Consider the following 288,358-nt stretch of genomic DNA (forward strand, 5'->3'; position numbering starts at 1 on the left):
TATTCCATCCTTGTGAGAAAAGAAGCAGCAATGTGGAGGAAAAGTGACCCCTCGTTTTGTCACAGCACAAAGAAGAACATGGAAAGGGTCCAAAAGTATAATAAATAGCAAATATATACCAACAGTACGTTCCTGTTGTCCTATTTTTCCTTATTAAAAAGATGATTTTGGGTGAAATAAACTGTCATGATATGTTATATAACTATTGTTATTGTTAAAATTTCGATTTCGATTTTATTGTTACAATTTGAAAGAAATATCTTTTTTTACCTCCTTATATATCTCTTCCATAGAAATGTTGCTTAATAATGTACGGTTTCCCTAATGCTGAGTTGTATAGTATTAAGTGATAGCCAATAGAGATACATTTGGCTTTCCCACACTCTGATGTCAGACATCTCAGCGCTGGTAAAATAACTATGTTTGCAGAGGAAATTTTGGTTTGTGTAACCAACTTTCACAATTAATTACACAAAGTTCTGAACACATTCTCCCCACATCTTGCATATAACCTAGCTAACACATTCTCTTTCAAATTACAACACTATCACAACTGGAATAAACAACACCTAACAATTCATGGTTTCTTGGTAGTGTATTTGGGGAAAAGTAAGTTATGTGGTCACATCTCATCTCCGTAGTGAGCCCCAAGAAGAATACCTGTATGTGGCAGCCCCCAGGCTGTGCTTTGGCAAAATTGAAAAACTGAAGTATGCAATTGGTATCCAATTGAAATGTGGTCATAAGGTGTAAAGGAAGATTTCAATCTATTATTTATTCACATTCAGCAGGACTTTTAAGACCTGAGTCAGTAAGGAAAGCAAAGAAAAAAAAATGAGTAAGTTTGTTCCTAGACAAAAAATATTACAATGCAAGGGGTGCAAATTAGTTTATCATTTTGCACATAAGTTAAATACTGGCTGTTTTTTTCATGTAACACACAAATACTTGATAACTTTATTTTTACACTGAAATATAAAGTTGATCTAGGACATGCTCTACCCCAACTACAAATCTATTCCCATATTATACATTTACCTCCCCCTCCAATGCAACATGGTTTTGCCCAGGTGCAAAGTTACTCCCTTTTATGCTTTGCTCTCCTTAATGAGTCAGGCCCTTAAAGACTAATTTGTCAATGCAATTTAATTTTCTGCATTTACACAATACCAGCTCTATTCAATAACAGTGTATAGCGTCGCGTGTAGTCCTTGTAATTTTATATACCTCCAGGCAAGCCCAGTTAAATAGGAGGACATCTGCAATCAGACAGTTCCTTATCTGATCACATAATCAACTTGGAACAATGCTCCCGGAGCCCGAGCCACTGCAAGTGGCCATGTGATTGCAATTCAAAGTACCGGCCCAAACATTCAAAGAGACCCTTAATACTGAGAAGAAAGGAGAAAGTGAATGCAGTGAGGTGCCCTGCTGTGTCTCACACTACCCTGGTGCTGGTTTCCATTTCATTGGGGGGAACCCATGTGCATTGTCCTCCTGGTTTAGTATGAACCAGAGTAGACCTGGTACTGCTTGTGTTTGGGAACTTATGCTCTACTTTTCTTTTTTTTTTTTTTTAAAAAGTAATTTATTAGTGAAGTGTCTCCCATTTATTTTAATAACCCTTCAATTCAATGGGGTTTCTAAATACAGAAAACCTCAATGTAATGAATGGGTTATTAAAATGTATGGGAAAAAGTCGATTCCTCTTGCTCTGATCACATAAGCGTGAGGAGCATTCAGCAGGTATAGCGCATGTGAACCGCCTATCAAATGCTTAGCATAGCATTTATATGCATTCTCATGTGTAGTTTGCACTTGTGTTTTTTGCTAAATAGATGAAAACCAGTGATACTCAACCTTGATGGTAATAACGATGTTGGCTCTTCAAAGTGAGATGTTGTGACAGATTTTATGGGTTTTTTTAAATAATCAAACGTCTTTTTTTTTTAATATAAATACATTATATATGTGTGATGTTTCCAGTATGTTAGGGTAGAGACCCAGAGAGAAGTCCTAGTATCTAAGAGTCAGGTTCTCAGGTACCAATAACTGCCAGATTATCAGAAGATGCTACTACATGGTACTGGTACTTGCATGGTAGTTTTATTTCTATCCAAGTTGCCAAGAGGGAAGATTTCTCCTGATCCATTCTGAGTAGTCAGAGTTACAACATCCTCACTAAGCAGTTTCTCTCCATGCTTCACCAAGATAGTAGATTGGGCAGCTGTGGACAATCCACTGGTATGGACCTCTCCCAGATGGTTTGGTTGGTCAGCTGGAACAGAAGAGCAGTTGTAGGTTATGATGCTCTTCATTTCCCAATAAGTTCTTGCCCCAATGGTACTGTCTTGGGTGTACCCTTGATCCCTAAGAATAAAGTCACTGTCCTCCAACTCCACAAAAGCAAACAGGTGGCACAAATTCTCGTGGGGCTCTTGAATAATAATTACCACTCTATCTTTTTCTTCAATGGCCTCTCCCAGGATAACAGACTGAGCAGTCATTTAGGACTGAAAAGAAGATATTGTATGTGGTGTGTTTCAAGCTCCAGCCAATGGCTCTGGGTCTGTCATCTTGCAGTACTGGAGAGTCATTGTTGCCTCCTCAAACCTCTGTTGGAGGCATTTGTTTTCCAGAGTAGAAAATGGGGACCTAAAGTGTGCATCCATTTCCAAAGCATAGGTATTAATGGGATTCCCCTGATCCTTTAACAGACGTCGGTGGCTATCCCTGTGTGAGCAATATAGATGAGTGACACCTCGTAATTGACGTTCCTCTATTTTATTTACTGGGTTTATTCTGTGATATAGCAGCGGGGTAAATATCTCTGCATAAAATTTCACTTTGCAACCAGAATGGCCTTGCAATCTCGCGGCGCTAAATACAAAACTCTCTCCACTATGTATTTTAATATCAACACTGTACTCCTCGATCTCTTTATGTTCCTGGCCAACTCGGCCAATGCTTCCTATCAGCGTGATAGGGATCTGAACCCCAGTCTCCCTGCTCAAGCAGGTGCACTAGGTGAACAAACCCACAAGCAACTCCGGATGGAGCAGAGATTCGTGGCAACATGAAATGTAGGGTAGTTGTGGGTTAAACGCAGGATCAGACACAGGAATTACAATGAAGCAGGTAAGAGAAAAAACTGTACACTAAGCTCAAGAAATTCTGGAACACACACTAGTACCCCCAGTCAGGCTCTTTGAAAGAGTTTACATGTCCTAAAATGGAAATAACATGCAGTCTCAGATCAGATTGGTTCAGAATTGGCCGGGATGGAAAGATGGGTGATGGGCAGGGAGTAGGATTTTACCCATGTGTAGTTTTCCACTTCTGGGTTGGTGCCTCTAAGTCTGTCAGAGTTCATGAGAAAAAATAGAGGCCAAAACTGGTTAATGAGATTTGTAATCCCAGATGATGAAGAGCAACTCCTCATTTTAACTCCTTACAAGCATTTATGATGTTTCAGTGGCTTTAGGAGTTGCTGACTGCCTTTGTCCGGACGAAGGGGGATGGAGGCCATGAAATTGTGTATCCGCCAATTTGTAAACGTTAAAAGCAATGGAATGACTAGCTGCAGCCCACCTAGCTTAGACCTGGATCCACAGCTATTTTATAGTTGCAAATTTAAATATTAAGTCACCAACGTGGTAATGTAGCTTTAAGTACTACATAATCTGTCAGATAGTGTGTTGAGCTTTCTGACAAGGTGTGAAGGCTCATAGCAGCTAGTGAAAAAGTACGTCAATCTCAAACATTCTGACATACCATTTAGTTGTGAACATGCCTTATCAAATAGCCGTTTAAACAGATTCACAGGCAGCTTAGTCACTTTTTGTACAGGATGCTGTATCTGTAATGCACACACACGTTTCACACAATTTACTTATGGGGCATTTCTAGAATGCTATTTTAGTGGGAAATACACAATGCTGTTACAGGGTTTCCACTATGTGGCTGTCAGATGAGGAACTCACCAGCACTGAATGTGATTGGCCACTTGTCGTCTTGTGAAAGTTATACGGAAACAGATGCTTGATGACCAACACTATATATCTGTCACAACCTCAGAAACTGTCATCTTGTGTCTTGCGAAAAGGAGTAAAAGATGGAGAGACAGCCACAGAAAATAAGGGAGGGCTATCTTGTGAAGAAGGTAAGTTATAGAGAAGCTTCCCCAAAGTCTTAATAACTAAAAATGAGAATAATCTAATCTATTTAAATGGCATTTATACCAATGATTTTTTTCGTTTGCCATGTATAACACAGTTCTGTTTTATAGTATATGTCTTCTGTGCTGGAGTAATCATCTGTTTCTGCCAAGTATGTTTATTAGCACAGATATTTTGAGAAAGAAAGGAGAGACCTAGATTTAGAGAGGATATATATAATTAATAACATAAGTCACATTATTTACAAAAACCTATATTCCACTTTTTTACGTTTTAGAGAATGATTTAGAGCATGTTTTGCCTCTGTGCAAGACTGTAGTTAGACAGTCCTGCTTCCCCGGGCTAATGTAATGTAATATATATAGTCATGTTTTAAAAATTTAAACCTAGTGTAAATGGTGCTTTTTTTTTATCTATTAGTAATGGTCAGATTTGAGTTATTATAATGTACTAGTATTTTTTTTATCTTAGGCAAACAATCTGCTTTTATCTGTCTAGTGCAAATTAAACAATAAGGGACTTTTAAGGACACAAACCTCAGAATCTGTAATGCTTCTTTATGTGTGCAAGTAGGCTTACTTACCCACCATGAGTATCTCATGGTTCAGGCTCGCTACTCTCTTTGGCTACAACCACATAAAAGCATTCTGAATCAGTATTTACAGATTGGCAGATAAACCTGAAAAGATGCACAGTGGAAACAGTTAATATGTCACAATACATGAAACCTACAACCACTTCTAGACCACTCACTTTATTTATTTAAACTTTAAAGATTTACATTCCGAACATACTGCTTGGTTTAACCTCATTTTTGCCTTAAGCACGACAGTGGGGAGACATTTGGACATCATTACATGTGGCTCTTTTTTGTGTTAGAATATTTTTATTATGTTAGTTAAAGTGCACGTACAAATGCGCTTACCTGCAGAAATGCGGGTGGAAGGTGCAAAATATTGTGGCATTAATACTATTGAAAAAGTGGAGATGTTGCCTATAGCAACCAATCAGATTATAACTGTTATTTTGTAGAATGTACTAAATAAATGATAACTAGAATCTGATTGGTTGCTATAGGCAACATCTCCACTTTTTCAAACCCGCAGTTTAATATATATACCCCCGGATCTCCGGCACCTCTGAGGTGGCAGAGAATTCTGCACCCTCTGTCTTGCTGAAAAGGCCACCAAATGAAGTACCAGTGCAGCTAGTGTGTACTTTTTGCAGAAGTATTACTGAAAGATCTGTGAGGGTGAATCTTGCATTAGCTAGCACCAGCAATAAGAAAAGTGAGTTAATTACAGAAAAGGCGTGTACCAGGATTTATTTCAAATTACTAATATCAGTTTCATTGTCTTAGTAATATAAAATATAACAATTCATAACACAAAATCTGAAATAAAAATAAACATTGTGAGCTATTTTGCGTTTTCCCGGCTGTCAGTATATTTCTTACATTATAACATGTAGCTAATATTTACATACTATGTCTGGAAAAGTTAACTATACTATATCGCCATTCCTTCCTCATTGTATGCTGACATATTTCTATTAAAGTCAGGCCCACATCTATTGCGGTACAGTTGTAGAGATGAGCAAAACTGGAGTGAAATTCTGTGCAAATCAATTTTCAAGGCTCACAGGCCGTTTCGCAGAGGTGCAAAGTTATAGCGATATAATCTCTGACTTTGCCATTCTGCGGAATGCAGGCGCGCTGTATTTGTAAATTAGCTGAATGGTTAAAGCTGGAACAATGGCAGTCAGTTCATTGTACACTGCTGTGTGGTTGGTATAGGACTAGTTACATGTAAGGCCAAAGTCTGACAGCATAACCTGCTGCATAACCAGGGAATATTTAATGGAAGAATTTTGAACATTTTGCTCATCTGTGCTCTCTTTTATCCCAGTCAGTCAGTTATATACTGACTGTTTTTTCATGTAGCACACAAATACTTGTTAGCTTATTTGTACACTGAAATTTAAAGTTGATATTTGTGTGCTACATGAAAAAACAGTCAGTATTTAACTTATGTGCAAAACAGAAAACTAGTTTGCGACCCTTGCATTGTAACATGGTGTTGTCCAGGAGACTAAAATAAGAATCCTCTTCATTTAAGATCCTTAATGAATCAGGCCCTAGAATCTGATTGTTTGCTATAGACAACAAGCGCCTTTTTCAAACCCGCAGTTTAGTAAATACACCATAAGTGCCTACTTTTTAAATCTGTACTCCGGAGATCGGAGTACAGATGATGTGACAGAGGGTAGAAGGGGACGTGATGACGTAATTACGTCACTATAGCCCCGCCCCTACCATAGAATACAGAAATTCAAGGTATTGAATAGCGGGGGGCAGGGCTTAATGACGCATTTAAGCCCCGCCCTTTCTATTCAATTCCGTGAATTTTGGCATTTTACAGGGTCCGGGAGGTTTGTCTACCCTTCCGGGAATCTGGGAGGACTCCCCGAAATTCAGGAGAGTAGGCAAGTATGAAATATACCCCTGTAGGGTTGTTTTGGTACTATTTTTCAATAAGTAAAATGCTCAGGTGAGATATGACTGGATAGATGTAACCCATGTGTGATGGAGGTGATATTCCATCCACTAATATACTGCTGGCTAGTGATTCAAGCTTTATCTTAGGACTTTGAGTGCATGCTGTCTGAGATGACAGTGAATCATATTTATGTCTCTCTTGAGCCCAGGATCTCACAGGACATTATTGCTTTTTGCCACTGGAAATATTTAATGTAGAAGGCTTATATTTAGAAGATTCCTAGTGGTCGTAATCTATATAATACAGGAATACAGAAAAGTCGATTATGGTGGGAGTGTTATTTCCTTGTTCTGTCCTGGGTGCCTGTGTGACTAATTTCACTTCTGGTCTGAGTGCTTAGTATTATTACATCATGTTCATGGCAGTGCACGGGGTAATCAGCTCTAAAATACACTGTCTGTGTGGATGCTGTTGAAGCAGAAAGAGTTCCCTTTTTTTGTTGTGGGAGTGAGATAAACAATGGATGAAAATGCTGAAAAGCCCTTTTAGAAGTGATGGAAAATAAAAAAAACTTTACTGTTCACTGATTTTGTCCATTGCAAAACAAGTTCCGCATCCTTATGATTACTGCAATGGTTTGTAGAAAAACTTTGCACAAAATACAATTTGGTACACAAGTCTATATACTTAGATCTATATATTATTTTTCAATTTTATATAACAATATAGATTTTTTGCTCATTTTATCTTTTGAGGCAATTTCTGTCTAAGTCACTTCTTGACATAATAATTGCTGTCATAGTTTTGTCTGAAAATGCAATAGAATAAATTAATAATTCAAAAATCAAAAATAATAACATTGTACTAGGACTGCAGTGATAATTTCTATGAGCTAAATGTGTCATGATTGTCCCTGTTCTGTTGTTATTCCAAAATAGTTAGTACATGAAACAATGGTAGCTGTTTTTTACTTTTTAATTAATCTGTCCTTATGTCCATGAACATCTTTGCATATAGTTATCGTGTTTCTGTTTACATTCATTCTTGGCATAAAGAAGGATGCAGCATAATATTTTCATATTCATCATCATCATTTATTTATATAGCGCCACTAATTCCACAGCGCTGTACAGAGAACCCATCCACACCAGTCCCTGCTCCATTGGAGCTTACAGTCTAAATTCCCTAATATAGACACACACTCACACACAGAGAGAGAGAGACTAGGGTCAATTTTGATAGCAGCCAATTAACCTACCAGTATGTTTTAGGAGTGTGGGAGGAAACCCACGCAAACACGGGGAGAACATACAAACTCCACACACATAAGGCCATGATCGGGAATCAAACTCATGACTCAGCGCTGTGAGGCAGAAGTGCTAACCACTATGCCACTGTGTTGCCCGTATCTGACACTTTATTTCATTCAGCTGTTCATGACCCACCTAATAATAATATCTTCACAATAACTCTCCCCAATTAGCACTGGCACACTAGGGCCATGCCCGAGACTCTGACATTTTAATAGATATCTTGTCGTTGTTTTCCTGGTTCACAGGTGTTAAATATTTCAAAGTAAACTCACTGCATTGAGCAAAGCAGCAAATTTCTTGTAACAGAATGTCTATGGTACATTAGTATGTCCTCACCTAATACCAACTACACCCAATCACAACACACATCTCACATGTAGACACATCTTTTAATACACACATTGTACTAAAGCTCAGACATTGCTGCAGATTACAGCCTGCACCCAGTGCCTATATTGTCCAGTCTTCTCCCTTCCCTGCTTGTTCAGACCATGTAGACGTCATTAACAAAGAACAAAATATACGCAGGCAGTACAGAACCTGTGTTGGACTTGCTGTGTACTTCAATTTGCATGATTGTACCTAGATCTAAGGACACAAGGGTTTATGGTGGCATTTGTGGAGATAGAGAGGTTTAGGCTGGCAGAGAGAAGACCTTGGGCGGGGAAAGGATAACGGGCTAAGTACAGAGTAGGGTCTCTGGGGTGTTTTCATAGCAATGCTGAAATTACATTTTATGGAGCAAGATTATTGAAATGAGATAAATGGGTAAAATAGCACATTTTCAGGAGTGTTCTTTGCTGTGCGGAGGGGTGCACAGCCCATTCCACTATGCAAAAAGGACCTGCATTTTGTACCAGCCCAGAGCCGGTTGACATTACTTTTATTTGGACCCATTTAATACCTCTATATTGAACTTTGGTAGAGAAACACATTTCCGGGTGTACTTCAAGCAATGTTAAAAGGAGACTTGACACACAAAATTGCCACGTGTAATAAAGACGGACTCCATGTGGTAAATGTATTAAGCAGCGGATTCTGCAAGTCGACGATATCCGGTGGCTGGCTTTCAAGGCAAAACTTGCCTTGAAAGTTATTGCCGTTTTAAATTTCTCCTGCAAAGTAATCGAATGTCGGTGACTTGCAGAATCCGCTGCATAATACATTTACCCCATGTCTCATCATGTTTATGATTAGTTTAGGTCATAAATGAGACTAAATAGTGCATAATTTGAGGAGCAAAAGTGAAAAGTTTATTTTGAAGGGGTGGCTTTACAGGGGTAGGATGTTTGAAGTGAAGTACACAGTTTGCGCAGTGCACTTTTCACATACCTAGTGGCACTTTCAAATTGTGGAATCATTTTTTGAGATTGGAGAGTAAATGTGAGGCGTTGAAATGCGATATGCAGCCCATCCAAGCACTATGGGTACACTTTATATGTATTTACTTGTATGCACATTCATACAAGAGGAAACATACATAGATAGTTAAACAGTTCTTTACATTGCTATTTTCACTCTTTAGTTGGCAATTTCTCAACTGATAACAACTATGCCAGATTTGGATGCTGCAGTAAATAGCTATTAATCAAATATAACAACTGGCTCAGTGAATTTTGTAATAAAAATACTTAACGTTAAAAAAAGTAGTAACTCCCAATGAAACCAGTTAGTACAATGAGTATCAGCTTATCATCACCATTTATTTATATAGTGCCACTGATTCTGCAGCACTGTACAGAGAACTCATTCACATCAGTCCCTGCACCATTGGAGCTTACAACAGGGCCGTCTCTTCAATAGGGCACGATGGGCAGGTGCCCGGGGGCCCTGCAGCCCAAGGGGCCCGTCAGAGGCAGCTAAAAAAAAAAAGTTCCTGAAAAAAAGAAGAAGAAAATACTTACCTTGCTCTCAGCTGGCGTTCCGGCTCCCTCCCTGGTCTCCTCCTCTGTGCTGTGCTCGCAGTGCATGTCGGGCGTGATGTCATCACGCCCGCCCGACATCCATTGCGGAGGGCAGCACGGAGGAGGAGACCAGGGAGGGAGCCGGATCGCCAGCTGAGAGCAAGGTAAGTATTTTCTTCTTCTTTTTTTCAGGAACTTTTTTTTTTTAGCTGCCTCTGACGGGCCCCTTGGGCTGCAGGGCCCATATATATAATCATTTTTATTTTTTTTATATATATAGGGGCCCCAGTGCACTGCTTTGCCCGGGGGTCCCAAATGTTGTTAAGAGGGCCCTGGCTTACAATCTAAATTCCCTAACATACACAGAGAGAGAGAGACTAGGGTCAATTTTTGATAGCAGCCAATTAACCTACTAGTATGTTTTTGGAGTGTGCAGAATAAACTAGTTCTCTCCAAACAATTGACTGCAGAAAAAAGTCAGCCACTGTCTTTCTTGCAATTAGTGCATCGGTTCATTGGTGACCGGTAGTGTTAGCTCTGGAGTCATGAGTTCTATTCCTGACCATGGTCTTTTCTGTGTGGAGTTTGTGTGAGTTTCCTGCAGGTGCTCTGGTTTCCTCCCACAATCCAATCACATGCTAGTAGGTTACTTGACTTCTATCAAATTGACCCTACCTAGTCTGTGTTTGTGTGTGTTAGGGAATTTAGACAGTGAGCTCTATTGGGGCAGGGACTGATGTGAGTGCGTTCTCTGTACACCACTGTGGAATAAGTGGCGCTATATAAATAAATGATGGTAGTTGGCTTCTCTCTTGAAATGTTTGGGAGTCTCCCAAATATTGGTCTTGATTGCATAATCAAGACCCATGCTAGTAAAATGAGCACCAGCCAGGGCATCATGGCCCTGCCACTCTGGGGTTGGGTGTTGCTTATGTATACATTTCCCCACTGACTTCATGCACCGTCCACCTGCTCTTTTCCTTACTTTCCATTCCATCTTCTGGAAGTTTGATGTAGGAAAGTATTCTTAATATTGAATTCCCAATATTAATTATAAATCACACAAAGCAATTTAAATGAATCAATATGGATATAAATCTGTATCATTGTAGCTTACATTTAAAAGAGTGGAATTGGGGCTCTCTGAAAGTGTGTCTCTAAGCTGTGTTGTCTGGAAATTATAGTGTTAAAAAACTGAGTTTGTTATATAAAATGATTGTGCATAAAGCCATTTAAGGTAAAGTCTTCATTATATTACGCTTTTATCACTTCCATTTCCAGAGTGCACATTTTATTGGGAACAGTGCTCACTGTTATCTTGTTGCACCATTTGGGAGAGAAGTGATCTCCGAAGCAACAGTTGTGTTTTATAAATATCCTGGGTTTGTGGTTGTTGTATTTTCATGCTGAAGATACGTGCGTTATATATTTTATGCACATATTATATACTTGCAATACAGATGTTCTGCTGTCCTATAAACTATAACCATTGGATATCTGTAATTAAAGGGACAATGTACCGTACTAGGAATATTTCCAGAAAAACATATGCACATAAGTTATCCTGTACAATGAAACTTATTTCTTTATATCAGAGTTAGAAAAGAGCCACAGCAAGTCCTGACACTAAAAGTCTTATTACTTAGCTGAATAATATACCAGATATAACTAAAGTGTGCGTACTTATAGCGCTGCATATATGCACCAGGATGTCTTTCACGCCTCTGCAGCTGGTTCCGCTGTTAGGATTAAAGTGTTTCTCTATTTTACGCCATTATTAACCAGCAATGTGTGAGTAACAGGATTCTGGTTTGTTTTGTGGAAATGTATTGTGTGAAATGCTGAATTCTTGTACATAGGTAGGGCCAGTAATGTCACAACACCTTAACTGACGTATTCTTCTTTTTTCACCATATCAGATTACAGTTCTCTGAAAATGAGGATTCAGTTACAGCAGAAATGTACCAAATTGACTGTATAATTGTAATGCAGTGGAATGTTGGGGCAGCACTAAGCAGTGTATCTTCTTTCATGCTTCGTGTATGATATTTCAGTTTTGAGGTTTAATGGTCCTTGACTGCAGGGCCTCCGAGGACGGGTGGGGGAGCAGGTACAAAGTACCAGGGTCCAGGCATACCTGGGTGCCCTGACCTGTCTGTGTAGTTGGAGGAGACACTAAACTGGTGTTGACACCCACCCTCAGTGGCTCCAGAAGTGGCCCCAAGAAACCCAAAATTCCTCTTGGCGTCTCTGCTTGACTGTGGAGCAATTCCGCTCATGTCAACTCACATGATGACATATCTGTGAACTCACCAAGAATCCGATCATATAAAACCTTTAAAACTAATAATTACAATTGTATGTGTGTGAAGTGAAAGTGTCTTACAACATGTGCGCTGAGTGCTATTATTATTGATTTATATTACATCACATAAACTGTATTACATGTAACCTATATAGCTGAATTTTAAGTGGTTAGCACTTCTGCCTCCACATGTGTTTGTGTGGGTTACCTCTGTGTACTCTAGTCTCCACTGCAGAAACTTACCTAGTAGGTTAATTGGTTGCTGACAAAATTAACCCTAGTGTGGGTGTGTCTGTGTCTTTTGGTGTGTGTGTGTGTTAGGGAATTTGGGACTTTAAGTTCCAATGTGGAATGACAGAAATTCTCTCTACACTGCTGCAGAATTGGTGGTGCTATATAAAATGATAATGAATGATATCTTGTCAGGGGCTTAATGAGTAGGTAATAAGTGATTAACTGACTTGTGTCGGTTTGTTATTACTGAGATCAATAAAGGCGTATATTCATCATCATCATCATCATTTATTTATATAGCGCCAACATATTCCGTAGCGCTTTACAATTGGGGACAAACGTAATAAACTAATAAACAAACTGGGTAAAACAGACAAAGAGGTGAGAAGGCCCTGCTCGCAAGCTTACAATCTATGGGACAATGGGAGATTGACACATGAGGTTAAGTATACATTTTGCATCTTGGCCGAGCCAGACTGCAAAGGTAAGGTGACTCATAAGCTAAATGATCCTGTCACACAACAATGTTGGTCCGGGGGTAGTTGTCTTCTGTGAAATTGTGTAACAGGCTAAAGGTAGTGAGGTTAAGATGGTGGTTGAGGAATATTATAAGCTTGTCTGAATATTGTCTGAGTATATTAAGTCCTATTTGCTTCACGAGTTATAGTGCTTTAACATCCATATATATGCATTATATATATATATATATATATATATATATCTATCACACACACAGTGGTGGAACTTGGCTGGTATAAGGTGGCCATATCATTACTTATCCTGCTGTTTTAATTGTAAAACTATCAAATTTCATTCACTTACATTTTCCATACCGCCACTTCTGAATTACCATACCGCCACTTTTAAATTTCCACTTAGACATCTGTTTATATATGTTCATTGACATACATATATAACCATATAACCTTGGTCGAGGCACTCCCGTGTTATTCACACAGTACTTCATTTACCCTGTTGCCTTCCTCTACTCCAATCACATAAGAGAAGAGCAGTCATTAGAATCCATGGGAGGGGGGGAGCTGGCACAGAAGAGTACACTATATCATAATTTATATAGTAAACTTGTTTCCTTTTCTTGACTCCTGCATTATTCCTCCCACAAATCACAGGGTATGTTTAACAAATGGAAACCTATGTGGGTGACATTGCTGGAAGATGGGATAGAATTCTACAAGAAGAAAAGTGACAACAGCCCAAAGGGAATGATACCATTGAAAGGAACGGTTATGACTAACCACTGCCAGGATTTCAGTAAAAGAATGGTAAATTGTAGATTTTCTATTTTATAATAAAGTCATATTTATGACAATATAGATGTATTTGGTAAATCATGTTATTAAAACTTAAAAAAACATACATAACCACATATGATAAAATATCATTATCGTATATACTGACAATACTGCACACTGAAGCTGGGTACACACTAATGCAATCTTACTTCAGATGCGATTTCTGTAAAGATGTTACCAACTACTGAAAGACCCGATGAGCATGCTGATTCATGCTGGCAGACCTACTTGATTTACCGTCAGATCTGAGATCTTCAGTTCTCATAACCATCTGATATAAAGATCGTGACTCTGCACACTCTATAGAGATCAGTCCATGCTGCTGGTCGTGAGTGCTTACACCCTTCCATATTTCCCCTGAATCGTTCCATCGTTGATAGTGAGTTTTAGAAAGTTTAAAAAAAGAAAATCAAACGATACGGTTTGGTACGATAAAACATGATTGTGGGAGCGTACACACTCTTGTTGTATCTAACCAAATGGTTATTTATTGTGTGATCTACATGATAGTTACATTAGTGTGTACCCAGTTTTGCCTACAACGTTGTGAGTAAATTAAAACAATTTTGTATAAAATGTCCATTTGATAAGAAGCTATCAAGGCGTGCTCTCATGTTGGGTTCTTATACACTAGTCCTATGAGTTGACACTCTCAGACTTCACTCTTTATAATTGAGAATGACAATTTGGTTATTAATGTTTTATAATTTGCACCTGACCTGGGCTTTGAGAAGGGCAAAGATCCAAGAGTATTGTCAGACACTCGATGTTACACACACAATGAACATAGGATAAGCGTATGTAAATAATAAAAAACAGACTATATAGACCATAGCTGATGTGAACAAATGTTAACTGCATATATAAGCAAGTATTAGCACATATCCTAAAATACTACTATTATTAAGTACCTAAAATGTTGCAACCTTGTTATAGCCTCACATGTTGAAGTTCATGTTCTTGACAGCAGGGGAGGAACGCCCATGTCTGTTTAGTGAAGCTCCGTTTGGGCTTCACTGAGCAGGCTTTTAGATGTGGGTAAGGTCTACCACCAATCATGGGTGTTCAGCGACTTTGGGTCCTTCCTCACCCTCAGGCCCTGTTGCTGCTGCAACCCCTGCAACGGCAAAAGTTCCACTACTCCTCTAGAGACCTTGTGTAGTGTGAAACACCCAATGAACATTGGTGGACCAAGACTGTACAGTGCTACAGTTGAGGAATTATAAGTGCTCCTTCCTTCCTCAGAGTGATCATGGTTATCAGACCATTTATATAAACATATAATAAAAGAAAAAAGAAAGCAACAAAATGTTAATACACAGTCAACGTTTACACATTATACTCTCCACAACAGCTGTATTAGTGCACGCAATGGGGCCAGTAATATGCGCATCAGTAGTGCTATGCCATTAAAATAACCATTAGTAATAATACCAAGAAATATGCTTATTAGTAATAGTCAATACATTCTCCTAGTAATGCAAAGTAATATAACTATTAGACCATTATTAGCAATACAATAGTGAAGTGCTTAACAGTAGTAATATCCCTATCAATAGTAATATGCCGTTAAACGTCCACAGTAATAATATGACTATTAGTAGTAATATTATCTTAAACTGCTTACTAGTAGTAATGCAATCTAATATGTCCATTAGTGGTAATAGGCCATTAAAATGTCCATCAGAAGTAATGCTAAGTAATATCTTCCACGTTCCATCAGGTTAGCATCTACTCTCAAAGGCTTCAAGCGTGCCCTTAAGACTCATTTCTTTATTCAAGTCTGTCAGTCCTCCTCCTAACTTCCTTGTCCTGGCTCTCTCCCCCAGTTAGTACCACCCTATTTGTGTCTCCCCTTCTCTTTAGGATGTAAGCTCTCATGAGCAGGCCCTCTTTCCTTGTGTGCTCCTTCTACTGCTCATTCACCCTCTGTACCTCTTGGCCTGCTTCGCTAGCCCTGTTTTCTTAAGCTTTGGTCTTCTTCTTGCTGATTTCTACCATCCCTTTCACTATCTGTCAGATGTAATCTGATTTATTTTACCTGGTCACCTGTGTTTGTATATATTTTTGTATCATGTTGTGTCTTGGTTCTGTTTTCTGTATATGTAATGTACGGCGCTGCGGACCCTTTGTGGCGCCTTATAAGTCAAAGATAATAATAATAATTATAATAATAATATGTCTATTAGTGCTAACATACCAGTAATGTGCCCATACATAGGAATATGCCAATAATATTTTTTTTTACAATAAATTATTTAATAGGTCCCCCTGTTAATGCATTGAAAGTCATATAATATACCCTATTCAGTCTACAACTGGTATAATTACTATTATTTTTGTGCTTTGTTTATAAGTTGCCACAGTGCTCTGCATCGCTCTACAAAGGAGAAAACGGTATATTTAAAACAGGGACATACAAGATAGACAAAAATATAGGGTAGGGAGGGTCCTATGTATGCAAAAGCTTACACGTGTTTACAATAAAATGTTTACTGTTTATTATTTCAAAATAAATACGTTAAAAAAATGACAGTAGTCTTGTCCTTGCTGCATTGACTGGGCAATATCAACTGCAATCTCATTTCTTGGCTTAGTTTGTGTTCAAGCTCACCACTCCTAAACAGCAGGATCACTACTTCCAAGCCTCCCACCAAGAAGAACGTGATGCCTGGGTTAAAGACATGAAAAGGGCATCAAAATGCATTGAAGAAGGACAGAAGTTTGCTCGGAAATCCACAAGGAGATCGATTAGATTACCTGACACAGTCAACTTGAAGTTAGTGTGCAAGTTATACAATTAAACAGCTCTTCCTATTTATTGTCGCATAGGAGGACCTACTACCAGGTTCTCCTATGTTATTTTATTGCTTTACTTCATATTGTCTTGTGTACTATGTACTGTAGTTAGCAAAGTCATTTTCTGTAGTCCGGGAACACCTGAAGCCAAACTTGTGAGTTCCCAGACATGACCCATTCACATTCAGTAGTAGTCATTCAAACCATTCGTACATTTATTGAGTTTGGGGATCATGTAGAGTTGGACCAATTTGCTTCCCAAATGCACACTGGCAGAAGCCCATTTATGTGCATATGTTCAGTCAAACGCATCCAGCTGTAAAACCAATGCATTTGTGCAGGAAAAACAATATTTACTTATGCCCCATGATACCATAGAGATGTGGTTTGACAGTATTAGTTAAAGCTAAAGTCACATTACCCTATTCGTACACAATGTAATAATGTAATGAAGTGACATATACACAACAGAGAATATTTTTTGGGCAATTAATAAATATATAAAATATAATGAAATACAACCAAAAATGCAAAATATAAAAACAAATAAATTATAAAAGATATTAAAATAAATAAAAATAAATACAAATATAATTTCCCTCCTTTAAAAATCCAATGGGAACCTCCTTTCATTTGGTTAACAACATGCACAGCCTATTATCAATTCATCACCAACCCAAAAACTTGTTTAGGCTTAAGGTGATTTGATGTTGAGGCTGCGATTTGGATGGCCAATTAGACTATTTTAAATCTAATTTGCACAAATTGCTCTATATGTATTTAGCATGACCAATATTAATACCCATGGAAGTAGCTCCAGTCCTGGATCTTGTATGTTCTCTAGCATTTATACAGGGGAGTAATTGCTATTGGATCTCTCGCCACTTCTGAGTACCGTTTCCCTGATATCTATTTTCTCCAGACTCTGTCCAATCCACTTAAGTCATTTAGTAGTACTGCTTGACACTATAGTCTACATTTTCTCTACAGCACTACCTTATGAATATTTATGAATCCAGTTTTTATTGATTCCGGACCCCTGGGTAGGTATCTGCTAATCTACTAGTCAAGGTGTGGGCCTTTATTAAAGCCTTATGACCCATGATTTTCATGGAGATATGAAGGATAATGAGTGCTCTTCTCTAATTATGACATTTTTCTACATGTAGTGAGTTATACCTCTCCATGAAAGACCCAGATCGAGGAATTAAAGAACTAAAGTTGGAGAAGGACAAAAAAGTATTTAATCATTGTTTTACAGGTGACTAAAAAAAAATATTCACTGTGGTTTATATTGCATAGCAGGGAAATAAGCAAGTGTGACATTCCTGATATTATAGAAGTACACTTTCTAGACTGCCATGACAGCCTCTGACCGCCAAGACATGCTGGGATCAGTAGTTCTAGAACAACTGGTGAGCCACATCTTGATAAGCGTGATACTCATGATAGCAACCAGTCAGATTATAGCTGTAATTTTGTAGAATGTACTAAATAAATGATACAAGAACAAACTCCCCGGCGCTACAGCATGTGCTGAGACAAGAACCAAATAGGGATAAAATTGTCAATATTTATAAATACCAATCTTGCAAAGGTAGAGCTATTTAATCATATTAATTGCACATATTCCATAGTGCTCAAAAAATAAATAAATAAAAACAACAAAAAATGAAAACAAAACATTTTACATTTCCATGGAAGCCTGGCATGTGCGCGGGTGAAACGCGTTGCATTTATATACATGGAGTTTACAGATTGATATATCCTTGGAAATACGAAGATCCAGAGTGTACAGTATACACTTCTAAAAGACCTATGACAGAACACTACGCATTCGCACAACAATCCGGAAGTGGCCACGACCGAAGGGGTTTTCAAAAGAGACTACAGCCGGCTGGCGTTTTGCCATCTACAGTGATGGAAGTGATAGTTCGGTACTACTCTTTGACCGTTTCTCCGGGCATATTATATACCTAAGGTAGCCGTTCACTTTTCTTCCTGGCGTGATATTCCCAGAACTTTATTCTTACCTGTTAGTCTATAAGATGGATGCATAGCGTTATCGGTATACTATATGTAGAAAGCTTTGGTGTTTGTTTTTCAATTATACTTTTATGAGTCTATAAACTACACTCTTCCATCTCTTGTCTTTGACCTTATGGTTTTAATATACTACTATCCAAATAGACTGTCTTTTAGAAGATTTCTTCAGTATTTTGGATTTTTTGTTTTAATTTTTTGTTTTTTGTTTTCTGTTGTTTTTATTTATTTATTTATTTTGAGCACTAAGGAATATGTGCAATTAATATGATTAAATAGCTCTACCTTTGCAAGATTGATGTTTATAAATATTGACAATTTTATCCCTATTTGTTTCTTGTCTCAGCACATGCTATAGCGCCGGGGAGTTTGTTCTTGTATTCTTTTCTATTTCCTCAGAGAGGATTAGGGTTCTCCTCTCTCTCTCCCCTAATTTTGGCAGCTTAACACGTAACCACACACGGAGAGCGCTGGTATTTTCTTCATTTTTGTTTGACTAAATGAATCATAACTAGAATCTGATTGGCTGCTAGAGGCAGCATCTACACTTTTTCAAATCTGCAGCTTGATAAAGTTACCTCATAGAGTCTATTGGTTTGGGAATATGATCATGCACGTAGGTCGCTGTATTTAGAGGGATGTGATTAATAATACAAACAATTATGTTTAGACCATTATTGAGCAGTACATTAGTTCTAGAGCCACACCTTTGATATCAGGCCAATTGTCACTCATTGCAAGTGACATCTCAACGTGTGTAGCCATCCCTATTGTACACCATCTTGTCACTTATCACTTTATAAAACACCATAAATTCACACTTTTCATAATTGACACAGCTCTATTTATGCATAATGTCTTTTTGTATTTAGTATTTATGTATGCATATATTTATATAATCATTGCAGGTACTTGTGTAATCGACTGGTTTGAAGCAAGCAAAACAGTCAGAAACCGCGAAGAGGCACTTGTCTTGTCCTCTGCCTTACTTAATGAAGGTCACCTTCAGCCTGCAGGAGATGTGTCCAAAAGCGCTGCTGAAGGGTTGGCAGAATCAACTTTCCTTGATACTACAGAGGCATTATATTACTTTGTGAGTATTTAAAATGATAATATTCTTGATAAATTATGTTTTGAGCATTACTATTTATACATTTTTTAAAGTACTGGATAATTGAGGGAAATATTACAGCAAGTGATTGGACCCACAGTACATTCCAGCCAACCACTTACACTGGACCCACAGTACATTCCAGCCAGCCACTTACACTAGATCTACCCTACATTCCAGCCAACCACTTACACTGGACCCACAGTACATTCCAGCCAGCCACTTACACTGGACCCACAGTACATTCCAGCCAACCACTTACACTAGTTCCACAGTACATTCCAGCCAACCACTTACACTGGACCCACAGTACATTCCAGCCAACCACTTACACTGGATCCACAGTACATTGCAGCCAACAACATGCACTCAACCCATATTACATTGCAGCCAACAACATGCAATGAACTCATATTACATTGCTGTCAATTGTATGCGCTGGACCCACAGTCAACTACTGGACACAAGATTCACAATCCCTAACAGCCAGTTGCTAGACACAAGATATAGTACTTTCCAGCCAACCACTGGACACAAGCCCCAGAGTCCCTTCCAGCCAACCACTGAAAAAGGACTGACAGTCCCTTCCAGCCAACCACTGGACACAAGTCCCAGAGTCTCTTGTAGCCACAATTGAACTAAAGACCCAAAGTCCCTTCCAGCCAACCTCTTTAATAAGAAGGGGAATGTTACTGATAGTTTTGGAAAAAACAGATGTATTTTTTAAATGTTACAAAATATTTTAGGCAATTATAAAACAAAAAAAAAAATTTCTGTAAAACCCTAAGCATTCCAGAAAATAGTCTCATTCTGGATAAGAATTTTTTTTTATGTCTCGCACCATTCTTAATATAGTTAATCACATTTTAAAAATACTGATATATTTCATTACACTGCCAATGGCATTTACTGCATTAAATTCTTCAGCAGAGCTCCTCAAAGTAACTGTATGAAAAAGCCCTTGCTGATTCTGCCTGTATGTATGACCAAGTAAAACAAACAGCAGCAATAATTAACTTGTTTAACTTTCTAGATTCTGATATCTGGATAAGAGATCTCACACCTGTATATTGGTTTATGCCCAATGATAAGAGTCTTGGAAGTAGCATAATTTAATTAATTTTTTTGGCCTAATATTCAATTGTTGCTGGTTACTAAAACCTTAAATTGCCAAGATGAATCTTACCTAATATATATTAATGTAATGCTGACACATTCTGAGCCTGTCACTCCGTAATTCCTCCAAAAGTTAAACATTAACTCCTTTGCTGAGAGTCCTGTGTGGGACTTCACACACAATACAATTCATTTGTACATAATGATAAATAAATAAACAAAAATAAATAAAACTGTGAAAATATATTTGTATGTTTTTATGTGCAGCCCGATAGTGGGTTCTTCTGTGAAGAGAATTCGAGCGATGAGGACTCCATTGTCAAAGCAGAATTTCGAGGACTAGTTGTAAAACAAGGATGTTTATTGAAGCAGGTCAGTACATTTTTAGAATGCAAAATACAAGTATTGTAAAGAAATATTTTGTTATTGCAACCACAAGATAAATGAAGCCTAATTTTTGCTATGTAAAATAAAATTAGATTTACGGAACATAACTATTAAAACTTACATTATGAAGAAGGGAGCTTTAAACTTTATTGTTCACTAAGGTTTACCACTGTTGGAGGCTTTATATAACCTGCGTTCCCCGGATTAGTCCACTCTTTTGAATCCCACCTGTGGGACCCTGACAAACAGCAGATGAGTATTAGGGACAGGACAGTGGGATACCCACATGTGTACTAGTCCGAATAAAGGGTGAAGTTATGTAATGCCGAACTCCCCCAAAGATGTACATGGAGGAATACTTACTACTTGTATATTACTTTAAACAAACAGAAAGTAAATTAATTTGCTCTTTATCAACAGTGTGAAAAGTTTTTGACAGTGTGAATGTGCTTAGTCTTATATGAAAATATGAGCAATGATTTCACAGATGTAGGAGTTTGCAAGGGAAGGTGTGGCTGACCATTTGTGGTCAACACATCCCACTTCCTCTTTCTGTGACATTTTGAAATGATATATTTACATTGTGTTCTATCTGCCTTCTGACAAAAGGGGACGACTCTTAACCACAAATTAAAGCAACACCCAGCTAGGTTGCCTTATATGGCTACTAATAGCAGTTACAAATATACCATGCTAGCACTTGCGATGTTTGACATTGCACTGCCATTGGCTGTGCTGCTGAAAAGGAGTGATTGCTCTCTGTTGTCAGTCACTCTATGCTAGACTGATTGCAGTGTCCCTTAATTGGACTACTGACAGCCAAGGGCAGAACTACAGAGGGTGCATTGTCAGGTCACACACCCCTTTGGAGGACCCTGCACATGCTAAGAAGAGACCTCTCTCTGTTTTTTGGAAAGCTGAGCTACCCCTACATTCATCCCCAGCCAGCAAAAATATCTAACATAATACCTTCCTCTACAGTAGTAATAAAAGCAGAAGTCAGTTGCTTACACTTACAAATATGTGTGTGAGCCATGGCAACTGAAACTTCTGCTTTTATCACCGTGTTAGAGATGGATTGTAAATTAGGTATTTTTTACTTTCTGGTAGATTGGGGGTTGGGTGGGGGGGGGAAGGGGGGCTCTAGCATTACATCTCCCTCCCGTTATTTGCACCTTTTGTTAATTATAAACTGATTGAGAAACTTCCCTCTTTTCTTTTTGTGGTAATACCTGTCACTTTTATAAAAAGCAACTTGTAAGTTAAGAGTATTGGTTCCATAATCAGGAGATTCCATCTGCTTGTCTTTCTACAGTAGTGTTAAACAAACAGGCCGTACATTCTTAGTACAGTTAGATGTTTGCAGTTACTGTAAAGCTGGGTACACACTACACGGTTTTCGTCCAATAATCGGCTGAATCAGCCGACATACGACCGCTCGTTCAAAGTCTGGTCAGTGTGTGCAGTGACACGATGGTCGAAAGTCTGCCCAAATGAACGATTGTCGCCTCATTTGGTTGGTCGTACCGTTTAATATTTTCGTTCCAATCTCGTTTTCGCTGTGTAGTGTGTATAAACTTCCAACTGATCCACGACAATCCTCCGATACTTCCTCGACCTGGGGGGAGTGTGTATGTTAATTTTTTTATGTCTGTCCCAGTCCCACGTGGTGCGGAATTCGCACATCACTGACTAGTGTTTTGTATCGATGTATATTGCACCTGTCTGGCTGCAGACCATTACACTTGTGTAAAGCACGTGTGTTATTCATATTTACTCTTTATACACTTATACCTTTATAACCTATTAAAGTTATATTAACCTTGATTAACTTATAATTGTGAAGAACCCAGAATAAACCACACAGTGTTCAAGCAACATTTTTATTGCAGGAAAAAGGTACAAAAATTTTAACACACACAGCTGTCTGAAAGATCCGCATGAGAAGTGAGCGCGCCCATACCAATCAGAGAGCTGAGTACTGCAGAGTATTATTTTTAGTATTTAGTATTTTTAAAGGTGCTACTGGTTTGTGGCAGAACAGGTCTTGATGTGGCTTGGGTTTCTATCCCCTTTGATTTCTTTATCTACGATACAAGGAAATAAAAAAATGTTTACCATTTAACTTCTATATCTGTAATTTATATACAACGACATAAATACTCTAATTTTCTCACTTTTCACACTGCTCGAGATCAGTTTATATTTTCGTCCCTGTGGCGAAATCGCAACAATAGCGGGCTTAACCTCTGAGCATTCTGGAAAACAGGCGCCATTTTGGTTATTATAACGGTACAGGTATGTGACCAAAGCATTTAGCTTTATGTGACACTAGAAGGAAATAAAGTCCTTCTAGCAGGTACACTACATGTGCTACTGACCTTTTTAATGTCGTTGTTGTCCTGGACCAGTACTTTGAACATCATCTCCACCCCTCTTGGGCTCATTGGATTTGCTCTTTGCTCTTCTTGAGTATCTCCATCCCCCACCTTAACTTTTCCAACATTTTTTGGCCCTTCCAGCACCATCTCTGACTCTATCTCCGTCTCCGTCTCCATAGCTGCAACCCCCACTGACACCTTGTCCTCACCCGCAACCCCCACTGACACCTTCTCCTCACCCGCAACCCCCACTGACATCTTCTCCTCACCTGCAAACCCCACTGCCACTTGCTCACTCGCCATCTTCTGACGCTCCTCGGCGCCAAACAGGTTCCTCTATCATTTTATATACTCAGACATGGGCGTTTGTTTCTGCTGTGAACCAATCAGCGATGATGCACGCCGAGAATGGAGCATTCCATTACATACGAAGGGATTTTATTATTAGGGAATATTCATTACATTGCACTTTAGCAGTTAAATGTTTTTTCTAAATTAAATGTATATTACTATACTTCTATTTTATAGAAATGAATGAAGAGACAGTGTAGTCTTCTCTTTTTATGCAGCTTTGGGTGTTAACTTTAGCGAAAGCTCTGCCCCTTTATACTAATGCCTTTGGTATCTCGTTACATTTCCCGCAAATGTCGCTGCAGTGTGTATGAAATTAAAATCATTGTTCACGACAACATGGCTGTAAAAAGTCGCTAAAGGGACGTCCGCTCTTCCCTTTATTGTCCTAAACGAGGCTAGTGTGTATGCAGTCCATGAACCGAGCGATCGGCATAAAAAGTTGGTGGAAAATTCTGTAGTGTGTACCCAGCTTAAGTCTTCACTGTGGAGTCTGTCAGTTTATGAACTAAATCAATGTTCATTACATTACTGACGCATATTGTACTTTGTATCTCATGACTTAGTGTTGCATATCACCCAACTATCCCGATTTCAGCGGGACAGTCCCAAATTGTGGGGACTGTACCACCATTCCAGCGAGCTGGCAGGGTTGTTGTACCGCACAGGAATTTAGGAGGTATATCCTCGCTTATCATGTTGAATAGGTGCTGCACACAATGTAGGTAGGTTCCTCTGGTCCCTGCAGCAATTCAAGGGTGCAATCAAAGATGTTTTTAGGGGAGAGGGTTTGGTTACTAACCAGGGTTTCAGAAGAACTAGGCAGACATCTGGAGCTGATTTGGACACACCCATTGAGTTGTGGACATACCTCTTATTGTGAAGTAGCTACATCCCATTTTTGAAGGAGACATGGGTGTGTCTTGATTTATTAATATTTTTAACAATTGCTAGTTGATTAACAGTTGTGTGCCAGTTCCTTGGTACACAACTATTGATTCGAAAAATAGTTAAGACTGTAAAAAAAAGTACATATTTCAAATAGATTTTTTTTCACCCATTTTCTGTGATTCATTTTTAGTAACAACTAGGGATGTACCTATCACTGTTGTAACATTGAACGTAAAAAAAAGTAAACAAAAGCAAATAAAATAGCTTGAGATGCAGGTGTGGTAGTGGGGGGTCTAGTAATTTATGTCTGGTTTAGGTTTGGGAAGCAGCCCAAGGACAATGGATCTCCGGTTACACCACTTACTGTATGTTCCTACCTGTTCCTTCTATTTGCACTACTATATATTGAAGATTAATATGTTTATCAACCTCCACTCACAGGGGCACAGAAGGAAAAACTGGAAAGTGAGGAAATTTGTCCTTAGAGAAGACCCTGCTTACCTCCACTACTACGACCCAGCTTCAGTAAGAGAACTTTCAACACTCGTCTATAATTATTATACTTTTATAGATTTAATAAAAATTTTAAAGCTTCAAAGCATACTATAAAAATACATTGGACATAACCAAATTCTATATAAATATAGAGTAACTTAAAGGTATATCTCCAGGCAGTCCTGATTTTTGTGGTAGAGGTACAAATTACAGAAATAAGCACTGATATGGTATTGTGTGAATCTATGTTTTCCTAGTTTAGCAGATATTGTTATCTCTATGGCTTATATACAGTGTCTGAGCTCCCACTCTTGCAGAGCGGCTGTGACTATGGTACCTAGAGGAGAGGGAGGGCCATAACAATAGCAGGAGTTCCGCCACTGTTTATATGTGATATAGACAACAATATTTGCTAAAATATGAGGACAGAGAGATTTTGCTGCGAGGCCCGGTTCTGTACTGCCGGATGTCTATATAGCCACTTACAATAAGGCGTGCAAGTTCTATCACAGCTTGAATCAAGAAATAGATATAGACCTATTAAAGGACTACTAAGCCCAAAATGAACTAAAGATATTTGAGAAAAAGTTATGATTGTATGGGAAGATATGTTTTTTAAAATACAGCACTTCCTGCCAGTAATCCTATAAAAGCACTCTACAGGTGGCCTTGTATAACTCATGAGTTAAATGTACATGAGGATAGGAGAATCACTCACCTGTCCATTGATATCATAAGATTATATAATTCAAGGAGAGGAGGATGTTTTTGGTCCAAAATGGTCCTGAATCATGAATAATAGTAAACGTTACTGGCAATAAAGAAAACTTTACATTTATTAGAAATAGAGTTAAAAATATAGTGAAAACATTATTTAAAAGGGTTCTTAGATAAACAGGATCTCTCATGAGCTGTGTTGGCTAATCAGGACATTCTCAAAGGGTCTTGTGTCCAGTACACTATGTGGCTTTATGTATAACTGTGAAATTAGCATAAATAAATTGTAATGTTACAAAATGCTTGGCATTTTCACTCATTTTATCCCATGAGGACCCAATGTATCTATTCTATGAATGCATATAATTTAATTCTGTTGAAATTGTTTATTAAATCACCTCCTCCAGTAGATCAATTAACATATATTTTATATTTTAGTGTTGGTAATGTTTGAGCAATGTCCACATTTGTAATTGCACATAAAAGGTTTAGCTATAAGTCAGCAATATACTTTTCAGGTTTAGCATCATTAAGAGTATCATTATGATCAAGTTAAAGGGACATATGTGCAAGAGAACGAGTCCAGGAAGATAATCAAGGCTTACGTAACTATAGATTAAAGTGTATAATAATAAATATTGCAATCAGCAGTCAGTGCAAATAATGGTAACAACGTTTACATCGTGTTGAGATTAAGTTGCAGTTGAGTTATTAGCTTGTCGATTTAGCAAAGATTCAGCGCAATCCCAATCATGGAGCCTACAGCCTCTGCTGGTTTGATGGTTATGAGCATCACACGAATCAGTGCACAATCATTGATCCTTGGGAAAAAGATAGTGAGTAAAATAAGGGTATAATGAATTATATTACAAAATGGAGTTGCTAGATGTAGATGTCCTATGTATTTCATGTTAAGGAGTGTACCCTCTGTGTATATTGTTATAACAAAAAAACGGCACGTTTATCATACTGTAAAGTGAAACGTAATTCACCAAAATTACAGATTGCTAATAGTAGCGATGAGCGACGCCGTCTGATTAGCCGGCAATGGGCATCCTATAACCAACAGGAATCTGCTGGTGCTGCCTCGATGTCAGCTGGTTGCCAGACAATGGCAACCAGCGTCTTCTGTTCCTGCTGCCAGCGCCTAGTTCTTTTGGGCTCTTCCTTTCATTGGACCCCCAGAAAATAAAATCCCTTTCCTTTCACCTGTGTTGGTTATAGTTCAGTCTTTGCTAGTGTGCTGTGTATACTCATTCTGCATAGACCTACTAATGTCATCTGGACTGTTTACTGGACTTTGATGCTTTTCTCCTGCCCTTGACCACTGCTTCTTTCTGGCTACTGACCTTTTCCTGCCCTGTCCTAGGCCTTATTATCAGATTTTACTCTGAATTCCTCCAACCCTGACCTCGGCCAGTATTACCGGTATTGCTATTGAACACAGCCAGCCCTGACCTCTGCTTGTTTATAGACTCCAATATTGATCTCTGCCCACCCTGACTTTTAACTTTGGTATTGGACTGTATCTTGCTGTTCCTATGCCCTGCTGACTTTTCATGTTCCCGTTTATCAACTATTGCCTTTTATACTAAATAATTATCCCCTGCTAACACAAGTTAAGACTTGGGCGCAATCGAGTACTCTAGAACTTAGACGAAGATCTTGTGAATAGTTTCTAAGGGTTTATTATCTTGTCTGATATTGTTGTTACCCAGATGAGATGTTTCGAGAGTCTTCTTCTGTACCAACACTAACAGAGGACATAGTTAATTCAGTGAAAATATGCGAAATTGTGTTCCTTGCAGGAAAAATCAGTAAACACTGTCAATGATTCTAAATCTCTAATGGATGCCCACATCGATACTCTTTACGCTAAAAACATATTTGTTTTGGGATTTGAAGTAAATAAATCAACAATATAAAAAAATGGGAATAGCAATAAAAGACAATTGTTGATCCATCAATTGCAATAACAGATTCTAAGAATGGGACATGATCAGTAGAACAACAAGTGAACCTTACTAATATCAGAAGAATGAAATAACTAAGTTATGGTTAAGGTACTGGAAATTTTACATATATATTCAAAAACGTTAGACATTTATTTTATTTTAGGTTTATTTTCATTGCTGATTGGTTGCTGCACATTTGCACCATGTTAGTAAATATGAGTACAGGGCGGAACTGAACAGAATATGGATTTTTTTATTAGACTTGTTTCTTGTAACTCTTTTACTACAAGATCGATCAGCTTGGGCAACCATAAATTACGACCCTATGTTTTACCCCAATTTAAAAACAATACAGCTATTTACCCTGCTATTTGATTGCATTTGAATGGGTGCTTCTTATACAGTAGACTGCAATGAGTACAATATGTACTATATGAAGTCCCCAGTAAGTGATATATTGTATCTTTTTTTTGGACAGGGGGAAGATGACCCTTTGGGGGCTATTCACTTGCGAGGCTGTGTTGTGACTGCTGTAGAAGATTTACCTGAAAGTAAGTTGCTCATGAAGAGAGAGTTAGGGGCTTCAGTTAGTTATATAAATCCATGCTCAGACCTGGCATATACAAGACAACCTATCATCAACATCATCAACATTTATTTATATCGCACCAGCCAATTCCGTAGCGCTTTACAATTGGGAACAAACACAATAATAAAACAATGCTGGGTAATACAGACAGACAGAGAGGTAAACAAGTGTCTGGGTCCTGGGGGTCCTATGAGAGAAATATAAACCAGGCCGTGGGACTGGAAATTGCTTTGTATGTCAGTATGCTGGGGGAGTTTTTATAAAATGATTTAATTCAATTTGGAGCTAGAATATAAATTTACACCACTGATATGACCCTTCCTATGAAACACATGCTAATGTACTTTATATATTTTCTGATTTGCATTATTGCTCAACTGTCATGTCTTTGCCGATTGGGGAAAATATTCTTCCTTCTTTATGATAACCTGTTACAAACACTTTTTTTTCCAGCAAAAAGGCAGGAAGTTGATGGAAACCTTTTTGAAATCATCACAGCATCCGAAATACATTACATCCTGCAAGGAGCATCGCCAGAGGAGCGAAGAGAGTGGATTAAAGCTATTCAAACTGTCTCCAAAATCGGAAAATAGGACTGAACATCCCTAGAAAGAAACACAATAGGGGGGCATTTTTCTTTTTAAACTACTGAAATAGATGAAAGTGGCAGATGAAGGGGTTTTAATATGATATTATTATTATTATTATTATTATTATTATTATTACTTACATATTGTAAGTCTGATAAACCAATATTTAGATACCACTATACCAATGGATGAAATAAATTACACAACACATTACTAAATGTAAAAAAAAAAAAAAAATCTGCATCTTGACAGTGCTTTAATAAACAAGTATAATAGTTTCAGTGACATTTTATTGAAAGTGGTCGACCTGCATGTAAAAGCTGCTTATGCATTATTAATACATTGTGGCAGGGCTGGATTAACCCTAGGGCTAACTGGGCTACAGCCCAGGGGCCTCGGGCATCCAGGGGGCCCTTCAAAGTGCTCAACAGCATTATTGATCGGTCAGGGGTGGGGGCGCCTCCAGCCCGATCAGTGCTGCTGAGCGCTTTCACTGCAGTCCTTCCCCGGCGCGCTGTAGTCTCCTCACTGAGGAGATCTCGTGAGTCTCACTCTCACGAGCTCTCCTCAGTAAAGAGCGTACAGCGTGCCTGGAAAGACTGCAATGCCAGGAGAAGGAGGTAAGTGCCTTGGGGGCGGCTCGGATCACCGGGGGGGGGTGGCTCGGATCACGGGGGGGGGCCCTCACGGGGGAATGGAGGCCCCCTTAGCCCAGGGGCCTCCATTCCCTTAATCCGGCCCTGATTGTGTCTGTTGAGTTTGCATTCCTGTTTGGTGTCAGTGATGGCTCTCAGTGCCAGAATATGTTACCTCTTGGTTAGAGCCGCTTTCACCAGCTTTGGGCTTTTGCTGCCATGTCCCACCTGCGCCTATGAGGCTCTCCCGCCTCCCAGGATGCAAGCAATCAGTGTTACAGTTTATGTTTCCTGACATAATGCAAACAGCCTGTATGACATGTTAGCTATTTTTATCTGAATACTTCTTTGCCGCTGGCATTCAGTACAAAGGAAAGGCAAGAGGAAGATGAGCGGTTTGACTTTTTGGCTGCCACTATGGTTTGTTGATTCTGCTCCTCTGATAACCACACCAATGCTCTACCTAAGGAACACATTTTTTTTTAAACTACCTAACCAAAAGTTTACCTTTATGTCTTTCTTCTACACAGACAGGGCTTTTGTTCACATCTAGCTGAGTAAATACACTTTTAAACCACACAAATGGTTTTAGGGCTGCATAGTTTGATACTCATGTAATAAGAGCATCGCTACAGCGTATGACTACATCATTACCGTGTACTGAACACCAGCATGATGTCATAAGAGAGAGGCTGAAGATGAAACTGAGTTAAGAAATAAAATAAGAACTTGTCCTCCTGATCCTCAACCCTTACCCCCTTTTTCCAATATAACAAATAAACCACTTACATTTTAAAAGTAAAACGAAGTAAATATGTTCTACCAGTAATTTTAAATGCTCATAGATTTTTTTAGTCCTTACACATAAAAAGAAACGTAAGATGCTGAAAGAAGGAGCAGTATGCAATTCTATCTGCAAGTGCCGGGACAATGTGGCCTCTTTAGGCCTTGTGGTAGATGTGGTGGAGCTGCTCTGGTAAAAAGAAAAAAACAGTAGAATACTAGACATCTAAAGCACTTTTGTGGAGATATTAATATCAGCCCTGTAACAGTACTGGGGAAATGGAGGTGATAAAGCCAACAGTGGTGCTCATTTACAAAGCAAAAAATGGCTGCCTCGCAGTGCATATGTAGCTTTGGTTCCGCCATGCACTTCGATTTGTGCAAGTGCATCTAAAATTCTGCTAGGCGCATAGGATTGTGGAGCAATATGGGTGCATTTTTCAGAGGAGTAACAATTTGGACAGGCAGAGAGGGGGGGAGGGCAATAGGAGGAGTAAAGGCATTCCTAGATGAATATAGAGTAGGAGCACTAAAGCACCTCAATTTGCGGGCCAGTGCAGAAACAGGTTTCAGTTCGCAGAGCATGATAATAAAATGAAATAAAGTGGTAAAAATGGTGCATTTTTAGGCACGTTTTGTGGTGCAGAAGGATCAAACAACCATTTACAAGAGCACTTAAATTTTTGCACTAGCTCTAAGCCAGTGGAGATGGGGTCTCGTCCTATACTTTTAATAGGATCCGTTTTGCGCCTGCATGTTCCACTTTCTGAAAAAGTGCACTTCCAGTTGCGCTCTGAGCAAGGTAAAAAACAGTGCACACAGCATTACCACAGCCAATCTAGAAGCAACTCACTACAATTGTCCGAAATTGTTCCTGTTTTACTCTGGTTCTATCAATCTGTTTTATCCCAAGACTGTTCATATCCATGAGGCTGGGTGAGAATCTTTTCTAAGGCAACAGAATTCTTGGGAAAACAGAGACTTCACCTCTCCTACTGACTTCCAGTGTACTGAGCCTCCCCAGTATCTTTATACATGAGGCCAGTTCCTCAGTCATTGAAGAATGATGTGCAGGGTGACACATACATAAATCACTTGCTGAATCACACTGGAGCTGGTTTGCCCTGGAAGTGGGGGGGGGGGCATTCCACTCCATGCTGACCAGACTGCTGTTGGTATCACATTATGACAGGGGTAGCCCACGTGACCAGCTCAGCTTGGTATAGCCTGACTGATGCTTTTGCAAGTGGACCCCACACTTTTTGTCCCCTTGCATTAGCGGTAACCAGCCCATGCTATACCGAGAGTGCTGGTTACTTGTTTTAGGGAAGAGTACACACTTTTTAAAAATGTATTTAATTATTATTATTCATGCAGACTATTAAGACAATCTCCAATACATTTATGTGTGGACGTCCCTACTGTAAGTAATCTGGGCTTGCATGTTCTATCTGTCTTTCCAGGCATAAGGGTCAAAAATGTAACCTTAATTTATACTGCATATACAATAAAACAAAGCAGTTTTTTGCAGACCTCAGTTGTACTTATTTCCAACTCTAAACCTGGCCCTTTATCTGCACCTCACAGTTTTCACAAGGTGCAGCTTCAGTCCCTGAACAATCAATATGATGTCACTCATTTAGAGTTTTAATGCCTCAGTGGTGTCCCCACATGGAGACCCAGCCTCTGACACGAAGCAGCTTGCAGGCTCCTCCATATCTGTGTTACAGTGGGTGTGTGGCGCTTGACTATGATGTTGCATTCAAACGCCACACTTCCAGTCTTAGGAGCAGAGGATTCCGCCCCTGCCTGAGGTGACGGAAGGTCTGCCACTTCCGAGATCGGTGGGGCCACCCGCTGGGCTACCACCGGCCCTGAGGAGATCTCAACGATGGCGCTCTCTCATATTGCGTTATCAGTTTCACTTAGCCTATAATAAATTAAACTTTGCTTCACAGTATAATGTTTTTTGGGGTGGCTGGAGGTGGTGCTTTGCACTTCTCAGATGCATTTGATGGGGCAGACAATTTTTGCTGCACTTTTTATGCGGCAGCTGTATCTAGTTGTGTTTCCTCTTCATCATCTCCCCTTGAGACAACTTCAAAAACTGTTTCTGAAAATATGTTGTTTAATGTCATTTCATTTTGTGATACTATGTCACCAGAATCTGCAAACACAGATCAATATGTAATGCACACAAATGACAAATGTTCGTCATCTGTTTTTTTTCACTTTGTTTCATTCTGTGTAAGTTGGATGAAGATAAGGAACAATCTGTAGTTTCCTTGTCTTTATACCACTAGCACTAACATTGAAATTAAGGATCGCAGGTACAGCAATACGAATTGTAACAGATATAAATACAATACACATCAAATGTCTATGTTGCAGTTAAGGATGGGTGAACAGGAAATCTGTAACAGCTGTGTGTCGTCGTGTGCAGGAAACAAATAAGCTAGGGATCTGGGTCTGCGACACTGCTGTGTCTTTGCAGAGATGAGTGGTAGTGTGGAATAGCTGTGCAATTACCTTGCAGTGCTAGGTCAAGCGCGTGTGAGTGGTTATAGAGATGAGTGGTGGTGTGGAATAGCTGTGCAATTACCTTGCAGCGCTATGTCAAGCGCATCAGTGGTGGCATCCGGTAGCGATGATCTATTGCCTGGTGTCGCTGTGTGCTGGTACGGTTCTGGAACCGACTAACTTCAGTTGTGGGAGAACGTGAGGTTCCCTGGATGGTGTTGTCTCTGTTGCCTGTGGCTTGGATGGTAATCCCCTGGTTGGGGGCCGAATACTCGCCAAGACCCCATTGGTTCGATTATCCGTAGGCGCTCTCCATACTGAAGAACTCACATTCTTCCTGATCACCTGTCCCTCCGCTCCATTGATTCTCGGGTATCCATGGCTGCAAAGTCATAATCCCCTTATTGATTGGAAAAGAGGAGAGATCATCCATTGGAGTCCAGAGTGCTCTACTTCATGTTTGACCCTGCCACTCAGAACCCTGCAGCCTAGTCCAGGACTTCAGTGACGTCTTCTGTAAACAGAGGGCTAATTCTCTCCCGCCTCATCGGGACTACGACTGTGCTATCGATCTTGTGCCGGGATCTAAATCGCCCAAAGGGCGTCTGTATTCTTTGTCTGCCCCGGAAACTCAAGCTATGGAACAGTACGTAGAGGAGAATCTAAGGAAAGGATTTATCCGTCCCTCTAAATCCCCGGTAGGTGCTGGCTGTTTCTTCGTGGCTAAAAAAGATGGCAGTCTGAGACCCTGCATAGACTACCGTGGCCTGAACGAAATCACAGTCAAAAACACTTACCCGCTGCCTTTGATTTCTGTTTTGTTTGATCAGCTCAAGTCTGCCACCATTTTCTCTAAGATTGAATTACGGAGTGCTTATAATCTCATCCGCATCAGACAGGGAGATGAATGGAAGACCGCCTTTAATACCCTCTCTGGGCATTATGAATATTTGGTGATGCCATTTGGATTGTGTAACGCTCCGGCAGTCTTCCAGGATTTAATCAATGACATCTTGCGAGAATTCCTGGGTAAGACCGTGGTGGTTTATTTAGATGATATTTTAATTTATTCTCAGTCCCTGCCTCAGCACCGCCAACAGGTTCGGGAAGTTCTGGAGAAGTTACGTCAACACCACCTCTACGCAAAATTGGAGAAGTGCGAGTTCGAAGTCTCCAGGGTGGCCTTCTTAGGCTATATCATTTCTTCATCTGGCTTCTCCATGGACCCCAGTAAAGTCCAAGCAATCCAAGACTGGGTTCTTCCTACTAACCTCAAGGCGATCCAAAGGTTCCTTGGCTTCGCCAACTATTACCGGAGGTTTATACGCTCCTTTTCGTTCTTGGTGGCTCCTATTACCGCCCTCACCCGGAAGGGCGCCGACCCAACTAATTGGTCTTCGGAGGCGTTAGCGAGCTTTTCTGCCCTTAAAGTCGCTTTCACATCTGCACCCATTCTTAGGCATCCAGATCCTGAGCTTCCGTTCATTGTTGAAGTAGACGCCTCAGATGTAGGAGGAGGCGCCATTCTCTCTCAAAGAGATCCTCAAAGCAAAAAATTGCACCCATGTGCATATCTGTCCAAGAAATTCTCATCGGCCGAAATTAACTACGATGTTGGGAATCGAGAGTTATTGGCCATCAAGTGGGCCCTCGAAGAATGGCGGCATTGGTTAGAAGGAGCATCTCACATTATTACCATCTTCACTGACCATAAAAACCTTTAGTATATGCAGACCGCCAAAACTCTAAATCCTCGACAGGCCCCCTGGGCTTTGTTTTTCACCCGATTCAACTTCCTTATCACTTACTGTCCAGGATCAAAAAATACTAAGGCTGATTCTCTGTCTCGGAGTTTTATGGCATCCCATCCTCAGCCCCCTGACCCGCAACCAATAATTCCCTTGACCTCCATTCATGTCGGTCTAACTCAGGATCTTGGGGCCACACTCCGCCACTTCCAGAAAATTGCTCCAGCTCAGACACCTCCTGATAAATTGTTTGTCCCAGTTCATCTGAGGAAGTTGGCCCTCATTGAATGCCACGACAACCGCTCAGCAGGTCATCCCGGTATCCAGAGGACCATAGAAATACTTTCCCGCTGGCTTTGGTGGCCCACCTTGTCTTTGGATGCGAAAAACTATGTTCGCGCCTGCCCAGAATGTGCCAGGAACAAGTCTTCCAGAATCCGTCCTCCAGGTCAACTTCTACCCTTGCCAACTCCAAACAGGCCATGGACCCATATTTCCATGGACTTTGTTGTCGACCTCCCTTTATCCTCGGGTCATAACACCATTTGGGTAGTTGTTGATCGATTCAGCAAGATGGCACATTTTATACCCTTGCTCAAATTGCCGGATGCCAGAAGTTTGGCCACCTTATTTATTACTCATATCTTCCGTCTCCATGGCCTTCCAGAAGACATAGTCTCGGACCGAGGGTCCCAATTCATTGCACAATTTTGGAGGTCTTTCTGCAATTCCCTCGAAATCAAAGTTAGTTTGTCCTCAGCTTACCACCCTCAGTCAAATGGTCAGACGGAAAGAACCAATCAATCTTTAGAGCAATTTCTGCGCATATACATTTCCAAGTTTCACGATAATTGGTCCTCCCTCTTATCCTGGGCAGAGTTTGCTTATAACAATGCTTGCCACTCTGCAACACGTACCTCCCCGTTCTTCTGCAACCTTGGGTTTCAACTCTCTCTCCTCTGCTGTTACCATTGGTGATCCTGGAACACCTGCCTTCACTGTCAGGTTGAAGTCAGTTTGGAAGAAGGTACATTCCGCTCTGTGTCAAGCCTCTCTTAGGTCTAAAGCCTTCGCTGATTGCCATCGTGGTCCGTGTGTATTAAAAGCAGGAGATCGTGTATGGTTGTCCACACGGAACATCAAATTGAGACAACCCTGCAAGAAACTTGGTCCTCGATTCATCGGGCCATTTTTGATTGAGAAGAAAGTAAATCCAGTGGCATTCCGACTCAAACTACCACCATCTTTAAAAATTCCCTGTACTTTCCATTGTTCTCTTCTGAAAAAAGCCGTTGCTTCCAGCAAACACAGTCAATCTTCCTCTAAAAGACCTCGGCCTCTGCTTATTAATGGAGACCGCGAGTTCATCATTGAAAAAATTCTGGACTCAAGGAAGGTTCAAAGGCAGGTCCAGTTCCTAGTCCATTGGAAGGGTTACAGCCCAGAAGAGTGAACTTGGATACCCCAGAAGCGTCTCCACGCTGAGAAACTACTTAGGGAATTTTTTAAGAAGTTTCCTTCTAAGCCTGGATGTCGGGGTGCCTTGACCACTCCTCAAGGAGGGGGTACTGTCACGAGCCGCGGCTGTATGCCACATCCTAGCGTGAACTAGCAGCCGGGCGTGTGCTTTAGATTCTGTGCTCTGTTATTATTCTTGTGGCATAGATGTAGGAGGGTGTAGGGACATCCTCCAACACCAGGGGGAGCTCCTATATGATTTAAACTGTTCACTTTTATTTTTATACATGCTTCCTGGTTGTGTTATTTCCTATGCTAGTTCTGGCTAGTGATTAATTAGCTGCCTCCTGAGGCTAATTCTCAGCCCTACCCTCCTCTGTCCTGATTGGCTCCTAGTGCTATTTAAGGCAGTGAGATCAGAGCCTCACTGCCGGTTATAGCGTCCTGTCCTCAGTTCTGCTGCCTGCTTTTTCTCTCTCTGCTTGGTGATTGTTACCTTTGATTGACTTCCCGTGTATGACCTTTGCTTGTTCCTGGACCACTGAACCTTAGCTTCTGACCCTGACCATTTGCCTGAATACCGGATTCTGCTCCTTTGCTAGTGCACCTGACCTTTCGCTTGTCCCTGGATTTTTGTACCTGTGCTTGTGACCTCTGACCTTGGTTTTCCTGCTCGCTACTGTCTGCCAATCACTCCACTCCTGGGTTCTCCTTAAGTCAGTATACGTTACTCGACCCTCGGTCGGCCCGCAGCCAAGTCTGTCCCCACCACTAGGGGCTCCAGCGAACACCGAGCCTTCAGAGCAGTCCCCGAGTTTCATTGTACTGGCTTGGGAGTTCCTAACAGGAAGAAGCCTGCCCACTAAATTAAAACCTATTTGCGAAAGTGTTGGCTACACGTGTATTTATAGAGTAGATGACACTAGACATGCTTTGTTTTAACATCTTACTTTGTAAAAAAAAAAGTGTTTAGCTGTTGTATTGATTTTCCTAGGAGAGTTTGATATGATTGATTATTGAATACACATATATATTCCACAGTGCTTAACATCTGTTCTAACTAGGCATAAAGGGCCTTAATCATTAAGAAAAGTAAGGCAAAAAAAGGAGTAAATGTTCTCTGGGACAAACCATGTTACAATGCAAGGGGTGCAAATTAGTTAATTAGTTTATTATTTTGCATGCAAGTTAAATACTGGCTGTTTTTTTTTTATCTAGCACACAAATGCTTGATAGCTTTATTTTTACATTGAAATTTAAAGTTGATCTAGGACATGCCCTACCCCAACTATAAATCTGTCCCCATATTTTAAATGTACCTCCCCCTCCAATGCAACATGGTTTTGCCCAGGTGCAAAGTTACTCCTTTTTTATGATTTGTCCAAAGAGTCTGCATTCTAAAAATGTGGTTATCCAATTTTCATTCAATCAAGGGTGTGTTTAAATATCGACAAAGGCCGCTTTCATCTAAATTGTGGGCACATTTTACCTTTCACGTGTTTACACAGCTTTGCTGAAGGTTTGCTTCTCCAAAAATCTGCAAAGTAAACATTTTGACAATCAGTCCCACTCAAGATCTGCCCAACCAGGTTTTTCAATCCACACAGCCACTTCCCCACTTTTCAAAGTCATGCACCCATTCAATTAGGCTGTGTCCCAAAAATTGAGACTATCCTGTCAGTATCAGGACTACCGGGAGGAATAGTTTTGCATCACACTATTTCAGTGTATATCCTCATCAATGTTCCCCTGATCCTGTTGCACTTCTTCTTAAGCTAAAATTATACACTGCCATCATTGTTACTGAGCTATAGATAAAACTGATCATTTTTAGTTCCCTTCCTTTTAACTGTTTGGAATCAGCTAGCAGCAAATGTTTCCTGTTTTCTCTGTGCTAATTGATAAGCTGCATAACTAGGGAATAAATAAATGCAAGTTCTGACAATGTAACAAAGACCTGACAACTTAATTTTTTTCCTTCAACATTTTACTTTTGCGCTGCATGTCATCAAACAAATGTATTAAATTACATTTAAACAGATAAATATGTCATTGGAGCAAAAAATATATTGCTAGTGCCTTGCACGCCTTGCAATTTTATTGTTAATGCAGTGTAGTGTGGAAAGCACATTGCTGGAATTTATTTTAGTATGCTATTACAGGAAAAATGTAGTTTCATATGCTCCAATATAGTAGATGGAGGCATATATGACTATATTATATAACCTCATGCCACCATGTTGCCTCATGTCACTTCCCCCATCTCCCTATGACTTGGAATACTCACTCTCACTATGCAGTTGAGTGGCAGATATTTTGCTCTTCTTCATGTCTTTCCCCCCATACTCCCCCTTCTGCTTATTTGAAAGCAGAGCTTGTGAAGCATGTACAATGCCATCTCAAGAAACAATTGGTGCCCTGCTCCCTCCTCCCTCCTTCTCACTGGCTGCCAAGCAAAACATCATCATCATGTCCCGATACTGTCAGTGAGGAGCCCCGTTGAGAGGAGCTGCTTCCAGAAGAAAAGAAGAAAGAAGAAACCGAACTGTTACCAGGGGCAAATCCAGAAGAAGGCAATAGGGGCGATCCCCCCTGGTACTGGTAGGATGCATCATCAAACAGTTCATTAATGGTACGGTGTACCCGCCCCTATCACCCTACTAGCAAAACTGTGCTTGCTTCACAAGCTCTGCTTTCCAATAAGCAGATGGGGAGCATGGGGGTAAAGACAACATGGAGAAGAGAAAAATGCTGCCACTCACCTGCACAGCAAGAGTGAGTATTCCATAACCCCCCTAGCACACTGCCACTGGCGGCTCAAGGCACAATCGGTGCCTCACTCTGGTGCCCTGCTCCCTCCATCTCACTGACTGTCGAGCATTATGTCATCACCATGTCCTGATGCTGTCAGTGAGGAGCCACGCTGAGAGGTGCTGCTACAAGAAGAAAAGAAAACCCTAGGAGGGTAATCAGAGAATAGAAAGAAGAAGTGAGCACTGTGTTGTGATAAAGAAAGGGGCATAGTGAGGTGATGAAGAAGGAGGCACAGTGTGGTTATGAAGATGAGAGACCAGGGCAGCAATGAGGGTCAGGACGAGTGGTGATGAAGTAGGGGTCACACTGTGGTAATAAAGAAGGGGAACAGTGTGGTGATAAAGAAGTGGGACCAGTGTGGTGATGAAGAAGGAGGCACGGTTTGGTAATAAAGGAGGGGAACAGTGTGGTGGTGACGAAGGGGGCACAGTGTGGTAATAAAGAGTGGGGCACAGTGTGATAATGAAGAGTGGGGCACAGTGTGGTGTTGAAGAAGGAGGCACAGTCTGGTGATGAAGAAGGGGGCCTAGTGTGGTGATGATGAAGGAGGCATATTGTGAGATGAAAGAGGGGGAACTGTGAGGTGATGAAGGAAGGGAACAGTGTGGTGATGAAGGAGGGGCACAGTGGGGTAATAAAGAGTGGGGCACAGTGTGATAATGAAGAGTAGGGCACAGTGTGGTGTTGAAGGAGGAGGCACAGTTTGGTAATAAAGAAGCAGAACAGTGTGGTGATGAAGAAGGGGGCACAGTTTGATAATAAAGAAGGGGGCAAAGTATGGTGATGAAGAAGGGGGCACAGTGTGGTGATGAAGAAGGGGGCACAGTGTGATAATGAAGAGTGGGGCACAGTGTGATAATGAAGAGTGGGATACAGTGTGGTGTTGAAGAAGGGGGAACAGTGTGGTGATGAAGTAGGGGAACAATGTGATGAATGGGGAACCAGTGTTGTCAATTGAGGGACAGTGTGATGAAGGGGGAAACAGTGTAATGAAGGTGGGTAGCAGTGTGATGAAAGGGGATCAGTGTGAAAAAGGGGGAACAAGTGTGATAAAGGGGGAACAAGCATTATGAGATGGAGGGGAGCAATGATGAAGGATGGGGGAGCAGTGTGATGGAGTTGTTGGGGTATCGGGGTTCACCGATACTTCTATCAATCACCTTCAATGTCAGTCAGATCTTCATTGATTTTCAGTCGACTGCGGAACAGAAAAACCTGTATGATATAATGCTGAGCAGCTCTGATTCTGTTCTAATCTGAGACCGCTTCAGTGTCTTTATTTATACATAAAAGTTTAGGGGTGTAGATGCTTAACAACCAATTATAAGACAGTAGATAATAAAAATAAGTCAATCAACAGTTGCAGCTTTTCAAAGTTCAAACAAATCTTTCTTCTTTTCTGCATTATCTCTTTCCAGGTTTTCTGCCAATATTCTTGTGTTGCCCCCAGCTTTGAGTCCTTGGGTTTTATCTGTAAAGAACGCTTTGCTTTGCAGCTGCGTGTCCTTGGTCTCTTTCTGTTCTTGGGAACATCCTGTTATGTAGTTTCACAACTTTGAATAATTCTTACAATATCTGCTGAAATTTCTTTTTTAAGATTATAGCATAACATATAATAACATATTAGTTTTTAAAACTTAATACATGATAGATATTAAATCAATAATCATACAAATTTAGAGTGGAGTAGTGTGGTCAAGAAGAGGAACAAATGCAATATATATATATATATATATATATATATATATATATATATATATAAATAAATGATAAATTACACCAAATAAATTTCAATTACATAATTGAGAGACCTGTTTTTTTTAAGTTTCACCTTTGTGAAATACTTTTTAACTTAATTTCTCCCAAGTTAATAATACAAATATAATTTACAAACTTAATTGGAGGTGGGGTTGGCAGGGTAAGCCAAAAGTTCTTGTAGCCGGCACTGCACATCCATTTCAGTGGATGTGCAGAGCATGTGTACTACATTAAAGTTAAGTTTTTCCCATTGCAACTTCTGTACAGGATGCGGAACTGAAAGCAGAAGTATAAAAAAAGAACTGCCCACCTCATTTAATTCTACTCACTCCTGTTTCCAAACTGACCAGCCAGCCAACCGGCCAGCCAGAGGACGGACAGCCAGCCAATTTTTGTGTGTTTCCCTGTGCCCCATGCCATCTATTCCACCTCATTTTTCTCTTATCAGCTCGATCAGAAGTGATGTGGATGAACAGAGGTACAACCATGCCCAATGCCACATACTTGTGCCTAAGGTACCAGTTGCTATGTTATGGGTCTTATAATTCTCAAAACTCTATTAGCGCATTCACTAAAAGGGTTTTGAGAAACTGCTTGTCAGGGATTCTTCACTGGAAATTTTGCATACACGAAGAGGCTGATTTACTAAACGGTGTAAATTCCTTTTATAAATCAGTTGGCTTTTTCTCGCTTTAAAATGTTTCTTCCAGGGATAGATATAAATAGTAATTCTAATAGGAAGATAAAGGCTCCATTTTAGTTCCAAGCGAGGTTAGCGAGGTTACAGGAATTCTAGTTCCCGTAACCCCACCGCTAACTACACAGAAAACCTGTGCAAGTGAATTGGGACCAAGATGTAGTGCAAAACGTCAGTGTGGCAACCAGGTGGAAAGTGGAGATGGTAAGGTATAGTGCCACTAAAAATTTAAATCTACTTGCACCACTTAGCGTGCAGTTGTAGTAGGCAGGACATCGCAGCAGACTCTGCTCGGCCGACAGACCTGCCAGTATATAAAAAAAAACAGCGATATGAGTTCACTGTGAGATGAACTCCAGTTACTAACCATGTGCCACATTATGTGACTGTGTGACTTCTCAGATCTACAATATATAAAGGAATATGATGCTCTGTAAAGCTGAGTAAATAACAAAATCAAATATTTTCTTCTTTCTGAAGTCCTTTGGGAGGACTGTTGTGTTTCACCCCTTTGATAGATCATCTTTAGACACAGACTACAATCAAGAGAAGACATTGCTATCATGAATGTCCCCCATTCTGTGTGGTTCTCAGTTAGGCTATCTGATAGCAAACCTGTCCTCAAGGGCCATATCCAGTTCATGTTTTTAGGATTTCTGTCTGTAGAAACAGGTGGGATAATTACTGACCCAGCCAAATAGATTAACTCAGCTGTACATGATTAAAGAAATCCTAAAAACATGAACTGGATATGGCCCTTGAGGACAGGTTTGCCCACCCCTGGGCTATCACCTCTGGTGAATAAGGTATTTGTGTGGGAGTCTTCTCTGTGGCAAATATCTGTAGCCCCAAGCCCAGGCTAGAAAATACTAGAGGTGTTGACATCCAGAGTAAGGTACAGTTACCTCCTTCCTGACAAACACCTTGGATATACCTCCTTCCCTCTACTACAACTTCCGCAATAGCAACTTGTGTCTCCTGCCTAGACCAGACTGCGCAGGTACTTGCTGGGAGGGTTAGTGCTGTTCTGCAGGTAGACCAGTCGAGACTAGGTAGGCACCTTTTAAATTGGCACTATGCACACTGGAAGCTGCTCTCTTGCCATGAGCATAGTGGGGGTGGACTAACTGGAGCCAATGTGCTTGGCATGAACCGACCAGGTGTGCACTGCACCCGCCACCGACAGTAATCTACAGTATTTTGACGAATACCTGAGCAGACAAGGCAGTGGTGCTCTGTGCTATCATCTCTACCCTGAAAGCATGCTACACATAATAGTAACACACTAATTTCCACACCATTGGGAATGGAGAGACTCTCGTGCATCTATGCGGCACTTCTACTATGTAAGGTACGAGAAATGGGGGCTGTAGAGCAAGTTAAGAGCATGGGAAAACCACTCTGTATTGGTTTATCAATGATCTCTATTAGTACAATGTAGTTCATTGCAATTACTAATAACCAATACAGATTGGCTTCCCCACGCTCTAACCAATCAGAGGGAAGCAACTCTGTATTGATTAGAAACTGACAGAGTGGCCGTCCTAATAACATGTCCTTATCGCGCCATATTTTTTTTTTCACCAGCATGCTCTGGTAACCATGAGTATGCAAAAGCCAAAAACTTCTAATCTAGCAATTTAAATTTTACTACCCCCCCACACACCACCTCAGGGATGTTTGGGAAGAGCCCTAGTGCTTTCAGAATGGGACTGTTTTCTTCTGGGGCATGTATTTATTTTTGCAGTTCTGATTCCATAACGAAATTCAGCCAATGCTGAACAGGCCAGGGCTAGCTGACATTATGACATGGTCCCATGCTGTCGAATTGTTTGTTATAGTGTTACCTTCCCAGCTTGCCATAGGATAGCATCTATTTCTGAAGGGTTGTACACTGTGGGTCCCTCCGATTTTGACACTTTCAGTCTAGGTTATGATCAATGGTTCTGGAAAAACTTTGGGGGGGGGGGGTTATTTAACCTTTTTCATCACACACTGAAAAGGTCCACGCTGATGATAAGCATCAGCAGGTATCTTTCTAACAGCCTTCACGTACCGGCGACAGATAAACCTACTGACAAGTACATCTGTGTGTCCCTGCAGGTCTGCCACAGCCGCATTTGCGTGAACACGCTTACTGGACTGTGCTAGACTGCCTCTCCCCTTCCCCATTCCGACTCTCTAGTTGGAAGGAGGTGCAAATGTCAGAAGCGCACAAGTCTGCACACGTACATAAGTATGCCTTAGCATGTATGCATGTTCAGTACAAATTTGTTTAATTTATGCTACGCAAACTGACTAAAGATCAACTCTGCATCGGGCCCAGAGAACGCTAGATATCACACCACAACGATAGTCTCTACCGTCTATGGGATTCTTCTATGGCAAGACTAGGCAAGGTTTGCATGCATTGTTAAATGCTTCTCTCAGACAGGTCAACAAATTCAGACATTCTGTAAATTAGCTGGCATATACTAGATTTCTGGACTAGCTGACATTTTATTACTGTTTAGTAAATAAGCAATTTGGAGAGTCCCTGTATTCTGATAGAAACACAAAAAATGTTGCAGAGGTAAATTGCAGACTTACATAGCTGTTTAACACTAAAGTTGCCTTTTGAGCACTGCTGGATTTTTCTCAGAGACTAGAGAAACACCCTCTGTAACTGATTATACTGCTGTGGACTTATTATTTATATAGTATTTATTATTATTGTTTGGGATGCTGCCTCTGCAAATATCTTTGACTGTTCCTTGCTCCCATGCAGCATTAGATTGTACCCACTAGAGGGCATTAAAGTTCCATCTGTGCTTGAATCGTAAATATTTTAAACTCAACAATCCCACTGCTGAATATGTCCATCGTAAGTACCAAATAGACACATAGAGAAACTGGAAAATATTAGAGCTAATAACACTTAAATGCAACACTTCCCGTTCGCTGCTCAGTGGCCTCAGTGGCCCTCATTAAGAGATAGGAGCAAAGCAAAAAAAGGAGAAATATGCACCTTGGAAAAAGCATGTTGCACTGCAGGAAGGTGGGGAGGGGGGCAAATTTAAAATGCGCGGACTTAGGGTTCAGAGGGGCATGTCCTAGCACAACTGCTCAATGCAGTGTAAACATAATGCTGTCCAGTATTTGTGTGCTACATGCAAAAAACATTATTTTCCCTAGATGCAAAAAAATAAATAAAAGCATTTGCACTCGTTACATTGCAACATGGTTTGTCCAGGAGCAAATTTGCTGCTTTTCAAGCTTTGCTGCTAACTCTAAATGAGGCTCAATATCAGGGTGGTTTGTGGTACAACATATATATTTATATATATTTATTAATATAAAAAAGGCTATTTTAGTGTTGCTTAATCAGCAGTGCTTTATAATTATAAATGTTAATCTTAAATAATGAAAATAAATAATGCAACAAAAATCAAACCTCGCCAAAACATAGTGTGATATTGGCAAAACAGAGCAGTGATCAGGATAATTATCAAATTGGCCTCGTACCAAATGTAAGAAGTAAATTCGCTTATCTGAGAGAATATCCCTCTGCGGTCCCCAAATCCTTCTAGTGCAGATTGAGGAACTCCAAACTAAAACTCAGATAGAAAATAAACAAAGTGTGTGTGTGTGAGGGGGGCTGCTAAAGGGTGTGTGGGATTGGAGGGGGCTGGCATTAATTGAATGTGGGGCTGAGTGTGGGGAATAGTGCTATTTATTAAATGGGAATATTAATTATTTAATGCCGGTGATGTTTGTGGGAAATGGTTATATTAAACGTAAATGCTATTACTTTGTTGCTGGGGCTGTTTAATGACAGGGTTAAATGGAAGGAAATAGACCTATTTATCAAATGTGAATACTATTATTTTAATGTTGGGGCTGGAGAGAGGCCTAATTATTAAACGTGGGTGCTATTGATTTTATGCCAGGGATGGTTTGAGTTTTCTAAATTTCATGTACCCATTTTTTTTCCAAATAGGGCATCCAACATTCTAGGATTCAGACAAGCAGCAACTGATCTAAAGAAACCAGCAGCCACAAGTGGTAAAAGTGAAAAGAACAGGTAGGAGAGAGCAGGACAGTCTGCCAACTGTCCTGAATCTGTTGGGTCAGTCCCGAATTTGGAAGACTGTCTCACTTAGTCAGGATTTGACCCGACAACAAGGACAGTTGGGAGATATGTCCTGCTTCTCACTGTATTGCTCGTGAAGGCAGAACTGCGTGCACCTAACAGTAGTGCACACAGCTTTGCTTGCGTATTTGTCTAAAATATATCTAAAATGATAAACCCCCTGTTTTAAGTGCCCCAGGCCCCCCAAGAGCCTTATTCCAGCTCTGGTCATACTTTAGTGGTTCTTGCATTGATTTCATTGCCTGCCTTCTACCTTGCACTCGTCCCAATCTCAGATTACTTTGTTGAACATATTGCCAGCCCCATTACACTGACAATATCATTAATCCAATTTTTTCCAGTGCCACGTTGAGTTCCCATTCTGCCCCTGTATATGTACGTGTGTGTGCATAGAGAGAGAGATAGAGAGAGAGATAGATAGAGAGAGAGAGATAGAGAGATAGATAGAGAGAGAGATAGAGATATATATATATATATATATATATATATATATATATATGGATATATATGATATATATATATATATATATATATCCCTAACTATCAAGAGAATACTATCAATAGAGAAATTTTCATTAAAGTTGTGGTACAAATATTCTCTTTTCCTTGATATTATTCAATGCAGTAGATAATTTTCCTTGTGATTCTGACACATTAATCCATGAAGCCTTTGTTCCAACCCTGCACAAATTTCCTGATATACCTGGTAGGTACACATTTTAAAAGTAGATAAATTAATGCCCACATTATCAAAAAAAATAGCAGTTTTTCCTAATGTCCAGAATAAACTTTTCCACCATCCTGACACTCCTGAAAATATACCTGTAAACCAAGTAGAAGGATTCCACCAGGAACTTTCCCACCAGTCATCATTTTCAGAATTTAGATCATTATGGTTTATTCTGAAATATCCTTTATTTGTGCAATATTTAACATATATTTATCTATCTTGTCCACAGGATTATTAGTTGTGTTCCTGATATATGTGCAGCAGTGAGTCCCATAAACACTTTCCAATGTGTGACAATATCCACTACATTGGGCAGTTAAATAATCTAATATTAACCTATGTTGAATTAATTCAGTTTTATAAGCTTAAAGCTCTTTTGAAACATACCTGAAAGTGTCATCATAAATTTCTGTAATATTATCCAACAAATCAGCTAACTGCTCTATTGCCTTGATATTGTTTAAATATTCAATGTGTTGTTAAGTGAAATAATTTTCAAAACCCACTCTAATACACTACTTTAACTTATTGTTTTATTTTAAAAAATATTTTTATTTTTAACACCTGTAGTTTTAATAGATTTCCTCATTCTTTGTTTTATAATTTGAGTGATAATGTCAATCAGATCTTTATGTTAAATTACAATAGTACTAGTAATTAATTTACCAATATAACATATACCTTCAGAATTTAGAGGTAGCCATTTATACGCTCGCCTTCTACATATGAAATACAAATTCTCAGTAAGTGTATATGGTATATCAGACATCAAACTATGAGCTGCCTCATAACCTAATTCACAAGTCGTCTGATTAACAGAATGTCTTGTTCACCCAGTTACATTTTCACTAAGTGTTAGTTTGATCAGTTCTTCAATTAAATTTATGTTGTTAAACTGTACAATCCTCAAACATTCTTTAATTGCTCCTAAATATATTTTTAGTACATTATAATTCACTCCCCTCTGTTGAAAGATTAGCGGTTTTATCATAACATTTTATATTTTCATGGATCACATTATAATATTTTATTACCTTTATATGTGGTAGCATGGTAGTACTATACTCTCCCTTAGACTTGTTAACACATTTTTTTCTTACCTAATTTACTTTAATTTATTGGAAACAGTATAAGATCAAAATTATGATGCTTACGAGGTACTTGAGTACAAGCCCAACACTCACTAGTATTAAGTTTCTTTCCTATCAATTGATGAAACACATCTATAGGATGTTGATCATGAAAATATTAAGGATCATCAGCATACCATTGTACACATTGTCTTTCTGAATGATGCTCACAAAATGTTCAAATACATGCTTGAATTGGAGATAAATCTTTACAATGTTCATGCGATATAGTGTCTCTTTTACCTATCCTTTCCAAGGTCATTACATAATTCTTCTGTTGTCCATTTACAGGGCTGTAAATATACAGTTCAAGAAAAAGAACAATTGCAAATGTCATTAGTGTTAATACAAGTAGCAATGACCATAATTTCAAATTTGGTTGAGGACCTATTAACTCTGAATTTTCTTTCCGTCTCTTGTTTTTTCCTCTTCACAAGACATCCATCATCATCATCATTATTTATTAATATAGCGCCAACAAATTCCGTAGCGCTTTACAATTGGGGACAAGCACAGTAAACTAATAAACAAACTGGGTAAAACAGACAGAAAGGTGAGAAGGCCTGCACGCAAGGTTACATTCTATGGGACAATAGGAGTTTGATACATGAGGTTAAGTCTACATTTTGCATTTTGGTCCAGCCAGACTGCAAAGGTAAAAGTGACTCATAAGCTAAATGATCCTGTCACACAACAATGTTGGTCAGGGGGTAGTTGTCTTGTGTGAAACTGTGTAACGGAAGGTAATAGGGTAATGTAGAGAGCTTAAGAGGGTGGTTGAGGAATATTATAAGCTTGTATGATGAGGTGGGTTTTCAGAGAACGCTTGAAAGTTTGTAGACCAGAGGAGAGTCTTATTGTGCGAGGGAGAGAATTCCATAGATTGGGTGCAGCCCGAAAAAAAGTCCTGTAACCGGGAATGGGAGGATGTAATGAGGGTGGATGAGAGACGCAGATCTTGTGCAGAATGGAGTTGCCGAGTTGGGAGATATTTTGAGACAAGAGAAGAGATGTATATTGGTGCAGCTTTGTTGATGGCCTTGTAGGTCAGTAAAAGTATTTTATATAGGATTCTGTAGAAAACAGGCAAGCAGTGTAGAGACATATAGAGTGATTCAGCAAAAGGAATAACGATTTGCAAGGAAAATCAATTTTTCCACTGCATGCAAAATAGATTGTAGGGGTTTGAGTCTGTTTTGAGGTAGACCAGTAAGAAGGGAATTGCAATAGTCAATGCGGGAGATGATAAGTGCATGAATTAAAGTTTTTGCAGTGTCTTGTGTAAGATATGTGCGAATTCTGGAAATGTTTTTTAGATGTTTAGAGGATTACACCTAGGCAGCGAGCTTGTGGGGTGGGATTTATGGTCATGTTATCAACAGAAAAAGAAATGTCAGGTATGTTCTTGTTGGTGGGTGGAAATATTATTAACTCTGTCTTGATTGAGTTTGAGTTGGCTAGAGGACATCCAAGATGAAATGGCAGACAGACAGTTAGTTACACGGAATAACACAGATGTCGAGAGATCAGGAGAGGATAGATAAATGTGGGTATCATCCACATAGAGATGATACTGAAACCCAAAGGAACTTAATAGATTTCCAAGAGAAGCAGTATAGATAGAGAACAGTAGAGGACCTAGCACTGAGCCTTGCGGTACTCCAACTGATAAAGGAAGCAGAGCAGAGGTGGCCCCAGAGAAATTAACAGTGAAAGAGCGATGAGAAAGGTAGGATGAGAACCAGGATAGAACAGTGTCTTGAAGACCTGTATGAAAAGAGAGTGGTCAACGGTGTCAAATGTAGCCGAGAGATCGAGGAGAATTAGGAGAGAGTAATGGCGTTTAGTTTTAGCAGTGATCAGATTATTGACCACCTAGTCAACGCAGTCTCTGTGGAATGTTGAGAATGAAAGCCAGACTGAAGAGGATCCAACAGGTTGTTTGCAGAAAGGAAGCATGTGAGGCGAGTGTAGGCAAGTCTCTCTAGGAGCTTGGAGGGGCACGGGAGCTGAGGGATGGGTCTGTAATTTGAGAGAGAGTTTGGGTCGGAATCTTGTTTTTTTTAGGAGTAATCACTGCGTGCTTGTATAGTGATGGAAAGATTCCAGTAGAGAGCAAGAGATTACAGAATTTAGTTAGAGGTGAATGAGCACAGGAGCCAGGGATCTACCAATTTATGAGGGAATTCCTATTCCCTCATAAATTGGTAGATCCCTGGCTCCTGTGCTCATTTGTCAAGAGGACAGGAGGTAGAGTAGGAAGATAAGAAGAGAGTAGAAATTTCCTCTTCATTTGTGGGGTCAAATGAAGAGAGGGTGTCAGAGAGTAGTGGGAAGGAATTGAGCTGATTGCTTGTCGAGGAAGAGGATACCATTTCTAGTCTGATCTTATCAATCTTGTCCTTGAAGTAGGAAGCAAGATCCTGGGCACTGATAGTAGACGGAGGGTTCAGGGTGGGAGGATTGAGAAGAGATTTAAATGTGTTATAAAGGTGTTTGGGGTTAGAAGCCTGAGCATAGATAAGAGATTGGAAGTATGTTTTTTTTGCAGTGTCCAGAGCCTGTCGAAAGGTGCGGTAGAAGTATATGTGAAGACATCATTAGAGGTGCGAGATTTATGCCAGTGACCTTCTGCTTTACGGGAAAGTTTTTGAAGATTCTGCGTTGCTGTAGTGTGCCACGGTTGACATCAAAGTCGACGTCTAGTATGTAGTGTCGCTGGAGCCACTTGATCAAGGGCCGTTTTGCTAAGGTTTGGTGAAAATGAGGTACAGCCATCTCAGGGGAGGAGAATGTAGAGATGGGGAGAGAAGGTGTTGTAGAGAGGTGAAAAATTGTTGAAGATTAATAGAAATAAGATTTCTGCAGGTATGAGGAGGCTTGGTAGAGTTAGACAGTAGAGAGGTTAAAGCAGTGGGGGTGAGCGTGTAGCTTATAAGGTGATGATCTGAGAGGGGGAAGGGTGTGTTTAGGAAATTAGAAACTGAGCATAGTCTAGAGAAAACAAGATCAAGGCACTGGCCATCCTGATGAGTAGATGATTCAATACACTGGGAGAGGTCAAGTGAGGAGGTTAGAGAGAGCAATTTGGAAGCAGCTTTGGAAGGTGGGTCATCAATAGGGATGTTGAAATCACCCAGGATGAGGGTGGGGATGTCTGAAGATAAGAAGTGCGGGAGTCATGCAGAGAAATCCTCAATAAATTGTTGGTGTGCTCCAGGGGGACGATATATCACCGCAACACATAGAGAGAATGGATTAAAAATACGAATAGCATGTACTTCAAAAGATGTGAACGTGAGTGATGGGACATTTGGTAGAACTGTGAATGTGCACTGTGGGGAGAGAAGTAGTCCAACTACACCTCCTTGTCTGCCTTCAGGTCTGGGAGTGTGGGTGAGATGGAGGCCACCATGTGAAAGTGCTGCAGGTGAGGCAGTATCTGATTGTGTGAGCCATGTTTCTGTTATTGCCAGAAGGTTGAGGTTTTTTTGAGATGAAGAGATCATGTATGGAGGTAAGTTTGGTACAAACAGAGCGTGCATGCCAAAGGGCACATTTAAATGACTTTAGAAGAAAGGGGAAACAGGTGATGTGTTTGAGGTTTGCTATAGAGCAGTAGTGCTCTGATGTATGTATGTATGTATGTATGTGTGAGGAGTGTGGGGGACCTGGATTAGGTGATATATCACCAGCTAATAGAAGCAGAGGGAAAGAAAGATAGGTAAGGGGATTGTAAGATGTGTCACCTTTTAATGTCTGGCAACAGGTGGGGGCTGTATTTGTTAGAGATAATAAATAGGACAACAGTTCATGGGTGTTAACTAGAGGTGAGTGGAGTAATGCAATGTGGACAAATGTTTGTGTTGGTGGAGGGGTGAAAGATGATACAGTCCTAAAGATAATGCCATGAAAAGAGACCAAGAAAAGCAATTTGTTAAACATTGTGATAAAAGAGTAAAAGCAAAAAAGTTAGGGGATTTTAAAGAATTACCTCTTTGCAGTATTCCGTATAGATAGACTAGTAATGCAGAGATAGGTGTAGCTTATTCCTGGAAGTAATCAAATGTTGTCCAATGTTTGTCCAACTGTGTTATCTAACTGTGCATTTTTCATACACTTTGTGAGAAAAGCCACTTAGTGTAGAAAACACACATACGTCTCACCCCACATACGTCGCCCCATAGACTGAAGCCAAGATGTAGTCAGGCTAATTTAGGAATACACTACAGCTCTGCTAACTGATCAGATAATCAAAGGAAAAGAAACATTTGTCAAATAGGCTAGAGGAGGCCAGATACCTATCATAAATTAGGCATCAATAAAAGACTGGGCCAACCTAATTTTGAACAGATAACAAATTCCTATAACATACTTTCAAACACACAGTTGCAGGGATGATATACACAGATTAATGTTGTTCACAATAGCGAAGCATGGTTGGACATACCTGGAGATGAAAAGAGAAGAGAAGGATGATGGTTAATTGCTGTGTTGTCTAACTGTGCATTTCCATACACTTTGTGAGAAAGCCCACTTGGGGCCTGATTCATTAAGGATCTTAACTTTTTCATGTAGTACACAAATACTTGATAGCTTATTTGTACACTGAAATTTAAAGATATTTGTGTGCTACATGAAAAAAACAGTCAGTATTTAACTTATGTGCAAAACAGAAGACTAATTTGCACCCCTTGCATTGTAACATGGTTTTGTCCAGGAGACTGAAATAAAAAGTTTCTTGAGTTAAGATCCTTAATGAATCAGGCTCTTAGTGTAGAAAACACACACATACATCTCACCCCACATAAGTCACACTTCCTACCAATCAGTCAACAATCTTGATCTCAAGAAACTTCTTATCATCACCCAATCTCCAGGATGCAGATTATGACAGGCTCAGCAATTGGAATTGATTGTGTGCCTATTACAGCAGTTTGAATTTGTCTCAACTGTTTAGTAAACAAAAGAATGTAGTTAATAGTCACATCATTAACTTGGCATTGACAGAGTCAAATTAGAAATCTTTCCAAACAGATTTTCATATGGTGACAAATTGAGAGGCCCTTGAGGGGTTAAACTGATAGCATGAAAAACTAATGGTAATTGCATCAAACCATTGCATTCTTGTTTCCTTAGCTATTTTAGACACCTTATTTTTAATAATTTCATTGTATCTTTTTTTGTTTATTCTGTGGCAGAGTCACTGGGTGGAATGGCAGGTAATAATGTCCCAGGCTGTCTGACTTACATCCATTAGGCCTGTAGCCGGGTCTTTCAGGAAACTACGCTAAACTGCTGCTAATTAGATGTGTACCTGAGCAGTGCAGGTAAAAAGCTAGTACTCAGCACAGTCTCACTCTGAGTCCTGGGGAGGAAGCTGGCTGCAGGAGGCCTCCTAAGAGATACTGCTGTGGTGAGCAATGATGTGTGCATGATTTATGTGTGGGACATAAGGTGCTGCACAGAAGAGAGGGTTTAAGTAAGTGCCGGACAGGCAAGATTTTCATTTATGTTTTGTTTATTTTGATTATGCTAATACAACTGGTTGAGGCCAGTTAAACCAAAACCACTGCATTCAAGTAACTTATTGCTGCTGTTCATTGCCATCTACCCCAGGAGATGGTACCTGTTCCCTCATGCGGTCACAATTCACATTTTCCATTTCATCACTTTCCGCTGCCAATATCCCAAAATATATCACTTTGTTCTATCAAACTTCAAAATATAAAGTAATAACCCATAGGCCTATGGCAGATTTGGAAAGCAAGAAAAAACAAAAGTAAACATATGATCGGATTTTCCTTACCTATCAAGATTCTATTCCAGCACGCCACAACTTTTTATCAAGAAATAAGTCTGCTAATTTTACCAATAAAATAATCCATCCTCTTAGCAGACTGAAGTGTGTGATTAGGTAGTGGTGAGAGGAGACCGGACTTGCCCCCATTTATTAAAGTGGAAAAATAATTGATTGTCCAATTCAGTTTCTTAAAGGGAAAGTAAATACATTTATTTAATAAAACATTAGCTTGAGTTTAAATAAAGCAGAGCAACCAACATGTTAGAATTAGAGTTTCATTACTGAATCCTCTACTGACAGTCAGCAAAGGTAAGTCTTATACCATTTGTACAATGAACAAATGTACATAAAGGTTCACAGTGTTATACAATGTTCCAAAAAGAAGTTAATTACAATATGCAATAAGTTCTATCAATCTGGGCAGTTGAAAATGCCATCTGTTGTTTTCTGGCTTTTTGGTCGCATAAAACAGGTAACTCTTAAATGAAAATATTACAGTTAGTGAAGTCATATGTAGTCTTAAATTAATAAGAATTTCACAACAGATATTAACAGTGATATTTCCCAAGATTATAAAACTATTACTTAGCACTTATCTTATTATTAAGTTATTTAACATTGATTCCAGTCTATCTGAGAATGTTACGAAATACTGTGAATACGACAAAAGGCTGTGTTTATACTAAATAAATGTGCAAAGCTAAGTTTTTACATATATATTAATTTCACAAGTTATAAATGAGATCCTTTATTAATAATCAAAGTAACTAGTTTTAACACGGAGACAAACTGTCTGAATGAAAGGTAATTTATCCAATATAGAAATGTTGTTTTTATCCTATTCATTAAGGGCAGATATAGTGTCATAGTAAAATACAATGAAATGACGATTAAAGATACATCCATATGGATTTATTAAAAATTACACTTTAACGCCCATTTGAAGAAATCTGATATAATTTAAAGTGATGATCACTATTACGTTTTTGTATTGTTCTGACATCTCATTAGTTCACATGTAAAATCGCTCCAATTAGCCCAGGACCAAATGGGCTCATGATGCAAAATGTTTGAGGTATATATCTATCATTACCCTATCAGAAGAACTGTTCAGTGTCATCATGTCTCAAAAAAGAAAGAATCCCAGTGTACCCCCTCCCCAGCATTCTTGCAAATAAACTAAAAACTGAGCACTCTGAATCTGAGTCTCCAAACCGTACACCTTCTGCTGATGCAGAGATTAAGGGCTAGATTTACTAAGCTGCGAGTTTGAAAAAGTGGGGATGTTGCCTATAGCAACCAATCAGATTCTAGCTGTCATTTTGTAGAAGGTACTAAATATATGAAAGCTAGAATCTGATTGGTTGCTATAGGCAACATCCCCACTTTTTCAAACCCGCAGCTTAGTAAATCTAGCCCTAAGTCTCAATTTAAAGTCATTATCGTTAATCTTACTGATGAAATCTAGGTGACCTTCCATCAAGAACTAAAGAAGGCTGCCAATTATTTTAAATCTGGTATAGCCTCCCTAGGCAGCTCACATGAGGTGCTAAAAAGAGAACTGGCTATTCTGCACATTATGATTGACACAAGGATAAACAAGAGGACCAAGAAAGCCAGTCTTGCAGAAACAACAACCAAATACAAAATATTCCAGAATCCGTTTCTCCTTCCGCCTTGCAGTCTTTCCTTCTGGAACTCTTCAAGCACATCTTACCGAGCCTGCCTGATAGTGAGTTCCTCATGGACAGAGCCCTTAGAGCAAAATCCTATAGACATAATATTTCATCTACATTATTACAAGACCAAAGAAAGAGTTCTCACTGCTACCAGAGATTCCTCCACTATAGAGTTATATGCAAAAATATTTTTAGAGACTTCGCTTCCTTTACCATTCAAATAGGAGAAAACAGGCAATCATTAAAGTGCTTCATCAACATGACTGTGAGTATCGCTAGAAAATTCTACTCTCTACTCACTCGGCTAAGACATTAGAACAAGGTCAAGATATATTGGATAAACTGGGGATTCTCCCTGAGCCAAATCAGTTGAATCATCGGAATAGTTATCCCAAACCCCCAGTCCTAAACCTCCAGCACCTGAATAGTTGAAGGGGGGCCGGTGAAATAATCACACCTCTACTCCATTGTGACACGACATCCCAAAGGAGTTTGATCATGTTCTTTTTCAGAAATGGTATTTTGTTGATTTCAACGTATTAGGACACTTCAGTTATCTAATATATGTGTGTGTCCCCTCTAATCCCATTGACACTCCTATAGATTTTCTGATGCTTTTCAACTCTTGAGTTTAGCTAAATAGTTTATCTTTGCCATTTTGAAATTACCACTGGTTAATTGTATAAACCTTCACTGTTGTTCTGTTATTGTTATAAAGTTGCCAGTGTGCCAGTCTTGCAAAACCCTCTGTGGATATGCAGTTTTCCCCTTTCCTTTCCATACTTCTATCACCAACTTCGACCTAATTTAGCCCTCCCCTCTTTTCCTTCTTACCTTACCTTCACCAGTATCTCAAGTTCCATTCCCTTCCCTAACTACTCCCACCCCCCCCTCCCTTATAAGTTCCATGATGGACTTATTATATAATCCCTGTTACACTCTTTATCCCAGCGTGCCTCTGGTGTATCTTTGCTCTGACAGCATCTATGCACTCTCAGATTGCATGTATGTTATGATAAGTTTGTCTGCAAACTTCTGGACTATTCTCTCCTTATTGCCCTTGTTTGTCTCCAGCTGAATGGTTCAATCTCCCCTCAGGCAGTAGAGAAGCAGCTTGTGGACTGCCTGGAGAGAGCAAACAGTTTGTGATCTTAGACTGTGATACATTTCTGGATACACACATAAGTCTTTTCTCTATATTATAACGTACGTGCATTTTAAATGTTTCTGCTATCTGACTCTAAATTTATGTCTGTTTATGTATCTTCATATGTGGAAAGCTAAATACAGACGTCAAGATGCAAGTGTGCAGTTGCGTTTTTGCGTGTACATTCTCAATGCATTTTTACATCCAAATGAGGCCATAAGTGTATTTTTCTATTTCTACCTTGCTTAAACTTATGTTTATATCTTGTCTAAAGTTTTGGTGAGATAAATAAAAGTAAACAAAATATTCAACATATATAGAAAAAAGATTAAACAGTTAATATACATTTCAAATGTCTTATCACATAGAAGTTACCAAAAGTCAGATTAATTATCCACTCAAAAATGCCTTACATTTTTTTTTATTTCTGAGACTTTTAAACTGTTCTATGAGTACACATTATACAGGGCTGCCATCAGAAACTGTGGAACCCAGTAGTAATTAATCTGTCAGGGCCCCCCTCATTCTTCGCCGTACATGTCCCCTCCCTCTGCACAGTATATGCTCCCCTCCCTCTTCACAGTATATTGCCCCATCCCTCTGCACAGTACACCACACCCCTCCCTCATCACAGTACTTGCCCCACTTCCACATCAAAGTACATGCCTCCCTTCCTCCTTCATCAGAGTACATGCCTCCCCTCCTCCTTCATCACAGTAAATACATCCCCTTCTCCCTTATCACAGTAAATGCCTCCCTCCCTTCCCTCATCACAGTAAATGCTCCGCTCCTCCCCTCATCACATTATATGGTCCGCTCCCCCCACTCATCACAGTGCATGTTTAGCAGAGCCGGATTTAGACTTCATGGGGCCCTAGGCAGGATATTGGTTTTGCCCCCCCCCCTCTCCCTGAAACAATCCATAGCACTATATTTTTTTAGCATAGCATATACCCCTATAGTTAAGTAGAAGGGAAAGCTATGTGCCGCCGCACATCACGCTGCTCCTCCTGCATCACACTGTGGCCCCTCACTACTGTCACTCTGATCACACTGTGGTCCCAGCAGTTAAAGAATAATGACCATGGAACCCATATTTTGTCAAAAGATCTAGCAGAATTTTGAATTATACTAATCATATACTTCATACGATGAATATTAAGCTCAGTGGTCAAAGTGGAAATTTAGAAGTGGCGGTATGAAAAATTAATGGGAATGTAAACAAGTGAATGGGATTTTATTATTTTACAATGAAGGCAGTATGAGAAGTAGCTGTATGGCATACTACCATATACACCCCACTTCCACCACAGCTTACCTTTCAATTCACACAAATTGTACTTTATCTTTAACTAAACTTAGGTATTAATCATAATTAACTTGTCAAGAAACTGCAGTTCAGGCTTAGCAAGCCCAGTAATGAAAAAACAGCAGTCTCCTATCACTACCACGTCATAGACTGTCCGCCACTACAGTTACTGACTGCAGCCCTCTACCTACAGAAACATAAAAAAGTGCTGGAATGTAATAATCATGTTAATATGTCAGTCTTCTGTATGAATCCCATAGTGCAACATTTAAACAAGTCAGACCTCCTCATAATATAAATCCCACCAGATTCAGGATAGTTGGTAGACTGTGCTGCTCTCTCCTACCTGTTCTCGTCACTTTCATCACTTGTGGCTGCTGTGTCTTTAGATCAGTTGCTGCTTGTCTTGATCCTGGAATGTTGGAGACCCTATTTGGAAAAAAAATGGGGACATGAAATTTAGTGAACTCCAACCAGCCTCAGTGTTAAATCAATATAGCACCCACATTTTATAAGTAAGCCTACCTCCAACCAAAACATTAAATTAATTAAATTAATTAATAGTGTTATCATTTAAAAAATAAACCTATTTTCCTCACAAACAGCCCCTCACACACACATAATATAAATACACTGGCCCCTCACACACACACACACACACACACACACACACACACACACACACACACACACACACATAATACATACAGACATTGGCCCCTCACACACACACACATAATACACACAGATATTGGCCCCTCACACACACACATAATACAAACAGACAGTGGCCCCTCACACACAAACACATAATACACACAGACAGTGGCCCCTCACACACACACATAATATAAACATACAGTGGCCCCTCACACACACACACACACATAATACACACAGACAGTGGCCCCTCACACACACACACACACATAATACACACAGACAGTGGCCCCTCATACACACATAATACACACACATAATCAGAGCCGTAACTACACATTTTAGTGCCCTGGGCGAGAGAGACCACTGGCGCCCCCCCCCCCCTTCAATCTTCATGGGTGTAGATGCTGCCTCCCGATGGCGGTGCATTACCAAAGGAAACATCGCCATCCTACTCTGGGTTTGTGCCTAGCCTTTTACAAGTGCTATACAGTTCGCTGGACCGACTCAGGCATATGCCTATTCCCGTGCACCCAGCCCTGATATTAAATTAACAGCTCCTATGTCTATTAATTAGTGAGTGAACACTTGAAGCCACCCTACCCTTCATCAGTCCTGAAATTGATTGAATAGCATTCGCAGTTAATAAATATGCATATTTCCTCCCACCAACCAGACATTAAATTAATAGCATTCCCAAGTCCTATTTCCTCCAACCAGACCCAATATCAAGCTATTAGCATACACATTTTCAACACATTTAATAAAGGCTATTATTGCTATTACAGACATTACCTCCTCTTGACTATATATATATATCTGTAAACTATTATTTAACTATATACCTTATTGCTGATACACTAGCTCAGCACATATTTTGTCACATTCTAAATTTTAATTTTACTGTCTAGTTAAAATTATTACCAAAGTGTCACTTAAGGTATATTCTGTATAGAAAATATTTGCACAGACGTTGTTGGCAGGAATGCCTCCCATGTTATAGTGTTTATAGACTATTGGAGAGCAGCAATGCAGTCACTTATTCTTGGCTTTTCCATATCACAAAGTAATATCTGCCCTTCTAGCATTGAGTGAAAACATGCCACGGACTACATTGTACAGTCACAATCCAGAAAACCTGTGATAACGTGGCTGATATGTGATAAGAAGTCCATCACTGTGTGTCGTATGAATTTGTACTCTCCATTTACCACACCTCAATGTCAGACAGAAATCTTGCACCTTTGGATGGGTGTGTTACAAATTTGTCTAAAGGCAGATAATCCAGTGATTTGCTGTGAAAAATAAAAAGTTCATGTCTGATGAATTGTATCATTTTTTAAACTTCTCTGGGTTCTACAGATCTCTTTAATGTATTTTTAAGTGATGTATTTTATTCAGAATCAGCAAAGTACAACGGGGGCTTCATTTTGTAACATGGAGCAATGAGGTACAGAAACAGAAAGCAACTAATCACATGTCTGCTAGTGTAGTGATGCTAAGAATAGCTAATATCTGAATTTGATAAAAGAATCAGTAAGGATTGTCAGCTATCATATCACCATACCCTTTTATGGTGCATTTTTTCTATGTTTTTTGTTTGTTTTTTTAAAAGTAAATGCTTCACTTTATCCGTTATTTCTGCCTCAGTACCCTTTCCCCCGTCCCCCTCCCTCGCTTCCTCTGCTCCCCCTTCAATTCTCTGGACTTAACTTGCGTCTCTTCTCAGCGCCGCCCCTTCCTGGCTCCTCTTTACTGACAGCTTCATGACATCCTCAGCGAAGCTGCAGTGAGCAGAGAGCCGGGCATAGTTGCGGTCTCTGTTTTGACGACAGGCAGGTGCTGCTCCAGGAGGGATTTGGTTTTGACACGCCCTTACTGTACATTTACTATGGGCGAACGCCCTTTTAACTCCGAGAAATCGTAGGCTCTTCTAAGTGTCTTTTGTGTATGTAGATGCAGTAAACATTGCTGCGTTTAGTTGCGTATGGCCCGGTTCTGGGCATGGACAGTGATTCTGTGTGCACAACATCGGCAGACACGTGCCTTGATGAATCAGGCCCAATATGTTTTGGTTTGGTTTGGGACCAGGAGGCCTGCTTTGTTGCAGAAGATAGGGTTTATCTTCCTCTAACCTAGTGTTTTCTTCTAATTAAACATTAATACCATTGTTGCAACTCCTCAAAATGTATTAATGCACAGTTTCTTAAAATTTACTGACAACTTTTTTTAATTACACTATTTAGGTAATTCTAAAAAGTTTCCAGAAAGTGAAAGTTGTAGCAGAGTTCAAATGGTATTAGGTATATGAAATAAAGGGTTTAGAGCCCTATTTATTTATCTGCCATTGCATACCTTGCAACTTTTTAAGTTGTAGAATCATGATAGAGGTGTATGTGCCGGAAAGAAACGCACAAGAAGTGGGCATGGCCAACACTTCCGACGCGCTGGACTACCTCAGTCCCCGTCCCTAAAAACACCCTTTAAATGCAGCCTATGCAGAGCAGCGGAGAATAGGACATACCATCCAACATCCTTTCAACAAAGCTGTTCCAATCGGATGGTGAGACAGAACCCTCACATCAGGAATGTATCGCTTAAATTGGGACAGCTGGTAGGTATGTCATTGTGCCAAAGTCAGTAGGTTGTCATATTTCAACTTATGTCCGATATTTTCTTACTTTCTTACAGATTACTTCTGTCACTAAATTTACTGACAGTCGGCAACTATTACCCATAATATATGACCTACAACACAGATAAAGGTTAAACACACTATGAAGGTTAGACAGCCTTGTGTTTCAAATAAATAAATATCCATATTTGTGTATTGTATAATTATACGTGTAACATTTATGTTATATTTATTTATTTATTTTTATTATAATTATCATTTTTGCAAGTAGTGCTGTGAAGCACTGGTTAGGCATTACCACGCAGCTCACATAATATAATTATTAAGACCAGATTTTTTTATTTTAAATTGAAACCAAAGCATAAAGCAGAGGTGCCCTGCACTACACATGGAGGTATCTGCTGACTGAGAGAACAGCAGCACTTTCTCATCACGTAGCTCTTGTTTACTTTGAGGACTTCTCCCTCGCATGTCATTGGTGGATACAGCACCACGTGACGTACCAGGAAGTGGCTGCACACTGCAGTGTGGAGAGGTTTTCCCATATTATATTCTTCTGCCTGTGTTTCCCGGGTGTCGGGAGAGCGGCTGTCATAGACTACATCGGTGTGAGCCTGGGCTCCTGGTCTCTGTGTGACATGTCAGGTTACCTGCTGAAGGCCACGGATGGGAGTGGGACCTACCCCATTCCCAAAGGAGAGACTGTAATAGGAAGAGGACCCTTCTTGTCTGTAAGTGCTGCAGCTTGATTATACTTCCTGAATGTAATACTGTTATATGAACTTCGCATCGGTGTTGGGATTAATATTCCAATTATAATAGAGAATGAACTCCGTAACAGGTGCACAGGGACAATCGAGGCACTACTGGCATTTTCTAAACATGAAAGTCTTATCTTTTAAATCTTCACAGTCACCAAAGAAACTGTCACTTAGATACAGCAGTATGAGTCGGACTATGCATAGAGTAATGCTCCCAGTGCTACTGCTGACATTTCCTATTTTTTTCATTACAGTACAAGTACTCATACAGTGGCTATAAATAGCATTCACCCCTTTTTTTTTTTTGTTTTCTTCAGAATCATGGAATCAAAATAGAATTATTACCATTAATCAACACAAATATTCTGTAATGTTAAATAGAAAGGATCTAAAGCTTTTTTTTTTTTTTATAAAATTGCAAATAATATTGATTTTATAATTATATTTATTACAAAAATATTCACCTTTCCTAAGATCCATATACACCTTGATTAAATCTGTTTGTTATCCGAGGTCACATAATAGCCAAACAATTCTACTTCCAAGTCTCTCATCTTATCTGTCATCTAACCCCCGGCACTATTTTTAACTCTTTACTCTCCCGTCCCTCCCCGTCCACCGTTTGCCACTGACTTTGCCACGTTCTTCTCCACCAAAATAGATTCCATCAGAAACAGTCTCCTCCAACTTCTCTCATAGCCCCCCAGCCTCACCCTCCTGTGTTGCCCTCCAACCATCATCCTTTGTGCTTCTTACGCCCCACCTCGGTTGAGGAAGTCTTTACTCACGTCCTCTCCTCCTTCTACCACAGGGGTGGGCAAACCAGTCCTCAAGGGCCATAAACAGTTCATGTTTTTTGGATTTCTTTAATCATGCACAGCTGAGTTAATCTATTTGGCTGGGTCAGTAATTATCCCAGCTGTTTCTACAGACAGAAATCCAAAAAACATGAACTGTTTATGGCCCTTGAGGACTGGTTTGCCCACCCCTGTTCTACCAGCTCTCTTGATCCCATTCCCTCTCACCACCTTAGATCCCTTTCGCCCACTGCCTGCCCACTTCTTCAACTTATCCCTTTCCTCTGGTATCTTCCCCTTTTCCTTTAAAAATACACTTGTCTAACCCATCCTGAAGAAAATGAACCTTGACCCCACCATCCTGTCCAACTACCGACCCATCTTTCTCCTCCCTTTTGCCTAGAAACTGCTTGAACGCACTTTCTACAACCATTTCTCCAGCTATCTTTCCGACAACTTCCTTCTGGATCCTCTCCAATCTGGATTCCTCCCCCTCCACTCCACTGAAACAGCCCTGTCCAAGGTCACTAATGATCTTCTTTCTGCCAAATCCAAAGGCCACTACTCCCTCCTTATCCTCCTGGATCTACCATCAGCCTTCGACACAGTTGATCACCCTCTCCTGTTGCACACCCTTAGCAATCTCTCTAATTGCTCCTTTACCGTTTCCACATCGCATTCCTCCTCCCTGTCCCTCCCCTTTGGTGTCCCCAAGGGCTCCGTCCTAGGCCCTCTGCTCTTCTCCCTGTACACCTCTTCTTTGGGTGAACTTGTCAGTTTCTTGGGACTCCAGCACCACCTCTATGTCGATGACACTCAAAGCTACCTCTTCTGACCTCTCCCCTTCCATCCTCTAAAGTGTCCTGTTGCCTCTCTGCCATCTCCTCCTGGATGTCCCATCGATTCCTTAAACTCAACATGTCTAAATCTGAACTTATTGTCTTCCCTTCCTCTATAGTCTCCCTCCTCCCACTCTTGTCATCATCATTGATAATACCATCATCTCCTCTCTGCCACAAGTACAATACCTGGGTGTCATCCTCGATGCCTCGCTCTTTCGCCCCCACATCCAAACCCTCGCCCAATCCTGCCACTCTCACCTCCGCAATATAGCTCATATCAGACCTTTCCTCTCCATCGATGCCACCAAAACTCTCATTCACACCTTGAGTATTTCCTGCCTTGATTGCTGCAACCTCCTCCACAACTGTCTTGCTCCTCTTCAGTCCATACTCAATGGTCCTGCCGATTTATCTTTCTCTCCCTTCGGACTACATCTGCCTCCCCCCTCTGTCAAGCACTGCACTGGCCCCTCCGCTACAGAATCCTCCTCAAACTCTTCACCTACAAAGCCCTCTCTAACTCCACTGCTCCTTACGTCTCCGACCTTCTCTCCATTCATACTCCCTCTCGCCCCCTTTTGGTCAGCTTATGACCACTGCCTGTCCTGCCACCTGGTTACCTCATCTCATTCCTGCCTTCAGGACTTCTCCTGTGCTGTCTCCCTCACTCTATCAGGCTGTCTTCTAGACTGCACATCTTCAAATGGTCCCTTTAAAACCCACCTGCTCAGGGAACCCTACCATTCCTCTGTCTATCCTAGCCCCTGCACTTCACTACCTACCACTTCTTGATTCCTCTTCAACAGTTTTATTTCTCCTCATCCTCTTTCTTTTCCCCTCTATTAATCTCACCACCTCCTCTTTTTCATCCCTGTGAGGATACCACCCTTAGCTGGGGTGGCAGTTAACCTCTGTGGGATTCAACTCACTCGGGTAGACTAGAGTATATCCAAAATAAGGCTTTATTACGACAGCACAACACCACAAGACGTTGACAAGATACAGGATAATGGTAGCATGTATCCTCCAGCAGCCTCTTGTAGTCAACACTCCAAAGTAATAATCTCAGTCTCTTTCAGAGTCTTATCCTTCTGCAATATTACCACTACCTTTTAGCTAGACAGTTACTATGTTGCCCAGCTTGGGAAACTAGTTCACATAGACCCTGTCCTGGTAGGGTTTCATCCAGCAGCACCATGATGCCTGGCCCAAAGTCCTTTTTGTGGATGTCCAGTACACCAGGATCCTCCAAGCTAGAATAGCTCTCTTGGCATTCTGCTCTACCTCTATCCTAGGCTGCATGCACAGGGAGTAGGGTGCAATGTCTCAATCCTCCCCATTTACAGCAGGGGTCTAACAGAGGACACTTTAACTGTTAGACATGCAGAGCCTGAGTCATTAATGAGAGCAAAGCATAAAAAAAGTAGTAACTTTAGGCAAAACCATGTTGCATTGGAGGGGGATATAAATTTCAAATGTGGGGACAGATTTTTAGTTGGGGTAGGGCATGTCCTAGATCAACTTTTAATATCAGTATAAAAATAAAGCTAGCAAGTATTTGTATGCTAGATTAAAAAACAATCAGTATTTTACGTATCTGCAAAATAACAAACTAATTTTCACCCCTTGATTTGTAACATGGTTTGTCCCAGAGAACATTTACTCCTTTTTTTTTTTGCCTTACTTTCCTTATTGACTCGGGCCCACAGTCTCCGTTACCTTGATTATATAATGGAATGGCTTGACTCGATTAGTTATTTGGCTGGATACACTAAACAAAGTGTTACAATATAACATTAAGGAATGAGACTTCACGCTTATGTGAAACAACAAGACATTTGACACATTGTATCTGCAACATTGCACAATCTGAGTCTGTGATACATTTTGATATAATAACATTTATATTGATACATATTAATACATTTCCCAATGCTATTTCAGCCAGTATATTACTGTGGAGGCACATTGCATATCATCTAGAAGTTCTAACCTAATTACCTCTCTGATTATCTGTTGACTTGGCTAATTAACATTGGCTGCAAGCTAACTATGTCAATTTACTCAGGCATTGTTCTGATTACAAACCAGGTCTATGCCACACCTCATAACAATTGGCATTTGAGACAAATGGTAATTACCTTTGCTAAGACAAGCATAATGACTTCTGCGGTCCTGTTATTTTCACACAATATGGCAATATTCTTTCTATTTCTAATACATACAAAATTGCTGGTAATGGCAAGGGTAAACTGTACCTAATAACATGCAATACTAATACACATAATATACCGACTGAGCCAAGGACTAAAAAGTACATTAAACTGGGAGAAACGGATGATGATTAAAAAGTTCTCAGTCCAGTAGCACCCCGTTTCATGACAATCCCCCAGACCTCTAATTCCCTCGCCCTTACTCCCAGCCTTGTTAGTCTGCCCATCTCTTCTAGATTGTAAGCTCCTCTTATCCTCGTGTTCTCCTTTTGTTACCTTGCCCTCAGCCACCCTACTCTAGTTCCTCATCTTCTCCCTTGTCTCCCCTCCTCACTGGCTTTAATCCTGTTAATTGCGTCCACACTCTAGGCCACAGGTAAAGCTTGCTTTATTTCTCTCTCCCCTTCCTTGCTTGCTTTAGTTCTCTCCCCATCCACTCTTTGCTTCTTAGTATCCTGCCCTCCACTTCTGCCTCTTTAGCACTAGTGGTCTGTTAATCTACTGTACTCCATTTGTATTGCTCAGTATGCCAATTCCTGTTTTGTCTTATGCTCTACAGGGTACATAATTTACTGTAATGCCCTGTAGGCCATGTCCTGTGTATGTTCTTTTTTTGTTTATTACCATCCTCTATGTACAGTACTACGGACACTTAGTGGCTCCTTACAAACAAACAATAATAATAATTGAGTCCACCTGTGTGCAATAAAAAAAACAAATCTATACCTGTTTGTGAGAGTTGTCACTTGGTTAGTGCCTTTCCAAAGAAGAGCTCCATCATAAAGATCAAAGAACATTCAAAACAAATCAAGAAAAAGTAATATCCTTACCCTGATTGGTGCTTTGCAATAAGAAGATTTCTTGAATTTATGATAGGATAAGACCAATATCAATTTTTTGGCCTCAGCGCTAGGTATTTGGCTCAAGCCTAACACTTCGCTTCATGCGAAGATCACTTCCCCTAATGTGAAGTAAAGCAGTGAGATTAAATAAGTCTCTCTGGTTAAAGAACTGGAAAGCTTGTCTAAATGCATGTAGTAAGATAAAGACAACTTTTGGAGGAAAACCCGCTGCTGTCTTTGAGAGAGAGAGAGACACCTGTGACGTGGGAGTAGATTTACATTCCAGCAGGACAAGGCATACAGCAAATGTAACATTGGAGTGGCTTAAACAGCAACAACAACAAATACAAATAGACAATGTTCTGGAGTGGCCTAGTCAAAGCCTAGAAACCAGTGGTGGAAATACTGCTGCTGTGTTTGGCAGCTTCTGGGTTAGGAGGAGAGGGGGGCCCGTCAATGCCAGATCATCTTTCTGAGGCCCCCACTCTGCTCTTCTTGGCATCTGTATGGGCTGGAGCTCAGAAGAGCAGAGCTGGGGGCCTCTGGAGGTGGACTGGAGTCGTTTAGCCCTGCCCAAAAAGTGTCTCGATTTGCAGAGACTTACCCAAATAGGCTCACCACTGTAATAGAAGATAAAGGTGCTTCTACCAGTCTTAATTTAAGAGGGCTATATATAATACTTAAAGGGGCGTAGTCAATTGACGGCGGGATCGCCTAAAATCCCGCACTCTAAAAATATTACCATTAATACGGTAATATCTTGCTGGATTTCGGAGCTGCGAGCTGAAATTCAGCGAGTAAATTACCGTATTAACGGTAATATTTTTTGAGCGCGGGATTTTCGGCAATCCCGCCGTCAATTGAATACCCCCTAAACAGTCAATTAGTCAGTTTTCCAAAGAGGACTAATTTTTTGTAGCCACTCAATATAGATAACATTGTGCAGAATAATCTCTGTTATGAATGATTAGTGATATAAATATGTTCAGCACACACTAGAGAGTAACTCAGTAACTGAAATTTCTAATAAAAAGGCTAATGATATTGTATATAGTTACTGTCTTAGTGATATGTGATTGTGCCTCATGCATTCCTTTCTTATATTTTTTGGTGTTTTAATCCTTATTATATGTGCATGTCTGTCTGACGTACATTCAGAAATAAATGTAAAATATTACATAATTTACCAGTCAGTGATTATATTGTCTAGTAATGCACATTATGGCTTTAACTAATAACAATTGTTCCACTTCTTTTATTGTCAAGCTGTATTCTGAGTTAGTAAATGTCATATGGAACAAAGAATGTTGCTAATGTGGACACTTTATGTTGACTAACACTGTCTCTTCAGTTCTCTAGCAATAAATGTTTATTTGATGTAGGCATATTGTGTTGTAGGGCTGTGCTATTTAATTTAATTTTACTTTGCTGTATTAGGGGCTTAGAATACAGTATTATTGTTGGCTCACAAGGTTTTTTTTCTTTTTATTGTGTCCTCCAGGATCATGCATTTTTCTAAAATAGTTTTCTATTGAAAGAGTTGTATTTGCCTCAGTGATGTCACATGATCAGATTTCAATTACTGCATTAGTTTAGGGGCAAAAGGAAAACCCCTGTTATAAACACATGCTTCTTTGTTGATCAGGTGTCTGGTGGAGAAGGGGGAGCACAGTAAGGTCGGCTTAGTGCGCTGGCCGCCACTATTGGAGGTCGGCTTAGTACGCTGGCCGCCACTATTGGAGGTCGGCTTAGTACGCTGGCCGCCAGTTTTGAATTCATAGGGAGGAAGGGCTGGTCTATACAGTTTGAGGGTGCAAAATATTGAGAAACCTTGGTCTCTACGATTTATTATTATTACTTATTTGGAACTCAGAATTTGTCCTGCTGGACAATTATACGAACACAGATAACACCTAACTAATACAGTGAGTCAAATCACAAATACATGAAAACAGTTAAGCTGGGTACACACTTCAGAAAATTTCTCCCAACGAGATATCCTTAACGATTTTACCAACATTTGAGTCCCGATGAGCATGCTGATTCATGTGTACACACCTACACGATTTACCTTCAGATCTGTTGCCTTTCATCTTTCATAGCCATCTGCTAAAAAAGATTGTGACTCTGTAAACTCCATAGAAATATGCCTGCACTGCTGGCCGTGAGTGCATACACACTTCAGAATTTTTCTGAAATCGTTGTTAGTGATTTTTAGTCGTTTATAAACTCAAATCAAACAATACGATGTGCTTTGATGCAATAAAACATGATTGTGGGAGCGTACGCACTAATTCGATATGGGACCTAACAGTCATTTATCGTGTGATGGGTGAAAAACCTGTAGTTGTATCTAGCTTTACAGCTTAAGCTGGGTACACACTACACTGTTTTCATCCAATAATCGGCTCAAACAGCCGACATACGACCGCTCGTTTAAAAGTCAGGTCAGTGTGTGCAGTGACACGATGGTCGAAAGTCTGCCCAAATGGACGATTGTCGCCTCATTTGGTTGGTCGTACCGTTAAATATTTTCGTTCCAATCTCGTTTCCGTTGTGTAGGGTGTATAAACTTCCGACCGATCCACAACATTGAGTACGAAATTACAGTCATTGCTCACGACAACATGGCTGTAAAAAGTCGCTAAAGGGACGTCCGCTCTTCCCTTTATCGTCCTAAACAAGGGTAGTGTGTATGCAGTCCATGGACCGAGTGATCGGATCATCGATCGCATGTAAAATCGCTCTGCATAAAAAGTTGGTCGAAATTTCTGTAGTGTGTACCCAGCTTAAGAAGCATAAATGAGTGCGAGTAAAACATTTTATGGACTCGCACACAATGTAGCAAAACATATGACAAGGACAAATAAGGAAGATGGACAATAGACCATACTTGACCACACTCCCGAAATGTTCGGGAGACTCCCTAATTTCGGGTAGCTCTGCCGGACTCCAGGCAGAGCAGACAATTCTTCTGCATGCTGTCCACTTCCAAGTAAAGTGGGCAGGATGTAAGCCTCAACGACGCCATTCACGGGGAATCGTGTCATTTTGGCTCTGCCACTGTTTCAAAATTAAAATTTTGTTGCAGTGGGGCAGGGCCAAAATGTCACGAGTCCCGACTGTCCCTGCCATGCGCCCTTCTGGGATCTCCCAGAATTAAAAAAAACTAGAAGCGGGCAAGTATACAATAGACAGACATGAGGCAATAGGGAGAGAGGACCCAGCCTGTGAGAACTTACATTCTACGATCTGATAAAACGTATGCAGTAAAAATAATGCAGTAATGCGTGATGAAATGTTTCCTTTATTGCAAGCATGCTATTAGAACTTTGTTACAAAAATAAAGCTAAATAAATGAAAACTGAAGCAAAGAAAAAAGGTTGTGTTGCATAAAATCCCAATCAATTCTATAATTAAATAAAAACAAAATTTGTTCGGTTGCTGTGGGTGACACCATCTTTTTCATTTGCACCAGTTTTGATATATGTCCTTCATTATTTTAAGTCTTCTCTCACTTTGTTGGTTAGTGCTTTACCTTTTTTAACTGATTAATACAATCCAGTTGATTACAATATTAGCACTGTAGTAGCATAGATTATTGTACAATGGAAATGCCTAACATAAGAAGTGAGCCATAAGATATGATCTAAGGTCATCCGCCAAAGAATATTGCCTAAAATGAATGTAAAATAATACATGGAAATGCTGAACTGAAATGTTAAAGCCAAACCATTTGTCTACAGAGTCCCCCGCAACACGTGAAGTAATTTTACATGCTGCTATAAATCAACAAATGTCCCCCTCAGTTTTGATGGCAATAAAAATTGCCATCAATTGAAAAAGTAATTTATGCAATGCATTTAAAATAACTTCAGTTAGGGTTTCCTTTTGGTAACTCTGGGGAGAGCTGGATAGTGGGACAAAAATGAAAGAAAGAAAAAAGAACTTTCTGTAATTTCTTTTATTTTTGTCCCAATATGATATGCTCTTGGGGTGCACCGTTTATAACACTCATTCCATATATGATCACTAAGTAAAAGGATTCTTTCTTGATAAATGAGTGGGACAGATTTACCGTATTTCCCCATGTTTAAGACGCACCCATGTATAAGACGCACCTTAATTTTGGGGCCCAAAATGAAAAAAAAAGATGTATTACATAAAGTACACTGGAGGAGCCTCCAATTTGTCACCGAGCACACTGGAGGAGCCTCCAATTTGTCACCGAGCACACTGGAGGAGCCTCCAATTTGTCACCGAGCACACTGGAGGAGCCTGTAATTTGTCACCGAGCACACTGGAGGAGCCTGTAATTTGTCACCGAGCACACTGGAGGAGCCTCCAATTTGTCACCGAGCACACTGGAGGAGCCTGCAATTTGTCACCGAGCACACTGGAGGAGCCTCCAATTTGTCACCGAGCACACTGGAGGAGCCTCCAATTTGTCACCGAGCACACTGGAGGAGCCTCCAATTTGTCACCGAGCACACTGGAGGAGCCTCCAATTTGTCACCGAGCACACTGGAGGAGCCTCCAATTTGTCACCGAGCACACTGGAGGAGCCTGTAATTTGTCACCGAGCACACTGGAGGAGCCTGTAATTTGTCACCGAGCACACTGGAGGAGCCTCCAATTTGTCACCGAGCACACTGGAGGAGCCTGCAATTTGTCACCGAGCACACTGGAGGAGCCTCCAATTTGTCACCGAGCACACTGGAGGAGCCTGTAATTTGTCACCGAGCACACTGGAGGAGCCTCCAATTTGTCACCGAGCACACTGGAGGAGCCTGCAATTTGTCACCGAGCACACTGGAGGAGCCTCCAATTTGTCACCGAGCACACTGGAGGAGCCTGCAATTTGTCACCGAGCACACTGGAGGAGCCTCCAATTTGTCACCGAGCACACTGGAGGAGCCTCCAATTTGTCACAGAGCACACTGGAGGAGCCTCCAATTTGTCACCGAGCACACTGGAGGAGCCTACAATTTGTCACCGAGCACACTGGAGGAGCCTACAATTTGTCACAGAGCACACTGGAGGAGCCTACAATTTGTCACCGAGCACACTGGAGGAGCCTCCAATTTGTCACCGAGCACACTGGAGGAGCCTACAATTGTCACAGAGCACACTGGAGGAGCCTCCAATTTGTCACAGAGCACACTGGAGGAGCCTACATTTGTCACAGAGCAGACTGGAGCTTGTAATTTGTTGAGATTCACTAGAGCAGCTTACATATTCAGACCAAAATGAGGCAATGAGCGCTACTGCACAGTCTTGCTGACAAGAGACAAGTCACGTAGACACGCCCCAAGCCTAATGTCAACAAGACTGTGCAGCTTTTGTCAGGGAAACACGGAGGAATCTGCAGCGGCGATCATCGGAACTGTCAGTCACGTGACTGACAGCGCCGAGACTGTGGGAGGCGCCTGCAGGACCTGAAGGTTCTTTTGCAAAGTAACGGTGGACACGCTGGAGCTGATTAGCGGGGACTCCTCACACCAGATGCCGACTTCTTCAATCAGGTAAGTAGCGCTTGCAGTGTATAAGACGCACCTTTTTTTTTGACCCAAAATTTGGGGTAAAAAGGTGCGTCTTATACATGGGGAAATACGGTATTTCACATTCGATATTCAATACGACTTGTTCTGTACGGATGTTCAAAAAGTAATTTTTCAGGGAGCTGGATATTTTCTTCTAAGACCCAGAATGTCACCAAGATTTCTGTCGATCTTTGAAGTGAGGTCTGTCATAGTGCCCAGTAGTATCCCAGAGATTGATATACTGTGTGATCTGGCGTACCAAAGGGCATTTACAGCCAACATCTCCAGCAGGTTAAGAACACCATCAAGTAACTGTCTCCCAGTGTATGATTTGCAACAGTACTGGACAAATTGATCAAATAGTTAGGAGGCATGGCCAAAGTTAGGCGCCAGCAATTTTCTATTAAACAATCTGCAAGCCAGGAAAATGGTTTTTTTTTAAAGGTTTGTTGAGCTGCATGTTGAAAGGTCCCATAGCATTCTCTACCAGCCTGTGCCACCCGCATAGTACTGTTTACCAGCCTATGGCATCCAAATGTCCTCCAAATACTCCTACTTCCTGCAGTGCATTTGCTGGGAGCTTTTATAACTGACAACTTACAAAAACCATAATTTTTTTCTAAGATGTTTTTTACTGTGGGGTTGAAAAGGGGAACATGATCTGGTTGGTGTTGGTTATATCTTCTGATGTTACTAAAGGTGTTCAGTGGTGTTAATGTGGATGTTAAGCCACAACGCTTTTGTAACTTAAACAGGTTGCTGTTTACTTAAAGATGATAGCAACAGATGAATGCAGTTTCTCACAGATGCTTGTAGTACAGAGGTATTCAGCAGTAACAACAGTTGCAGCAATCAGGGAATAGAGATTATATGCAGTACACACTTGTGTATATATATGCTGTTGGTGATGCAGTCTAATGCTGATATATTGATGCAGTTGCAGGCAGAACTCTGTATGTACTGCACAGCCATGCAGTCTGTTGTTTTGGCACAAGACTCTCCTCTTATGTATACCTGTGGGCATACAGTAGGGAGCCTCCAGTGCACATATGAGGGCATTTTAATGACTTATATAACTGTGGCCACACAGCTCTCTAGACTGTGACTGTCCCCATATACTGTCTGAGTGGAAGTGTGGCGCGAAAAGCTGAACTTCTGGTTTCTGAGGTTTGGGCATTTGCAGTAGCACAAATCGGACATTGGCGTCCTGCCACACTTCCGGTTTCCTCCTAGACCTCCAGAAAACTAGCGGTTGCCATAGCAACCACAGGAAACGGAGCGAAAGCGCTCCTACATACTAACAGTTGGCAAGTAGCATTTTTCAGGCAGCATTATAACCTACAACTATTGTTTCTCTCCACCCCTCAGCTGCAAATGTCATTGGGCAGACAATGCTGTAAATACTATATTTATTGGTGGCGCTGAAAGGGTTAAACTCTTCTGCAAAGATTATTCCCTAGATTTTGATTTCATACACATGCTTCACATTAGACAATTCAATACTTCAAAATACATGTGAGATGGAGTGTTTGTTCCTTATCCAAAATTTGTGTTCTCTGGGGTATTTTTGTTGAAATTTTTGATTGACCAGTAATTGCATACTCTTAATGCTAGCATCTGGTGATAGCGTATCTTTTAAATAACCATTTATGCATATTTAAAACATTCAATTTCAAATGTCTTGCCGCATACCTTCTATGACAATTATTTGCTTTATACTTCCAGCCAATATCAAACCTGCCTATTCTAAAACTAGTATCAAATCTCTTTAAGAGAATATGATGTCAAGGTGTATTAGACTTAACTTTATCCAATCATATTTTACTGCTCTCTGATTATCTCAATATCGTCGATTTTATATACATTTGTGACATTATCCTCAGTATATTTTTAACCTTATTTATATTACAGTAGTTTTTGATTATTCAAATTATGTGGCAGTGTTTATAAGCTCACTGAGGAAATTATTAATGCCGTATTTTCATGTAATTGGGTTAATATTTCATCTTATTTAACAGCTTTCTATGTATTCCTCTATTAAGTATTTCCCTTAAGAGGATTTTCTTCTATGTTAGGAACACCATGTGTAGAGTTAAATTGAATGAGCTTTAAAATACATTTATATATGAGATAATATATCCCCTAAGTCATCGAGGAGATCTTCGTTTACAAAGGAGGATAGAGTGTATTAAATATATTATTAGTCCTTTAGAGTACATTAATTAACATACAACCCTCATAGTTCAAGCTAGTGTAAAAACTATAAACACTATGCAGTTATATATGTATGAAATAGTAGATTCACTTAAACTATAATGTTATAAAGTTTTTTCAATAATATAATCTTACACACCAAACATATAATAGTTTAAAATGTAAATAAACCACACACCTCGTTTTAAAAGTAATTTTATTTGAAATAAATAAAAACATCCATCCTTGTAATACTTGCCAACATCCAGGTACTTAATCTGTAATCTATGCTTGTCCATATCCATAAAATTAAATCCCTTGATTTAGCATCTTGGACCTAAAAGAAAAGCCATGTCCATAAAAAAACAAGCGTTCCTGCAGCTTGTGAAAAACATATAGTCCACAGGAACTGTGTTTGGAAAAATAAAAAGCCCTTTAACACTGTACTAGCATTTGGAATTAAGAACTCCTGCCGAGTAATGAGAGTAATACTACTGCTAGGTCTATTTATAACCTGGGGCTTTCCCATGTCCTCAGTGCTGACAGTGTGGGTAAGCTCCAGGTTATAAATAGACCTAGTTGTTTGATGCCATCACTACTTCTTAGCCATGTGGTGGAGTGTGGGGTTTGAATGGGAGAGGGGAGAGGAAATTGATGTTATCTCCTCACACGTCCATGTGAAACGAGGCCTGGCAGAGACAACATCTCTTGCCTTTTTAAAAATGCTTCTGTGGGCTTATCCTGTGCCCAGGATTATTCACTGATATGTGAATTAATATGTAAATTGTAAGGATGTGTCCAAACAAATGTCTTGTTAGAAAATGGGGAAGTGGATGGTTCCTTAACTCTCTGACCTGACAGAGACACAGGGCCAGACATGGGCTTAAATCAGGGAGTTATTTTGGAGAATGACGGGAAATTCTTTCTTTCATTTTTTTTTATTTTGTATTATTTCTTTACCCCCCTCTCTCTATCTCTCTCTCTCTCTCCCTTTTTTTATTTTTTGTAAACTCTGGAAGACCTTTATGAGTCAAACAGGCTGTATTGGCACTCCCTTTTGAGAACTGACAGTTACTGACATTACAACTGTTTTAGATCAAGATAGTACTCGATATAGCAATACTAGGATATATCCGATAACTCATTTTTATCATGAGATTTCCATTCAGTCAGGAAATGTGCTGTGGTGTTGAGATCACGAATACAAGAAGTATAAGGAAATAGAAACTTTATCCCACTGCCAATGTTCTCTTATTACAGGTAGCACTGACATTGCGTCCAACCCAATTCATTTTTTACATAATTTCATGTTGTTAGGGAGCAACAAGTAGCACTGGACTTCATAAACACAAGGTTGCATTCTTCTATTGGTGTCTGTGGATTTATTCTTAATGTCCTTGCTACATTGAAAACAATATTGAATCTCCCTTTCACCGACTTAGATTTGTGAACAGGTCACATAGGCAGAAGTGCAGGGTTATGTTTTTCCTAATTTATATAATAAATTATGTATATATTAAAGCCATTTAAACATGTGCTTAGTTAGGGCAAAATTGTATTCATGGATTTATTATATACAGACCATATAAAGTTTAGATTTGCAACCAGTGAGAGCTAAGACTTGTGAAAGATGGGAGATAATGAGTTGGTGCAAAAAGGGGCCCTATGGGAGCCAAAATACAGTATAAACCAGGATCTCTTATTTCATGTTAATAAAGGTAAATATGATAATACATTCTTTTATTTATGGAGAATAACATATGCCTAGTTATTTTACCTAGAGCAACCCAAATCCTGCACTCATTGGAGGCAGCAGATTAATGGGCTGAACAATTCAAGAGTATGCAGCCTATCATTGCCTTGGGCAATGCCAAACCAGTGACATTTCCTAAGTGATGTCATCAGTTCATCAAATTCACAGACATCAATCTGATTGCTAAAGTGTAAGTGAGTTCTCCTTATTACACTGAGGGTCTAATAGTGAGGTAAATATACTAATGACCATTTATCATTAATAATTGTACTCCTTAAAAAGTAGTTTCCAGTTTAACACCAAGAAATACATTTCCTATTATGTCCTAAATTTACATGAACAATGATAATCATTCATGTTAATAAAGATTGTCCGCAAGATGTAAAACTTTGTTATCTGTAGCTGACAGTGTTACCGGTGCCGCACACGCAGTTTTATTTTATCCGTATTCCTTCCTGATTTATACCTGCAGCTTACCCACAGTAATGAGAATGTGCTCTGCTATTGGGATCAATGGTCCCAATTCCTACTTTGGTTTCAGTGCGCTCATCCAGTGTTGTCAAACCACAATCTAGCTGCGCTGTGTACGTTCTATGGTACATTTAAGTGTCTCTTTCTGGCTAGGTGAAATGTTGGGGTATATATTATAAGCAGCCATTATAGTAACACGGTCATGCATAGCTTCTGACACATCAATCACGCAGCTCAAAATGTTTCATCAAAATGCGTAAATACATAAATATACCATTTTATAAGTGTAATACTTTGGAGCCCATTTTAAAATTTCAATACAAATAAATGGTTTGCCTGTGTAGCATATTACATATCTGATTCCTTTTTACAACACCTAATGTTTCACACATTTGAAAATTTACAGCAGCCGTCACACTTGGCGTAGCAAGCTGCAAGATGTAGTTCAACAACAGTTAATTAACTGCCCCTGATGTCAGGAACAAAATTATTAGAATTTCCATAATTATTTCACATACCCGAATCACTTCTATTTTAATCCAACCTTCCTCTGCCCATTCCCCCAGTTGTTTTTATTTCCCAGGTTTCTATGAGAATGGTCTTTAATAGCAGATTACATTTCTTCTGTTCCTCAAACTGGATTTTAATTAAGTTTAGCAGTCTCCTGCTCCTGCAGTGATGAATCTTATCTTCACATGTAATGTGAGACACAGGTGTTTCATACAGATTTGGTGTAAAATTCTCAAAAGCTTTTGCTGAGCCTTTAATGAGCACACAGTAGTACGTTACCAGTGTTTTACCTGGAATAATATTTTGGCAGTGCCTGAAAAAGGGTTAGTTTAACTACACATTGTTCTATAGGGGAAAGCCATAGAGCTTTACACAATTCTAAAATCGACACAATAATTATACACATTTAGAACAATGAACGTGTCTGTAACTGCATGAGATTGTTTTATTATACAAGCTTCTAAGTGTAATGGTCATGCATGTAGCTGGTCATTTTACACGTTTAACATTTGCATTCTCAAAGCCTATTTAAATACAATTAAGGTTTCCGCTCAAAAAATAATGCAAGCTAATGGACCTGTGCACAAACTTTCTGACAAGCGTTTGCTTTTCTTTTCTTTGCGTCAATTCCAATGATGTCTTTGTTGTTCATAAGTGTTAATGCTTATATTTGTAGCATAATTGTTTCCAATTGTTTCTCATTCTCCAGTTCATTGCAGTGAGCTCAGGTTTAGATATCGGACACAAATAAGATTGTCATTTTTTTATTTGATAAACCAGGTCCCTGGACAATTGTTACAGGGTTTATTTCAGACATTTTTTGTGCAGGGCTCGGATAAATAAACCCCTATTCTGTAATCTCACATTTATAACATGGGAGAGTGGGACCTTACGCACAGTCTCACATAACAATCAAGAATAATAGTGCGTAATCATTCATCTTTTAATATTAATTACATTGTATCACTTTGCTGTGAAAAATTCGTCCCACTCTTTGGACCATTTCATGTCTATATCTTGTGTTGTGCGATTTATCCGGAGTCTGTAAACGTAAGGAGTGGATGAGATTCCCAGCTACAATTTGGCTTAATCCTGCAACTAACCTCGATAAGGGATACAGACCTGCATCACTTTATATAATAGTCGTCCGATCCTCTTCTCCAGGGTTTATACTGCTATTGGCAGTTCTCAGGCAAAAATCATTTTGTATGAATATTTTCCAAACATTCTCTGTGTGCATTACATCTTGAAGGTGTTTTGGTTATTTTTAAAAACAAACCATTGATAAATTGAAAAGCAGCATATCAGGCTCATATCTCAGGCAGAGAAATGCATATTCAGCAGTCAGCGTGCCCCGTCTGTACAATAAGAGTTGCAGGAAGCAGCAACGAGCACTCACCTCCCATCTCTTGGTTTCCAGGCAACAGCACAGAAACTTCATTCAAAGTTTTAACATTGATAAGGCTGGTTGGAAAAACAAAGACTGAAAACACAGCGAGAAGTAAATATTTAGGTGTTGCTCAGTGCACATTGATCTCTTCCTTTTATTATGTACTTCTGTGCAAGAGCAGTAGATTCCTATTAATAATTTAGTATGTTAGGAGCAGACAACCTGTGGGACTGCTGAAATTTGTAGCACCACAACAACTGTGTTGGCCAATGCCTGTTTTATAATCAAACTCCTGCCCAGCTGAAGAGCTGCAATAATATTCTCCTCTTGTTTCTGATTTTGCAATAACCTGGAATGAGAATTAATGGACCATCTCATCCACTCATTACCTGCTCACAATCCCGGCTACAAGACATTTTTTGGGCTGCTCCCTCTTTGTGGAATTCCCTCCCTCGCACAATGAGACTTTTTCCGCTGGTCTTTAAACCGTCAAGCGTTTTCTGAAAACCCACCTCTTCAAGCCAGATTATAATATTCCTCAACCATCCTCTTAACCTCTCTAGGTTACCCAATTACCACGCTTTACACAGTTCACACAAGACAACAACCCTCTGACCCCCGGACCAACATTCCCTCATGTATTAAACTCCCATTGTCCCATAGATTGTAAGCTTGCGAGCAGGGCCCTCTTACCTCTTTGTCTGTATTACCCAGTATTGTTTTATTACTGTGTGTTCCCAATTGTAAAGCACTACGGTATTTGCTGGTGCTATATAAATAAATGATGATGATTTAAATGTTTTTGTATCATTCTCTTAATAACATTTTTGCACATAATGTAGAACAGTGTGGTAAACATAGATGGTATAATACATAATATAATTATTTAGCGGTTTTATGCATTGTAACCTGGAACAAACATTCACTGCACTACCCTAAAAAAAAATAGTCCTTTAATATCAATTGGACTTAGTCCATGTTAAAACAAACTTCTGCTGCTCTCCTTCCTTTTAGCCCTGCCTCACAGGGCAGAATTTGAAAGATGAAACAAAAAATAGCACAGGATAGCACAGCACCTTTTTATTTCTGGCAATATAACAAGATTAAAAACCGTACATTAAAATATCTATTGGCATCTCACTCATCAATGCTGTGTACTGTGTGTATAGCCTGAACACAGTTCAACTACAGATCACCTTTAGCCTTTCTCTGGCAATGTAATCTTGATTGTTGTGTTATAAGCCTCTCTCTGTGTGCTCACCAGCCCAATATCAACACTTCTTCCGACCCGCCCTATGCGTTTCGTCACCTCCTGTGAGTTTGTCAGTGACACTGTTCACTTTCTGTCCCAACTCCACTTATTTGGGATACAGATGTTATCCAACTTGATATATAATAGTTCTTGCATAAAATACTTAATAAGCACAATGTCCAGTCATATTTTAGCAAATTGATTTGTGTACATAAAGATCCATTGGGAAAAATATAATGATTATACAAAACAAAACACTAACGGCCTCCATTTTTCTGTAGCTCTATTCATTCTGATTGTTTGAGCTAGTTATGCAATTTAAGTTATACTACACAGTTCAAGATGGTATTCATAACATATGCATGTTAGACCATAGGAAAATGATGCTTTCTTTTGTATCATAAAATGTGTCCCATTGAAATGTAAGTGTTTTTTTGCAGAATGGAAATGGCAGTGCATCCTTTTTCAAAGGAAGGATCCCACTAAAAATGCGCCATCTCTACCTATTTTTTATCATTCCAATATTCTCATTCCGCAAAAAAGGTCAATTCAAAAGAAGAAGAAAATGCATCCCATTACAAATATAGAATAAGTTCAGAATTATACCACCTCTGCAAAAGTAGAAAAATCAGGGAGAACAATTCTTTGTGCCCACCTTTAAAGCTGGGAATGCCTCTCTAAATACACTTCCTCCACTATTATCAGCTCAATTTAAATAGTTATTTAAATTGAGCTGGTAATAGTGGAGGAAATTTTGCTTCATGGACAGAGTTGGGCATTAAACAAAAATTTTGCTTTCTTTACCTGGATTCAAGAGCAGGTACATTTTTGCTTCTGATCCTTACTTAGCAATGCGTACTCCGATACAATCAACTCCTCTCTTCAGCAACTGCATTTTTCTTGTTTAACATCCGGTGCATTTGCACAAAACTAGGCATGTGACCTCACAAAGCAGAATTTGTGCTTTTGGGTTTGCACTCCTTCACTTTCCAAATGAGCCCTATTGCCTGTTTTCTTCAGTACAATTGTCTGTGTGTAAAAAATAAATACATTCAAAAATGTAACCTATAATCTAAAATACATTATATAAAAAGTTGCAAGTTAAGTCATTAAACCCTTACCTGCTTAAATCTATATTTATGCATTCTAGATTATTGATTTGCTGTTTGGTGAGATTTTAAAGAGTAAAAACTTTTGTCAAGTTCCTTTAAATGTTACTATTAAAAACCTTTCTTTGCAGGTCATAGCTTATAAAAAGGTGTTTTTGTTATTTTTCTTATAATGTTCAGATTCCAGGTTGATTGTTTTGATTTTTTTCTACGTATCTGACCATACCCTTTTGCTCTAGATTGCAGATAAAAGAATATCTAGGAGCCATGCTATACTTGAGGTGGTGGATGACGAGCTCCGCATTAAACCGGTAACTACTAATATAGTCTAATTTCATTAAGGAAAATATGCTGTACAAGTTAACCCGTGCATGATACTCATGCATTCTAGTCAAATCAAGCTACTTAAGGTGTTAAAAAGGTTCTTGTCATGCATTTGGGCCTAGCCCAGGCCTCCTCAGGGGAAGAGCGTTACTTCCCGACGCAAGCGCCCTTTTTAATGTGTGTTCATGAGGTAAAATTACCTCACGAAAATGAGTTTGACCCCTCAACTCGTAAATTTAGCCTTTACTACCCCTCCAACAGGGGGGAAGGGGGGATGATGGAAGTTAACTGACTTCACTATTCTAATTTTTTTGTCAAATAATGTCAGTATACCAAATTTCAGGTCAATTGGATGAGTCCTTTCTGAGAAAATAGTTTTTTCCACACACACACACACACACACACACACACACACACACAGCTTTTACTTTTATATATTAGATAATGCTAAGAATTTAGTAGGTCAGTGTATAACTCCGCCCAGCAGGTGGCGCTGCAGCTTGTTTTTTTTATTTCACACACAGACTAACACACGCCGCTAGGCTTATATATATTAGATTAATCCGTATAATTTGGTCTGTCTTCCATGTAAATCAGCTTGTTCTGTTATCACTAAAGCAATAATTTACATATCACTTAAGGTAATATTCCCATTCACTTGTGCGTTAATTAAAATTCGAATGAATCTTAATTAAGATTTCAAGAGTTACTAATAATTTCCATGTTCAATTAATTTCTTTTTCTTATTTTCAATCAATGTAAAATACGGTTACACACTACTCTACACGTACTGATTCATTGAGAAATATACTTCTCTGCATATTTGGCAGCAGTTATGTTCTACTGAGGAAAGATGTATCACTGACATAATTGGTGATTCATTGGGAAAACTTGTGTATGATGGGGAATGGCCCATAACAACCAACTCCTCTCAGTTATTATAGATATTAAAAATCACACCAGATTTTTCTGCTCTGCATACAAGTGTCTGGCCTGTGATATTGTGTCTTTCTATATGTTGTGGAACTGCTCAGTAATTTCTGACATTTTTAATGATTTCCTTTAGGGCATACATTATCTCATATACTGTATAATAAAAGATATTCACATTTTATGGTGGATTATGACAATCAACATTGTCCCACAGAATATAATAGGAAAGGATTAAATCTTACTTTAGAAATTTTGCAGGGTAGGTCAATCTTTATGTGCCACTCTTGGCCTATCATGTGTCCAGAATATCGATAGAGCTAAATTAGAACTTTAAATTAGAACTCACAGCACAGGGTTCATGAGTTGGATTCCCAACCATGACCTTATCTGTGTGGAGTTTGTATGTTTTTCCCGTGTTTGAGTGTATTTCCTCCGGGTGCCCCGGTTTCCTCCCACACTACAAAAATATTCTAGTAGGTTAATTGGCTGCTATTAAGTTGACCTTTGTCTCTATCAGTCTGTGAATGTGTATATGTTAGAGAATTTAGGCAGTAACCTTCAATGGGGCAGGGACTGAAGTTAGTGAGTTCTCTGTACAGTGCTGCAGAATTAGTGGTGCTATTATAAATAGATGATGATGAAATGCAAAGCCATTAATCCAACTTGTAGATCGGCCTGCTTTAATCTTGTTGGGTTTCCTCTGTGATAAATATGGACCCAGTTCTGCCTTGGTTGATACACCTACCCAAGACTGCTGTATATATCACAATGCCATTTGCTGTACCTGCTCTTCCTGTGGGAGATTTATCTGCAGGACTTCCCAGAGTCTTAAAAGTGGTGTTTGTCTCCCACCCTTCCCCCCCCCCCCCCTTTGGTTTAGCAGCTGGGGACACTTACAGGAGGTTGAGAGCTGCCTGTTCTGCTGCTCTGTGTGGTGGTGTGTACATGTACCTGTACTTAAGACTTTCTGTAGGGAAAATCCCCCCTGATTAACAAAAAGGTTTGACCGAGGCTCCTTAGCCTGCCCAGAAGGTTGGCATGTTTTCACCACTACAAGTGGAAATTTAAATCCCCCTCTTTGCTATAGATGAATTGGTGCTTTGTTATTACCTGTAAGTCTTTTCTAACAAGTCATGTGTATTTACCACTTCCTGAGTCTTCTTCTGCTGCAACACCTGTATTCAGCACTGACTTGTGGGACTCTAAATGGTTAAAGGCTGGTGTCACCCCCTGTAAACATCTTGTATCTATCCCAACTGTCTTACGGGACAGCTGAGAAAAAACCTTCCTTCCCATAATCCAGGGTTTCCCAAACCCAGTCCTCAGGGCTCCCCAACAGTGCAAGTTTTCTGGATCACATCTGACATAATTAGGACCACCTGTGGATCTGTTACAATGTGTCAGTCAGTAATGAATACACCTGTGCTCCAGCAAGGAGATATGGAAAACTTGCACTGTTGGGGAGCCCTGAGGACTGGGTTTGGGAAACCCTACCCTAGACACATTCATGTGGGAATTGCCCAAATTTTGCACAGGAAAATCCATATTTACCCTCAGCCCTACATCCCAGCCAGAGGGTTCACTCACATTGTTACACATTACACCTACCACACGTTCCACAGTATGTACAGGGTTAAGGTGGGGGTCACACCCCTATGAACCTCTCATATCTACTGTTATCAGAGTCTCCTCTTGGGGGCTAAGTAAGAGAACACATTTCTTCCCCCTAGTATTTCTGGCACAGAAGAATTTATACTCCACCCTGTCATCCTTTCTGCTTAGTCCGCTCCCAGGCACCATGATACACTACCCCTGCCACACATTCCTTTGTATTTGAGGGGTTAAGGCTGGTGTCACCCTCACAGCTAGCACTGTCTTGGTCTCCTTTTAAATGTCAGCTGAGAGACAACCTTCCTTTCACTTACTCATTTATGGGGAACCCCACTTTACCTGTTACAATTTAGGCAATTCTGGATTTAGTACAGAGCAATACACACTTTCCTCTTGCTTTTTCTCCCATCAAATTGTACCCCCAGTTGGGAAATGCTTGGTTAGTTAAGCAGAATTAATGCAGAATTAACAGCAATATCATTGAAAACATATTGAGCAAAAATTCTACTTACATCAGTACCACGCAAGACATTTGTATTGTCTAATACCCCTACTTCTTGAATCCCCCTCACTCAACCCAATCTAGGTACACCCAGACTACCACCTCCCACCCCTTCCACAGAAATTGTCTTCCCAATAAATATGTCCATTGAGCCCATAAGCTCTGGACGCACAAGGGTAACATCAGTCCCTGTGTCTCTTAATCCCACAGGTGGCTTGTCAACCACAGTGACTGGTTGTCCTTTGGGTTCGCTTGGGATCTAGCTACACACAGGATCGCTGTTTCATCTCTCATATGTCATCCTTTTTCACATCTGCTGGGCACAGAGTTAGAGACTTCTCCGGGGTCATCAAATTTTTTAGACCCTCAAGGATATTCATTTTCAAACCCCGAATCCTGTTGGAAATTAGTGTATAATTGACCCATAAGTCCAGAGCAGGTGTCGGAGGCACTACGCTTCAAATCTCTTTTGTTGTTGTGCTTCAGGGGATGATGTTAAGACGATGCAGCAGATCACCTTTGATAGCCTCATAATGCTGGCCCTGTTCAGGGGGGAAGATCTGCAAATGCTTCCAAGGCTGCTTCTTTCACAGGTTATATTTTATATGCACAGTTTAGAAAGTGGATAATGAACATTTGTGCATGGAAATATTGTTTTCAAACCTTTTGCTTAAAAATAATACTGAAGTAACTTAATCATATTTATGAACAACATAATGGATTCTCTGGGAATTAAGTATGGTCTCTTAGCTAACGTGGCAAGTTTCCAGATCCATTTCTAAATTTTAACATTACATCCACAATCATGAGTCACATCCACAAACATCTACCATTAAGTTTGACAACATAACTATTGAATTGTAGATCACTGCTATGAAATTTCTCAGAAAGTAATACATGCAAGGCAAAGTTAGTTTCCAACACAACGTTTATTTATTTGGTTTATTTATTTAACATTTATTCGATACAAACTTCAACTGTCAAAATTTACAGAATACATTTAAACATGATCCAAAGATTTTCAGTAATACAACAATAAAACTTGTAGAAAAGTGTTTGTGGGGGATGACAGGTAGGAGGTCGCCACCTTAGTGTTTGACATATGGGTACTACGTTATGGAATAGAGACATTGTTCATTAGTGAAGCCTTGTGCATATCTTGCTGCAAGAGTTGCATGGAATAACAATTATTTAATTTAATAGGGTCTCGCGTAGGAATCTAGTTTATGCTGATGTGTGTTTGAGGATTGCATTTGTAGGAAGAGCCACAAGGCCCAACCCTGGTTAAATATATTTTCTTTGTTCTGCAGATGGTTATGTATTACATGCAGGTTATATACCAGACTTAAGACACGAGATGTGTATGGGGGGGGGGGTGTGTCTAGCCATTTTCACGATTTAGCAATAAAGCATTTAGCTACCACTAATGTATGAGAGGCCAGTTTAGTAGAATGTTTGCATCTTGGAGATGGTAGCAGAGAATTAATGTTCAGGGTTCTCTAGAAATATGGCATGAAAGGAAGTAGGCCAGGAGATCCCAGATCCTATCCCAATAGACATTTATTTTTGGACAAGTCCTCGAAATGTGCAGGAATGTTCCTTTTTGCCCGTATTCCCTCTAACAATTGGGGTAGTATAGTTGAAGTTTGTTTATTGTATAGTACCAACTGAAGTATACTTTATAAGAATTTCCCTTGAACAAGGTTGAAGTCGAGCTAGCAGCTAATTTTTCTCTAATTGTCTCCCACTAGCCCTCTCTCGTCTGTTTTGAAATCCCATCACTGAGCCAAGCAAGATTCCATAAAGAAATTAGATCATACCTTTCTTCAAAGGGAAGATGTATAGTAATTTTTCTGAGAACCCCTCCTCTTGAAAGTGCAAGAAATGTGTTATCTGTATGAAATCATAAAATTTGGGATTGAATTCAGGATATTTGTTATGTAAAGCGTCAAATAGAAGCCAGTATTCCCTGTCAGAGAGATCAGATGCAAAGCGTATCCCAGCCCTGTTCCAGGTTTGGAAGTAGACTGTGTGATAGGCCTGGAGAGAAATCTGGATTGTTCCATAATGTGAATACATGTATGGAGGTTATGATTGTCCTCGGCTTTTACGCATATCCATAGGTGCAGCACGGTGGCTTGGTGGTTATCACTTCTGCCCCACAGCACTAGGGCCATGAGTTTGATTCCCAACCATGGCCTTATCTGTGTGGAGTTTATATGTCCTCCTTGTGTTTGCGTGGTTTACCTCCGGGTGCTCCGGTTTCCTCCCACTCTCCAAAAACATACTGGTATGTTAATTGGCTGCTATCAGATTGACCATAGTCTCTCTGTCTGTGTGTATGTATGTTAGGGAACTTAGACTTCAAGCTCCAATGGGGCAGGGACTGATGTGAGTGAGTTCTCTATACAGCGCTGCGGAATTAGTGGCGCTATATAAATAGATGATGATGATGATCTTGGTAGGGAAACAGTTTTATTCTGTTTTGTTTGGTGAGCCACCATTAGCTAAAAAGAAATGTAAGTTTAAGGTAAAGGGCCTCTATATGTAGCCAGACAGTGTGGCAGGTGGAGCGAATGAGGCTGTCATTTGGCTTAGGTTGGCTGCCCAATAATAAACTTTAACATCCGGTAATGCCTCTCCGTTTTGCAGGTTTTATTTAAGTAGGGTCAGGTGAACTCTAAAGGGTTTGTCTTTTTCCAAATAAATTTAAAAAACATTTATGGATGCTTGCGAATTTTAAGAATTTGACTCTGGGAGCTTTTGAAAATAATATAGGAGTTTGTGGAAAATATTAATTTTGACCAATATTTATTTTTAATACTCTGGTTTAATCCAATCTATATTGTTTCAAAATGTCCTCTTATATATGAGCAACTTGTAATTCACTATAGAAGAGAACAATGCACTACAGTGTATTTAGAAATTTGGTTGGCTATTGGTTCATCCATCTATGAATGCTTAATACAATCATAATGCAGAGATAGAACTGACCTATTTAAGTCACATTTTATCTAGATGTCAAATTACCATAGATTGTCAGTTACATTATATGAATAATATTATTATTATATAACATTGCTAAGTTATAACCTACCAGCAAGAGAACTATACATTTTAGGTATGAAAGTGATGATCCTGGATCCCAGTGTCATTAAGTATGTTAACACAAATGTCTTTTAATGGGTCATGTGTATAAACACAGGAATATTCTGTTCGCAGTCCACCTGCTACTAGCAACAAAGGGACATCTCCGTCATAACAATATACCGGTATGATGTAATATAGAAACCCCTGTTTCTAGAGCCCATGAAGAGTAAATTGGAGGCAATAATAATGCATTACATATATACCCTTTTACAGATCTATTTCTTATATTTATATTTCCACAGTTGTATAGCACTAATGTATAATATATCCATTAGGATTGCATTTAGCTGTTCAATGAAATCAATATATTCCATTTGCTGTATTACTGAACGAATATGGATATCCTTAAAAAGCAAATCAGGACTGTACACCATATACTCAGAAATCCTCACCTGGAGTGGGTGAATCATGTATCCTGTTTGATCATGTAATCTGTAATACAAAGGACATGGTTCTGGGTTAAATTTATGTGTTGTCTTAAGTGTATTCACTGCCCCCTTGTGGAAGTAGAAGGTGAGATTTTCTTAATTGAGTTCCAAATCATCTTTCAGGTGCAGGTAAATAGGAAACGGACAAAGTCTATATAAAAAGCATTTAAATTTGGCACATGGAAAGAGTCTCAAGTAAAATGAAGAATTTAAGACTACTGTCTGTTACCCATGCCTTGAAAAAGCCTATCGCAGCGAAACGCGCATTTGCGTTTAAGCTGTGTGTTTTTCCTTCTTTTATAATCTCAAGTAGAGCACAAATCGCAAATGGCGTGGGATCACATTCTAGTACCGTATGCCCAAACCCAGAGAATTAGATATTTACAAACAGATTGCAATTTACTCCCTGCCACCAACAGTATGTAGGAAACCGCATATACTATATGCAGGAAAATTCATCCTGTCAGCTAAAGCACAGGGAGGCATAGATACTTTACAGCTCTATGTCCTGAGAATCAACTGATTGTCCCACAACTACATATGGTTCAATCTTTTATTCTGAACGGAGCTTTAACACAAGAATATTATTTTTGACTCCTTTATTGCAATCAATATCGACTTTCTCAGATTGATTCGCTACAAGTAATCAAATATAGGATAATAAGGAACTACACGCAGTCTTTTTTTTTTTTTTTTCATTTTCACAGTTTTTATTTCACTTTTAACACTATTCACATATATTCACTCATATTTCACTATTTGTATCCAATTATTTTAGTTATAAGAAATAAAGGTTACGTTCTAACATTCTTTAGGGGCTGTAATGACTTTTGTCAAGTGACAAGATGACAGATCCTTATGAACTCTGACAGTTAAGGGAAGAAGGGAGGGGGGGGGCGGTGGAGTTTGGTGTAGAGACTGTAAAAGAGCCATTAGTGAGGAAAACCAGGAGAGGACGGTGTTACAGAGCTCTACAATTTGGAGAGCTTGCAAAAGGCGGGAGTGGTCAATGTAATGAAGGCTGCATAGAGGTCTAGAAGGATAAGAAGGCAGGAATGTCCCTTAGATTTAGCATACAGAAAGTGGATAGTAGGACAGCATGTGTTAAAGGAGGAGGGGAAGGTACAAGATGAGAGGGATAGTTTGAGGAGATGGACAAGGTGGGAGCAGGCCCAGAGAGAGGGAGCAGAGGCGGTGGGAGAGGATGGGTTGAAGTGGGCAGGTAGAGGGGTGAGAGGATAGAAAGGTGCAATTACCGTGAGTGAAGGATGAGAAGGTGGGTGAGCTAGCGAGGGTGTGTGGCAGTGGGGAGCAGAGGGCAGAGATGGGGTCCACAGAGGAGGGTAATGGGGAGGTGAGGGGGGAGAGGGTGGGGCGGATGGGAAGTGTTGGGAGATATGATGATGTATGGGCACAAATTTGGAGGTGAAGTGGGTAATAAAGCTGAGAGTAAGTGGGGGGGGAGTTGAGTGGTGAGAGATAGAGGTTTGAGGATTGAGAGGAAATGAGAGCCTTGAAGCAGGACTGTTTAGAGAGCGTTAAAGTAGAACTGTAAGAGGAGACAATGACCTTGAAGTGAAAGAAATCGGCACCATTTTCCTCTGCCAACCAGGACTTGCGAAAAACATATACTATATTTCCAAAATAATACCTAATAGGCAAACAGCCCCATAACATTGGTATTAAAATAAAACTTCTCCAAAGCTTGTTTACATTTTTATTCAACCCCTTATTTCATAGACAATGTTTTTATTATTTCGTCCTGCTCCTAGTGGATCTGCAACAAGAACGAATGGAGGGGTAAAAATGCGATCAGCCAATCTGATTGGCTTGTTTCTGTTTTGCTGGAGCATGGACTGGTTGTCCCCTAGTGATTGCAACCCCATTACTGACTGAGCTGAGTTCACAGTTTGACCTGGGGGCCTCAGCCTGGCATAGAGTGTTATTGGTTGCTGCTTTTGCAGAGGGACGCCCATGCTTGTTAGCAGTAATCAGTCTACGCTATAGCACTGCTTCTGGGGTTTTTTTTTTTGTTTTTTTTTATGGGGGGTGGGGAATATGAAATGGTTTTAATGTATTATTCTTATCTATAATTTTTAAACACCAAAGCTTATGGCAGTCATCTTCACATATCTTAAGATGCAACACATAATACACACAAAAGACCACAATATTGCAGCTGTATTTTTACACCTATGCTCATTATTCTAAATTACTCCATTATGTTTACCGTTGTCTTAAAATTAGAATGTGCGCAGAAATAAGCTGCGCTTATTCTGGTGATCTTGAAGCTGTTGCCTGTGGTGTCTGAATATGACAGGAACATTTTCCACTTATGTTACCAGTGATCATAATGGACTTTTGACATCTCCATTTTATTTTTCTCTCTCTCTGCTTTTTCTGATAAAAAGCAAACTGTGCTATGATGATTTTGCTATCCCCTTCTTATTCATCTGACTCATGATAAATAAGCTTGTTGATGGTGTCATTATACTGAAAGTGTTCTTAAAGTTGCATGTGTGTCTCATCTTGTCGTCTCTGATAAATAATGCCCACTCTAGGGTTTTGAATCAGCAATAAGAGCTGTCATCAAAGAAAGGTACAGAGGTTTTTGTATAAATTTGAGAAGACAGGAATTTGCAATAGGCTTTTAGCAGAATATGATGTGCATGAACAAACCGTGCCTTCTGATTGTACAAGTGATACTGCATAGAGGTTCAGGGTTGACAGGAATATCCTACCTGTTGATTAATTCATGTATAATAGACAAGTGATGTCAATATAGTTACAAACTTCTGTAAATTACATTTATTTAAATGGTAGCTTTTGATTTCTCATCTCATTAGGAAAATGTGTATTTTAAAAGGAATAATGCACCCCTACTGTAAGTTATTACAGTTATTTATGACCTGTTTAAAAAGTGACCCTTGTGGTTTTATAAGGTCACAGTATTCCTGGGAGACTTTTATATCCATATAGTGTGGGCCTCCTCCTCCTTGGCACTACAGCCCATGAAAGGCCCTGGCCTCTTTAACCATTCCAGCCCAATCCTCTCTCTTTTATCCTCTTCTGTCGCCCACCTTCCTTAAATCCATCTCAACATCATGCAACCACCTAGTTCCGGGCCTATGAATTATGGGCCCACTGGCAAATTTTTATCCTGGGCCCACCTATCCTTGAGAGATGAGTTTATTTTTTTTCCCCCTTCACTATCCTGTACTATAACCAATTTTGATTATCACAATCTTTGGAAACATGCACCCACTCCTAATGTCATAATGGCAATTGCCTCTTGCAGCTATTAGCACTGTTAAGGAGGTGTGCTCTCATTTTTGTTTATATTTATATAATCCCATTCATAAAATGCTTTTGTAATGATTGTTATTTATTTTATGATCTCTTCTGGTTGAAAACATAATCGAAAGTGATTTCAGTTTAATGCGAAATTAAAAGTTACTTTTGCAGAGAGCTTCTACATTATTGCTGCAATGTACATACTTATAGAATACAAGTTATATTGGAGTGTAGAGGGAAGTGGCGTGAAAGCTCAGGCTACTAACTTTTCAAACTGAACTGATAAATGTTGTATGAAATCTCTATCTCAAAAGTAGATAGGTTATAATAAGATTTAATATATACTTCTTTTTTCTCCCATTACTCTGCGATAAATATTGGCTAACCAAATGTTTGAAGCACAGACTCAAATTTTGTTTCAACTGTTCCATCACATCCACAGACGTTATAATCATTTTGTCAATCAGGAACACTCTATTCTTCATAGTTCCAGATTAAGCTTAATATACTTGTACTCTAATATAATATCCAGGAAACAGACCTGTGTTCTCTTGTTTTTCCAGTCTATTATACAATTGAAATTATGATGCATTGCCTTGTACAGCTTTATGTAATATGCTGCATCATTATAAGCACATTATAACTAATAATTCCATTTATTCCAAATTCCATTTAGTTTTGATTGACCCATTTGATTTAAAGACACCTCTGCAAATGAAAAAACAATAACAACATTCAGTGGAGAGAGCTAGAAAATGCAGTACACAAACTAGCTTATTTGTGATTAGTTAATTTGAAAGTTTTATGTTTATTTCTGCTCTGTAGGCGTAGCTGTTTGTAATAATAAGTCGTAAATATTCTTTATGAAATGAGATCAGTTGATCTTTTCAAACAGTAGATGGCACTGTTTACATAGTGGACAAGGTTGTGTGAGTTTGCATATATAATATTAATATTATTATCCTTTATAAAGCACCAACTTATTACACAGTTCTATACATTGAGGGGATCATGATACTAATATATAACATGCAATTACATGAAACAGAAGATAAAGCTGTGTGAATTGTTGGGGTAAATACACTTTCAAAGGAAGCCTATTTAACAAAATAGTTTGATTCCAAATTTCCATATGGTTAATTGTCCACTTCTGGAAATACTACCAGTTTTGTGGTCCTTGGAGGCAGACTATTGTTCCGTTGCATAACCGAGTTGTTGCCAATGTTTTATAATTAAGACTTTGTATCCACGTCAAAACTCAAGTTCAATCCTACGTTAAGTTTTTTGTATATCGGACCATTATAACCTATGACACCATTATCTGTTAAACGAAAAACTCAGTGTTTTGATGCGGTGGGAAGAGATTTCTTTTTTGTACAAAAGATTTCTGACCTATTTAAAATGTGTATGAACTCTAGAAATCTTTGATGCTCACAACACATCCTATAGTGCATTTGCCTGAAGACACATGCTGTGTTGCCTTAGAGAAGGCTGCATAGTGTAGAATCATGCCTACAAGTGATATAGCAGCTGTCAGTTATCATGTCAGCAGTCCACATTACATATTCTGTGTAGTGGAGTCCTTCCACACCTGCATTTTTGCAGCAGTCTTATCTGTGTCTGATAAAAGTAGCAGGCATCTGCTGCTAACTTGTATTAAACTGGGTACATGCCTATGCAATCATATGTCATATGCAATGTCTCTTACGATTTTACCAACAATTGAAAGTCCCGTTGAGCATGCCGATTCATGTGTACACTATTTATCTTCAGATCTGTGATCATCATCTCTCATAATCCTCTGCTGAAACTCGCAGAAATCTACCTACACTGCTGGTCGTGAGCACATACACACTTCCACTTTTGCCCATCTTCATTCCATTGTAGATCGTTATTTTTTAGGAAGTTTAGAAAACCAATTTAACAGATGCAATGTGTTTTGGCACGATAAAACATGATCGTTGGAGTGTACACACACTCTTGCAATATCGGAACAAACAGTCCTGAATCGTGTGATCTGCACCTTAATTGCATAGGTGTGTACCCAGCTTTACTAAAGTCTTTTGGATCTGTTTTTTCACATGAGTAGTTTCCAAAGCTTCTTACACTTCTTACAGATCCCTACATTTAGCATTTTCACCTTGCAGATTAAAAGCTTCTGAAATCTATCTAGTCCTATTGAAACGGAAGTCAAATGCTCTAGACTGTCACATACAAGATGTTCGAAGCTCTTGAAGTATCGGAGCAGCTTTTTTCCTAGCAGATAAAAGCACTGAAACACTTATATACATTTTCTGAGTGTTTGAAATAGCAGACTGACTAAATGCTTATCTAGAAATAAAATTGTCTATGCGTTAAGTGTTCATAAAAATTCAGTTGTATAGTTGCGGGTAAGGGGGAAAAAAGCTATTTCCAAAAAGCAACTATGATCTCCTCTCCATTCCAATAACAAAAACTATCTATTGATATGCAAAGAAAAAAAAATATTTAAAAAAAATATTAAAATGAGTGAAGTGTAACAATAATTTTTATTAAGTATTATTAAAATATAACTATATATAATAATTCTGTGTGATTTAAAGCTTATAACACATTGATGAATGTATCTTTTTATATATAATATTGCACACAAAATATAATACCACTTAAGTAAACAATAGTAAAATGCTCTTATAATACATATAAGTCCCAATGAGACAATAGGACATTTTAGAGAGAATGACTGCTTACTCCATAAGCAGTTGCTTCATATCACTGGGAGTCTCAAATGTTCGTAACTGTGCAGATATTTATAATGTTGAATCAGTGGTTATCAATATATACATTCATCAGTCCAAATAACCCAAGAGTGAATTCATGCAGAAGTGGATATAGTATATTTGCAATTTATTCAAAACATCCCTATGATGAAATTGCTAACTGCAAAGAAATGTGTCAGGAGAATCTTCCTGAATATTCGTTGGTTAATCCTTATTTTTGCTGGACCCGCGACCGGGGTCTGGGCTTACCTGCTCCTCAGCGCTTTCCTCTTCGGCACTGAACGACGCAATTCCATAGTCCCGGCCGTCATCTTTGATTCGACTTTCAGATTGGCTTTGTTCTATAACCTCTGCCTCTCATTCATTGTCCTGTCAATAACTCTTGATAGGATATTTAAAGCATCTGCTGCAGCACTTGGGTGCTTATTGTTTGTGTCAAGCTTCCTGCTAGTATCAAAACATGGCTCCCTGTGCTTTCCAAGTGTTACTTTGCACTATTGTATTCTGCTCCATTGCCTACAGTACTTTCTACCTGTCTGCACAACATTACAGTTCAGCAGACTCCTCCATTGTCCACAGAGGTTAGTAATTCGTCTGCACAATACTGCTTAGTTGTGTCTGGCTCCACTCTCATCTGTCTGCAGACTATAACATTATTTCATCTGGCTCCACTGCCCGCATTGGTAACAGTCTGTTCACAGATCATCATAGCAAATTACCCAGTTCCGCTGCCCACAGTGATTACTAGCCTGCCCACAGATTATCTAGTTACTGTATCCTGCTTAACTGTCCGCAGTGGTAACTACCACTCATTTCATTGTCATGTGCCACTGTTCGCAGTGGTAACCATCTCTCTGCAGATAATCGCAGCATTGTATCTAGCTCCACTGCCTGAAGTGATGACCGTTCTTCCGCAGATCGTCGCAGCTTTGTGTCAAGCACTACTGCTGGACACAAAGCTACAATTGGTAACCACTGCGGTTACTGATTGTCCGCAGACTATCTCATTGGGTTGGGTACTGGACAGCGAACATCACTACCCCGACATCTTCCAAGAGAATCTCGGAACTCTGACATGCTGTTAATATCGATTGTTTAAAAAAATTACTTGCAATCATTGCGACCATTTAACATGCCGCCAGCACAGAATCGCGTTACTTTGAACGCTGCCACTATTATTCTTGCTCTTAATGGTGCAAGGGAAGGAGGCGGCGCCTGTATATTATGTACAGCATTGTACAGGCAGGGCTTCCCTCCATTGCACCCTTAAGAGCAAAAATAACAGTGCGAATAATAGTGCCGGCGTTCAAAATAACGTGACTCTGCACATCATGTCCCTATTTGGCCCTGTTTGGCCCCCAGGGTCAAACAGATGGGCAAACGAGGAGAGTCCTGCGTGAATCCAACTGTAAATATCAAAATCAAGAAGTAGGACAGAAACCGTGAGGATGGAGATATTATTAATCGGGGGGAGGGGGGGGGGGGGGTCTGTAGAAGACACAATGGTTCTGTCCTAAATTCTCAGAGTATCCACCGTAGACATTAGGGAGTCAAGAGAGTGAGGTCTCAGGTGTTTGGGATGCCACATCAAATGTGCAATTGGGCACATGGTATATAGAGCCCGTTCCAAGTTCCACCCAGGGCTTTTGGGAGGTCGAGAGAGACCAATCTCTGATTTGAGATAGGATACAAACTTCTTGGTATCTATTCAGATCAGGTAAGGCTAGTCACCCACATTTTTTGGACAGTCATACGGGTATATGACAACCTGTTACGATTTAAATGCCTTAGTCAGTATTTGCACAGGCTTACCTAGGGCGCAGAGTCTAACGACATTCTGGTTTTCACCAAGAACCACCGCAAGGTAGTGTGGGCTTTGCTGCCGAAGAACCGCAGATCGCGGCCCCCAGGTTAGCCTACTGAGGGAAAAGGTTCTAAGTGATGGATTGTCAGACCGGCAATATGATAAAGCGATGCAAGTATAGGCACTAACCGTGAATTCCAGGGTTTGTAGGTCTGGAGCAGTAACCGGTAGATGCACGGAGTCAAATGAGTGTGTAGCAGGAGATGGGTCCAGGAACACAGCCGGGTCGGTACACAGGAGATATCAGGTATACGGTGCCAGAGGGAAATCCAGAGAGTAGTTGATAACACAGGCCGGGTCGGTACACAGGAGATATCAGGTATACGGTGCCAGAGGGAAATCCAGAGAGTAGTTGATAACACAGGCCGGGTCGGTACACAGGAGATAGTCCAGTACGTGGTGCCAGGGATAAGCCAAAGAGTAGCTACAAACAGCCAGGTTGGTACACAGGAGTAGGAGGAATAGAGGGATATACAGGGAGCAGGTTCACAGGAGTCAGGAACACAGGAACTGTTAGCCAGGAAAAAGGAAACACATTGCTCTGACACAGGCAGCGTGTCAGAGCAGAGAAGATATAGCTGTTTGAATTCCCCGCCCAGGAGTCACATGATCAGCTGCAGGAAGAACCCAGAAGTGCGGGGGCGCCATCAGGAGAAGCGCTGCACGGATCAGATACCGCTGCTAGACCACGCTGACAGCGCAGCGGAACGGGGGTCAGGTAAGCTCATAACACAACCTAGATGAACGGCTTTTCCAGATTTAGCGAAGCATCAGTGAATGGAATGGGGACACGAATTTCTTTGGAAGAATTTATGGGATAGTTCTGAAAAAATACATAATTTGGGGTGGAGCATCATTTTAATTGCCGCTACTCGCCCAGCCATGAAACCTCAAATGTCATCCATGAAGTAGAAGGCTTTTGGAGTTGGTTTAATAATGGAGGATAATTAACTTGAGATAGCTCTTGAAGATTAGCGGGGACATGGATTCCTAAATATGCAATTGTTTTTTCCTTCCATACATATTTATATGTATATTTCAGGCGGACTACCGAGTCTAAGGGTACATGGATTTGTAAAGCTTTAGTCTTTGCAGTGTTTAGTTTATAATATGAAGCCTGTGTATATTTATTCAGTATAAGTTGTAACAGCTCCAGCGAGGCTCCGAGAAGAATAATAGAACGTCATCTGCAAGTAGGCACAGGCTGTGGCAGGTCCCCCCGAGACCAAAGCCCTTACAAGAATTTGATCTATGCAAGTGTCCAGCCAGGTGCTCAATTGCCATAACATAAATAAGGGGAGAGAGAGGGCACCCCTGTCTTGTCCCATTGGTAATAGGAATCCAATCAGATAGAAAGCCGTTGCTAAAGACCTTGGCAGATGGACCACGGTAGAGTACCATGATCGCCTGTAGGGTGGCCCCCTTAAAACCAAATTTGATTAAAACCTGATTCATATAGTCCCAGTGAAATCTGTCCAATGCTTTCTCTGCATCCAGTGACAGCATTACCAGCTCGGCATGGTTCCTTGAGACATAGTCCACAAGATTTAGCACTCTTCTTGTGTTGTCTGACGCTTGGCGTCACAACACAAACTCTACTTGATCGGGATGGAAGAATGGGGCTGATCCTATTGGCGACCAATTTTGTGTAGATCTTTAGATCAGTATTTAGGAGAGCGATAGGCCTATAGTTGCAGCAGTCTGCTGCATCTTTTCCCGGTTTCGGGATAGTTACAATCCGAGCCTCAAGCATCTCCTCAGGAAACCCGCCAAAGCCTGTGCTGGTATTGAATAGAAAGACTAGTATGGGGACAAAATCTTTCTGAAAAGTGGTGTAAAAGTTGTTAATGTAGTCATCTGGGCCAGGGGCTTTATCTTTCGGAAGGGTTTTAATAACATCGGTCACCTCTCATGGGGTACAGGGGCTATTTAGAGTGTGGAGTGTGCCTATATCTAAGAATGGAAGATGTATGTTGGTCGGGAAGAGTTGCAGGGTATTTGGGTCATCTTTAAGATTATAAAGGCCAGCATAATATTTTGCGAACAAGTTGGCAATATCTCGAGGATTCGAGAATTTTAATCCACCAGGACCAGAACGGTGACGTATACGGTATCTAGCTTGTTGGCCTTGGAGTTTCCGCGCCAGCATGAGCCCTGCTTTATTTCCTGTTGTGTAGAACTTATGCCGGAGGCGTGAGAGAGCTGCCTAGGTGCGGAGCTGCTGAAGTTGATGTCTAAGCTGAGTCAATTGAATCTTTAATTAAGTAGAGGGATTGTTTTTATTTCTTATCTCTAGAACCACAATTTTAGATTCTAAGTCCTTCTGCATGAAAGCTTTACCTCTCAAGTCTAGCACCTGTTAGGATCGCAGCACTTCTGAGGACTGCATTAAGGGCACACTAATGTGTAAAGACTGATGTATCCTCTATAGAATTGGTGACATGATAGTTGTCTAGTGATTCTTGGAGGACTGCTCTACCCTCAACAGAAGTGAGGAGGTAGGCCATTAGTCTCCAAGGTCTAGGGGGGCAAGACTGAGCAGTTGGTACCAGGACCATAGTAATAGAGCGTGGTTAAATCACTATGTACTCTTGTCTGAAAGATAAGCACCTGTGCATGTGTAGGCGATTCTGTGTGTGTGCTCTGAACTCAGGTTACCAGACAGCTGTGATGCTACTGTTATGTGCGATTGCATCTGACATAATCACCTGGACTGTTGGTCTTGTAATCAAGCCAAGCATTATTTGTGGTGCATAGGAAATGTCTAATGTTGTCTTCTTCATACTAACAGATTATCACAAATTTATTACCAAAACAATGATAAGAAACTGCACTATTTGATGGACGTCAACCCAATTTTCTTTTTTAAGTACTTACCCTTTTTGCCCAGTGTTAAATCAGTGCACATCTACAAAACTGTATGGTAATGTTTATGTAAATTAGTGAGAATGGCGGACACCCTGGTCAAATGCACAATAGCCCATAGTGATTGTACCTGTGTACAAGACCGATCAAAGCTGTTTGCAGATTTGTTATTCTTTGTTATGACATATGTACATTCTTACACAGTGCTAGTAAATTGACTGTAAAAGTTGGTGTGAATTTAGGACTTTGTACATCAAGACACGTAATACTGAGTTTGTGGTTTTTTTTAAAAGCATGGTGCTAAGTGCAATGATGTAATGTAACCCATATTAAAAATCATGATCTATCAGTCCTAGTGTAATGAAAACTAACAACTGATTGCTTGTCAACGGTACACATCATTGCACTTTACAAAACGTTATTAAATAAACTTTGTACAGTTAGAAGCCAGATACAATACTGGCAGAAATGCTGATGAAGACACATTATAGTTCCAATATATTGTCATTTGTCCAAAAAATGCTGTTTTTTGTATTATTTACAGTGTACTGCTTCTAATGCATTTTGGTGGAATTGCCAGGTCTTTCATTAAACCTAGATGGTCTGTAAATTAGCAATCTTTGTTAATTCTACTAGAAACTCTACATTTGAAATAGGATTCAAACACGGTTCTTGAATTCCAATTGACAGACCCTAATGTAGGCAGTAGTGATTGTTACAGACCTCACCAAATACATTTATTAATCTGTTGCAATAAACAGTGGTTAGTATTGCTGACTTACAGTGCTAGGGCCATGGGTTCGCTTCCAACCAACACACTGTCTATGTGTAGATTGTGTGTCCTCCTAGTGTTCCTGTGGGTTTCCTCTGATACAATTACATTTCCCACTGACAAATATACTAGTCTGTTAAATGACCCTAGTGTGTGTTATAGAGTTTAGTTATAATTAAACATTGTTTATAAAAGCACTGTGTTATATGTTGCCCATAGCTGTATACCGGAGTCAAGCGTCTATTTAAGAGCTTGCACAGTTCGATTTGAGATGACACAGACTGCAAAAGGCAGGCACCGGGGTAATCCTAGAAAAATGTTTTATCAGGTAGCTGGAGATGGGATAGCTTAATGAATGCAATTTTCTAAGGGCTCTAAAAAAAAACCTTTGAATCAGTTATACCTGGCTATAACTGAACATGTCAGGGAGGTGGTTATATGGCATATTGAAAATATTATTGAAACAGCCCCTATTGAATTCTCAACAGATAATCTGTTTTTTTGAAGACCTTGGAAAATTGCTATCATTAAGCTATCCCAGCCCCACAGCAGGCCAGTAAACATCTTTCTGTGATTACCCGTAGCCTGCAGTTTGCGGTCTTCATCATCTCATGTGGTACTGTGCAAGATCCTAAATAGGCACTTGACAGCTAAGGGCAAATTTGATTATTGAGAGTACTGATGGGTATTACTAAAAAGGAATTTGGTTAATTATATTTATTTGCCTTTCTGGAGATTGTCTTTGCGTCCGGATTTATCAGCTGTGAAACTGTTTGGATCCTTATGAGACGCGATACTTCGGTATCGATATACACCTAAGGTATTTTAGATGTATACAACAATTATTATCATTTATATCAGGATTCAGATACTCATTCAGGAATTTGTGTTGTGTATTTGTGGGACTTACATCGTTTCTAAAGTGACTATTTATAAGATCTCCAATATTCCACCCTGTCTGACTTCCATGCTGTTTCTATTTAAGCAGCCGCTAATAGATTTACCAGTGCACACTGAAGGGGCTAATGCTAATGTATCAGTTAATTTTGCCATGCTCTACATTTATGGGTATATGTTTTTGATGTTTTTATTTATACTTACATTTTAAATAAATATTTGTTACTTTTTTATTGATATGCGGACTTAGTCTTTTTATACAATTTATTTTTATATATTTAATTTTCTATGGAGGTGAGAAACAGGCGTTGTTTTTTCTTTTATGCGTTTTATCATTTAGTGATTAGCTTATTTGTAGCTGTTGTTTCTTTAACACCCTCTGTTTTTTTCAATAAGCTATTAGAGCACCTGATATTTCTTTGTTTTTTTAAATTGTACAATATATATATATATATATATATATATATATATATATATATATATATATATATATATAATTGCACTATATAAAACCTGAAAGAAAATAAAAAATAAAGTAGGGACATAATATACACGTTTGTATATCTGTCTGGATAATTGTATTTTTTCTGACTTGTCGGCTTGAAACTTTCTGCTTGAACAGGACTTCATTCCACTATTATTAAACAGCAGCATTCAATTATGTTCGCTATGTTTTTTTTCAGTGATTTTTGTGTGTGTGAATGAATAACACATTGTTATGGTAACAGGTCACTATTGACAAACTATACTTAAATGAATATTTATTTTTGTATTTAAAATACATAGTACTGTTTTGCTTTGGAAGTCTAATATCTAAGCAAAACATGATGTTAGTTCCCCTAAACATACAAACATGTTTTCCTGACTACAATTTGATGTCCTTGATAACTTTAATATTGTTTGAGACTAATATTCTTACCCGCAGATATTAGGAAATATTTAATTATATCTTTGATAGCAAAGTCACATTTAGAAGGGAGTGTGTTCCAAGTACAGCTAATGTTAGACAGTATCGTTGAAAAATTGATAACCTCAGTTTTCCAACTGGGAATTTAGTTGTAAAGTTAAAAACTAAAACCCTAGGTGGCATGATCCTTATAAATGTTTGTTTAAAAATACATGTGCCTGTTTCTTGACAAAGAAAGTACTGGAAACACAACAATAGTAGTTATTTTTTATCAGACAAACACTAAACAACAAAGTAAAACTGTTCAAGTATAAAAATGGCAGTAAGATATATGCAGCTCTGTTAAAAATTAAAATATAATATAGTATGCCCTTCCTACTCCATTAGGCATTTAAGGCAGCTCTCACATGTTTAGAACAATGACCTTATGAAATATGGTGCAGATCAAGAATTTCTCACTAAAATCCTGGGTCAGACACGGGCTAATGAACACGGCTTCAGTGTGTGTTGAAACCCAAACTCCACACTTTGGACCTGGGTTTATAGCCTGGGTCGCTGCCTTTTACACTGTTTTTTTGTCTGCCCTGCATTATCAAGCAGAGTCATTAAAAGGGGACAACAGAGGCTCATATAGATGACATATCAGGCTCTTTTAGATGAGTCATAAAAAGTGGACAACGAATTCCTGTTTTATTCCTTCTGTGTATGGATGCAAATGACAACTTAATGCAGCTGGGTTACAGTCTGTAATCTGGTCCAGTGTTATTTCCGCAGGTGAAAGGCAGAATTTTTGGCTGAGTGGGCTAAAACTTGACGCCAATACTTAGACAGGAGGAGAGCCTTTATGTTGTCCACAATTGGCACCATACTGGGACAAACAGAAGAATGTGGGTCACAGAACGACGTCATGGACAAGCTTTCAGATCTACGGTGGAAGGTTTTGATGACTAGCACACTTCCACGTGTCACGTGCAACGTTTAACTATTTGTTAGAACTCATCACCCCAGCTCTAGTAAAACAAACCACAAACTACAGAAAAACAATTGAACCAAGTAGGAGACTAGCCATTGTGTTGTGGTGGTATGCAACCCTGGGAGAATGCCGCACAATTTCATGTTTGTTTGGTGTAGGGCTATCCACTCTTTGCACTCTAGTGCACGAAGTGTCTGCAACACTAATGAAAACTCTGTACCACCGTTTCATCTGCATGCCACATGGACAGCGTCTAGATGACAGCATAAAAGGTTTGAAGCAACGCGTATATTCGCAGTGTGCTGGAGCCATAGATGGGTCACACATCTCCGTTATTGCCCCCAGAGACAACCTGGCAGACTACTACAACTGAAAAGGCTGGCACTCAGTTATTCTACAGGCTGTAGTTGACCACAATTTCTGGTAAGCATCATACATTTTTGATGTTTTGGTTAAAAAATAGAGAATACATAATGTATCTGCTACTGTTATATATGTACACTAAAAGGTTTTCTTTTCAGTTTCACAGATGTTTATATTGGCTGGTCTGGTTGTGCACATGATGCCAGAGTGCTTTCCAATTATAACCTCTACCAAATTGCAGAGCGGCCACACGATGGCTGGCTTTTCCCCAGAGAGGCAAGATTTTTTTTTTTTTTAAATAGGTCTGAAATGTAAGGTAAAGTATTGGATGTTTCAAGTAATATGTAACCTACAGTGCTGGTCATGAAATGTTTAGAAATTTTATTTGATATATTATTTTGGTCCTACCACTTTTAGAAGATAACAGCATTGATTGCATATTGCACTTTCACATACTGTTTCATTAACATTGCTTTATTGCTTTTCAGAAATCCATGATGGTCCAGGGAGTGGAGACCCAGTTCATATTATTGTCGATGCTGCATATCCATTGAGGCGATGGTTAATGAAAGGATACACCTAGCATCAGCAACTTTCACCTGACCAGATTCACTTCACCCATACCCCTAGCTCTGCCTGGATGGTGGTTTAAAAATGCATTTGGATGACTAAAAGGACGTTGGCGTTATTTGTTAAAGAGAAATGACCTTGATGCCAGATGTAGCTGCTTGTTGCATTTTGCATAATATATGTGAAATACAATAAGATCAGTTTCTTCCATAGTGGAATATAGAGGAACCTGAACTGGCTGACCGTCAGGTAGATGCAGTCACCTATGAGGGAGAGCGACATAACAGTGCTGAACTCATCCGGAATATTATTACTGCCAACATCACAGAAATGCAAAACACACAGACAGCATTAGGAATGATTGTTAAGGCACATTGTTTAGTATTTGCAAACGTTGTTTTTTTTTTTGTTATTGCTATCGAGTCAAACCTGTGCAAAATTGCACTTTACATCAGTGTAGACCATTTATATGAACATATTTCACTTGGAAAACAGTAATAGTAATGTGTTTAATTGTAAATACTGTTAGGTACACAATAGCCTGTGTACCTTGGGTTTCAAATAAAAAAACATTTTTAAACTACAAAACATTTGTAATGATTTCTGCAATTACAATTCACCAATGTTTTTGTAAAAAACAATTCTTATGGAAGAAACAATAAAACTATTGCAACTGGCGGTACATCTTTACATCAGAATTGGGAGGAGTATCCACTGTGCTGGGTTCAAAATAACTTAGACCTTCATCGTAATTAAAATAAATTCCCGCAGAATAGTGTTAGGAAGGCTGTGGATGAGATGTGTTGCATTCTAGTAATCAAATGATCTAGGAAAGACATCTGACTCTCTCTATTTTCTCTGCTGATACGCTCATGCACGGTGATTAGTTGAGCCATAAAATTGTTTTGCTGTTACCGTTCATGCTCCATGAACCTTTGCAGACTGATATCTTCTTGTGCCTGCATAGCCGAATCCATCTCCCTCAGCTGCTCAACCAATATGGTAGACATTGCTTTAGTGGCTTGTTCCATCTTTGTGTTCTTCTTTTTCCTTGGTGAAACTATAAAAAATGAAAATAAAAGTAATAATTACACAGAAAATCTGCAGTAAGGCTAGAGCGGCATGCACATAGTCAGATTCCAGCCCTCCAAAATGCTGATAATGTACACTTGTTATATAATGTGGATATTTTCATTATGATTGCAAATATCCATTACAAAATGTATCACAAAAAAACACAGCAGAGAAGCAATTATTAATACATAGGGAGTTAACTTACTGTTTGAACGCAAAGGCTGTGTATCTGTCTGATCCACTGCTGCTTCTATACTACTCCCTAGGTCTTCTTTAACAGAGGAATCATGTTTGCTATTATCTGCCGTCTCTTCAGCCACCATCTGTGACAAGGGTGCATTACTTTTAGCACAGCTTGAGGAAGAAAGGCGAATGGGGTTGGATAGGGCTAAGTTGCCAAATACAACATTGCACAAGGGATAATATGGCCACTCCATGTTGCCATTGCAACTTTTCTTTTTGTTGTGGTCATGCACTTTGCTGTATTGCTTCCTGAGGGCCTTGAGCTTGTTGACAGCTTACTGTTGTGAACGCTTGATCCCCCGGTCAATCGGTACCTTTGCAATGTTCCCATAAATAGTAGCATCTTTTACAGTGCCAGTAATTTGCTTTTTTAGCTCCTCCTCCTCTCTTACAGCAAGTAGCTGTCTGACTTCTGCATCCTGCCAAATTGCCAGCCCTTCCTTTCTGTCATTCAGCAATGAGCTGCTTTTAACTGAACTCGGGTTGAATAACCCAGGAACATCTTTCAGAACGCAGCATATCTGGCTCCAACATGGGAATAACCCTGGACGCGACCAGGGTCATGGACCCAGGTTGCTTGAGCCTTGTCACCCTATTCACACCGTCACACAACCTGGGTTATTCCCGGGCTCATGCCTCTGTGTAAAGGGGGTATAAGGCTACAGCCTGTAACATTGTTAGCCCTACCACCCTTATATGCACCTCAAAATATACATTAATGTCTTATTGATTTTTAAGTAAACCTTGGTGGAAAAAAGACAGCAAACTGTATATGAAAAATAAATTAATGTGAGCAATGTAGTAAATAGAGAGCTTACATGGCAAATACAAGAATGCTAAAGAGAGGGAGGATGAACACATATGTTTCAGGATGATACATTGTGTTTGTTACTTCTATACTTGGTACAGTCAACTTCTATGTGTATTTGCAATTGTAGTGGTAACCCTTCCTTTTTATGTTGTTGTACTGGTCATATATCATAATGGCCTATCTAGAATAGGTGCGTTGTTAGTGAGTATTTTTTAAAGTTGTAATTGTCCAAGCCACATATTTCTACCACTCTGTACATCACCACTTCTTCTATTATTTTTGCTGGGCAAATAAGTACTAGATAAAGACGAAGTACACCAAAAAGAAATTTAAGCAAGAAAAATAATTACAATTTAAATATCTTACATCTCGCCATAGAAATGTGTCAACAATGTATATGTCATTACCACTATTTACTGTAACATGTCCTCCAAAATAAATTAATAAAACTAATTGAGGGTAATACAATAGTAATATAATAGCATTGCTCAAAGACACACTAAAACCATAGCAACCAGTCAACATACTGTATATCTGTTTAGTGATTGATATGGTATAAACCTGTTTTTTAAATGTTTTTATTTATTTTCTCAAATAACCATCTACGTTACTGCACATTATTTTTCAGATTATTGCAACTAAAAAAGGTCATACAGAAACATTATGTACAATCTTGTTTGCAATATATATTAACCAGCTTGCAGAGAAGTGTATTTTACAAAGCTTTTTAAAACACATAGCTGGAAAAAACAATTTCACATTCCTATATTAAAACATATTGTAAAGGAATGTTATGCATTATTACTAATCTTGTTGATTTTCTTTCATTCTGATGCGGTGCCCTATACTAATGCTTTTAATTCTAGCCAAAAAATTGTCTGCAACGTTTTGCTGTTTTCATTGTTTTTCCTTTTGTTAGACTTATAAAACTGAACTAAGTGTACAAGTATAAGCAAACGACCAGTGATGACCTTGTGAGTGCTTTTAATTTGTATATGCCAAGAATATGTGACTACATGAAAACATTGCATGCTATGAGGTTTTTAATGTCACTTTTATGAAGTGCCTGTGAAATGTAGTTGTTAACTTTAAGAAGTGTGTAATATCAGTTATATGGTTTACAGTAACATTCTGTGCAAAGTAGAATGACACCTTCAGATATTCTCCATATAGGGTCATCTATTTCCCCATTCACAAAAATCAAAGAATCCTGTCAGGCGCTGTCCCTGCTGTTCTCCCGTGGAGCAGGGATGATCGCCTGGTAGTTCTGGCCGGGGGCGTCCTGTTGCTAGGAAACAGGTGCGCAGCATTATCAGGTCTCCTGTCTCCAGCATTATTTGTATGTTCTTTATCCTTTTGGTTTGACCCGGCTTCCTTTTGACTATTCTTCTGGATTTTTCCCTTTTTTACCTACTGTTGTGACCGAAGCTTCCTGACCATTCATCTGGATTGCGGTATTATTGTCTGATCATTGTGACCTCGGCCTGTCTGACCTCTCTGTGGATCTCCCTCAGTACCGTCTCCTTCTGATTGGACTGTCCTGACTATTTTCAATTTTACCATCGCTTATTGTTGAGAACAATTTTATATATATGGTTATGCCTCTGGGGGAATTTGACCACTTACGGCATCCATAGCTTTATTTCAGCCTCAATTTTGGCAGGGAAAACGTAGGTGTGTGTTATACACCCACGTCCACGGGTATTTGCTTGATACAGTTCTCTCTGTGTATTTTTACGGGGTAACTATTCATCTGCTGTACAATTCTGATGATGCCATTATAATTAGTCTGCTTTTTTCATATCTGAAAGATATATACAGACATTTATTATTAGTTCTATACATTGACATCATTGGTATCAAAATTATAGCTGGTAACTTTTGCACTTATTAAGGTGCAATCTATATAGTAGTAGAGGCATTGCAATGTTTATTGCAATTTTAGACCACCATACACTGTCTTTGTTTATATATGTTTCTATTTTAATTATTTCGCTCTTGTCCTACCAGACTACTATTTTAATGTATACCTAATAATCAATATCGGACCTAAGGAGTGCCCCTCCTATATACTTCTTTTTTCTTTTTTGTTCTTTATCATATTTACCAAGTGTTTTGGGAGCACCCACAGGGAGTCCTCTTTTCTCCCAGCAAATGTATTACATTCAATTATTAGGTCATATCATATTACTGGTGCGGTCTTAACCTTTTCTGTTTCAAGTTTATCCACTTAGGTGATTCCCTCACCTTCTTATTAGACCGGCACAGTTGTTTATTTATTTTGGGATATATCTTATTAACCCTGAAATATATCTCTTTACTACTATCCATCAGGTTATTTAATTTTCTGGTTGGGACATTTTAAACATGTCCACTTTCAGCATATGTCATGATTTACTAGACAAGAGAAACTCCTAAACAATAAGGGAGACTTTAACTTTTCAGTTGATGTCGTGGGACAGGATTTTTTGAATAATAATTGGATTGACCATTTGAATGATCTAAAATTATTAATGTCTAAGCAAATTAAAACATATTGGAACAAGACCATGTTCGATAATTATATACGTCATGAGATTACACCTCGGGGCCTCAGACCAAAAATACATCCTGCATTTGACCTAGCCACAGAGGAACTTAAAAAAGATTGGGAATGCGCTTTAACACAATGTGCAATGAAATTAATTAATATCTTGGCTAACCATGATAACATTGTTCTAGAACAACATAACAAGGAGATTTCCTCCTTGGGAGAAACTTTAAAAGAATTTGAGAACAGTGACGATTTTCAAAAGGCATATGAAAAAATGAAATCAGAGCTTGATACCTTTGAACAACCAATCATCACCAAGAAAAAGAATAAATTTGCACGTGACCAAAAAGATTACGCATACAATCAGATCTTCAGGAGGAATACTCGAGGCACCAAAAAAATATAACATCTCTGCCTCTGAAATAGACTCCTCAGAAGGTGATTTGTCAGCTAGCTCTCTCTCCAGTAGGGTTTCCATATTCCATACATAAAGATTTTTTAGGGAGAGGCCCTATGAATCTAGAGAAAGGTGGCACAGAACCACAAAAATACGGAGGGGGGGCAAAAATATCGAAGAAAAAGACCAGATATTCAGAACAGCTTCGAATTTCGCAGGAGTCAGAGGCGACACAAGACTTGGAGTCTAACTTTAGAATCATCAATTTATCAAATAAAATTCTTGAACCCCACCACATTAACCTTTTGAGCAAGGGTCTTTCTTTCTCACCAGCCCAGAATATGGACCGATTTGAGTGGGAGAAGGACCTAGCCCTGTTTACAAGAAAACTATTTTTGACTAAACTTTACAAATCAAAACATACTGCAGAAGTGGACATGACAGATGCCCCAGCGGGGAACCCGTCAGCTCTTACTAAAGAATCTAATCAGACTCTTGATACTGAGGAAGATCAACAAGCTTTAGGAATCTTGGAAGACTTACTTAGTGATAATTCTTTAAATGTGGCCTCGGGAGACAATCCTAGTTTTGCTCTGAAAAAGAAATCTTTTTTTCCAGATATTTCCCAATGTCCTCAAATTAAGGTGTATTCTGAATTAGTTTCTAAGGATCTTAATTCTCTTTTCTTTAGAACTTAAAATAACTCGTACAACAACAACCTGAGTAGCATGGAAATTAAGGCTATGAAAGAGATCAATGAATGGAAAGATATAATCGTAAAACCATCTGACAAAGGTGGCAATATTGTCTTATGGCCTTATGAAAAATATATTGCTGAGATAAAACGCCAATTGAGCGATACATCCTGCTATCAGCGTCTGATTTTTTAATCCCACAGCCAATTTCCAAAATATATATCAAAAAATTATAGACTCAGTCTTTCAAAGGGGAGTCATTACAAAATCTGATTACAATTTTCTTGAAGTAAAAAATCCAAAGGTACCAACGATATATATGCTGCCCAAGGTACATAAAAACGAGAACAATCCACCGGGAAGGCCAATAATCTCAGGAATTGGCGGTCTCACGGAAAATGCAAGCCGTTTTGTTGACCATTATATGCGACCCTATGTAGTAAGTTTACCTTCCTACACTAGGGATACCTTTGATGTTCTCTCTAAAATTCAAGATATAACTGTTGGTACCAATGTAAAACTTGCTTCGTATGACGTCGAATCCTTGTATACCAACATAGAACATAAACAAGGCTTAAATGCTGTTCAATACTATCTAAACATGGACATCAATTCAGATAGGAACGATTTCATTTTGATACTTCTGAAATTTATCCTAACTAAAAATTATTTTGTCTTTAACGAAGGGTACTACCTCCAAGTAAGAGGAACAGCTATGGGGACGGTATGCGCACCAACTTACGCCAATCTATTCCTGGGTTGGTGGGAACAGGAATATGTATTCACCGAAAGGAATGAGGAGTTTACCAACCACGTGATAATGTGGCTGCGTTACATCGATGATATCCTGATATTATGGGATGGAGATGTTGATCACTTCCATTCCTTTACGACTGTTCTCAACACCAATGATCTAAACCTGAAACTGACATCCAAGATTAGCTCGTCCACCATAAACTTTTTGGATTTAACCATCGGAAAAACTGATGAGGGAACCTTAATCACAGATATCTTTAGAAAAAAGACTGCCACAAACACCATCTTGCACAATAAAAGTGCACATTTTCCACCTGTCATCAAGGGCATTCCGAAAGGTGAATATCTGAGAGTAAAACGAAACTGCTCTGATATCTCCACGTACACGAACAGAGCAGGTGAACTCACAACAAGATTAAAAAACAGAAGATACAGCAATAAAATGCTAAGAGAAGCTCAAAAATCAGTGTCAAAACAAAGTAGGGAATCTCTTGTATATCCCATCAGAAATACAGGAATTAAAGATTCAAAGATTAGGATGGTTGGTACCTTTTGCAACCAATGGCAGGTAATCAAAACTGTTTTCCAAAAACACTTGCACATTTTGCTTACTGATAAAGATCTAGAGAACAATCTTGATGAAACTATCTTTTTCAATTGGAGAAGAGCCAAAAACTTAAAAGATAGATTTGTCCACAGCCATTTACAAAAGAAAATTTCGGCTGTGGAGAGACCGAAGGGTTTCTTTAAGTGTGGCATGTGTAGCACATGTCAATACATGATCCCCACCAAAACTTACCAAAATCATTTTTGTAAAACATGGCAAATAGAGGATTTTCTCAACTGTAGATCAACAGGGGTTATTTACTGTCTTTCGTGCCCCTGCCCAAAATTATACATTGGGATGACAACACGGCCCCTCAAGAAACGCATATCTGAACACATATACAACGTTAAGAACAGTGTCAGGGACCAAGGAAATTTTAAAACTCTTACTACGGTGGCAAAACATTTTATGCTCCACCACAGTAGCAATCCGAAATTCATTAAAGTCTATACCATGGAAAGAATCAATATGGGGATACGAGGTGGTGATATCCAAAAAGAATTATTAAAATGGGAAACCAGAAAAATCTTCATAATGGGCAGTCTGGTCCCAAAAGGACTAAATGATTATAACAGTTAGATGGCTTTTTTGTGAACATATTCCATATCATTCTTTAAAGCCTACCATCTTATTGCCTATAGCAGTACTATTATTCCATTATCACCATAACTCCTGGTTTTCTGTCCTTTTCAAATGGATTGATTTCTCTTTATTTCATCCTATCCTCCTTTTTGAGAATAATTAATTTTATTATTTTTATATCTCAACTCTTAATTAGTATGTCCTTGTTGCAACAATAAAGGGTTCACCATCTCAGCCACAAAATGGGACATAGGGTTATCTTTTATGTAAGCGCTACGTTGGTTTGCTCGTTATGGGATAATTTTCCTAGCATTTGTAGCGGATAGATGACATATGTCTACCATTATATAACAATGGTGCTTCTTTAGGGCTATGCGATCCTACTACTAACTATGAAATTGGTTCATTCATCTATTTATTTATAATCGCATTTTCCCTAGTTATTAGCGCTGCATAACTCACATTGGTTAAATTTTATGTCAATCAAGGAGCGATCCCACCGTCCAACTCCTGTTGGACATCCAAGATTACGTCATCTAATACACCTACTTCTTCCACTATATAAGAGCTGTCATTTGGGTCTCCGCTGCAGCCTTGAGAAAGCTACTGAGCGAAATGCGCGTTGGCGTTTTGCCTCACTACCACATTCTTCCAGCCAGCAGTTACCTCCCTTGATCGCTCCCCAGCTCTAGATTTAGGCAGGGCATTTCACATATACCCGCGATCATAGGGAGTCCATACCCGTTTCTCCCTAACTTATGCCTTATCACCGCTTACCGCTGAGAATAACCTTCACATTTAGGGTAATGCTATTGGGGGACCCTGACTGTTTACGGCATTCACAATTATATCTCGGCTTGAATGTCGGCAGGGCTTATGGGTATTTGTTAGACACAGTTCTCCCCGCGCATTATCACAGGGACGATACAGCAGCTACCTCCCTCTGATCGCTTCCCAGCTCAAGATTCAAGCAAGGAATTTTTTATATACTAGCGATCACAGGGAATTTCATACCCGTTTCTCTCCAACATATGTTTTACCATCGCTTATTGTTGAGAACAATTTTATATATATATGGTTATGCCTCTGGGGGAATTTGACCACTTACGGCATCCATAGCTTTATTTCAGCCTCAATTTTGGTAGGGAAAACGTAGGTGTGTGTTATACACCCACGTTCACGGGTATTTGCTTGATACAGTTCTCTCCGTGTATTTTTCCGGGGTAACTATTCATCTGCTGTACAATTCTGATGATGCCATTATAATTAGTCTGCTTTTTTCATATCTGATAGATATATACAGACATTTATTATTAGTTCTATACATTGACATCATTGGAATCAAAATTATAGCTGGTAACTTTTGCACTTATTAAGGTGCAATCTATATAGTAGTAGAGGCATTACAATCTTTATTGCAATTTTAGACCACCATACACTCTTTGTTTATATATGTTTCTATTTTAATTATTTCGCTCTTGTCCTACCAGACTACTATTTTAATGTATACCTAATAAAATGTAGTTTTTAATCAATATCAGACCTAAGGAGTGCCCCTCCTATACACTTCTTTTTTCTTTTTTGTTCTTTATCATATTTACCAAGTGTTTTGGGAGCACCCACAGGGAGTCCTCTTTTCTCCCAGCAAATGTATTACATTCAATTATTAGGTCATATCATATTACTGGTGCGGTCTTAACCTTTTCTGTTTCATATTTTCAATCTCTACACTTAGAGAACCACGACCTTCGTGCCCTTTGCGGCTAAGCCCAAACCTTCTTGCAGGGGTCCCTGGTTCCTTAGGGTTACGTTAGGCTCTGCCCCTCCTTGTTCAGTGTTGTTGATATCAGTTAGTGATTCCAGTACATACGAGACTACATTGCATCTTTGAGTCTGACAGGTCCGTTAAAATTGGCTTACGCCGGCAGATGAGACACAACAATTTCTTACTTGGATAACTGTGTTATTGTTCACATCACAAACAACACAGCATACTTTTGTCAGGATAACATCAGGAGACCCTAACTCTGGCTAGACATAGTCCTCCTGCCTAGTCCCTGGCCAATAAACTGGCATTGGTTCCCGTGCCCACAGCTATAAAACAGCCTTTTATTCTCCTCCCAAGCACTACTTAACCAATAAAAAAAATAACAAACTAATTACACTTATGTGGTGCACCTGTGTGCTGTATGAGAGACTCAGTGGGAATTCAACCCCATCTTCAGCGTGTACCTGCAGACTCTTTTTGGGATTTTACTTATTCTTAAGTAGGAAATGTGTGGCAAATAATCCTCTTTGTCAGACTGTATACATATATTCCTTGTAAAGTAAAATGTAATCATGCAGTAAATTCATGCTCAGTACAAGGGGCAAACCTGCAGGAAAGGACCTCTTAACTCTAAAACTGTTTTTGTTTTACCTAATATAGGTAGTTTAGTGTAAACCTAAGTTTCTGCTGCAGTTAGGTTAAAATGTAAAGTTTAATATGTTACCTCCTTCCACACTTTTAGAACATATCCTAATTAAATATGGTAGTCAAAAAATGGAGATTGTGTTAAGAAACATGGCTGTTGCCGCTGCACGCTGGGTCATTTGCCTAGCGATAGCAGCTCTCCTTGTCAGGCGGTGCTCTGATCAGCCGTTTTCTATTACTTGGAACCATGATGTTCACCGCAGCACATCGGGCTGGTTGCCTAGCACCAGCAGTCAATGTCCTCCTCATATTATGCAGCATCTGGCCGTACATTCTAGCTGGTTGCCATGTGAGCGGTAACCAACGTCCTCTCCTTTTTTTACTGACCTTCAGCAGGTTGCTAGGCAGCATCAGGAGTCTATCTGCTTTCAATTAGGTTGCAGCACTTGTGCAGCTAATTATTTCTGCATCTGTAATTGGTTCCTCTGGCTTTATAAACCCCTTCCTGTTGCACTAGTATTGATGATAGTTCATGTTTGATTTAGTGTATCTTGTATCCTGACCTGATTCAGCATTTCTCCCAGAATATGTAAACAGTATTGCTGTCTTCTCCTGCTTTTGACCTCGGCTTGTTAAATATATCAGTATTAACCACTTCCTGCCCTGACCCAGGGGCGGATCTAGACTTTATGTTTAGGGAGGGCGATTTTGCATAATCACGCCCCTCCTTTGCTCTGATTGGCTGGCCCGCGTTAAACCCCGCCTTCCGCCCGCGATTGGCCCCGCCCCTCCCGTTGTGATCGCCGGCTAGGACCACTCTGATTGGCTGGCCCACATTTAGCCCCGCCCCCCGCTCGCACTTAGCCCCGCCCCTCCCGTTTTGATCGGCGGCTGGGACCTAGCTTATTGCTGCTAGGGGGGAGCGAATGCCCCGATCGCTCCCCCCTGGATCCTCCACTGCCCTGACCCTGGTTTGTGGAATGGATTTGCATTTGCTTGTCTATCTGTTTCTCAGTTTATTTGAACTGTTCTGTTACCATCTAGGTTGCTCACTGCCTCCTTCCGTGTTCTGTCCACGCCATTGGCAATAGTGTGATCAACATCTACTGTTACTCGAGCATAAGACATGGGTGCAACTGAGTACTGTGGAACACATCTAGTTCCTTGGAAATGGGGCTTCTATATGCAAACCTTGTGAATCGGTTCTGGTAGTTGAGGATCATATGCCATATTGCCATTAACATATTGCAGTGATTTGAGGGACTGTGACTTCATTGTTCTTGTCTGTGTAGCTGAATCACATAAATCCGCATAGTACATTTCTGCAGAGCATTTCTTCAAGTCTGTCAGCCATTCTGTGTCTGCTCAATTAGAGGGGAGATCTTCTCTATTATATCAATGTGATGGACATATTTGTTTAAGTATAACCACCTTGGTTATTTCAAGTATATTATTCAGCAGCTATACACAATCTTTTGCTATATACTAATCCCTATTAAATTTAAATTGCTCTGAATTTGACACTAATTTATAGTATTAATAGTTATGGTTTTACTCTTGTAAAACATACATTGAATTGGATGCTTTTTTATATATTATGTTTGTTGATATGACCTCAAAGTACTGTATAATTTAGATTTTATATTTGAAGATGGTTTTCAGAAGGACTTTTATACTACTATATTGCTTGTATGCAGATGGGAATGGACTACAGTGCACATTCTCTGGTGTATCAGGGTTACTATTTTATTTGCTCATAGCTGCCATTATAATCCATTTTACCCATGACACATTACCCTACACTTAGGGCTAGATTTACTAAGCTGCGGGTTTGAAAAAGTGGGGATGTTGCCTATAGCAACCAATCAGATTCTAGCTATCATTTTGTAGACGGTACTAAATAAATGAAAGCTAGAATCTGATTGGTTGCTATAGGCAACATCCCCACTTTTCAAACCCGCAGCTTAGTAAATCTAGCCCCTAGTCTTGTTCATTATTACATTTTTTCACCACCCTTTTTCTGCTGTTCTTTCTTTTTGACTGCCAGAAAAGTTGATTTAAACTGTTTAATTATTGTACCAGGGGATGGAACTCCACATCGCTAGGCCCTAAAGTTTGGGTAGAAGTCTGGTCAAGCAGCTATATTTTCCTAGGCCCCCCGCTCTGCTCTGCTGGACATTTGTGGCCATTATATGCTCAGTGGGTGCAAGCGCGTGCAAAATGGGTGCATGTGCCATTCAGAAGTGGATGCTGCTCTTTTTTTTTTTTAGTACAGAGCTGTAGCCTCGAGTGCAATGTGGAGGGGTGCTGGGGGTCTCCTGTTGGAGCCTCTGAGAGGTCTGGGCACAGGTACCGACAGGCCTTTCTCATCTCCACCTTATGCACCCAATGTAGTTCATCCACTGTATGGTACCAGTCTGAAGGTACAAAATCTAAACCATGAAACTATACACTTGATGTGTGTAAATTATGTAAGGCATTCCGAGGGATGCAATTCTAAAATTTATTGTAGAAAAATAATGAAAAGCATATTGTCAGCACTTTTTGGCAAACATGTCAAGTTCAGTGTATATAAACTTTTACATATATGGTATTTTTGTGAGTGTTGCATATAAGGCATATTATATTGGGGTTTTTTACCAGTATGAAAGAAAACCTTTATTTCTATGTGCTATTTGGTGTGGTGAGATATCCAGGTAATGATGGATTACAAACATTCTCCTCTAGATAGCCAGATGTACAGCTCTGTAATCTTTAATATTGACAATGTATTTTTAGACTTTTCCGCTGCAGCTTCATAGTATTTGTTTGAATATATCATATCTAGTACTTATGAGATGTCATGATTTATTAAAGTAGCTATAAGCAAAATATTTTCCTATAAAACCAAAACCCACATCCCTCAAGAAAATCTAATTTTGTATACTGCTAGTTGTACTAGAAGTGTATGATTGGTTTTCTTCTCCCATTTTCATCAGGTGTTTAATTTATTACTTTTTACTTTACACACTTTATATAAAAAGCACCAAATCCCAGCAGCTACAATTCCTTGTGTTTATACCCCCCCCCCCCCCTCCCACTCCCCCACTCCAACCTGTGCTGGAGTTAGATGTATTGGGTCCCATTTACAGTTGGAAGCAAAGCATTCTTTGCAAAATGTGCAGGCAGATTTAAGGTCGGGTATGGGCGTGTCCTAGCTCAACTCTAAATTGCAGTCAAGTATTTGTGTGCTACATGTAAAGGCAGTCAGTATTTTCCCTGCATGCAAAAAATAAATAAATGCATCTGCACACCTGGCAACTAGAGATGGGCGGACTCTGTTTCCTGAAAACCGTGCCCACCCAAACTTAGGGTATCCGAGTAGTACTTTCGCGCTTTTTGGGATTCCAAAACGAGGCAAAACGTAATTGTGACGTCGGCGGATCTCGCGAGTTTTGGAATCTATAAATACCGCCCTCCACGGCCATCTAGCGCCATTTGAGAGAGTGATACAGAAAGGGTAGGATAGAGTATAGAGCAGTTGGGCAGGCAAACGTACAGAAATGAAAGAGTAGGGTGGTAGCAGTGTTCAACAAAGCTCCATTGCTAATTGTCATTGGTGAAATCCAATATATACAAGTCCTTACAAGTTTTTTTCTGAATTTGCACCAATATGTGTAGGGTGTTATATACACCCAAAGACAAGCGCTCCATTGCTGAATTTGTTATTGCTGAAATACAAATATATTACACTAGTCCTTGAAGGCTTTTTTTCTGAATTTGCACAAAAAAGTGTACGGTGTTATCAAAATGGATTCACAGCAGTACACAGAAGAGCAGGAGCACCAAGCAGCTGCTGCCACCAGTCATGATGATAGTAATCCCTGTGCGTCATCTGGTACAGCCTATGTAAAAGTACATAGTGCATTTAAGTCAGGCAAACAAAAATGTAAAAAACACCTTTTACATCGGTCAAGAAATAAGAGCTGTAATCCAGGCAAAGGTATCTGCAGAAAAAACTAAACTTGCCAACATGCCATTCTACACAAGCAGTGGCAAAGAAAGAATGAGGCCTTCGCCTTTCTCCATTAAGTGTTTGTAATCTGCACTTTACATCAAAGGTACCTAACTAGATTATAATTTTGTGGGAATTGAGGCTGATTCGAAGCTCACTGATGAACTGGCTTTTTGCTGGGAATCACAATGGCTCTTTTAGTGCATTGTCTGGCACCCTGGATTGGTGTGTCTGATAAAAGCACACATCCCGGGTGGGTCAGCGCTCGTTGCCATGTATTGGCTATAGAATTACCTCACTTATCCAAGAAAAAGGTGGAGCGATCAAATGAACCATAACTGGGTTCATGATCCAAGGACAATTCCATCTTGCTCCATCTTTCTTTTCTGCCACTGTTGTGTGCCAATGTGTCCTAGATATTGTAGGAACTGCTGTGTGTTTGAGTCATTGCTCTGTCGCTTACCATCCAGCTAGGTCGCTGCAGTATTTGTCCAAAAGTGTATGAAAATAATATTGCGACCTGTGAGGTGGTCAAAATTAACTGCAAGTGACTTCGAATTAATGTTATTGAGGTTAATAATAATGTAGGATCAAAAAAAGAGCAAAACTATGTGATTTTTAGCAATTTTTCTAAAAAAAAATACAGATCCAAAACCAAAACACACGAGGGTGGTTTTGCCAAAACCAAAACTAAAATAAAAAAACAAAGCTAATCCAGATCCAAAACCAAAATCACTTCAGGGGGGTCAGCGAGCATCTCTACTGGCAACATGGTTTGTTCGCGAGCAAATGTGCTTTGTAATACAAAAACTATGTATAATTATTATTGAATTTTGTCTAAATTCCAATTTACCATTTACTTGATTGTAGACTCATGACTGTGGAACTATGAATGTAAAAAAAAAAAACCAGGCTCTCAGGTTTTGTCCCTTACCTCTTCGCTGCCTTTCTAAGTTGTCCCTGCGGTCCTCAGGCTCTGCTGGTTTCTGACCTCTCTTTAAGATGCTGTCAATTCTGTCTACTCCAGAGATCGCTCCAGAATCAGAGTATGGGTGCGGCCATCTTGAATTCGGTCACATGATTCCTCTCAGCCACAGAGGAATCATGTGCAGAGTTGAGCCTTATTCTTAGACACATTAGATGTCTTTACACTGCCACACGTTGAAAGCCTTCCCATAACAACAGCAATGATACAAAGTGAGACCGCAGGAGACAAAACACTTATCAAAGTATTGGCGGCTATTCAGAAAAGCTGGACAGGCCCACCTCAAAGCTACCTGCCTCCATACTGCTAACAAACACATTAGCTGACTATTTACGCTGACTGTGTCATGTTGGGATGCAAATAATTTTTTACTGCTAAATTCCAGAGGAAGGTATTCGAAGAGTTTCATGTGGGGCACATTGGCATTGTCAATATGAAGGCATTGGCCAGAAGCTTGTTTGGTAGCCAGGACTATCTAAGAGGGGAGAGAATTGTTAGATATGAGACTGCATCAAGATTCATTCTCATGTTTTCTTCAAAAGAGATTGAACAGCACATCTTGAAACCCCAGTCTGCTTTGGAATCTTAGCCCAGGAGAGACCTTGCTGATGCAGTATAACTACCTTGTGTCTTGTTGCTGTGCTCAGTCTTGCCATGATGTATAATCTGTGACATGAAACTGACTTCCACAACCTTACCTTTGCAGCAGAGTTTGGCTGTTCCTCACCCAGTTTTAAGCCTCCTACACACACACTGTTTTAGTTAATGACTGTGTTTCAACCTTCACCATGCTTCACTGTTGTCTGCAGACACTCATTTTTGTACCGCTATCCAGCCCTTCGTTGAACAAACAGCCTGCTGTTACAGCCAAATATTTCACATTTTGACTCCTCAGTCCAGACCACCTGCTGCCATTTTTCTGCACCCCAGTTCCTATGTTTTTGTGCATAGTTGAGTCGCTTGGCTTGTTTCCATGTTGGTGGTATGGCTTTTTGGCCGTAATTCTTCCATGAAGAGCACTTCTGGTCAGACTTCTCCGAACAGTAGATGGGTGTACCTGGGTTTCATTATTTTTTTTCCAGTTCTTACCTGTTGGCACTGCTGGACATCTTCCGATTTCGAAGGGAAGTAAGCATGGTGTGTATTTCATCTGATGCAGCAAGTTTCCTTGGCCGACTACTGCTTCTATGGTCCTCAACGTTGCCTGTTTCTTTGTGCTTCTTCAAAAGAGCTTGAACAGCACATCTTGAAACCCCAGTCTGCTTTGAAATCTTAGCCTAGGAGAAACCTTGCTGATGCAGTATAACTACCTTGTGTCTTGTTGCTGTGCTCAGTCTTGCCATGGTGTATGACCTGTGACAAGAAACTGACTTCCACAACCTTACCTTTTGCAGCAGAGTTTGGTTGTTCCTCACCCAGTTTTAAGCCTTATACATAGCTGTTCCTGTTTCAGTTAATAACTGTGTTTCAATCTACATATGAAAATGATGATCATTATCGGGTGTTTGGTATGATTGGTTAATTATACATCTGACTATAATCCTGCAAAATCCCTGACTTTGTGCAAGTGTACCTAGAAGAATTAATGCTGTTTTGAAGGCAAAGGATGGTCACACCAAATATTAATTTGATTTAGATTTCACTTCTGTTCATTAACTTTGCCTTTTGTTAATTGACAAAAATAAACTATTAACACTTCTATTTTTGAAAGCATTCTTACTTATCTGCATTTTTTCCACACTTGTCTATAACTAGTGCACAGTACTGTATGTGTGGAATTACATCTAATTTGAGTGGTTTAAATATACACAGATGTATGCTCACATTGAGCACATTCATGGTACATCTACACATCCTGGTCATTGCAGTTTGCAATATGGAACTCTAAAACGTATATATATTGCTCAAGTGATAACGTTGCCACCAAACACAGTCTAGTCATATTATTATTTTAAAACCTTTTCCTTTTTCTTACAAATATTACTTCTTTGACCACTACTTATGTTTCATTTAACTCCTGAAAGGACGGAGACAGTGCTGCCTTTATATTTGTCAACTATATTAATTTTGTTTTGTTCTAATACATTGATTTTGTTTGTATTTCATTATTCTTTATTCGTTATATGTATGACATGCTTATTCCTGCATTGAGCAAAGGATTTGAAGTTTCATACAAAATACTGCTTTCCACCACCTCCTACGTGGTTGTTTCTGGACTTTTGTCTTGGTTTTAAATATATGTATTACCCACAATGTCAGGGACACTTTTATATACTTTTTATATGTGCACAATCTTTATCCCTTCATTTTAAACACCTTTCCTGCAAAACAAAATCTTGTTTTGTGGTTCTTACACATTTTAATCACAGAAATCACAAGATCTTTACCAACTGCTGTATACATCCTTGCACAGTTTCACACAAATAAGTTTTGAGTTATCATAGAGGCACTTTCTGGACATTTGGTATGCAATTCATGTTCTTTCACAGTAGCATGTATTGTACAGAAAATGCTTAGCAATTGAGATGTAGTGAGGTAGAAGAGATAGTAATTAAGCTTGGTTTCCTTTTTATTGTATTTCAGCATCTATAATTCATGTTCCAGTGGTCTCCATATAATTGCTCTTTTATCTTCTTGTGTCCTTTGTCTGTGCTTCATTGCAGGTACATGTGAATCCTTGTTTTTATCAATCCAGCGACAAAAGCAAGTTTGTACCTCTGGAAAGGAATGAATGGTGTTGTCTACACTCTGGTGACAGCATTTCCCTTTTGCCTGACAAATATTCTTTCCAGGTCATTGTAGAACATATTTCTAAAGAAGCAACATTAAGGTAAATAAGTGACTGCAGGGGTATGTTATAGTACTATAGATGTATTTTCTTTACCTGAAAGATCTTGCACTATAAAGGAAATTGATCATTTATGTATTTTTTGTACTTCTTTTGTTTTCACTTATGCACATTTTAATGTATTTTATTCTACAGGGGGATTATATTGCATTTAATAAGTAGGATTTTTCCTGTTTAATACTTTTAGTAGTATAATTAATTCTCACACACACTCCCTCTCCTATAGGCAATCTCTGCCACTTTCTAAACCTTACTCCATTACAATTGTGCTGCTTCATTGAACTAGATTTTCCCCTTTTCTCCTCTGTACTATACATTATATTATAGATTGTATAATGTAAGCTTTTGTAATTGAGGTCCAATTTTTTTGTGTTCTGCATTTCTAAATCTCTTTCTATTTCACATATTACTAAGAAGTGCTGCATACGTTTGTGATATTTCAATGCTGTAAAACTGGGTATTGTGTTTGCCTGCATATGGTGGAGATATACCATCTTGGCTACTCTACCAGGGTTCTATTTGACTACTTGCAAAAATCAATAATTTAATATTTAAGTTAATATTATTACTATAGAGCAAAGTATATCACAATAGCATAGTTTTACTCATCAAGTGGAGCCATAGAAAACTCACAGACATGAGGGTCTCTTTAATTGAAATTAAGGGTGATGTTTAAAAAGCAGTACAACTTGTATGAGACCAGACGCCTCTGCTTAAGCGCTTGTAAACAATTTGTTTTCCCCATACAGTGAGTGTGAAATTGGTTTAATTGCCACCAATGTCCCACTGCACTATTTCATTCTAAGCAAAGGCTGATATATATCTATTTTTCTTTTTACTTAACAAATGCTAATCATGAGATCTATTGCCATGAACACATTAGCATGACCACCAAATCGCCTATATCAACTATATCAAAACATACAAGACAATCAAATGGGTATGTTTAGGAGCTGTTTGTTACCACAGTTATCATTTAAGATTTTTAATTTGATCTGTACACTTCACTGACTTGTGGGGACCGTTTCATGTATTCTTGCTGTCTGAGCACATCAATATACCCTCATACACCGACTCATAGCAATGGCAAGTCAAACAGGTTATAGTCCTAGTCAACCACTATCGATTTGATTATTTTTATTTCTCTTTGTAGCTGTTAACCGGTTCTTTTATGTAGATTTTTACAGCTAACCAATTTCGGCCTCTCAGTGCGGATGGATCAGTTTTGATACATGCAACACAATCATGCTTTCCAGGCACCCTGCATGTCTGAATACTTCTCTGCAGCTTGGATATCCACTCTGCCCCAGATATTTTTGTGTTCTTCTTTACAACCTGTCCATTACGAATCCAGGAAACACATAGAAAGCGAAATGTCTTGTATAACAAAACCGTGTGCTTCACTGATCTTTGGACATCTTGGCTGGGCTTTGGTCTCATGTTGCCGGATCCATGTACTGTCTCCCTTCAGAGTGAAAAGTGTAGACCAAATGCATGTCCACGATCTGGATCAACCTTCGACTCGTCACTCTGGAGTTGGACCAGTTCTAAAGAACAACTGAAATCCACTGTATATGACTGATTTTAAGAGGTAAAAATCAAAATAATATTTCAGATATGAGAATTGCAACCAGCTGTCCGGATCAATGTCTATCTCTTCCAAACTCTTGCCTTTGAATTGTTCCCCTCTTGAGAGCCATTAAAATTTTGCTGATCTTGTCGAGTTGCAGGGTACCTTCTGAAAGGTACCCTGCAACTCGACAAAATTGACATACTGAATACTGCCTATGCACTCTGATGTTGTGTCAAGGAACTCTGCCTTGTTTGAATTCTGTGTCATTTAGGTTGAGAACCTGTGCTTTTGAAGCTTTGTGGAAGACATTGTTTTGGGATTTTTAGCTCCAAATTCGTAAGAAGTTCCATTCCACTTTGCATTACTGGTGTTAGCTAGATTGGTACATTTCTCCCTTGCTTTCCCTGACTTTCTGTCCTTGTGAAGTGCTGGCAAAGCTTATTTTCAAGCTCGGAAAGCACTTGAAGAAAAGAAAATATATTTGACATCATCTTGGAAACTTCCCCTTCCCTTTTTCGAATGAATAAGTTTACCTGTGCCAAGGTGATCTTTACAACCTATGCCCAGTTTTTAAGCGAAGGCACAGTGGATTATTTGCTGTGGTGTGCCTGCTGTTTCTCATCAAAAAAGTGAATTTTTTTTCACATCTTCTGTAAAAGGTAAGAGCTGAGGCATGCTCCACTTGGACTCCTTTAGAAATTTTAAGGCAGCCAATGAAGTCAACTAGTTCCATCTAGCCTCATAAGTCTTCCAGACGTTGCATGCATTTACTAGTGCAGCCCTCCATCATTGCTCTGCATTCCACAATGCTCTAAATTTTTTGCTGGCGGTGGCAGACCTTTAGTGCCAGTGAGGGGATCTTGATTGTACCGGATTCAACGTCGTAGCCAGCTTCACAGCGTCTACTACATGTAGATAGTTTGTTGGAATAGTAAAGTCTTCCATCCATCTTCTCCAAAGGGGTAGCTCTTCTGAAATGTAACAGTAGTCTTCCCGTTTCTGACTGATGTACTCGTGTTTGCTGACATCTGATCCGTCCCGGTTGGAAAGATGGTGCTTTATCTATTTGAATCATCTGTCATTTTTAATGATGAATAAAATTTAATCTCGGGTCATGTAGCTGAAAGGTTTCCTGTAACCACCATTGATGTCAGGTGGAACAGGCTGAATAAAGGCGCACACAAAGAGAGTGTTTTTGCCAGGAATGGGTTTGTCACATCTTCGGTTTATCTTGCATTTCTTCATGTGTCTCCACAGATATTTTCGTGAAAATACGCCTTGACAAGCAGCCCACAGAGCATGAACCCTTCAGGGATCATTTTCTGTTTGTTTGAATAAGATCAGAACACTGCATTCCTCGGAGTGTTGCCTCAATTCCGAAGATGTTCAAGTTGCACGCACCTTTTCTTCTAATGCTTGGGAAATTTAATGGTCCAGGCAACTTCACTCTCATTTTGGTGAATATGTAAGATATGCTTGGCTATTTTTGAGAACGGTATCTCACAGTATAGGCAGTGTGCTGCTTTTTGTTATATACACTGCATCCATCACTTTTTTTTGGAAAGCATTTGGACATCAGCTTTTCGGCCTTCTGTGTTTAAAACACCTCTGCCTTCAGGTTGAGAATAGTTGTGTGTAGAACGAGTCTGTGTTCTTTTAGTTTGTTCCACTACCTGGCAATTGTACATCAACATTGCTGTTGCTGGTGTCTGAACTACTCTGTCCCTGACCCTTCAGAGGATACTCCACTGCTTTCCAGGCTATAATCGGAGCCGCCACCACCGTGCTGTGTCATACCCCTCTGTCCCTACCTTCCTTTTGACAGGAGAAGACTGTTCTAGTCTCTCTTAATCCTGTTATGTGCAAATAGCAGATTCAGTATCTAGTAGTTTAAAAGTGGTATTATTATTTAACTTGCCCTTTGCCTCCTTTATGTAGCCTTCCCTATTTTGCACTACAACTCACCCTCCCCCCTTTGTTCGTAGCCTGAATTTCAATGGAAGGGTCATCTTACAATAAATAGAGAGTCAAAAAAGGATGAAGGAAGGCACTTCTTACATGCTTTTTTAAATTGTTTCTAGTTTGTTCTTGCCTCTTTTTTTTAATTTATCAAAATCCTCTTTAACCAAAAATATATCAACAAAAGTACCTCTCGACTCCACTGGATAACATATAGGGGGGAATTCAATTAATAATATCAAAATAATATCTAAAATTGCTGCAATATAAGCATATTAAGTTTCCAACATACAGTACATTAATATTTATATTCACATGGCTAAAGGATAAATAAACTCTAAATAGAGGAGTAAATAGTGCAATATAGGAGTCTGTTTTTCAACTCCAAGCGTGTAAATGATGCTGCCACTCAGAGTAAGGTGGGGTGGGGGCTTCAACCCTTTAAATACAACAATCCTACAAACAAAAATGTACAGTGGTAGATGTGTCAGCAATGATCAGTATCAAGTGTTACAGAGATAAATGTAAACTAAACATGTATTCATACATAAAAGGTATACCTCAATGCACTGATAATCAAAACTACAAGTGACAAAGATGTCACACTTAAATAATGAAGCAATAGAACTTAGTATAGTTAGCTAAAGTCACTGATAAAGGTCCCATAGACATAAAAAGTCTCCATTGTCCATCCAGCCAAAGGAAAATGCAATCTTATTCTGGATTAAACCATGTTATTCCTTCCAAAGAAAAGTTAAGTTCAATACTAATAGATGCAGTTCAAAAATAGGCAGAGATAACTTAAGTAATGCCAATCCGAAATTATGTTCAATGAAATCACATCAAATAATAAAGTGGTATTTAATCGCAAACTCACTCTTAGATGTAACAGGGTGGATGTCCAGTCATTTATCTCTGTAACACTTGATACTCCTCATCGTTGACACACCTACCACTGTACATTTTTGCGCCCTAGGTTATTGTAAGTAGAGGAGTATTAACATAAACTATAGTAAGTGTGTGTGTATATATATATATATATATATATATATATATATATATATATATATATATATATATATATATATATATATATATATATATATGTGGTAGTCTTATCCTCAATCAAGCAGTGCCTGTCTCACGATTCTAAAATATTCTTCTGAGAGTGGTATTCAGGTAAATGTCTCGATCTGTTCAGTTTTATATGAGAATGGATTCCAGAGGTCTTTATCCAATTTTACCTCAAATCAAACAGATATTGGGAATCACCAAGTAATTAAAGGTGTTAATTGGCTCCACCAGTGAGTGTATCGTCCAAATCTGAATCTTATAGCACATATATTATTAGTGTATGACTTCAGATTTAATACATTAGTAATATGTGACTAAAATAATATATATATGTGTGTATATATATATATATATATATATATATATATATATATATATATATAGTAACAAAAGGAGGCATTTAGCTGCCAATATACAGAGAGAGCAGGGAATTAGAGTAAACCATATGTGCAGTAATGCACCTAGAGTGAAGTATTATGTATGGAAAGCAATAGTTTACATTTGGTTAAACTTACATGATCTGAAATCCTTCCTCTCAGCAAACAGACAGTGTCTGGTTGTGCAAACAGAGCCAGTGATGGGTGTTTTCTTTTAAAGAGAAGGTGGGTGTGTCACCTGTCCATCAAGCTAAGGCTGGGGGAGGAGCATCATGTATAAAAGCTTGTTTGTTTCATTTGTTCAGAGAGACCAACGCTGGGATAGCTGGCTGGTCCTGAGAGAGAGCTGGTCTATGTATAGCTAGCGTTTAGGGTCTCCATGATTGCTGTGGAAGTATACACTGTCAAAATATTTACCATCCTGACAATAAAGCACCATAAAAAGGAAGTTGTTCGCGTGTGCTTCTGCAGTAGCGGGCTCCTGCCACAATATGTGTGTGTGTGTGTGTGTGTATGTATATATATATATATATATATATATATATATATATATATATATATATATATATATATATATATATATATATATATATATATATATATATATATATATATATAATTAAAATCTAACAATGTCAAATATTCTGTCTATCAGCTTCTAAGATGACTCCGTGTCAAGCAATACAGGATATACGCAGTGGCTATATTAATAATGTTTTTTTTTTTAAACGTAAATGAAAAATCAAAGTATAAAGGATAACATAGACTAAGAGTACATGAGCCTCAGAGGGACCCATGTTAACCCAAGACACTGAAGTTGAATGTTTCCAAAATATTTTCCACCAGTGTGGAGTAAACAGAATATATGTAACCTTTAACATGCAGATCTAATCAATCAGATCGTAGATTTAACAAAAGCTAGTGAAAATGGATGAGTTTGATGGCTCATCGTATGTTTAAATGATGTTTGTCCGATTCTGTAATAAGGAAGAAGAAAAACGGTGGTTGAGGGTGTATTTCAATTCAATCGCTGTCTGAAGCGAGAGTTCTCTGCGTGCATTCCAGTGTAGACCAATGTAAGGGTGCTTTAGCCTATCAAAATGAACCAACGTGTTTTGTCTCTTGTACGAGACTTTGTCAAGGGTGAACCTTGTAATTCTCTCCTCCGGGGTTCCTGGAGGAAATGTCAGATGGCAAGAGCAAGGCAGGAGTGGCGCAGCAATCGCAATGCTTTGGCCCCATGACCCGATGATGCGTTCGCGGTGTTTCTTTGCAGGGTCTCACGGACATTCCAGGGGATAGGCAAGTATGCCATATATACTCATTTTAACATGTAAGGGCTAGTGATGATAGTGATTTTCTTGGCTGTATGCTGCTCTAACATGGTACCAGAGTGGGAGAAGTGGAACAAAGGACCCGTGTAATTAAAGTGTGGAACTTAAAGGCCTTATATAAATGTGGTCAATATTATGGTATTATAGTAGTATCATCATCATCATTTATTTATGTAGCGCCAGCAAATTCCGTAGCGCTTTACAATTGGGAACAAACATTAATAAAACAATACTGGGTAATACATACAGACAGAGAGGTAAGAGAACCCTGCTTGCAAGCTTACAATCTATGGGATGTTAGCATATTATTAAAAGTAAATATGCTTTGCATTTAGAAATTAAATGGTCATAAAGTTTATTTTTAAAATGCTCTTTACTTTTTATTTAAAAATTAAGATAATTGATAAAACAGAGAATTATAAATAATAACGTAGATTCTTCAGCATTATATTTAAGTCCCAGTTCTTGTTGTATGAAATTGGTTCATTTTCAATGCACAAATTAAAATCTGTTTTCTGTTTTGCGGAAGTAATTTATACTAATCGTTGCATCTTTAAGAGCCAAGACTGCACAACATTTAATTGTTGATTTCATAAACAAAATGAAAAATTCAGAAATTAAATTTTAAATATTTTTTTCAGTGGCATTGCTCTTTATTATATCTTTAGAACTAACTGAAATATACTTAGAATCGGGCGGGCTATGCAGGGGAGCACATGCCCCCCCAGTGCATCAACCGGCCCAAGTCTCTATTACTTGGTGGCTGGCCCCTCCGACGGGAACAGACACCTTTCATCATTGGCCATGGCCCCTTCTCCCATCCCTCCGTGTGGCTTGTCACATGGGACGCGCACTATGTGATAGGTGCCGTCCCATGTGGGAACTGCAGCAGATGCGCGGGTGGAATAAGGTAAGTGGGGGTGTTGATTTTGTGTGTGTATAGTGTGTGTGTGTGTGTAGTATAGAACTATAGTGTGTGTGTAGGATAGAACTATAGTGTGCATGTGTGGGCAGTATATAAAGTATAGTGTGTTTTGAGGGAAGGGGGGGGGTCTTAATATAGTGTGGTAGGTAGGCTATTTAACAGTGGAGTGCAGGTGGGGGCTAATTATTTAATGAGTGCTATTTTATTTGTGGGATGATGTTGGGGCAATTTAATTTATCGATTTAGCAAATGTGACTATTAGTATTTTAATGTTGGGGTTGGAGGAAAGCCTAATTCTAAAACTTATGTGCTACTGATTTAACACTGGGGCTGGTTGGAGTTTTCTAAATCCCATGTACCCATTTTTTTTCCAAATAGGGTAACCAACATTACAGGATCCAGACAAGCAGCAACTGAGCTAAAGACACCAGTAGCCACAAGAGGTGAAAGTGACAAGAACAGGTAGGAGAGAGCAGGCCAGTTCGTCAACTTTCCTGAATCTGGAGGGACAGTCCCGAATTTGAGTGACTGTTTCAGTTAGTCAGGATTTGAACAGTTGGGAGGTATGTCCCGCTTCACACTGTTCTGCTCCTGAAGGCAGAACTATGTGCACCTAACAGAAGTGCACATAGTATTGCCTGTGTATTGTATAAAATTTGTTGAAAGTGATAACCATGTTACATCATTGAGGCCCCTGTCTAAAGTGCCCATGCCCCCCAGAGCCTTAATCCAGCTCAAAGCCAGGGTGTCCGATTGACACGTAGTGTTCTTCCCTATACCACCCCTCATATTATTTGTTTTAGGTGAATCCTAAAACAAATAATAACTCTTAGTATATAGGGCAATGCAAAAACAATCCCTTTGCTGGCAAAACCATCAGATTTTTAAAGCAAATAGGCTTTTTGCATATTGATGAATTCCATTATAATCAGATAGGTATGTACAGAAAAAAGTACTATAGGGAGAAGGTACATCTAAAATAAAATGCAGTATAAAGTGAGGTTTGTTTTTTATTGCACTATTTATTTTTATTATTTCAGATTTATAGTTTATAATAATAAAGTATAGCTGGGTTAAGCAACACTAAAATAGCCTTTTGATATATATTGTGCCGAATATATTGTGCCGAAAACCACCCTTAAAGGATGGGCTGCTACTTATGGGCCAGTGAGGTGTGCTTGCCCCCGGACTAAGTCTGCCAGCCAGCCCCTGCTTAGAATTGCTTTGAAAATAATGAAAAGTAATGGAATTAAAAAATAAAAGACAAGAAAAGGATTTTTAAAACACACAAGCTGCCTCATCTGTTTATACTTGCGGACAGCCATTCTGGAATATGCAAATGAAAAGAGGGTTTTTTTTAAAAAAAAAGACAGACAAATTAAGCAGAATGACAAGAGGAACTTATGATATAAAAGGGTAACAATAGACACACAGCATTTCCTCTAAAAATAAAGAACATTTACAATATGCTATATACAATATTGTGTTGAAAGACAGGCAGTTACCTTGAGAGAAGTTCTTATAAAGCACAGCTTGCTGCAGATATCAGTCAGTGCTCTGATCACACTATAAACCTAATTTGTCACTTAAATCCAGAAACCTCAGGAGTGTAAATATTTCCTGAATGTCAGGTTCCTGGGCATCAGACACCTTTCTGATAGTTTTGAGAAGGGGGTTTGGCATTAAATATTTAATTTGGTAGACATCAATCTGCTGTTCTGAGGGACCATTATAGGTTTTAGGAATGGATGCCTGAATTTCTAAGACCGGGATGGAATCCTAGACGATGAGCTTCATCTTTGTGCGCAATAAAAAAAATGCTGATAGCTATTTTTTAAAATACAGTTTAGAATTCATTGTACTGCCACCGTAGAATACAGTGTCAGAGGGAATTATATGTCAGAGGGAATTATATGCTCGATTTGGATAGTTTTAAAAAAAAAAAAAAAAAAAAAAATGTATTAACTTGTTTTAATGCAGACCAACTGTGCATTTGTCCATGCAGTCATATTTATTCATTAATATTCACAGATAATATGAAGATTTTAACAAAGAATCTTTACAATCGCCAACTATTAATGGCGAAAGAGAATGATGAAGTGACCCCTTGAGTCACGAATCATGTTGCTTGTGCCAATGAAAATATTTCAACAATTGGCATTCAATCTTCTCAAGTTAATTGCTTTAATTGATAATATCTTCAATTTGACCTCACGCAGCTGCATAGATGTAGTTTATTGATCAGCACTATTTAGTGACTAGGACATATGTTCTCTTTCACAATTTATACTATTTGAGTGTGCATTCTTTATATTAATACCTCAGTTTTTGTGGCTTGGTATCAGATGCCCAGAGCACTCTGTACTGAGTGTAGCAAACACTACACCTATTTGACAGATTGTAGCTGCCCCTGGGTAATATCTCTAACTAGATTGCTGTAATATTCTCCACCTACCTAGAACCTAGTTGCCAGGGTGTAGGCAAATAAATCATCTTTGTCTTAACCGCTCTTCTTGTACTATTGTTACCTAGCAGATATATGTGCGTGTGTGTATATATATGTATGTATGTGTATATGTATATGTGTGTATATATATATATATATATATATATATATATATATATATATATATATATATATATATATATATATATATATATATAATCAATTCTTCTAGGTACACAGTTTTTGAAGGAACTCGGCAGGGAGGTTGTTCCATACATCTTGGAGAACTAACCACAGGGGCTAAATGTATCAATCTGTGCATTCTGCTAGTTGCTGATATTCAGCAGTTGCAGGGCAGATTTTAAATGGCAATGTCTTTAAGTCAATGTCTAAAGACCTTTCCGTTTTAAATCTGCCTTGCAATGTCACCGAATATCGCCGACTTGCAGAATGTGCAGCTTAACACATTTACCCCCAGATTTTCTGTGGATGAAGCATGCTCAAATCCTTCTCTCTGGGATTACATGAAGTGATAGACTCGATTTGAGATCAGGGATCTGTGGGGTCATATCATCACTTCCAGGACTCCTTGTTCTTTCTTTACAATAAAGATAGTTCTAAATGACATTGGCTATATGTTTGGGTCGTTGTCCTGCTGCAGAATAAAGTTGTAGCCAATCAGACACCTCCCTGATGGTATTGCATGATGGATAAATACCTGCCTGTATCTCTCAGCATTGTAGACACCTTTAATCCTGACCAAGTCCCTAACTCCATTTGCTGAAATGCAGCCCCAAACTTGCAAGTAACCTTCACAATGCTTCACTGTTGCCTGCAGACACTCATAGTTGTACAGCTCTCCAGCCCTTCTGTGAAAAAAGTGCCTTTTGTTACAGCCAATTATTTCAAATGTTGACTCATCAGTCCAGAGCAGCTGCTGCCATTTTTCTGCACTCCAGTTTCTATGTTTTCGTACATAGTTGAGTCGCTTGTCTTTGTTTCCATGTCAAAGGTATGGCTTTTTGGCCGCTATTCTTCCATCAAGATCCCTTCTGGCCAGACTTCTCTGAACAGTAGATGGGTGTACCTGTGTACCACTGTTTTTTTCCAGTTCTCAGCTGTTGGCACTGCTGGACATCTTCCGATTTCGAAGGGAAGTATGCATGGTGTGTCTTTCATCTGATGCAGCAAGTTTCCTTGGCCGACTACTGCTTCTATGGTCCTCAGCATTGGCTGTTTCTTTGTGCTTCTTCAAAAGAGATTGAACAGCACATCTTGAAACCCCAGTCTGCTTTGAAATCTGCCTGGAAGGCACCTTGCTGATGCAGTATAACTACCTTGTGTCTTGTTGTTGTGCTCAGTCTTGCCATGGCGTGTGTTCTGTGACAAAAAACTGTCTTCCACAACCTCACCTTTGCAGCAGAGTTTGGCTGTTTCTCAGCCAGTTTTAAGCCTCATACACAACTGTTTCTGTTTCATTTAATAACTGTGTCTTAACCTACATATGAAAATGATGATCGTTATCGGTTGTTTGGTATGATTGGAAAATCAGACACCTGACTATAATCCTACAAAATCCCTGACTTTGTGCAAGTGTACCTAGAAGAATTGATGTTGTTCTGAAGGCAAAGGGTGGTCACACCAAATATTGATTTGATTGAGATTTCACTTCTGTTCATTCACTTTTCATTTTGTTAATTGATATAAATATACTATTAACACTTCTATTTTTCTATTTTTGAAAGCATTCTTACTTGTCTGCATTTTTCCACAGCTGCCTAAAACTTTTTTACAGTAATGTATATTTATTTAGATTTTTGACTGTGCATCCTATATTTATATATTGCAGAAATAGTAAGGCACTTGATGAAGATTGTGCTTTAAATAACAACATTACCTGTTCTCCAATTGCCTCTGGAACAAAGGTTGCATCAGAGGAACCTTCCTCCCCAGTCAGAGATAAATCCAAGCCAACTCCTTCGCCACCATCTGCAACATGTAACATGGGGGAAAATGAAAAGTTTGACAATTCGGTAAGTTGCTTCATTGATACGTTTTACAGGCTACTTTGGAAAAAGTAACAGAATATGAGGCATATATATATATATATATATATATATATATATATATATATATATATATATATATATATATATATATATATATATATATATATATACACATTGACTTGGGTCAATTTAATAGTAGCCAATTAACCTACTAGTATGTATTTTGGGATGTGGGAGGAAACCGGAGCAATCACGGGGACCAGGCTTAATGAAAACAAGGTGTGGTTCTTATGTTATTTGTACAGGTCATATTCCAGCAGGGTCAAGATCATATATATAAATGCTGAACTGCCCTGGTGATTGTTGGTGTTTGTTAGGCAGGAACTTCAGTGACCAAGAAAGCTAACTTTCCAATATTTCACAAGCAGCAGTGTTTAATGCGTCAGCATTGAATTTGGAGGGAAAGTCCACCATCAGCAAAGGCCAACAGTGGGCAGAAGCTCATACTCCAGGATAATTTGAAGTGCAATGCAAAACAGATGTTGAAATGCAGCTCAATTTACTGCTAATTTCAACATGTGGCGCAAGCAGACAATTTAATAAAAAATGTTACAGATGAGAACTCCACAAATCAGCATATACAACTCGGATTGCAGTGGATAACTGTTCATCCCTCCGGCATTGCATGTTTGCGAGTTCAGTGGTACAAAAGCACAGGCATTGGGGCATATAAATCATCGTTCAATATGTTCTTGCCAAATAGACAACAACATCAACATCAACCTACTAGACTCGACAACCCTGAGTTCTTGTTTCAACCAGTGAAGGGATCTGGTGATTTCATAATTATAGAGGGGGAAAGTATTTTCCAGGCATGGTTTCGGTGCAGTATTTTTCTTAGAAGGCTAGGACAATGCTAATCCATACTTATGGATTATTATTAGTGATCATCTTGAGCCTATGTTGCAGCATTTCTTTTCTGATGGGATTGGGGGTGTCCTCCAGGATAACATTGCCACGATCCATAAAACACATGTCATCCAATGGTTTTATGAGCATGATGGCATTCATATGTCATGGTTTTCTCAATCTCCATATTTAATCTCAGTCAAGCATTAATGGGTTTTTCTGGAACGATGACTGAGACAGCATTTTCTATTAAATCAGCATCAGTTGGTTGATTTTCTGTAAAAATGGTCCTGCATGGATTTGTTTTGTTTTCCGGCCTAAAAATTAATTGGGATAAATCTAGGGTGTTCCCTCTGGGATGGGAGTGTCCCGTGACAATGCTAGAAGGCTTACAGTTAAAATGGGCATCGAAATTCAAATACTTGGGAATATGGATCTCTAATACCCCCGCTGAATATGTAGAACTTAATTTGCGGCCCCAGATCAAATACATTAAAGAAAAAACTCATGTATGGAAGAAGCTCCCACTTTCTGTCTCCGGTAGGATAAATTTAATTAAGATGATGGTGCAGCCAAAGTTTTTGTATATACTCCAGCAGTCACCTGTATATATTTCACCCTCCATTTTCCGATGCATTGACAGCTATTTGATTTCATTGGTTTGGGGAGGGGGAAGGGCTAAGGTCAAGCTCAGCTCGCTGTGTAGATCCAGATCTTCTGGTGGATTTGCACTTCCTAACTTGAAACTATATTATTTTGCCTCTCAGTTGGTCCACCTTAGGGCATGGGTTTCGGACCCTGATTACCATGAGCTACATTGGGTGTTGGTACACCAATTTAATTCTAATCACACTCCCTTACAGTCACTGCTGGCGGGGCGGCTTGGTATGCGGGCTCCTCTGCTCCTGATTCAGGCAGTTAAGATTTGGACAATCTGTAATATAATAATGAAACAAACTGACATTGATCCATGTACTCCTATCTGGGGGGGCAAAGAAATTTGAGTTGAATACAGTGAAGAGGGCCAGGGAGTGGTCTCGGTTGGGTGTGGTGTCGGTAGGTCAACTTTAAGACACAAATGTACTTAAATCCTTCGAACAGTTGGTTGGGGAATTCTCTGTACCCAGAACAATGTTTTATTCTTGCCTTCAATTATGACACGCCCTAAGCACACAATTTAAAAGGGAGACATTGGTGTTTGGGGTGGATCCACTGAGGAAACAATTACAGGCCTTGGGTTATAGAGGTCTGATCTCTCGAATGTATTCATGTCTTCTGTATGAATCCACTGCAGATGATTTGGGTGGTTTGAGGAATCAGTGGGAAATAGATATTGGCCCTTTATCAGACAAGGAGTGGGTAATGGTTACAGACAGTACTAAAGGTTATACTTCATTAAAATTTCAACAAATACAGGTGTTTATCTTACACGGGGCCTACTTTGCCCCTATTAGATTGGCAAAATTTCGCCCGGATGTTACCCCTAACTGTCCGAAATTCAATTCGATCAATGCTAACTTTTGGCACCTTCTATGGGAGTGTTCATGTATACAAATCTTCTGGCGAAGGATCAGGAGATGTATTCAGGTTACTGGTATTGAAGTGTCTCTTAGTTCACCGGCCACTTGTCTCTTTGGGCTCTGATTGAAGGGGAAAGTTAATAAACTGTCAAAAATGTACATTTCACAGTTATTGATGTTGGCTAAGGTCTGTATAGTGAGGCTGTGGTTGGCCCCGACGAGTCTCACGGTTAAAAATTGGAAGGCACTGGTTAATACCACCATAATGCACGAGAGATTTGTTTATACTAGCAGACAGGCTCTGAAGAAATTTGAGAATATATGGTACAGATGGTTAGAGTCTCCATTCTATCCTGTGTCATCTAGTAGAGATGCTCTATTTACTTAAATGTATGGCTACCGCAGTTCTTATAATAAGTATCTGAGTCCATGTAATAAACCCTGCATGTGTAACATACTTATGTATAAGCATTTACGATGTATAATCCTGAATGAATATAGCACATTTATTATTATTATGCTTTATTGTAATCTTGTAAATTCCGTCATTTAATTCTGATATGTATGCGATTGTTTTTCTTTTCTTTTTGTCGTTTGGTATGTTTATATCTTAAAAAATTTCAATAAAAATACTGGATTTAAAAAATGGTCCTGCATCAGACCTGCACAATTCCAGACATTAGTAGACACTTCTAGTTTGCTTAGGCATCTCCTCAGAGCAGAGAGTAGGTATGGTCCATGATGTGGGGGGGGTTTCCACCTGTGCAAAATGAAGGTGTTATGTGGTACACATCGAGTGGGCATCATAAATGGTTCCCAGTATAGGCAGTAATTTTGAGCTGTATAGCAATAGGAGAATGTAGCCTACCCATTTACTACGAACCGTTACTGAAGCACTTCACGCCCAGTGTTTTGTAGTGAATTCATAGGCTTCAGTCTCCTAAATATAGACTGTCCACAAAACACCTAAATGCCTTGTGGGGGAAAACTTCTCTCATCACATATTTTTTAAGAACTCAGGGTCTGGATTTATATGGAGCACTGTATTTAGTAGGGCAGTGTAGTGAATAATGCACTTAAAACATTTGAATACAACTTTCAATAAACAGGTAGTATGTAGAAAAATACATATAAATACAATGCTACAATATATTTGCCATGTATACAGTACAATTTTGAAATGAAATAAAGGCAGTAAAACAAATAAAGCCAAAGTAATATATGAAGTTGTGTATGTATATGAAAAACATGTTTCCATAGAATAATAAACACAATAGTTTGCCCAACAACCTATTAAATTACCTTTATATTGCTGTTTTCATTTATTTGTCATGTGTATATACCCTTTTAGTTAATGTTATTGTTTATATTCAATTAGTTCTGATGTCATCACTTCAGTGTTCAGGAAAAAGGGATATTATAACTAGTAGATTATTAGCAATATTAGAAGTCACCTCCGAGTTGTCTGACCTGTAGAAAAGTGCTCAGCCTAGACCCTCTTGCATTTAGTCAGAGACTTCTAATATATGCCTTCAGGAAATTGTAAAGATATGGGGGCTCAATTATAGGTAGACGCATATGCTCTCAGAACAAAGGCAAGGAAAAGACCCATGTAAAAAAGTGTATTTGCGTGTATTTGTTGAGTTGGATGCATTTTAAGATCTCAAAAGCAGTAGTATTTGCACAAGACATACATTAGGCATTAGCAATATGTATAGCATACAGATGTGGCTTTAATGTGTTAGTAAATACTTAAGTCGTATTACTGTATTTGTACACCAAATAATGATGTCATGAAGTCTCTTATACACAAGAGAGAATATTGTTTTGACAATTATTAATAAATGCCAAAGTGACCAGTTACATATAAATTGTAATTAAATACAAGCACAATAACAAAATACAAATGAAATGACTTTACATGCAGAAAGCCCTTTAACAAACATATATTATTATTTATTTATTTATAGGGTACCACAGAGTCCATATCTCAGGCAATATTATTTACAACTTGAAATGTCAGCATATTGATAACCTTTCAACAGACAATGAATTGCTGAGTTGGTGTGAGTGGGCAATATAGTACCTTATACCCCAGTAGGTAACCACATATGGCAACTTGTGAAGATTGACTGATTTATTCCTAACTTTTTTCCTTTATGCATTATGGGCAAGTTGAGCGGGTACAACTGTTTGGTTAAGCGAATCAGGCCGCCAACAAACATTTTAGGGCTGAATAAATTGACCAATCTGGTATTCCACTGGCAATAAACATGGTGTGGTTAGCTTGACATTACATGACTGCTGGACATAAAAAGTTTTGTGTTGCAACTGCATGTCTAGAAATTGTAACTTGGAGAAAATAGGAGTAGATACTGAGAATTGTGCAAGTCAAAGAAAAGCTTCTATAGTTAGTCAAAACTAGAACCTTATCTGCATATACCATATATTTTCAAGTAACGTCTCCCCTTCAACTAACAAGATTGTTAGGGGTCTGATGTCCGAGATTTCTGCCATAATAGAGATAATAGCTTCCTCGAGCGTCTGTAACAGTTTATTTTCTTGTTTATATTTTCTGCTTTTGTATGCTTTAGAGCTGGCTTACTTGCTGCCTAGTTTTCCTGACACATGTGAATGCCAAAAAGAACACCTATAACCATGGCCTCAACATTCATTTAACTCTTCTTCATTAGGTGGAATGAAACATTCAATACATGTCGCCTTATATTAATGAATTTAGCTACTAATATAGATTTTTGAATTACTGCTTTCCATAAATTGCATATAGCTTCTTTTGATTGCATGCAATTGCTAAATGAGCGCATGCTTGAATATGGTAGAGCTCTCCATTGGTTAAGGTCCCTCCAATCAAGCTCTGATATTAACCTATCCTTCAGGTCCTGAAACCTAACCTCTCCTCACTCTGCTGCCTAGCTGTGATCAACACACTCCCTGCATGTCATCCTTCCAACATTCGTTTTACTTCACCAGCATGATTAAAGTCCCGAAAAAAACTGGAGGACTAGTTCTGGGTGACAGCAATAGCTAAGTCCTATGTAGGGAAACCGGATCAGAACGAGCAGGGAGTGATGAGCCCAGGGTAGCCAAGAAATGCTTTTTCTGCATGGTGTTTAACCTGTTGCAAAAACATCCTCTTTTGCCATTACCATTGAGTGCTGATTTTGGAGCCATGATAGAAACAGGTATTTTTATCTCTTCACTGATTCAGATGGGGGTGAAACATTAACAGCTCTGACTTTAACTCGCCTACCTATAGTGATGTAATGTAGTAATGTTGTGTAAAGGGTAACATCAAACTGAGATGATATGTCCAAAATGGAACTGGAACTTGATGTCATTTAATTCTTTCTTAATATTTTTTTAAATATTGACATCATTAATATCGATTGCGCTTCTAGAAATTCTGTACAATGCGATGTCACTAAGGATATCCTCTAGTTCAGGAAGCTTGTGTCCTTGTTTGTAATAGCTGAATCAGCTGTCACATGAAAACCATTATTTATATATACGTTTGTATTGCATCTATTGGTGATAAAAATAGAATAGACATTTGGAGTCGCTGACTCATTTTTAAAGAGATTAAAAACAATATTTTAATGTTGTTATATTTGACTATTACATTGTTTATATTACCAGCAAGGCATCCAAACGCTTGGGCAACTTTGTCTTATATCATATGTGCCTGTCTTTGATTCTGATTAGCTGGCCATGCTGTGCCTTGCAATTTTTGGTAAAGGGAGTCTTCAAAACTGTAACCATATCTACTGATAAGGAGGTAAAATTTCATAAAGTCACAAAAGCACTCTAAAGCTCTAATGTAATGTGTTCCCTATGTCCTATTATAAAACTTTCACTCCTAACCTATTTCCTTACTTGAAACAAACCTTCAATAGTATATTGGATGTTGAGGGTGTTTTTCTCCCCCCGACATGACCTGTGCCAAAATTACAATTTTCCCAAAGGCAAAAATAGATTCTTCACTCTGCTCTACATACTGTCCAACTCCTAAATACAGACTTGACAATTTCATTCACCATGATCGGGGAGGGGGAGGGGGAGTTTGTCCTATCCAGCCAAGTGCTTGACAACACAAGAAGAACGATTGACATAATACACCACATTAATCAATACAACACTTTCTCTCTAGAACTTGTTCTGGATGTGGAGAAAGATTTTGACAGGGATGTATGACCTTTCATGAGACAAACTCTAATTCAATTCAGCTTTAAATATAAATTCTTACAGCCAATTAACACCATATATCACAATCCCTCCAACATCGTTCTCGCACAGTTCTCATATGCTTTTAATTTAGCTAACGGGACTAGACGGGATGCCCTCTCTGCCCCCTAATATTTGCCCTATTCATCGAATTTCTGGCCAAAAAAAATCAGAATAAACCCTGCAATTTCAGGCATAATTCTCTTTCCACCTTCCAAATGAAAAAATTTCCTGAGCTCAACTTAAATTAAATGAATGGAAAATATTCAATGAAATACCTGTGTCAACATCATTAAATATTGTAATAATTTATAAGATAATTATCCATTCTTACTCCAAAAAAACCCCCAGGATTTAGCACATTGGGTAAACATTACATGGGTGTGGTAGGGTTTATCGGCACTTTAAATGACGACATAGTTCATAACTACAAAACAATACCGATTACCATTACACCGGCAAGCTAAAAATGTGTACTTACCATATAACAGACAGTCACTAGATCTGACAGCTTCAATCGACTCCAAATGTAAAAGGCAACTGAAATAAATATGTACAGTGACAAATGACGTCACTTGGAATGGACACGGTACAAACAGCGCTTTTAAAGCGGCAATGACTGGCCCCACCGCCTGTATAATGTAATCCAGGCGGGTAAATTCTCTATGTTTAACAGTTGGTAAGACATAGAGAATTTACCCAACTCATATTGGTCAAATATAGTAAAAATGTATTAATTAGTGCATGTGCTGTGTAATTTTGCACCCCCAAAATATGTATAAAGCAATTAAAAATAAATTGCTGCTATGAGAAATTTCTGAATGCATGTTACTAGTTGAAACATATAAACTGTGTATGGTATATTATTCATTCTGTTTTCTGACAGTCATTAAGGTGTAAACAGACTTTTTGTAAGTCACCCCTTGCACAACACTTATAGTCCAGTAAAGCTCTTCATATACGTGCACAATGCCGAAAACCTAATCCATTTACACCAGCAGCATGGATGTTGATGCCATGTGAAATGAAGTCCCTGAACTCTTTTCAGTTGGATAAAGATAGAAATTGCAAGCCAGTGCTGTTCCTGGATATATTATATATATCCTGTTAGTTCTTATTAAATAGAAAATGCTGTTACAGACACATTTTTTTTTTGTTGCAAATTAGGGTTTTGGCTTCTGTATGTTTTATCGCAAATTATTTATTTTCTGTCCTTTACTGTATATATGATTGCATTTTACAATTTTTGTGATTGCATCTTGGCTGTGGCTTCCTCCATCACTCATCCCACACTGATTCTACACGCTCCTCCCAGCATTCAATTCTTTATCTCCATCATTTTCTGTCTCTGATAATTCTCTTCCATCCAAGCAACCTGCAGCAAAGAAATCGCTGCTGATTACTTGATGGCTTAGAAGCTTGGCTTGGTTTTCTTTACTCTGGGTGCTGCATTTTGTCCTCCTTTCATAATATCAATTGAACAGAAGCACTTTATAATCATGTAAATGAGAAATTTACACTTTTCTTTATGCTTATTAATTTTTTATTTTCTTTGTCTGTGGTGTAGGGCTATTTTCACAAACCATAAAATCAGTCTTTCCTATTTGAGTTAGATTTAATATCTTATCCTAGTTGCCATTCTCTTCATTTTCTGTTTCCAAAAACATATTTTATTCCAACATGCTTTTCTCTACCTCTATCCTTGTCTATCATCCTAATTTTGTTGACCAGGTATAACCCATAGACTTATGACGCAAATCGCGCATCATCTTGACCCCGCCCCCTGCTGTAATTGGACAGCAACAGTGACACGACCCTGCGTTTCATGTTAAGGAAATGTAGATTCTTGTGGGCTTATGTTGTGAGAACTGAAGTTGTATCACTCATGCAGTGACAACTATACTGTACATCGTTTAAAGAGGAACAAACATTTCTTTAGATCATATAAACACATATTGACATTAGGCATAACTTACTGTACAAAGTCACTAACACTAGTGTTTCCATCAGAATTTATTCTTGTTTAAAAATAAAAAAAGATGCAGTAGGTATTGAAAGGGAGTGAGATATTGGGTCTAGATTAGCGTTTCATATCTTTGATTACCATGTTTACAGAATATCCTTTCAGATGGCATAGTTATTGACCCAGCCACTTATAGGACAGTCCTTAAAAAATTGGGATGCTTGACAATCGGCATTGAGAAACCTGGTATAAAAATAACCATATTACTTTATGAGTAAGACTCAGTGTTCAAGTGTCATTTTGAATGCACCCTGTAGAGTCATGGTCACATAACAAAAGCATGGAACCACTTAGTCTAGGGTTTCAATTTTAACAGTTATGGCTTGTTGACACTGAGGGGCATATTCAATTGACGGCGGGATCGCCGAAAATCCAGCGCTCAAATAATATTACTGTTATTACAGTAATATCGCTGCGAGCTGAAATCCAGCGAGTAAATTACCGTATTAACGATTTTCCCACGCAGGATTACCATAATAACAGTAATATTTTTTGAGCGCAGGATTTTCGGCGATCCCGCCGTCAATTGAATATGCCCCTGAGAGTTCTAATAAATATAAACAGAACAGACAGGATACCGAAAGGCCTTACTTTCAAATTCTCAGACACTACATTCACTGTGGGAAGTCTGAATTTTACAGAGGGTGTGAAAGAGAGAGAGAAATGTATAGATGACCAGTTTGCATTAGTGGAAGGCTGAAGCTGTTTATAGGTAACATGGGAAAAGACAGACATGACATGGCATTGTTTATCTAACATTGCCAAAGGGTCTTATTCAATGTCCGGCCACTACAAATACAGCGCATTCCAAATGAAGCCAGATTGGTACAATAGAGGACCATGAAGGGTTGGTAACGAGCACAATCCAATCAGTTACATTAGATAAGTAAATTATCCATGTGCTTTATGAGGCAATATTTTAGTGATCATATTTGATCAAGCATTGAATAGGGCTAGACTTTTACTACACTTTAACAGTCCACCCTCTCATAATAATCATATTATTAAAAACAAAAATATGCATTAAAATATTGGTTCAAAAATGTCACATTTACGATTTAAATAAAGGTGACATCCAATGTGATTCTCTTTGAAGGTAACGAGAAAGAAATAATAAAGAGAGCGAGCATGAAGTTGGTAGTCGTGAAGTGGGGAGACATCCTGTATTGGCATAGGCTTGTCCATAATCTGCTCCAGAATAACAATTTTCAACTTTTATTTTGTTCTGATCTCCAGGATTAATCACTGCACCAGAAGTCTCAAAATTAACCCCACACACTCCTTCATATAAAATGAAAAGTAAAGCCATATTTAGGAAAATTGCTCCGATCCTGATTCGACCGATAATTTTTTCACTCTCCTCATCATCCTTGAACAGATCCTTGATATATAGAAGTGCCTGATCATCCTTTGTTTCAGAAGCAGTTTTCTTTTTCTCTATCACCTTCTTACAACAGGCAGCATGAATCCACTGGAAATGTTAATAACACTTGATAAGGCCCCTTCCAACGGTCTATCAAACAGCCAGAGTGCAAAAAGTTTTGCATCAAAATAAATTCCCCTGGTTCAATTTCATGGCAATTCTTATCAGGCATCCTAGAGAAGAAATACTTTATCCCTTCCTTCTGTTGCTTCAATTGCTTGCTCATGTTAAGTAAATATTTGACAGTTAATTTGTTAAGTGTTAACACTGAATCATCTTGAGGGTTTATCATTATGTTATGTTGCTTACCAAAATGTATCTTCTAAGGTGATAAGTTTAGCGTAGTTCTAGGAGTGGTTCTAATGCTATGCAGGTCCAAGAGTAACGCTTCCGGCCACATTAGCCCAGTCTCAGCCATCACTATGCTCAATTTGTTCTTAATTGTACGAATAAACCGTTCCACTTTACCACTAATTTGTGATCTGTATGGAGTATACAGTTTACTTTCAATTCCCATAAGCTTACATATAGTCTGGAACACGTTTCCTGAAAAAGGATTATCGCGGTAACTCTCAATGACTCTTGGGATACCATACCTGCAGACGAAATCTTGTACCAATTTCTTGGCTGTAAATATTGCTGTATTGGCTTCCAGCAGGAAAGCCTCTACCCAATTGGAAAATAGATCTATACAAATCAGGACATATTGCAAGTTTCTGCAGTTAGGTATTTTTGTATGAAATCAATTTGGATAACCTGGAAAGGACCCTCTGTATGCAGGTTGAGGGATGGCTTTGTCAGTGTAGCTTTTTCTGCATTCTTTCTCAGACACGTAAGGCATGAAGCATCTTTTTTTATAAGCGTGAGAGTAGAAACCTGGTGCACACCAATATGCTCCCACCAGCATACACATGCCATCTTTTCCAACATAATTCAACCTGTGAGCTGCCTCAACTAAGATGGTGTAATATGCTTTAGGAGACACTGACCTACCACTTCCATCTTTCCACATTCAGCTAGTATCTTGGCCACATCCCTTCGACTTCCAGATAGCCCTTTCCTGTGGTGAACACATTTGTTGCTTGTCAATTAACTTTTGTTCAGTAATAGTTTCAAAGAACATTACATAAACTGTTGAATCATTTATCAGATCATTTATAGGCAGTGCTGCGTCTTCTTTTGGAGCCTCCCCTGCTCTTCTGTTACCCAACGTGACTGGATTGATGTTATTCAAGTCTGAAGTAATCTTGCTACTTTGTCCAGCTGTGCACTGTAGTATGCCACAGGTTTGCTGGTATTTCCTTTTTTCTACGTAAGGACCCCTGCTGCACAACCATTGGTTTCTGTGCAGTAAAAGTTAAAAGGCTTTTTGTAATTTGAGTTGTCTAATGCTGGAACCTGGGACAAGGCCTCTTTGAAGGCTAAGAAAGCTTGTTCAGTGTAGTCCATGTGCTGGACTTTATCTGGTTTTGAATAAGAGATCAGCATGGAGGTAGAGCGAGGATCAAATATCCTGGAATTCAGTTTCTGTAAAATCCATGCATGCCGAGGAAAGTGTGGATTTGGTTCTGGGGTAGTTTCATGTTCTGAATGGCTGTAGTTTGGTCAGAGGTCAAATGTCTCTGGCCCTGCGTAAGGTAATGGTCTAAGTATTTGACCTTTATTTGGTACAGTTGTAATTTGTCTCTAGAAACTTTGTGACCTGTTTGTGCAAGGTGCTACAGCAGCCGATCTGTGTCCATAAGAGTTGAAGACATGGATTCAGAACACAAAAACAAATTATCCAAATACTGATTAAGAACAGATTCAGCGATTAGCTGAAAGGATTGTAGGCAATCTTGTAATGCCTGTGAAAAGATATTTGGGTAATCAATGTGTCCCTGAGGTAATAGTGTCCATGGATATTGTACTCCTCTGAAAGTGAAAGCAAAAAATATTGGCAATCATCATGTAACGGTACAGGAAAAAATGCTGAACATAGATCAAGTATAGTAAAATGTTTAACATTATTGGGTATTTAAAATAATTCCTGAATTTGGTGCAACAGGGAGTTGACTTTCTACAATCTCTTTTACTGCTCGCATATTTTGTACTAGCCAGTAGCCCCACACATCACTCTTTTTAACAGGAAAGATCAGACCATTGGCAGTACTAGCAGTTCTTTTCAATATGTTTTGTTCAAACAACCTTTAATAATTACGGGAAATACACCTAATTCCACCTCCAATTTTAACAGGTATTGTGGAATTTTCGGTGCAACACTAGCAGCTTTTAAGTTCACCATTATTGGCGTCACATTTCTCATTAAACCTTGTCCATATTTTGTCCGAAGAGAATATGACACATGAAATAACATATTTTCAATCTCTCCTGCATATATACAGAGTTAACCTGTTGATACAACATTATGCGCTGAGAAACATATCCTGCACTTCTTGCAACCTGTACTGTGGCATGTCCAAGAATATGCCGTCCATAGTACAGTAAATTAAGCATTCTATTTTACATAATAAATCTCGTCCGAGCAGGTTAGTAGGGGCCGATGCTGCAAGCAGAAAGGAGTTCTTTGTTTGCAATGGGCCAAATAGTAACCTGCACAGGGGTAGTCAGTGGATATTGTAGTACTTTCCCTGTAACTAGTACAGCAGATACAGATTTCCCTTAAAAAGCGAGATTTAAAGAGGTAGTTAACACACACCTGGGCGTACCCGTATCTAGAAGAAAAGATAATACTGCCCCAGCTTCATGATCATTTAATGTTTGTTCACAATTGTTGTCAGCATTTGTTATTGTCATCAGCATTAGGTTACGGGCATGGCCTGACCTTCATTCTGTATGTCGCTCCCTTCGGTCATTTTCTACAGGGCCTGGTCATCTAAACCGGGTATTAGTATTTGGACGGGTATGATAGTTTGGTCTCCTTTCGCTTACTCAACATTTGGTGTGGAAGTGACCTTTTTGTCCACATTTGTGACTATCATAATAAGTGTTAAATATCTGGAGATCAAGCCTATCATCACGATGTATTGTTTCTACCGCCATTAACTTAGTCTTTAAAGTGATTTTTCGTTTATGTTCCACCTCGGAGGCAGTTAATGCTTTCATGGTAACATCTCTCCAATTAGGCAGTGATGTCTGGACTCTAGATTTTAAGGAGTCTAACAAACCATCCATTTACACAGCCACTTCACTTTGAAGAACATTAGTCTCTATATCCTTTTTACCTGTATACTTAGCCATCTCTGATATCGCTTAAGAGCACCTTCTTCATCCTTCTGCCTAATTTTAAAAATATTGTGCCACTCAGAAACAACTAGGAAAACAACAGACAATTGCTTAACAATACCTTATGTTAGCCTGATTTACAGCATCTGTCAAAGTGTCATCAACGTCTAAACTAGCATCCTGTATGAAATCTGTAACATCAGTGTTCTTAGGCAGACATGCTCTCAATAACAAACGCCAATCTTTTCTAGTGGGCTCATCGTATTTCCCAAATCTAACAAATTGCTGATATGCTGCTGAATCTTTCCTAGGATCAGGAAACTCTCTGACAATCTCTCTCATCTCCGGCCTATTCCAAGGGCAATACATCAGCACATCTCTGGTTGGCAGACTTCCATCACTACCTGCTATACCACTGAGAGCAGTGAGAGTAAAGGCCGAAAACAATTTTGCTTAATTCAAAACATAAGCTCCTTGTTTCTTTCCTGTTCTTTTTTAACTACAACAGGGGGGCTATCAGGCAAAGGGCATTTTGTTGGGTCACGTTCAACACATGACCTGGTTTGTGCCTCTAGATCTAAATTAGGCACGGGAACTGGATTGTGTACAGTACTGACTAGTGTATGTGGCACGGGTCTAAATTGTTGTAGCTAGGTTGCGGCAGTAATTACATTAGCATCTTCATCATCACTATATTGTTTTACTTAAGACAGTATATAACTTATTCACAACTGGGTTAGTAGTTATAACAGAGGTAGTGTTTACAGTAGGATTAGCATGTATAATAGAGTTATCAGAGTTAAGACCGGGTTCAGGAATATTGGGTGGCGGTGCTGCCACCACAACAACACAACTCCTGGTGTTCTGTGAAACGACCTTGTGTTTTTCTCTTTTCTTATTGAGTCTGAATTTTCATTCACAGTGGTCATGTGAGATGGAGACGCTTCATTTGGATGTGGGACATTTGGAATGAACTTCGCATCATCATAATATATAGGATTTGTGGTCAACACTAGTAATAAGCCACTATCCCTGTAATTTGTTGTTTTAAAGCTTACGGATTAAGCATATTGCGTACCTTATAACTGTCTCGATTTTGGTGGGACATAACCATTCATGGGTTGCAAATCGGTTGCAGCTATTTTACATGAATTTGAGTGGTTGGGGCAGGGATTATTTTGTCCCTTTTTATTCTAAATGTTGAAAGGTTTGATATTGGAGCTCATGTTGAGTTAGAAGTATGTCTGTTTTCTTAGCAGGAAATATGTATTTCCATATTGTACATTCACACTAAAAAATGCATATGTCCATTTACTGATTTTGTTGCGTCTTACACTTACTATTGGAGAACTGAAACGGGTGAGGGCAGGGGCAGGCAAGTGTAAGCCAAGTACAGAAAGAGCATGTTGATGTGATTGTTACGGAGTTAGACCTGGGCATATGTGCATATACACCTGTCAGACACAGAGCCGTAACTAGGGTGGTGCGGGCGGTGCCGTCGCCCAGGGCGCAAGCCCGAGTGGGCGCAGCAGCCGCCCGCTACCTTCCCCTCTGTGGCACATAGTAAAAAAAAAATAAAAAAAAAGTCGGGGGGGGGGGGGTGGCTGGTCCATGAAAGAACTATGAAAAAAACACCATCTCCTGTCACTGCAGCATCACTGATGATGTCACATGCTGTCAGCGCAGAAGAGCCAGCACTGCGGGGAGCTGAGAACAGACCTTAAGTAAGTGAGGGGGAGGAGGATCGGTCAGCTCCGTTAGTTGTTCTCTCCCTGAGCACTCCTCTGTCAAATTACATGCTGTGTGTTAGCAGCTCTCTGCTTCCAGGACTGCCCCTCCCAGCATCCCCAGCTCCTACTGACAACCCTGCGTTCCACCAACACTCTCACCTCTGCTCCTGATAACTATGACTCCAGTGCCCCTCCCAACTCTCGGTGCACTGTCCCATACAGAACCCCCATCATTGACCTTTCCTTGCCCTGCATATCAGTTCCCTCTGTTTCTATCCAGATATGTTTCCCTCCCTTCTGATTCCTGACACCTGTCAATTCTGACTCCTGGCTGGACCCCCGAAATACAACTGTAACCTCTGCACCCTCTCCATCACTACTGCAGGTATCCCTCGTCTTCCTTATATCTTATATAGACCACCCCCTAATTCCATGTAGCTGATACCTGCCCCCTTTCCCTCCACCATAAACACACAATATTTCACACACTGACCTGCAGTAAGGGGAGCCCTAACCTCTTCCCTGTCTCACAGCCACCAAATCCCAAGCAGGTGGGTGAATATCTCTTCTGTATAATTTTTATGCTGTCATCAGGATATGATGTTATAGGAATGCTCTCTGTATAGTATGGCGGTCATAGGAATGCTCTCTGTATTGTATGAAGGTCACAGGAATGCTCTCTGTATGGTATGGAGGTCACAGGAATGCTCTCTGTATAGTATGAAGGTCACAGGAATGCTCTCTGTATAGTATGGCGGTCATAGGAATGCTCTCTGTTTTGTATGGCGGTCATAGGAATGCTCTCTGTATAGTATGGCGGACACTAGGAGGCTCTTTATATTGTATGTGTGTGTGTATATGTATATATATATATATATATATATATATATATATATATATATATATATATATATATATATATATATATATATATATATATATATATATATAGTGTGATGGTGATAAGGGGGCACAGTGTGATAAAGATGGCTCCATGGCACGGTGTGATAAAGGAGAGACAGTGACGGAGGGCACAGTGTGATGAAGGGGCAGTGTGATACAGATGGTACCGTTACAGTTATGACGGAGGGCACAGTGTGATGAAGGGGCAGTGTGATACAGATGGTACCGTTACAGTTAGGTTTTAATTTGCTTCAGTGAGTTTTATTTGAAAAACCAATTCATTTTTTATACAGCTAGCATGTGACAGCTGCGTTTAAAGTACTTTGATTCTATGGAGGCTTATTACATAAAGATCCTTATAAAGCCAGACCGTGAAGAATGGGGAGGGAGGGGGTTTCAGTGCGGTCTAGAACTTGTAAAGCGTTAGCCACGCCCCCACAGTAGGTTGGCCACGCCCACTCGACTATTGACACTCCCACTTAGATGGGGGCGCCGGTGCCCTGTCTCGCCCAGGGCACTAAAATGTCTAGTTACGGCACTGGTCGGACAGAGTACTTCGACTTGTAGACATGATTCCTGATAGAGCTCATCTTCTGGCCCTCTCCAGAGCCCACAAACCTGAGGCACTGGTAACACTATGGGGTATATTTACTAGATTGCGGGTTTGAAAAAGTGGAGATGTTGCAACCAATCAGATTCTACTTATAATTTATTTTGTACAATCTGACTGGTTGCTATAAGCCACATTTTAAATTTTGCCAAACCCGCAGTTTATTAAATATACCCCTATGTATTGAGTGGTAGTAATGATGAAATAATAAGATGCACGGAAAGGAAAATTCCCCACCATAAACGGGTTTCTCTGTAGCACTGCTGTCTTGGTATTGGGGGATGGCACAAATGTCAATGGAATTAAAATTACTAAGACATATGGAGCAAGCTAAAATGCTCATTTCTACTTGCTTTTTTTGCATCACTGCATATAGTTAAATTATTGCAAAATCTATATATATATATAAAAGGCTGGTCCTCACCTTTATAAATTCACGCACAAAACACACAAACAAACGTGGTAAAATGTTTGCAAATGACTCTCTTGTGTACTTGACTATTCCTACTGACTAGGTTTTCCTCATTTCTTCGGCTTATTTTGTTTGGTTTATTTTGTTTTTTTGTGTGGCAGTTACCATTTATAACAAGCTATTCCAAATTGACTCGATTTTCTATCCATTTGTTTTATTTGTACTTGCTGTTAAATTAAGGAATATTCTAATTAATTTAAGCAACAAAAAGTGTAACTACGATGCCACCTAAAAGGCAAATGTCTGCTGCTGTGGGAGTAACTGCACAGCAAGAAGCAGCAAAAAAACGAAGGGCAGAGTGGGATAAAGCCCGACAACAAATATGACCAAAGAGAACACAAATATGGTAGTCATAGCCATGCAAATCGGACTCCACAGCAAATTGCCCGTCACAGAGTAAACAATCGAAGAGCGAACAGGACAGAGGTAATATCACGTCAGCGCCTACAAGGTCACCGGACAAGGTGCCACCCCGTTTTAGATGTTGGAAACTTTGTTGAAACAAATATTAATGCTTATAACTGTGGACAGATGAACAGTGTTTGGGAATTTTGTCACACTAAACATTTTGCGGCTGGGCAGCCATCTGACAAACTATTCAATCGATGCTGCCACAAGAGTAAGTCAAATTGGTCTGCCCCGTTAAAGTTTTTTTGGTTTTTTTTTTTTTTTTTTTTGGAGCCGGTAGTTGATTCCATATTCTTGGGATAAATGTGTGCGCAATTTACTTTTATTTTTTTTTTACGTTATTTTGACGGCCTTTTAACCAGTGCCATCATAAATATGAAGATGTCTGCTGCACAAGGAATTGGGGTTTGTGTGCATTTTGTTCTTTATTTTATAAAGCTCTATACATATGGTAACACATATATGAAATGTTTTACACCACTACATTTGATTATTTCAGACTTCTGCTATCTGCTGTAAAGATGATGTAGAACAATCGGGACCTGTACCAAGGAAACGTGTGCTTCCAAGCTGGATGTTGCTGGGGGATCTCCCAACTCAGAGTCTTCCATCCCCTGTTATTAAAGCAGGTTGGTGTGTATTTTTTCTATAGGCAGCAGAGAAAAGACACTGATCTTGCTAATCTTTACTTCTGTGAATGAAAGCAGTTCATCTGCATTTATCACGCCAATGCTTTTCTAGGTATTTACAACATACTGGGTTCTCTGAATTATTTATATATGCAGTGCTTGTAAATACACATTAACACACTCTCAATTCAGCCACTTATGATTTGTTTAGTTTACTTTCAAGGAAATATTAAAATTATATTTACATTCGTTCTTGGAATAATAGCCTGCACAATCCATGATCTGTTTTTATGTGTTCATGTTAAAGCTGTATATTGGATTTTTGTAGTGTGTTTTGAATAAAAGCAGCTCATTCACTGAATGTATATCTTTTTAAATAAATTATTTTCCTGGCAAAATTAATTCTATATGGTAAACATAATGTCACTGAACAGCTGCAGGTAGCATTAACAACTAATTTTGCCGATTAGTTTTCCAAATCCAGCAAAAATACGGTCTGAATCTATGAAAGAGCTACTCTGTCACATGGTGACTGTATGCATATCTGGAGCTCCAATTGATATATTACGCGGATGGATATTTTGCAGTACTTCAATAAGAACAGTTAATTAATATTATAAGCAGTGTAATGCCGGCAGCAATCTGGTATCAATCTGTTTAACATTGACCTATAAATCTCTAAGACCATATAGAATTGCTTTAACTACTCTTTGGTATAGATTATATTCAACATATTTATTACCTTGTGATAATGTTTTTTAAGAATTAGTGGTTTTATATATACTTTAAAAATATCAATAAGAAGATTTTGAGCACTACAACAATGCAAGCCCATAATTATTATTTATATTTCTGTAAATATTATGTATATGTGTTTGTGTGTATATATATATATATATATATATATATATATATATATATATATATATATATATATATATATATATATATATATATTTTATTTTTTTTATATATATATATATATATATATATATATATATATATATATTGCACTCTTTGGGAAGCTCTTTCCCAAACGCACATAATTTCCCTGTGGTTTTAAAGCACATAAGATAGAATTCTGGGACATATAAATCTGTCTTTAACAACTCTCCCAGTGCAATTATGTGGTTGATAAATTTTTTTTTTAATATATTAGCACTGTATTGCTTTTGTTTTGTATCAATTTGACTGTCTATTTATTAACATATATTTATATAGCGCCAGCATACTTCTCAGCACTGTATTGATCTATCGATTGCAATATGCTGTCTTTGTATACCATAGTACATAGAGTACACATATACCAGTGTATATGCTGTAGTGTTTTCTCTTTGAATGTTAGGACAGTGTCAGGGTATCTAAAGCGGCCTCTGACACATGTCTAGTGCCAGAGTATTGGTTCACTCCTGCTCCGGCGTTTCCTGAACTTCTGATCCACTGTGTTCTTCAGTTCTGACTCGACTTCCTGTGACTACTCTCCTGTGTTTCATTTTGGTACCTTGCTGCCTGACTGGTTTGACTATTTGGCTTGACCTGACTTCTCTGTGGATCCTCCCTGTGTACTGCACTGCTCGGTTGGCTCTGACCTGGATTGCCTGACTACACCTGTCTACTACTGTCGCTACACCGGTGACTGTTTTGGAGAATCGCGACTTGCGTATCCTCTGCAGCTAAGCCCAAACCCCCTTGAGGGGGTTCCTAGTGAATACCAGGGGTACATTAGACTCCGCGCCTCCCTGTTCAGTTGCGCCAATACCGGTTAGCGGCCATCTCTGCAATTCCGTGACCGACAACATGCTTGTCAAATGTGTTCTTCAAGAGACGTTTTCTCCCAGGTTTGACCAGACCATATATCTATGGTGTACACGTTTGTGACTTTTGCAACTTCCAATTTTCTGTAAATGTAATAATGTGAGTGTGCCATGTTGCAATATAAGGCCTTGTACCCACAGGCGATATTCTTAAGTGAATTCTCATAGTCTATGAAATGCGCTATGACGCCAATAGTTCAAAATAATACAATCATATGGGCATGTATGTACATGCTCTTTTGTCATTTGCTTTGTGTAAATTTCAATATTGCATGCGGCATTCAGAAGAATTCAAGCATGATAAAAATACAATGGTTGTCTTTGGTTTAGCGCCTGCCAGAACGTTCAGCAAGCATTTGTCATTAGGGATACTAATCGACTTCTCTATGGTTACAAGAATGTGAAACTGGAATTTTCTGTGTCAATAAATTAATATTCAGTCAGTGTTTTTAACCTCTGAGCTTCAATTTTCTCATATTAGTTCATTATGTGTTTATGGTTGCATTGTGAAAGGATATTAAATAATATAATATGGTTATTACAACACAGGACATGTGCATGGTTTGGTGTGTTCACAATCAGGTATGTATGTAGGTTGCATTATTCATTTTAATTCTGTTAACTCGTGTATATTTTAGCAGTGAACATATGGGAACTCATTATGCGCCGGTATGCTTTTGTAATGCATTTAGTATCCATTTTTACATCAGATTAGCTCAGGTATAAAAACATGATTTTGAATGTGTCGTGCATACAATATTGTACAGTGCTTTTATATCAAATCTAAGGCAACCAGAAATATAACACAGATTCCTGTCCGATGTCATGTTTTTCACTAAAATGCTTTTTTCATTAAAGCACATTTTCATCTGTCACCAGAGATGGGTTAATAATATACCTATGTTCTAATAGTACTTCTGAACGTTACATTCGGTGATCTGGAATCCTTTGTTCATGACCAGTAGCCTCACTGAGTTCAATGGACAAACTATACATGTTTCTAACTTATTAATAGAGAAGCTAATTCACTGCGGAAAGAGAAAGCATTATACAGACCCCGCAATTAAATGTACTGTGCATGTCTGCTTTTTCTTATGTATGGCTATGGAGGATTAAATAAAGAGCCAAAGGTTAGAAATTGACTGATTTTGATTGGTTGTCTCAAGTCAGGGGTGGGGAACATCCTGCCGGCGGGCCGTATAAGGTCCGTGACATCAGTTGTTCTGGCCCTCTGCCATTCACCGCCCCAAAAGAAATGAAAATAAATAAATAAAAAAGCAACAAATATGTGACAGCGCGGACCGGTGCACTCCTCCCCGCACACACAGAATGTCAGGCTTGACGTCATCATGCCCGACAGTTGCAGGGCGAATCGCCCAGGGAGCAGTCACAAAAAAGAGAAGAAGACAGAAGAGAAGAAAGAAGGCAATAGAAAGGTAAGTGAAGGAGAGAAAAAGCTGGATGAAGTTGATTATTTTTAAGTTGCTAATTTCGTAATGCCCCCGAATGATGTTATAAATATCCAAATGGCCCTTGGCAGAAAGTTTCCCCACCCCTGTCTTAAGCCAACAAGAGATTGGGTACAATGTGACTAGTGTGTTTGTGGGGAGAGCTTGACTTCCTGTTCTATAAAATTGAGCCAGCTTGTGCTGCTACACAGAATAAATAGTGGCAAATTGCATCAAGAAATCGAAATAATCCAATGCTAGATTGGTATATTAATGTAAAAGAAATAGTTTCACAATTAAGAGCACAGCAGGAGGTATGAGACACTGTAAAGACCCCTTTTATTAGTGTTTAATTGTAACATGCTTTATATATCGGACAAAAAAGTATTTTGCTTCTCACATTAACTTACAACTACAGGGCAAGCCTAATACTGCATTACCACCTAGGAAACATTTTCCAAATGGTTTCACTATTTTCTTAGTCAAAAGCTCAGGGGGCTGACCCCTGCTGTTATTTTCTCATTTCTTTTCACTGCCATGCCCGAAAACCAAGCAGGTGGCATGTGATTTGTCCTCCAATTAACACACCAATTTGCCGGAACCTGACAAGTTGTATAACAAAATATATTATAGCCAAAATTACGGGGAAAAAACTACTCTAGGGACCACTGCAAAACATTTTGTAACTAATGTTCCAGTTACATAACTTTAACTGTAACCTCAGAGAGCCTTTCCAAATGCCAGATGTCCATAACATTATAATAAAAGTACAGTTATCACAAAATTGAAAATTAAAATGGTGATATTTTACTTGTACTACAGAGAAGCATTCATGTAAATGTATAGGAGCAAATTGGAAAGAATTTGCTTTGTCAAACTTTTTTGTTCCACTTTCTTCCTTTGCCCCATTTTTCCTTGCTTGGGTGGCTGTTAGAAGGTTGATATTTCCAAGTAAATGATGATCTACAGGGTGATTCAAAAGTCGCAGTACACCCTTTTATTTCAAAAACTCTACAGGAATTGGGCCGATTGGCCGATTTCAAGATGGCGCCCATGTTTGGTACATACCGTAAAAGATAGACCACGTCACCCATACCTTACTGGAGTATTCAGGTTTCCCAATTTCCTGTAGAGTTTTTGAAATAAAAGGGTGTACTGCAACTTTTGAATCACCCTGTATAATGATTTGCTGGTCTTTTATCATGATTCCAATTTCTGTAGCCAGACAATAATATTTTTTTTTTTTTTTTTACAATTAGTAGGTTCCTTGTAATATTAGGTTATTCTTACAGCTTCGGATGTAGATGGGAGTCTCAGCTTGTAGAAAGCTTCCAGTAACGTGGGTGTAAATGAGTAATAAAAACAATAGACATAACAGTTTATTTTTAATTCATTTATAACTTCTCACAATAAATTAATTAGAAGGTCTTTTCATAAAAATATCTCAGAAAATTGTTCTTCACAGTTGCCTGTGAACGTCCATAGAAAGACTAGTTGTTTAATGCAAATGATAAAAGATATGAACATTTTGGAGATATCAATCAGAAAATGAGGAGAGTATAAGAAGCATAGCATATTTGTGCACTCTATACTTTTATTTTTGTAGATTGTGTAGTGGAGTAAGCATTGAATCCATATTAGTGTGTTTATATCTATATCTTAATTGAACAGACTAAGGAAAAAAAGATAGTGAATGTGACATATGCTGAGGTTTGGGCACCCTGCCAATCGGCCTCCTTGGCAGAAATCTCACTGTGTAATCGTTTCTTGTAGACAACAATGTTCCTTACTCTTCCTTGAAAATACTTCTAGCTCTGAAACATTCCTTGGTCGTCTTGTATGCATTGCATGTTTGATATCTGTCTATCTGCTGTTTGGTGGCTGTGATGGCCATTCCAAAGCCTTGATCTTTTAATCCTATAATTCATGGTTGAATTTGAGTTATGTTGCTGGAATATCTAAGCTCTTTTCAGCTTCAATGATACTGACATATATACACAGGTATGGGACATTTAATCTGGACATTCCTTATGCAGAAAATAAACATGATTTTATGTATGATGCTCTAAATTATGTATTCCTCTAGCAGAAGATTCATATGCAGCAAACAGTTGTAAAGTAAAATAAATGTTAAATAGGATATCGCTGTCATTGTTGGATTTATTTTATTACTTTTCCAGATTTATTTTAAGCATACAGAACATTTTTTGCTTCTTACTAAATGGATACCTTTGGATAATTCTTTACGATGGCAGCTACAGCTATCCAGGCATGTGGATATTATTTACCGTTTTGAATGTGATTTATTTTCAATACTGTAGTTTATCCTTAAGAGTATTATATTGTTGCAGAATCGTTTCTTAATGGAGAGAAGTGTATCCATGCAATGCTGAGTGTGTGCTTTCCATAGCTTTACAGAATTTGTCATGGCAAGATCAATGCAAAAAGCAGGACTAGGCAGTAGTCCCAAATTTAAATTTCCTTCAGAATGTAACTTTAGTGCAGTGTTGATATGTGTTGAAAGAGTTTGGTGTTTTTCTTTAATTTGCTTAACCCAAGAGCACTTATTTAATTGTACATATGCTTGTTCATAACAGGAGCAAGTGCAGGATTTCATACGGTTGGATTCCATATCTTAAATGCATAGTACGTTAAATAGGGAACTGTATGTTTCAAAGTTGGTCATAAAAGATACTGCAGCTATTTTTTTTTTTTTTTTAACTGGACATCCACTGCATTGATCTGACCTACATCCTCCAAATATGTTTATGCATAATAATGTTTATAAGGCAGGAAGAAAGAACAGCATCTCAGATACTTCCTTTATCAGGATTTGCAGTACCCTAATTCCAGTGTAAAATAAACACAAGGGAATAGCTTGTCCAAGAATGTGCTATTTATAGGAAAAATTAGAGAAGAATAAAGGATGTGTACAAGTGCATGGATCTTCTTCTCCATTCCTAACTAGGGTCCATTGTGACTGAACATCCCAGGGCTGCTTTATGAGCTTCCTGCTTCTGGTGTACGTCACTCCTGTGTGATACCTGGGAGAGGTCACCACCAGGCAATACTACAGGCGGGCAGGGGGCAGTGAAGTAGAAGAAGTAAATTGGTACAGTGCTGAAATATTTCAGATATGAAATGAATTGTGGGCACAACTATGAGGCATGAGAAGAATTGTGGGCACAATTATGAGGCATTAAAAAAAATTATTTTAAAAGTACTTTTTTTTTTTTTATTTGCTTGTGGGTGTTGCTCGTTCGCGCACCCGTGCATGCAGGGGGGATCGGTAGTGACTAAATCCCCTTCAGCTCAGGTACCTTCAGACGCCAGGTCATGTGACTGCAGCGGTCACATGGTACTCAGTGCAGACGGGCTGCTGGATATTCGTCCTGTGTGCTGTGCAGTGGAGAATAAGGTAAGAAGAAGGTGTGCTGGAGAAGGGGGCATATGTGGCTAAAGGTGCTGGGCAGAGAGGGGGCACGTGTGAGATATATATATTTGTATATGTATATATATGTATATATTCTTCTGCCATTGAAACTATCAATGTCATGGGACCTAACCATTGCTTCAAAAGAATTCGATGGAAAAAAGTATTCATATGGCTTGCACATGGGAAAAAAGCCCTGTTTGCACATGCGCAATATCCCAGCATTGCGGCCGGCTGGCTATGGGACTGGCGGCTGGATCGGGATGAGGCGCAGAGTGGTGACTTACTGGAAGAGGTGGAGCGGGACAGGACAACATCGTCCCCGTCACCAGTGACTGACTGCTATGCTGCACACACAGTGCTCATGCAGGCAGCTGATTGAGTGTGGGATTCTGTAGCTGGCTGTGTTTCCATTGGCTCTATGAGAAAGTGAAAGCCATTCAGAGCTAGCAACGTGAAACTGCTTCGAGGAATCCAAAGGTTTTTACATTATAAAAAAAACAACAAAATACTAGATAACTGTAACTATATATTTATCGTCCGCTGTTAGATATGTTGTCCGAAACATTTGTTGATGTCACTAATGCAACGGAATTCCAGGCCAATGGTGAAATGATCATTCTTTTCAAAGGAAGACACAAAGGCAAACAGTGCTAAAAATCCAAACTCAAGAAGTGGGGCTTCAAAATATGGGTGAGGGCATCTCAAGACGGATATGTCTCAAAATTACCAAAATTCCAACTCCACGATTACAGAATTTGGTGTGATTGGTGATACTGTAATAAGACTGTGTGATGAATTAGAAGATAAAATCACAAGCTGTTTCTGGTTAATCTTTTTACCTCCATACTCATCGTTGTAATTCTGATAGCAAAAGGAATTTTTTTTTGTTGGTACCATTAGACAAAACAGAATTAAAGATTCTGACGCCAAGCTCGTCAACTCCTAAAGCTTTAGCAAAATAGGGTAGAGGATGAGTTTCAGCGGCCACATCAACAGATAACGTGACAATTCTACAGTGAGCAGATCGTAATACTGTTCATATGATTCCTACATATGCAGGAATGGACCCGCAAGACGTAGTCTCCAGATGAGACAGAAAACAAAAGGAGTATGCCCAAGTATCAAGGCAGTTTGCTGTCAACTAATACAATAAGTTTATGGGGGGGTAGATATACGCGAGTTAGGAAGATTGCTCACTACCCATATTCAATTAATTATCAAATGTTTTATCATAGGATTGCCTTCCATTTTCTTAATGTTTCCATAGTAAATACATGGTTCCTTTTCAAAATAGCGAGAAATCAAACGTGATTGAAATTTGCAGCAACAATAATTAAAATGTGGGAAAACACCAAAAAAAGGGGAAGGCCTTCCACATCTAATGTGTAAACACCACCAAAGAAAGCAAAACGTTGGCAGAAGGTTATACCTGAAATAAGATTGGATGAAGTCGAACATTTTCCAAAAAAAGTAATCTTAAAAATCATCCACGATGCCACGACAAAAACTGTTCGCTACATTTGGGGAAAATGCAAAGATTCAATTTGTCCACAATGTATGGACTCATTTTATACTTGGCAACCACCAAAGACCAACGTACACATATTTTTTGGGCTTTTCGACGCTTGTATAAAAAAAAAAAAATTCTTACTGTGAAAGGAATTATCTTTCCAATAAAATGTATATTAAAATTGTTTTATTATATATCTGTAAGAGGTTAAACATAGTTGAACTTTTGAATGTCCTCATTCATAGCCTTTTACTAGTTTACATGTGAAAGTTGTGATGTCCTTGACCATTTGGTAGGAAAACTCTAGTCATGGTGATAAATGCGTGTGCTGATGTTTACAGAATGCATCTACTTGCATTGCAATTGATATTATTTCCCATATAAAACAGTGATACACTTAATGCACTTCAGTCTCAGTAATAAGTAAAAAAATACCTTTTAATAAAAGAAAAACACACCTATCTGTAATAATAGTAACATGCATTTTAGACAAGTGCTACAGGCTATAGCATACAACTCTGACTATAAAGCAAGAAGGAGCTGGGCACCGTGGTTGAAGAGCATCACTGATATAAAGTGAAGGTTGGAGTAAAATATTTGGCAATATTTGAAGTAAAAGAAATTTTGTGTTCAAAAGTATTTCTTTGTGTTCTTGTGATAAAAGCTGTCATATTGAAAACAGATCTAGCAAGAATCAAGAAGACCAAAGCATTCTCTAGCCATAAAAGCTTTGATGCCCTTTAAGCCCGTTGACGTTAGGAGTGCAATCACAAATTCCTGTCTTAAAAAAATGAATGAAATGTTAAATTGTCTTATGTCAAAGTGTGTGACATCTCCTCCTTCAACTAGTTTTCTTTTTATGTTTCATTTAACCCTAGCACCCTGACTGAAAACATTGATATGTTCAATTGCAGTTAGACCCAAGCTTTCACTCATGCATTTTACAGTGTTCTTTTCTCCACATAGATTTAATAACCACCAACATATTTATAAATGCCGGCAACACTGAGCAAAACGGAGCCAATAGTTTGCTATCTGGAGTTTTTCTTGACTTGCTTAACCTTGACCCACAATCTTTATTTGGATTGCCACCCAGAGAGAACCAGGATCCAACCGGTTTTTATTGCTTAATGGTTGTGAAACAACTTTTAATTGTTAGTTCTGCAACATTACTCCTGATTTCAAAACAATAGGTCACTTCTCCCAATGAACATCTTAAATGTTGAATCCTCTGTCTCTTTCGAATACTTATTTATGCATAAATGTAATTTTCTTTTTAAAAAAAAAAATAAAGCTCTTAAGGTAGATTATCAAGACTTATTTTAGTTTCTCTCTTTCCAGTATTGCACAAAATGAACATCCAATACAAAAGTGGAAGTTGCTCAATAAATTTATAGGTTCCTAGCAGCACGTTGCACGTGCTGGTTCAGTGGTTAGCACTTCTGCCTCACAGCGCTGGGGTCATGAGTTCAATTCCCGACCATGTGTTTGCGTGGGTTTCCTCGGGGTGCTCTGTTTTCCTCCCACACTCCAAAAACATACTAGTAGGACCATTGGCTGCTATCAAAATTGACCCTAGTCTGTCTGTCTCTCTGTCTCTCTGTCTGTCTGTCTGTCTCTCTGTCTGTCTGTCTGTCTCTCTGTCTCTCTGTCTCTCTGTCGGTCTGTCGGTCTGTCGGTCTGTCGGTCTGTCGGTCTGTCTGTCTGTCTGTCTGTCGGAATTTAGCCTGTAAACCCCAATGGGGCAGTAACTGATGTGAGTGAGTTCTCTGTACAGCGCTGCAGAATCAGTGGCGCTATATAAATAAATGATGATGATGATAGCAGGTGCTTAAAAGGGTGGGGTTATCCTGAAAGGAACAAATACAGAGAAATCCCCCAGCACACTGCTATAACCAGCCAAGGAGCTGCCATTTCTACTATGGAAAGTCACCTTCCACTCCACGGCGCTTCTGCAAATAGGGTGGTCGCAACTCTAAACAGTGAGAGTCCCTATATTAGGCCATATATGTGTTTTTAAATTGAGAGCTAACTTACCAAGAGGAGGTACCCCAAAAGCCTCCAAATGACAATACAGCACCAGCACTCCCCATCAGCTACTGATACCAACATGTCAAATGAACATTACCAGCTTAAATTTCACATTATATTTGCTTAATTGTGGCAAGTACACAAGAATGATTTAAATATAACTTTAACGTTTTCTTGCTTTCTGTATTGTATTTGGGGATTGTATTTGTCTCCTGTTTAGTCATATTTTTTTTTCTCTCACTTGACCAGACTCCCATTTATGTCATATCACACCACACATTGTTTTATAGGAAGAGTATTTGCATAACTGATTAAAAGTGACATAGTGTCTTTGAGAGATGATGAGAAGATTATGGGAAAATTATGGTACTCTAGGGCAATGTGAAGCAATCATGCCGTTAGTAAGTAGCAACTTTAATAAAACTTAGTGACAAGCCATAGAATAGGAATATGTTAATCTCTAAATACTGTAAAACTTGTGTAGGACAAAAAAATGAAATTTGGGAAATTAAATATAGATTTGTGTCCCAGGGGTCTATTTATGAAAGGGAGATAAGCCCTAAATCATGTGAAAATTGGAGTTTTTGAAGGATTTAACACTTCTCCTTATTTACCAAAGCTAAGAGGCCCCCGGCTGGTGAAGGCTATCGCTGGGGGCCTCTTGTGTTACTTCTCTTGCAAAGCATCGGGACACCTATTTACCATGGGCAGCAGCGGTACTCTGTCCTTTGATTGCTAACGCCAGGGTGGCAGGGTGCCCACAGGAAAAATTGTTGTATTATTAAGATAAAGCATATTTCTGTTTTTTGGTTTTTTTTAAATAAAATCTTGAAGTAAGTTCCAGTTCCAGTGCATGCTCAAGTCCAGGCATGCCGACTCGAGCATGTGCTGAGGACAGGCTTGGCAAGCATTCTATCCATTCTGCCTCTTTTAGTAAAACAATATAAACCTAAAAAACAATATCTTATACCATTATCGTGTTTAGAGATAAAATACATTTATTTTAAAAAAAAAAATTAGGAGAGTTTATGGTACCAAAACTTTCACACATTAGCTATTTGAGCTATTGCAGTTTTCTAGTTTAATTGCCTATCTTCTCTAAAGTCTATTCAAAATGATACTGCCAGACTTATCTACCTCACTCACTGATCTTCCTCTGCTTCATCTCTTTGTAACTACCTTCACTAGCCAAATCTTCTAGGAACATTGCAAACTGTAACACTATCCATCAAAGCTCTTTCCAACACATCCCCACCTTAATCTCTTCTCTTAATTATCTCCAGGTCTCCACTCTGTTCCTCCAGTTACCTCATATTGTTCGTTCCTCTATAAACTCCATCAGATTCACACTTACAAGACTTCTAGAGCAGCACCTCACGTATGAAACTCATTACCACAAAATAAGATTCTTTCCCATCTTACAAATATTTGAAACACTCTTCAAATGCCCAACCCAAGTATGTCTTCTCTTAGCCTCTTTTTATATAAGTTGAAAGCTTTTACAGGCTTTGTTTTGGCCTATATATATGTATTAAGAGATATATATGTATTAAGAGTGTAACAATAGCATTAACAGGCCATGCGGGACGCCACAGCAGAAAGGGCTCTGAACATAGAGACTTGTATTTGGAGGCATATAGTTTTATTCAGCCACCTTTTCAATTTGCCAGCTACTGAAAGTTGCTGCCTGGCACCTTTTACTTGTGTATGACTATGGTAAACATTGTTTACTTCCCAGTAGCATTGTAAGGGCACTTTAACTTCAGAAATATTTTGTGTCTAGTACAGGGGAATATATGGTAAACCTTTATTTAGTTTTATGCTCTTTTTCTTTCCAATGTACACGAACATGCAAATGTTTGGACTCCCTACGAAATGTTTAGGTTTTTGAAATAATGTATACCATTGTTTTGTTCTTTTAATATTATGATACCATTAAGTTGACCTGGAATTATAGCCAATACATTGACAATTTCATAAATTATTATTTTTTTCATGTAACTGTTCTATTCATCAAACTTTACATTTATCAAAGAATCCTCCATTTACAGCAATTCTGTAAATTCTGAAATTTGCACCAATCAATCGCTGACAACAGGGATGGGATGCTTTACAGAATGCATCAGGCACTCCTTCAGCATCCTTTAATTTGCTCTACGTTTCACATATATTGTCCTTTTCTAGCCAAACACCTTAAACGTAGACTTGTCCGTCCATAATACACTTTTGCAATCACCAATTGTCCAACTCTGTGTGTTTTTGTCCATTTTAACCTTTTTTTTTGCCTATTTATTTGCCAGTGTCAGATATGGCTTTTTCTTTGCAACTCTGTCTGTAAGGCCAACCTCCCAGAGTGATCTTTTTACTGCTGCAGATGACACTGGTATTTGTGTGTACTATTTAAGAAAGACACCAACTCAGGACCTGTAAGGTCTCTGATATACTTTGTGATAAAGTACGGCAAACACTGCACTGCTGAATCAAAACGTGCTGTTTATTAGGGAAGTGTCAGGATAGCATAAACAACAGTTCATCCACACAATATCTCTCGCAGCCCTACGTCTGACTAAACAGTGCTTTCCTCACTACTAGCCAGCCACTAACTGGCATTGGTGGCCTCACCCACAAATCCAAACAGGTTTTTAACCTCTACTCTAGCACTACAAACAACACAACAGCAAATCAGTTACACCCATGTGTTACACCTGTGTATATGTGCTAAAAGAGGAGCCCAATGAAAATGTAACTCTGTCTTCAGCCTGCTCCTGCACACTAGCTGGGTTTTTATCTACTTCCCTATAGGAGAGGTGTGGAAAATGTCCTCTTGTGTAGTTGTGCATCTGTGCCTTCCACTTCTTTTCCTATCCTGGTTAGATCCAGGTTGCCCCTTTCTCTTAAGATACCTTTGCATGTAATCTTTAAATCCTTCGCAATCTGACGCATGAAATCCTACATTTCTCGAAACAACAAAAGACTGACATTTTTTTTAAGAATGCTCTTTTGTTTTGTAGTAGTGTTGCTGTAGATGTAGATTTACAGTCATATGCAAATAAAATGTTATTAATCAGTGATTTAAAGCAGTAATAGCCATTTGCAACATTAGTAAAGTTTTAACTATATTTTTACATCAATTTAATGTTACCTTGGTAAAAGAAAGTATCCGTTCTTTCAAAGACCAAGATATTTCCTAGTGATTCCAAACTGTGTGTATGAGCAAATGTAGGGATTTCTTTTTTTAATACCTCTTCTTTATCGCCTCCCAATAATCCAGATTCTCTCATTTAGAGCGGGATGTGGCTTCATGATAATGTGGATGTGATTTGGGTGACTCATGGGAATGGCTTGGACCATGACCATGACACCAGTGAATGGAGACCATACTCCTAATGATGTCATTGCCACTTGCCTGTGCCCCCTGTGTGTTTATTTGTAAGAGAATTATCACCCATGAAACAGGCTACTGTCAAGCAGCCTGCACTTTATGCACAGGCACAATTTAACCTTTGGAACTTGGTGTTTAACATACTGTAAGTGACTGCACATTGTAAGCCATGTAGGCATCATATTTCATTTATTTATTATCAAGTGTCTTGAGCATTATGAAAAAATAATTTATCCTAGAGGACTCATACGCATTGGTGTTGAAAAACAATGCCTGTAAAAAGCACAGACAAAAGCTTTTAATTTGTTCTCACTTTTATCAGAGCATTTGAAGCATCCAGTCAAGGCTTCTCTACAGCATAATGTACTATGTACTGAATTAATGTGCTGTCATAGAACTCTGCTATATTGTACCAAGAATTATTAACACTGAAAGTAACAGTGAAATTGATTCAAAGCAAATTCTTGTCAGAAAGTCCATGTACAGGTCCATTTGGTTACATTATATTTTGGATTTCAACATTAAAGTGCCTTTAACAGAGTCTGATAAAGTGCATTGAGCACGTACTATTAACGCCCGAGTGCACGAGTCCTAAGATAATTGAGGGTCCAGTCCTACAATCCAGAAACCAAACCAGAGTTGTGTACAGTCTCCTGGCCCAGCTCCAGCACTGAGACTGTAAGTCCCATATTTCGAACAGAGTTTACCAACAGCCAATGGTCACCCATCTAACAAAAGCTTACACATTGGAATTTTACCTCTTGCAGGGTATTTGCTACTTGCAGCTCTAAAGTTGGTTTGTTGAGCTGTTCCAGGATAAGTAAAGACATGTTGTTGGAATTACTGTCATATTATATTTTTCCAAAAGACTGCAGATACCTTAATATGGACTCCCTGAAGTCTTTGAATTTACATCATAAAAATATAGTAAGATGCACAGCCAGAAGAAATCAATTAAACCAGTACTTTATTTAGCAGAGGTTATGAACTGTACACTGGGAGACCTTTGTGTTTGGTCCATATCCCTAGAGATCCCCTCCATAGTTATTATATAAATCATAAGCTTAGTTGACTGAGTCTCTTCAGTGGATTAATACACTTGCAGGTGGCCTATATAGAAAAATTGATGTACACCTTATCTGACTATTGCAGAGTTTGTCAGTGCACATTACAGAGTAATGCTGCCCAATCATATCGCGTACTTTCATCCTACTTTACAAATAGCACTCCTAGGCTGATGCAGAGTAGGATTTGCATATGTTTTTTAGCGCAAAATTTGCACACATAAACTGTGTATGCCTACGTTCATATGCAGATTCATGTATTCTGGCAATGCTCTTAAGATGTAGTTGACAGGACTTGAGCTTTAGGTAGCGTTGGGACATCTATGTGGAGAGAGCAGAAAGACAGTTGGTTACACGAAATAGTACAGAAGGAGAGAGGTCAGGGGAAGAGATATAGATTTTGGTGTCATCAGTATAGAGGTGGTATTCGAGGCCGAATGAGCGAATTATTGCCCCAAGAGAAGAGGTGTATAATGAAAAACTAGGCTATGACGGGATGCACTGATGACAGTATAACAGGAAAACTTGCAGCATAGGGTTCTCATTTCATAATGTCACACAGCCCCTAGCCTTTTCACCTTAAATTGCAGCAACCAGCCTAGCATATGAGTGGTGGTGCTGGGAGCACTTTTTTCTTGTGAGGGTGGGGGGGGGGGGGGGGTAAATGGGGAGAGAGACGCAATGTTTTTTTTTTTATCAAATTTTTTTTTTCCCTGCATCAAAACACCAGTTTCTGTCATCAAGATGATGGTGATGACAGTGTTTTCAACAGCGTGATGATACACTTAATGGCATATTATCAGGCTTTAATCATCCTCTTACATTTAACATACATACTGAGTGACGTGCAGATCAGAATATACATATAGTTGCATGATTTTTGAATGCATTTAAAAAGGAAAGATTTCCATCAAAATTGTTTATACTCTTTAATGGTTGTTTTCCTGTTGGCTGTTGTTAAGTTGATATGATATGCAAAGATGTACTAAATCAGCATTCTTTGGAGCTACACATTCTAAATAACAACAAAGCAACCAAGGTGCCCCCTATTGTCACATCATACTATAAACAACTGCATCATTTCAAATGGTTAGCATTTAATATAAAAGCAAACAAAAACTTGCAGTTTCTGCAAAAATGGGTAATAAATAACAGTCACTTGTGGAACTATCCTTGACGTTCCAAATTAAGACACAAACTGTGGAATATCACACATAAATTTCGTCATTGTATTACAATTGGAGGCGGGTTTGAGCAACACCCAGTGTGGGGGCAGGGATTATTGTGACAGGTGTTTTAAATCATGATCAGACCTGTCCCCACTGGGTTCTATTTGTTATTGTTCATTATATTTGTGTTAATCTCCACCTCCGAAATGGCCCTGTAAGAAGATCCCACCTTTAGTCATTTCATTTAAGATGCGTAAATAATGAGCACATTATTTCGGCCACACAAGTACGGTATGGACATGATGAACTGATGGGGCAACCAGCAACTTGAGTCTAACTTGGAACAAGGGGGTGGGGGGGATTGGGGTTGTAGCCTGCAACAGCAATGAAGCTTATTTGTGCACTCACAGACAAAACAAATGTGTGAGGTATAATGAGGACTGGTGCTGAGGTATAGTTTGCTTGTAAACAAGACTCCTGGTTTGCACTATCAGTAGTATGTAAACAGTGTTAAAAAAGTGCAACTGACTGATAGGTTGTTAAAGACGCATTAGCTGCACAGGGGAGAGAATAATCACTGTCCTGACATGTGAGGGAGGTGGACACTAATAGTCAGCTAGCCATCATTTAGTTTGTTCTAGAAGTGTGTGTGAAAATATTGTTTATTTAGAAACAAACGAGAATGAGTGTTTAGTGATCCTTTAAATCCACATAGCGCACACATGACTAACACTCCCTCTTGTCTTAAATGATAAAGTACAGCTTACTCATGTGAAAGTACAGCTTATTCATCTGTTCACTCTTGGAAACTGGAAGGTTCCCCATCTGCAGATGATTTTGTTGTTCCATTACAAGTTGCTGAGTAACTAGCTCCCTGCTTAGCATATAATCTGTCTGCTTCCATAACTTAACGGATCAATTTATTATTTATTTCATCAGGGCTGTACAACAGTACAGAGACTGCAGATATATAAAGCTTGCAATAATATACAACAAAATCACGCTCACAGTCTATATGGTGTTAGTCAAGCAAATATTTACCATCCTGCCTTGGTGGAGTAGATAATTCCATGGGAATGCCAAAAAAGGGAAAAAAATAGAAAAAATGAGAGAAGAGTAAGAAAAGGAAATGGGGGGGGGGGGGGGGCTGTTGGCGACTTTGTTGTACAATCTTTGAAAGAAAGAGAGTTATCTTATAATGGGGGCACTCTGTATTTCACCATTGCTTATTACTTTTGGTGTGATTAAACCACAGCTAGCAGAAATAAATGATAAAGTTAGAAACAGTGTTTAAAATGTTGTAGTTAAACAACAATAGGGATTCTGCAGTAGTGAGATGTCTGCTTATTCTTTCTGTTTATTATTTTTTGACGATTCATATTATACTAATATACTAGTAGGAATATTCAATAGACAAGCATATATGCTGTGAAAATATACTGTGAATATAATTGATGTCAAATCAGATAGTCATTCGGTGTTTCATAGTATAGTTATTTTGTCCATCTATAGTTTTTTCCATCAGTTCTATTGTGCCTCAAAAAAATATTGTTTTTCATTTAATGTTATAAAGCAATTAAGTTGTATTTGTTTTCTCCTGAATTATACTCATTCTATGTTAGCTGTAGCATATTTAAGAAGAAAGAATAGTTTTTAATCCTTATCGCATTGATAGGGATTGAACTATTTTTCAAATTCATCAAAAAACCTACACAGGAACGGTAGTTCCTGTAAACTGCTGTTCCTGTGAAAAGAAAAATCTTACCACTGCCTCTTCGTATTCTGATCGTGTCTGCCTTCTTCGTGCCTTCTTCGTTCCTCCTTTGAATCCCTGTGCGCCAACCAAAAAGCTCAGGCATGCACGCAGAGCAACCTAGTGTATATTGAGGAGAGGAGAGCAACAGAGTTCTGAGCATGTGACAGGGAGAGATCACATGATCCCTCCACACATGCGCTGTCCAGCTCTGCTTTTCGCAACAGAGCTGACAGCTGAGAAACTTTTCAATTATGAAAATGAACGTCGCGTATATTAGCATGAAAAAAATGTCATCATCAGACAATGATGAATTACGTTAATGAGCACTCCCCATACACTGTTATGAAAACAAATGCAAAGCAGCAGAGAACTATGATATCTGCTGTGATGCACTGATGATGAATGGCATTTTAATGTTTACTCCACTAAAACATGAGTTTTCAGGGATTTAACAGGAGATTAGTGCTTAATAAACAGGCCCCCTAGTAACAACTTTTCTAGTCTGTTACAATTGCAACTATTTTTAATCACTATTCTTGTTTCTAATCACTTTTCTCTATCTTATATGAAAACGGGGAAAGAGTGGAATCTGTGTCAGTTGTATTCAGGGGCTGGGCTGGGGTGCAGGGGGTTATTTGCCCACTTGGGCCTGTCTAATAGTGGGCTACCTTGGGCTGGGTCACTGGGCCACCTGCATTTTTTTCCTTTAAAATAGGCTGCAGAGTCAAGTCTTGCCCCCCGGGCTTTAATTTGCCAGCCTTCCCCTGAGTTCTGTTAGACTGTTTACAGTATTTGTGCTTTCGAGGCGGAGATTTAAATATATTGGTCTGTGTCTATAGGGCTATTTATGACCCTCTGCAATCGAAATATCACAATCCCATCACTTCTCTGCGGGATTGTTTATACATCAGTCTCTTATTCACAAGCTCTTTGAGCTATTATTATTATTGTCAGTCTACTTTACGCTATCTTTCCATCCATGCATACTCTACACATATTTCCATTCATTAACCCTATCCGCTAGAGTCTCCTAAAGAAATATATCTTTATAATCAGTCTACCAGTTTAATATACATTTGCATATATATAATGTTGTCACCAGTAACAGTCTCTTTATACACATAAATATATCTGATGAGAAGGACAAAATTATTGTTTTTTTTCATGCCGACATTCTAACGGTCGTTTCATTAATTAACCTGGGTACCTGTATAGGCATATCAATCGACCCTTCTCTGCTCATTTAAGATGCCTTGTTGGATCTGAACTAAAATGGGTATCTATATTATGAATTTCATTTATATTTTATACCTAGAATGAATATTTCTTAACTACAAGAGAATCTCTAACAGCAGCGTGTTAGATGCTGCTGCCCGCTGACACGCGTTTTACCTTTTGCTTTTTCAAACTTAAATGGCTTTAGCAACATTATGGACTTATTTGAGAAACCTGGTTGCTTAACAAGTTTCACACTGAAACTGTGACTTTCTCAGAGGCTCCGATGACGCTCCCCTTTTGATGTGAAATTAGTTAGACAGCCGGTTGTCATTATACTGCTATTATTTACGTTGCCGCAAAAAAACATGTTTTGTTTTTTTTTTCTTAAATAAAGTCTATCAGCAGACCCAAGCACCAGCGTGAGTGTTGTCATTACGTCTTAGATTTTCGAGGATTGCTGACGACAAAGCAGCCGTTTTAACAGCAGAGACTCATAAGGATTCTGGTCAACATGGAACGTATAAACCACTGTAGCAGCAGAGAAAGAAATGTCTTATTGGAGCTGATGGTTTCCCTTCCACTATGGGTTTATGTTTCAGCCTAAATATGCCAGTGGTCATATGTGAAAGATATGAAGAGGGTAGATAAACAAATTACGTATTAATAATTTTGCCTTTGTCAAAGAGATAAGGAACACAGCATCTTTCAAATGCTGTCATTGGGGACAAGTTTCAACCCTTTGTGGAATGTTTCAGAGATTATAGGTAGTGATGAATTTAATCATTATGAAAGTGTTTTGCTTGCTCTATATCAAACTTGCTTTGGTGGTGTTATAAAGAGTAAATGCTAAATTGTCCAATAGAAACCTTACATCTATAAAGACGTTTATTTATTTACTCACCACCAAATGAAGAAAATATTCTGCAATACATGACAAATTTATACGGGAGTTGAGTTTCTGGAATACATCCTGTGATATAGGCTCCAGTCTACTAAATTGTCTTCTCTAAGTTGTGTATTCTTGCACTGGTAGAAACTGACATTGAGTATTATTGGTCTCTAAGTTACTGTATCTATTATTGTACTGTAAATTTTATCTCATCCATCTTCTTACTACTGTGCAGCAATAAATTTAGACATCCCCCCAAGGCTATCTATCTTTGTGACTCCCCATACGTATGGCCATAGCTCTCAGTGGTTATTGCATCCCATCTGTATAGGATAAATACATGGAAGTAATTCAGCCCTAATTGGGCCCATGATTCAAGCATCTAGTTTTCATTCTGTTATGTGGTAAATAAAATAATTTCTGTTTAATCATTATACAAATATTTGTTCTCGTTCTTCATTGTTTGGAACGACTGACAATTACCAGCTATAAGCCAGACCTGCAAAACTTGCTTATTTCAATGTATTGATTTGTTTTTACATAAACAAGCTTGTGCTGTATTCTTTGCTTTTGTTTAGTCTCCATAATAAATAATAGAAATTGTTTTAGCACGGTACAGTGGTTTTCTATGAGATTAAATACTATTCATCATTTTAGCCTGCGGTACAGAGTTTGAAAAGAGAAGTGCCACTTTCAAAATAATATAGTTTTATAGCTATTTGCTACTATTTTTATCCATTTACCATATTTACAAAATTAGAAGAAAATACGTTAAAACATCTTGCATTTATGTCGATTTTACCCTTTCATGCCTCATTAATTGCATTAATCCCAGTTATTTACAAAGAACAGTGGGTGCATAATCTAAAATACCATAGCTTTGTAAAGGTGTGCTTAAAGGGTCCACCGAGTGCACAGCAAGGAGCACTCCTATTCTTCGCTCTCAGGAGATGTCTACAAACTATAAACATACCTCCCAAATTTGATATTTATCTACCACTTGGCCGCCCCATTCCCCTCCCCTAAAAACACCTGCTGCTGGCATTGGGGGTTTACCCATTAGTGGAACATATCTCATAACTGTCTTGGAATTGAGATAAAAATCCTGATCCATGGGACAGTCCCCTGAAATCGAGTATGTATAAGTGTGCCTAAATTTGCGGAGAGGCATAAAAATCTACGGTGCATTTTGGACATTTCATGTTATGTTTGAACTTCTGCAATCACCTAACACTTTAAATTAATGAAGTTGGTGATTGAATACATTCATGTTTTTCTCCTGTATTTCTGCTCAGATTAGCCTCATTTATAGCTTCAATAAATCATACGACTGAGGACATTGGAACTGTTCTTATTACATGTGTCACTTTTGTATGTTTGTTTTTATTATATTGCTCGAAGTTTGTTGAAAAATGCACTTAGCAACCTGATGGTGCAAAATGTGTTCCATTAAGCATAGGGACAAGGTTGGGTTTCTGGCACCTCTGATAGCTAAGAGAATTTAAGTCTGGTGCAATCACATCAACTATCACTTGATTAAACATGATTACCAGAGAATAACTTCTCAAGGGCCATTTAGTTTAAAATAAGGAACGCCTATCTTTCAAATGTACCCTGAATGTCAAGGTGCCAGGATAGAGGAAATGTGACACTTAATGGCCTGCCCCCATCCCCTGATCCTTCAGAATTTACTGTAGGGGAGTGAAGGGGAAGGGGGCAGAACTTGATTATATCATTGCAACAGCATGATGTTATCATCAAGCACCTCCTCTTTCCTCGGCACCCCATGCAAGTACTTCTAGCTAAGTTTCTCCTGGGCCTCATCCTTAGGACATTTAAAGTATATTAGCACTGAAATGATTATTGGGGTGGTGTTATATTGCTAATAGATAGAACTTTGAAGTGATATTTTTCTCTCTCTCTGCCATGACTTAAAAACAGGCAAAAAGATCAAGAAACTATAAAGTACAAAATATGTAATTGCTCACTATACTTTTCCTTTAAACACTCATTGGGGGGAATTCAATTGACAAGTAAAGCGGCCTGTGCACTATTATCGTTAGTACAATAATTTCAAAGTTGATTTTTGCTTGCAGCTCTGAGAGCCGCGAGCAGAAAGCCACTTTAAAATTAACATACTAACGGTAACAGTTCACGGGCCACATTACTCTCACGTGTAACACGTTCAATTGGATTCCCCCCTAAGTCTTATTACTTTGGCTATTTACTTAGGGGATTGCATTGTAATTTCATGGTGTTTTCCAACTGTAATTACTGCAGTATAGAATTAAGTGATTTTAAGAGAACCTCCAGCTTACTTATCGGAATCCTGTGCATAAAGCAGGCCTCCTCAGTCAGGCCTCCTCCAGGTGCTGATGTGCCGCTATTCTCCCAATGGCGGTTGCCATCTTGGATTCTTTTATATTTTTTTGTTTTTAGCCATTGGCTGATTGACACTCCCTCTCATTCCCAAAAATATTTAAGACACCTGTGCTGTTTAGGTGGTGCTAGATCTGTAGTCCTGTATCCTGTAAAGCTGCTGGAATATTTGGCTCCTTTGTATCCTGTATCTGTGTCTGTTCATCAGGTCCTGGTATCCAGCATCATATACTTCTCAGCTAATCCTGGTACCTTGCATCCGTTTCTATTTTACTGATCCTGGTATTCAGCACCACTTGCTTCTCAGCTAATCCTGATGTCAAGTAATAGTTTTTGGACTAGTCCTATGGAAAACAATGGATACTAATTGTCTTCCCCTCCCTCCTAAAATTAACCCCTTACACTACTTTGTAATGTCACAGGGTCCCCAGCTGTTCCATGCTTCCTGTAGAGAAAGGAGGGGGGAGAATAAATACAGCTCCAGCCGCCTCACCTGTATCCTGGACACCACCTGATCTTTACCCATAACCCACCTGGCTTCAATTTAAGGACAATGAATAACAACCTTACTGCCACATCCATCAATATACAATATACATATTTACATTGAGCTACAATGTCCCTTTATCAATAAGTAATTAGACTCTATGGAACTCTCTCCCTCGCACAATAAGACTCTCCTCTGGTCTACAAAATTTCAAGCGTTCTCTGAAAACCTACCTATTCAGACAAGCTTATAATATTCCTCAACCACCCTCTTAACCTCACTACCTTTAGCCTGTTACACAATTTCACACAAGACAACTACCCCCTGACCAACATTGTTGTGTGACAGGATCATTTAGCTTATAAGTCACCTTACCTTTGAAGTCTGGCTGAGCCAAGATGCAAAATGTATACTTAACCTCATGTGTCAATCTCCCATTGTCCCATAGATTGTAAGCTTGCGAGCAGGGCCTTCTCACCTCTTTGTATGTTTTACCCAGTTTGTTTATTAGTTTATTATGTTTGTCCCCAATTGTAAAGCGCTACGGAACATGTTGGCGCTATATAAATAAATGATGATGATGATGACTCTGCAGTGGTATTCTGTTGAGCTGGGGAACAAAAGCAAGGGCTATAAAAAGTACATGCTATAATTCACATTATGTGAAAACAGGATGGTTGGTGTTATCACATTCGTTTTGTCACACATGCCAATCAGTAAAGACTAACAATGTAGAGCCAAGTACAAAAAGAGTTGCAATGAAACAAAACATATCTAGTAGGTAAGAAGTACAAATCGCATGACAAGTCAAGACTTCTGGTGAAGATGGCTTCTAGTTGAGGCCAGCAAGGACTCATCTGAAATAGAGAGATAAAGAAAGGGACCACAGCATAGTATTAAGATAACAGCATATGTAAGTTCAACAGCGATATCAGCACTGATCGGGTCAGATGAGGTATTGTCCACGACAGGAAGATTCACTTGTCTTCAGAACCAAGCCTCTCAGAGTCATTTGGGAGTGAAGGAGGGGAAAATATTTACACAGAATATTGGTGGAGAATTTCCGCCTGCAGTCCAGTGACAACATCTTGAGGACGTGGCTTCCACCTAGGAGAAGATGCTAAAAGGATCAAACAGAGGAAGTCACAGTAGAAATTGTTTCATAAAAAGTGAGAAAGCTCCAGTTTCTGCAGGAGCTGTAGCAGAACAGAACAGTTCTCTGGTGTGATCAGCAGCTGTATTGCTAGTAGTGGGTTCTGTTGTACGAAGGATGGTATGGCAATAGACTTCCTCTGGAGAGAGATATACACAGCGGGGCTCAGCCTAAGATGAGTTATGCCTGACTAGAGGGGTATCCGTATGGGAATTGGTCATACCTTATTGTTGCCCCAGTCTTCTTCCATGGGAGCCATATGGGGGGGGGGGGGCGTAGGGTACTGCCAGGATGGAGTAGGCGAGATTGTACTGTAGATTTGTAGAAATGGGAACTCTGTGGCCGACAGGTATTGCATAGATGTTGCTCTCCTTGGGAGGTTGATAGGGGCTCAGCTTTGTGGTCAGATGGCATGTTTGGGGCTGGGCAAGACCCCGAGCTGCCTTCTGCAAAAGTTGGGCGCCGAGCGCTGGAGTCAAAGGGTGGGTAAGCGGCACAGTAGTCCAAAATTCCAAGCTTCAGACAAGGTTTCTGTCAGAGTGTAGCAAGGGGCAACCTCCAGATGTTCTGGTTTCCCAGGGGATTTGCAAGCAAGCTGAAAGTCTGCAAGTCCCAGGCAGGGCTGCTAAACTACCAGTGGAGTAGCGTTGTAAGTAGGCCCGAGTTAGGTCTTCTTTGACTCCCTTTTTTTGCCTAATGGGCTCTTTCTGTTGCTCCTGGTGTGTACAGGCAAAATATGCTAGTTAGGAGGTTATTTGGGATGAGAGAAAAGTATCCTCTTGAAATGGCTGCCAAGCCACGCCCAATATGTTTGCACTTTATAAATAAAAGATAGGACAACTTCTCTTGAGGTCTGTATTTCTGTTATGTGTTTAAACGATTAGCCAGATAGATGGTTGGAAGATTGGCACAACTCCGCTTTTTTTCAACTCCGTTTTCTCCTAAAAATGCTGTTAACAAAGTTTTTTTGTCTTTTTTACCTTTTCTTTTCTTTTTTACAGTGATGTGACATTACTGTGTCTTCATATTAATCTGAAAACATATATTAACCATTACATTTGCTTCAGTGTGGGCAACATCTTTTATCCACTCAGTGTTATTTGAGATACTGTATTGCCTTTAGCACTCAGTAGGTTGGAATCCTGCATTAATTCTTCATATTTAATTGCCTTTAGTACATTTAACAATATAACATTACTTTTTATAATATTTGATGTGTTCAGTCAGTTGGTTTAATTTGTGGTCTAAGAACAGATTTACTCATTTTGAAATTCAATTTAAGGTAAAAAGAAAAGGAAAATACCGGAGAGAAACATAAGTCCAATCAAGACAGTACAAAGTCCAATGGAAAAGAAGCAAACACCCACCATAACATTGAATGATGAGGAAAGTAGTTTGAAGAAGAAAAATTGTGATGTTCAATCAGAGGTAACAGCATTAAATTTATTTTGACAGTCTTGTATTTGTTGTTTACCAGATATGTTCTGTATTGTATTAAAAATGACCACAGATCAAATGACAGTTTTCTGGTTTAAAAAATGGACACATGATGTTATTAAGAGCACGGGCGTCATTGAGGGGTGGAAATATAGCCAGCTTGGAGACAGGAGCTATGGGTCCCAGAGGGATTTCACTGCACATTTGCTGGTAGACTCAGCTATTACACATTTGTAAAATATATACATACACAATATACCTGCATTGCTGAGACATGTCATTATTTCTCCATAATTTACTACTAGGGCATTTCTAAAATTAAATCCTAATGAAAATGTAATAGTTGTTTTTTTATTGAGTGTTCCAGCCATGCCAATTAGATGGTTCCATAAACCCTGCAGTTTGTGTCTAACTAATTGACCGGAAGAATCATCTACATGTTTGAAAACCTTAAACTTGCTGAGTCCCTCTGCCCCACCTCATTTGCATAAAATGTTGCTGATATTAGATAGGAAGTGCCAGTGAGCTGGTACAGGAGGTAAATGTAATTAAATTAAAAAAGTAAGAATTTGTGGTACAAATAGCATGACCTATAGGGGGGAATTAAATTCAGCACGAGGTCCTGTAGGAACCTTGCACAATATATTTCCGCAGTGCTGTTGGGGTTGAAATCTCCGCTCATAGAGATGCAAAGAAAAATAAACCGAGATTTCTTTACCTAAATAGCCAATAGTGTGTGTGCAGCAGTACATCACACATGGCTCCTGTGGGATCTCGCACTGAATTGTATCTGCCCTGTGTTATTTAACTACAAAATATTAATGTTAATTTACACTGATACACTTACTCCATAGTGACTTAACATTAGGATTCAATAAAGGTGAGTTGTTTATGAACTGTAAAAATGTATTACACATTAGGAAACAGTAATTTTGAAATTCCCAGAGATTTATAGTATAACATGGAAAATGCAGGGAAAAATTGTAACAATGTACAGTTTTCTCTAAAGATTTCTTGTTTTAATTATGTCTATCTGAAAGCTATTAGGTTGAAGTGGAAGCTGGTAATGAAATTACTCTCAGGGAAATAGGCAGAATAGAAAGCATCAAAAGTAAAGGGTGATGGAGTGGTTAGGCCAAGTATGTACTGTATATAAGGGCTACAATGGCTGTAAAAAGCATCATGGAACCAAATTGGATTTATAGAGGAATTCTTAACACCAGAAGAAAATTCCCAAATAAATACATTTTGTTACCGTGATGTAAGAAAAAAGTTAGAAAATAGCAAACATGCTGAATTACTTTTAATAGCCACTTTATATAGCCACATACACTGATCAGCCACAACATTAAAACCATTGAAAAATGAATAACATTGAATATCTCGTTATAATGGCATCTGTCAAGGGTGGGATATATTAGGCGGCAATTGGACAGTCAGTTCTTGAAGTTGATGTTTTGGAAGCCGGAAAAATGGGCAAGCGTAAGGATCAGGGCGACTTTGACAAGGCCCAAATTGTGATGGTTAGGTGACTGGGTCAGAGCGTCTCCAAATCGTCTTGTGGGGTGTTCACGGTATGCAGTGGTTTGTACCTACCAAAAGTAGGAGCGAAGGCTAGTCTGTCTTGGTCCAATCAGCACAGAAGAGCTACTATAGCACAAATTGCTGAAAAAGTTAATGTTGGCTATAATACACAGGTGTCAGAACACACAGTGCATCGCTGTTTGCCGAGTATGAGGCTGTGTAGCCGCAGACCTGTCAGAGTGCCCATTCTGACCCTTGTCCACTGCCGAAAGCACTGCGTCTACAATAAACACGTGAATGCCACATCTGGATCATGGAGCTGTGGAAGAAGGTGGACTGGTCTGATGAATCACATTTTCTTTTATATCATGTGGATGGCCGGGTGCGTGTGCATCGTTTACCTGAGAAAGAGATGACACCAGGAAGAAGTCAAGTTGGCGTATGCAGTGTGAAGCTCTGGACAATATTCTACTTGGAAACCTTGTGCCCTGGCATTCATGTGGCTGGTACTTTGACACATACCACCTACCTTAACATTGTTGCAGACCAAGTACACCCCTTCATGGCAACTGTATTTCCTGATGGCAGAGGCCTCTTTCAGCAGGATAATGTGCCCTGCCACACTGCAAAAAGTGTTCAGGAATGGTTTTAGGAGCAAAGTATAGACTTGGCCTCCAAATTCCTCAGCTCTCAATCCGATTGAGCATCTGTGAGATGTTCTGGAAAGCCAAGTCCAAAGCCCCACCTTGCAACTTACAGGACTTAAAGTATCTGCTGATAAAGTCTTGATGCCAGATACCACAGGACACTTTCAGAGGTCTTATGGAGTCCATGCCTTAACAGGTCAGAGCTGTTTTGACTGCACGAGGGGGACCTGCACAATATTAGGCAGGTAGTTTTAATGTTGTGGCTGATCGGTGTATGTGACTATGTATGTAAGTTTGTATCAGAAGAAAAGGGTAAACATAGGTAGTGTTTAACAATACAATCTGCCACAAGGATATAAGGCTCTAAGGGGCGTATTCAGTTGTCAGCGTTAACGCTGAAAAACGAGCGCTCGGAAAATATTACCGTTTATACGGTAATATTGCGCGCGAAAACCGTTAATACGGTAGTTTACTCGCGGAATTTCAGCTCGCCGCTCAGGCAGCTACGAGCTGAAATTCCGCGAGTAATTACCGTATTAACGGTAAGATTTTTTGATCGCTCGTTTGTTAGCATTAACGCTACAATTGAATACCCCCCTATGGATCCCCATGAAGATGTAAAGTATGTAATAGCAGTCCTTGTATTAAACTCACCGCAGTTTGATAGGATCACGATGTTCCTGACAGCCTCATTCTAAGATGTAAATACACAGTAAAAAAGTATTCCACTGCTATGTAAATATATTGGACAGTGACAGGCAACCTGATACACTTTACCTCTTAAATGGGCCACACTCAACCATTTATCTCAGTTAGAATTTAAACACTTATAATCAGAGAGAGAGACAACAATCTGTACTAACATATCAGCAGGTATTTTAATGTAAAATTAACAAGTGTTACAAGCTATAACAAACAAATTTGACAATTCAGTGTGCCCCCCTCCCCTCCCCGCGGGCCACCTATTGCTCACCGCTGCACTAACTAGAGCTGAGGCATTTGCAGAATGAAATGGATGGCTTGAGAAAGACATTAGGTTTAAATCCTCAAATTGTTTAGAGAGATGATTCCATTGGCGTGGCAATTATTTAGATTTAAGCCAGTCCTTTAAAGGGAATTTTAAGTGAGTGCAATCCTTGTTCCCTGGTAATAGATGCCATTTTATCCCAAGCATATATATCATGTCTTTTAGCTAGTTTAGAATGCATGCCAATTTATGTTTTTCAACATTAGGAAATATTTTAAACTTCCTTTTTATGCTCTCTCGTCATTGTAGATTTTTTGGTTATTCCAGACGAAGACCATAACAAAAATAAAATTGTGTTAATATATTAATAGGTAGTATATTTGGAATGGTTTGAAATTGCTAAGTGATTTTGGCAATAGCATCATTTGAATAACTGCAGTGCGGCCCAGCCAAGAGACCTCGTAGTTAACCCATGAATTTGTTAGGTCTATTACATTTCATTTTAAGTGTCCCTATCAATAAGGGGATAGTCTTTGATTTGGTACTATTGAATTTATAAAATAAAGTTGCTGCATATTTTTGCAATATGGAAGGGAGGGTATGTAATGAGCTCTCAGGGTTCATCACTAAGTGCAAGATATCAGAAAATAAACATAATGTATGATGTGTCCTTGATTTATGTACCTTTTAATTTCATCTTCTATTCAGGTTTTCTTAGCTAGTGGTTCTACAGCTGGTATGCATATTAGGAGTAATAGGGGCACACTTAGACACTTAGGGGCTCTTACCAAGTGACCTGTATATAGTGTTAAGATTGAGTTCCCTGAGAGTCCAGATTTGCATAATACTTCTTTCATGTAGCCCCTTTTAAATGTTTTCTCTGGATCTAGGGAAAGCATTAACCAGCGTTAACGAAAAAAAACGAGCGCTCAAAAAATCTTAGCGTTAATACGGTAATTACTCGCAGGAAATTCCGCGAGTAAACTACTGTATTAACGCTTTTCGCGCGCAATATTACCGTATAAACGGTAATATTTTTTGAGCGCTCGTTTTTTTCCGTTAACGCTAACAATTGAATACCCCCTATTAGGTTAAATCTTGTCTATTATTGTCTGGAGTTTGTTGTCCTAAAACAAATTCTACTTGATCAGGATTTAATAAGTTAGGGATAATAGGATTCAGTCAGTTGGCTATTAGTTTAGATTATAATTAAATGTCTTCAATAATGCAGTTGGTCGCTAATCTGGCAGTGTTTGGGGTTTTTGTCGTGTTTTAGGACAGCTGTAATTTGCGCTTATAGCATTTCTTTCGGAATATGGTGTTTTTCAGAACTCGCGTTATATAGCTTGGTAAGGATTGGAATAAGTCTATGTTGAATGGGTATATAAAAGGTGTTGCTGTATCCATCTAGGCCCGGATTCTTATGTCTTTGTCTTGAGGTTTGGTCAGGTTAGTCCCCTTGTTATTAATGTTTAATTCTATTTTTAGCCAATTTTCCTGTTACTAGTATTTTCAGTTATTAAAGTGCTTTTATTGTGTGGTGAAAAAGAATTTGCGTCCTTCGTTCAGCGATGCGAAATCCCAAACCTGTTGCGCTTGTGTTTTTTTTTTTTTGATTCCCATGATAGAGAATGTCTGCTCACATAAGGAACTGACGTTGAAGCCATATGATAAACAACCGCTTTATAACACACTGGTGTACACTGGCGCATAACAGGGCCTGCCTAAAAATAAATGACCTTGCTTTAATGAAGTAAGCAGGGATCACACATCTCGTTCCTTTTGTGGAAGTAGTGAAGACCATGTGGTGCAGACTGCACTGACCACCTTGTGTTGTGCGGAGAAGGTCATGTGATGTGAAAATTGGCTGCGCCGCCCAAGAATAAGATCAAGTTCAGCACATTCTCTTTTTTGTGACCTGCTGAGGAATTAAGCACAGTTTCCATAGCTGGATACTCCATTACACAGCCTAGGCTCCTGCCTAGGATCCTGTGGGCCTAGATTGCATCGACCTATTTTTATGTTTTGGGTTTTTTTGACAAATGTACAGGAAGAGGGGACCCAAACCAGTATGCTGCCTCATGGAGTCTTAATCTGGTGCTGCACAGAAAAAGAGCTGGAGCAAAATGGCATAAAGCAATGGAAGCTAGGGCAGTAGGCTGCTTTAGGGCCACCTGTTGCATTGATCTAGATACCCTTTGCCCTGCAGCCATCCTACTCAGGATAGTCTTATTGTGAGGTGTCTGAGCTTTTTTTCTGTAATAAATTCATTATCCAAACCAATACTTTCTCACTGTGATTTTTTTTATTAAGAGTTCAAATGCATATCACAGTCGAACAAATATCAATTGAAGACACTGAAAATTGTGTATCCATTTATTTAAAAGAATGTGCTTGAAGATAAAACTATGAAATTACATTATTTACTATTATTCATTTGTTTATTTTATACAGCACTTAGCAGACTGAAAATACATGTAAGAATTATAGTCTGTAGTCTTACCAGCTATTAATAAAGGTACTGAGAGGTTAAGGCTCATTGCCATTAAGTTCCTCAAGTTTGGACACAGTAAATTGCATTAATATCAAATACAAAGGCCTTTATGGTTCATTGTGGAAGAGTAGCCTTGAGTAAATGCAACTGCATATATTATCTTTTCTTTCTCTGCTTCTCCTCTCATTTTCTTATATTATGCAGTCAATTTTGACCTTTATGACTTGCAAGGAAATATCATTTCTGTTCTCCTTTTGTATTGATAATTCTCTAATTTTCTTGAGCCACCCCCAACTCATTCAGATCGAACTTCCAGTTTGTTTTGTTTCTGTTTGATGTTTTTCCCTGTGGTACTCAGATTGCATACTGTGAATGTAAACTAGAAGCTCAACTGTAGAAGCACAGGGAAAGCTATTACTTCAGTCTCATATTAAAATTACTGGTAAATTGAATGCAAATCATCCCATTCAGTCTTGGGAGATGATTGCCAGGGACAAAACTTGATTATGCTGCAATGTATGACTGCACCAATCACAGGATGTCACTGACTAGTAGTTATTATTAATAAACAATCATTCTGTAACAAATACATAATTTCTCAAAACATTTCTGGCTCATTAAGTAAAAGCATCATAGACATTTTGACACTTTTAATAATTTAGTACTGGTGACAAACCAACCTCAGGTTAGGTACCAACACACACCTGTTAATTTGTATGTATTTTTGGAATGTAGCGGGGACCATATACGTCTAGAATATATTTCAATGCATTCTCCCGGATAGCGATATTTATAGATTATTTTTTTATTTTTTTTTAAGGTTCTGTGTTTGATGATTGAACTTTCCTCATCGTCCAAGGTTATTCCCAGATCTTTCTCCCATGTCTTTTCATGTGATGCTGAGAATCTAGGGTTGAAACTGTATGATAAATTGTTGAGATTATTCTTTTCTTCCCTACACAATATAAACTTAAACGTTCCTGTTGCATGAGTGTAGTTGTCATTGCATGAAACTTGATATCTGGTATTTTTCATGCATCTCTGTGAAAGAGATTAGGGTGAATTCTGCTAAAATTTGTATAATTCAGTCACTTCCTTTACTGACCTAAGGCTGTGCCAAGTTATGTTTTCTAATTAAAGTTGTGGTTTTTTTTTTCATTTCTGTGCACAGGGGCAGGATATTCCTCTAATGTCATTTGATTGTTAGGGGTGTTGAAGGTAACTGAAGTAACAGCAGGAAACCCACGCAAATAAGGGGAGAACATAAAAACTCTGCACAGATTCTTCCTGGGTCTTGAATCGATCTCATTACCCCAGGGCTGTGAGTCAGCGACATTAACCACTGTGTCATCATGCTGCCCATCCTCATAATTTATTTATAGGACGCTACAGATTCTGTAGTGCCAGACAATCATCCTACAGATATGACATGCAACTTATAGATATGATACACATGAATTTAATAAACATACTTACAGATACAGGATTACAATAGTGCATAATAGCACATACATGGATAGCCATGAGCTAGCAATTATAGCTAGCGTGACAGCTAGGCTATTTTATTTTATTTATTTTTTTAAAATTCCATGCGTGTGAGTGAACAAACAGCAGAAGACATAATATCATAGTCGTATGCGATGAGACATAGGCTAGAGAAGCCCCTGTCTGTGAGAGATTACATTCTAGAGGAATGGATGGATAGTCATGTGGGAGCTATCTCAGATAATAGGATTGGAGTTTGAGTCCTATATGACAATGACAAGACATAGTCTTGCAATTTGAAAAAAAAAAAAAAACATTAGGAAAGATTTCTTTTGAGGACATCACTTGTAGATGTTGTGAATATAATTATGCCAAATAATTACATAGTACACAGTTGAGCTAAAAATATTCACATTTAGAGTGTGTGCTAACATGTGAAAATAATTTGTCTGTGCAATAATATTTCGTAATGTTTTAGCTTTTTTTCACTCCAGAATTATATCAATATTGCATATAATGAAGTTGTATAATGTTGAGTGCTACAATACACATCAATTGTACAGATTTCTGTATAGATTAATATCTGCTGTATTTTGAAAGGTCTTACCTGGAACATCCTTTGGTTGTTTGCCTGGAACAGCAAGTTCACATATGTTTAATGCTATGGATAATGAAGAGGAAGATATGGATGTGGAAAATTGTGACAACACTCCTGACTTATCACCACCAATTCAAACAAGTGGTAAGACAAGTCCCCCTGCTAAGCAGCACAAGCCTTCAAACTCCAAAGGAACTAGTAATGATGACCTAAGTCTTAGTCCAGGATCGCCTCAAGCCTCACAGAGGAGAACCCCTTGTATGTATGGAGAAAAGTGCTACAGGTAAATCTAATTATATTTTTACAGTATATTTTATCAAAAATATCAGTAGTATGTGGCAACTCACTGATCACAAAGTAAACTAAATATTAGTTTTGCGCATTTATGAAATTGAGTAGCATATGTTTCTATATATAATGAACAACAATATAAATTCTAATTTGATCTCAGGTTTCAAGAGCAATTACTTTTAACACATTAACCGCTAACAAGTAAGAAAACAATAGTTGTTTTTTTTATGTAACCATAATTCTTACTGCGTTCATAATGTCTGATAGTTAAATAATTTCAAGTAGATCTCCAGAACTCCCGGGAGAGCAGGCCACCTTCCCGCATTCTGCCCACTTGCTGGTGAAGTGGGCAGAATGAAGTGAAGGGGACCTCAATGATGCATTTTGCCACATAATTGCCACGTAATTGTGGCCTCACCCCCTGTGGAACAATGAAGCGATTGTGGCATTGCTTCTTGGGGGAGAGGGCCAAATTGTGCGAACCCGCCTCCAGGATGTCGCGGAAGGGAGTTAGATAAAGTTGGCAGGTATGCCATACTTATTTTTTTTTTTTTAACAGCACGACTATTTTACTTTTTTTTTTTTAAATCTTTTTATTTTCAACAACAACTTGAAAGATGAGAATACAGAAAGGAAAAAAGGTGATCTGTACAGTGGATATCGTGCTTGACCTCAAGAATCATACATAGTGCAGGACACAATCACAAATATAAATATGAAAGCCACGAGTCATCCATGTCGTTTTTTTTCTAGAGATAATATAAGTCTCGACTATTAACTAGTGCTCATGACCTGAGACACCAGAGAAACTATGGGGCCGTATCACGAGAAGGCTACATGCTGTTGGGTTTTCCTACTTAAAGGGGAGAAAAAAGGGGAGTAGGGATCAGGTGGGAGTGAAGGGGGGGAGGGTAGATTCCCCACTGAGGGGGGTAGGAAGGGAGGAAAGGAGAAAGGAAGAAAGTGTATAGATGTCCGGGAAGGGGTGTGGCCTGCACTACTTCTGCCCAGGTGCTGATAAGAAGATAGATGAGTGTAAGAGCTATTGGGGGCAGGAGGGTAAGGGTCCAGCTGCAATCTCTATCCCACCACAGAGAGGGAAAAGAAAGAGTCGAATGATAGGGTCACAGACTGAGGTTTACTCAGTGCTTGGTAACGTGGACTGGTTATAGCCGTACCATGGGTCCGCAACTGGGCTATTTTTATATACACTTTAGAGAACCACCAGTCCTCTAAATAATGTGTCTGTAATGATGACATAAACGATGAGTTAATTCAAATTTAGGTTGGGTTTTTTTTTTTCGTGCTAACCATTGTTAATAAAGATAGTGTTTCAGCAAAAGACATATTATTTTTATAGACACTCTAGTAAAATTGGAAAGCAGTGGGGTCAGACCATCACAAGATAATTTTTAGAGTTGTTTTCTTGAATTTTTTTTTTTTTAAAGTAATTTTGTTGGAGGTATAATGCTTATTCTAAAACAATCAGCGCCTTACAAATCTACAATAATAATAATAATATGCGTGCAAATCAAGATTCTCGCCATACTCTTTTTCTCTCATTCATTTTTCTAGCTAAAGAGCCTCCCCCATGTCCTATTCCCAACGCAACTTGTGCAACTCCTTCGAAGGCTGTACATTTTTTTTCAAGTTTGCACACAAAATAATAAAAAATAGAGATTGGGTCCCAAGAGCAAAACTCATCTCAGGGGTTTAATCCAGGTGTTATGTAGGTGGAGGATTTGCAAGTATTGGTAGAAACAGCTGGCTGAAAGGTCAAAGTGGTCAGAGATTTCATTCAATTCTGGAAAGGAGCGTAAAGGTGCCACATGAAAGAGGAATTTAATATTATTCTTTTTCATTTGCTGAATGTTTTGTGATCTTGACCTGGCGGTCTTTCTATTTGGATTGTCTGAGCTTATACGAACATGCTAATTTCCAAAAGAGAGTGTAAAGCTCAGAATGGGGTGAAGACGCAACAATGGGAGTCAGCCCTATGCGTTCAAGCCAGAATAAGACATATAATGGTGGCATACTGTCACGAGCCACTGGAAAATATGGACGAGTTACCTGCTAGTAGTTGACACTACTGGGCAAAGAGGTGTGGAGTCAAATGCAACGGTGTTCATCAAGGACCTCCGCTAGGAGGTTTGACTGTAGCTTCATGGGCTGTGCAGGTCGTGGCCCTGAGAGACAGATACTAGCGAGGTAGCTGGGGACACTGGTAAAGCATAGAGTAGTCAAATTAGCAGATCAGATCAATTCGTCAAAACTAGAAGATCCAAACAGAACCAGAATCACGTGGCAAAAAATTGGTCAGAAACTGGCTAAGGTCAGCAGCAGAATATCCAATATAGAAAGGAACCAGATGAGTCCTAAGGAACTACTGGCACACGAGAGCCAGGAGGAGACCTCAGATGTTTGCTAATACTCTGGCACTGGAGCAGTCCTCCTTTTATTTTCCTATTAAGAGCAGTTCCAGCAGTCAGTGACGTAATTCCAGCGGTCCGCTTATAAGAGAAGTCAAAATTGCTTCTTTTTGACTAGAAACAAACACTTCTGTTCCCGTAAGTTGCCTCCCATTGCTAGGTGACGTGCGAGGTGGCAAGACGTCCATCCCTGCAGAGCACAAAAGAGCAGGGATGGTGCCTGACACTTACTTATCAAATCTGCTTCTATATCCGCTTATACCAAGGTTTGGGTGTTGGTGTGGCTTAGGTCTGCTTGTGTCAGATGAGCAGCCAAATAGTATTTATGTAACCTGGGGAGACCAAGCCACACTTCCCTGGGATGTTTATAGTGTCAAACCATATTTCTCCTACCTGACCAGACAAATCTAGACATGCATTGTTGCAACTCTTTCGAACATTGGATATAATTGTAACTGGTAGAATTTGAAATAAAAATAGTATTCTCTGCAAGTTATTAATTTTTATTATAGCAATTCTTCCCAGTCATGAAATGTAGTGAGAGCTCCAGTTACGCAAATTCTGTTTTACTGTATCAATTAACAGTGGAAAGATAACCACATAAAATATTTCATAGCACATGGTCAGGTAGTTGCCCAGGTATTTTATGTTTTGGGGCTGCCAGCAAAATCTGAAGTTCTCTTTGATGCGCTGTTGTGCTTCCGAGAACATATTATATGCAAGAGCCTTCAACTTGTCCGTGTTCATTTTAAAATTAGAGATGGCCGTAGTTACAAATCTCTTTCCATTAGACTGATAAGAGTATATGCGTGTCATGCGCCGTCCCAGTGCTCTTCCATCCACATGGACGCCTTCTCAGTCACAGGAAGTTGTCTGGTTGCCTGGCAACCAGACGCATCAGGCTCGGCTGCTCCCCCTGCTCATGCGTGTCCAGTTGCTAGGCAACAGGACGCTGCTCTGCACCCGGTGGCGACTGCTGAAGTCAGCACTGCCGGTAATCACTTTGCCTCCTAACAAACTATTTAAAGAAAGCATTAGGTCCCTTAGCACCAGGTGTTTATTTGGTTTCACACTTCCCGATCTGACTCCATGGTTCCTGACACGGCTCTTCCTGACACTGCTTTTGGATTCTCCCTTGGACTCTGTAAGACTCTCCTGGTAATTGACTTGGGCTTAGCTGACTACTCCTTATTATCTTCCTTGTTTACTGCGCTGCCCACGCGGTTTGACCTTGGTTTCCCAGACTAGCCGATTACTTTTATGTATCTCGCTATGTGCCCTTCCGGAGAACCGCGACCTGCTCGTCTCTCGCAGCTAAACCAAACTCCCTTGCAGGGGCCCCTGGTGAAAACCAGAGGCACATTAGACTCTGCGCCTCCAGACAGGGTTGCGCCAAAATCAGCAGATAGCTCCACGTTCCTGACAATACGGCTCTATGATTGTGATTGATATATTATCTGTGTAGAGCTAATTTATGGTCCTTAATTTTTTTTTGTATTTAGGTTGTTACAGATTCTAGTTGTCAGTGGTTTCATAATGTAGGCTAAGAGCAGGAGCAGTAAGGTGTTGTGCACCATTTTTAATTTGAGAAGGCATTAAATGCAGTCATTCGGTAAAATAGATGGAGTGTGTGATAATTAGGGCGCTGCTACTTGCCATGTATGAATTTACACGATCGCAAACCTTACACCTACTCCTCCCCAAAGTCATAAAAACTATTGGTCGGACCATGAGTATGTTATATGCAATTAGAAGAAATAAATTGGTATGTTGCATTAGGGATTCTGAAATGTCGCTAGTGGTTCCCTGGGAAATGTCCTTATTCTCCTAGGTATCTGAGCTTACCAACAGGGATAGGTATTAAATGTAATGTTGGGAATGCGATGACCATAAGAAGTGCATGTATTAATGGCTTTGGAAAGGCTAACAGCGACCGAGGGGTTAACTTGGTAAGGGTGGCTGGATAAAGCACTCAAGTCAATGACTAACCCCCCCCTAACTCCCATTGTATTCACAATGATAACAGTCTTCAGAATGGCACCTTAACTGCAGGAGGTCATCAAGCCTGGTAACTTGTGGCGTTGGTGGTGGGGATACCTTGATTCTAAAACCCTCCGTCAACCGAGTGACTTTGGGTGACTATCCAAAGCAGTGTGCTATTGCTCTGGGGTCTTGTCTTGCAGCAAAGGAGCGGTGTCAGGGCGAGCTGCCGGGATTCGTAAAGACCTGCTGGACTTTTGGAACCTGGATGGTGTTTGGGCGGATCATCTGGCAATACAAACGTTTTTATGTTGTATGCTGTGCTGTGGTGTTTTCAACAATAAAAGTCGGCAATTGACTGGTAACTGTTTCAGTGGTTCCTAAACTTAGGAAGTCATCAGGGTAAATTGCAAGGCAAACGCTCTGTATTCACACTATGGGATTATAACGGAGGCGAAAAGACCATTGGTGCCAGGTCGTGGCCACTATAGCACCGGAGGCCCCTTCTGGTGCCCCCATGGTAGACCCACCTGCACTCCTCAGGCCCCCACATAACCGCCAAGGCTACTACTCTCTTCAGAGTTAACTAGGGGGCCCCGGAGGTTACATCTGCATTGCCAGGCCACTATCCAAAGTTTGCTATGAGTTTGACCCTGATTGAAATATAGTGCTGCAACACCTTTAAGGAAGTGACTGACAATGGCCATTGTGCCTATAGTGTGTTGCATGAATGGCCAGGCTGCACTATCGCAGATTTCTCTCCGTCATGGATCATCACTAATGCAGGGACATTTAATTTGTTTGCAGAGTGTATGATATATTTTTAATTTTATTGTTTAACTTATGCAGATATGTTTTACTAAGTGTTTCTGTAAAATAAAGTGAATATATATCTGGCCTTTAAAATGGAAAAAGGATATATTATCTCATTCACTTATGGTAATTCACTTTGGATATGTAGGATCGTCTATTTATCTACCACTTATCCAATTCTCTATTTTCCAGTCCTCTGACCATTCAGAAGAGCCACTCACAGCAGGATTTAAAGAGACAACTGGCTTAGCTCTTTTACAATAGTAGACATTTGCTTGTTTGCTGATATAGGTAATATTTACAGAGTATTACAATATTTGTGGAGTGGGGAATGATGGCTCAGTAAAAATTGATTTTATGTGATCATAATCATTCTTTCTGTCTGCAAAGGCAAGATTTGATTGTATTGATTTTTACAGCAAGGCTGACAATATAAAATTCAACTGTGCTCAGCATTATTCTGAACAAAAACAATTGTTTGTATGATAGTAGATTAATATGTGTTAACTGGAAGATAATAACTAGTGTGCATGTGATAAAAAACATACCATATTATTATTATTCTGGAACAAAAATACAAAGGAAACAATATAAAATGGGTGATTACCTTGCTTTAACAGTATGAGTAACAATAGTGAAATGAAAAAGAAGGGGAAAAAAGAAAACCTGAGTATCTGCTTAGATAAAAAAATAATCAAAGGGGTGACACATCCAAGAAACACAAATTTAATGTAAAATCAAATTAAAAAAAAAGAGCAATGATGTAATGTTCAATTAGTAATAGCAATGTTGGTATCCGAGATATATTGTGCAGTAAATATCAATTGCAGCGTTCTACATTTCTATATATTTGCTACTCGTAGTTCAAAGGTACAAATTGTAACCTATCCATTCACCCAGAGTTCTGCTAGTAATGAAGCATATCATTTTCCTGAAGGGCTTTGTTAAAGTAAGAGGTTGAATTTTGCACTTTGAACTAAATGTAGTAAATGTACTATTTAATTTAATGGCTTGATATTTGTTGCACTATATTTAACAAACAAATGACTTGCTGTATTATTACTACTGGCTTTTAATGAACACAGTAAAAATTACATTATGGGAGGAATAGTGCTTTTCTTTAATTGCAGTAGTAACTGAGTAATGAGAGTAACCAAATTGTTTGCCTGCACAGAAATTGAAAGCAAGACCTATTTGGAAACTAGAGGAGCAAAATTAAAAGATTGAATTCAGAAAAAGAGAATAAAAATAGGAAGTATAGTGGTCAGTCACTGGAAACATGGAGAAAAATGGAGCATCAATAGACTGCAGAAAAAAATATAGTTCATTCAGAGAGATCAAGCCGTCATATTTGTAATTTCACATACAATGGCTATGCAATGTATTTACATCCTTTTGCAGCTTCTCTTCTTCAGGGTCTGGAAAAATGGACACAGTGGATAAGCATGTTATTATTATTATTATTATTATTATTCTTTTGTTATTCTTTTATTTATATGACGCCACAAAAGGTCCGCAGTGCCATACATGACCTATACAGAACGCAATGATCTATAACGCTTTACATGATACATGAAAAACAAAATACAAAGCCCAAACATATTGAAAAAACAATATGCAGATAGCATGGTAATACAGATCAAGAGAAAATGTCATGACATATTGACTCAATTTTGAATGTGCAGTGGATAGGAAAGTCAATAGCAGTGAGCGATCAGGAGAGAGTAGGGAGCTGACGTTGCCAAACAGGCGACACAGGTTGGAGGATTGAATGGAAATAAGAGCCTTAAAGTAGGATTGTTTAGAAAGTGATAGGGCAGAACTGTAAGAGGTGAGTATTAACTTGAAGTGAAGGAAGTCCGCATGAGTGTGTGACTTTCTCTAGAGCCATTCTGCACTATGAGATCATTTTTGAAGATGGAGTGCTAAGGTTGAGGTGGGGACCAACAAAGCTTGATGGTGACAGCCAAAGGGACAGAGTCAAGTGCAGTGGTAAGGGTGTTCATTATAGAAGGAAACAACCTCATCAGGGCAAGAAAGAGTGGTGATGGAGGAGAGGAGTGAGACCAAGGAGGAGTTGACGTGGTAGGATCAGTGGTGTCCGAGAGAGGGAAAGGTGAAAAGTCGGAGACAGTACTGAGGTGGGAATAGACCAGATCAAAGGAGTGGCCACTGCGGTGGGAGAGGTGGTCCATTGAGAGAGACCAAGGGAGTAGGAGAGGGAGAGAAGTTTTGAAGCAACAGGGTCTGAGGGATTGTCTATTGGTATATTAAAGTCCCCCAAAATGAAGGAGGGAAAGTCAGAGGAGAGAAATTTAGGGAGTCAGTTGACAAAGTGATCAAAACAATTGAGAGACTGCACAAGGAGAACAGTAGATGAATGTAACACGGAAGTGGGCAGGTTGGAAGAGGCAGTTTGATTGTACCTCAAAGAACGAGAAAGAGAGGGAGGGTTCAGGGGGAAGAACCCGGAGAGATCAACTGGGTGAAAGAAGTATACAAATGCCATCACCCTGCCAGCCCCCAGATCTGGGTATAAGGGAGAAGGACAAGCCCCTGATGAGAGAGCAATAGGGAAGGTAATGTTCTCAGGGTATAGCAAGGTGTCAGTGATGACAAGTATTTTAGAGATAAAGAGATCTTGGTTAGAGGCCAATTTGTTGCACACTTGCCTTGCATTCCAGAGACCACATGATAGAGGGAAAAGGAGAGATGTGGATGAGGTTGTTGGGGGTAGCAGGAGGGAATAGTGGTAGAAAAGAGGTAATAGGATCAGCAAGGGAATGGAAAGTAGTTGGGACAGTTGATATGAGGAATGGGTGAGTTAAACGCTCACAATTAGATTTAACAGTGATATTTGGCAGGAGTGGAGAGGGTGTATATAACATTAGGCAAAATCTAAGGTGCAGGGAGGTGGCTGTGTATGATCACTGAGCTGGGGAGCCAGTTAGTGAGTCGGGATAAGTGGAGCAGCAAGTGTGGTTTGAAGGTGGGAATTCAAGCAACAGCAGATGTAAAACCATAAAGTCATAGCAAAAACTGTAGCTGTAAGAAGCAATGTTGACAAACAGTTTAGCAGTGAGTGTCTAGGTAATGGATAAGGCAGGTGCATGGAGGATAACCGGGACTCACAGGTGATTATTGACTTTTGTCCTCATGTAGCAGTGTGCCAAGGCAGAATGTTCCCCTCCCGTTCACCTCTTCTCCAACTCCTGTATAACTCTTATTATCCTATGTGTGTGTACACTTGTAACAAACCACTTAGTACAAATACACACTAACTAAACAAATACACAACACCGGCTAACACAGCCTAACTTATGATCAGATGTTGGCAACTATGCTATACATGGTCATCCTTTGTTTATCAGGGATGCCTGTGAATATAAATTGAAAACATTGTTACTAGAATACAGGCTGAACATTGGATAGTATGGTTAAGTTCTCCCGTAGATTGTAGACATATGTGTTCAATTTATTTCTAGACTGAAGTGTTTCTCTATTTAGTGATATCAGATATCTGCTAATCTAAGAGATTTTCTTATGACTGGTTTACAGTGTGTGACACGAGTTCTGTTCCATTTCTTTTAAAATCCTGTTGTGTTTCTGGATGTCTGCAACATACTTATCTCCCTCGTAATGTTTATAAGTCACGACAAAAAGCATTTTTAGGCGTAGGTAGAACAGCTCAGTGACATTCTTTTATCACTATGAATCACTGAAACCATCAGTAATGTAGAGAAAAGCAAAGTTCATATGTAATTACATAGAGATTTTGTCCCATTTACTTTATAAATGAATGCAATTATAACATTGTGTTTATCTTCAGATTGATTTACCGATAAAATCATGTCAATTTAATCTACAATCTAACAGAACGCTCATGACGTCCTTGGCTTTTTCATCATGTGTAAAAATTAACAAGTGATTTGTGCCTTGGGTGTTCAGTGGTCCGAACCAACTTAAATTCTTCTCAATATATTTATGCTTTAATTTCTTGTTTATTATTCTCCCTCTCTTTTTATTATACACCAAACACCTATTTCACATATGAATCTAGCAAGGCATGCATAAGCAACAGTTACATGACACTCATGAGAAGCTCTACGTTTCATTACGGGACGTCCAGTGATCACTTTGAGTCCAGTCCAGCTACCACTTCGGCCTACCCCTCTTATTCCTGCTTACCATCACCTAAACATCAGCAGATTCCTTTTTTTTTTTAATTATTCCATTGATGGACAAAGGTTTCTTTACACCAAAATGTAAATGGCCAGCTTCATGTAGTGAATTATAGAATAGGATAAATACATTTTAATCTAAAGAGAAAATAGTGTTCACACTCATCCTCACTACACCAACTACTTTTATGGGTCTTGAACAGGAATGTAAAAAGTGTATTAAATAGAAAATAGACAGAATGCAAATGTTAAGAAAATTGCTCTGTAGATTTTGGGAACTCTGTGTAAGAATAAGATGAAATAACACAATATCATGAAAGTCAATATCATAGTATTGGATGAATATTGAACAAGGGTTAAGTAATATTCCAGAACTAAGTTATGTGCACTTAGACAAATGTGGAGAACTGAATGCTGCATTTCGATTCTTTCCTCCATATTTTTCTCTTCTTGGTCGCTTTATGTGGTCACCCACTAGCTGAGTGCCCAGAGGAGTAGTTGGGGCAGAGCTAGGGCATGCATGCATGGTAATAAGATTTATCATTACCATGCAGCATGAGCTACACTTGCCCCCCTCATCTATGCACCAAAATCGTCCACCACTGGCTGAGGTCTGCTGTGCGCTGTTCTTTGAACAGAGCTGAATTGTATGTAATAAAAAATATTACATTTGGCACCAGTTTCCTAAAAAAAAATGCAGCACTGCGGCTCTATATACATTAATACACAAAGCCCTAAACATATGATTTACAGTGTGTTTTTTTAATTTACTTCTATAAGTAAATGTTAATTGTATAATAATGTGTACTATTTTGCAGCCTTTCTTTTACAGTTGGATGTATTTGCTCCGAACAGATGCAGAAAAAGATGTACACAAAAAAAGCGTATTTACGTTGGTACATTGAGTCGGATGAATCGTACATCAAACTCAAAAGTATTTGTGTCGGGCGTACAAGTGCCTAAGGATAATGTAGACAAGTTGCTTGACAATGTTATTAGTAAATGCTATAGTCGCATTATCCTATATGTACGCAATATAATAATATAATAAAGTTTCATACACATAAGAATAAGTTATTTTATTGCCCATTATTAATAAATGAGAGATGAATTTTCAATATAAAAAGCTTGAAATACAACCACCCCCACATCTGTTATTTACCCCCTTAAAAATCAAATTGGAATCTTATTTCCTGCAATAGTCCAAAGGGAAAGGCCAATTAAGTACTGCTTTCATATAATATAGCCACAACACTAATGACTCAATACATATTAAGCCAATCAGAAGCGCTTAGATGGTGCTGCTGATTGTCATCATTGTGTATAGTCGCAGCAGCAAGAGGTACACTTTTAAAATGTGTATCTGGGGATGCATCCATTTTAGATTATTTTGCAATTACATGAACATGCCCTTACTGTACTCAATTTAAAATTGCCTGCCCCCGTTGCGTCTCTATAGATGTCAGGGGACAAATAAACAATACAGAAAAATTTAGACACATGCATACACATTTTTGGTGCGCATTCACTATACAGAGATGCAAATCTTACACAAAAATTGCGATCCAACTCTTAATGAGACCCATAATGCTTTTAATTTTTTTTTAAACCTTTTACTAAAAGCATCAGATAAATACAAACAAGTAGCAGAAAAGTATCTAACGAAGATGATTTATACATTCAAGGTGCAACTTGTTATAGAACAGTGATTGCAGATATACAATATACATGAACAGTAAAAAGCAAAATTGATGCTTGTTTTTTTATTTTAGTTAGAGGAAAATAAAAGGGGGGAAGGAAAGTAAAATGGGCTAAGGGGAGAAGGTTACTTCTCTGAAAATAAAACAGTAGGTATTTATAGGCGTGACACGGGCACTAGAAGATTGGAGGTGGTGTGTTATTAAATTCAGTCCAAAGAGAACGGTTTTATAGAAAGAACTAACTGAATTTCGTAAGATACTACTCATAAGCTCTGTCTCATGCATATTAATAACTTTTTTTCAAGGGGCAACTATAATCGGAGGGTGCTGACTTTTCCAAGAGCTAGCCACTAACCAATTGGCTGCACTTTAAATGTTTCTGATAAATTTGTTTATATGTTTGGGGAGATCATTGAAAGGCAGAGGGAATAGCATGCATCAATCAGCCACAACATTAAACCACTGACAAGTGAAGTGATTGACATTGATTATCTCGTTACAGTGGCACCCGTCAAGGGATGGGATATATTAGCCAGCAAATGAACAGTCAGTTCTTAAAGTTTATGGCTTGGAAGCAGGAAAAATGGGCAAGTGTAAGGATCTGATTGACTTTGACAAGGGCCATATTGTGATGGCTAGAGGACTGGGTCAGAGCATTTAGAAAATGACAGGTCTTGTGAGGTGTTCCCGGTATGAAGTGGTTAGTAACTACCAAAAGTGGTCCAAGGAAGGTGAACTGATGATAGTCATGGGAGCCCACGGCTCATTAATGCGAGTGGGGAGCAAAGACTAGCCCATCTGGTCTAATCCCACAGAAGAGCTACCTCAGCATTCATGTAGATGTTACTTTGACACTTACCACCTACCTAAACATTGTTGCAGACCAAGTACAACCCTTCTTGGCAATGGTATTCCCTGATGGCGGTGGCCTTTTTCAGCAGGATGATGCGCCCTGCCACTCTGCAAAAATTGTTAAGGATGTAGTACTTAGTTCCTACCAAAAGCGGTCCAAAGAAGGACAACCGGTGAACCTGCAACAAGGTCATGGGCGCCAAAGGCTCATTGATGCGCGTGAGGAGTGAAGGCTAGCCCATCTGGTCCAATCCCACAGAAGAGTTAATGCAGCACAAATTGCTGAAAGAGTTAATACTGGCTATGATAGAAAGGTGTCAGAACACACAGTGCATCACAGCTTGCTGCGTAGCTGCAAACCTGTTAAAGTGCCCATGCTGACCCTTGTCCACCGTCAAATGTTCCTACAATGGGCACGTGCGTGCCAGAACTAGACTATGGACCAATGGAAGAAGGTGGCCTGGTCTGATGAATCCCGTTTTCTTTTAGATCATGTGGATGGCCGTGTGCGTGTGCATTGTTTACCTGAGAAAGAGATGTCACCAAAATGCTCTATTGGAAGAAGGCAAACTGGCGGAGGCAGTACGATGCTCTGGGCAATGTTCTGCTGAGAAACCTTGGGTCCTGGCATTCATGTGGATGTTACTTTGACACATACCACCTACCTAAACATTGTTGCAGACCAAGTACACCCCTTTGTCTCTTGTAGCAGGATAGTGCACCCTGCCAAACTGCAAAAATTGTTCAGGACTGGTTTGAGAAACATGACAAAGAGTTCAAGGCGTTTAGAGGGCTTGGCCTCCACATTCCCCAGATTTGAATCCAGTCAATCATCTGTGGGGTGTGCTGAAAAAACAAGTCAGAGCCATGAGGACCCATCTCGAAACTTACAGGACTTATAGGATCTGCTGTTTACTTCTTAGTGGCAGATATCACAGGTTTTAGGAACAAGGTATTGACTTGGCTTTCAAATTCCCCAGATCTCAATCTGATCTAGCATCTGTGAGATGTTATGGAAAAACAAGTCCGAGACCCCACCTTGCAACTTACATGACTTAAAGGATCTGCTGCTAACATCTTGGTGCCAGATACCAAAGGAAACCTTCAGAGGTCTTGTGGAGTCCATGTCTCGACAGGTCAGAGCTGTTTTAGTGGTAGAAGAGGGACCTACACAATATTGGACATTAGGTTTTAATGCTGTGGCTGATTGGTGTATGTTTTGGTTGGAACAGTATATCCATAGCCGTTATGCCTACAATAAGGTTTTGAACCTCCAAGTCCACCATATATCTAGTAAAAAGCCTGGCTCTTGACGCCCTCTCCAACAGAGAGGAGAGACACTGTTATAGTACTGTAGACTGGTTGGAACCAGGTACCAACGGTATCTAACATCCACATATACTATAGCCTTAAACATTTCCAATAGCCACATACATCATTTGTGAGTCAGTTTTCTAAGGAATAAGATATACCCTAGAAAATATTTGCAATTATGTGTATGTACTGTTACTTGTTGCACATGAAAGCCCTCATTACTCTATGTAATTATGAATTCAATACATAGTAATATCCAACCAGCGTATGTATTACAGTACTTTTCTGACTGAAAAGGAATCAAACATATAACAATTTTAATCCTAAAAGAATTGTCAGGTACTTGTAATAAAAGTAAAATATTTTATTTTCGTTATTCGTGAAGTGTTTTGCTTATCCGATTAAATAACAAATCAAGTTTTCTTTCTAACTGGAAATATATATTCTTAAACACAGAAGGACTAAACCGATTCAATATGGTTTTTTTTTTCTAGAAAAAACCCAACTCACTTTCAAGAATTTAGTCACCCAGGAGACAGTGATTTCGTGGAGAATGAGAGTCAAGATGACAGTGATGATAGGCCGGAATGTCCTTATGGTACAGATTGTTATAGGTAAGAACAGCATCGGAACATTGTCATATTGTGTCACTGAAAGACTTCTTATTACCTGCACATTTCTATACAGCATGTGATGAAAAGCATGATTGTTCAATCTGTGTGTCTAATTATCTTTCACTGTTCTCCATTGTTCTTGGTGACTGAAATTCTAGTACTTTTTATTTGTTACGTTTACCTTGTCCAAGGAACAAACACAAAAACATTCACAAAGTAAATGCATTTGTTATAATAGCCAAGATTGCCTTCTTCCTTGGAAGATACCTATAATGGTTACTTGGCCAATTATGACTGAACATTTCTTGTAAATAATACTTATCTGACTGGAAAAATTCTGTTATGAAACAGACTGCAGGTATAGCATAGCACACAAAGTATCTCACAAGCATATTGTTAACTATGTTATCATTAGTTTCTTCTCAACTAGAAAATACTGCCTTTTAGCCTTTATCTATGTTACCTTATGAGATCCAAATATATGATATACAAGTTAACCTGTGCATGATACTCATGCATTCTAGTCAAATCAAGTTACTTAAGGTGTTAAAAAGGTTCTTGTCATGCATTTGGGCCATAGCCCAGGCCTCAACCACCAACCACTCCCCACTGTCACCCCCGGCAACCACCAACCACTCCCAACTGTCACTTCTCCTTCAAGAAATATATATATATATATTTTAAATCTTTATAAACACTTTTAACAATTAACAAATTAAATTAACAAATTAAAAACATCTTAGTATACCAAATTTCAGCCCTTTCTGAATTTTTTTTTCCACACACACTAAGAATTTAGTAGGTCAGTGTATAACTCCGCAAAGCAAGTGGCGCTGCAGCTTGGTTTTATATTTTCCACACACAGACAGACTAACACACGCCACTAGACATTTATATTATAGATATTTGCATTAATACACCAATTTCAAGGTCTGTGCTTAGAGTGGAGTCAAAATGTACACAATGTACATATCACACGACTTACTCCATTGAGTGCGATGATATGAAGACGGGACAGTTGGCGACAACAATTGTGGTACAAGGGTAAGTGATCACTTTATTGTGGGGAGGATTTGGATCCCTCCCCAGTTTCCACCATTACAGTGAAGACCTGGAGGCTGATCATAGGTCACAGAAGAAGCTTACTATGGGATTGGTCCTGTTCTGTGAGACAGCCAATCACAGAGAGAAAAAGTGATCTTGGCTTTTTTAAGGTCATGGGTACCTGGCACAAAGAGGAAAAGGGCAGCATCTTTTAAAGAAATGGTTGATGTATACACATTTTCATACACTTTAACCTTTGAATTCATGGACATTTTAAGAGCACAGGATAAGTCTGCCTCTTGCTCTCAATGAGAGGTGGTCCCAGGCAGGCTTAAGTATTGTTAACTGTATCTGGTACCTATCTCTTCGTTGCAAAAGCCTATTCACATATGATGAAAATACTTTCTTTGTAACTCAAGGGATTTTAAGCAAACTTGGCCTAAAATGTGTTGCCAGAAAGCCACATTCATTAAATTTGAGGGATGTGATTGTTTTTTTTTTTTTAAGCACCTCTACTGAGGTAGTGTCTTTAAAATATCTTTAATCGTTTTTATTCTGATGTGTAACAAGCTTTATTTTGGTGGAATAACTGTATAATAAGAAGATGCCCCTTATAAAACAAAGTTTCCAAATATTTTTAGTTGGGAAAAAATTGTAATCTTTAGTCGTATGCAAATAATGATGGTATATTTGTCAGAAAAGACATATGGCAAACCAAGTTCCAACAAACTTGCATTTCTGTGTTGTATTAAGCTAGGAAATAAACCAACAGGAAAAAAAAGATTTTGGAACTGAAAACATTTCTGAATATGACACTTTGGGAGCTGTTTCATTGCTTACATTAACAAGTTGGTGCACTCGTGTCTCCAACCATAGAATAAATACCGAGCAGCCCATTCTCATTTATTTCTAAAGATATTGAGACCATAAGTTAGTCAGTATTGTCAAGTCCTATTTTTCACTTTCAAATTGTTATTGACAGCATCTGTGCATATGACATTGATCTTTTAGATCTTTTCTTGTCATTATCCTCTATTTCACTACTACTGGCTTTCATGAAGCCATCTTCTTTCATGTATTAATGCTCACTCTTACGAAGCCTTTCAAAATGTATACAGTGCATTGTCACACCAAACTACAAAGCACTGGTCTATAATGCCACGTGTAAAGCAAAATTACTAAAATCACACAGTGCACTTACTTAGGTATTTGTTTTATTAAGCATTTCACTTTGTTAAATCCGTAAACATTTTTTTTCCTATAAAATTGCTCATTCGGGTTCACAGCGTGAGACATGCTTTTTTTAAATTACAGAATATACTGTATATGGTTTTGATAAGTTAAATATATATTGCAAGCACTCAAAGACTACAATTTGTATTTAGTTTTAGTTTCCTATATTTATTCTTCGTAATTACCATGTGTAGGTAAAACTGTTTTACTCTTACCACCGGTATGTAAATGCTATAATTACTGTTGACAGGATGGAGCTTTTTCTCACAATTATTTTGCAGGAAGATTTGAATCCCGCAGTTTGTTAAATTGCATTTTATACTGTATACATTGTTGGAATGACGTGACCCCAATATAAGTTTGAAAAATAAATATTTTATTGGATCCACATATTTTGCCATACAAACATATAAGTCTACTAAATAGTCCTATGTACTCCTGGGTACCCAATCATTATTTAAACACTGGGTTAATCGGATCTCATACCTATACAAAACCTAAGTTGCAGAATAAAATAAGGTGAATATTTTTTTTTTATTATTTAAACAACATTTTTTATTGTTTATTTAAACAGGTTTACACGTATAAAATATCAGCAATGAGCTGTATATATATATCAAGAAGAACATAACTACATGAGGATAAAATGTTAACATTTGCAGGCTTATGATAAATAAAGTGATGTAAAATCCAAATGTAGATTTGGTGTATATAATTCAAAGAGAAAAAGTTTGTAGGTGAGGGGAGACATACAGGGGGTTAAGGGGGAAAAGAAGGGAGGTATCTGATGAGGGAGAGAGAAAAATAAATAAGGTGAATATTGTGTGAGTTGGATTAATGTCCTGAAAGTAGCTAAATTTTTTTTAAAAAAAATTATAATTATTTCTTTCATATAATGCCTATAAAGTACCATAAAAATCTGTACTCTCCCTAAAAAAAAAATCTAAAATTCACTTGGATTTATTTAGAAAAAATAGATAACATTGGTTTCAGTGAAGCATACAATGTGAAAATGGTGGGGCTTCCTGTGCAATTTTGGCATAGATCCCTGACTGTGAAAGGGTCAAAATTTTGATTGTTTGTCGAGTGGACTGGCAACTGTACCAGTAACTTTATGTTGTTATAATATATAACTTATCCTAAAAAAGACAAACAAAAGCATTATTTATAAATGCACTGGTATAGCAAAACTCATGTACAACGATATTGATTTTTAATTCATATCCATTTATATTAATTTGCACATTTTTATTAGAAATGGAGCATTCTAGTTGAAAATTAAACCTATTTTAAAGATGTTTATTAATTACTTGTTTGAAGAATTCAGCTAAAATATATAATAAGAAAATATATCCATCTCCTTTAACATATTCACCAAATAGAACTTGGTGAATCAAGACTGCTGCTACTTTATTAAATTGCTGCAATATGTTGCAAAACAATTAACGGTTGTTGGAGCAGTCCAGTTTAATAGAGCATTACCATGTCCTGATGAAGATTTCCAGGCAAGTAACTTGTAGGGCTTCTCCTCGAAACAGATTTCCCAGAGTTCTATACCAGGTCCACAGACTTTCTGCATGCGGCTTCCTAATGGTCCAGCTACTATTGGCGTTTTTCCACAGGGCAGCCGATTAATTTCTTGGTGACCTTCTTGAGTGTCCCTGTTGCCCGCCTATAATACGTCTTTCAGCATAACAGTGTGTTTTTTTATTCTGTATTGTTGTATTGGACTGAACTTTAACAAAGCCTTTCTGATCTATGCGTGCAGAGGCAGTCATCGCACAAATTATGTGGTGCGGCTCCAAGATTAAGTTAGCTATTCCAACATATGGGACAATTAAGTTAATTATTCCTATGTATGGGACAAGCTTGACATAAAAGCCTGCAATGTAATAACATTCTTTCTTTGTCTATTTTTACTATGAGTGCATTTTACTTTTTTCTTGACATTTATATGTTGTTTTGCTTTACTTACAGTAATAATCATGCTATTCCAATTTAGCTAATATGATTCAAGGCCTGCTCCATCAAAGGGATGCTATCAGCAAATGAAGAAAAAGCATGACCTCTATTGTTTAGCACATCAATAAATATAATCAATATATTCATATTCATTGTTGTCAGATTCCCAGAGGAAAGGGCTATCCTCAGGGCCAATTTTGTCTGGTTTCCCTCAATTGTGTCTATGTGGCAACCTGCTTTATTTATGGTTAGCTATGCATTGTAGGAATCTTAGCTCATACCAAGATTGATGAGAAATTAAAGTATGCTTATTTTAAGCTACAGGAGGTTCACAACAACTGATACAGCATTTCCACCAAATAGTAAATGTGTACGTGCTAACATGCAAACAACAAGCTAGTAATATTATTGGCTTTTAGATTTCTCCAAGGAACGTGAACTTTGAACTTGAACTTTCAGAGGGCGTAGAATGACAGTCCAACAGGCTAATGCACCCACAGCTTTTCATGCTTCCTGTGATTAAATATTTACAGGGTAATCTAATGTGAAGTTGTACCAGTGCTAAATTAATGGTTGGACCTGCCACCTAATCAGATACATTGACAATAGTCTGAAATGTTTCAATTAGTTTGCTGGTCTAGTCATTCAATTTGGGAGCCAGTGACAATACCCTTCTCAGGGCAGTGTTTGGAGTCCTAAAAAGTAAAAAAAAAAAAAGTATGAAGTTGTGGGGTGGCATGATCCATCCATCATCATGTCACACGGTAGCAGAAAAAACTGACTGCATATTCTAAAATTTAACTTTTTTATTGTTTCAGTAGTGATGTTGAAATATTACTATTGTGGTATTGTAATGATCCATAAATAATAATAAACAGTTAAATATTCTAGTCAACATCAATAAACAGTATATACAATACAGGATAACCATTATTACAAGTTGTTTCAACTCATCCCACACATGGTATTAAGGTTTATCGGGTATTTGTTTCATATTTTTTTATGGATTGTAAGTCATCTGTAATATCATTATCATCATCATCATCAACATTTATTTATATACCTCCAGCAAATTCTGTAGCGCTTAACAATTGGGCACAAATACAGTAATAAGTAAGCAATACTGGATATTACAGACAAAGAGGTAAGACGGCCCTGCTCGATATATTGGAAGTGGGTTAAATAGGCTTATTGGTAGTCCCCTTATGAACATAAGTGCTGAAAGTCGTGTTATCAGAAGACCAGCACAGATCTTGACAGCCCCTAGACCCATTTCTGCATTTGCTTATGTAACTGCAATTGTTTTCACTGAAATCCTGAAAGCTGTCCGTAACTTGAGTCAGAACTCAGGTGAATCCCGTCAAATAGCTTTTTCAGTGGTTTCTCAACTTCGAACCAAGGATTCTATCAATTGGCCACCTGAGAGTGTCTAAAACATGAATTTGGTTTGTTCATCTGCTCAGTCTGATGCATTTTGCCTGTCAAGATCATTTGGATATACATACTGACTTGATGCCATTGGAGCATATTAACAAAAACTGGAGGTCGTTGGCCAAGCTTTGAAGGGAGTGATATTTGTGTACTGATCTCTTATATATGAACAGGCATTTTTTTCTTCATCTTTTCAATAGCACAATTAGCTGCTCTGATACTTTACTGACTTCTGCCAGTTAATCCATGAAGAGATTAAAATTTTAAACAATCTCTTCAGAGCCAAGTGATTTATTAAACTGACAAAATGTTTTGCTGGACTTGTTACAAGAATTCTCCTGTGAAATTAATTTAAAAAATGAATGAAGTACTGTTAATATCTTCCGTACAGTGGATACCGCTCTAAAACATGAATCCACACAGCGCTTTGTCAGTATTTATCCCAAATGGGAAAATCTCATTCTGCAGGACAAGAATTTAGTTGAATTTTAGTAGATTGACTGTATACTGTTAGAAAACACACATGGCAACAAGAACAATTTTAGCGTATATGTTTATAGGTTTTTCCATGTTGCATGTTGTAGCACTTTACAGATAGGAAACTTAAATAGTGATAAAGAGTGATAATTTTGTTTGAAATATAAATAGGATATGATTCCTGGCCCTACAAACTTTCTATCTTAAGCTTCTTAGGGTGGTGTGATAGGAAATATGCTCTGGCCAGATAAAAAATTGAAAAACCGTTTCCTAAGGGGCACACAAACCCTTCTTACCATGGTGTCCTAAGGGCCGATGTACACATGCACGCACCCCATAGCGTATAGTAGCCATAATTGACAGCAGCAAAGAACACTTATTTGACTTGCAGAGATGCCCTTAGCGCCCTTGCATGTCAGCGGTGTGGTGGTGCTGTGGAGAAAATAAAATCCCTGAATGAATGACATTGTCACTCATTGAAGGGGCCTATTTAGTATCAAATGGCGATAGGGCTGGATTTCGTTTTTATCTCTTGACTGAAATCCTCTTATTGCCACATTTTACTAAGCAAATTTAGCTGAACTAAAATGAATAAATGAAAATAAAATTATATATATATATATATATATTGCCCCAGATCCAAACAGAAAAAAATACTTTATTTAAATAAAAATATTTTTTTCTCTTATCATCCCCTGCTATTTCCAACAGGCCATGTGACATGGAGTCCACAGAGAAATAAGGGAGAGTAGACCACTTTCTTTCTGCGTGGCCTAACTGTGTTGTTTAGCGGATGTCACGTGATGGGCAAGATGGCTGTTTCAATGCAGTCTTATTCTGCTTTATTACAAATTGGATTGGGAGCATCCAGCTGGGGTCGCAGGCTCGCGACCCACCTGTTGCCCACCACTAATCTAGAATAAAAGTCTAAATACCTGCCTCTTGATGTAGTTAGCAGGCATTTGTCAGCAGATTGCCTCCAGGAGTTTCCTCATCCTATAAAAGTGCAGTTTCACTATCATGTCTCACAACAGGACCTGTGTCCTTCATTTTTCTAAGGGCACAAAGTATTTATCTCTAAACTTTTGGGGTTGATATCTGGCAGCAGTAATGCTCTAAATGTAGTTCAGGGCAAATGTCCAGCAGTCCTCTGATTTGCAGATTGCTGCTTCTAGCTTGGGTTTTAGCATCTTCTAGCATAACCTGCAGCACTGTAAGATCTATTCTCAGATATTCTGTCTCCTTGTGGAATTCAAGGTCTGTAATGGCATCATCCATCTGTGACTCCAGTACGGCAGTTCTCTGACCCTCTGCATGGATCTCTTTAATAAGGTCTGCTGTGATCTTTTCAGAAACATTTTGCAGCTCTGATTGGAGCATTAGTTTAATTCTTTTATACCAGGGTCAACTCATCCTATTGCTGTGACAGCTGATGTAGGCTCATTGATGAACTATCAGACTCATTTAGTGAGTTTCATTTTGTGTGGTCCACTTAAGCTATTTTTGGTTTGCTTCTGTCCTTCCCCATTGAACTAACTTTGAAATAGTGCTATGTGATACTGAGACAGTGCAAAGTGTGGACTGCTGCATCATGTTTCCCAAACTGTTAAGGGTTTTTAGATATGTTTTTTACCTTTCAAAGTAGAGTGAATAAAGATGGAGGAGTGGGAAAGGAGCTTCAAAAATGTATTAGCATTTTCCTGTATGGGCAGGCGTGTTTTTTCTCGTATCTGTTATAAGGGTTTACACACAGGCATCTTTTAATCCGCCTCCTCTTCATTTGTTGACAAGTGGGAAGGTGAGACATGTATAGCCTCTATGGGGAGATATTGGTACGGTTCACATGGTTCTTTTGCAAAAGTGGATGATGGAAGAAAGTAGAGTATGTCATGTATTCTCCTGTCCCTTCCCTGTCATTTGGCCGGGTGAGTTGCCCATGTACACTTTATTAGTATTTCTCAATAGGGATTGGTGTAAATATATATATATATATATATCCTCTATTCTTCTATAAAAATGGACCTTAGCTCAGTATAAAACAAGTTAATTTGGACATAGACTTAACTGTATTATGATGGTTTCCTGGGAATTAGAAAAAAACAGCAGTTTATTCAGCACATCAGCTCTTCAGACAACATTGTTGTAATTTTCATAATGTTTAAAATATGAGCAAAGTAACTATACTTCATGAAATGATAGAAAGACCCTATGAAATTGTAAGAATTTCTTTGCAGTTTGCTTGTAAACCCTTCTGCCAATATTATTCTTGTGGTTGTTTTTTTTGTAACCACTGAATACACATGAGATGTTACATCAGTATCTGTTTCTGGTCAAATTAAATTGTTCTTGATTAGCACACACAATACTCGCAATGTTTACTCTGTAGTTCAGCATCTTGTCAGCCCATGGCAGATGCACACAATGTTCAGGGCTAGTAAATTAGGATTTCACAATAAAACTCTTCAAGTTTGCCTGCTCAGTAGTTTAAAAAATCATTGATTTAAAACTGTTGCTGGACCTCGTGAATCAGACCATGTGTATAGTAATGGCCTGAATTTGTAGATTTTTTTTCTTACTTTGTGGCACTTTTATATTTATTCTAAATTTAGTAATTAAGAGGGGGAGAGTAGACATAGAGAAGGAGTTTTCAATAGACACAGGAAGACAGCCTCTCTAGACATAAATTGGAGTTTTACAAATGTCTTTGGAGCTATTTTTGCTGTTGAATTTGTTTTCATAGTAGTATTAATTTAGGTGTTATTTTAGTCGTATGTTTTCAATATAGGTGAGTGACTGGATCACTATTAAATGACTTTTGGTATAAATGTATTTAAAGCAAATAGCGCAGGCTGCTGATTTATATAAATTGCCAATGCACTTCTATTTTGATATTGTGTATATTGTGAGATAGGAAATCGTTATCTCTGAGACCAGGGTAGAAAATTTGTTTTTTCTGTTTACCCTTGCTAAAGGAAATACCTTATTTCTGATGTATATATCTGATAAAATGATCCTGTGTTTACCAAGCCTTTGGTGTTTTGTGATGTGGGGAAGTGGCTTGTTTTGGTTTTTTGTTGTTGTTCTGTGGGAATGTGTATTCGGCGACTCTCTGAAGTATTCATGCAAGTCAGACCTTTTGACTTGCTAGTGGGTCTTTTTTCTTTTTAAGTTTTTTAGCTTCTTATTAGCATGTAAAACAATCACGTTTATACAGTTTGTAGACTGCATAAATATTGGTTCATCCTACACCATGGCTGTATTAACTGTGTCTAGGTGATTGATATTATTTAAAAACCGGAAGCTTGACAGAAAATGCAATTTTCCTTTTACGTTTTGATATCACCACATGGAAAATCTGTATTTCCCTTTGCAGGTCAATTTGTAAACAACATGGTTTTATAAACAGGTGTTACTTTCTGTCTATTCTGTCCTATGTTTTGCAAAAAAAAAAAAAAAAAAGTACCAACCGATATAGAAGACAATACAATTCACATTCACAGTTAAAAAGAAAAACACAGAAGCATAAAATGTTCCCAATCCAAATCTATTCGCATGTAATTATTTTATCATCTTAATTTTGAAAGTATTCACTGTTTCAATCACTATAATGCTGATATCATGATCAGCCTGACATTTCCAATTTGACGGTACTTAAATACTGCTGCTTTCTAATATATTTCCAGATACAGTTAGCATGTTATTACCATATATAATACAATATATGTTATTATTCTAGTTGAGATGGTATGAAAAGGAAGAGAGGAAAAAAAAAATCATATTTATAAAATTGTGATAAATCTGCTAATACTCCACCATGCCGTAGAAGACAAGAGTGAAGCAATCAAAATCATGCTCAGAAGATGTGTACTTTGTAACCACAAAAGGCAAAAAGAAAAACAAAACATGAAAAAAATTTAAAGCTTTTAAATAGTCTTTTCTCTCTCATCAAACTAAAATCTCACCTATCAATACTTATCATCTGGAAAAGCTAGATTTTGAATGCCTTTGAACCTGAAGCAACATTTTAATTATTTCAAAAATATTATTTATGGATAGAACTACCTCAAAAATATCTTGCCTTCTTTAAGGTTATTGATTATTATAAACCTACAAAAATGTTTTCAAAAGCCAATATACTTTGAAGCATGCATAGATCATGTGGAAAAGACCATGGTCCCACCAACAAAATATGTATATCCCCATAACAGTAAACTGGCTCAATTTGATGTTCTATACATTTTTAACTAGGATATCCTTCAAACTCATATACAATTTTATTATCTTGTTTTATTCCTTGAAAAGAAAAAGTGTTCAAAACATAAATCAACACATTTGTATTGGTTAAAATTAAAGGTAAATGTGACAACTGCAAACAGTATCTATTTTATGTGCCATCAAAGATTTAGAAAGTCTAAGATACAACAGGGGCATAGCTAGAGTTATCTCGGTCCTACAGCAAAATTTTGATGCTGGGGTCCCCAATGTGGTATCTTTTCCATCCCTAGTGCAAATGCAATATCACATTAGTCTGAATTTTATCCCCATTATTTTTCAAATCATCTGTCAAATTTGATATGAAGCCATTATAAGTACGTACTTTAAGACACATTTTTTTTCCACTGTGCTACTGTGCCCCTACCAGTCTTATGGACTGCTATGGCTATAATTACGCACTTGGATAGGTCCCCTTGTTATGTTCTCATCTCTGAGCAGACTGTTCTCTTATTCATAGGTTATCAAAATGTGTGTGTATGTATGTATGTATGTGTGTGTGTATATATATATATATATATATATTTATATATATTTTACTGTCCCTCACAAAGTAGGAACTAATTATCTCCACAGATTGGCTATAACCTGACCTGATCTACGTTCTTATGTGTTCTCATCTCTGCTAATGATCTGCTCCACCTTTGCCGTAACATAACTTCCCATTGAGGAACTGGGTCACCTGTTGTCTGTGGACTTTGCTTACAAGAATTCTTCTATTATATCTTACCTATGCTCATTATCACTGTTATTTCAATTATATGAGTTCCTTCTATTGTGATGACTGAACTTTTTGATAAAAGATCAAAGCCCATTCTAAAAGTATGAAGACTCTGAGGTTCAGGTCATGCACTTACAGTATGTCTTTTTCATAGAGGTTTGATGAGAAAAACAATGCTGCTGGAATGTAAACTTCATATTTAGATAAGAATATTTTAGCTATAGAACAAGTTATATTGCCTTTGTACTTTCCTGCTTTTTCTAACCTGGAGGGATAGCTTTGGTCTGCACTACTATCTATAAAAAGAGCCAAACACGGAACTGGACTGTTAACTATGTGTAAACTTATTCCAGTAACCCAAATCTCCTTTGCACATTGTTAAGGTGGGTACACACCTATGCAATTATCATGCAGGTCACACGAGTCACAACTGTTTGTTCAGATATTGCAAAAGTGTGTAAGCTCCCACGCTCGTGTTTTATTGTACCAAAACATAGCGCATCTGTTGATTTTGTTTTCTAAACTTCCTAAAAATCACAATCAACAATGGAACAATCTCTGGCAAATGTAAAAGTGTGTATGCACTCGCGACCAGCAGTGTAGGCAGACTTCTGTACAGTGTACACAGAATCTTTTCAGAAGATGGTTATGAGAGAGGAAGGTCACAGATCTGAAGGTAAATTGTGTAGATTTGTACGCGTGAATCAGCATGCTCATCGGGACTTTCAGTCGTTGGTGAAATTGTTACAGAAATTGCATCTGAAGTAAGATTGCATAGGTGTGTACCCAGCTTTAGAATGGATTTACCAGCTGGAATGATAACCCCTGGGTAGCTCAGAGCAGAATTCAGATATTAAAGATAATTAGTGAAAAATAAAAACATGCAGGCAGATAGAGCTTTAATATGTGCACAAATATGAGTCTTATCAAGCGCATGTATTGATGCACACTTACATTCTTATTTTGGGAACTGCTGCTAGAAATGGTCTGTCCTAATTTTGTGAATTGCGGGTCTGACTACAAATGTCCATGGTGGATACAGTAAAAAAAAAATCACTTTAAAGTTCTGCCTTCTAACACATTAAGACTATTATTAATTTTTATTTTACTATTTTCATTCTAAAACACTGTTATTTATCCTCATTTATGACTTTAATATAAATCATAAAATGGAAGGGACTCCTAAGAATAGGACTTGAAAGAATAAAATGTCCAACTATTACTATAAATAAATGAATATTGCAGCACTCACCAAGGATCAACACAGTAATGTGTTTAAATGTATATAACACTTCATTACATTATATTGTGTACAAATAGGGTAATGCAACTTTTACATTTATAATTAACACTGCTATGACTTGAGGTATAGTTGATACTACATAAAATGTTTCACCAGTGACTATGATGTCTTGGCAGAACTGTGAATCATAGGGAGATGTCTTCCAAATCTTCTTGTCCAAACATCTCATCCTTCTGGTCCAAAGTGGTTTTACTCATCCAACAAGTCATATCTATACTGTTGCCACTTTGCCCAGAAACTGCTCTGTCCCACCAGTTCCACTCCACAATATGCAAAATAAATATCTTATTGGGCAGATCATCATAATCAGTGTACTTATTGGGAGCCACACATTCCGTATCTAGATAAGCTATCTCACATGCCAGGAGAAACCCCTTTTTTTTAATTGTTAACATGACATTTTTTTATTTATTTTTTGCTGAAACCGTTTTTATTGAATGTTGCTAATTTTTAGGGGTACAGAAATTACCATGACATTTTAAAGCACCAAGGTTTCATATTCAATACTTCTTCACACACACACACACACACACACACACATTCAAATACAAGATACATTTGTGTGGAGCACAAGCCAACATTTGTTCCCTTAAATGCATCAAAACAGCTTAATGTCACTTATATTAAATCAAGTGCAAACATGTTTTCCTCAAGGCAAAGTTGGTTTATAAGAGAACTACAGCAATTTATTTTATAGCAGTCTACAATTTACGGATTTAAAGGATGCAAGTGGTAAAATAAGTAGATTTGTATAGTGGGCACAAACAACCTAAAACATTTTTTTAAATTAATCATAGACATGTAGAATTCTTTTAATTTTAGTATTTGTGTTATATTGATAGTTTTGGCTGTCTGTTGGTATGTGTTTTACAGAATTTCTGTTTTCTCGCTTTGCAATGGATGCTATATATAAATAGCTATATATATATATATATATATATATATATATATATATATATATATATATATATATATATATATATATATATATGTATGTATCTATAATATATATTCCATAGACAAAAAACCTTACGGTTTAACATGTCCGATTAAGGTTCCTTTCACACCATCTAAAGCGTAAGAAAGATATTGGATCTCTTGAATTCAAACTCCAAAAAGCAATGAAATTACGACGATTAAGGCAGAAACCTTAATGAACGCTTTCCTTGCGCAATACAGACATGGTATGCCATCACATCCTGTGGTTAGCTGCAGATTCAGCACTATCATGTAGTGAGATTGCTGTCACTCACAAAATGGTGGAGCTGCTAATTCACAGATTTGTGTGTTCACTGTGCCCTTATAATAATATATATATAATACACACACAAACACTCTCCGGGTGAAATAAGTATTGAACACATCAACATTTTTCTCTCTAAATATATATTTAATATGGCTATTGTAATGAAACTTACACCAAATGTCAGCAACAACTCTTGCAATCCACACATGCAAAGAAAATCAAACTGTAGATGTCCATAAATTAAGTTTTGTGTAACAATGTGAAATGACACAGGGAAACGTATTGAGCAAGCTTCCTGAAGTGTATTTAATAATTTGTACAAAAGCCTTTGTTGGTAATGACAGCTTCAAGATGCCTCCTGTATGGAGAAACCAATCGCACGCATTGCTCAGGTGTGATTTTGCCCCATTCTTCAACACAAATAGTCTTCAAATCTTGACGGTTCCGTGGGCTTCTTCTATGAACTCTGATCTTTAGTTCTTACCATAGATTTTCAAGTTGATTCAAGTCAGGTGATTGGCTGGACCATTCTAGCAGCTTTATTTTCTTTCTCTGAAACCAATTGAGAGTGTCTTTGGCTGTGTGTTTGGGATCATTGTCTTGCTGAAATATCCACCCTTGTTTCATCTTCAGCATCCTGGTAGATGGCAGCAGATTGTTATCAAGTCTCGGTACATTTTTCCATTCATCTTTCCTTGAATTATATGCAGTATGCCAGTACCGTGTGCAGAAAAGCAGCCCCACACCATGACGTTCCCACCTCCAAACTTCATTTGGTATGGTGTTTTTGGGGTGATGTGCAGTGCCATTTTTCCTTTAAACATGGTGTGTATTATATACACTACAATAAAAGTAGCTTTATTTTGGGTAGAATGATCTGTTGTATCAGAATTACTGAGTGAGGTTTGAGATTGACTCTCCAGGTCAGTAAAGTACATCCTTAAAACTATTAACAGTAGTTTCAAGTTTAGAAATCAAATAAGCTCTGAGTCTGGCTTCAGAGGTTCCTGATGCGCCTGTCCCAATGTGTTAATCTCTTGTCTGACTAAATATAGATCAATTTTAACTTTTCAACCACCAACAAAAAAGTCCAGAGAGCATTAGTTTAAAATTTGGCACCATTTTTGTTTTTTTATACAAGAGTCAGCTGTTTTTTGTTTTTTTTTTATATGAAACCCTCTGGGTATTATTTTTTTCTTTGTGGTACTAAAATAAAGAAAGACGTGGAGGTGTAATTGCAGGAGATCTCTATAAATTTCATTCGGTGTCCATATGAAATGACAAAGATTCAGGGGCATATTCAATTAGGATTCTCGCCCGTGATTACGCGTGGCTGCGCGTGTTAAGTGTCATTACGGTACCACAACATCGTGGATTTCTGGGATGCGCATGGAAATTCACAATATTGCGGTACCGGGACCCATGCTTCCGCGAATATCCTAATTGAATATTCACCTAAGTATCATTAAATAAAATCCTAGTTTACATTAGTGTCACAAAATGCAGCCCGGGTTCCATATTCATCAGTATTATCAGTAGTTTATGTATCACCTATGCCAAACAATGCCAGAGGTAATGATTACCTATAAGCAGTGCGTAGTAAAAGTTACTAGCACTGGATCATAAATTCAATATACGGTGGTGCAGTTTGTAATCAATAAATATATATATAAATGTGTGTCAGCAGCACCCGCTTACTTTAGTCCTGGGGACTTGTTGGTGCAGGGCAGAGGGTTCAGTATACAGAAAAACTTGGGATAGAAGAGGCCAGCACACAACGAGTGAAGAGAAGAAACAATATACACATACACATATACACATATTCAGTGGTTATTAATCAGCCATTCATATAGAAGCAAATTAATGCATATAAGCATGCAGACATCTACATCACAGAATGCTGTTCAGTTTTTTTATTTTTTTTACTGCATTGTTGCAAACTAAGTCTCAGATCTCTGCATTTCTTCAAGCAAAACATTATAGTTTTCTGTTACGTGTGAAAATTTAAACACAGAATGGCACCAAACTTACAACATCATTGCATTATTATTATGCATGTTCCCAGTGTGTTGACTAAGTTAGTTCATCTAGTTAGCAAAATTACAAATCCTCAAAAGCAATTAGACTCGCATAATAACATTAAAATAAATCAAGCCTCTATGATGATATTGAAACTAATGTGTCAATTTACCAAGAGCTCAAGTAGAGCTGCTTTGTTTTGGGAATTGTAATGACCTATAAATGGTTACCATGCAGAACCTCATAGCCCTGTGCCAATAACCTTTCAGAACCAATCTATTGCAGATTATTCGTTTATTAACCAGGGAATGGGATGCAGTATGTGCACAATTCAGTTTTAAGTTTTTGCCAATTGTTAAATGTTGTTTTGCTGTCATGCTAGCATACAGGACAAAGAATCATGGCTTCTAGGAGCGAAAATGACAGATTTGGTTTTTTTGTGTGTTTGGTTTTTTTTTTTTTTTTAAATCAGCTAGGCCCCTCTATTCAATTTCTCCTTCAAACAAATGCACTTTTTTGTTGTGGATTTTGAGTATCCACTTTATTAGATACATTTACCTATTAGCAAGTCCCTTCACCATTTGCTTATAGAACACACTGAATTAGTCAAGGCATGGACTCGGTAAGGTGTCAAAGTGGCCTATGTCAAATCCAGTGTGTCCCATTCTTGTTGCAAGTTAGTTAGTGACGTTTGTCTTCTCTGGCTACCTCATTCCGTCGCACCCCACAGATGACTGATTGGATTTAGAGCTGGAGGCTTAAACTGTCATCACATGAAGTGATGTTCCTGAACAATGTCATAACGTGTCTAACAATGGAACGTCATCTTGATATAAAAGCACATTCAGAGATGACTAGTCCCTGCCTTGAAGACATCCTGATCGAAAACAATACAGGAATGAGGATAGATCCATGTTCTCAAGGGTCTTTCTCTTTATTATGTTCAGCATTAAACAGTAGGAACCAGGATTTGTCAGAATAAGCAATGGGGTTTTTTTTTTTTTTCAACCATCCTGTAGAAAGTGGTTCTGTCTCTTAACCCATTGCAACTGTACCCTTTTGCTTTCATTAGAGACCTGCTTCCGGCCACAGGACCATTGTTCGCTTTATGTGATTTCTGTCCTTGCCTCCTATTCGTAATCCATCAATGAAACTCTTGGGCATAAAAGATCAAGCAATGTTGCTGTTCCTGATACACATACCACCAAATAGAAAAACTTAAACCCTGCCAGTTAACCAATCACTTCTACCATGCAGCTAACTTTCTGAAATTATTATAATAAAAACCAAAAGAAAACAAATTCATGTTTGAACCATGTATCCTTTTTTAGAAATGTATAAATGCCAGCTGCCATTTGTTGCAGACTTTTTGACAGCAATAACTTGACTGAAAACTGACAGCGTAAATCCTTCTCCGTTCCCAAACAGATTATATTTTTTCATCCGTCATCAATTTTTAGTCCTTCAGGATATTAAATGTATTATTTTCAAATGTCACTAGACATGTTAACAATTGATTGTTCCTGTGTAATTGTTACTATGTATTTCCTATTCATACCAACTTGCTCAGAATCCCTTTTTTTTGGTTAGCACTGTGCAGACAATCATATGGCTGAATTTTTTAATGGAATAACTACTGGTGCTTCCTCTTCTAAAACATAATCATATAAGAGGTCCCAATAATTTCAAAAAATGTCCACTGTCTTAAAAGTCACTTGAAAATATTCCCACTTGGCTAATTAACAACTCTAGAAGTATAGTTCTGATTGTCCTCATCTATGTAAATATTTAATTTGATGTTTATTATAAAATAATATATGTTGCTAGTAAATTAACAAAACATTAGTAGTGAATTAGGACTAGGATCAGTTACTGGTATAAGTTAGTTTACATAATGTTATAAACAAAGCAAGATATAAACTGGCAAGTAAGGTGGTATGTGACTGTTCCATGTTGAGGAATTAGGCTTTGAATTAAGTAACGTGGAAAGGTGTTAGAAAATAATATAATTGTAAAATATGTTATTGTAGGCTCATTCCATGACCTTGTTGCATCAGTTACAAAACAAAATCAAAATCATGAATTTATAAATATATGAAATTTCTGTTGTATATTAATTTAGATTGTAAGCTCTTGTGGGGCAGAGACGGTTGTGAATGACTATATGCTCTGTACAGCATTATGTAATATGATTAGCTATATATACACTATATGGACAAAAGTATTCGGACGCTTGACCATTACACCAACAGAGACTGTAAGGATGACAGAGGGCTGGAATTGGCCCAAAGTAACATAAATGCTGAAGTTGCATGGAAAGAGAAAAGTATTGTGTATAGCAAGAGTTAAATTAGCAAGGTGGAAGGGGCCGAGAGTTAGCCAATCAGGGGTGAGCAGTGGGGAGGGGGATATCCTTGGGGAAGGATTATAAGGTCAGGAAGAACAGTTAACTTCCTCTTGTACCTCTGGAGATTTCTTTCTTTTTTCCCCCTTTCCCCTAGCCACAAGTCTTACCCGTCATTCTAACAAACCCTCTTTTCCCTGGCAGAGCATTAGTTCCGGCTGGTTGCTCATAGCCAAAGCCCCCCCCTTTTCCTAACCCATTTCCAAGCCAACCTTTTCGTATTCCTTCTTGCTATCCCCCCCTCTCTGCTTATGGCCCATATTTTACTGTCCCTACCTGTCACTGTAATCAGTCATTAACCACAAATGCTCCTTCTATAGCTACAGTTTCTTTAGTTTTAAGGGGGTCTGAATACACGCAGGCTTCTGTGTTAACCCCTTCAGTGCCATTGGGAACTCGCGCCATGCAGTTGGTGACTGGTGGTCCTGAAACAGGGCAGGGTCATGCGTCCTCCCTGGCGGGTACTCGAGTGACTTTTTGCACGGTTGCTTCAAATTTAGTTAGTACGGTTCAGCAATCAGGTCCGATTGCAGTTGCTGAGCCCAGTTTGTTAGAGCATAATTCGGTACTGCCATTTGTTGCAGGAACCGCGGCTCCTGGTCCAGGGAGCTCTCTTTCTGTTTCCTCCTCTGCAGGATTGGCCACGCATATGGCATTGAGACGCGGGTCCAGGCATGCTTCTTATGCGGAAGCCAGCCTGATCCACTTCCGCAACGGGGCCATCGTCACAAGTGGCCAGTGATGGACACAGAGGGTTGGCTGCAACTGGTGAGCATACCAGCATTGTTTCCGGTGTTAGCTCAGAGTCAGGCTCTTCTTCCTCTGGGAGTGAGGTTCCCGCTAGGTCCAGATGTAAGGACACAAGGTTATTAAGGCAGCTGGAGAGGAAGTTGATCGGTGCCCGTAGCCGGGCCAGGGTTGCAGGTGACGGCTCCCTTTGCAGAATAGCGGGTGATGATGTGCTGCTCTGTTCTAATACAGCCATCCTGAGGGACATTAGGCGCAAGGTGCGTGGTAAGATGCGCACAGGACAATTTGTGGATTTGTTTACTATCACTAGCAAGGCAAAGGACGCTTTTGCAGCAGCGAGGTCACGCTCTGGTATCAGTGACAAAGCATATTGGAGTTTTTCAAATTGGTTGGAGGGCATCCTGGTGTTTGCAGCATGTTACCTAGAGAGCAGGCCGGAGGAGCATAGGAATGTTATAAAATAAATTTACTTGACTCAAGGGATGTACACTCGCTCTAGAGGTAACATGGGGAGGCGTTATGACGAAGTATTTAGCAGAAAGCAGGATGGGTTGCTGGTGATGAATCTTGGTTGTAAGGATGTGTTGCTTAAAGTGAAGCAGCCTAGAACCAGAGTGCATGATGTAAGTGTGATGAGGCAGAGGCAACTCCCCAATAGATATGGGCTGTCCTTTTGTGGCAGATGTTTTGCCTGTAGGTTTAAGCATGCCTGTGCCAAGTGCGGAGGAGGACATCCTAGGAGAAATTGCATTAGGAGGGGCAGCCCATTTATCACCTATAGACCCACCGCAGGGGCTCCTGCTTGTTGAGGTCTTTTCACCTATTACTTTTTTGGAGTTAGGTAAATGGTTGGGTTGGTACCCTAATAGGACGACCTAAAAAAATTTGTGGGATGGCTTCGTTAATGGGTTTAAATCGCCAGTCAGTGGGTAGTGCATGCTGGTTCACCAAGAAATTTTAAATCTGCTATGGAGATGACATTAATTGTGCAGGAGAAAGTTGATAAGGAGGTGTCATTGGGTAGAATGTGTGGCCCCTTTTCCTTCTCTCCTATTCGAGACCTGATTCTTTCACCTGTGGGCGTAGTGCTGTAGAAGGAAGTAGGCAAATTTAGGCTGATCCAACATTTGTCACACTCGCATGGAATGTCTGTGAATAATGCAATTGCAGTATCTGAATGCTCTGTGGTGTATCAATCCTTTGAGGATGCTTTTGTTGATAGTGCAGCATTGCGGGGCTGGCGCGTTGCTGGCAAAGCTTGATATCGAGTCAACATTTAGACTTCTGCCATTGGATCCATCTTGTTTTAGATATATGGGGTTTCGATTACCGGCCAGTTATTATGTGGACAAATGTTTTAGTGGTTTTCATTGGTGCATTGTCACCGATTCTAGGCATCAGGTTGTGGCCCATTATCTGGATGATTTTCTGTTTACTGGTCCAAGTGGTTCCACGGTATGCCAGGATTTGTTGTTTTCCGCCCAATCATTGTTTAGGGTCATGGGGTGCCTGTTGTGGCGGACAAGTCTGAGGGCCCTACTGTGAAATTGTTGTACCTTGGTATTGAGATTGACACTCAGGCGGGGTGTTGTAGGCTACCAATTGAGAAAGTGGCTAAGTTACGGGGTGTTTTTGATTTTGTTTCATGGTGCGAATAAGGTGTATTTAAAGCAAGTTCCATCACTGCTTGGTCTTCTTAATTTCGCTTGTCGTGTTATCCCGATGGGTAGGGTTTTTTGTCGTAAACTGGAGAGGGCTACAGCTGGGGTAACGAAGACCTGTCATTTTGTAAGGCTCTCCAGGGAAATTAGGGATGCTTTGGCTATGTGGCGCATGTTTCTGGTAAATTTGAATGGGGTTTGTTTGTGGACTCCTTTTCCCGCCAATAATGTTTGAGCTTCAACTTTTTACTGATGCTGCCGGCTCTTCTGGGTTTGGATCTTACTTGGACCGGGAGTGGTGTGTCGCATCGTGGCCCCGTTCTTGGCGGCAGGAGGGTCTAACGAAGAATCTCTTGTTGTTAGAATTGTTCCCAATTATTGTCCCCGGGGGCCTGATTGGCTGGTGGAACCCCAGGGTTTCCTGTTTTACCTCCGTATGGGTCACCCTGCATTTCACGCTTCTTGGTTTGTGCCATTTTTCTTTGTTACTATATGTCTTGTGATGGTGGTTGTTTTATGTATATTTCACTCCATGTTACAAGTTCACAGCGGGATGGCAAAAACGATTTGGCTGGTTGGCCATTCATTTGTGTTTTGGGCGAGTAAAAGTGGTCCTCCTAGGGACTTAAGCAATTTTCCCTGTGTAAATTCAGTCAGGTGGTTAGGTTTTAGGAGCCTACTCTGGCCGTCTCTCTTAAAGATTTTTCGGATAGTGAGGTTAAATATGGCCGCCCAGGAGTTCTCATAATTCATCTAGGGGCGAATGATTTGGGTAAGTTGAAAGATTTGGACCTCATTGATAGTATCAAATCGGATGTGGGCGCAATTAAATTACACTGGCCAGCATTTCACCTCATTTGGTCGGACATCCTAGTGCGATTTCATTGAAGGGGAGCTGATAAATCGGCTCGTATTGAGAAGGCCCGCGGAAAAGTTAACAGGGCAGTTAAGAAAATATTCTTAGAGGTAGGGGGCGAAATTATAATTTATACGGCAATTAAGGCCCGTTTCCTGCAATTCTATAGACCAGTTGGGTACACTTGTCGGAGATGGGGATGTCTTATTTTTTACAGCAGATTTTTAGTTAGCTTGTTTGGCTTTGAGAGGTCAGTTTGGTGGCGGGATTAGGTTCCTGGGATTTTGGGAACCTAGCTGTGGAAAGCAGTCCAATCAGCGGCCATTAGGACACATTCGAGTGGCGTATTGGACTGGACATTTAGTGAGAATAACCTTTTAAAGTTATGGGGCTCTGCTTAGGCGGGCGGGCCTCGGCTAATGAGCCAAATGGGGTAGATTTACACCTTACGGGTGTGGCATGGGGCTGATTGGTCTGATTATATTTGCCACCTCTTTTTAATAAATTTATCGTTCAATAAGTTCTTGACCTTTCATTTTGCCAAAACAAGTCTATGCGTTGTTATTTATAGTGGTAAGCTAACTCTTGTTGTAAGATCATAAGAAAAAAATAATGTCAACCAGTAAGCGGATTATGACATTGTATTCAAATACATTTACTTAATATGGAGTTAGTCCTGTCCTATCACAGTACCACGCTTGAAGTCACTGAGCTTTTCAGAACAACCCATTTTGCAAATAGAGACTGCATGGCTAGGTGCTTGATTTTATACACCTCTGGCAACGGGTCTGACTGAAACACCTCAATTCAATAATTAAAAGGTGTGGCCAAATACATTTATCAATATAATGTGGGTGTATATATATATATATGTGTGTGTGTGTGTGTGTGTGTGTATATATATATATATATATATATATATATATATATTGCAATATGTGGAACTAACATTCCCTGTTTTTAATATAGAACAGTACTTGATATAGCATTCATTATGTGAGAGTGCAGAGTATCCCTGTTTTCATATATATATATATATATATATATATATATATATATATATATATATATATATATATATATATATATACACCATATATACTCGTGTATAAGCCGAGTTTTCAGCACATTTTTTCTGCTGAAAAAGCCCCCCCCCTCGGCTTATACTCGAGTCAATGAGTTATCCCAGTTTTCTGCGGTCCTCGGCTTATATTCGGGTCGGCTTATACTCGTGTATATACGGTATGAATATGTGTGTGTGTATAATATATATATATATATATATATATATATATATATATATATATATATATATATATATATATATATATATATATATATATAATTGTTCAAAGTTCATTTATAGATCTTTCTTCCTTTAAATGTAAGAAAATTTCAGGGATTTCAAAAGTCATGATTTACCTTTGCTTTACTTTTGTTTATCCGCAGTTCTCATATTAAAATAACTAAAATGCAGTGAAACTAAATTATAACGCTCCAAATGTTTCATCATTTGCAATAGAATGACCCTGTACCAAAAAACATTTGATGAAGACATAAAATAAGTAACCGAACATTCAAAACTGTATCATACTTTCTTTTCCAGCAATGTCATTTATATTATATTGTGCTTTTTACATTTGTACAAAGAGGTATGGTTATTTAGGAAATGGTAGGTTAATGTTATATGATTAAACCAACATTAAGCAGGTGGATGCATTAGAACTTACCAGATTTATTAAATTACAACATTCATTATGAAACTCTCATGAATTATTCAATTATTCTGTTTTTTATTGGTGTGTAAAGGGTTTGGACAGAATCAGATCACTTTATTCTTGTTGCAAGTTTTGCTGGATAGTTCTCTGTATGGAATTGTAGTAATTGTTACATTCACAGAGATAATTCACTACTATTTAGAGAGAAAAAGTCAATCCTACATTACATTAGTGAAAGTCTATTTATTTTAATTATCTGCATATTGAAGGTACTGCTTTTATACAATAAAATGTGAAAAGTAGGGATGTGCACCGGCGACTTTTGAGGTCTCGTGTTTTGTGTTTTGGATCCGTATTTTCATTATTTTTGGGGTTCGGATTTGTCTTGCAAAACACTTGACGAAAGGTCTCGGTTCGGATTTAAGGTTTTGGATTCGGATTTTTTTTGAAAAAAACATAAAAAGTTTAAAAATCAAGTTTTTCGGCTTATTTTCACTCCTACGCTATTATTAACCTCAATAACATTCAATAACAAGCATTTCCACTAATTTACAGTGTATTCTGAACACCTCAAAATATAGTTATTAGTCCAAAACGTTGCAACGAGGTATCTTTCTGGACTGCGTAGTGGAGTGGTCCCCACAATATAATAAGAAAACCATCAACTGGTATGAAGCGCACCGAATAAAGTACCTGGACTGCGTAGAGGAGTGGTTCACCACAATATATATTAAAAACCCTGAACTTGTATGATTCGCACCAATAAATGTACCTGGACTGCGTAGAGGAGTGGGTCACCACAATAATATATATTAAAAACCCTGAACTTGTATGATTCGCAGCAATAAATTTATCTGGACTGCGTAGAGGAGTGGGTCACCACAATATATATAATAAGAAAACCATCAACTTGTATGATTCGCAGCAATAAATGTATCTGGACTGCGTAGAGGAGTGGGTCACCACAATATATATAATAAGAAAACCATCAACTTGTATGATTCGCTCCAATAAATGTACCTGGACTGCGTAGAGGAGTGGGTCACCACAATATATATTAAAAACCCTGAACTTGTATGATTCGCAGCAATAAATGTATCTGGACTGCGTAGAGGAGTGGGTCACCACAATATATATAATAAGAAAACCATCAACTTGTATGATTCGCACCAATAAATGTACCTGGACTGCGTAGTGGAGTGGTCCCCACAATATAATTAAAAAAACCTTCAACTGGTCTCATTTCCACAAAACAGATGGCGGACACCGGATGGACTTCCAAAAAACCAACATACATGTTAACTGTTACGGTCTTCAACCACATTTGCACTCAGGGAACTTTGGCGTACTAATCTAAACATAGTTGGTCCCCACAATATAAAAAAAAAAAAATTGATCTGAATTCCACCAAACAAGTATCTTGACTGCGTAGTGGAGTGGCCCCGGTACCCAATTTGGTACCGGGGCCACAATATAATTTTAAAAAAATTCAACTGGGCTCAATTAAACAAAACAGATGGCGGACACCGGATGGACGTCTAAAACCAGCTACATCAATATCCTCCTCCCGGTGTACAACATTGACACCTTCATTAGCCAAATCTGTAACTGGACTGCGGGTGATCCTTCCAGCATATGCAGAGGGCGTGCTGCAAATGGTGGAAGGAGCCACCTCTTCCCGTACAGTGATGAAAGGTCAGGCTTCGCAACCAACAACACCCTTGGACTCGCCTTGGGGATTTGTGATAATTTCTCTTTAGAAGGCAGAGTTGTTTGCTGTGTTGTTGCTGACAGCATAACTCTCTTAAATTTTTTGTAGGGGGGGGGAGGAGGAGGGCTTAGATCGTTGTGTGAAGCTGAACCACTAGTCATGAACACGGGCCAGGGCCTAATCCGTTCCTTGCCACTGCGTGTCGTAAATTGCATATTGGCAACTTTACGTTTCTCCTCAGATGATTTTAAGTTTCTCTTTTTGCTACTTTTACTGAACTTGGGCTTTTTTGATTTTACATGCCCTCTACTAGGAGATTGGGCATCGGCCTTGGCAGACGATGTTGATTGCATTTCATCGTCTATGTCATGACTAGTGGCAGCAGCTTCAGCATGAGGAGGAAGTGGGTCTTGATCTTTCCCTACTTTATCCTCCAAATTTTTGGTCTCCATTATATGTAGCACAAGATACTGCAGAATGTGTGAACTTGGTAATATTGCAGTACCAATGGACTTATACTGCTAGATTGGTTTTGCAAATTTGGTTATAATTACTTTTTTTTTTAATTTTTTTATTTTAATTTTTTTTATAACTTTTTTTTTATTTTTTAAAAACTTGGGAATAATGGGGAAATAACTATGCCCTTAGAAGCACAGAGCACAGGACACCGCACCACTGGACTGAACAGGACACAGCACAGGACCCAGCAGCACTACTGAACTCAGCAGGACAGAGCACAGGACACAGCACCACTGGACTGATACTGCAGAACACAGCACAGCACTAAACACAGCACAGCACAGCACGAGATCTAGCAGGACAGAGGACCACCTAACCTAACACACCCTCCCTCTACCCTGATCAATGCCCGAGTGAAGATGGCGGCGACTAGCGGGAAATTTATAGGTTCCGAGTATCGCGAGATCCGACAGCGGGATTATGACTCGGAGCCTCGTTTTCATTTTTGCATTTGGCGCCAATACCCCGATCTATCTCGGATTCGACTCGGATCCGCAAGGTTCGGGTGGGCTCGGATTCACGAAATCCGAGTGCGCTCATCTCTAGTGAAAAGGTGCTTGAACCTCAAACATTTTATTTTGCTTGATTATGCCAAGCACATGGAAGCAGCTGATGTTAGTATTTTCTTTAGATTGTAAGCTCTCATGATCAGGGCCCTCTCTACCCTCTGTCTCATGTCTGCACCTTTTCCTTCAGCCTTCTATGTCCTTGTCCTGTTTTGTGTGTATGATTTGTTTTTCATATGATTTGGTATACCGGCTGTACGTTGCTGCAGAATTTTATGGCGCCTTATAAATGACGATATGAGGATGATGACGATGGTACTATATCTATTTTGGTGTTGCCTGATGCTGTAGTTTGGGTTTGTATTCTTTTTATTGTTTGCTAATTTGATTTTTAATTTAATGAGCATATTTCCAAGAATGGAGGGAACTAGGACAAAAGAATATTTTCTGTAGCCAAATAAATTAGAATATTCTTAAGAAATGATACGGTTTTCAAATGGTAGTTGAGGCATGGAATAGATTTTCAATGAAATGATAATGACATATGTCTGTGATCCACTCCTGGAAAGAAGTACAATGTTGTTTATAACACATTTACAATTACATTTGACAAGCAGATGGCACTCCACAGTACTTCAATTGACCATTTTACTGAAGACTGCTATTATTATTTCTTTGTTATATTTCACTGTTAATTACTTATTTCCTAGAATTAAAAAACATCAGAAAAGAAGTATCTGCAAAAATATTTTCAGCAATTGCTTGCTATCAAATCACCAACGTAAAGACTACACTTAAAAGCAAAAATTGAAATAAAAAATACATAATCCAACAACCATATATAGATATAGCAAGTGCTAACATGACGCTCGGCGCATCAAGATGTTAACGAGTCACACCATTTCTATATATACTTTGCATTGTGATACTATAATCTGTCTAAACCTGCATTAATGTTCTGCATATTTTAGCAGCAGTAGTAACTTGAGTGACTCTTACTGAATTGCGAAAGTTATTACCCATTGAAAATAAAAAAATTAAATTTATAACTTGCCCCCCATCTAAATGAGTAACCAGCATTACTGTTTATAGCCTGGGTTGGAAAATACTAATGCAGGGTCCCCCTGCAAAGCAGTAAGTAGCACCTGCCTATGCCAGTCTCAACTGGCCACATTATTAGTGGGAGACCCATAGCATGATCTTCCTGCTCATAATGTGAGCCAACCCCATTCTTGTCAGAACCTAGAGTAATCGGGCCTGCAAAAAATGAAGTTCCCCTTCCTAAGAATAGCAAGCTCCATGATGAATATTACTGGGACTCTTCCCAACCCTCCTGGTCACCTGAGGTTGGAAATTAAGTTGCAGTTAATAAATCATTAGTTTAATGTGTTGAACTACAAATTCCCTGACTGTCATTAGTTACCTGTGTATGCTGGCGCTTGTAGGACTACATGACAACAACTGTGGTAAGTATATTCCAAGAGTCCAGATCCATAAAAACATTTCTTGTGTTACATCTCAAACTTGAAATGAAATCTGAAGGCTATTGCAAATGTTAATCATAATTGCTTAATACTTCCCAGCACATAACTGAGAGTAGAACCAAATGTGGAAGTTATAAAATAAACAAAAGGGAAAAACCATCCAGTATTGCTTGGCCTGCCTCACCATGTTGTTCTTCACACAGTGGTGCCTTGGAAGAGAGACATTAAATTGCAGCTATGTGGCACAGAAGTTTTCATATTTATCATTCGCTGCTGGAGCCTACTTTGATGCCACTCCCAGTCACTCCCACGCCACAGACCCTCTAGCGCAAGCATCCAACTCACAATGCAAAACCAGCATCCTATCCATCCTCCGTCGGCCCTGTCAACCGCCTGGTGAAACTGCTAGTGCTGCCATGCCCCCATTGGCTTCTCATGTGAATCCCATTAACAGAATCATCACTCCACCGCCTAGCCCCTTGTTCCTCCAATCAGCACCCCACCACCGAATTCAGAATCCTTCAATCTGTATCCTTTATCTGGGCAATACAGGGTCCTTCAGTCAAAGGGCACCCTCACCTAGTAAAGCAACTCTTTCTGGCAAGCTTGCTGCCAGAGCCGTGGGGGAGTCCTGAACCTGCTGCTATTCCAGTTGAAATTTAGTAGGAGGGCGCATCTTCCCACCCAGCAATGCAGCTTTGTCAATCGGTTCTGCCACCCCCGCCGGGATTAAAGCTACTCGGCAGCTGGGTGAAGTAGACCAAGAATGTTCTTGCAAGCTGGAGGTGAAATCCTAGCCACCACAGTGCGCAACACATTTCGGATGACACAGAAGTGTGTATAGACTATATTGGGGATGGAAGATCCCTGATGTCAGTGGATAATTGATATTGCAGGTAGGAGCTGTGCTGCTATGTGTCCTTTCCCTTTGACTGCAAAGCCATGCCCCCTGTTTGTTGTTTTTAATTAACTACACATATAAAACATAAAATGATTTTAGTTGGATGAAAGTCTATATGGGACTGGAATTTAGGGACATATGCCAGCTATAAAAGTGCAAATCTGCAAGAAACTTTTTTTAGGTCACCAGTACACTTTGTATCTCCGCAATCTTTCCCAACGCATGTTGTGCAGTACTAATTGAGATGCCATTGGCAACTTCTCAGTCTTATCTGTGAAAGTTCTCAAAGTATATGCACTCCCAACCTTTCACTTTTGATTTGTAGGCCTAAAACATGCAAAGTAATTACCTTCATGCAGCAGTTGGATTTTGGGTTTAAGCATGTAATGGATGTGTATAAAAAATGGCTACAATGGTTATATTCTCAACTGGTCATGGCATAGGTAGCCATTTTGTGCGTTGAACCAATATTCATAAGTGCAGCTTAAACAATCATTAGATATCTGTGGCATCGGTGAGATACGCTACTATGCAAGCACAATATAGCTGCCTCCACTGTGTGCTTTTTTCCATGTGGCAGACTTACTGTATGTTTATCATTCAGTTGTAGAACAACTAAATAGAGGTAAAATGAAGGTGCATATTCTCAATTTAAAGCTGCACTACCAGTGACGGGAAGATTTATTTTTACCACTAACAATGGCTGCGTAAAGTGGTAAGCCACAGAATCCATGAAAACCTTCTGCATGCATGCACCCTGGGAATTTGCAATTTATTTTGGACCTTCCCTCATGTCTTAGATATCCTCTTGTTAAATCATTCAATTAGTCAACTGAAAAAAAAGTACAGTAACAGTGCCTTTGGCATACACTAAGGGATGATGGTAGCTGCATAGCTCTCATTAGGAATTATCTATTGTACTTTATACAGTAGCTAACAGAAACATACCTACTGACACAGCAGCTGTAAATGTAATGATGTACTAATATATGTAAAGAAAAAATCAGTCAGATGTACAACACAACAACAGCTTTTAATAACAAAGTACATAAAAATGAATAAATGTTAATGTAAAAACGTGTTTTCGACTGGTGTTAGCATTTTTGTTGCGGTGGCAGGCTGCCTCAACCAGACATGATCCACCAGCACTGCATGTCTCCTGCTGGCACTGCTGGGCATCTCTTGAACCTGTGTATAAAAGATAAGAAGAATATATAACTTGTAATCAATATTGTTTTGTTTTTTGCATTATATGCATTGAGGTTCTGTTTTCCATTGCTAATTATTAGACTTGGTATACAGTAATGACACTAAATGCACTGAAGGTCCTATGGGTAACACTGCTTTTTAGCCACAAGATCCATCACTATTTGGTGACTTTTATTATTATTATTATTTATTATTATAATATTAATAATAATATTAGGCATGCAGTGCCGACGTACCATGACCGGAGGTCATGACACTCACTCTAAAATACACTTCCACTGCCTACACGGTGATTTATTTTTTATTATATAGTACACATTAATTTGATATTTTGTGATATCTTACAATTTGAAAAGCAACCTGACCTTTCTGTAGGCGTTTTGTAGTCATGGTACTAATTCAGCACAACTCCAACCAATAAATGTGCTTATTAAAACGCAAACTGCTTGGATATGCTTTGTGAAAAAAAAAACACATTTTTTAGTATAATTTAGAAAATAAGAACAACCATATGCTGTGAGCAACATCACCGACTTCCTTTACAACCGTTTTCATAAATGTCCCAAGGTTTCGAAGTATAAAGTTAGTTCTGCTTTATTTTTTATATGGATTTATACGCTTCTGATTTCATGCTAATTTAGTGGCCAACATGTTTTCATCCCAATTAGAAGGTCATAGAGCTACAAATTTCATCCACAATGTAAACTATATATATTAAAGCACTGGACCAATACTTGTACCACCCTCAGTTCTTTGTAGAAATAAAATGTCAGTCTTGGCTAATAAATGCACATAGCCAGTACTGATTAAAAAAAAAACCAAGAACAAAACCATAATAATAAGACACTGGAAATTACTAAATGAAGGGAAAATCATTATTGAGTTTCAGTATTCTGAGGCGTCTGAACACACAACAGTGATAGTCATTTTTTGGGCTGAAGAAACATTCACGAGAATTCACAAAGAACATGTTGTAATTGTAAATAAATTCATTATTTTAAAGTTATGATTTATACGTGTGTTTTCAGTAAACATGGTTAGACCATTATAGTGAAATTCTGTGTTGTACTTTAAAACATTTTATCAACGCAAAATAAGCACAATGTCCGAACCATGCAGATCGTGCACCAATTCACCCAAAATATGCCCTAACCACACCCACTTGACTTTGGGGCAGTCTACTAAAATTAGGATAGTTGAGAGATATGACATGTTCGTGTTCTTGGTGGTTAATAATTTGATTTTGTTTTATTGCACTGTATCCCACAGTAGCATTGGCCACCTCTGTTTGTTAGTAGAAGCACACCTTAAAGTTGGCTTGAGGAATTGTGCATCTTCTGACATACTCAGTTGTTTGATGTCCACTTTAATACTTCACTTGAAACTACTGTGTTGTGTGCTATAGCATAATCTTAAATCATACTTTTACAGTTGATAAAGCATTTATTTTAACACTCCTTTTGTGTCCCCAAGGACACAATTGATCAAGCACCACTATTGTTGTTTTTAAGATAACCTTTTCCACTGAAACATTGTTTTTTTGTTTGTTTTTAAGAAACATAAATGGAAGTATTTATTTTAGTTTCCAAAACTATACTCTATAGTTTCATTGTGAAAGTGTCAATAGCTGTGTGGTATACACCGATCAGCCACAACATTAAAACCATCTGCCTAATATAGTGTAGGTCTCACTTGTGCCCCCAAAACTGCTCTGACCCTTCAAGGCATGGACTCCGCAAGACCTCTGAAGGTGTTCTGTGGTGTCTGGCACCAGGATGTTAGCAGCAGATCCTTTGAGAATTTGGAGGTCAAGTCAACAGCTTTAACTCTCATGTTCCTCAAACCATTCCTGAACAATTTTTGCAGTGTGGCAGGGCGCATTATCCTGCTGAAAGAGGCCACCGCAATACCATTGCCAAGAAGGGGTGTACTTTGGTCTGCAACAATGTTTAGGTAGGTGGTAAGTGTCAAAGTAACATCCACATGAATGCGGAGGTAGCTCTTCTGTGAGATTAGACTAGGTGGGCTAGCCTTTGTTCCCCACGCGCATTAATGAGCCTCCAATGACCCTATTGTCAGTTCACCTGTTGTCCTTCCTTAGATCACTTTTGGTAGTTACTAACCACTTCATACCAGGAACACCTCACAAGACCTGCCGTGAGACCACCCAGTCGTCTAGACATCACAATTCTGCCTTTGTCAAAGTCGTTCATATCCTTACACTTGCTCATTTTTCCTGCTTCCAACACATCAACTTCAGGAACTGGCTGTTCACTTGTTGCCACTGTTCACTTGTTGCCTATATATCTCACCCCTTGACAGGTGCCATTGTAACTAGATAATCAGTGTTATTGACTTCATCTGTTAGTGGTATTAATGTTGTGGCAGATCGGTGTAGTTGTCTTCACAGTCCACTTTGTTTGTCAATGTATTGTAATGTATAAATATCTGTTATTTTCTTTTTCAGGAAAAATCCACAGCACAAGCTAGAATACAAGCACACAAAACCACCAGGTAACAATATTGTTTTCATTTTTAAAAGCTCTGAGCAAAGCTTATAAAACTGTTGAAGTTGTTTCCCTCTAAGCCATCTGCCTGGAAATGTGCTGACTTGAACATTGAATTACATATTGTTTAGTGCAATGCTGCATAATACAAGTTGTTTATTGAATGCATTACTTAAACTGAAGTGCTAATTGGAGGCCTTTAGTAATTCCAAAGGATTGTATAGCAGGATTTCTCAACATTTTTTTAACCATCTGTCACAATACTGGGGAGCCCACGTGCTATTTGGCTGCACCAACCTGCAGAAAGTGTACCACAGTTGGAACTGCCAGTGACTCTCACTCCAAGTCAGTGGTCAGGTCACTGGGCTACATTTCAGATTAGCATCTAAATCCAGTACCATGGACATGGGAAAGTATTTTCACACCAGGGCAAATATCTGAATAGAAAATGCTTAAGTTTATTTAAATCAAAACCTTCACCAACATCACTACAGTACTTTTAAATGAAATGGTTAACAGTCACACTGTAATATTTGTAAAATAATACCCATGGAAACACTACATTGCAAGAATCAGTCTCTCTAGCCAACCACTGACTTATCTGTCTGTGGTCGCAAGGCTTCTCTTGCTGATGGCATGGCAGCAGTCCTGCTACGATGTCACCCCACTTTTTTGGGCACACTCATCAACATGCTCCGCAAATAGCAGGCTTTAGACTTTTTTGAAGATTAACATCTTAACCAACTATGATATGATTGTAAAATGTTTATGCACTTAGTGTTAATTTGTGGTCTGTCTGAATGTTCATATTTAGCAGGTATATATCAATGATATGGCATCTTATGGATATCTATTGTCATGTACTACTATTATTAGATATGTCTATGTATGGTCTATTTAGCCTTCATATTCAATACCCTTCTCTCCGTTAATCTTATTTTATTTATCTCCATGTATTGATAAGGTTCCAGCTTCGTATTAGAATTCTTTTGCACATTTCCAACTGGTGTTGCAAATGTAATTCGTTAACCACTGATTGAAAGTTTGAACCTCCCCTTTTTCCATATAAAAAGGGATTATGACAAGGATCCTATACTTACCTTTTTGGCTTGAAAAAGTCTCATTCAGAGACGAAACGCGTCGCCTACCTTTGTGTGACACACCTACCACTAATTACTTGGAGTCTGAACACTCACCCGATACACGGACTAAACTTATGAGGAACTATCCAATTTGACTCTTTGTTTCTGCCCGGGCAGTTTTTTTCCAGCACACACCGTCACGTGCTGACAGCTGCTCGCTGTAGGAGAGCTGTGATCAAAGATCACTAGGAGGACTCTGTTTTCCAGCACATCGTGGACATTCAACAGCAGATGGCTGTCCAAATATCCATCCCGGAGAGCCGTGAACTGAGCAGAGACAAGGGGATCGTGAGTACTACTGGTTTTCACCATTCCCATCTATTGCTGGACATTTTAATAGGCTCATCAATCCGGTTACTGATCCAAGTGCCTGATAATACTATCATTTTATGCTCTGATATTCACATATGTATATAGGATTGTGGATACTGTTCTCCTCATTAGTGCTGCTCGATACTATACGTGTTCATTTGAAAAGTTGATTGTGGTTTTTAGGAGTATCATCTCCTTACCACATTTTACTATTGGATCCATAATACATGTATGTGCATTTATTAAATATTTAAATAAGTATTTAATTTCTGCCCTGATTCTTGACCTTTTTTATTACCATTACTGATTCCAGAGTGTTATTTAGCGCTGTTATTTTTTGTCCCATTGGCCGCATATAACAAGGATTCATGTAGAAGACCTCAAGTCTTCTCAGTTCTTCTCTGTGGCTTCCGATCCTTGTCAGTCCAGCAAGAGCCTTAACTCCTAGCCAGTCCTGACTTCAAGCTTCCAGATCTTTAGAGCTGAATATCTCCTCTAATCCCAAGACATGGCCTTCTCCCTTAGCTCTGATTTCCACTCTCATGGCTTCTAGGAATAGTAGAGGAGTGACTACCCGATTGGCAGCACTTATCTCCCATTGACTGGACGGGGCGGAGACAATGCCCATCTCACTCCTGGACCCCCTGCTGGATTTAGCTTCACAAAATCTGGAGATAAGAGGCGTAGACAAAGTTTCTGAGCAAAGGAGCATAATCGCTGCTGTGGTAACCTCTGTACTCTCTTCATGAGATCCAGTGCTCCGGACTCAATGGCATTTTTTGTGAGTGTTAGTCGGCTCTCTTTGTGTATAGTCTTGGGGACTCATAGCTGACCGTTAGTGCACTTTAGAATAGGGGTGCAATCAAAACAGTCCTTGTAGTATCAGTTATCCCACAGTGGCTACAGCTCTGCCAGAGACAGTTTACACTGTACATACACATAATCAATATATACATGACATATACACATACAAGGGGGAAACATGAAGGAGGGAGGGTTCTGGTATGCTTAATCTTTTTTTGAATGTGCCTGGTGCACACCTCTCCTGGAACATGGGGGTAACTGGGGAACGCAGAAGGGGAAAAGATATATTGGCCACAGTCTATTTTGTGAAACTAGGCACAACAATGGTAGGGCAAGTTTCACCACACTTGCACCGCCTAAACTGTGTTTGTGTATACTAAGTAACCCCTAATGTGAGTATTTTTTGAAAGTACATCCCTTATACCAAACCACTCCTTATATATTTGAATGGTCTTCTGAAGTGGGTGTATAGCACAATACTAGTGACCGACAACGAAAAAAAATAAAGAAAAGGGGAGGAGGAAGGAAAAAACTCAGTTGAGCTGTTACACAGGCGGTAAGAAGAGTGAAAGTAGGAACACGCACTGAAGGGTAGCAAAGCTGAAAATAAGAAAACATGAATACAATATTATAACAAAAAGAGAGGAAATAAAATATTGGAGAAAGATTACAACAGGACAGTTCCTTGACTGGTGGCAGGATTCAAAGCAGAGGAATCAGAGTGTGTCTGTTTCAGAGAGCTAGAATGAATTGTGCTCGTAATAGATCAAAAAGCCGGGGTACTCATCTGTTTTCAGAGTTATTACAAGGTACATAGCTCTAAAATGATAGGCACCTGCATGCAAAATTTGGGAAATAAGAGTGGCACGGCAGACCATTCTGCAAAACCCTGTATTGTGACACAAATATCTCAGGCTTTTCTCAGACAAAACAAACTGTAGTATGACAGTAGTTAACTGTCATAAACCATCAAGGTGGCATCAGAAGCAAGACTATGATTTTGGAGGTATGTTGTAGGCAGAAAACAAATTGATATCCTTTTCTACACTTCACATGGCAGGCAAAGACAACAATGTAACATATCATCTCTGCAGGTGGCAGATACATCCAGGAGGATGGGAGTTGCATAAAAGAGATTTTCCAATTTCTGGTCAGGAAGTTTGGGCTTCCTCAAATTAATTTAACTGCAGCAACTCGAAACAGCAAGATAGCCCGTTCTACTCGTCCTACAGGGACACCAAGGCTGAAGATATAGATGCTTTGGCAATGGCATGCAATTTCCAGCTGGTATACTTGTTCCCTTCTGTTCCTCTTATTGCTCACGTTCTATGAAGGATTAGGATAGAGGCAGTCGAGGTCATAGCAGTTCCATTTAGGCCCTCTCGTCTATGGATTGCAGCAGCTTGAGGAAGCAGTCTTGGCCTCTACCACTCCAATCAGATCTTCTGCAACACTGGCCAGTGTTGCTTTCTCTTTGATGGCATGGAAATTGAATGCCCATTGCTGAGATACAAAGGGGTTTCTGTCACGGTGGTTGATGTGCTTCTACAAGAGAGAGAACAAATTCTTCATTGGTTTTGTTATGCACGTTTTGTCGCTATCCAATAATGATTGTCGAATCTCAATTTGTGTTTCCAACGCACAAATATTTATTCTCAAAAAGTAGTAGAATAATTCAAGCGAAATAATAATAAGTACAGTCGTTACTTATCGCAGGCGCTCTGGATCCAGTGAACAGTCATTCAGGTCTGAAGTCTGTGGTCAAGATGACTGTCGACTAGATGAAAGGCTCCTGCTTATATGCAGACAGAAATACAGTAAAACAATGCAGATGGTGTGGCTTGCTTCTATTGGTCCAGGTTTCGGGAAGGTCCAGGAGGTTGCAGATCATAGGTTAGTTCAAACTAAAGAATCCAAAGGTGGGGGACATCTCTCCAGGGGATGTGCTCCGATCTTCCCGCCAAGACTCTAGTTTCAACTAGTCCATTAGCATTTTATAGTCCGTATCACATTAAAGGTTTATTCCCTAACATCAATAACTAGAGTATGCAATGTGCGATCTCTTTGCTGAATGAACCGGACAGCTGCTGATGAATAGGGGATTATAATGATACCAGACATGACACATTTCCTTTAACCTGTACCATATGTATTACTAATATGCGCATAACTTATAATATTACACATAAACACTACTATATTTTGACATAAATAACTGTGTTGCGACTATAATGTGTACTATCTACAAATATGTGTGTTTGTGCGAATGTATATAAAAGTGTAAAAACTGTAGTTGCCACGTGTTGCGGCTGGATACGCCCTTCCACGCCGTAGCGTGCTCTACGCATAATTTCAGACAAAGGCAACCAAGTTTGCTCGATAATAATTAAAATGACTTTATCCAATTTGCTGACTTCGACAGTTTACTTTAAGATTTGGAAGACATATATTCGGTAGTGCAAATCCGGGCTGGAGGATCCTACTTCTGGTAGCATCTCACATATTCTAGTTTTCCTTCAAGAAGGCTTCAACAGGGTGCTCTCATTATTCTGAAGGTCCAGGTGTCTACTCTGGGAGTGTTTTTTTTAGTGTCGTTTTGTTTTTTATGCACTAGATTGGCTTTGGTTGGTCTTAGTTCTCTTTTTTCAGGCAGTAAAGAAAATTTGGCCTTGTATTAAACCTTATGTTGTGCATTAAATGCTGCACATTCAACAAGGGCAGAAGCAGCCTCATGAGACAGTCTTTGTAAACCAGTGGAGTCGTCATCTCTCCATCCCTTCACAAAGTATTATCTTCTAATGATGCTTAGTTGGTATGGAAACTCCCAAAGGCAGTTGTTTATTCATTTTTGTTTGCATTATGGAGTTTGGTTTTGGAGCCCACCCTCTCTTTTATGTATTGCTTGTGTATATCCCATTCATCTAAGGTCGCCATGAAGTTGACAAGGAAATTAGCAATTTATATATATATATATATATATAGTTAATTTAATTTTCTTGAAAAACTTAATGGACAATTTGGGATGTTTCTGAAAGACACCGTGGGAAGGAGGAGTCATGTTATATGCCTTTCAGGGGGGTTTCTATTTTATGTCTCTACGCAGCTGATAAGTCATTAATGTCATTAAATTTCAAATGGTTTATTGTACTGTATATATTGTTCTATTCAACCATAATATAGATGTTTGCATGAATCCAAGGCCACTATTAAAAGTGCAATTATAGGTGTTGTTTTACCTTTAGTCATTCATACTTTTAGTTATTTGCCAATGTTTTTCAGCATAAATATTCACGCAATTATGGAAATGCATCCGATTTTCATTTCTATAAATTGACACAAACATTATTCTAGCACCAGCAAAAAAAATTCTGAGATGTATAAGCTTAAAAAAATGCAGCTCTGTTACCACAGTTATTTGCTGTAGACAGACAGAAGAAAAGTAATTTTGTTATGTGAGACTTGCTAATTTATCTTTAATGGCAATTGACAAACAATCTTTTTGCTCTCTTTTCAAGTTTCTGGAAAATATTAAATTCAGGATGAGAGTACGCAGCCTGCCATCTGAAATTGTTTTAATTCAATTCTGTTTAAAAGATGTAATTAGGTCATTATAAAAAAACACATTCAAACACTTCATAACTTTCATAGAGCAGAAACCATGAAATATATTTGTTTTATAAAATAGATCAAATATTTTGCACTAGACATTACAAAATGTATAGTCAATTTCTAAGTACCTATATTGTGTGGCACACCATAAGTGTGTAGTTACATAAAGATTCATTCTTTTCTTTGCATACTTCCTAATAAGAATTTGTGAAATGTACTAAAAAATTTGGAAGAAAACATTATATTACTGTGTTCCATCTGAAGTTGTTAAAGGGGAATTCCAACCCAAAAATATTTTTTACCCAACACACCTTCCCAGCTCCTCAACTAGCAGATCCATTAGTCCCCGATTTACACTTCTCCACCCAAGGCCTTTTGTTCTGCTGCCCATGAATTCCTGTGTGAATACACCTGTTTACGTAAATCTTAATGGCTCCTGTAAAATGCATGTTATCTACTACAGAACCCAGTAATGGCTGCTAGTGGAATTGTCCCCGTGCAGTCCCATATTCAATTAATAGCCCCAAATCACATCAGCATTAAATTAAAGGTCCCATCGCCTCACCTTAGGCCCCACTATTAAATTAAATAGCCCCATCATCACCCCACAAATAAATAAATAGCACCCACCATTAAATAATTATATACATCTGACACATAAAGCACCATAAAATATATTAGGAGGTACATAGTAGCAGTGCCCACAGTTCATATTATGCCACACAATAGTGGCCCCAAATCATATTATGCCACACCGTAGTGCCCCAATATGATATTATGCCACACCATATTGCTCCAATATCATATTATGCCATGTAGTAGTGGCACCAAATCATATTATGCCACAATAGTGCCCCCAAATCATATTTTGCCACAATAGTGCCCCCAAATCATATAATGCCTCAATAGTGCCCCCAAACCATTTTATGCCTCAAAAGTGCCCCCAAAACATTTTATGCCTCAATAGTGCCCCCAAAACATTTTATGCCTCAATACTGCCCCCAAATCATATTATGCCATACAGTAGTGTCCCAAAATCATACTATGACATACAGTAGTGACCCCAAATCATATTATGTCATACAGTAGTGACCCAAAATCATATTATGCCATACAGTAGTGGCCCCAAATCATACTATGACATACAGTGGTGCCCCCAATTCATATTATGCCACACAGTAGTGCCCAATATCATATTATGCCATGCAGCAGTGCCGCCAATTCAAGAAAGAATCGTTCAAAAGTAATCAAAAACACATTGCACATGAGAAAATACATTAACATACCTGATTATGGTGTCCAATAACCTGTGATCTGTTCTACTGGGCGTGCTGGGCGAGGATGGAGGCATAGCTCTTGGCTCAGACAGGCAGTCTTGCGAGATTTACTCACCCGCCGGGAGCAGGAAATGTTAGAAGGAGGCGAGGAACAGGAAGGGGTGGGGGCGGAGCAGTCCTGGGTTGATCTGTGCGGCACAGTTAGTAAGGTGGTTGTGTCCTGGGGAGGAGCCAGCCATCAGGAAGCAATAAGCAATATAAAGTGAGGTTTGTCGGTCTGTCCTACATTAGTCTCTTTTTTCTGTATGGCCTAGAGAGGTGGAGGGGGTGAGGGTGGGGTATGCTCACTGGCCCAGACCATCCCTTACTGTACTGTATTGTAAGCATCTGTAACTTGTAAGGTTCTAGTTTAAAATGTAGTACCAGTGTGAATAAAAAGATTATTTATTTATAAGGTACATTTTAAAAGTCAGGATCTGCTGAGAGATTTAGGTGTGCCACAGATAGAAGGACCAACCAAAGTGTGTCTTTTCTCTTTCCACAAATAAGAGTTGGTGACTGCCTTACTCATCAGCTGAGGTATTGCAGTGCTATTGCTAAGCCAATGTCGTAGTTTGTGAAGTTTTGCTGTTTTTCTTGTTTATTTTGATAATTTTTTTGTTGTTAGAATGTTTGTACCTGTTATGTGTTGTTTTATGTTTTATTGCTTCGAATTGAGGTTTTTTTATGCAATGTTTCTGTTTCTTAATTTTAATTCATCATTATGATGAAACTTGAAGGAGATTTTTATCTACGGGCATCTACCTTCTAGACCGTGTACCAATCTCCTTTGCTTGTTCCATCCCCTGTAGCAGAAAGGTTGAGTCTACCCTCCTTCTGCTGTACTCTCATAGATACCTCAGTATCAGCAGAGAGAGTCCCTCATGTGTCTCGTGGACTGAAACCACCTAATAAAATTGGAAAAGGAGGAGTGTAAGCTAAGGTAGCATCAAGCACCATAGGTGTCATAGCTATCCAGTCAGTTGCTAATGTTTGACCATGCAGATTATATGACTCACAACAATAGTTTTTAATTTGATAATGGACACAAGCAATTAACTTTTGTAACTGTAACATAGTACTGATTGTTTGGGTGTAGTACGTATTAACAATGCTGTAAACACCGACAGTGTTTACAGCGACATAAATAATCCAAATCATAACACACAGACATGTGAAAAGCACAGACTTATGTATTGACAGACACAGCACAATTTCGGTAAAGTTTATACTTACATTACATGATCCTACGCCGGGTCCGTTGCTCTAAACACTGTCGATGTTTACAGCATCATTAAACTGACTACCACCGGATTGTATTACCATTTCTCACCAATATGGTTTAAGAAGAAAATTAAATTACTCTTATCAGTGAATTTGCATATTCTGTTTGCTTGTATATATTTGTAGTTACTGTTATAAAGAAAGAGAAGTTGAAGTTATTAAACTAACTGACCTAAACTTGTTTACCGCAGTTTAGTTTGGAATCTACGTCATTATTTTAATGATTTGCTATCAAGGTACACTTATATTTTATTGTGCGTCATTGAGCAATAAATAGAATCTAACCTTAGGGTGAGCATATTTTTCTTATTTCGGATATTAAATTATCAATTCAAATGGCAGATCATTGGTACTTGTCTATCATTAACTCTGTATTCTGTGATTTTTGCCCATCATAAAGACAGTAAAAATATATTTTTTGAGTGACCACATTTTGCCAATTTATGTAGAATGAACAAATCAGTAATGCGGATATACATCAATTTTCATGAACTGTATTTCTCATGCTAAATGACATTTGCAAGGGATTATTTAAGTGAACAAAGGTTCCTGGTTTAAAACCTACTCTGTGTGGTGGTACATGCATCTGGAAGCCATAATATAGACTAATAAGATGAGCTTTTTATTATATATAAATGCCATGCATGACCACTTCTATTCTAATTGCATAGGAATGCCTGAGGCCAGAGCATTAAAGCATCAGATTTAGCTCTCTCCTGGATTACTGAAACACATTCCCCTTTATTGATAAATTTAATTAACATATTGGTTTTTTTTAATGCAATAGTCATTGATTTGACTTTGTGTTATGATGTACTCCAAATAGAAATATATTGGTACCAGTTATTACTATTGGTTATCACATTTACCAGCTAGCTATGCTTCACTCTTCTCCATTTAATTCAATAACAATTTAATAGGGGTGTGGATCAGTTACAGTTTTTAATGTGGAATTAATTAAGTTGCACATAATTGCAAAATACTACTTAACTGTGTTCCTATGATCCATCAGATTCCTCTATATCCGCTGTGGTCAGGGAGGCTGTCCTCTCTCTTGCTAGCTGTACATTATCAATGGATCAGATGCAGCCTGTTTGATAAATACCTGCCTCAGAGTGAGGGGAGCATCCCTGGGCCACGGCCAATATCGGGGAATCTCCTCATTCCTGTTAAATCAACTTATTCTTTGTTATAGCATAGGTAACATTTTGTCCATTAACAACATGTAGGCAGAAAAGATGGCAGCCACCCCTGACCACAACAAGCGTCAGGATTGGGTGGATCACCAGTACACAAGTAATATTTTGCATTTATCTCTTAATTATTTAATTTCGCTTAATACCGAATTTTCAGTTTTGGGTGGAGTTGTCCTTTAACGGACAGTCTAAGACTGCAGACATAAATTGATCGTATTTCTCCATTCAGTTGGTTTTGAGTCCACCTTCATTCTCTATGACATTAACATAAGGGTTTTCTCATTATGGACATTGTAATGGGCTTAATTTTACTTGTGTATTTTTTAATCTCATAATTATGAAAAATATCTGCATTTTTTTTTCTAGCAAAAAGTGTTTTGGATGATGATAGTGACAATGATGGAAAGCCAAATGAATATAACCTGGAGGACAGCTTCATTGATGATGAAGAGGATTTTGAGAACACAGATGAAGACTCTGACTGGATGCCAGAGAGTGAGGAGAAAGACAGTGAAGATATGAAACAACTCTTAAAAGAAGCAAAACGATTTGTTAGAGGAAAACGCTAATTAACAATTTTAACCCAGTTTTAATATTTGTAAATGTACAAAAAACATATATGATGCTCTTTAATTTGCTAAGTGCTCCTCATTTTCAAGTTTACAACACGTAGCATGACATCAATAGTAAATTTGTTTATATTAATAGGATATATTTTCTACTTTACTGCTTAAATAATGTTTGGAATTTTATGAAATAAAATAACTATTGAAGATTTAACTTTTCAGGAGAATTCTTATATAGCATGTTTATATTTACATGTTTGTCTCATTTCAGTATTTTGCTAGCAATCCAAGCCATTCTATACTAAGAAGAGGAAGTAGACAGATCCAGCAAAAATTATAGCAGCTTAAACTGAAAGCTGGTGTATGTCTTTGTGAAGCTTGATAGGAACTTGTCAATGTGGCAGGCCTACTCTATTGGAGAGGATAACAGTTATTATACCTCAATAGACAGTAAACATAGAGGCATAATGGGGGACATGTTGCCGTTTAGAAAATAAAAGCAAATGACAGGTCAACATCACCTTGACTATGCACGGACATTTAACAGTTTTTCATAAGTGTCAACTTTATGTTCTGTACACTAAAGCAGGCCTATTTTAGGTAGAAGCAAACATACACTTACTGCATCACATGTAACGTGCAGTGTCTCCACATTATCACGCAGTATTTACTGTAATGAACCCAGAGAAGGAGTTTTGTGTTTTAATTGAGAAAAAACTCTTATGTCGTCAGACATAAGTGTAGTATTTAACCATGTGAATAGTATCCAACAGCTCATAAGAATTTGCATGTCTGAATATTAGGGTATATCAGTCTGTACTGAAAAGCAATCATCTTGATGTTGTTTCTACAGCCTCCTCAACAGTCATCTCGGTCTTTAGTTGCCTTTTACAAGCACCCTGTTATATGGCTAGCAAGATTGGAAAAAAGACACAGGTCCATCCAGTTCAACCTTTAATAAATTATACAAAACACACCATTCATTGTGACAGTTACCAATTTTTCTCACAGGACAAAAACCTTTCTGACCCAAAAATGTCAATCTGATAAATTCCCTGGACAAAAAATATCTGAGTATTTCTAAAGAATCTATTTCTGGTAAGGAAGACATCCAATCCTGTTTTAAACTATGTTTGTGAATATGACATCACCACTAATCCATCATCATCATCATTTATTTATATAGCGCCACTAATTCCGCAGCGCTGTACAGAGAACTCGCTTACATCGGTCCCTGCCCCATTGGAGCTTACAGTCTAAATTCCCTAACATACACATACACACACAGACACACAACACAGACTAGGGTCAATTTTTGTTAGCAGCCAATTAACCTACCTGTATGTTTTTGGAGTGTGGGAGGAAACCCACGCAAACACGGGGAGAACATACAAACTCCACACAGATAAGGCCATGGTCGGGAATTGAACTCATGACCCCAGTGCTGTAAGGCAGAGGTGCTAACCACTGAGCCACCGTGTTGCCCACAATCCAGAAATGAATCGCCCACAATCCAGAAATGAATCACCCATACAGTAGAGAACCCTATGCTCATGGTGAGCAATTGATGACTCCTTGTCTTCTCTGCGGTCCTGGGTTCGATTGTTTATCCCATTCATATTATTGTTCTTATAATGTAATCCAGTGGTCAAAGTAAAAAGTTAGAAGTGGCGATATGGAAAATGGAAGTGGATGGAATTTTATAGATTTACAATGAAGGCAGTTGGAGAAGTGGCGGTATGACATACCACCATATATAGTTCACTTTGACCACTGGTCTAATCATTCCAGTCCCTTTAATAATAAGGTTGTCTGTCTTGGAACCTACATTCAAATTGTCTCTAAATTAGAGACTTATATTATACAATGGTAAGTACATTTGCATTATGTGCGTTTTTCCCTCTTTTTATGCATTCCACGATTTTCATGATGCATTTATAGCCGCTATCTGGCACTGTGTGCTGCTACACCTCAGTGCTTCCTAATTGTATTCCATTTAATGTGTAAGTAGCACAGTTATTACCATGACATAGGTGCAGAAATCTACATTCAAAGGCATCTGCCATATCACAGCATCATATTGCCTTTTTGTCTAACTCTTTCTGTAGCAAGTTACTCTTTCCCTGTGTTAATAACCCTGATTAGATTAGTATCCTCACCAAATATGGATTCCTTTATTAGCTGTGCACATGGCTATTAATATTAAAAAGGACAGGCCCAATAATGATTATTCTGGCACAACACTAATAACTTTATACTAACTATCTACCAGAGTACATAGTATTTCCTCTAGACCAGGGGTAGGCAACCTGCGGCTCTCCAGGTGTTGTGAAATTACAAATCCCAGCATGCCTTGCCACCTATCTGCTGGTTATCTACTGGCAAAGCATGCTGGGACTTGTAGTTTCACAACAATTGGAGAGCTGCAGGTTGCCTACCCCTGCTCTATACCTAGTACTCTCATCTTATGTACCAGACTTATGTTGAACAGTATCAAATGTGTATATATCACATCAATTGCAGGACCAAGGTCCAATATGAAACGTACCTCTTTATAAAACCTAATAATATGTGTTGACTATGATCATTCCTTTGTGAAAACATGCAGACATTGTTGTCAAATTACAGAGAAAAAATAAACCCGCGCTTGGCATATCCCATATTATATATGGTACCAGCTGCATGGCAATAAGCCTGCGCTCGGTATATCCCATATTATATATGGTACCAGCTGCGCATATATGTATACAAAACAAAAAGACAGTTGGCACTTACCCTTAACACTGCATATCTGTGTGTATCTAGCAAAATGAAAACATGAGGTATTAGTTCATATTTTGATCAAAACATTTAAGCCTGCATCCCTGCGTCAAGGGCACCTCATTATATGCAGGTCCTACACTGACCTATATGCTTTAATCATCATTAAAATGCAGTTATAATCAGATGCACTCACCTGCCAGGTATAGGGGTTTACATCTAGCAAAGGCTGGCTTGTGAGCCACACCCAAATGTGCCTTAAATAGGCTTGATGGACAGCTGCTATGACAACATAAGGTAATATTTTGAGACAAAAAACATATGTGACCCAATTTTTTTTGCTATTCATATACTTGAAAATTGTTTTGTGAATAGAATGTTTTTCAGCTATCCTTGCTGACCATATATCCATTTTACAGATTTTACTACTAGCTGTCACGGGCACTAGGAGTCTTTGCCCAGGATATCACCAGATGATGATCTTACCAGAGTAGTGTGGGTTACACAGTGGTCCTCTGGTAGCAGGGTGACTAGCGGAACATATGACTCAGCAGATGGTGAGAGTATGCAAATAGAAAAGTTAATGATTAGGTAGATATGAACACGAGGATCTTGATGGACGTGAAGTGCAGGAGGGTAACAGGGAAGTCAGTGGTCTGCGTACAGCAAGTTGTACCACTGCTTATGGTGAAGAGACTTGTCCAGGTGCAGGTAGGTAGCGGGGAAGTCAGTGGTCTGCGTATAGCAAGTTGTACCACTGCTTATGGTGAGAGGACTTGTCCAGGTGCAGGTAGGTAGCGGGGAAGTCAGTGGTCTGCGTATAGCAAGTTGTACCACCGCTTATGGTAAGAAGACTTGTCCAGGTGCAGGTAGGTAGCGGGGAAGTCAGTGGTCTGCGTATAGCAAGTTGTACCACTGCTTAATAGGTGAGGAGGTGTACAAGTGTTGATGAGTGGAAACATAGAATGTAGACACTGAGAGCACAAGGAACTTGATCCCAAACAATATGCACAAGTCTATGTTGGTGTGACAGGCGCTGCTTGACAGAGACGAATTCACTACTGGAATCCAGGCTAATAGCAGAAGGTCAATTAGCATATGTATCTCACGACTGAGCAAAGAGGTAAACTTCCCAGCAGATATGCGGAGTAATAATACAGTCTCAGGGAGATAGAGGATTCCGTGGATAAGTGGAGAACAGTCCAAGCGGATATGCAGTAAACGAATACGTCAATAGAAAGTAAGCATACCGCGGTTCAGTTGAGCAGGCTGTCCAAGAGAGGATACAGGAACAGCTGAGCGGCTGCACGCCAGCACGAGTAAAGAAACCACAGGTGAGTGGTAGCGGTAATCGGGGTCCGGGTCAGCACACAGGCAGAGAACTTGACACGGGTAGAACAACGATGAGCAATGCAGGAATCACTGGAGATAGCGAACACGAGAAGAACACTGGAGGTAGAATCGGTCTGGAAACCGGCAATGAGTTGAGCAGGAATCAGCAGGAAGCTGAAGACAGTAGAACACAGGAGACTTGAAACGGTCTGGAAACCGGCAGGAATCAGCAGGGAACTGAAGACATAGTAGAACACAGGAGACTTGAAGCGGTCTGGAAACCGGCAATGAGTTGAGCAGGAATCAGCAGGAAGCTAAAGACACGGAGAAGTACACAGGAACACCTTCAGAGACTCACAGGGAATGAGACTCCAAGATCAGGCAATGAGGTAATGCACACAGGTGCCTTAAATAGGGAGTTGCCTGATCAACCAATTAACTAAACGCAAAGGTCAGAAGAGTTCTTAGGAACTGGGCATGCGCAGACCATCAGGATGGTGGGCGGCCACAGTTCAGGATAGGTGCTGGCAGGAATACTGGAGAGCCACGCACCAGTGAAGAGGCACTCACGGTCCGGTGAGTGACACTAGCCTTGTATGTCAATAATTGTTTTTCAATAAATATTTTTCACCACATTGGTTGCTTTTTATTCCTCATTAAAATATATGCATGCACTATGTACTGGAGACGTTTTTATTTATTTCTCGCATGTAGTTTTTGGCTGATCAAACTTTGTCCATCTAAAATCCATAGCTTTGGTAGCTCCCCCACAAATGTCTAATTGAAACTGAAATCAAATGTTATCATTTTGTAATCACTACAAGTGCCCCTGTCACCTCTAAACCAGATATAATATTTGCTCTATCTGTGCCAAGTCCAGCAGCTCTACCCCTGTAGTGGGTTTTTCTACGACCTGTGAAAAGTAGCTGTCTTTTAATATAGATAAAATCAGGGTTTGTTTTTTTCCAGAAACACTAGTTTCATTTTCCCAATTCATATCTGGATAGTTCAAATCACCCATGAGTAGAACCACATTTTTTTGCTGTCCTTTCCTTTTGACATAATAATTGCATTTCAGTGCAATGATTTATGCATTATTTATGCATAGTGTCAATACAGTAAGAGATTTTTTTTAAAAAAACAAAACACAATAAACATGTGCCAACAAATGAAGCAAGCAAAAGGACCACTAAACCAAAAAACCAAAGTTTTCATATATAGCCATTAAACTAAAATACATTCATTAGCATAATGTTTCATTGTAGCTCTGTTAAGAAGTAAAGCATTACCTCGCCAAGCCATGATCTTTAGGACAGTGCCCTTAATGAGATCTGATGCTGGTAAAAAAAAATTTTAAAAAAAGCCCAGACTGCAGTAATTTGGGCTGCTGTGACATCAGTCATACTGCACATTTCTGCAGAGCACGAGAGCAAAGCTTTCACTCACACTGTGCCTGGTCTGTTGGAGAAGGCTTCTCCCTGCTAAGATGGTAACCTGCTGGAAAGGGGTGAAAGAGAGCAAGCTGGACATATTTAGTAAGGTAAAGTAAAAACATGTTATGTATATTACTCAGCTCAGTAATACACAGCCTTTGGTATAACTTAATGTTTAACATGCTCTTTAAAAGACATAATAAACGACTAATAAGACATTGGCATGCACCCGATTTGTGCCAGTATTTTGAGCTGCGAATATCTAGCACTTACAGCTTTTTGTGCTTCAAGAGGTGAATCAGGACTGATCATGTGTAAGTGCATGGAGACACAAGACAACCACGCTACCCGAGCTGCGCACTTAAAATGTGTAGGTGTATTTTTTGTGCCTACACAAAGTAGGTGGCATGCATTTACTAACTTGCCCTTCTGTTACGCTTGTACTTGAGTTGAGATCCACCTAGCTCTAGCTACAAGCAGATGTATTTAATGTGTACGTATATATTTGACTGGACATAACTTTAAAAACCTCAATCACCCCTAAGAGTTCTTCTTGAACAGATAAGTTGTACCAGTTGCGTAAGATTATTTAATTCATATAATTTCTCCAGGGGTTACATTTTATGATTTTGAATATTTTTGGAAATAAATGTGACATCTGCCGTATCTGTTGTCCATCATGAAACAGAATTGATTAATCAGACTGTTCCCATGATCTATTTTAACAGTTAGCAGTTCAATTTGCTTTGGGAAATGAATCAAGAAAAATAACATTTTCCTATATACAAAATAATCCGTGACTCATACTATATTGGAACACAGAATTTACAAGTGCGGTTTCTCCTAACTGCACGCATTTCATGTTTCGTGGAGGTTCTCTCCAAAATTATTCTTGGGAGAATAATTTTTTTCCGTTGGAGTCATATTCAGTTTTTTTTATAGTAAGAAAAGTTTTGTAACAAACAAAATGTCCATTCCTTGTGTCTATGAAACATTCATTTTTCTACATCTTAGAATGTGTTTGAAATGTTTGTTTATATAACGCCACTTATTATGCTGCTTCGCAAATTGTGGTTACCACCATTTACTATATAATTAAGACATTGAGATACTTTTTGTAGGCATGATCACAACCCTTCTTGTGTACTCTTAATAAGTTCCAAGTATCTAAATTAGGCAAGAAAACAGACCCACAGCACAAATGGCATTTTGTGACATGCACAGAGATGCACTATTTTTAAAGCAAGCCCATGAGGGGCTACAAAAAGTTTGTATCTTCTGGTTGACGCTGGGAGCTGGATGTTCTTTGTATATGCGGTCTATGAGCACTCATGCATCTCGTATTGCACCCACATGCAGAAAGGGAGGTTTCATGTTCTTGGATAAAATATTTAAATATGATTCAAGGGGTGAAGAGAAAACATTTGCTGGTGTTTGCCATGGTTATATGGTGCTTGAAAAAACTCTTGGTTCCTGTAAAAGGACGTGCATATAATCCACTAAAATAATCTACGAATGCCCAGAACCAGACCATAAGCAACTCAGCAATGGCCAATTCATCTTCGTACTCAAAGGACACTTACTACAGCTTGTCTTGTGTAGTGGAGCTGAACAGACATACACCTGAATTCATTAGCACACATTCCTTCTGATACACTCCTTGTTGAATTCGGGTGTGCGTATGCCCGGATTCCGTGCGTTTTAAAACAAGCGCACGTTACGTTCAGTATACATGCCTTGGCTCCTCTTTATGTGCTTTTAAAAAATAATAAAATAGAAATATTAGGCAACACTATAGGTTTGGAGACCAATTTTATCATTTCGCATATATTCATAGATTATATTTTTTCTTTTGTTCGTCCTATATACTGTAGACTGCAAGAGCATTCAAGTAAATATCTGACCCCTGCGTCTCACAACTAATTTTCTGGTTCTTTTGCAACTTCCATTTATTATACCTGAAGTAAAGTTGCACCAAGCTTTTGTATTTGTGAATTACATTACAAGCGTTATAGAGTTAAAGAAAGAACATGGCTTTCTTTCGTTAAGCCAACTATTTTTCTCCTCTTTCACCGAATTTGGAATATTAATTTTGAACGTAGGAGGAGAACCTCTTTGAATCATTAAGGCAAATATCTGCCAATTTTGAGTGCATCGTACGCAAAATCAGTCTGTGCATGCCCACAGCCGGCCCATTTGCCAGAAAGCAGGGCCCTATCCTCTCCGTCTTCATATGCGAAAAAAGATTTACTACAGCCTATGATTTTGGGTAGGGAATGGGGTTGGGAAGGGGAATTTGCCCGTAGACAATTGCCATGCTCAAGTGCACTCAGCCACGTAAGAATCAAGCTCTGGATGTCTTAAAGTTACTTGTTTTTCTGCCATTCCTCTTGCACCAGCTACCGGGTTAGTCTAAGTCCTAGTTAAGTCAGTATTGTCTGCATGCCACAAAATGTGTCTGCAACCAAAAGCAACTGTAGAAATGACTGATGTACAATAGACATTAAGGACAGTCTAATAAATGTATTCCCAAAGATATATGTGTGTGTATATGTATATATATATATATATATATATATATATATATATATATATATATATCATTGTTTTAAATTTCTATGTATAATCGTAATTGTCTATATTATTGATAGGTAACATTATTTGCTTAATATATTTCTTTACTGTGCATTCTTTTGAGATTTATATTCCACATAGGTGTTGCATGTATCCGGCAGTGTCTGGTCCATAGAGCTTAGTAGACCTACACACCTAGTCACACCTAACACCACACATATGTTTAGATCCGTTCCTTCTTGACTTCAGGAGTGTGCAGAGACGATTTGCGTGTGGTTTAAAACAAAGCACAATGCGCTCGGTATGCGTGCCTTAATGACTCAGGCCCTTCATGCCTTGGCAAAATATGTGTATGGCTATTTAAAATTGTGTTTAAATTCTCAGCAGAACTGTTCTAATATGTTAAAAGAAAATCCATTTTTCATTGTACTCATCTGACCTCTTCCTAGAGGAAAGGTGAACATTTTCCATAAAATTTTGCAATTCATTCAAAAGCTTTCTCCAAAGTATTCTCTGTAAATTAGGGGCAAACAAAACTTACCTTTATAATTTTTTATAATGATCACTGGTTGCTGGAATATAGTTGTTACAATCAACTGGTTTTTGTGTATGGATGTGTACAGATGCATAGTAATGCAGGATTATATATACCAAGCCCTCTTTAAACTTTCATCTCTGAGGAAACCACACATTAACAGTGGAGAAACATGTCAGTTGGAACTCCATTCTACTGTGATCACAGAATTTGATTGATTAATTTAGAAGAGATTTCAAGGTCCGGTTGGATCCCACCACTTCCTTTGCACAAATCCTTTTATACAAGCCTAGAGTGGGGTAAGACTTTTACAACGGAGAGAGAATGATTTATATTTCAGAAGACGGACTCGGTACATAGCTCTAGGAGTCTATTGGACTATATGAGTCGGATGTAATATGATTTATATCTCTCTATTGCCCTCAAGATGACTAAAATATTTGAATAAACTTGACTATTAAAGGGTTAACGATCATATAAAGGTGTGGTTTATAAGTCATAACAGCTTTGTGGATTGCAAAAGACACAATTGTGCCTTGGATTGTAGATTCACTCTGATCTCATGTGAAATGAACTCTTGATCACATTATATAACATCAAATACGAGATAACTTTTTTTTCCTATAAGTGTACTGTAGGTGATTTTTTTTTTTTATCAAATTTGTGAATAATATTGATCCGGATCAAGGGTTATATGGAGTTTGTTTACTTTTAACCTATTTATGTATACATGTTGTTTGTTGTGATTTGAATAAATTTTAATAAGTATTACTTTATTCTACGGTGGTATTTTAACTTAGACAGGATCTTTCTTGCGCTTTTTTTGTTGGTTTCTCTTGTAATTTCCCTCTCTTTTGAAGTCAATACACAACAACTTCCTAAATTAAGCATCAAACCTAATCCTTTTCTAAGTATACTTATTGTTTATTTAAATCAGTATTTTATTGATTTATTATTTACATATAACATAAACTGTGAAGTCAGCGCCGGATTTTCTTTGCCGATGTGGGTTTAGAAATACAAAAATGTTGTACTGTTTAAACCAAATATGCTTTAAGTAAGCATTTAATAAAAGAAAAAAGCAATACAACCCTGTATGGTGTACCCATGGCGTCAAGGCCTTATAAATCAGGGCTACATTTCCTAGAGATCTTCTGCAGCCCCTGGCATCTGATGTCCTCACTTTAGTGCAGTGCATTCAATGTCCGCTGCAAAATGCTCTTCTCGTTTTAGCCTCACTTGTGTCTTAGATAAATCATGAGACAGAGGGCACATTGGGACAGGATGAGACCTGAAGACCATTAGGTCTGAACTGGTGCAAATTTTATGTTTGTAGAGTGGAAATGGCCGTACGCCCCTTGGTGCAGCAAGAAATACCACTAACAATTCTGCCTCCTCCAACCCTTTATCTAAAACCTCTAATCCACAAAAGGAAATCATCTTCTGCAAAACTAGATTTACCCTTGGCAATGCATGCCCTCACTCCACCCAACTTCTCCCCTGAGCCAGTGTCGACTTCTGATCCTCAGTAAAAGCCGCCATGTTCAGTGCAATTTTAGGCACTTTCGCAAATCAAGGCACCCGATAGAACCAAAGCTTGTTGTGCAGGGGTCATCAGGTGTTTTGTGTTTTACAGATGTCCTCCAGAGTGTAATTACAGTTCGCAGTGATACAGTTCTTCTATATTGCAAAACTCCTCATCATTCTCCTTGGACTATGTTCCTTATTTAAATGTATTTTACTCTGAACACAAAATTTTAGCATAATTGTAATTCTGTGAGTAGACACTTTTGTTTGATCAGACCAACATTTACAGCCCCTCTTCCATAGCATTATTGAACCAAAGCTGCTATGTGCAGTGTCTGACTCAGAACATCCTTTACATTCCACGCTGCGCTATTAGATTACAGAACACAGCAGCATTCGAGGTGCTTATTGAGGTGATAAGATTGAATTCTAGTGAAACCCATATCTCAGCACATTGTATATCATTTCCTGCTTGCCAGTCAGGGTCTGTTATTACCATTGCACTATAAGTTAATTATTGTTAATAACTACATCATTCATATATACGGTTGTGAAATTATGCCAGAAATCTTCTGTGTGAAAGACTATACATATTGTTTTGCTTATAGTACATTTATCTATTTAATAAGCACAGCCATGATACAGACACCTCGACATCCTTTATGTTGGAATTATAGTCTCTGAAACATCGCATATACATAATCTATTATTCTCTTGTTTTGGCCTCCAGCAATTGTATTTGATACTTAGTCACATTTGCAGAAACCAAATACTCATTGCCTGGATACTTTCTTTAATTTTTATCTAATGCTAATGATTTCAAGTTATTGGATAAAAGACTTTATATTCCAGCATTATGTTAGAAAAATATTTACATTATATATTTTATACAGCCTATTCAAAGGAATCAGTTAAAAGGTCATTGTATGGGAAATTGCTAAGTTTAATAATCTTTTATTTATAATTAAAACAAAAATGTGGGATCATGAACTAAATTCTAAAGTAAATCATGATTAAAGAGGTACTACAGAGCAACAATTTGTTTTTGTTTTTTTTATCACTACAGTGTAAGTTGGTGCTTGTGAAGGGATGTTGTGGATGTCACACCCAGGGGAGGGCTGGCAAATTTTAGCCCTGGGGACAAGACACTGCTCAGCAGCCTCTTGTAAAGGAAAAAAGAATACAGGTGACCCAGCCCAAGGCAGTTCAATAGGGGACCGGACCTAGGGGCAGATAACCCCCACCCCCCACCCAGCATGCCTCTGGTCACCCTGTGTTCAGCCATGATTCACTCACATACACGTGTGTAAGTGGGCAGAGCCAGTGTGGCATACATTTGCAGATTTCCATTTGTTCTGACAATAAGGCATCTGTATGTGTGTAACTGTGACCACATCATCACACAAGAGCCGGTTGTGTCATTATACTGTAGAACAGCTGATTCCTAAATGACCGGTCATATAAGATGTACTTTATATATATTCTCAACTTTTTTATAGGAACTTATAACAATTTTATATTTTACTATCTAAAAATTTGTGATAATATAAACTGCTTTTTTTGATCAATTGTTACTAACGTTTTTAGAATAAAGAATTATGTACTAGAAATAAAAAGATGACTTTCAAATTAAAGGGGGTTTTTTTGCAGTAAAGAAGATGTTTTAGAAAATAACAGGGTACAGACAATATAGCAAATGTTGTCACTCCAAATCTAAAATCTATTGGCAAAAAATAGTCATCGGTTTTCTCATGAATATGTTTTTTAAAATTTGAAAATCATAGAATATCCGGATTAACTGATATGATCTAATTCAATATAAAATTAAGTAGTTAACTGTGTTTTAAGTGTGTTTTTTTAGACATAAACCACACATTGTACCCAACCTTTCCCTCTACTTCAGCATGTTGGCTCACATAACACGTTATATCATTCACCTTGAAAGTGACCCACACCTGGTATCTGGTGTTTCAAGCTGGAAAATGTCAAACACAAGTACAAGATCTTTTAGTCAGAGAATTTCCGAAGACCAGAAAGAAAGGAAAGAAAATGATTACTAATCTTAAATGATAATGTCAGTATACAGAAATATATGATCGCCACGGGCATCATCCTACTGCTAAACAGTTTGATGAGAATTGCTTGCAAATGATAGCATTTAAAGAGTGCAATCTTATTTCAGTATGACATATAATTTAGTATATTTTAGGTATGGTGCATTAAATAAAATAAACAAAAACCCTTATCTGGAAAATACTAAGCATTCTGGATACGATACAATACATTACTATCATTTTATGTCATACATTCATATTTTGAGTATAATTTGACACAAGTATAATAAGTTTCTACCATTCGCATACATTGTAGTTACCACTATTTATGTCATGCTGAAAATGCTTGATTTTGCATACTTTGAAATAATATATACTACTCTAAGGAGACAAACCAATTTTGGTTTAAATTTATTTCCAGATTGTGTCAACACTACTTGACTTGTAATCAAATTTCCATGCGATTGCTTTTTGATGAGAGAGTCATTTTACAACACAGCCACAATATATTGATCAAACTGAAATTGTGTTTTCCTGCATAGCAGTTGCCCTGCTGTCTTGGATTTGTGAAATACGATTGCATTATTTAAATGTCATCATTTCCAAGCAATTCTCAAGGTATCCTTTTCTAATGAACTTTTCAAGCACATCATATAATTTAAATTTACACTATATACAGATAGTGAACAAAAGTTAAACACTAACTAAATACTACATTCTAGTGCAACAAAAGGGCTTCCAAACACATATGGGTCAGTTGAACCAATATTAAATGAAATGATGCCCACAATCCATGTTGATAATATACAGTCATTTGATCTGCAGATGTTCGTTTGCTTTATTGCATTTCCAATGTACTTTGAAAAAATTTAATGTTTTCAAATGCAGTGTTCTTCCTTTATAATGACCGCTTAAAACATATTTTAAAATGGGTGTTGTAGCAGGGGGGGGTCATTATAAACAGGGAGACATATAATGGAAGCAATGGCATAACTTCTTGGCAGCCTAATGCGACAAAACTCCAGAACAGGGGCAGGAACTGGGATGGTATTGGAAGACTTTATTACAGGATATGTATGTAGAGGTACAGGTAGCTGGAGACCAGAAAGGAGGAGTGTGAAGGATGAAGCTGTACAGGAAATGCAGGAAAACAGGCCAAACAGATAGCAGGACTCACAGGAAAGAGAACTGGCTATCAGAGATATAACAGATATTGTTGATGCATGTTACTATGCATGTTACTATGCATCATGATATATAAACAATACTCGTACTGAGGATGCACCGGTAGGAAGATTGGAGAGATGGCAAAAAGGGAGGAGTGGCAGTGGTATAATGAGACTGCACAACTAAAGGACAGAAGAGCTGGATTGCACACTAGATGGTGTGAATGGGTCAGAAGCAGAATGATTACCAGCTAATGACAAGGAGTTTGGATCAGAACATGAACCAGACAATGCCAAGGGAATAAGAGAGCAGAGTCCAAAAATATGTCAAAGTCAGGGTTAAACGAAAGTCAGGTTTCTAGAAATTAGGAAATTCAATAGTAGACTCAGACATTCATTGCCAGGGAAGGTTGTGATGGCAGATTCTATAGATATGTTTAAGAAAGGGTTAGACAAATTTTTAGCGGAAAGGTGTATCCAGGGATACGACCGTTAATTTAAAATAAAGGATAGTAGTGGATATAGGGTAAAAATTGGATTGCAATATTGAGTCTGGGGGTATTTTCAAAATTGAAACAGATGGGCGGTTGCCTACTCTGGATTAATTTCAAATATAAGTGCAGGATCGCAGGAGATCCAAAATAGGTTGAACTTGATGGACTGGTGTCTTTTTTTAACCTCATCAACTATGTTACTATGTTACTATGTTACATTGCAGCACATGCAACAACCACGACTCCGCAGAGCTCTGATACAAAATGACAATTCTAAAGAGAAATAATCAGAGGCAGCTGGAGAGTAGTGTGCACAGGTTGAGCATGCTTGCCAGACCCCATCCCTCAATAAGCTAGGCAATAATAATTATATTATTGGTTCTTTTATTTTATGTGTTTCAAAATACCATACCACCTGATAAATGAATGTAAAATTCAAGAGAGTTGTGCTATGTATTTCCTCTTATTTCATTTAAGAAAATGGAATAAAAATGCCTCTTTTTCTGCACAGTGATGGCCGTGATAGAAGAATGGAGAGCGAATCTGCATGATCTACAACAGGGTTCTTAGTATGGATCCTAGGCTTAAAAATTCTAACTGTAAAAGCCTTGTGAGCCAAGATTCATGGTTCGTTTGTTTTTTGAAGAATATTTTTATTGCAGTTCAGGGCAGGAATAAACAAGTAAAACATGCTAACATAGTTAACCTATACTGTAGTATCCACAATCCCAAAACAATATTTACATTTTTATAAGAAACATCCATCTAATGTAAATGAAAAACACAAAATCAACTAACATAAATGGGATGTTAATATTGGTAAAGGTAAATGTAAAAACTATAAGTGGGAGAAGCAGGGAAGGGAAGTAAGGAAGTGCGGGTTCTTGGTGGTGAATTACTTATTATAACAAAAAAAGGGGGTTATAGTGCCTATTCAAAATTATAGGTATGTAGTCATTTACATGCTATATGTCAAATTTTACTATGGAGTGTAGCTATAGGAGGTGTGTCCTGATGCTTTCAGTGGATAGTGACTTGACACTTTGTAGCATGAGAATCTGATAGGCCAATTTATATTCATACTTATCAAGGCTTTCTATGGGGAGACCCAGCAGAAAAGTACAGGAGGAAGATTTAACAAAGATACATTTTTTGCCCTTTTTGAAACTATCAAACATTGCCTTACTATCCAATGATTTGGAAGCTGAGAAGTCAGATCGCCAGCTTATTGTGCTGGTTTTGAAACCCCTCAGTTTTATTTTTTTGTTTTAAGGGAAACTGCCCATGTATAAATTATGTTTGAAAGAAAATCTCCTGTAACAACATCTGGCCTGGTCTTTGGGAGGGGTGGGGTGTGAGGAAGGGGCTGAACATATTTTCAAGCCCCCACACCTAGAGATTCTTGGCCCAATGCTAATTAGCATTGGGACCACCCATGGTACCCAAGGCCATTGGCTAAAAGGGAAATAAAGTAAATCTTGTGTTACTAGTAGTTTAGGTAGGAAGAAGGAAGAACAGAAGTTTCTTTATTTAGGTGCACAAAATCCTCTATGATTTGTTATTTTACTGAACATGTGTTAGAACCATTCTTTGTTAAAATATAACCTTTATTGATATTTATTTAAAAAAGCGAAATATAGAATAAAAATGTGCTCATAAAAAGTGATCTTAATAAAATGAGCTGGATGCACTATAATCCTGTACCTATATACTCCTAATTCATGGACTATATGGTATGAAGATATAGTTTAGTTTAACCTGCAGTTATATGGAGGGGTCAATTAAATATATGACCTACAGTTGCAAGAGATGTAATTGACTGCTTCATTTATTTATTACTTCTTCTTCCTACCTATAATATTGTTATGTTTCTAGGTAGCACCCCAGTCAAATAGATATATATGATATATATAATTGGGTAGCATATACTACTCGTAAATAATTTATTTTTTTATTAAACTGGGCTATAATCCTATAGTTGGTGCGGTAGAGCAACCCCCTGTTACTAGTAGTTATAAGTAAATAATAGTAGATTCATTAATAGTGCCAATTTATATATGACTATAACTAGATAAAATTTTTGTTGCAAGCAGTCTAAATGTGTGCTTCTGTTTCCTTCTAATACAATGAGTCTGGCTAAAGTTGATGTTAGGTACCTGGACTGGCAATGTTTGAAATAAATATAGAAATATTTTGAAGTATGATCATTTTGATCGTAATTATCCTTTCCAACAAGGAAATTATCAAGTTCTCCCAAGTGGCAAGGTTAGATTTTATCATTGTAAGAATATGTGGAAATTTTTCCTTATTCAGAGTCTCCTACTAATTTGTAATATTCATTCCAAGATAGTTTACCTTATCCAATTTCCATGTAAAATTATAGTATGTTTTCATAATATTAACGTTATAAGTTTCGGAGGAAGGTGTGGGGACAAGTTAAGGTTCATCCTCATCATCATCATCATCATCACCATTTATTTATATAGCGCCACTAATTCCGCAGCGCTGTACAGAGAACTCACTCACATCAGTCCCTGCCCCATTGGGGCTTACAGTCTAAATTCCCTAACACACACACACACAGACTAGGGTCAATTTTGTTAGCAGCCAATTAACCTACCAGAATGTTTTTGGAGTGTGGGAGGAAACCGGAGCACCCGGAGGAAACCCATGCAAACACGGGAAGAAAATACAAACTCCTTATACATAAGGCCATGGTCGGGAATTGAACTCATGACCCCAGTGCTGTAAGGCAGAAGTGCTAACCACTACGGCACCATGCTGCAAGATATCTGCAAATATAGATGTTAAGTATCCCTCCACACCAATAACTACCTCCTCTGAGATAGCCTTATGTAGGCTGACTTGAAGAGCCATCGGATTCTATCGAAGGCTTTCTCCACCTCAAGGGCGAGCAGAAGGGATGCATTTTTATAGTGTTGATTATGTGTAGCAAGCTAACCTTAAATCTTGTATTATTATGTGTCTTTCTCCCTGAAGTTGATCCAACTTGGGGATTTTGGATAAATTGCAGATGGAGTAGATTAAGATGGTTTACAAGTTTTTTGGAGTAGATCTTGCCATCTGTGTTCAGCAATTAAATGAGTCTATAACTAGCTTGTAGGATCTTTCCCCCTTATTTGAAATTACAATAATTTTATATTAGAGGAGATTTATTTAATGTTACAGAATGCAATTGGAAAGAGGAATGAGACTGGATATGAGGAGGTGATAATGGGTGCAAGAAATGGACCAGGCACACAATAATCTCCTGTACTTTGGGTCGGACTATAGAGGGGAGAGCGCATGTTAGCCTATTTGTCCAATGATGGTCATATAGACCAGGGAGGAGGGTGATAGGTCCAAAGAGTAAAAGCACATAATGACAAAATATGAAGGGGGAATGTTACAATTAGAGATGGGCGGGTTCGGTTCCCCGAGAACCGAACCCACCCGAACCTTGGGTATCCGAGTACCGAGCTGAGTAGCTCGGTACTCTCCCGCCCGCTCCGAATCCAAATCGAGGCCGAACGTCATTGTAACGTCGTCGGATCTCGTGGCTCGGTTCTTGCGATACTTCAAGATTATAAATACACGCCTCCACAGCAATCCATCGCCATTCGACAGAGGGAGAGAGCAGGGTGTAGTCACAGGCTGATTAGAGCAGGGACAGAGAATACAATATTCTTATTCCAATTGCTGTAACAAAAATCGCTAGAGAAGAAAGGAGGATAGAGGTTTATTTTTTTAATTTTTTTAATATTTGGCACTCCCCAGTGCTTTTGGGGTGTCCCCCATAATTGTGCATAAATATTTCTGGCTGTCAAAATTACTATCTGTCAGCAGTATCTACCAACTAATTTTTAGCACTCCCCAGTGCTTTTGGGGTGTCCCCCATAATTGTGCATAAATATTTCTGGCTGTCAAAATTACTATCTGTCAGCAGTATCTACCAAATAATTTTTAGCACTCTACAGTGCTTTTGGGGTGTCCCCCATAATTGTGCATAAATATTTCTGGCTGTCAAAATTACTATCTGTCTGCAGTATCTACCAAATATTTTTTAGCACTCCACAGTGCTTTTGGGGTGTCCCCCATAATTGTGCATAAATATTTCTGGCTGTCAAAATTGCTATCTGTCAGCAGTATCTACCAAATACTTTTTAGCACTACAAGTGCTTTGGGCTCAGAATGGATTCAAAGCAGTCCACATATGAGCAGAATGAGCAACCAGGTTCTGTCACCAGTCCTGATGTTAGTGTTCCCAGTACGTCATCTGGGCAAGGCGATGTCAAGCTAAGTGTTTCGAAATCAGTCCAAAAAACACACACCCAAAAATAATTTACTGTGTTGAAGCGAAAAAGAAGTGTAACTAAGCAAAAGTTAAGTGCCGATCAAAAAAAAATTGCCAACATGCCATTCTACACACACAGTGGCAAAGAGAGAATGAGGCCTTCGCCTTTCTCTATTAGTGGCAGATCCAAAAATGTTACCGAGCCTACAAGTGGTGCACAATTACTGTTACGCGTCAAAGCCGAGCTGCAAGATAACAGTAAGGCATTAGAGGATAATGTTTGCTCTGAATCAGAAATGACACCAATCCCTGTGGAGAGTCCATCCAACAGTGGGATGTCTAATCGTGAGTATTCTGTTAGTGTACCCATAAAGAAGGGCCCTTTCAGCAGTTCTGCTGATGTGTGCCTGAACAGCCCGAGTGTAGCCCGTGATACACCAAGTGAGGATGATTGTCTTTAGAAGAGGATGTGGGGGAGATCTGGGTATCCGACGATGAGGATGTGGTTGATTGTGTAAGTCCTGCAGCAGTGTGGTACCAGTGGGAGCAGTTCTGGCACGTGAGGTTCTCGCACCAATATGCACTTTCCAAACACAAGCAGGGATGACGCAGGGGGCAGAGCACAACAGATTAACATCTGGGCTGGTTTGAAAGATTTTTTTAAAAAATGTGTGACCTTGACCATAACTCCAACCAATACTACTATTAACATGCAAAGGATGGTGGAGAGCCTATCAGGGATTAAACTGTATTTTTACTAATTTACAGTCATAAGGTTTGGGTGTAATATACACCCAAAGACGAGTGCTCAATTGCTAAGAGTCATTAATGAAGAGGAAGACAAGCAGGCTTGTCTATAGAATTTGCAAGACCAAGTAATTTGAATTCCAAAAGTGGTGCACAACTACTGTTACATGTGAAAGCCGAGCTGCAAGAAAACACTAAGGCCAATCCCTGTGGAGAGTCCATCCAACAGTGGTATGTCTAATTGTGAGCATTCTGATAATGTACCCATAAAGAAGGGCCCTTTCAGCAGTTCTGCTGATGTGTGCCTGAACAGCCCGAGTGTAGCCGCTGATACACAAATTGAGGATGCTACTTTGGAATTAGAAGAGGATGAGGGGGAGATTTGTGTAGACGACGAGGCCGCTAATGATGATGTGGATGATTAGGATGCAGACAGATACCAAACTGCCTTTGTCCATTTCTTTTAATATTCTAATTCTACAGTCTATGCAGGCTGCTTCTTTTCTATTTTAATACAAGTGGATGGGGGGGGGGAGTCTGATGCAGACAGATACCAAACTGCCTTGGTCCATTTATATTTTATATTGTTCAGTCTATCCAGGCTGCTTTTTTTTCTATTCAACTACAAGTGGAGGGCGGGGGGGGGGGGGGGGCTATAGAGACAGAAACCAAACTGCCTTTGTCCATTTCTTTAGATATTTAAGTATAAGTGTAGGGTGTAATATACACCCAAAGACGATGACTGCATTGCCAATATTCATAGATGGAGAGGAAGACAATCTGGTTTGTGTGTCGAATTAATGAAGGCCTACCTACCAGGAATTAAACAGTTTTTTGGATAATTTATTAGCTTTACAATTACAATACTTATCCAAGAAACAGGTGGAGCACTAAATTTGGTTATTTTAGGACCAAACACATTGATTTTGCAACAAAATAGCAAAACAAAACCAAACAAAACCAAAACCAAAACACGCAATGGCGGTTTTGCAAAACCAAAACCCGACGGTAATCCAGATCCAAAACCGAATACAAAACCAAAACACGGGGGTCAGTGACCATCCCCATTACACCCAAATCACCAGGGAACATGCAAAATAAATAATAGCTTAAAAGAATGGCAACTGTAAAAAATATTGCCTGCAGGGTAACCTTTAATAGTGGATAAAACAGAGATGAACCATAACTCAGTGGAACATCTAATGATATATGCAAGGTAACTATGTGAAACAATGAAAGTGTTTATGTGAGGGCAAAAAACAATAAAGTTAAATACATACAGAAATGGATATGGATATCCTTTTGGACATGTTCCTTTAACAACTATGAGAAGGTTCAAATATGTATTCTTGGAAGTTCAACCATAGTGAAGAAGCTTTGAACTAACACATTGCATAAACTTCAGTGCTGTTCTACTTCTAGTGTCCATGGTTACAGGACTGTGTCCCTCCAATTACACAAGTATGCCATACTTAGATAAGCCCCTTTGTGAGCTAACAACAAGGTGAAAGTTGTTTCTACATATTCGATTAGAAAATATGGAGCATGATGGCCCTGTTTGCCATTTGAATTAGGTAGCTCTTTGGGGCAAAGGACAACTATGTACAGCTGTTTCCGAGTTCTCTGGCTGACTAGTTTAACATGGGAGGTTCATTCAATGTAGACACTGAGTGGTCAGTGGATCAAGGTGCGATCTGAGTTTTTCAGCGATTTTCACGGGCAAGTTTAAACTCGCCGATATATGAAAGTGCAAGTTGACAGTAAAGTGATTTTACCAAAATTGACATGCTACAATTTGCTACAAATCGCCATCCCGACATCATATGTATGATGTCGGGATGTTTTGCAAACTCGCCCCGAGATTGCTGTGAAAATCGCCAGATTCAACACACTGCTTTGGACATGCGAGATTAGCGAGCACATCAGCTTTCCACTGTTGGCCAATGTTAACATAACAGGAGGCACAATACAAGTTTTAATTATGAGGGAAATCATGATTTGAGGCCAAATTATTTTATGAATAAATTAGTGCACCAAACTTCATTAATGATTTTATGTAAGGGAAATTTATTTTATTTTATTATATTACAGTGGCATACTATTTCATTACCAGTCAGCCAATAATTATTTTTTTCCAATGTGGCAACACTTAATATTTACAGATATGGACACCATTTAAAGTACATACATGTGACACTTCAAGTGGCAGCATTCGAGTTGTGAGTCAGAAGTTAAAATAACATTTACATATGCACACGATTATACACATGCTACACATACAGTATCCTATGCGCTTTCAGTTTCTATATGTTCTGTGGTAGTTCACTGTTTTTGACAAACTGTTTTTCACTAAAAAGAAGCTGCGCATATTTTTCCATTATATGTATACATAGTATATCGTTGAAGTGGCATTAATGCAGTACATAGAACTGATACAAATGAATGGACTGGGAAGGTAAAGGTTGGAATAGTGATTGTAAATGGTATTATGTTGCTAATCAGGCAAAATGAACTGCACCAAAAACATACCATTGTAAATTCTCAAAGAGAGTTAGTGATTGATATTGTACGGCAGTGATAATGGGAAAAAATTCCATGTCATACATGTGAGAATTAGATTTCTGCTGCTGCTTTACTATAAAGGGTAAAATATCACTACTGAATCCTTATCTTCCCTCACAGAACATCCTATGAGGGGGAACTCTAATGTAAAGGGGGTTAGATATAAGAGATATCTAACCTTTCTACTCTATAACACTAAAAAAACAGAGTTGGAATTAGCTAAAGCACTCCAGGTCCAATAAGATGCCTACAAATGTAAATTTTAATAGTTATTATTAAAATCAATGAAACATCTTTAAGTTATACTTAATAAAGGGCAATAAACATTTATTATCAAGGTATGTTGGCGAAATAGTAAAAACAAAAAAAGTTCAGAAAATGTGAATAAATAAAAACATCAAAACCATTCAGCAATAACCACTGTGCTGACAGCACATTGGTTAAATAGAAAGATACCTAATGCAATGTATATAGGTGGATCAACCTCATTACCTTTATTTTAAATCAGATATTTTTTTATATGAGGTGTCAACTTGCATTGGTAATCTTGTCATAATAATTAGAGATGCTCACTGACCCCCGTGTTTTGGTTTTGGATCTGGATTACCGTTGTGTTTTGGTTTTGGTTTTAGTTTTGCCAAACCGTCATTGTGTGTTTTGGTTTTGGTTTTGTTTGGTTTTGGTTTGCTATTTTGTTTAAAAATCAATGTTTTTGGGCCTAAAATAACCAAATTTAGTGCTCCACCTGTTCTTTGGATAAGTAATGTAATTGTAAAGCTAATAAATTATCCAAAAAACAGTTTAATTCCTGGTAGGCCTTCATTAATTCGACACACAAACCAGATTGTCTTCCTCTCCATCTATGAATATTGGCAATGCAGCCATCGTCTTTGGGTGTACATTACACCCTACACTTATAGGTAAATAAGTAAAGAAATCGACAAAGGCAGTTTGCTTTCTGTCTCTCTAGGCCCCCCTCCAGTTGTAGAAAATACAAAAAAATTCAGCCGTTATAGACTGTACAATATTAATTGACATGGAGAAAGCCAGTTTGGTTTCTGTCTCTCTAGGCCCCCCTCCACTTGTATAAAATACCAAAAAATTCAGCCTGCATAGACTGTACAATTTTCAGAGAAATGGACAAAGCCAGTTTGGGGTCACTCTGTCTATGACACCCTACCCTTAAGGAGAAATTGCCCAAACAGCAGCCTTTCAAGACGGTACGTGATATGGAAATGCCCCATGTCCCTTTCCTCTTTGGGGGTAGATTGCACCCTACACTTACATAGAAAGTTTTAAAAAGATGTTATCGTCATCATCTGGAGCTTCATCCTCACCCTCATCAGTGTGTACGTCATCATCACAGACTATCAATTCATCACCGCTTGAATCCGCCATTAGAGAACAGTCAGTGCTTGGATGTCTTGGATGATGAAGGCCTTCCTCATGGAAGATGTAGTTCATTTTTATAAACATAATTTTCTCCACATCTTTGGGTAATAAACCTTCTACGGCGATCACTGACTAAGTTCCCTGCTGTGCTGAACACTCGTTCAGAGTACACACTGGAGGGTGGGCAGCTTAAGTATTGCAAAGCAAGTTTGTACATGGGTTTCCAAATGGCCTACTTTTCTTCCCAGTAAGGAAAGGGACTGTCTGACATTTCCATATCAATTGCCTCTTGAAAATAATCCTCCACCATCCTTTGCATGTTAATACTCATATTGGATGGAGTTATGGGCAAGGTCACACATCTTTTAGAAAAATCTTTCAAACCAGCCCAGATGTTAAACTGTTCTGGTCTGCCCTCTGCGTCTTCCCTGCTTCTTTTTTGCAAATTCAATTTTTTACGAGCAGCAGCTGCTTGAGAAAGTGAAGGAGGACACGTCAGCAAGCCAAGGCCCAGTTCAGCGGACAACTTGCTGAGCAATAACTACTTGCAAAAGTTCACATCTCGTTCATTTTGAAGCAAAGACTCAATGTAGGTCTTAAACCTTGGATCCAGCACAGTGGCCAAAACGTACTGATCCGAGTTCAAGATCTTAATAACTTGAGGATCATTGTGAAGCGAATTAAGTACTTGATCGACAAGGCCAACATACTTTGCGGAATTGCTTGCTTTCATCTCCTCCTTCAGTTTCTCAAGCTGCTTTTCCAATAGCCTAATTAAAGAAATGACTTGGCTCAAACTAGCACAATCTGCACTCACTTCCCACGTCACAACTTCAAATGGTTTCAGCACCTTGCACAGCACTGAAAGGATTCCCCACTGTGCAAGAGTGAAATACATCCCCCCTCCTTTCCCAATGTCATGGCTTGTGCAATATGCTTGGATGGCTTTGCGCTGTTCCTCCATCCTCTGAAGCATGTACAGGGTGGAATTGCACCTAGTTATCACCTCTTGCTTAAGTTGGTGGCAGGGCAAGTTAAACTGCTCTTGGAGCTGCTGTAATCTCCTACATGCTTTGGCTGAATGCCTGAAATGGCCTGAAATTTTACGGGCCACCGAAAGCATCTCCTGCACCTCACGGTTATTTCGTAGGAAGCTCTGCACCACCAAGTTGATGGTGTGAGGAAAACAGGGAATGTGTTGGAAATCACCCAGCTGTAATGCATGCACTATATTGTTGGCGTTATCAGAAATGACATACCCTGGGGAGAGTCCGAGTGGTATAAGCCATGCATCAATTACATCTCTCAGTTTGCATAACAAATTGTCAGCCGTATGCCTGTTAGTGAAGCCGGTGATACAAAGAGTGGCCTGCCTGTGACAAATGTTACGTAGTGGTGTACATGCTGCTGCTGTTCCTGCTGGTGAAGGTGAATGATCAACCCAGTGGGCTGTCACAGTCATATAGTCTTTGGTTTGGCCACTTCCACTTGTCCACATATCTGTGGTTAAGTGAACAGTGGGCAGGATGGCATTTTTCAGCGCAATCTCTACATTTTTACACACTTTTTGGTATAGTTGTGGAATTGCTTTACGGGAGAAATGGTGTCGCGATGGAATTCTGTAAAAAGGACACAAAACCTCAATTAACTGTAAAAAACCAGCTGCATTTATTGTGGAGATTGGACACAGATCTAACACTAACATTGCAGCCATGGCGTCGGTGATTCGCTTGGCGACTGGGTGACTGCTGTCATATTTGCTTCCCCTCGCAAATGATTGTTTCACAGTTAATTGCTGAAATGTAGGACTGCTAATTTTCTTGACCTGCCTCTGGGATGACGATTCACCCCCAGCAGCAGCAACAGCAGCAGCAGTGGGACTAACGCTTTCTTCAGAGGAATCAATAATAGTGCAGGAGTCATCCAGCCTTAAGTGGGATGCCGTGCTAACTCCGAGCGCTACTGAGGATATTGATGAGGATGGTGTGGTGGGTGTATTTTGTAGCCGTCGGGATGTCGGTGAGCGGAGGGTCTTAGCTGATGATGGAGTGCTTGTATTTTTTTGGGAAGAACTTTCAGCTTTTCCCAACACTTTGCCATGAACTCTCATTAAATGGCGTAACATAGACGAGGTTCCAAGAGGGTTAAGGTCCCTCCCTCGACTGACTGTGGCTTGACATACACTACAAATGGCTATACAATTGTTGTCTGGATTTGGGTAGAAATAATTCCACACAGAAGTGGATTTTTTTGTTTTATGCCCAGGCATGACAATGGCCTTTTTCTTGTCACGTGCCAGAACTGCTGCCACTGGTGCAGGACTTACACAAACAACCTCATCCTCATCAACATCCTCATTAGCGCCCTCGTCGCCTACACAAATCTCCCCCTCATCCTCTTCTAATTCCAAAGTGGCATCCTCAATTTGTGTATCAGCGGCTACACTCGGGCTATTAAGGCACACATCAGCAGAATGCTCACGATTAGACATCCCACTGTTGGATGGACTCTCCACAGGGATTGTTGTCATTTGTGAATCAGAGCAAACATTCTCCTCTAATGCCTTACTATTATCTTGCAGCTCGGCTTTGACGCGTAACAGTAGTTGTGCACCAATTGTAGGCTGGGTAACTTTTTGGGATCTGCAACTAATAGCCAAAGGTGAAGGCCTCATTCTCTCTTTGCCACTGCGTGTGTAGAATGGCATGCTTGCATTTTTTTTTTATCGTCACTTAACTTTTGCTCAGTTACACTTCTTTTTCGCTTCAATACAGTATTTTTTTTTTGGTTTTTGTTTTTTGCACTAATTTGGAAACACTCTATTGTTTGACATCGCCTTGGCCAGATGACGTACTGGGAACACTAACATCAGGACTGGTGACAGAACCTGGTTGCTCATTCTGATCATATGTGGACTGCTTTGAATCCATTCTGAGCGCAAAGCACTGAGGAGTGCTAAAAATTAGTTGGTAGATACTGCTGACAGATATGACTTTTGACAGCCAGAAATATTTATGCACAATTATGGGGGACACCCCAAAAGCACTGTAGAGTGCTAAAAATTAGTTGGTAGATACTGCTGACAGATATGACTTTTGACAGCCAGAAATATTTATGCACAATTATGGGGGACACCCCAAAAGCACTGAGGAGTGCTAAAAATTAGTTGGTAGATACTGCTGACAGATATGAGTTTTGACAGCCAGAAATATTTATGCACAATTATGGGGGACACCCCAAAAGCACTGTGGAGTGCCAAATATTAACAAAAAATAATAAACCTCTATCCTCCTCTCTTCTCTAGCAATTTTTGTTAGAGCAATTGCAAGAAGAATATTGGATTCTCTGTCCCTGCTCTAATCAGCCTGTGACTACACCCTGCTCTCTCCCTCTGTCAAATGGCGATGGATTGCTGTGGAGGCGTGTATTTATAATGTTGAAGTATCGCGAGAACCAAGCCCCGAGATCCGACGACGTCACAATGACGTTCGGCCTCGATTTGGATTCGGAACGGGCGGGAGAGTACCGAGCTGCTCAGCTCGGTACTCGGATACCCAAAGTTCAGGTGGGTTCGGTTCTCGGGGAACCGGACCCGCCCATCTCTTCTTACAACCCACTTTCTTTTTTCCCTGTGCCTTCTGCCATTTTCGCAGTTTAACTTCCTTATTCTCCACTGCTTGAGTAGATAGAGTCCTGGGGCAAAATGTATCAAGCGGTGATGGTTCTCTGCGATTTTTCCTGCAGTATAATAAAGGCAAGAGCCAGCGAGTTGGGTTGGAATATAAATATATTTGTAAATTCTGCAGGAAAAATCACTGAAAACTTTCAATTTGGGTACATTGCAGCTTGGTACATTTTTCCCCTGCTGACTGCTTATCAGACGTGATGTGATAAATCTGAGGATTGTATATAAGCACAATTTTCTGATTTTCCTAATTTTTACCATTATGGCATTATAACCATGCCATTGCCGGTGATAACCCTGATAGTGGTACGCTTCTCCATGTTTTCATTTGTAGCACCGCAAAACCTTTTTTTTTTTAAACAGATTAAAACAATTTAATTAGTTTAAAAAGTTTTATTTTTTAATGTATAAATGTTTTTAAATGTGTTTAGGTAACACCGTAGCAGCTGCACATGTGCCAGGATAGAAGAAAAATGACACCTCCCAGCAAGCTCCACTGCTGCTGGGGAGATGCCAGAGGAGTTGTTAAGCCAGCCTAATGCATATGCCTGCTCAAAGGGAGAAGAAAAGACACCAAAAGAGTGGGGCAGAGCCAGAGTCTGTGAGTACAGATCTGAGAGAGAAGTGGGCGAAGACAGAGAAGCTGAGGGAGAAAGACACCAAGGGGTAAATGTATGAACGTGCGGGTTCTTCAACACCCGCGTGTTCAGCGATTAAACTTCAAGCGGCACTGCATTGTAAAGGGATTATTGTCTATATATGCCTGTACTAGGGGGTTGCTATATTTGGTCATAATGGAGTGCTGTGTTTGTATCATTCAGGGCTTGTTAACATCTCGCACGATAATAAGATGTTTGCACATTTTCAATACAGGATTCCAAATATATATATATATATATATATATATATATATACATACACACACACACACACACACACACACACACACACAGTGGTAGAAGTGGGATGGTGGACTGTTGTATGCCATACCGCAACTTCTACTGTCTTCATTGTAAAACTTTTCTGAATTTCCACTTTGACCACTGTTTATACATTGGTGGTGGGTGGCGGGGGGGGGTTTGTCAACCGGTGTATCAGCCTAGGGTGGCTGGAACCCTTAATCAGACCCTGGTGATTAGCAACTCCTGTAATACTAGATCCACAGAAGACAGAACGGGTTACACAGGCAAGAGTATGATATATTATTTTATTTATACTAGTTGGTGTATTGGTGAGTTTCATGTGGAGACTTGTCTGCAGCCAGCTTTGAGTAGGTGGGCATTGAAAACATGATTTTGCTTGTTTCTTACAATAATAACTGGTTCTTACTATTCCCTATGTAAATTGAAATGCTTATTTATTTTCATTAATACAGTTTAATTAATCCACTTTAAATAACATTTCCACTCAGATTATTTGAGATTTTTTTCTATAATAAATTAGCTCTTGACTTTAATTACATATTGACAATAAAAGTTACTCAAATAATCTTTTAGGCATTACACACATGGATAGATCATTAATGGCACTTGCAGTGGGGATTATTGACCTTAAATTGTGCATAAGGATTTGTAGTGAATGCAATATAAGAGGGACATCTGATATGAATGCTTGTATAACGGTAACCGGGGACCTCGGTATGAACTTTCATACACTGCTGGGACAGAGTGGATGTTGAGGCTGTAGGAAAGGTGTTACAAGTGTTAATGGGAACAGTCTGTATGGCTCACTAGCGATAATAAAAAATTGTACTCCATTGAAAGACCTAAAAAAGTGATTTAACTGATGGAGAAAATCTGTTGTTGCCTCCAAATGAAGTCTTTAATATGTTTTAAAAGAGTTTCTGTTCTGGAAGTAATGTGTTCTCAGCAGGGTGTTAAAAGACATTATTCATAAATGTACAAAATGTTTAACAAATTCAACATTATAATAATAAGGAGAGAAGCAAATGGCACCTTGAAGCTGTAAAAAATCTAACACAGTTGACGCACGATTACAGAAAGTGCTGGATAGTCTTGCTGAGACGTAAGCCCTAAAAGCATATTTAATAAAAGTGTCTCACTCATCAAGCAGCAGCTACTTCATTTATCTCACAAACTGACTATGTCTGCAAATTCTTGACGTACATATTTTCGTATTATAACTCCACATTAGCAATACATGGTTTGCATACAGAAAAATCCATTGTTATCACACTTGGACGGATGATTTTAGCTTCCTGATAGCTGTCAAAGTGTCAAAATCCTGGAGAAACTCATTGCTTGAATTGGAACACACTGTATAACAGGTGTATTCTTGGGGCTCCAATAAACTTCCTCCAGGCTCTCTCTGCATTTTAATTAGTAGTTCTCCTGCACAGCATAATTCATTATATAGGGGATAATGTATGTTGTATTGTAAAAGGAAGTCAGAAGTTGCCGGGGAGTAACATGACCATATTATGATATATCTTTTTTAATATGAGTCATGGAACTCTTAAGTGAATTTTAATATCCATATTATCTAAATCGTACAGGATATATTATTCCTTAATATACTAACATTGCATGTTGAAATAGTTATTTTAAAATTTTTGGCCTCATTCACGTTCGGAGGTAAGTCCGATTGCGTGCTGTACAGTCATGGCCAAAAGTTTTCAGAATGACACAAGTATTGGTTTTCACAAAGTTTGCTGCTTCAGTATTTTTAACTTCAATAGTATTTTTATTCAAAATTTAAGGGGTACAGAAAAGTAAAAAAAGGAAGGGGAGGGGGAAAGACCAAAACAAAGAGAAGGGGAGGAGGGGTACATAGTGGGGAGGAACACATTACACAATAGCAGAGTAATAATACAAAGTACAAAAGTATCTTACAACACTACATATCTAGTCTGTATCAAAAACACAGAGGTCGCACATACAGTGGAACGTTTACCTATGTTAGTCTATGTGAGTTCTGAAGGAAGCTCATTCAGTGAGAACAGGGGAGAGGGAAGTAGTGAGTCATCTTGGGCCAGCCTTGCCCCCTCACCGTCTGTTGTATACACATGCCAAGCAAACCACTTTATTAAAGGTGAGGAAGGAGAGGATGAATACGGCATCCCCATTGTTTCCATCTTGAAACTAAATTGTACTTTAGCAATTACTTTGTTCAACAGGGGCAGACTTGGGGACTTCCAGTTTTGTGCCAAGGATGCTCTTGCAGCGATCAAGATGTGACAAAACACATATCTAGTGTGCAAAGGAAATTGTGGGGGAAAATGCTGTAGTAAGGCCACCTCCAGGGCAGGGATTACTCCCTGCGAGGTAACCTTATTAGCAAATTCAAACACTTGATCCCAGAATGGTCGAATAAGGGAGCAGTTCCAGAATATATGCATTATATCTCCTGGTAGACCACATTGCCTCCAACATAAATTTCGATTGGGTCGGCCACATTTTATGCAAACGGGTCAGGGTGAGGTATAGTATATTAATTAGTTTCACCATCATTTCCGAATGCTTCACACATTTGGACATTCGGAATGTATTAACAAACACTTTTTTCCATTGCTTATTAGTAAGTGAGATATCAAGATCTGCTTCCCATTGTAATTGGATTCTGGTCTTAATTTCCGTAGGGGGAGGGAAAAGGCATTTGTACCAAAAAGTAATACCAGATCTATTTGGGCCCTTTGTTAGTCTCGCATAAACTAAGGCTGGGGCACGGGACATCCCCGAACCCTGTCTCGAGATGGAAAAAAAAAAGTGTCTAATCTGTAAATATTTGTAGAATTCCTGGGCGGGGAGATGGAATTTATCACGTATTTGAGTAAAAAAGAGTAGAGTCCGATCTTCAAATAAGTCCGACAGTAATTTGGCCCCATTCCCTATCCACAAGCCAAGGTTTAGTCCTGAAATGATCTTAGCTATAGCTGCTAGTGAAATGTTCATAGTAGGGACTTTGATATCCTGGCTGTTGTCAATATACCCATCCCATATTTCCAAAGAGTCTTTAGTTATTTTTGGAAGGAGGGCGGGTGTCGGGCGCCATGATTTAGGGACCCAAATCAGGTCTTCTATGGGAAACCTAGGATTCAATGCTCCTTCTAAATCCACCCAAGGTGATTTGCAGGCAAGGACCAATCTCTAATTTGGGATAATAAACAAGCAGTATGGTATTTATGTAGGTCTGGTAATGCCAGACCGCCTTGTTGTTTGGGTAAGCACATCCTAGACCTTGCTATACGAGGGGGTTTATGTTTCCATACATAACTCGTCATAATCGTTTGCAATTTAACAAACAATGGTTTCTGGATGTTAATCGGAATAGTTCTAAACAAATACATAATTTTTGGTAACACTGACATCTTAAAGGCCGCCATCCTCCCCAGCCAGGAGACCTCGCAGCAGGCCCACGATGCTTCAGTATTTTTAGACCTTTTTGTCAGTTGTTGCTATGGTATACTGACGTAAAATTACAAGCATTTCATAAGTGTCAAAGACTTTTATTGATAATTACATTAAGTTTATGCAAAGAGTCAATATTTTCAGTGTTGACCCTTCTTTTTGAAGACCTCTGCAATTCGCCCAGGCATGCTGTCAATCAACTTCTGGTCCACATACTGACTGATGGCCACCCATTCTTGCCTAATCAATGTTTGGAGTTTGTCAGAATTTGTGGAGTTTTCTTTGTCCATCCGCCTCTTGAGGATTCACCATAACTTCTCAATGGGATTAAGGTCTGGGGAGTTTCCCGGCCATGGACCCATAATTTTGATGTTTTGATTCCCGAGCCACTTAGTTATCACTTTTGGCTTATGGCAAGGTGCTCCATCATGTTGGAAAAGGCATTGTTCATCACCAAACTGTTCTTGGATGGTTGGGAGAAGTTGCTCTTGGAGGATGTTTTGGTATCATTCTTTATTCATGGCTGTGTTCTTAGGCAAAATTGTGAGTGAGTCCACTCCCTTGACTGAGATGCAACCCCACACATGAATGTTCTCAGGATGCTTTACTGTTGGCATGACACAGGACTGATGGTAGCACTCACCTTTCCTTCCAATCCCAGTAAACCCCTTACCTTTTGCAGAATATTAGTCTATCCCTGATGTTTTTTCTGGAGAGAAGTGGCTTCTTTGCTGGCCTTCTTGACACCAAGGCATCCTCCAAAAGTCTTCGCCTCACTGTGCGTGCAGATGCACTCACACCTGCCTGCTGCCATTCCTGGGCAAGCTCTGCACAGGTGGTGTCCTGATCCTGCAGCTGAATCAACTTTAGGAGATGGTCCTAGTACTCGCTGGACATTCTTGGGTGCCCTGAAGCCTTCTTTACAACTATCGATCCTCTCTCCTTAAAGTTCTTGATGATCCGATAAATGGTTGATTTAGGTGCAATCTTACTAGCAGCAATGTCCCTTTCCTGTGAAGCCCTTTTTGTGCAAAGCAATGATGACTGCACGTGTTTCCTTGCAGATAACCATGGTTAACAGTGTAGGAACCATGATTTCAAACACCACCCTCCTTTTAAAGCTTCCGATCTGTTATTCTAACTCAATCAGCATGACAGAGTGATCTCCAGCGTTGTCTTCCTCAACACTCACTTGTGTTAACGAGATAATCACTGACCTGATGTCAGCTGGTCCTTTTGTGGCAGGGCTGAAATCCAATGGAAATGTTGTTTTTGGGATAAAGTTCATTGTCATGACAAAGAGGAAGTTTGAAATTATTTGCAATTCATCTGATAGCTCTTCATGACATTCTGGAGTATATGCAAATTGTCATCATAAAAACTGAGGCAGCAGACCTTGTGAAAAATAATATTTGTGTCATTCTCAAAACGTTTGGCCATGACTATATCTTGTGTGAAATAGCACTGTGTTTGCTCAGAACAGAGCGTACTGCGATGAACACAATTACATGCAATGCATGTCCGAACACAAATTACACTTATGACTACCTACTACTTGAGGGGCGGAACAGGGGACGAAAGCGAGCATTACCTAACATAGGGTAATGTTCAGTAAGGGCGTTCTGAAGAGGATGCGGCTGATTCAAGTTCTGAGACTCATAAGGGCGTATCATATGCACCAACTACAGGGCAGATGTAAATGCAGACTGATAGTGATGACTGTGTCCAAATTGTGTTATGATTTGAATCAGGCCCTTTATGACCAGATGTATTATAAACCTATGTAGACATAACAAAATAAGGAAATATATGCTTATTAACAGCAATATAAAAATAAACCTTATTGGCACTAAGTTAACAAATAATGAGTGTTAAAATAGAAAAAGTAGCTTCTGCCCAAGGGATTCTGCAGTCCCAAATTCTAGATATAAAAAAAAAGATATATATGCAGTGTAGGGAAACCCCTCAAATCCAAATTAAGATATAATTAAAGGCATAATTGATTTTTTTAAAAAGGCATTTCACACCCTTAACTTGCTCCTTTATCTCTTCTGCTTTACTTTGGATTGAGTTTTTCCTAAGGATGAGTTTAGAGCTTTTATAATACATATTGACTTATGATGCTTATTATATAATTTGGGAGTATGCCGCTGTAATCCGAATACTACCATCTTGTATTGTTTTTCGTATACTCCTTGTTTGCTTTGTGGCTGGTCTCATTTATGGCATTTTAAATGGAATTAAAGTTGTATTATAATAGAAATGTAATAATTATGTCCTAAATAATAGCATTAACCTTTGATCATTCTTTTTATATAATACATAGTCTATTATTTATAGAGAGTTTCTTCAGTGCATGGGGTACTTGTAGAAAGTGGCTGCGATACCATGGTATGGTGTAGTAAATCTGTAAGTAAGAAAAGAGTAATTACCTTAAGTTACTTATTTAAGTTAATTACCCTAAGTATACAACTTTGTCATAGAGGGAGTACCTTAAACACATATAAATGTTATTGTCAATCTGAATCAGTTTTTATATATGATTAGGAGTGTGTATATAAATGAGGAAGAGGTGCTAAATATCCTGTGTAATGTTGCGCTAGTAAATCTGTGTTTGTATCGATATGGAATCTGAACTTTCAGAAGCAGTACTGTGAGAGAAGGTAATGCACAGAGTGTGGAATAAAAATGTTGCTGCCTACTCAGATGAAGAGTGCTTTAGGATTAGGATTATATTAGAATGGAATAGAGATTAGAATGACAATATTATGTACAGGAAATGATAATGGAATGTTTTGTGTAATAGATATCAAGAAGTGAGAGTGGCAAGCATGTGCAAGCAATTTCTTATGCTGATGTAAAGATGTCCCCAGCTCCTGTGCCCGAGAAGCGGGCGAAGATGCCCGCCATCGCCGCGTCCCTGGAGGGACAGAAAGTGTCCCCAGCTCCGGTGCCCAGCAAGAGGGTGAAGAAAGAAGATGAGAAGAACTTACCCGTCCAGCTCTCCAGAGGCGGTAAGTAAAACCTCTTCCTTCCAGGTTCTGGCAGCGGAGGAAGGATGAGCCAATCAGGGGCTCATCTTTCCCCGCTGGCCAATCAGTGGCCGGATACGCGAGCCAATCGCGGCTCGCGCCCAGCCATTTATAAGATTGGCACTGACGAGAGCCAATCAGCGCTCGCGCCGGCTGATGACGTCACGCCGGCGACTATATAAGTCGCCGGGTGGCGCCATTTTGCCAGAAAGAGTCCGGCGGCGGAGAGAGAAGGACGTCGTGGGACGTCCAGAGTGGAAGAAGACAAGAAGCCGGCGGAGCGGAGATCGTCGGCGGGGAGCCCTTGTAAGGGCTGAGAGCGCCCCCGCCTCCAGAGAAGGCAGAAGACCCGCGCCAAACAGGAGAAGAGACGCCGCCGGCTGGAGGGTCTGGAAGACCCGGAGAAAGAAGGCAGAAGATGGCGTGGCAAGTTGAGATTCCTGCGCAGAGCAGGTAAGTAGCCTCAACGTTAAGTCGGACACTAGGCCCGTGGCCACTGTCGGGCACAAAGCCCGTGGGGACAGAAAATTAGGGGCACAAGGCCCAGGGACTTGGGCACTAGGCCCCGATAAAGTTAGTGGGCCAGTAGGCCACATTGTTAAAGGGCACAAGGCCCCGTTAGCTAGCGAGGGGGGACTCTGAGCCCCAGGGATAAAAGGACACACGGCCCTTAGTTAGTTAGTGGCCTAATGGCCGCAGGAGAGGCCACAGGGCCTGGTTAGGGGCGGATTGCCCATAGGCTTTTACGGGCACAAGGCCCTCAGTTAGTCAGGGAGGCTACAGGCCTCAGTAGGCAGGGGCTAGTGCCCCTAGGTAGCAGGGCACAAGGCCCTAGTTAGTGGGCTCAGAGCCCTGAGTTAGAGAGAGGGCTGAGGCCCATGATCAGAGCACAAGGCTCTGTGTGTAGCTGGGCAGAGGCCCATGGTGTAGTAGGGCATAAGGCCCTGGTGGTGTGGTAGAGGCGTGAGAACCTCGTGAGTGTAGGCGCGGTCCTGTGTGAGGTGAGCACACGGAGTTAGGAGATACAGTAGAGTGGAGGCTCCTGCGGGTGCTGTAGCAACCGGCTGGTTGGCTAGTAGCGGTGTGCTCGGGTGAGTAGCGTACAAAGTACTGTATACTGCATTTATTTTGTCTGTGCAGCGAGTATTGTTTGTATTGTGGTATTTTGGGGTGTGCTACACAATTGTGTCCAGGGGCAAGACGTCAGGCCCCCATTAAAGGTAGGCTCTTGTTCCTGTGTTTTTCTGTGCTAACCCGTGCTGTGGGGGACAAGTGTAGTTACCAGCATACACATAGTCAGGGAAGAACACACGTAGTTTTCCTGTCCCTTCCGCACTGGTTTCCAGAGGGGGTGACTGAGTGAGTCAGTGGCAGTACAGCACAGCTCAATGCAGTTCCAGGGGGCGTCCCGTGGTTCAGGTTGAGAGTCCTAGTCCTCAGTTCCGTGCAGGTTACCTGGCGGTTCCGGAGTGGGACACGTGTTCGATACCTGGGTGCAGGCAGTCGGGCAGTTCAGTTTTGATCGGCTGTTCCGGGCGGCAGTCTGTACGCGGGTTAGCGTGCTGTTCCAGTGAGCCTCAGTCGGGCCTCGTGCAGCCGGTCCTTAGGATCCGTGGGTGATCCCATAGCAAGAAGGCAGCTTCTTGGTACGACCTGGGTGAGGGGGTTAGGAACCGCCCTCCGGTTTAGTCCGTGAACACCGGCTGGTGTTCCCCGTAGTGGTAAGTGAGCAGTTCCGTTAGTGCACCACAACTAGTTGTTCATAGTTGTTTGACTTAGTTGCGTTGCCGACCATTAGAGTGTTGTTAGTGTCGGGTCGCTGTTGTAGTCAGTTTAGTTTTGCGGGTGCACACCTTTAGTCTCATCGTTAGCGCAGAGGGAGGCTGTGTGTTCTTGTCATCCGCAGATGTCGGGAAGGTGCAGGAGAACAGGATCGTAAGTGGTAGTGTCCCAGTGAGTATCACGCTCGATTCCCCTTTCGGTTCGGCCCTCACCGGCAGGTGTGCCCGGTACTTGAGGCGAGACCAGTCCTGGTCTCAAGTGCCTGTAGTCCCCCGTGCCTTGGCAAGAGCAAAGTGAGGAGGCGGCAAGTGAGCTTGGACTGACCGTGTCCTCGTTCTTTGCCGTATTCTCGGACAGCCCTTACCTGGTAGGCACGGCCGTAATTTCTGTCTCTTTCTTAGAGGGACGTGGTTGGAGGTGACAAGGGTTGCGGCTGCGTATCTGCTGGGAACGGATCGCAGCTGGGATATCGGAGGCGGACTGGAGGTGACCATCGTTTATAAGGTAAGTTCTTTTGTGTTGCGTCCGTCCTGTTTCCCCGCAGGGGGCGCTACACTGAGTGTCAGCAATTGATGATAAATAGAAAGAAGTCCTTTGAGAAGTCCTAATTCCACTTGATTTACTTTACCCATATTTTTTACCCTCTTGTGCTTATATTAAGATGGATGTGGGATGTGTACAATGTAGTGTGCAGGATACTACTTACTTTGTTTAGTCTCAGCGGTGTAAAACTGGTGATTGGTGAAGATCACCAAAACTGGTGATTGGTGAGGGTTTCACAGAAAATGAGTGTTGGAGAGGTGGCAATGTGGCTGTTAGCCCTGCATTCCAACTTCTATGTTCCACTGTCCAGGTAAAAGTTCTGTCATGTGAGGTGTGATTCTCTTCTTCCTGTATCGCATCTTAAACATTATGTAGAAATTGCTCCTTCTGCTAGGAAATAGTGAGGGAATCCTGAAGTCTGGTGCTTGCAGACCGGTATGAGCACTAGGCAGTGAAGTGAAAGTTAATTCATGTGCTCATCCACTTAACTGCAAAGTGGTATTAGATGCATTGAGATTCAGACATAGGGAGAGGGAGATATTTAGATATCCCCCTCCACCTGAACTTTGTGTTTGTGACTCGGTTGGTGTGTGAGATTGCTATTCCAGAGGCTTCCATGGAGAGTAAAATTTTTAAAAATGACTGGAATGACATCCCTGGTAACAGCGGAGGGCTGGCAGATTTTTGCCTGGGGGGAAAGACTTGACTCAGCAGCCTATTAGGAACACTTTAAAGGAAAGATAATGCAGGTGGCCCAGTAACCCAGGCCAAGGTAGCCCACTATGGGACCAGCCTGGGGGGCAGATGCCCCCCTACCCGCCCCAGCCCAGCCTGCCCCTGCCTGGTAATTGTTCCTTTCATGGAACTGATAATTAAGGATAGGAAACGCTCAATAATAGAAAGGCACATTTTAAATATTTTTAAAAACAATTAAAACCAATGGAAGAACTAATAGAACAATAAATGAAAATAGCGCTTCCCTATAGATTATAACTGCTGCTGCCTTACACCAATGTAGTGGAAATATACTATAGGTACCATCCACTAGTCGATGTCAGGGTTTTTAACAGTATCCAAACTGCTAAAGTGGAATCAAATACAAATAGTAATAACCCCCTGGCGCTGCATATTACAATTCAAGGTACAAAAATATATGAATAAATTTATTCTCAATGAAAAGTAAGGTCATTCAAAAAAATAAAACTGTAGTTATTTAATTAAGATTAAAACAACAATATATATGCTTCTCTAATCAGTTCTCAGTCCATCAACACTCGTCAGTGTTGTTATCAAGGTCTTTGATTAGATAGGTATATCCATATATAGTTGCGTGAGTACTCACATGAACTTTTCTAAAATATAGCCTACGTAATGTTATTAAGTCAGTATAAACTACAATAATCTCCTGGGACAGAGAGCAATCTTGTCAGCCTTCTCGTCAGTACGTCTCCTGAGACCGCTTAATTTTAACAAAATAGAAAAATATGAGTAAGGAATACTATGATCACCAAAACATAGGAACATGTTAACACCATTATCGCCACCAGCAACTAACCAGCTATTACACCCACACACTGAATTTCAGACAGAAACATCAGATCTTCCCTTAAAAAACAAACCTTTATACACAGAAAAAAACTAATGATGGCTGTATCTGCTTCACCACTTAAGAGTGTAAGAGTGTTCTCCAGATGGGACTCGAGTGTGTGTGTGTGTGTGTGTGTGTGTGTGTGTCCGTATATATATATATATATATGCGGCTGTGATGGTGACACCTAATGATATATGCCAATATAGGGGTACAATAATTATTGTAAGAAACTTAGAATCTGAATGTGTTTCATATTATTGTCTTGGCAAGCGTTGGGTACATTCTGGTGAAGGTGAATCTGTCGACAGTTAAACTGCCACACCACAAGGTTGACAGTCTGGCTGTTGACGTGCTTAAAATGTCAACATTGTGACTGTCAACAGGTAGTAAAGTGCACAGTCACAATGTCCACATTCAAAACGCATTGCTGGCGGACCCACCGACAAGGACAATCGGTGAAAAGGATCACCCAAAAGGGAGTTGGTTCTCATGGCACTCCAGTCCATAAATATACAAACAAATTTATTGAATAATTTATTCAAATCTTATGACCAGGTTTCAAAGTCGGCGAAAATTTAGTTAAAAACAAAGCAATTGACAAAAGTATGGAAAATGAGTGAATAAGAAATAAAATGGACCCTTCAGGGAAGCTGGTTATGGATGATGTGCAATATCAGTATCTCATAGGTGTTGAGATATATATTTTGTGAGGTAGGTTATGAATCATATATTATAATAAAGTCCATATCTAAAGATATATTGTTCCTTCTCTTATCTCATGTCCTACATATCATCCTTAAACTATGTAACATAGTTGTCACAAATATACTACCGTGGTTTCAATTAAATAACTGATAGTCTAAGAAGTGCTGTAATGCCATACATGGAGATATTTTTGGATACCGGTATGTGTTACAGGGATATGGCTGAAAACTTTATTAACCTGATGTTGTTATAACATTCCCTTTATATTAACCACCACCATAATAATTCCTACAATTGACTCTGGATATCAATAGTATCTTCAGTATGTTATAACAACATCAGGCTAATAAAGTTTTCAGCCATATCGCTGTACCACATACCAGTGTCCAAAAATATCTCCATGGGCATATGCATGTAGTCAATGTACAGTAAGGGCGTGCTAAGGTTGAGCAATTCAAGCACTGGGCTTCTCTCAAGTACTTGATTTTTAGCTGTATCACATGCATCAGCTACAGGGCAGGTGTAAGTGCCGAGTGATAGAGATGATTGTGTGTTGGCATTTTATGTACAGTAGACATTAATAGCATCCTGATATGTATTCATACTTTTAATTATGATTAAACTAGAAACATCTCTTGATGTTGAAAACGGGCATACCTGTGTGCAATTTTCGTTTAATTTGACGAAAACAAGAAAAACAAATTGCGTCCACTTTGTGTTCCGTGATTAATCAGGCCCATAAAGTATAATAATAATTACAATAACATTAATAAAATTAGGAAAATAATATATATGAAAATTATCAATAAAGCTGGAGTAGATAGATAAAAAAACAATAAAGGTTATGAGAACCAATATCAGATATTAAAATTACAATATTAAAACATTCAACTTACAATAATTAAACAATTATAGCATGCGGCAGATTCAATTCGGCACAAGGTGCCACTGAAGCGTACTTATACCCGCATTCATAAAAGAGAGGAACAAGAGAAAAATGGTCAAGTGTTCCAGGAGTTCGAGAAAGGTTCAAGGAAATAAAATTAGGTTCATGGGTGTACCGCCAGCATTATTCAACGGGCCCATCGCCCGATCGTCCCCGGCTCCGACTGTCAGGTCATGGAGAATGGCAGGCAGCTAACAGCAAATATTATGCTGTTAGCTGCCTGCTGTCACTGTAGTGCTTCCGCGGTGCGCAGTAATCTCCTTACTGAGGAGATTTTGTGAGAGTGAGACTATGAGTCATAGTCTCACTCTCACAAGATCTTGTCAGTAAGGAGTTTACTGTGCACCGGGAAAGCACTACAGGGACTGACCGAAGAACGCCTGCTGCAGCCTGCAGAGAAGAAAGGACAGATCTGGACCATAAGGAATAGTAGGTAAGCGCTCGGGGAGAGGGGTGTGTGCAGGCAGAGCAGAGCTATTATATTATGTTGTATTATATATATCGGGGAGGGGGGGGGAGCTAACAGTACCCTTAGCCCGGGGGCCTCCATTTCCTTAATCCGGCCCTGCCTTCCCAGAATGACGTTATGTTGCAGCTTTAATCTTTAGAATCCATCTCAATCACTACATAAAACACAAACATGAAAAGAACCAACATGATTATCAGGGGAATTTTTTTTATAAAAACCAATAGCTGAAGCTATTCTTGGCTCCACATTTCTTCATAACTAAGAATGGCAGTGATATAAGAATATGAGATTTTTATTTTTTAACAAAATCAACATGGATAACACGTGCAGTAATAGAAATTTGCATATTCTTATTTTCTTATTAAAACATTTTGATTGAATATTCTACTGTGAATCTCGTTTATATTATTTTTTTGTGAACAGGATAATTGACCCCGTAGAGGTCACCACAATCCTCAGAGAAATGAAAGAATATATATTTTCATTTTAAAGGGGAAACACTTAATATATATAAAGCAAACAGAAAACATGTCAAAGCCTGGTTTAAGTAAAAAGAATGAGACATCACTGAGGTCTTACCTTAAGAGCTGAGTGCTGAATATGGCTGCTGCATACACTTGCCACTCCCACTTATTGATATATATTACACAAACATTCCCTTTTCCCCCTCTATTCCTGTACATAATACTGACATTATCATACACCTAAGGCACTCTTCATCTGAGTAGGTTGCAACCATTTTAATCTTCACTCTGCGCATTACTTTCTCCCACAGTATTTGTGCCTGGGTGTCCCAGGTTCCCTAGTATATGCATTGGAACTGTTGAAGTTTAATAATTGGACGAAGATGGCAATTAATAATTTATGTACACTACAATCATTTGCAATTCGATTCATACGCAACATAATTATTAGCATAACATTTAAATATGTTTCAAGTATTTTCTATCTTGTAACATAAAAATATAAAGTGGTGAAGAGGCTAATAAATATTACATTTAGTTTGGTATCATTCTGTTCGTTACTGCATGAGAATCTTTCCATTGTTAATTATGTAGCATTCGCACATTGCGTATGCTAGTTATAAATAATATTACTTTTAATACAAAAAATAGCCAGTTCACAGGGATCATAAAAGAATCAGTTTATAGAGGTCAAGAGGCGGCAACCTGAAGAAGGACACCTGGCAATCTCAAGGAACAATGACCAGAGGAATCATTCAATGGCACATCCAGTTCTTGAGAGGTCAAGACCCTTCGACCTATGAATGTGGACCTCAATAGTGTAACTGTGTATCTTTGTGATGTCACTGCTTTTTACAACTGTACAGTGCATAAATTGTTCCTCTCTGGCTTTGGAAACCAGAGCATTCTGATATAAGCTTGTGTTGTTGCCAACAGGCATGAGCATGTGTATGCCAAACTTTGCCTTGCAAAACTTTGCGAATAAAACTTCTTGTACTTTGGAACCACAGTGATTGCATGGAAGAATCTTTATTGGAATTGATACATATGGACATAACGGGTCTCGCAGGCTGGCTAGATGATGAGGCTAAGTTTCACTGCCTTGAAGGACAGGTAACTAATTTGCAAGTGGATGTGTTGCTGGAGAGGAGGCAGGATGTGTTGATATGCTGCTACAGGAGGACAACAGGAGAGTATGCTGCAACCAGAGAACGGGGGGATGTATTAATGTGCTGTTACGGGGGGATACAGGAGAATGTGCTGCTGCAGGAGATAAGGGGAGAACGTGCTGCTACTAGGGGAATGGTGGATATGTTGATGTACCGCTACAGAAGGACAACATGATGGTTCAGTGGTTAGCACTTCTAACTCACAGCACTGGGGCCATGAGTTCATTTCCTGACCATGGCCTTATCTGTGTGTAGTTTGTATGTTCTTCCCGTGTTTGCGTGGGTTTCCTCCGGGTGCTCCATTTTCCTCCCAAACTCCAAAAACATATTAGTAGGTTAATCGGCTGCTAACACATTGACCCTAGTCTGTGTGTGTGTGTGTGTGTGTGAATGTTAGGGAATTTAGACTGTAAGCTCCAGTGGGGCAGGAACTAATGTGAGTGAGTTCTCTGTGCAACACTGCGGAATTAATGGTGCTATATAAATAAATGGTGATGATGATGATGTGCTGCAACAAGAAAAATGGGTGATGTATTGATGTACTGCTACAGCGGGAGAGGGGAGAATGTGCTGCTACAGCGGGAGAGGGGAGAATGTGTTGCTACAGCGGGAGAGGGAGAATGTTTTTCTACAGCGGGAGAGCGAAGAATGTGTTGCTACAGCGGGAGAGCGGAGAATGTGTTGCTACAGGTGGGAGAGAGTAGAATTAGTTACTAAAGGGGTGTTTTGCTATTACAGAGGTAAGGGGAGTGTTGCTACAGAGGCTCACCCCTACGTGTTGTGACCACAACGTCTACATGGGAGAGCCACATCCCCACTGGTGGTGGTGTACACATTTCTGTCCCTGTGGGCAGATAGTAACAATGTTGAGAGATATGACCATTACCCCCACTTTTATTCCCGTAAATTCTGGAGAAAATAAGCCCACATCACCAAAGAAGTTCAAACCTGCCCCAATATGTCCCCTTTTTCTCCAACCACAGACACTTTCTGACATGGTTTCACCTTCTTCCCTGTAAGCCCCTACCCCTTTAAAGGTCCACAAATTGAACTGTCCTGCTGAAATCTTGGAATGGCATAATTGCAAAGAGGTTCCTGTTTTCCTGTCTACATGTGTTACATGTTTAACCAACTTAAACGCCATTGTCGCCCCTCCAAAAGAGTGCACTCTCGCAATGTGGCCCTTGGGCCAAAGAAGATTGCACACCCTTGCTTTGAACAAGCAAAACATTAAGAACACCCCAAAATTATTCTATAAAACTAGACACCCCAAGGTATTCATCTGTGGTTATACTGATCATATTCAACCTAATTTTGAACTGTATACTTTTTTTCTGTATTTCACAGAAAGTTTGTACAAAAATGTAAAAGTAAAATTTTCTAATGACTTAAATCAGCAGCTTTCTTTACACATAATATTGGACATTTTGAAGAACACATCCCCGACACGTTACTTCTGCCATATGTGTGTTTTATTTACTTTTGGGCATGCACCAGGTGTGTGAATTTTACAGCAACCCTTTGTGTCTATACAGTGAGGATATGTTTACAATGCATATTATTTACCCTGAATAACAGAAGCTCAACAAAAAGGACATTTTCTATTAATTTTGCAGTACCCAAGTTATATTATTCCCAAATGAGACTTTTAAAATGAAAAATCATAAACCATGGCAAAATATTTTTAGAAACTTCTCATTGGAAAGCTGTTGTTTTGGAGATATATCTTGTAACAGGAAACACAAACATAAGACATTCTAGGATCATGGACCTGAAATTATTTTTGGATACACACAGACCCCCAAGGTAATCAATTAGGGGTATTTTAAGATTTTAAATGTGTTTTTTTTTTTTTATCAGAAATCTCTACTATAATTTATGGTAGACAAAGAGAATGCTAAAAAAACAAACCAAAAACATAGTGATGTTTGTGTGACACTGGCATCTCCTAGATGACGCTCACAAAGTATTTTTGGGTTTAACAGCCTTCTGTTTTATTGTCAGGAAAGCAAACAAGATTGACATAAATATCCAATTTCTCCTTGGTGATCCATAGCACTAATCTAACACAGACCATCTATCTACTAGATCGCCCCACCTATAGGAAACATAAGTGTTTTAAATCTTAAACTTCTCTCCAGCTCTATCCTGATAGACAGATGTCAACCCCATGCCTGTCCCTCCCTGAGTGTGACCCTACCAACTTCCCTTAGTTAAAGTTGATTATGACAGTTGAGCTGTTTTGCCTGTCCCTTAGGCCTAGACACCTATGGTAAGTTACTAAATATGTCATGCTTGGTAACCTTATTATGCCCTTCACTGTAATTCCCTATTTACATGGGTGTGACATCTAAGTAAGTGAAAATCAGTAGAGCCTACTTGTCTACTTATTGCACCTTGTGTTTTGTGTCACCATGGCATGGTCGGACTGGCCCAGCGGGCTACCGGTTAAACCACCGGTAGGCCCGGATACCGTATGGCCACACCCCCTTTCACCAGTGGGCGGGGCTTACCTGGAGGCCCCTCATGTCGTCCCCGATGACAGCCAGTCATCTTTCACATGCGATCGCAGCTGCGATCATGTGACCCGCCCCCTCACTCTGTCAGCTGACATGCACTCCCAGCCTAGATCTGGCAATGTGTTTGGGAGCTGAATGGAGGAGTGAAGGAAGTAGAGAGGTCACCAGTGAGGAGAATGGACAAAGCAATGTCATCCCCATTTGTGGAGAACATCAAAGGTTCTGCAGTGTTCTACTCGCTGGAAGATGCCTGTGCTGTACTCCAAGAGGTGAGCTACAATGTACATGGTGAATGCTGTAGTCATTGCTGATACCTACTTCATATAGAATAACCCCATTACGTGTATTATCTATTGCATTCTTTATATACTGCACTAAGGTGCTAGCTGTCCTTAGTGGACTGACCACTCCCCTCTAGTGTCTGGTCCTGCCTCTATGATGGCTGACCACACCCCCTTTGGTGGGCCCCTAGTGTTGCATTCCCCGGTGGGCCCTTCATGCCCCAGTCCGACACTGCACCATGGCCACACCCCAACTGCGCAATGATGATGCAAATTGCTTCTAATCGCATCATCAATTCCCCATCCTCACCACTTCAGAAAGGAGGGAGACCTGATCTGGGAGGGTGACCTGCCCTCATGGGAGTCAAGTAGGAGTCAAGTAGGCTAGTGTGATAAAGAGGAGAGTTAGGTGTGAAACCATTCTTTCATGCATAGGCCTACTATGCAAGGACAATATTCACACTGATAAACTCTGGCTCCTACATTTGACAACATCCCAACACTTTTCCTATGACCATGTCTTTTTTCGAGAGCAGGAATCTTTGCCATTCAAATGTGTCAGTGAGCCTTGCTACCTCCTCAATTTTAGGTGCTACCCTGTATCCTACCTCAAATATCAGGCTGTAATTATATTTCAATTATTCTCAGTAAGCCGGGTAGGTCTCATGTTTGCCCAAATTTCTGTATCGCACATATGATTTGCATATGCCCATTCATTTCATGATTTTATATTTCAAATACCTAGATAGGTCTTCATTATCTGCTGTGACAGACAAACCCCACCCCATGTAATAGTTATAATCCTGTATGTTTACACACAGGTATTGTACTTATGGAATCTGTGTGTATGGTGCTCAGCATTAGCACATCTTTCCTGTAATTGTACTTGAGGGCAAACAGTTCATCAATATGCATATTTTAAATAAAATATGGTTGAATTGTAAGTGGAAATGATGTGAGGTGGAAGAAGTGTAAATAAGAAGTGAGGATCTTTTTAAGTTTATTTAGCTAAAGGCAATATGTATCCTTTGTACATTCCTGGGTATGTTTTTAGCTCTAGCCGTTATTTATTGCTTAAAAGTTTATAACTTTAAGAACACTATTGGTAGGAGAGAAACTCTATCAGAAAAGAAGACCTGACTGTTGTTTTGTTCTCTGTAAAGTATTTGTCACAAACTGTGGATATGGACTAAACTGTGCTGCTAGTGATTAACACTGATTCACCTAGGACACAGCACAAGATGGACCTAAAAGTATATCATCATCATCATTTATTTATATAGTTCCACTAATTCCGCAGCACTGTACAGAGAACTCACATCAGTCCCATTGGAGCTTACAGTCTACATTCCCTAACATACACACACACAGACAGACAAGGGTCAATTTGTTAACAGTCAATTAACCTGCCAGTATGTTTTTGGAGTGTGGGAAGAAACCCACGCAAACACAGGGAGAACATACAAACTCCACACAGATAAGAACATGGTTGGGAATTGAACTCATGACCCCAGTGTTGTGAGGCAGAATTGCTAACCACTAAGCCACCATGCTAAGAGTTTATGGAAACATTATATTGCTGCCCATATCAAAACAGGTCTACTGCAGGTTAAGTAGATTTTCTTTCATTATCCTTGATATAATATCACATGGCTGGGGTTTTGGGTACTGAAAGGACATGACATCTGAATGAAGAAGTATTTATCATTAATTCATTTTCACAATCAAAACAATGGTGTGATGGCAGAATTTCAGCCTTGCATTTACAGAAAACATTGGTAAGAAGTTTGAAATATTGATTGGGAACAGACAATTAATGAAAATGGATTGTCATAAAGCAATAGATTGTATTTTTTAAAGACAGATACCAAAACACTAAGAACCCTGAGACAGATTTATATACAGTGGATTGGTTATAGATTGTCTATGGACAGAAAGTGGGCGGGTGGTTGAACTGAGCATGCGCCAAGCTGTTACGAGCCGCGGCGGTGCCCAGCCGCCGCGACTCACTAACCTGCATCCCGGCCGTCGCTATGGCGACCGGGACGTCACTTCCGGCCCTGACCCGGCCGTTGCCGGGGCAACGAGAAGACGCTTCAGCGCTGCGTCCCGGCAATGAGAGGAAGCCGGGCGCAGCGCTCACCATATGTTCTAGCCTGTGGGCTAATTAATGCAGCCTGTTAATTATGCTGGGGGCTGTGTCTAATTCAGAGCTAGGCTCTGATTGGTGGCCACTGGTATTTAAGGCAATGAGGTCTGCTGCCTCATTGCCGGTTATAGCACCTGTGTTCCAGTCTGCTAACCTGCTAGTTCCTGTCCTGTATCCTGATATCTCTATTTGACTCCCCGTGTATGACCCTTGGCTTTGATTTGGACCTTGCTCGTGTTTCCTGTGACCCTGATCTTTGGCCTGTTTACCCGTTCTGCTATTTGCCTGTGACCCCTGACCTCAGCTTGTTCATCGATACTGTTGTCTGCTGCCGGCCCTTGACCTCTGCGTGGACCTGACTCCTCTTGCCTGGGTTCTCCCCAGCTGGTACGCACTTCACGACCCTCTGTCAGTCTGCGGCCCAGTCTGTCCCCACCATCAGGGGCTCCAGTGAACACCTGACTGGCAGAGTAGATTCCGGGTTGTGTTGTGCCGGCTGGAGGGGTTCCTAACATTATAACCGGCCCACTCACGGAGACGAGGTTGGAATGGATGCAAGTGGATCCTCACCGTCTCCGGCACAAGCCCTAGCAGCCCATGTTGAGTCCTTATATCAGATGATCCAGGGATTGGCTGAGCGTCTGTCTGTTCAAGAAGAAGCCGCAAAAGTGTCACAACCCACTCCAAGTTCCGTCTGTGCACCTAAGATGAACTTGCCGGATCGCTTCTCTGGAAATAGGTCCCTGTTTCAGAATTTCAGGGAGAGCTGCAAGCTCTATTTCCGCTTGAGACCCCGCTCCTCCGGGTCAGAGCATCAAAGAGTCGGGATTATCATTTCCCTTCTACAGGGTGACCCCCAGTCCTGGGCGTTTTCCTTGCCGCAGACCAGTCCTGCCATGCAGTCAGTAGACGCTTTCTCCGAGGCGTTAGGTCTACTATATGACGACCCGGACCGTACTGCCTCCGCTGAAACTCATCTACGGGCCTTGAAACAAGGCCGGCGCTCGGCAGAGGAATACTGCGCTGAATTCCGTAGATGGTCACATGATAGTGGATGGAATGATCCTGCCTTGCGGAGTCAGTTCCGTCTTGGCCTGTCGGAACAGGTCAAAGACTCTTTGGTGCAGTACCCATCTCCTACCTCTCTGGAGGATCTGATGCACCTCTCCATTAAAATCGACAGGAGATTTAAAGAGCGGAAAATCGAAAAGGAGACATCATCACCTCTATCCGGCTTCATTCCTGTTCCCACGGATGGTGAGGAACCCATGCAATTGGGGGCGTATCGTCTCTCCCCTGAGGAAAGAGACAAGAGAAGATCACAGGGCCTATGTCTCTATTGCGGCACAAAAGGCCACTTCTCCCGTTCCTGCCCGAATAAGCCGGGAAAAGAGCATGCCTAGGGAACGAGGGGAAAGTTCACCTAGGTCTGCAGATTGTCCCCCCGAAAAACGCCATATTGATCCCTGCACAGCTCATGTTTAGTGCTCGTTCAATGGACCTGTCCGCCTTCGTTGATAGTGGAGCTGCAGGCAACTTCCTGGACATCGGGTTCGCCCGCGCTGCTAAAATTCCGATGGTAAAACTCAAGTCCGCTATTACTGTCTGTGGATTAGATGGAGGTCCGTTGCCTGGTGGCAAGATTTCCTGGGAGACCTCGCCACTACAATTAAAAATCGGAGCTCTCCATTCAGAGTCAATAACCTTCCTTCTTATCGATTGTTCATCAGTTCCCTTGATCTTGGGCCACCCATGGCTTTCCCTTCATAACCCTGTCATGGACTGGGTAAAAGGAGAAATTGTCCAATGGAGCTCTTACTGTACACAGTCCTGCTTGTCACTGCCCTTGCGGGTGATTCAGTCTATTCCGGAGCAGCTTCCCTCACAATATCATGAGTTCTGGGATGTGTTCTCCAAGAAAGCTGCTGACACCTTACCACCTCACCGTGACTTTGACTGTGCCATCGAGCTTATTCCTGGTTCCAAGTTGCCTAAGGGTCGCCTGTACTCTCTCTCTGGTCCGGAGACCAAGTCCATGCAGGAATACATTGAAGAAAATCTGGAGAAGGGCTTCATCAGGCCATCTAAATCTCCCGTAGGAGCAGGATGCTTCTTTGTATCCAAAAAGGACGGAGG

At 39.1% G+C, this 288,358-nt stretch overlaps 2 protein-coding genes across 3 annotated transcripts; both read left to right on the forward strand.

Annotated features, from left to right (window-relative positions):
- Positions 1-4,055: 4,055 nt before the first annotated feature.
- PLEK (pleckstrin) lies at positions 4,056-29,448 on the forward strand. Its single transcript, XM_075203932.1, has 9 exons — positions 4,056-4,162; positions 13,563-13,715; positions 16,343-16,524; positions 17,714-17,805; positions 19,496-19,680; positions 21,082-21,186; positions 25,266-25,349; positions 28,470-28,542; positions 29,034-29,448. Exons 1-9 carry the CDS (start codon positions 4,115-4,117, stop codon positions 29,171-29,173), a joined length of 1,062 nt encoding a protein of 353 aa, XP_075060033.1. The 5' UTR covers positions 4,056-4,114; the 3' UTR covers positions 29,174-29,448.
- A 31,864-nt stretch (positions 29,449-61,312) lies between these two features.
- On the forward strand, positions 61,313-239,864 carry APLF (aprataxin and PNKP like factor). Of its 2 annotated transcripts, XM_075203933.1 has the most exons (10): positions 61,313-61,539; positions 80,724-80,795; positions 120,450-120,616; positions 132,172-132,355; positions 150,296-150,425; positions 175,444-175,589; positions 183,316-183,596; positions 197,368-197,487; positions 229,382-229,428; positions 239,451-239,864. In XM_075203933.1, exons 1-10 carry the CDS (start codon positions 61,447-61,449, stop codon positions 239,651-239,653), a joined length of 1,443 nt encoding a protein of 480 aa, XP_075060034.1. In that variant the 5' UTR covers positions 61,313-61,446; the 3' UTR covers positions 239,654-239,864. The 2 variants fall into 2 exon arrangements, with proteins under 2 accessions (XP_075060034.1, XP_075060035.1); XM_075203934.1 differs by lacking the exons at positions 61,313-61,539; positions 120,450-120,616 and having other exon boundaries at positions 80,734-80,795.
- The last annotated feature ends 48,494 nt before the right edge of the window (positions 239,865-288,358 follow it).

This window comes from Mixophyes fleayi, chromosome 3 (genome assembly GCF_038048845.1).
Source record: "Mixophyes fleayi isolate aMixFle1 chromosome 3, aMixFle1.hap1, whole genome shotgun sequence".
In the NCBI taxonomy this organism is placed as follows: Eukaryota; Metazoa; Chordata; class Amphibia; order Anura; family Limnodynastidae; genus Mixophyes; species Mixophyes fleayi.

Coding starts and splice junctions, on each gene's coding strand:
- PLEK (XM_075203932.1), top strand. CDS start 4,115: ATGGAGAGACAGCCACAGAAAATAAGGGAGGGCTATCTTGTGAAGAAG. Junction 16,525..17,713: donor CCTGACACAGTCAACTTGAA/GTTAGTGTGCAA, acceptor TTCTACATGTAG/TGAGTTATACCTCTCCATGA. Junction 17,806..19,495: donor ATTTAATCATTGTTTTACAG/GTGACTAAAAAA, acceptor TAATCATTGCAG/GTACTTGTGTAATCGACTGG.
- APLF (XM_075203933.1), top strand. CDS start 61,447: ATGTCAGGTTACCTGCTGAAGGCCACGGATGGGAGTGGGACCTACCCC. Junction 120,617..132,171: donor TCTAAAGAAGCAACATTAAG/GTAAATAAGTGA, acceptor TATATATTGCAG/AAATAGTAAGGCACTTGATG. Junction 183,597..197,367: donor TATGGAGAAAAGTGCTACAG/GTAAATCTAATT, acceptor TTTTTTTTCTAG/AAAAAACCCAACTCACTTTC.